This window comes from Gavia stellata, chromosome 12, assembly GCF_030936135.1.
Source record: "Gavia stellata isolate bGavSte3 chromosome 12, bGavSte3.hap2, whole genome shotgun sequence".
NCBI classification, from domain to species: domain Eukaryota; kingdom Metazoa; phylum Chordata; class Aves; order Gaviiformes; family Gaviidae; genus Gavia; species Gavia stellata.
In genome coordinates, this window is record NC_082605.1 from 3,499,193 (window position 1) to 3,787,550 (window position 288,358).

At 37.4% G+C, this 288,358-nt stretch overlaps 2 protein-coding genes across 2 annotated transcripts; one reads left to right on the forward strand and one right to left on the reverse strand.

Annotated features, from left to right (window-relative positions):
- Positions 1-39,027: 39,027 nt before the first annotated feature.
- SYN2 (synapsin II) lies at positions 39,028-224,959 on the reverse strand. Its single transcript, XM_059823221.1, has 13 exons — positions 224,586-224,959; positions 155,868-155,925; positions 153,353-153,444; positions 149,302-149,458; positions 132,875-132,964; positions 86,629-86,691; positions 84,061-84,203; positions 78,711-78,785; positions 74,346-74,448; positions 60,868-61,017; positions 45,731-45,791; positions 41,718-42,009; positions 39,028-39,163 (listed from the first exon to the last, which is right to left on the reverse strand). Exons 1-13 carry the CDS (start codon positions 224,957-224,959, stop codon positions 39,028-39,030), a joined length of 1,794 nt encoding a protein of 597 aa, XP_059679204.1.
- On the forward strand, positions 101,693-126,672 carry TIMP4 (TIMP metallopeptidase inhibitor 4). The gene is made up of 5 exons (XM_009816132.2): positions 101,693-101,822; positions 121,131-121,228; positions 125,395-125,509; positions 126,178-126,302; positions 126,475-126,672. The coding sequence occupies exons 1-5, from the start codon at positions 101,693-101,695 to the stop codon at positions 126,670-126,672; spliced, it is 666 nt and encodes a 221-aa protein (XP_009814434.1).
- Positions 224,960-288,358: the final 63,399 nt, after the last annotated feature.

A 288,358-nucleotide genomic window follows, 5' to 3' on the forward strand; every position in this document is an offset into this window, starting at 1 on the left:
CTATCATGAGGAAATATGTACGTTATGAAAGGCAGTAAATAGAAGTGGCTGCATTTTTCCACAAGCCCCCATATTAGATAGCACCACAAAGCACCAGGTCTAGGTAGTAAAACCTGTTTTTCTGACCACCCCTACTAGAAGATCTTGGTGTGAGTGTTAAAGCCTGTAATTAACATTTTTCTTTTCATAGTTCCTTTTTTGGTGTAACAGAGTGACTCTTTTGGTAGTCTAACATATGTTTCAAACCACCATGGTCGAGAACTTATTTCACAGCAATATTAAAATATTCCCCTAGCATAAATATTGAAAATGTACATCATTCTATTTGTATATAGATAGCAACCTAAATTCAAAGCCTGTCAAACTTCAAAATTGCTGTACACAACCATGAATAGTTACAGCAGTTACACAACATCGCTGTTCAATAAATCTAAACAAACACACAAGTACTATGGACTTATAATGCAATATTATAACATAAAATCCTATTTTATGCAATGTAGCGTAATCACATATTGTGTAAAAAGTTTAAGACAAGATCATAATTCTGGGCAGGGCTACTTTGTGCAAATATGAAATTCTCTGAAAAGTACTTTGCTTAAACTCAGTGGAAAAACACAAGACACAATAAGAAAACTTCCATCACCCTCACTTATTCCATATGCCTATTCCATGACAGCTGAAAGTGTTTGTATGAAAATAACATACTTAGAATTTTATACATACATAAAGGTAAGTTAGAGGAATTGTAGCTGGAGGTCTCCTATAAAAAAGTATAGGATTCTGGCAACAGGGAATCTAAAATATGTCACAATCCAATTTGTGATAAAGAGGAAAGACATGAGTCCCCATGGAGCTCATGAAATTCCATTAACCTGTAAAACAGCACAACGTATAATATTTTCTTCCCATAATAGCTGTTATAAGACCAAAACTAGAACTCATGTCTAATTTGAAGGTCTAGAATAAACTAATACCAACTGCAATGTCTGTATCAAAATGTTAGTATTTCATTAGAGTTAAAATACGTTAAGAAATTGATCACATAAATTCCAGAACAAAAGGCAGATAAATATACTACTCCTATTATACTGGCATTTCTTAAATAATTTAAAGAAAAATATGCAGGACTTTTGCTGTAATATAGATTCATGGTTATTTAATTTCAGGCATTTGGTCTCACTGAGCAAACAATTCATTTGGAGTCGAACCCTATATTTTCAGTATACTAAAACCACAGACTGACTTCAACAGTAATTGCATGGAAGTAAGCCATATATAGGACAAAATTTCTAACACTGTACGTAGATTGCAAACCTGACCCTACCGAACAGTAGAACCACCACTAACCTGAATGAAGCTGGGATTTCTTTTCTAGACTCTATGCATCTTCCAATAAACCAACATCATCTTTTTTTGATACCGTGGAACGTTCTGTTCCTCTGTCAGGATATTATCCAATCTGTCAGGATATTATCCAATATTTATTATACTGTGTAATCAGGTGTTATATATAGACTTTCAACATTACTGAGATAAGTAGGAAGTCATTCTATAACATAGGGTTAATACATTACCTACACACACATATCCCCTACAAGTATGTACATAACAATACATATGCATTCATCTTAGCAGTCATCAAGCATACTTGTGCCTGAACATACATACACAAAGCTACGTAAGCTTTGTGTTTTTTAAATTGCTAATTATCAACCAGCAGAGTAGACTTTGGGATTCATAGACTTGAATTCATAGACTTTGTCCGGAATGTGCAGACTGCATGGCATGGAGGTGATCTGCTTAGTCATGAGGGAAGGGGGTGGCTTATGCAAGTCCACAAAGCATCCTCTGCTAGTCGATTCCAGAAATTCACAACCCGGCTTTTGAGGTAGTTACTTATCTCCCCCTTTCTAAGCAGCATATTTTTTCTATTTGCAGTGAAATCTAGTGAAACTGCAAAGTAAAAACAGCTGTATTTAGAGAATAGGGTGCTGCTTAGAAGTTGAGGGGTTTTCTTGCTGTAAATTTGGGGATTTGTTATCACACATATACCTAACTTTTTTGTATTTGTCATGACGCAGATCAGAATCTATTACCGTTGTAAGAATCTATTACTGTTGTAAACATAAATCAATACACTGAAATTTTAAATTAAAATTTTTGCATCAATCTCATTACTGCATTGTGTCTCCGTTGTAAATTTGTAACTATTTGCATTTTCATGTCATAGATCATATAGAATTAAGGATAGGGACAATCTTTTCATTTGAGTGAGTAACAAGATGGCCCCAATCTTGACGAGGCTGCTAGGTGCTACTGCAACTCAGGTAATTAAAAATATCTATATAGTTCATGTATCATGAATTTTAATTGGAGAATGATGTAATTGTTTAGTTCAATTCTATAGAGTGGTTTAGGAGAGGACAAACAGGCCAAATAATATAATGGAAGGCGTGGGTGGAGTGGGAGAAAAATGTGAACCTCATCAAATTGACTTAAGTTCTGAGAAAGTTTTCAGATATGAAGACTGCAGACTAGGCCTTGTGGGTTTTTTTCCCCCCTAAATTAAAAGAATAAAAGCCTAAAAAAGATTTAGTTGTATATTTGCCTTGTGGTGTGAGAAGAGCTGACATCTTTGTAGCAACAGACAGAAGAGAAGTCCATGTTGCAGTAGAAGACCTGATGCTGAAGTAGAAACTTAGTGTTCCCTATGGCTGCCGTGTGTATTTTCTCCTTCATATCTCCTTATACCTGCAAGATCTAAAAGTGTCCCAAGCCCCACTCACCCCAGGTGCTAGTACTAGGGTGACAGTTTCCTTAGCACCTGCATTTTCTACGTATATTGAAAGAAAGCACAGCTGAAGAGAGATGGACTATCCTTCATTAAAAAAAGCACAACTGAAAAAAGACGGACTATCCTTCATAGAAAAAAAAGCAGGGGGTTGGGGGGGGGGACAGACAAAAGAAATGTAAGAGGTTTATCATTTAATGTAGGAATCAATTTACGTTTCACGTTCCTGGGAATCTAAATATCTGAAGACAAATCTTATGGCTCTTTCATTTTTCATTCTGCCTTGGAAAGGCCTCCACAGCCTTTCCACAGCCCCACAAGGGGCGAGGGGGAGATTTTTTCCAAGTACTCTGTAACAGTTAAATGAAATCCTTAAGAACTGACCTGTTAATGGGAACCCCCAACTTCTGTTTTTGGCATGGGTATGTAGGACTCGAGTATAACAATGTTCTCTTGCTTTGGATTATTTCTAACTTTTTCTTTTGTTAGTTCACAAAACGTTAACTGGCACAGAAAGAGCATTTGGTGTGAAGTACCTGAAAAATAGATCCCTGCTGTTAAAAAACCATACATCATTATGGAAATACAGCATGGAAAATTAGCACTCATCATCTAATATCATGCTAAATTCAATAAGTCTATCAGTGATTGAAAAATGAAACTAGTAGCAATAACTAATGGAAAGTATTGTATCCATGACTTCAAAAGAACCTAGTGTGGAGAATTTATAATTGTATTTTAATTTCTCTTGAGTAACTGCACTGGAAATTGTTTTACTGCATGCCAGAGGAGAATACAGGAGTAATCCTCGTGACAAAAGCTAGTAAAAGAAACTCAGAATCTGAATATCAAATATGCACAACTAGCGATTCACAATTAAGGTACAAAAAAATGGCTAGTAAATATATTCAACACCATTCTGAACAGGTTATGTGTAAAAAAAAAAAAAAAAAAAAAGCAAAAGAGGGCCTCAGCAATCAAACTGAAAAAAATCACTAAGTATACTTTTCATTATTTAGTCCAGCTTTGTATAAGATAGAGGTTTTGTTCTGCTTTTAAACTTTTCCTTGCTTTTACAATATAACTTATTGCAAAATTCATTTTATTAGCCATTGCTATAAGTAGAAAATTATACTGACAGTAATTGAAGCTGGGCCTAAATTTATTTTATTGACTCAGAAATGGACTTATGGTTATTTTTAAAAGTTCACAGAAGAGTCAGATTTAAAAGCAGTGTTGATAGCGGGTATTTTTATCAGTATCGTAAGGAAGGTTAAAATGCATAGCTTCAATATTCTTCAGCTGAATTCTAATGTTTTGCCACCTTCGTTTTTTGTGATAATTTATTATATGAAATATAAATTTATATCAGGAGAAAAAGAAATACTTGTATATACTATATTGTAAGGGAAGTTCATTGAATGCTGATGTTTAATAAATTGTATTAACCAGGAATTTGACATTGAGGCATTTCTAAGAAATACAAACTATCTTAAGTCTGTTTACAGATATATAATCTCTGAACCACTAACAGTTAATGAGGTATTTTACAAAACCGATGCCTAAGAACATTAAAATTCAAAAGCTGCCTGTGTAAAAATACCTTTAAATTATATTTGTGATTGGTTATCATTCAAAGTCCATGCCAACTATTTTTCAACTCTCTCTCCCCTTGACAAGTCTGTGCTTATATTGTACCACATGCCTTAACACACTGCTAAGAGTGATTTCTTATAATCTCATAATTAAATCTCTAAGCAATTTTTGCAGCAATTTTTTTTTGTGACAGCCAAAGAGAATAATGATGTCAAATGCACGACTTCATGCAACAAATTCTGATATTAATGGGAGCACAACATATGAAACTTCTTTTCAAGAAGAGCACTGAGTATCATATGTCATAGTTACTTGCTGTACACTGGGAATTTTTAGTTAACTAGTAACAAATCATAGTAACCTTTTAAAAGGTAAATTACTGATTAAATTATGGACTAATTGCTACCAGAAAAATATATTTTTTTGAATACTCATTTTTTAAATGGAACATTACAATCATATTCCACAGCAAAAGCTTGTTCAGAGATGGGGCAGCAAGTCACAAATACAAGGCTAGCCCACAACCCTACTTATTTCAATAATTATTATTGATTCTTCTGATTTAAAGGAACCTAGACTCCACAGTACATGAAGAAATTGATAATTTCCTGAGCTTTTCATCAGAATAAATAGCAGTCTTACATCACTGATATTAATAAATACATCACTGTTAAGTCAGCATGGTATTGTCGTGTGTACACAGTGCCCTAAAGTTACAACACCACAGGAACTTGCACTCTCCAGTTGTAGAATACCCTGGAGAGAAATGACACCAGGAAGGTTACAAAATGCTCCTGCAAACCTGAGGCATGCCGTCAAGACATAATATATTTCAACATAGCATCTCAGTTGTTGCAGGCTCAGAAAGGCTCCCCGACTTTCTGCGGTTGAGAAATTTAAAAAAAAAAAAAAAAAAAGTCTGTTCATTCATTAAGTGAATTAGCCAGGTGAGCACCACCACTTCCCTGTCCGCTCCTTTCCCCTAACGCAGCGCGAACGGACATCCTGCTGTCTACCCCTTGCAACCACTGGATACATCTATCCCCATCACCTCCGCCTCTGCAGGGGAGGAGATCACCCCTTTACGCAGGTTACACTCTCCTTAGCATCCTCCTCTCGGGAGGACTGTAGCTGACCCGCATGAGTCACAGCTCCCCAGCCCCTGCCCCGCGTACAGCACCATGGACACAGCGCCCACGCTCCCCGCCCGGCGGGAGGCTTCTGGGCGCAGCCCGCCGCCTGCCCGGCGGCGCCGCGCGGCGCACCTGGAGCCCTGGCCGAGGGGGTCCTCCCCGCCGCCTCGCCGCCTCCCGCCTCCCCTCCCCGCCCGCCGCGGAGCAGCCTCAACCGCTCTCCCCGCCCACACAGCCCCCACGGGCACCGGCAGCCCCTCCCGGCAGCCCGGCTCCCCTCACGGCCGTGCCTCGCACGCCCTGAACACTCCGCTTCTCCCCTCCGCTCCAGGAAAAGCCCTCTAACCCCGCCCCGCCGCTCCCGCAGAGCCACCTTCCTTCCCCGCCACCCCAAGCATCCCCGGCACCACGGCCCCCTCCCCCGGCCCGGGGCGCAGCCCTCTCCCCACCCCGGGGCGCAGCGCCCGGCCGCGCGCGCTTCCCCTCACCCCAACAGCCCCTCCGAGCCCTCGCTGGCCCCTCTTCCGAGAGCGGCGCCCCTCACGAGCCCCCCCCCGCGCCCGTGTCTCCCTCAGCCCGGAGCTCTCCTCACGCCTCCGCCGGCCCCCTCACCTCGGGGGAAGGTCCCCCGTAGCCCGCACTGACCTGGCGCTGTCAAGTCTCAGCGGGAGAAACTGTTCCCTTCTAGTGGGATAAACTCCCCCGCTCGGCCCGTCCTACCGCCCAGGCACCGCCTCCCCCGGCCGGGCACCGCCTCCCCGCCGGCCCACACGGCCGGCCCTGAGGGGCGAGCCGCCGGCGGGAGCGGGGGCTCGGGGCGCTGCGCCCTTCGGGGCGCGCGCGCCGCCGCCGCCGGCGGGCTGTGGGGGCGGGGCGGGGGCGCAGCGGCGGGACGCGGGCTGAGGTACGGGGGGCGGCGGCGGCCGCGGGGCAGCGCGGCGAGAGGGAACGGGTCGGCGAGGGGGAGGCGCCGCTTCTCCTTCCTCTCCCCTTCAGACCCCGTCCGCTCACCCGCGCCGCTCCCCTCCGGGTCCGTGCCCGCCGAGCGGAGTCGCGCGCCTCTACCTGAGGGCAGACCGCGGGCCCTGGAGCGGGTCTGGAATTTGATCTCTGCTCTCTGTAATCTCCTGCAACCGAAAATTCCGTTTTCCCGGCTGCTAACTGCTTTCTCTTTTGCATTCCCGTTCTCCAGCTAACTCCTCTCTGCGCTGCCTGTAGTCGGGTTGGTCACCTCACGCCAGTGTGTATCCACTCTGACAGGAGTAAAGGCTTTTCTGAACAGATTCTTAGCAGTAACAGAGGTAAATGAAATTCTTTTTTCCCTCACTATTTTTTAGCTACAGATTCTCTCTCCCCCTACCCCCCCCCCCCACCCCCCCAGGAATGCAGAGGGAAGTGGTATAGGCTACGTTCGGTAAGTCTCAAGAGAGAGCAAGTTCAAACAAGCATGTCACCTCCTTCTATTTCACCCTCTGATTCTTCTAAAAAGAAGTTGGATGTGGAGAAAAAAAAGTCGTAAGATCAACAGGCTTCAGAGAGTCATCTTGTAAGTCAAGATGCCCCAGGATACAACAGTTTATCTTTAAAAACTCTGGATCTCTCGGACATCATTAGAGGATTCAGAGGATCCTAAATTTGCCTCATTATGGTTCTTAGTCATCAAGCGTTTTGAAACGGAGCCTACATTCACTTTATTATTTGTATACTGAGCCTACATTCACTTTATTATTTGTATACTGAAGGCAATTTATAGATTAGAGTTGAATACGTCAAAATACCTGGTCTACTTATAGATACTAACATCGCCTACAGCTCTTTGTTTATGAGAACAATCTTTCTGTCTGTAGAGGCCTGAAGCCTTGTGTTAATTTTTATGAGAATTATCTGTCTATTTGTGTAAGCTTGAGGTAAGTTTTATTTCTGCCTTGCCATATCACGGAATTTTTTTCAATTCATGCTTTTCCCTCCATCTGAAATTTGTAGCCCTAGAAATGTGGAAATCTTTTGTTTGTAAGGTTTTTGTTTGTTTGTTTTCTTGTTCTGTTTTTTATTTTTGTTTTGTTTTTTTTTAACATACTGCAGTAATTTCTATTTAGTAATACCCTGACTCAGAATTAGGAGCCAGGTACTGAAAACAAGTAAAACAAAACCTCAAAATTAGCTCAAGATGCCATGGATGAATAAACAAGCAAATGTGGGTAGAATAATCTAACCATAACAGAGGCTTAAACACCTAAATTATTAAAATTTCTAATCATTTTACAGCAATATCTCAGGTAAAAGTTCATTAGAAAGTTAAAAGAAGAAGGATCTTAGCTGGACACCTCCACAGAGTTCAGATTTAGCTCTGCTGAGAACAGAAACAACGCCGTTCTCTGTGCAAACTGCCGGAGAATATGCCCATTTAGTCTGAGTGTCTGAATAATAGAGGAGCCCTCCCAAAAATCTAGGCTTTGACATGCAAATTTTTTAAATCTCCATGAAACTGGGAGCGTTCCAAAAATTGGCAGGTATTAATGAGCATCTGATTGTGACTATAAACTCATACTTTGAGCCTAGACTTTTAATAAGTTCCGAAGTAAAGCAGAAATACAAATCATAGTTTAGATTTTAATTAAATTGCATGGATGAAATAGGCATATCTAACTCAGTCCAGAGGAATGAGCCAAACAGAGCTTTCAGAGAAATATTACAAATACCATGTCACTTTATTTCTGTTACAGGCATTATATTCTTTTAGCAAGTTCATCCTCTGAACAGAACTCATAAAATATAAAGCAGAAACGGGAATACTGACTTATGTACAAATTACTTAGGTTTTGTAAATACACATTTTAACTGATTGAGACAGGAAAGAAGCAAAATTACTTGGTCTGATTTCCTGCTTAACACAGATTTTTAGGTAGTATTTGGTACCTCATTAAATGTTTCTTTTAGAAAGACAGCTAATCTTAATTTGAAGAATCAAGAGATGAAGAACCCATAAATTTTCTTTGGTAGCTAAATATATGCCTTATTCATAATTTGAATTAATCTGGTTTTCTTCATCAACAAAGAGTGGGGTTTTTTCACACATGGAATGTAGAAAGCCAATCATTTTCATATCGGTAAAGAAATAAAATAGGTTACAAATATATTATCTATTCTATAATTAATTCTAGAGTTTCTTTATACAGTAATGAAATGGTCATAATAAAGACATTATCAATTTCTCATACAGCTTTTGTTTGCATTATTTGACTGCACAGTTTTTGATTACGCGGACTTTCTCCCCTGCTTATCTGAGAGAATTCCTAAGTTTGGCTGGGGCCTTTAAGCGTTATGAAATAAGAATGAAACGTCAGGCTCAGGCCTTCCTGAATCATGGGCAGTTCTTCCCTAAGTTCAAAGAGAAGCAGAAAAGGGCCTCTCAGCATCAGTTCTAGTTTTAAAATTAGATGTAGCTTGTCTTCACAAAAGATCAATTATACTTCGTTTTTCTTACTGGATATAAAAGCGTTAGTTAGTTCTTTTCATGTAAAATAATTGCGTGTTACTTTTAAGAATTCAGTTTTTCATGGTAAGTCTTTTTGAAGAGTTTGATGAAAAAAAATCTTATTTCTGCGTACACTTATTACTGAGGGTATATTATTAATTTTAACTATTAAAAAAAATTTGAAGCAGATTAAATTGAATCATATGGCAAAAATAGTCCCACTGAAATGAGAGAGAGTACATTGTGGAATGTCAAGATGGGTAAGGGTATTAGTATGGACCAAATAACCTCTCTTAAATATTCTTATTTCTCTTTTCCATCTTAATGAATGAATTTTTGTGCAACAGGTTCTAAGGTATACCAGGTAGGGTTTTATGGTTTGATCTGAGGTTTGAACAATGAATATATTAAAGAGACTCTGTCTGTGATACTGTGATTTTTACAATTGGCTTGAAAAGGGTAGAAATCTTACAAGGATATAGAGGTGAAAGATATATACCTCTTCCTCTCTCTGTAAATATACTAGTTCCAACTTTTACTTAATTATCTTGATGTTTCCATTGTGCCTATGCTTTAAGTCTCTAGGTGCATTGCAGAGGTTTAAAATCACAAATCACACGGTGCGTCCCATCTCAGTATTCTGGATAGCATGGAAAATTATCTAGCCAAACCTTTAACATCTAGAGGGCAATCTCATACACTAGCATTGTGACTGTAAATCTAGCAGTCAGAAGAACAGGTTCTGATTGTGGAAATTGCATTGGTTTAAAGTAATGGAGTTTAGGTAAGCTAAAAAACTATCGTATTGCTGCCTTTTTTAAAGTTACCCTGTGTACTTTCTCTTGGGTTATGTAATTTTTTAATTTATATATCTGGTGTTCTTTTATTGGTAACAAGAACTTTGTCTTAGCGTATCTTATTCTGTCTTTATTGGCAGTTTTCAGTCTGGGAAGATATGTTTGTAAAAAGTATTTCGTAATATTCCACCACACTCCTATCTTCAATTTTCACATTCTATCTATACACACTTTTACCTGAAGGAAATCGGAAGTTTCAGCTGCTATCAGTGGCATTGTATACGGATATATGGAAAAACCTATAGTATAAACCACATTTCTTTAAGTGATGGTGGAGGACTATCCCTTGGTATGATTCCAAACTCTTTGGAGATCGCACTCAGTATTGTTATACTGCATTTAGCATGCTGTGCCTTGGATCCAGCAAAAGTGATAGGACTAGGCATAATGCAGATTTTTCATAGATAACTGTAGAGCGGGTCAAAACAAGAACCCTTTAAACTAAAAATGATCCTCCTTTTCCTGAACTTTGAGGCTTAGATAAAAAGAGAACAAAAACCAAATCATGCCTGCTTTATATTCAGTAAAGCCAAGATCACACCAGACTGCCTACCTCTAATTATAATGGTTTTTTCATGATCTTTGGTCTCTCCCCAACTCTTGACTTCTCTGATTTCATTCTCTCTTGAAGAGAATAACTTTCTCTTGAGGATTGTCTGGTTCTTCTGTAATTGGATATTATCTTCATATTCTAGTCCCATTCTGATCAAAAGGGTCCAAACTGCATATCACATACAGATAGCAGGCAAAAGAATATATAGGAAAAAAGAGCTCAAGCATATACTTCTATCCATCAGGTTGGTTAACCCATCAGGAATTTATTTCTGAAGGAATCATTTTAAAGCAACGGAAAGTTTATGGTCATTTTGAATCTCATTTTAAAACAGTTTATCCTAGTTTCTTGGGTGATTAAGTTGAGACAGATTTATGAATGTAACTTATTCAACTTCAGAAATTCAGATTTCTACAGTTGTACATGCTTAGACATCTTAAATTAGTAGCTGATGCAACCAAGACTTAGAGTTGTGCTAATATAAGATGGGAAGGAGGTGGCTAGTCTTGTGGTTAAAGCATGGGACTAGCTGCTGAGAGGTCTAGGTTCTATTCCTGGTTGTGTCACTGACTTCCTGTGGGTCACTGTTGAAGTCACTTTGTTGTGCCTTATTTTACTGATGTATAAAATGGAAATAATACTTACATTGCTAAAGCACTGTGAGCCTGAAGTCATTAGTGTTTATACACTTATTTTATGCTCATAAAAGAGGACTTTGTGTATAAATGTATCAGCAGGTCAAACCCAATATTCCTAGTGTAATTCCTTTCATGTAATTCGCTATGTCTTTCTCACACAGCAATTCATTGGTTCCAGTAAAGAAGACTAAAAACTCAGAAGTGCAAATTTTAGTTTAAAGCATCTAGAGAACTTTGGTTCCAGTTAAACATTTGCTCGTGAAGAGAATTGAGTTCGCTTTGTAGGAGTGTGAGAAAGGTAGTTTTGTGGTATTTACTCCCTCGTAATTGCTAAAAAAGAATTAATTCCCCCCTCCCATTGTTTCTTTTGGAGGATTGTGTGAAGATCTCTTGGTACTTCCATTTCCTATAACCTTTGTCCTGTTTTATAGTTTTTATACATTGTTGTGATGGAATTAATTTGAAATACTATTTTTAAAATCTCTGCTTTTTATATATTTTACCCTAATCTCCAGGGTGCTCCAGATAGATGTAGGAAATACTGTCGGTCAACTAAATGATGATTCTGTAGGAAAACAGTATACGCTGCAGCTACTAAATCCCAGCGAAAGTCATGGAATCAAGAGCATCTCCTGGTAAACTGCCTAGCCTTACGGAGTAGTTTCTTAGCATTTCAGTCACAGTGGCATGGATCTGACGTTCATGTTACCACAACTTTTATTTCTATTGCAGAGGGAAACTCTGGAGGGTTTTAAACCAAGGAGATTGACATGTCTTTCAAATGCCTGGTAAATGAGGTTTATACGCTTAGATACTTACAAACATTTTAAACATTTTGTGATTCTTTAGGACAGATATAGATAGTAAAGACTGAAGGAGAATTAGATGGCATTCAGACTGTCCTATATATTTAATTATGTTAACTGAAATACCTTCATTAGTCTTCACAGCAAATGGGTTGCATAGCTTTCAATAACAAGACCAAAGACTAAATAAAGCAGTTTCTGGCTTGTCTTTGTAATTAATATATATTATTATAATGGTAAACATCCTAAAATTATGTCATTTTAGTAATGTTATTTCTGAAAGAATCACCAGGAGGAGTGGCGTAACGATAAAATGGAAGCATCCTTTCCTTACATGTCACAAATTGTATTGCAGAGGCTTCTTTTTCCATGGAAGTTGTGACCACTAAGGTATACTCCAAGACAATACACACAAAACTCTGACTTCTAACTTTTACACATGGATTCACAGGCAGCAGTGTGAGACTACTGACAGCAGCATAGTGAAAAAGGACATAAATATTTGTAGCATTAGGGCATAATATTTTTCAAATGTTTTGTGTAAATGTACACATGCTAAACTCAAAGGCCTCAGATGACAGTTTCTACTGTGTAAACAATATCTGCTTACTCTGTGATTAAATCTTCATAAAAATGTGCTGCCAACATGCATGTAATTTTGCTGGGCAGAGAAGCAGTAACTTTAATCCTTACTGATCATTGAATTTTGTTTTGCAGAAGTACAAGAAAATAAAATATGGTCAGGCAATACAGCTTGAAATAGCTATTATATTAAAGTCATCATGTTTCATTCATGCAAATAGTTCCGTTGGTTTGTCAGCTGCTCTTCTGAACTGACTCTTATTAGTCTTTTAAATAAATCATTATTTTCATTTAAGATCTTAAGACTCTTAAAAAGTAAAGCTAATAACTGGTTTTTAGTCTGTGCTAACCATTAGAGGATGCCAGGTAACTTTAGCAGTGAATCAGGGGCTATTTTGGGAGAAAAATATTACAATAATTTGCAGGAAATAACCTTTTTGTTCCAAAACAGCTGTCATTGAACACTATTATATCTACAACAATTAAAATTATCTTTGGTAACTTTTAGTTTTTGGCATCGTTCCATTATTGTTCAGTTAAATATTTTTCAAGTATGTTAGGACTTCTGCCCACTGTGTGCTCGAAACCCTTCATTATCAATACAGAAGCTCTCTCTCATTTTTGTTGTGTTGTAGTCGCTCGTGGCAGGACATGTGCTATCTTCTGTGAAGATTCTTTGTTATTCTATAGAATGGCAATAGGACTTCTACTGCGTACTGATGACTCAACATTTACAGTATAGGATTTGCATTTTAATATGAAGTGTTGAATGCAAAAAAAAAAAAGATAAGAAAAAATGTACTAGCTAACATATAAAGTGAATTAGGAAACATGTGCAAACATCCTGGTGAATTTAAAGAGCTGGTTGGATCAGAAATGGAGGAAAAATAACATTGGGTCATGAACAAAACACAAAGCAGTCAGAAACCTTGTATTTCTAATTTAGGATATAAAAACTCACTGCTAAAAAATTCTTTGTTACAAAATGTAATTGATTAAAAAAAGGCAGTTTTAGGGGGTGTTGTTGGTTGATGGCTTTAATATGCTTCAAATACTAATTAAAAGTATTTCCACAGTGCTGAGACTTCTTATTCACTCAGGTTGTAACTGCTTGATATGCAACTAACATTTTTTGTGAATTGTTTTTCAGAATGAGATCTTTATTATTTGTATTGCAATAGCACTTGTGATTCCTATTTATGGCTTTGAGTCCTCAGTATTAGCAGAGCAGAACTGAAAGAGTATGCTCTTCAAAGAGTCTATCATATGTATGTAACATATGGTAATGTTTTATTAATAGCACATTTGCATACTATGGTATGCTTACTTGTATTTGCATCAGTATAAGTTAATATAGAAGCGTCCCTTCAATGTGGCATGTATCAGATTCCATCAAACTCATTTTTCTACATAAGGTTTTACTCTGTGAACTTAATTATTAGTATTTTCTTACCCTATGTTTTGTTGTGTTAGCAAAAAACCGGAATATATAGAGCACATTGTGTTGATTTCTGGTATTTGAGTTTTATATATACTAATAAATAATAAAATGTAGCAGCTTAGTACACTGTGGACTAGAACCTGGCAACCCGCTGTTGTTTCAGTGAACTAAAGTAAATTTAATCTGAACTCTCCTACTTTCATTTGAAAATTTCTTACATTTGGGCTGGATCGCCCCTTTATGTGTTTATTTGTCTCTGTGGACCTTTCATTGTACTGTGGACAGTTCTTTGGTCCAGCAGTTGAACCTGAAGTAGTACTAGGTTACCGAAGTACAAAAAATAGGGGTAGAGTGGTAGGACAAAAAAAATAATTAAATTGGGAATTTATAATTAAAATTTATTTTGTATTTCATTTATTCTGGCTCAAATATGCTTAGTTTCAAATTATCCATATATAAAAAGTAACTTGTGTTGTGTGGTGTTAGACCCTTTGCTAATTTTTTTTCTCTAAATAGGCATTATAGATAATTCAACTTATATTATAAATGAAAACCTAATGTTTTTAAGGATAACATATAATAACATACAGATAGTAAAGTGTGTCAGAAAACGGGATTTTCTTATCATAGCCCCTCTTCTTAGAGTATAACAGTACAATTCAAGTTACATTTTCAGTAACAGCTGGTTTTCCATAATTTGCTTTTTCAATAATCATTTACACCTGCTTCAAATGAACACAGAGTGAGCAAAACATCATTTTGAATGTGAGTGAAAAAATTTTACAGCTACTTCTTCCAGATAGACCACAAAAGTTTCAACTCACTGGGGAATAGCTCTGATAATTTCACTCCTAGAAATAGATGGATTACTATTGAGAGAATATGGAAGTTGCAACAAAAAATCTTTTTGGGAAAAAATGGCTTGTTTGTAGACTGTGACATGGACAGCTTTGTTCTTCAAGGACATTTTTGCAGGCAGGATAGAACAACTTCTCGTCTTAATTACAGTAGTAGATAATGGAATGAAAGCATAACAACAAATGCCCAAGGTGTGAAAGGCAAAATTTCAAATTTAATATTCCATATTGTAATGCTAGATGCAGAGGAGGAGTATTGTAAGATTTTTATCTTCCATTGTGATTACTGGGAGAAAAAAAAATAGCAAAAATACTTTTCTCTCTAAATATATGTCCAGAAGATTACTAAAAATGGGAGAAAATATTACTGATTTTAAGATTTTAGCCTATTCCTCAGAATTAAGTTATTAAAAATGCTAATCTTAGCTCAGAACAAAGAAGTAATTTAGGGTAACTGCTCTCACATATGGCAGCAAACTCCTTCCATTCTATCTTTTCTGTCTCCAGTTTCCTGTTTACTCATCATGCAGCTCCAGTCTCTTTTTGTCTGGAGTTCTTTATTCATAAGTGTACCTTTTTTAATTTATTTGATTTTTTTTGGTTGGAAACCTCAGCTCCATTTGTACAGGTTTTTACCTCAGCTTTTTTGTTATATAACGTTCCCATTTTTTTAAATTGCATGATGTGATCTCTTATGGTCTGACCCGTTTACCGGCTCAGGTTTTTAAATGCTCTCAAACCTTTCTTTAAATTCATGTTTTTATTTTTGAGAAACAGTCCTTGTAAAAATATACGCATTTCTGTTACTGGCAGTATTTTTTGAAACAGACAGCAATATATCTTATTTCCCAGTTATGTTAATTTGCTTCTCTAACACTCTGAAACCACTTAAATTGGGAAAATAAGTAATGAATTCTAGTAGCCAGGTGAAACTGGGAATGTGAAAAAGAAAATAAGCCAACCTGCTATGACACCTGAGGGTATGACAGCAAAGCGAAATGTTAAATTCACCTCTTTCTGATTGTATTATTTTTCTCTCTTTTAAGAATGATTATCCAAATATCTTATATTCATGTTTCTAGAAGATCTGGTAAAGTTATTTGTAAGACCATATTTGTATATTCCTTCACATATCTAAACCCAATTTTATAGATATTTCTTCTCAACATTTTGAGTAGTGTTGATGTCCAGCTACACTTTTACACTGTACTGCTTTTCCATATGCCAATTATCTATTACCCTTAAGCTTAAATAGTAACAATTGAGCTGGTGCTGAAGCTCTTCCATATAGAATTGTAGAAGGGTTTGGGTTGGAAGGGACCTGAAAGATCATCTAATTCCAACCCCCCTGCCATGGGCAGGGACACCTTCCACTAGACCAGGTATGACAATTTAAATAAATTATAAAACTTCCCCATAACTAATTTCAAATTGAAATATTGTCCCTCAACCCATACTAAAAGTCGAGAGTTGCCCTGGACGCAAGCCAGTCTTTTAAAATCCCTTTTAAGTGAGAAAGGACTAAAATTGTTTTAGTATCTTTGGTTTGCTTAACTGTCTTCTTTTAACTGTTGGGTTTCAGTTGGAGAAACATTATCAGTCTGCCTATGCCCCCAAGCTTTTAAAAATAATTTCTTTACACTTTTGTTTCTATTAAAAAGGCGGCCACACCACTCTTGCTGATGCATTAAGACAGAGCACAAGTGGGCATATCCTGCTGTCAGAAAAGCGTGCGCATGTGACTTACAACAGGAATTGTGTGGGTGTCTGAGATGAGAATTTGGTCCAGTGCATGCTCTGCCAGAATTAGCATCCCCTTTTGCTGTGCAGTAGCAAAGAACTTCACCCCATGGCCAAAAAAGGAAAGAGCGCATGGTGATCCGGCAAGTGCGCAGCTGGGGTCCCAGGGGGTCTGGCGGGAGCCCTCGACGAGTTGGCTTCCTGATGGGAGAGTGAGAAAAGGGAAAGGAGGGAAACTTTCTAATGTAGTTGATAAATTGTGTGTATGGTAGGGGTGGGGTCACAGACAAAAGGAAAAGAAGGCTTTCTGAGGTTTCTTATAACAAGGAGCAGATTTTCTGTGTTCTTCTGACCTCATTATTACATTAACTGAAACACTGTCTCGATTTTCTTTTTGTGCTTGGGGAAGCAAGGAACTAGGAGGGCTTTTTGATCTCTCGTGGGTACTTTGCAGCAATGATTCCAGGTGTATGCTTCAAAACACATCTTTTAGAAAAAAGGGCATTAACAAGAACCAGTTGTCTCTTTCCCGTGCTGATTCTCTCTGTTGTTTCAATTAGACACCTTTTCTGTTCTCAGCCATTGCTAGATGCCACTGAAAGGGATTACGGACTAACACAAACTAGTTAAAAGAAATACTTTCTTAATCTTAATTTATGCTTATTATGTAGGGCACAACAATAACAACAACAACAATCCCAAACATCAAAACAAAAGTAAAATAACTGTCAGAATCATAATTAAAAAGACTTCCCAGAGTTTTTAGATTCATTCACATAATAAAAAACATTAAGCAAAACCAAAATTAAATTTAAGAAGGGTTGACTTTCTAGGTCTGCATTCTACTTGTATTTAAACACAGATCTCCTCTTAAGTTTCAAATCATCCCTTAGAAAAGCCGGTACTTTCTGAGTCCTAGAGACACAATAAAAAGACACCTATGTACGTGCTGCAGGCTGCAGTTCGCCTGAACTGAGGGAAATTAATCTTCTTGAGACCTGGAACTTTCTTCCCTGCCTGAATGGTGCAACCTGTGACGTATGTTCCTCAACATCCCATTTGTCCTAGTAAGAAACTGGCCAACCTAACAATGGGAAATTGAACTCAGAGGAGTAATTCCCCTAAAAAATTAGGACAGCAGTTGGTGGAAGAAGGATAGCTATGGTTTGTTTAACCACCTTCTAGCCAGCGATGTTTCAGAAAAGACAGGCTGCAGGTGGGGAAAGCTGTTTTAGAGAGGACCTTTCCAAGACATGTATGTTTCTAGGTTTATTTCCTAATAATGAGTGTCTAATACCATTCACATCAGACCTTTTGGAGAACAGTTTGTCCAGCTATAGACTCTCCAGCTTGTCTTTAAAAGGGTTTTTTGTTTGCAATTTTTTTTTTTTTTTTTGGTAGTTGTTTTCTCTTTTGGTGCTAAAATTTTTAAGTCTGCTTTGAGCTTTCTAAAAAGGACTGCATTTCTTTTGTATGTGATTAGAAAAACTGGCATTAGTGAGACATGTTGAAGAGAAACATAGACCTGAATTACCTAACGTGTTCCCTTGGGTGAATGTCTTTCGCTGGTAGTTTATGGGCAGAAACGTTAAACATTAAAAATCTGCTCAATTGTGTACAAGATTCTTTGAGTAGATAAATGACCCTGTAATAACTTAAACTCTTAAAGCAGATGTTAATTAGGCTGTGAGTAATTTTTAAAGCATTGCCATAGTGATAGTTTCCAGAATGTTCTCTGCTGAAAGTAGAATTTGGGGAATTCCTTTTACAAAATGGCTTTAGTTATTCCTGGAACATGATTGAATAAAAATGTTTCCATAAATTATTATTTTGTAATGTTATTTAAACCAGTGAGGTGATTTGACCTGTTTACGGACTTAAAGGATAGAGCTGAAGGATAGAGCTGTATTTTGAATGATACAAAAGTTGAGGAAGTTTTATGTGTCAGCAAAGATCTTGTGTATTCTCTGTCGATTTAAAAAGTAGCATTGTAGTACTAGCACTTGGACCACAATCCCACACATGTTTACATGTCTGCTGTCACTACCGTGGAACAACTTACGTTAATGTAGTTATTTGTATGTGTGTGTCAATGACTGCAGGAATCAAGACTTCAACTTACGTGTGACAGTAAGATGAGCAGAATATAATCTCTTGCTCCTTTCCTCATAACTATGGGTAGTGTCTGAAGGCATGCTTTGCCCCAACTTTTTGTTTTGGTTAGTGGTCTGCGGCCCATTGTGGAAAACAGACATTTGTGAACCAAAGAAAAGAAATGGTTATTGTCCGCAACTTTGTTTCCCAACTCTGAAAAGCTGTTTCAGACTCCTATGCAACTGTAGTTGCATGGGTGAAAGCTAGTAAGCAGACAGAAATACCCATTCCCACTAAAAACCAAAACATACCTCTTGTACAACACCTTCAAAAATGGATACTGTGAGTGACAGCTTTTGCTTGGGCTTCTAAGCACATGCTTCCCAACTGTGAGGGAGAGGAAGATGCTAGAAAGTGGCAAACTCATGAGGTGAGAAATAGCTTCTATAAAGACGCTAAATTCTAAAAGATGTTCTATACACACTTGCTTTGCTCAAGTGTTGATTTTGGCCTGAAAATGACCCTCAACTTGTCCTCCTTATGGACAACTTTTCCCTGAATCTTCTCCTTTTCTGTGGACACTGAGGACAGTTTTACCTTTTCTCCCTGGATAACTGCGTGCCAGGTCTTTCTGCCTGGCTTCTTTGTTGGTGGCTCATGATAAGGTGTTAAGACTGGGAAAAGGTCCTGACATCTTTCTGCACAGAAACTTTGCATCATCAGAAAGTTTTTGATTGATGTTGGATTCTATTTTTGCTGTATGTGCCAGAATGGATTTACACACATGGCAAGGAGCATCTTTATGTTTGTTTTCAACAACACCAAAGAATCCATTTACCAATGAGATAAGAGGTGATGAAATATTAGTAAAAATAGGTAACGTTTTCTGAATTACTTAACAATTTAAATGGGCTTCAACATTGCAAAGACCATTGGAGGACTATTGATACAACTGAAGTGTAATAGTGTGTGGGAAGCTGTACTAGAAGAAAGTAAGAGAGCTGCACTACACTTTACAGCATTCTTATGACTTGTAGACATCAGGGACTTGGACCAACCTATAGAAGGTAAAGGACAATTGATTCAGTGGCTATCTACGCAGGGAGGGTTCTTCTAGCAGTGGAAACTGGAGAAAGAGGTAAAAGATGTAATACTTAAGATTTCAACTACACAGATTGAGATTAAGAATGTAATTGGAACAAGTAATCTAGAAAGTGATGTATTACTACCCAGAGCCTACAAACCAAGTTTTAATATATCTCTAGAAGATACGGTTGATTATCAAGAATTAGTTAATGGCTTGCCAGAGCAATTTCTGGGGAGGTTTCTATGTCTTTGTGTTATGCGGGAGATCAAATCAGATAATAATATTTTCTGTCTTTAACATCCACAGTATCTTTCGTTATACGCCTGAATTTTGAAGATTGGTAGTATCAAGCAATTATTTGCCTTCGTCTGGAGTTGCTTTGATGCATTCTTTCCACTATAGTAAATAATTTAATGAATAGTAAAATCCATGTAATTTTTCTCTTAACATCAGATTTATCATCTGGGGTTTTTTGTCCCCTGTACATTCCCTTCATTCCTTCCATAATTTGAATGAAAGAACATCAATGCCTCCATAGCTGTTCACAGTATTTTATTCCCTATGCAATGCTACTTCTGCTTTATAGTTTAATTCTGTGAAATTCTCTATTTAATCTTAGCTTCCTAAATGTTTATATTTACCACTTTCTGGTTCTTCTCTAGTTTTATATAAATGTGAGCCATTTGGCATGTCTGACATCACATATTCTGCCAAACAGCAGAGAAGCTAATTGAAATACTCTGAGTATTTCAATTTCAATATGTGGGCCAAATTCTCAGTTGTCATCAGCTCCGTTGTCGTAATCATGGAGCTCCACAACAGTACATGGAAATATGCCGATACAAATTGAGACTATAGCCTACTATCTCTAATTGAGATCCGTTGTTTAGTTGCCTGATGGAAAGGAAATTTTTTTTACATCCTGATGCTGTTTTCTCCAGCAACATGGTTTGTCAGTAATTGCCACCTTTGTCCTCCTCGTTACAGAATGTGCTATATCTAGCAGCTAAGATGAACTGTTGTACCATCCAGGATTGAATGGGGCAGCGGTCACATCCACTCTTGGCAAATAGTTTCAGCCTTGGATCCTGTTTCTTGTATCCTGATGCTGAGAGTTCTGTTTACTACAGTTTTCACAATAGCCTTTGAGAACGAGCACTCTGAGAACACAATAGTGTACCTCCAAAAGAGTTGCCAAGATGAAAAAAAAATAGACTTCCTTCTTTGGCAGTGGTAGAATATAGGTAAGGCTAAGCAGCATTCTTAGCCAGCAAGAAGGGCATAACAATATCTTTTGACTCCAATAGCTCAAATGAAGTTTCCTTTGAGAAAATGCATTTTTCTTAGGCAAGGGGAGTCTAGAATGACTTTTCTTGTTAAAGAAGAATGCCTGATAGAGGATAGAGGAAAGGAGGATGGAATTCAAACATTTGAGGAGAAAGGAAACTATGGACGTCTCGTAATTCTTAACCTGCTTTAGACCATAGGTAGCAAGAAATCCAATTTAAAACAGAGGATGGCATGAATGCTTATGAAAAATATTAGAACATCTTGTTTATAGGCAGTGTATCACAACTGCTTATTTAATATCTTTAAGAGAAATTCTACTATGAAATATAGACTGTGATATCATGAGTACCCATGAGATGTTTCTGGAAGTATACGGACAGTCAGAGAATGAACCAGAATGTTCAGGACTGCTACTCCTCATCAGACAGGCTGTTGCTTGATCTAGTTCCCAAGAATGTGTTTCTTGCGTGGGAGAAGGACAGAGGGGTTGAGGTAGGAAGGAAGGAGGATATCCATGCTACTTTTTTTTCTCATCTTCCCTGGAGAACGGAGAAAGAATGGTATATCTGCCACTGAGGCTGGACCTGGAGACTGACCATAAGTCCTAGAAGCAACGTGGCAGAGGTAATGGTGCTAAAGGACTGTGAACGCTCTTTGGTTTATACTATAAGGGAGTGCATCAGTAAAAGGCTGGAAGGAAGAAATCTAAATGAGAATACTTTATTGAAAGGGAAACAGAAGACACAGACATATAATAAAGGAAGAAATATGAAGAGAAAATAGATGAGTAGAGAAACTTCAGCTTCTGGATTCCCAGTCATGAAGATTTCCTTGTAGACTGTTAGAGATTTTAGCAGTAGAGGTGCTGATTTCGAGTCAGCTAACAAAAATGAGAGCTGTAGTCTCATAACTCAGGCATTAGCCTGATTGTGGCTGTTGTGTATGCATGAGGCTTTTTTTTTTTCCAATTATAACGTTAGTTTTGTTCATCTTCAGCAGTATTTACAACGGAATTAGTCAGACTTCCACTCAACTAAAAAGACATGTTTTTTAAATTAAGCTTCAACCAAAGAACAAACGGATTTAAATTACAGGAAAAAATGTTTCATAAAACTTCGAAAAGTTCAGTAAAGCCCCAAACTTATAAATTCTAGAGGTCTGATGAAACCACCCATGCTATAACCTCTTTTTTTCCTCACCTCAGCTACCCTGTGAAGGACTTCAGTGCCACTGCCATAATTCCCAATGCCTTTGAAATAAAATAGGGCTTGTGCCTTAAACACATCTAAATCTTTCCATAATCTCACCTTCTTTATTCAGAACTTCCAATGTCTGTGTTTCAGTAATTACACTGAGGGTGCTGGAAATTGTGACAATATCAATAGAGTATAGGTGAGATATACGTGGGTCATCCATAGGGCAGGTGTACCCTGGTAAGGCATGTTGGAAACTTTTTCACGTTATACCGGCCAGATGCAGTGATTGCTCTGGGGAAGGGGAGGATGAGAGAACGAGCGTGGGCGGTACACGGGAATTCACTCTGGTTGGCTGAAGGCTCTGCTCTGAGTAGAAATATGCTGACTTTCGTATGTATGTGATAAATGTGTTTTAAGAATAGCAGTGATTTCTTAATCCAGTTTTGCAAGTACAAACAATTACAATGCCTTGTAAAATAGTTGCTTAGATTCCGTAGTCCCAATGTAACAAAGATCAAACTGCTTTTCAGCTTCTGATTATCACTTTTACTCCTGTTTGAAGGGGGAGGGTTTGAAATAAAATATTTATATCTTAATTTCTTTATATGAACTTTTGGGGAAAAATATTAGAAATGGATCCTACTGTTTTATTCTTGATTCATGGATGGCAGTAAGTATTGGTGGCTTTAAACGCAGTTGGTGTTTTGTGCTATAAATGCAGTATGAGTTTTCTGACGACCCAGTGTATATTAAAGTACAGAAGAAAAGCATTTTAGTTCTTCAGGACAGAGTGAAACATTTTTTTCTTAACACTTTCTACATTAGTGATGCGATTTGCTAGATTATGCTGTTCTTCTTAAGACACATGGGAGATGAAAATACTTTATTGCTATATGTTTGCAGCTACATTTCAATTTTGCAAGGGAGAGGAAAGCATATAATGACATATAAGCTCTATATGCCCCAAAGAACCCAAATCTGGATCTTCATTTAAAATAGGAAATGTGCATTACTGAGGTATTCTCTTTTTAAGCCCAGTCCCTAATGAACAGTGCTGCAGTGGCATTTGAAAACGCACAGAAAATAAATCAGCACAATGTGACACTGTTGGCAGGAATATTTTTGTGTGTGTGTAAGATAATCCCACGACTGATCTGGCATATGCTGTCTGATTTGTCTTGCATCCCAAGGGCGAGTTATTCTTCTAACACAAGGCTCACAATTGAAGGTGTTTACGCTTTTAAAGTAGGGATTACAGAATCTTATGTACAAAACTACAGGGTAAAAAATTATGAAAATGTGTTTTGGTTTTTTCACTGGGATGCTATAATGTTATGAGTTGAATTGCAGTTGTATCTCTCCTATAGGTAGCGTAGCCAAGATCTGTTCAGAGCCCATGGGTGGAAAAATCCCAAGCCCTGTTTCTCTTCTTTTTCTGTTCCCTCATTTCCCTCCCATCTCCCTATTGTCAACTGGGGGAAATTGGCAATGAGGTTGTGTGTGCGTGCACTTGGGTTGGGGCCAGAGGAACAACCCCAAAAGCCTCTTTCCTGCAGCTGCAATAAACAAGAAAGTGAAATGTAGTGTGCGCGTATACTCAGCCAAAGAACTTGACATGAAAATTTTAATTGTAGGGGTATTTTTTTTTCTTTTGGGGGCTTTTTTTAGAGTGCTATCTAAGGTTTTTCCTTTACAGCAGGCTTTTAAAATCAGGCATCAATTTTCATAAGGATTTTGCTATCATAGGTAAAATATAGGACATGATTTGGCCATATTTTTGTAGGTCATTCAGTTATTTGTAGCCCACTGTCTCTCTGTTACTCACATTATTTCCTCTTTTTGCAAACCCTTTTCATATGATTTCGTATTGTCTGGAGGCGGAAGTTTCCAAGCTAATGCTGCCCAAGCTGAGTTTAAGAAAAGAGTAAAAATGAGGAAATGATTAAAGGTATTTGAATTTTACCATGCTTTCAGTTTTAACAGTAGTTTGGAACAAAAACTAATGCAAGTTTGTTGCTGTACCACATTCAGTAATAACCTCAAATTTCCCTAGGGCTATGGGCAGTAGAATTTGTCCAATCGAGAAGTGTATACTTCCACTACTCGATGAGGAGTGACTCCCCTATTTGCTGCGAAGTATAGGGTTCATGGCATGGCATTAAGCAATTACATATGCCATTGCCCCCTGCTGGAAAGCATGCAAAATACTTATTTCTAGGTAAAACGCACACAAGGACAATATTTTCTTTTTTTTTTTTTCCTTAGTTATTCAGGAATTAATGTCATGGTAGACATGCTTCTCCTTCCAAATTGATGAAGGGCTTCAGTTTTCAACATCGAAACTGAACTTTTAATTTAACAGTAGTGTCTCAAAACATGTTGTCGTATTAAGACAGAGGAAGCTTTATTTTAAAACTGAGAGAACTGAAAGCTGCCTTATTGAGATTTGTTTTATGTATCCACAGTGTTGAGCTTCTAAAAAGCATTTATTTGGTCTTTTCTTTAATATTTTACATTTTGGCATAGTAATAAGCAGTCACTCCATCAGACGATATAAATTCAAATTCAAAACATAGGTGTAAAGGTGTAAAACTCTTATGAATAGCTACAAATTAGCTGAGATTAGCTAGTAGCCATCTCACAAAATCAATAAGATTGATCTCCTAAGTGTTTGCATCAGACAGAAATTGTATCAGGTGTTTGTCTGACGTTGGTGGAACTGGGTGTGGTAGCAGTTGTTGAACTGGTGTAATGCCTTAGCTTTTAGTGATTAACGTAAAGTAAGGAACTTACAACACGTGAACGTTGTATTAACAGCAGCTCAGCCAACGGTGTAATGACTGAAACAGTCATTGAAAGACAAGTCATTAATTCAATACATAAGCAGTACTACTTTCACAATCTCTGCACATTGCAGAAGGGGTAAGTTAACAGAAAACTTTAGTTAATTAGCGTATCCTACTAATTTTCCTTTTTGCTTTTTTTGTTTGGATAATATTGTAAGTGATTCAGAATGTATCCTACTAATTTTTCTTCTTTTTGCTTTTTTTGGTTGGATAATATTGTAAGTGATTCAGTATCTTTACAGAAATTTTCACTGTGAGGTTTTTTTCCTTCCAAAATATGCTGTAATTATGTTAATATCGAGAAGCCAACAGCCAAAGAACAGCTACAGAGTATCTCTAGTGAGAAGATGGCAATAGACTTGGAAAATCCATCCTAACCAAATCTGGTGAAGAAAAGAGAGAACATAGGCTTTTTCTGTCGAAGTGAGGTTTTGGCATACATTTTCTGTACAGTGTTACAAAAGCTTATGTGCTCAGACTAAGAAATAATACAGGTCATTGCGTGCAATCTCATATGAATTACGTATATTTTGTGCATTGCAAAGCAACAGGCTGATGTGAACTCTGTTTTCTCTTGGTAGTTGAAAAGCAAGCCTTGGAAGGAAGATGCACGGAACTAGTAAACACATATACATATGTAAGTTTGAAAAATATTTCATTGTTCAGAGAGCACCTCATACTGATTTTTTTTTTAAATTTACTCTGCTTTTGGGAAAATCCTCTTCCTCCCCCAGAAGTGTGAAAGACTTGCAAAGACTTGGGGCCCAGCACTGTTCTCCTAGGTGGAAGACGTTGCACAGGGATCCAGTGCAAGTGCACCGGCATACCCACCTAGGCTTCTGTCACTGCAGATGGCATGCAGCACCTGCAGTGCCAGAGGGCTCTATTATGGAACAGCTCACCTATTGCTCTTCAGTGTTGTTCTTGGAAGGGTCCTATAGCCTCTTGATCTCTGTTGACCAACGTTTGGTCCCTGTGGTTTATCTTTCACAATGGAACAAGTGTATTAGTATTCTGGTATGCTGTTCATTTCATTGCCACTTTTCCTGTAAGGCAGCATAATTGGTCATAGCTGGCAGTTACCTGCTTTTCAGGATTTTTTGGTAAAATAACTCTTTCAGAAGATAGCTGATGCTTTGGACAGAAAGGAGGCTTCTGATTTTTTTTAAGCAGCATGTTTCTACCCCTCTTTAGCCCTGAAATTTTTCTTGGTATCTTGAAAATTATGAAATACAGTATTTGCATTTGGGAAACAACTGTTTCTACCATTAAGAATATACCTTGTGAAATACTGACATGCATACTAGCCCACGCTTCCATTTGTTTAAAATGTAAACGATCCTTGTGCTGAGTAGCAATCAATTTTGCAACATTATGGCCTTTTCTGGTTTGAATCCTCCCTATAGTACACACCTGATTTTTAGCCTTCATTGGTATTAAAGTAAGCATCAGTGGCTTGTAGATGCATTGGACTCCTTTCGGTGTGGGTTTCATGAATAGAGTATGCTTACCGTAGCAGCAGATTGGGTGCCAATATTTCACACAGAAAACCAGTCTCCTCAAAGCCCAGTCTGTTCCAAGAAAGTGACCGACTCCTACAAAAATGACATAAATTAGTTTAATTATTGTAAAACAACTTGCAACGCTATTGCAGAAAGATCAGCTAAATAAGCAGAAAATCACTTAGCCTTTTGTGTGTGTGTCAGAAGCTAAGTAACTGGGGGTTTTGATCAGTTGTGTTGTTAAATCACTTTCAATGCTGATTCAAAAGGGCATGTTGCTGAAAACCACAGCTGGCATTAAGACACTTTTCTAGATTAGATGATGGATTGTATTTTAGAACTGTGTTGTGCAAATTGGGCACAAAAGTTAGTCTTGACTTCATCATTATTTCATCAACTATTTCAGACTTATTGAACTTGATGCAAAGGAAATGGCAAACTTCAAAAATTGTTTTTAAAGTTCCTTTCAAACTTCATGAATATAACCTAGAATATGCAAGTTCTTATTTCGGGAGAATGAACAGACTTTCTGGAACACGGTATAATATTGGACAATGATTGATTGACTTAAATGAATGTTTTTTCTTGTCTGTGTCAGTTTTATCCCCATATGTTTGTAATTGTTAGGGATCTTTTCAGAGTCCTTTTCTAAGAACGAGGCTAACTGGAAATGCAGCTTTTAGATTTTTCCACTTCTTGAAGACCACTTCTTAAACACAGCATAGCCCAAAGGAAATGTTTGGTCTGTCATTGTCTGATGATGAAATTCAGTCAGTTAAGGTCTTGTGATATCTTAAAGTATGCGCAGATTGTGATTGCTTCCTGTCAGTGGTCAAGAAAGTGCTTTACAGAATCATAGAATGATTTGCGTTGGAAGGGACCTGAAAGATCATCTAGTTCCAACCCTTGTGCCATGGGCAGGGACACCTTCCACTAGACCAGGTTGCTCAAAGCCCCGTCCAACCTGGCCTTGAACCCTTCCAGGGTTGGGGCAACCTGTTCCAGTGCCTCACCACCCTCATGGTGAAGAATTTCTTCCTTAGATCTAATCTAAACCTCTCCTCCTTCTGCTTAAAGCCATCACCCCTTGTCCTATCACTACATGCCTTTGTAAAAAGTCCCTCTCCAGCTTTCTTGTAGGTCCCTTTCAGGTACTGGAAGGCTGCTGTAAGGTCTGCTGGAGCCTTCTCTTCTCCAGGCTGAACAACCCCAACCCTCTCAGCCTGTCCTCATAGGAGAGGTGCTCCAGCCCTTTGATCACCTTCGTGGCCCTCCTCTGGACCTGCTCCATCAGGTCCATGTCTTTCTTGTACTGGGGACTCCAGAGCTGGACGCAGTACTCCAGGTGGGGTCTCATGAGAGCGGAGCAGAGTGGGAGAATCACCTCCCTCGACCTGCTGGCCATGCTGCTTTTGATGCAGCCTGGGATATGGTTGGCTTTCTGGGCTGCAAGCACACCTTGCCAGCTCATGTTGAGCTTCGCATCAACTATTAGAAAGCAGGGACAGAATGGAAAGTAAGGTGTGACGGTCTGAGTTTCAGTCAGAGGGTGCTGTAGAGAGCAGAGGTGCCAACCTCAGCTGATGCTGAGTGGTGAGGCAGAAGTGTAGATAAAAGGCCAGATGCTGCTGTTGGATACTGCCTGCTGTTGGATATTTACTCTAGTACTCAATGACAGGCCAAAGAAACAGCAGAAGTCTCCAGGAACAGGTATAAATTTTCCTGATTCTACTATTTCTAACACAAACTGACTGATTCCATGCAGACTAAAATCAAATATCCAGGTAGATTTACTCAGTTTTCACAAGTCTTTCTTGTGAGGAAAGGAACATAAGCATGAGTCTTTCACAAGTAACTTGCCCAGTTAAAATCCTGTTTCAGAAGAAATTTTGGCAATACTGCCAAATTAACTTTAACTTGGGCTGGCTTAATGTAATGGGTACAAACTCATTTCTTAGAAGGAAGAAGAGAAAGACCACAAGAGCAGTCCTGCTGGGTCAAACCAATGGTCAGTATAATTCAGTATTCCATCTCTGACTAATGGCATTATGAGAGGATAATAAGAAAAAGATATTTTATGTAGTTAATTTTGATAATCATGGTACTTTGGTGTAGTACCCAAAACATAGACTACTGATTAATGAGAATTTCCTGAGATGTTCTATTTTTCTCTTTGAACTTCTACAGAATGGACAAAATTCTGGTTTGACAGGGCCAAAATTGTAGGAAAAAAGGACTAATTAATCACCAGAATTACCAGGAATGTTTGCTCTCACAATTAAATTTCAATTCCAAATTAGAGTTTCCTGTGCTTTGTGTTGTACTAACTTGCAGAAATGAGCTGGTAACTCACTAGGGAATAGCTGCTGAGCTGTTGAAACAAATTTCCTGCTACTACTGCAAAGAAAGCATGTACTAGAATGGTATCAGTGAGCTTTGTACGGCTCGTATTACCCTCAATAAAGGCTGTCAAACTATTTCTGAGTAATCCAACATCCCCATTTTTTGCCTGTTTCACGGCATTTTAAGAGAAAGTATTAGTGAAGGTTCACCATCTTCCAACCGGAAAGCAAATGGAAACACATTCTTCTGAATTGCTGAGTCACTCTGACACTCTGAGCCAAAAGCTGATGCAATTCTTCTTTATCACCGGAAGATCTCTTTGGTAATCACAGACACACCTCTTATTTCAATAGCTTCAGTAAAGGACTGTTGATTCCTCAGACCTAACCCAGTGTGTACAAATCGCAGTTTTGTTTTCTAGTCCCGATCTCTAAGAATAAAGGTTTAAAACTTGAGAGGCTGCAAGGGGCAGATATCTAAGGCAATTTCAGTCTCTTGCCATGGAATTGCAAGGTGGCTTATGCACAGAAATCCAGAGGAAAAGCAATTGTAAAATATGGAACGCTATTCTAGTGTTTTGACATGTATTTCATTCTTAACACTAGTTAAAAGTAATAATTTTATGCTGTTTGCTACAATAACCTGTTTTTAATTGTAGCAGGAATTACTTGAGCTTTAACTGAGTGTAAATACAAGCACTATAGAATAACAAATTCTCCGTTTTCAAGTCACTTTTATAATGCTGTTCATAATATTAGATTCTATCATTATAACTAAGCAATTTCTATATGTAACCAAGTTAATATTGTTTTGTTACTAATGCAACTAGGGCCAGCAATGCTGTTTCCTTTACTTTCTGTGACCAGCTTGATTAAGGAGAGATGATACTGTCCTAAGAATGTTAAGCTTGACCTGGTAAGAATTGTAATAAAAATTTTACTAACTTCTGCATCAAAGGAATAAGCCCAACGTTTAGCAAAATGTTGAGCTGGCATTTAACTTGGCTATAACATTAAGTAGAAATGAAAAATTACAGACATTTTCAAGAGAGTTGAGAGAAATGAGAGATCAATGTATTGCTTGTTTTAGTGTTAGAAGATCTCCACTTTAAAAAATAATTGATATTCCTTCTTCCACACCCTTCTGCCATAATTATGTAAAGAATCTGGATTATGCTTCCGACTTGATTTAACTGTTTTATAATAAGTCACAAGCATACCTTGCCTACTTGATGATATTCCTTTAAGGTTGTGCCAGTCTTTCCTTTATTAAATCATGTTTAGTGTTATATACTGGTTGCTTAAAAAAATTCATTTCAAGCTTGAACTTGCTATGCATTCTCAGCTAGCCATATGTGTGAGGGAGCACAAAAAACATCAGTACTATTTAGCAACTTAACACATTATTTTTCAATGTGATGGAAATTTTGGCTTTTCCTGAAAAAATGTTTATCATAATGAGGGCTTGAGTTTGTTACTGGGGAGAAGCAGCATAAAAATCATTAAGATCTGCATTTTGTGTATATGGTCTATGTGCTGCCCCTATATATTGCTCCCTTCCCACCCCCCCATCATAAATCTGACCCATTTGTAGAAAATTTGACTTTTGGTTTGAACAGGAAGCAAGCAACTAAAAAGGAAGACTTGTGTATAGATAGTAGAAAGGATTGTAAGTTTTAAACACAGCAGTTCAGATAGAGAGATAGGTATAGGAGTCCTAGTTACAGAGTCCACTCTGCTACTCTTCTGTCTTGTTAGTTTTTCTGAAGTTCATTATAAGATGAGAATTGAAAACAATGCTTGTAATGTTTTTAGTTACGGATTTTCCCCACACGCCACCCATCTCCTACCCCCCCGTATCCCAGAGAGACGGGGAGACTTTGCAACTCAGTATGGCTGACAAGTCTGAAGAAATTTTTAGTATGGAATACTATAGGTTTTGTAGAACAGGGTAGAGATTTTTAATAGCTGAATTAGTGTTTTGGGAGTGTTCAAAATGAAACACTAGGTCCCTTATGGGTCACTACATAGAGTTCATAGCTGGTCAGTGTACTTGCTCCCCTCCTTCTGAGTTTTATGCATGACCTACTGAAGGTCAAAAAGAAATGTTGATTTGAAATACCTACACTGCAAGAAGATGTACTGAAACATGTCTGAAAGAGTTACCATAAGGATAGTAAAATCTCCTCTTCCTGGCTTTGTCCTGAAGGACAAGTGTCCAAGTAACTTTATCCAGCAACTCTATTTCCCAGTATGCTTCTGCTGACTCTAGTAACATACATTTTTTGCCTTCAGTCTAAGTGGCCTAGTCTGTAGTTTTTCTTGGACATAATTATATTTTATTCCCCATTTTTCAGAACAGATGATTGAATTCAGTCTTTTCATTCAGTTTTTGTTATCTGCTATTTGTTAAGAGAACTCAGGGCACTTAAGATAAGCCTCCAGTGTGTTTTTTGGGAGGCTTTTGTTTGGTTATTTTTTGGGGTTTTTTAAACCTATTTTAGGCTTTCGTTGTAGTTTGAGAAGTAGGCTAATAAACTCATCCTAACACCTCTTTGGAAGGTACATTTACTGTATCTGTAAGTCCGATGTTGTGAACACCCCTCACATCCAAGCTCTCAACTACAAATGCATCCTGTGCTGTTGTCTCATGGTATGTGGAATTGCCAAGCGGTCTCTTATCCAAATACTTACTAGGCTGGGGACTGCTTAATCTCTGAGATCAGGGAGACTTATTCTGATGTGGCTGTAGACTCTAGACAGTTAAATTTGCAGAAATCCACTGAAGGCACTTTGCTTTTCAGAAGTTGCTGAGGGCATAATTTGGCTTTTTGCAGTTTGAGGGTGGGCTGTTTAACCTGAACAAGTTCCAGCTTGTTCAATTATAATTTAACAATATATTTTCCCCATACTTGCTGTGTTCCTCCCAAGAGATGCTTGCACCTCCTTGATGCATGAAAGGATACCTGTATTTAATGTACATATTAAATAAGTCTGTAAAGTAAATTCTCACATAATTTTACATTTAAAAGTACTATTTGAGGTGTGTGTGTATATATAATTTTGTTAGATGCATGTATAGAAATAAAACAGTCTTTGCTCTTCCCTTTTGTACCTCCTCAAGACATGTAATCTACAAAGCAGGAGAATTGCATGATAAAATGTGCCAGAGTGGAATGCATAATTATTCCAGAGGAGGGTAAGTCAGTTCAGAACTTGTACTAACATTCTTAAGGGCAGCAGCAGTCTTCTTGCCATGAAATTACATCAGCTCTCTATGGCGCAGAGTCAATGCACATGCTTTCCCTTTCTAGTAAAAAAAGGTGTGAAAAATGCTAATGTCTTCAAAAATGTACTGTAGAACAAAGCTGAGTAAACGAATATATATTATAGTGTGGTATTCACCTGTAAGTGAACTTGAGTTTAAGGGGAGAAGAGATTGAGACATTGTACTTTTATAACAACCATTTCACTTTTTTAATAGATTAAGTCATGACTTGCAAACAGACAAAAAACATCTAAATAAGAAAAAGAATGCTTCCTTGATCCTAGTTCAGAGACATTCCCATAACAGGTGGGGCAGAGGCCTTTAAATTACAGGTCTCCATATACCTAGATTTGTTACAATTCCATCAAGCAATGAGAAAGACATTTTTACAGTAAATAGCAGTGGATGTGGCTAGCAACACCCATTTTCAAGATTGTTAAGAGATGAATATTTGGTTGGGATTGTGTAGTAACAATATCAGAGTTAGAATCTGTTCTATGTGGAAACACTACCCAGTTTCCTAGGAGTCTTAAGATGAAGCACACAGCACTTACTGCTAACTAATATACTTAAATTGTCACTGAGACAGACAGTCAACTGATGCAGCTCAGCACAGTTCTAATTTACTATCGTTTCTACGTAGTAATTGGGCCTGGTTCGGCTAGTGGACAGGGAGTGACTAATTTCCATTTCCCCACGAGGAGAGGGGAGGAAAGGAGAATTTCCTTTTTCTTAAGCTAGATTATCTGGCACTTGCAGCTGTTTGGTGGATTTATTGTGCGAGACAAATCATAAGTAGGCTGCAAGCTGATATGGCACCTTGGCAGCAGAATTTGTTTGCTCACTAAATTCTAGTGGCAGTCTCTTTAGTAGCACACCATGTTTCTTACTGCATGAGGCCAGTGGAGTATGTGGTCTCAAGCTACGCACAACTGAAGAAAAAAGCATATGTGGGGAAAACACGCCTAAAGATATATCCATGCTCATGACATAGTTAATGCAGGTTGCAAAGAAAGAAAAATCTGCAAAAAGCAGAGACTACAGGAGTTTGGCTTGAACCAGCCAAAACTATGAAGTATTCAGTGATGATAGATATAGTCAGGATAGTAATCTACTCTTTAAAGGGCTCATCTGGAAGATTTACATAATCATCAGTTGGAGAGATCTGTACAGTAGATCTCCAGTTAGAGCACACTCAGCAGTGAGGTGTTAGCTTATGGCATTCTGCACTTAGCAAAAGGATGCTTTGCCCCCTCTTCTTTCTTCATATGTTAGAACGCCTCCAAACTTGAAGAGGGGAAGAGGCATATTATAAGTGAATCTGGGAGATGCTCACGTTTTATTACAGTGGATGGGAATGAAATAAATATATTCTTCTCTCACATTGACAGCTTCTGATTATCTGAAAAATTTTTGCCCAATAGCTCCGGTTCCCACAAACAATATTTCAGGAGACTTAAATAGCAGAATTTTATGTGAACTACCTGAGGGGTAGGGGAAAAGAAGCATCAGCTTATCCTGTTTTTCCTTAAGAGCAGAACTACTGAAAGTCTAACATCCATAGACCACATTAATTCTTTAGGTGATCATCTTCACTGATGAGTTACAGCAAAATGAAAACCATACTTCAGGATTTGCTACAGCCTCAGAAGGGCACATAGCATGCTAATGAGCACAGCTCTTGTTAATTTTAATTTCATGCATCTAAAGTACTGTCTAGCATTTCTTCAGTACTGCAGTAATTCTGTAACTGATGGAGCAGATCTAGCCATATAATTTTAAGTCCCTATAGTAGATCATCTTTTAAAAATGGTTGTCACTCAAACACTTGCAACAGACTTTTGAGAAGTAGCTCCCAAATTAAAAAATAGTTAAGTACCAGCCAATATGCACTACTTCTTTCTTTTCATTTCTCATCTGGATAGACAAAAGTTCTTTTGTATTGCCTGTCTAGGTGCTTTTAAAATCTACATAAACTTTTACCAACATTTCATTCTTAGTTAAGAAAACAAAGAAGAACATGAACAGTCACCTTTCATTTTTTACTACTTACTTCAGCTCTCTTCATGGTGTTAGGAAGCATAGATCAGTGCAACACAATAATAACATTCAAAATCTTGCCCTTAAACAAAAATTTGGCTACTCCTCAGAGCTTATAAATCCTGAAAGTAGAATTTGGCTGGTTGGGATTGGTCAGAAAAACAAGCACATGTGAGTAAAGTACAAATTATTAGGAGGAGAGACAAATGCTAACAAAAAACATGTGTAAAGAGTTAAGCTCCCAATTAATCCATTCTCGGTCTTGTCAGGTTAGCTCACATTTTACCCCTTTTCTGTTACCCTGTTACCATCCATCACTTTTATAGAACAACGATTTAACCATAAAGCCAGACACCTTCTCCTCCATAGTATATATCCTGTACTGGGAAACTTAAATGTCAAGTAATGTGAAGTGGATCAGTTTTTAAACACCATATCCACCCTTGGAAGTTCTGAGCAATGCCACTGCTAAGAGAAGTCAAAACTCCAGTCCCAGTAAAACATACAAAATCTGCTTTTTTTTTTTTTTTTTAATTGATCCTCTTTCTAATTCTTTGTAACATAATCTGTGGGGAAAAAAAAGGTATCTCTTTTACTCCTGGGCTATCTTAGAGTGAAACAGGGGGATAGTCTTTCTGTTGTTCTTCTTGGCTTATTTTAAATTTAAAGAACTCACTTGATACTCTAGACATTATTTGAACTCTTTCTCTTTTTAAAAAAGTTAAATTTTATTTGCAGTCTTTCTCGAATTAATTTCTGAGCTGCAAGAATCTAACTACAGAGGAGCAAATCAATGTTTCAGGAAACTTAATGTAAACTATCATCTTGAGGTGCAATATTCTTCCTTAGAAAATGAGGAGGAATTAGAGGAAATGAGGAAAACAGGATTTTGCAAATTTGGCTGCTTATTTACATGACTGAGTATGCATTTGGAAAACTAGTTACTAGTTTTAGGTACCTATTTTGAAAATTCTGATATGAGATTTTAAAAACATCTTAAAAAAAAAGAAAAAAATTGCTTGTTTAGAAACGTGTATCTAATAAAAAGCATTTCCATGCTGGAGACATGTATTTTCATTTAGAACTTAAATTCATTTGTGCTGGCGTATGTGACAGTTTTAGATCATCTTTCTTAAATTACTCTGAGTCAATAATCACTTCTAGTTATTTTTGGTATGGGAAAAAAAAACTCTACTAGTGATCAAAATTTGCAAATGCTTCTTTGTTTGCAGCCCTGTCTTGCTAGACAGCTTTATTTTGCCAGGGGAAGAAGAAAGGCAGAGCCCAATTAAGCTGCATCTTACTCTGTGCCGGAATGCTTACAAAGGGTAAGATAGCCGAGTGTCCCAAACATTGGCAACTAGTGCCATTTTAGATCACCTTTGTGTATCCTGCCTAGCCTCCAACTGCCATTTTAGTATAGCCCAGGTCTCCCACAGATCCTGTGCCATACCTGCCAACCCCGGTGTGGCTATCTTGGTTACCGAGATAAGCATCGTGATACGAGATCTAAAAAGGCATTAGATAACTCTGCTGGACTTATTCAGCCACCTGCATCCTACCCAACCTCACTGGAAGCTGCTGTTGATGGGCAACTTGCTAGGAAATGTGTTTGTTGTGTTCAACCAAATACTGGCAACAACCATGCCAACGCACAGACAATATGCACTGACTTTTTCGATTTTGTAAATAGGAGCTTTATTGTTTGTGATCTGTTCACTGAGACAACACTGGCTCAGAGAAGTGACTTTGTTCTCGTGGAGTAGGAAGTATACAAAGTACACACAATATTTACAAAGTACCTTAGTACTATTTTGACTAATTTTTACTGGAGAGTTAATGGTTGTTTCAAAGCTAGATTAGTCACTTTGTCCATAATTACAATCTCTTGAAATCTGCGTTTTGAATTGGCTTCAGGCCTAATGGTCAGAAAATAGCTCCGTCTCACTCTTAAGACTAAACTTGATTAGTAGCTCTGTAGATTTCATATTACCCTGATTTATAAGCGAAAGATCAAGAAAAGATGGAGTGCTGTACATAGAAACCTGTGGCATCATAAGCTGCATCTCCACGGAAAAGGTGCAAATGAACCTTATGTTCCTAGGCTAATGTTCGTAAAGATGAGCAACCACAGACACTCAGCTTATTTCTGTGTTAGCGTTTCTGCAACCCTAGATAGCATTATATTGGATAACTGGGTATTTAGAGCTTGCACATGAATTCAAAGCACCATCTGTATAATGAAGTAAGACAAAATGGACGATAAATATTTGAATAGACTTTTTCTAAAAACCTCATTTTTTCTGATTAGTATTTTGGAGATGTGTTATAGATTGCTCAAAAATGCCTTAACCATGAAACACTGCATAAGGAACATAAGCATGCATCAGCTTGCATGTGACACGCTTTAGCACGCTTGGAGGTATAAAGAAGTTTTGGCATTGTGGCGAGGCAATGTGTTATGTACATTGTGTGGGAGGATACACCATGCAGATTTGATTGCATCATCTTGCTCTCTTTTTTCTTTTCTTTTCTTTCTTTTTTGTGTTCCAGATGGTAAAACAAAGACTGTAGTGAAACCCATTTTCTCCCAGGAAGAGGTGGGAGGGAATTTTATATGAGCGAGAAACTTTGCCTCAAGTCGAAATCTGGGGCCTGGACTAATGAACTACCTGTAATTCAGATTGTACTACATATTGCTGAAACTAGGCATGTACTAATCATGAACCATGCCAAACTATGCATAATTACTATGCTTTCTCTGTAGCAGTAATTAATTTGCGTTAGCAACTTTGATTAATCTTTCTAATCTAAAAGTAAAGTGCTTCTCAGACATGAAAGGCTCTGTAACTGCTCAAGGTTGTTATTGCAGCCCAGTGAAGGGTATTTCAATCCAGTGGGGGGCAGGAGGGGGACAAAGCTCAAAAAAATCAAAGTATAGCTGGTATTTATGAACTAATAAAAACTGTTAACAGTTAAAGCAGTCTGTTTTGCCACAGAATTCATCGTCTAAACTACAGGCTTCTGTACCAGAACATTCCTCCTGAAAAAAAAGAGAATTGTCATTAATTCAGTAAGAGGGCTTCTCTGAGGGCTGTTCCACAAAGATGAGGGTTATGTGCCGAACAGAGGGACTGAGATTCCATCCTATAGAGGGCAATGCAATGTATTTAACGTTTGTAAAGTTGCAGTGCAAACTTACCCGTAAATTCATTTGAGTCTTAACCTGGAGGAAAGCATTGTTCTAGGCATGAGTGTTTAACTACGATACTGAGTCAGTCCTCATTATCAGTCCAAAAAGGGTGTCAGTTGTGTTGCCTGTGAGTGATTTGGACATGTCTGCTTTTCAGGAAATATATATGCTAAGATCATCAACTTAGACTATGTTGACAAACAGAGAGCTATCAGATGCTAATGTACAAACTGAATTCTGACATCACTGGAGATTAAAGTTTCCATACTTCATTGCCAACCTCCTGGCCCAAGCCAGGCTCTTCACCCAAAGGAATCCAAAACTGCTGAAAGGACTTATGTCATCAAATGGTGATTGTGATTTACCTAGACTGCATAAACTATCAGATCTACATGAAGTAAAATTTCTGAGGCAAATAGATGTGTCTCTACAAACCCATTACAAACCCCATGGGGTTTTTAAGTTAATGTTGTGTTGCTCGTTTTCTCCCTCAGACATGCTAATATTACAGATACTTTTTCTTGTTTCCCCTGTTAGCACTGTTTCCTGGCAAGGAATACTGCTGCATGTCATTCATGATAGGCAGAATGACATGATAATAATTAGGAAATGGATAGTCTAGAGATTGTTAATGAACTTCAGTTTGATTTAGATAATTTTTTAAAAATGCTGCTATTACTTCAAAGTCTGGGATCAATTCCGTTTTCACAAGTTAGAGAACTATTTTTAAAATACTTATTAGAAAGTGTAAATGTGATTCCTAGAATTCATAATTTTTTATGATGCTGATTCAAAAAGGGAATTATTTTTCATAGTTTATTTTCTTACAGTTGTGGTTTGTGTCCAAATATTTTATAATCATAAAGCTACCCTTTTGATAGCAGTCAACATAGACAATATATATTGATGTTGAAACAAGCTTTGTAGAAGACATTTTTTTAAATCAGGCATGGGACTTTACATTTATTAGAAGGTGTTCACAAAAATAAGGGTAACATCATGCATATTCTTTGCAACTAAACCCAGTTATGGTTACAATTTGGAAATAAATTTAAATAGACATATGGAGATACAGTAGTACATATACACTCTATTTATGACATTAAGTTAGTGTACTGGTAACTCTCAGCAATACACCAGAAGTCTACAACCAGCTGATGAAAAGATTGTATTAGGAGGAAGAAACTGCTTCAATTTCTCACATTATTTATGTGGCTTGACAAGAATGTCAGTGTGAATTGCCTCCTAGATTTGGGAGGCAAGAACAAGTCAAGACTATACTTTTGCAGTACAAAACATTTACACACAAAATACACATGCATTGCAATGCATTGGAAATGGGTAAAGCAACAAGAAACCCATTACTCAATGCTTTATTAACACAATTCTACAGAGGAGTCTCAAATAGGATTATATAGTTCAGTCACAGTAAGGCCACAATATTACAATGGATAAGGACCGTAGAATTCGGCATTCTGTGTTAGTGATAGAACCCTTCCTTCCTTATAGATTTTTATACGTGTTCCTGAATGGTACCTCATCAAAGTCCTCCTTTTTTTTTTTTTTTGTAAGTTTAACATATTGCTTAATACAACAGTTAGCACAGTAGAGAAGGGTACTGTCACAGGGAAAACAAAACCTATGTAACATTCACGTAGTTTTTAGACTATATGCTAGGTGCATTTAGATGAAGCTGGCTAGTCAGAAAAAAGACTAGCAAAGGATTTCCTCAAGTTTCGAATAGTTTCAGCTTTTGCTTCGTCTTCATTCACGGATGATCGGAAGAAGGATGATTCTGTGAAACTGAAGGCATTTGTCAAAGACTGCGACTTGCTGCAAGACAAAAATGCAACACGTTTTGTATGGTCATATTATTTACCAGCTTCCATCCACATACAACTCAAATAAATTATGAGATGTAGAGAGTTTGCATGTGAACAAAATGGACATTCAACACAAGCAATATAGTTAGATGTAGCATACAGAGCTGCTGCAATACAGCACATTCCTTCTGTACTTTGATTTAAGAAGTAGGATAATCTTTTTCTTTAGAGAACACACTGCATTTTTTACAGATCTGAACCATTGTATTCCAGTAAATTGGGTGATGTAAATTAGAACGTGAGGGCTGCCTGCTACATCCAAATCACCACCCAACACAGGATGATTAATAATTGTGTTTCTTAAGGCTGCAAACAGTTACACACGAAGAAAAATTAGGTATATCGGCAAGAGTTTGAGGAATGAATCCTGAAGTTGTAATGTGCTCTCTCTCTCTATATATATATACACACACTGGACATTTGATCCTTAAGGGAGGCTTAATGACACTTTATATCTTTAAAAAAAAATCCCCAAATCAGATATAATTTTTCTTGTCTATAAGCAGATAGTCTAGCAATGGTTTAGTGCTATCATGTAACTACGGTATAGGTGTCTGTAAGCATGAATAAAATAACATACAAGAAGGAAAACGTCTGAAGTTTAAAACTTCAGCTCATAACTTGTCAGATAAAGTAATATTTAAAAAGTAGGCTTGAATTTAAATAGAAAACATTAATGAGTTATAATCTTTTTACAAAGATATCCATGCATTAGTAAAACTAGTTAACTGATTCCATTTTTATCTCAGTACAGTAAGAGGATTTCAATTTTGGCTATAGTAAAAATGAAACACTTTTCTTATTCAGATTGTCGTCTGCTCTTCATGGTTTGCAATTTCTCTACCTCTAAACTAATGATGTACAGCAAACAGTGCTACGGGCGTTTTAGGTTTTTCATAAATTATAGTTGTGTTAATGAGAATAGACTGATAAATGTTTGTTTGTACTCACTGAAAGAGGGAGGGTGGGAAGCAGCACTTGACTTGATTAGTAACACAATAAGTAGCCTAATTAAATATTTATTCACAGATTAATAACATGTACATACAGGTTAGGCAACAGCATGTGGGTGAATACAAAGCATACACATGCAAATAGATAGAGCTAATCCTACAGGCAGGAGATCTGAGTCTTGGTGTGGACCTAAAACTGCTTCTTGAAAGTTAGAAAAACTACTTGTATTACAGCTTGCATCTTAAAAACTTTAATTTCTCCTTTTTTATTTTATTTTAAATAGAGACTATTCTCTTCCACTTGAAGAAGAGAAAAACGAATCTACATTTGAATAAGGAACTAAAGGAAAGGGAGGAAGCTGGGAAACAGTATGTGGTACCTGTTCTTAACTGCTTTTTGTAAATGTCAGAAGTTCACAAGTCAAATTTCAAATTATAAACTAGTTTCCATCTTGCTTAAGAAAATCGACCTCCCTATTCTCTACGTATACTTAAATAATGGATGAACTAATTTGAGTTTTATGATTATAAAACAGAATAAAGAAATACGCTGTCCTAGGAAGGCAAGGAAAATATTATCATCTTTGCATATTGTCACCTAACACATCTTTTGCACCGAATTGTGCTCAGGTGAGGACTCAGAATTGGTTCACACTAGTATTAGCATATGAGTAGGTGGAAAAAGGGGATCCGTGTTACTTGGGTGAAACAAAGACTACGTGCCAGTCTTTGTACTTACCAAAATAAGTAGAAAGTGTCTGTGACTCTACCGGCAATAGTGTGTGTCAGGATCGCTATGTTGAAAACCAGCAAATCATTGCTAATACCTTCCCCATGTTTTCTGGTCACTGGGTTTAAGCTGTGAGAGGGGATATAGCTACAGATCCTTTCCATATTCTTTACTGTAGCACACAGCTGGCTAGATACAGCAACAATAGCATGCTGTGCACTAAGGAATCTTCCACCAGTGAGATAACTACAGACAGTTCTCTGGGCGAGTCCTGCAGTCTTCTCTGAAAAGGGCCCATGCGAATTGCTCGTGCTATACAGTCAGTAGCCGTGTATAACCATGAACGAAGTGCGACTGTAAAGAACCGCAGTTTGGCAGCCACTGTCTCGCATGTTCATTTGGATTGTTTCTGAGATAGGCCTTTTGAAACTGGAATCTGTTGTCTGAGTGACTGCAAGGTTAAAAGTTTAAATAGATAAGACTTCCTTTTTTCTGTGCAGGGCTTACAGCACACCCAGATCATGAGTCAGTGACATAAAAAGGAGAAAACAAATACGAGAAAGATGATGAGTGTTCAGACCTAGTTAGGGCAGAAATTGCACAACTATTAAATGAAATTTAGTGTAGTGCTTAGGATATAACTAATGATACTGTCTTACTAATTATAAACAGAGAATAAGCTTTTTGAAATGTTTTAACCTCATTTTAGACTTAGGAACATACGTACATTTTTTTCTGAATATTAGACCAACTCCCATATTACAGTTACGACAATGAAATCTGTGTTACGAGGAGCAAAGAAAGGATAAAGCAAATCTTACTTAAGTTGTGGATGAGACTGAGGCTTCTGTTGTGGAGCAGGCTGTGGAGCTGGCTGTGGAGCTGGCTGTGGAGCAGGCTGTGGAGCAGGCTGTGGCTGCGGCTCTGCATCCTTTGATAATCTGGTGCTGGAAGGACCTTGAGCCTGGGGACGTGGCTGCTGAGTTGTAGGTCCCGGTGGACGCTGTGGCTGGGAAGCTGAGGGCTTTGCTGACTGCCCGGGGGGGTACATGCGCTGTGGCTGCAATGGCTCCTGGCTTTGTGATTGCATTCCTTGGGGTTGCACTGGGCCCCCTAGGTTCAGTACAAGAAAAACTTCATAATGTTATAGTATCAAAGAATTCTTACTAGATTTCTTATCCAACACTTTAAAATAATCCTTGAATGTGATTAATTCTACTTTTGAGGCAAAATTCTATTAATATGGATTGCAGTTTCATGTAGTCAATACTACTAATCACAGTTGGTACATTAGTAACTTGCTTGGAGCCCCTATGATTCATCCTTAAAATTGCTACGAAGTACCAAATTTATCCCAGCAGTAGTGGTACTGACTGCAAATCAAATCATGGAGTTACACCCAGTATCATTTTGGCCCAGCTCAAGGAGGGGCTGCGAGATAATTGAACATACCAGTAGTATCTATTTCAGCAATACAGCTACTGTTTTCTGTGTAGTTATTGCATGTTTGTGGCTCCGAAGTTTTAAAATTATTTCTGTAATATTCCTCTTAGATTCGCTCTTATAGCAGTAAAACAACTTTATACTGAAATTTTCCGGCTAATTTAAAGTCTTTTGATAACTTATTTAACCCCTTAGTGAAATATGTCAAGAACATTACAAGAAACACAAAGTCATTACTAATTCTTTACCAAGGACATCTTTCCACTGAGAAGGAAGTATATTGGCAAAATACTGTATGAAGTGTGAAACTACAATGTGTAGTAGAGACTTAGGTTGTGAAAGCCGTGGCTGAAAGATGCTACGTCACCATACGAGGGGGGGGTTCTGCTTTCTGACTGAAATAGTGCTGTGTCAGATATCAGTGGGCATGCTGCTTTTATCTCATTTCATGTGTCTGAACGTGGTTTTCTGGGCTGATAGTTGTTATAACTGAATTGTTATTCTTGCATGTGTCAAGGCACACACGAGTTAAGGGGGAGAAAGGACAGGATGAAATTCTGAGCGATTTGTTTGTATAATGTTTCAGTCAGGGTAAGAGCTTTGCTGAACAGTAAATATAGAAGACAACTGATCTAGATGTTCTGAACATTTGGGAATTTTAGTCTTAGATATTTAGTGCAACTAAAAGACTTAATCTGTTCAGGTCTCTAAAAGAAAACCTTCATATCTGGAAGTACTGCTGCAATACATGATTATTTTCTTTTAAATTGCTATTATAGTTAGCTTGTCACTTACTATATGAGATTCCAGTGTATGTGTCTGAGAACAGCATGTACTAATGCTTCAGTAAGTTTTAATACAGTTGTAGCAGTGTGGTTGGTGTAGAAAGATAAATAGCACGTACTGTATGTTAAGGAATGTGCCTTCATTGTTTATTAATTTGAACCACTTTTGTAGGAAATATTTGAAGGTGATAACATGGTCTTGCAACATCTTAATAAGGATCGTTTTCTTATTAGTCTCCTTTCACTCAATATTGAAAACCAGAAAGGTTTCTTTCCCCCACTTGTACATACAGGCTTGAATGCCAGAAACTTTACACTGAAGACAGATATAACTTTCTTTTATTGCACATTAAGCTGTACAAGATATTTCACATAAAAGATATACTGCTGTCACACTTCCAGCATTTGCTCACTTTCTTGCAGCTGGGTTGTACAAAAGGCAACAATCATGAAAGAAACTTTTACCAAAAATAACTCAACAAAACTGAACATTAAGCCTACACTGTAAAACATCTGTTCCCTGTTACCCACAATATTGCACCTAAGCATGCTTACATGCAGAGAGACATTTTGGCTTGCTTCTTGTCTGTGGTATGTAGTAATAGTGTGTGCCCTCATAAATCCTTTACAGTCAACAAGCTGAAATCCTATCTGAAACACCCATCTCTTCTTTGCACACACAACTCACATATGTCGTGTGAAAAGCACTTGTGAATACTTGTACTACTACATGCAAAAAATACCAACTGCTTTGAATAAAATCAATCATCAGATTCATTTCTTCACCCCAGGGCAGTATGGTTTGTTCACTTTTATGGTGTCTGGAGGTAAGGATTTGTGAACCTGATTCTAAGTGGAATTTTCTTAATATAGAACAAAATAGCCAATACCATCATCGGAATGATCACTGACCCAGACAAATGCTGATCACTAAAGCAAAATATTCATGTAATTTACTGATAGGTAGTAAACAGTAGCACTTACCACAAACATTTAAATAGCTAATAATGCATACCTTAATTCTCATCTTACCAGCCAGCTTGTACAAATAAAAGAAACACTAAGAATGATGATTCTCACTGATAATTTTTTCCAGTGTTTGTAGGGAAAACAGAAGTAGAACATAAGGCTGTTTTCCCTTTAAACAAAATTGTTTGCACTAAACTAATGGCCAGTACTCATCTTTGTACATATTCAAGATTAAAATTATAGTTCTGTGGCTCACTTGCAACTAAGCTTTATGGTATGCTAGCAGTGTGTAGCATGTGATTCTAGGTTAGATTTCTCACAAGAGATTAACTGCCTGCCTGTGTATTTCTCGTAACATTACATTATAAATTAGCTATGCAAAAATCACAAATAATTTACCTACAGAAAATCCAGCAGTTGTCAGGCATCTCAAGTCTTTTTGCATGTTTGATTTCAAGCAATTATTATTTATGTGGATAATGCTGGGACTGAATTTTCTTTATAGCTCTCTGGGTATTTCTAGGTTTAAAATAGTAGACCTGAGTTGGTAAAGAAAAGGGCTGACATTTTTGTCTTGCATTCTAAGCAAAGGGCAAGACCCCTGGCTGGTTAAAGGTACCTTGGTCTACCATCTCCTAACACCTCAGTATTTGAAAAAAATGAGCTCTTACAGGAAGTTTAACAGTCCTTGAGGTACTTCTCACCAAATAACCTGGGATTTACCTCTTAGGTAAGTATAAGATTTTTGAAAGTATTTGCATTAGTTTTCATTAAAAATCTCCATAGATCACTAATTCAGAATGACAACAAAAGGTACTACTTAATTGAAATAGGATACATTAAATACTCACACTTTCACTGAGATATTGCACATAGGTGGCCCATTTACATAGCTTTGTAGCTAATAATTTAATGCAGAATTACTAAAAATATGAATACCAGTATGTAAAATAGAAGATATTTTAAATATTCCTTGGGAAGAACTGTATCTTATGGAGTCACTGAAATATTAGACTTCCACTTGTGTATAAGTAAAACTCAAATGTTAATAAACTTTACAAAATTATAAATAAAAAGCCTCACTAACAAATTCTAACTTAGACTTTTAAAAATATATCTGGATCACCTACCTATTAGTCATGCACACGCACAAAAAAATAAAGGCTATGAGTACAGTGTGCACACACTCACAGAGTAAGCAAAAGTATTTAGATTTGAACCTTGGTGGTATTTTACTTAACGATATATAATACTCAAAAAATACTGTCTAACCATCCATAATGTACAGTTGCACTGGGCTCTAAAGAGGCACATTCTTTGTACACTGTTGACAACAGCCCTGAAATCACAAATTTTACAGAGAAAGGTAGGTAAGCGTTACACGCACAGACATGAACAAGTAAACAACCAGACGGTATAGTTGACACTGCATAGAAAAAACACAGTCCAGGTCAGCACTGAAACAATGCAAAAATTGAACAAAACTGGTATGTTTGCTTTTAAGATTGTGTGTTTGTTTCTTTTCTTTTTTTCATTTTTGCTTTAACCCTTGCTTTTAGTCTCAATTATCTAAGTAGCCTGGACTTGTTTTGGTCCTACTGCAACGCCATTACAGTCGAGAATGTACTGTAAACAACCTTGAGGTGGTGGTCGCTGAGGTGGGATTTTGTTTGGCTCTGGCTCCTTTAGTGATCCACTCTGGAAAATACATTTGAAAACAGAAGAGAAAAAAAATTAGAGTAGCTTAGTTCCAATTTTCCACTAATTTGTCTTTATTTTCATTAGAAATCTCTTTATTGGTTGGGGCTGAACATGTACTTTTAATTTATTCCAGATAACATTTTCTAATTTAGTTGCTGTCTGACACTAATCCAAAGCTGGGTTCTTAAAGAAAATTGTTTTCCCTTTGCAGCATGTGATCGTGATAGAAGGAGTGCCTTCTCAAATCTTACTTCTGTTTGAGTATGGTCTTTCTCCTTCACTTCCTAGCACCTTGAACGACTTTTCTGTATCTCATTGCTTCTGCTCTCTTTTTTTAGGATAGACTGAATGGACTTCCAACAGATACCTTTGTGTAATTTAAGAAGTATTTTATTTTTAATTACATTCACTTGTATCTGGAAGCACTAGCACAGCAGGATTTTTTTTGCTAGTGGTAGTTTCACTTCGATTTGCTGACTGTAAATGGGAAGGGAGATGGACTACTCTAGGTTAGCTGTTTTGCTAAGCAAAATGAAAGAAGGAAGCAAAAACCACAGACAAATAATAAAAATAATTGAAATTGCTTCATGCTACTCCATCTGACATGTTATTAGAAACACATGTAATACTTAACTTTTCAAAACAGGAGATTTATTTGGCAGCATCCTTTTCAAATGTATACTTGTCGAGAGGAAAAGATGGGCCTGAACCAAAACCTTGGAGCAGAACACCCTCTGGGAACATTAGTATTTGAATCCAAACTTTGTCTTAGTCCCATTTCTGATATTTTGAAAAGTGAAATATGTTAAATCTTTGGACATAATAGCTTGTTTTGGTTTTTTTTTAAGGACCCAGAAATTAAATTGCCATCTGTCAAGAGGGAAACCCCCCAGAATTTATTAAATAGTAAATGTAAAATTAATTAAATGTGTTTCTTGCAAAGCTTACTGTTTTTTTCTGATAGGTTTGTATTTGATCTTAGAACTATGGAAATAAATCTTACTCATAGTGATGTGAATTCCTGCACAGCAATCTAGAAGTTATACTTTTTAAATGTTACAAGACAAGACTCTATTGTATGCAGCTGTTGCAAATTGCTTTGTCTGCTTTAGCTACCTAAATAAAAGGACGCACGACAGGTCCAAAACTCTGATTATTCAGAGTTACCAACCTTCAGAAGACCAAATGAGGAGTAAATATGATACATACAAAATGAATGAGGCAAAATCTGATCCTTATGTTAACTGACCAGTTACATAGTTCTCAGTAAGCATCATTGTAAGGATGAGGATATGTAGAAAAGAATTTCGTAAGGGAAGACACAGCCATCAGAAAATTTTGAGGTGCTTTAGCTTAACAGAATCACTAAGGTTGGAAAAGACCTGTAAGATCATCAAGTCCAAATTTAAAGTCTTAAAGGCTTAAAGTCTTCTCCGTTTTGTTTCTCTCCTTCCCCTAATTTTCTGAACCACTTGTAAAAGTTGACACGCATGGCATGTTTCAGTAACGTTAAGTATTTGTGGTAACCACTCTGTATAACGCGTTGGAGCTCACTGAAACAATATGCATTTACATCAGTAACTCCTTGGTTACTGAGGAAATTAGCCCAGACCTTGAAAAGTTGCCCTAGAGGAGCTAACTCCTTTCAAATTCTAGCACCATTGTTCTGATGCACCTGGCACCTTCCTCTGTCCGCCTCGGGGCGTTTGGGTGCTCTGCCTTAGAGAGAGCCTGTGTTTTCTTTGGTGGTGTAGTGTGGCACACGGAGTGTGCCCTTAAAGGGAAAGTGTAAGTGCTTGGGTTTAAGGACCTCCACGAGTTTCTTTCTGGAGGGCCAAACAGATCATGTGACTTTTGTTAGAAAGCACACATAATATTTTATAAGGAACATGACTACGAGTACCATGCGATCGACTTCCTAGCCTTACAAAGGGCCATAAGCCAATCTATACGGTTCTCTGCAGTGGCAGAGGATGACTAGGGAGGATATGAGTGTCGCTATTTTTCTACTACAACAAAAGTAAAAGATTACGTAGGTAAAACTCATGTTTTATTTAGAAACTGAAACACAGGCTGGCAATTTAAATTCACATCTATTTTAATGTTAAAACAACATCTGCAGGGCCTCTGTCTCCTCCACGCCTTGAGGCTGAAGCAAATCTGCCATTTGTTCTTGCACTGAAATGGTCTGGGTTTTACCTGACACACCACCTATCTGACTTGACAGGACAACATCAGTACTTATGCAATCTGCATATCTCTCCATCTTACAAAGAAATTATTTTATCCTAAATTAAGCTTTCAATAAACCTTATAGAAGCTTGCTAATCCTTACCTCGACTGTTCTGAAAGTTTAGAGCCTTTGTGCATTTTCTGCTGAAGATGTATTTCCCCCTCTCTAGTCACTGACTGCAGCTGTCCTGATTTTACCACCCACACATCCTTTTTTTCACCAGATATCACCTGGTGCTTCCAGGAACCTCACCCACACTCCAGGCCAATCACATGGGTATATTACTTTTGCTAATTAGCCAACCCACCCAGGCTGACCCAAAAAGACTAATTAGCATTACATTCCTAATTGAGAAATCTTACTCATGGTTTTTCAATGGTCTGTAGTAATCCAGTCCTTTTCAAGAGTCTTTCTTTCAGACAGTCAGAAACCTTGATACTTGATATTAAAGACAGGCTTTGAACCAGTCTTGTTTGCTGTCCTGAGCCAAGGCCTTTAATAAAATCCAGGCTGCTTCTAAAACACCAGTTGTTGGCAAATCAACTACAGACTTACTTCTCACCTCTCCAAGGTGGTGTGCCAATATAATTGTAGGAGCTGCTAACTCCTCATAGGCAAGACAATCTCTCTGAACAGAGATGCTGGACTAGACCTGTCCTACAGATGTATTCACCCTCTTGTTTTTTTTTCTTTTTTCCTTTGTTGCCCAGCCTAGAAGCTCACCCTCCTACCACTTTCTTTTAGCACAAACATGTTTTCCTGCACTGCAGTTCTGATCTACAAACTCGCCTATTGCTTAGTTCAAACATCGCAGGCATCAAGGATTAGAATGCAGAATATATAATGGAAAATGACCCTGAACAGATTCTTACTTGGCCGCTCAGGGCTAAAGAGCAAAATTAGTAGTACAAAAGCTAGAAACTACAGTGTTTAGTATGGTTTAGGATTACCTAAGTGAGGTGTGGTAACTGCTGTTGTAAGGAGCCCTTTTGATTTTCACTTTTATGGAACACAACTTTCACATCACATCCAAATTCCCCAAAGAGAAGGGACCGCTGATGTTGATAGTAACGTTATATAGAACTGCTTATAGAATCTCTCCTGTTCAAAGGGGATTTACTGTTTATATAACTATTCTAAAAAAATACAACTTTACTTGTGGAAACCTCTAAGCCACATGAATGCTGCAAGTATACTATAGAGATTTCTCAACTCTGAGTATAACAATTGATGCTTTGGTTGCATAATGGTCTTTAAGAATATTGGCTAAGTTAATTATAGCCAGAGCAGAAACCCCACTACTTGTCTAGAAGATAAATGTCTCTAGATGTCTCCGTAGCACTTCCTTCCTTTCCACACTTACCTGAAACAGTCTCCTTAGAATTTTAGGGGTAGAACTGGAGGAAAGAACTCTTTGTTCTTCAAAGCATATTGTATTAGAATTTGATCAGTGGTATTACTTCTTTTTCTACTATCTATATTTATATAAACGCAGATTGGATTCATATACACTTGAATTTTGAATAGTCTGAAGAATGTTGAAATGGGTGGGAGCAAAAGCAGCAACTTGGCAGGGAAATAGCCCTTGGGCAAAAGAGATGCTAAACTGAGTCCCAGCAAAAATTGATTTTGATTTGGCTGAGTTTGAAGATTTTGTGAACTATAGTTGGAGCACGTATAGTTGTTTTTGGGTTTCGTTTGGTTTTCTTTGTAATGCAACGATAGAAGCTTTTCATAGGTATTTCAATATTTGAAGGAAAAGCCATGTTTTTCAGGTCACGAAGTAGAGGGATCAACTGAGAATTGCCAAAATACGAGCTGAGTTAGATCTCATAAAGGAAACGAGAATAAATTGTAAAACAATTAAGTGACAGGAGAACTAAGAAAAAATGTGATTGCTAAGCGGAAAGGTAATTTAGATAATTTAAGTAGGGTGTCAATAGTAAATGAATGTTTGAAGTGTCTTAGATTATGATAAATACAGGAGCAAGGGCAAGAGGGCAGGTGGGATAAAAGCTAAAAATGAGATGGAGGTAAAAATCAAAGATCTTCCTGGGCGCATATTGGTCAGACCAGATATTATTCATCTCAGAAATCAAAACCAGCTGACTCATGAAATACAGAATTCCACACCAGGTATCGCTAACAACTGTAAATGTACAAGTTACACTGCAGAAGGTTAAGCACTAATACTACAGGAATTACATTGTGGGTAAGGAAGTGGCTACTGAGGACAAAGGCAGTTATTGAAGAAAAACTAGTGGGAAGGACATAACTGGGATGTGGAACTCAAGTCGAATTTTCATTAATTAAGTTGGCATAAAAAAGTAGGTGGGTGCTACTAAAACCTGTAGATGATGCAGAGCTGGAAGACTACAGGATGAAAATATCCTAAAGAAAGAATGAAATTGATGAGTGGAATTAAAAAAAAAAAACAAAAATCCCCAACAACTTAAATGCAATGTCCAAAGTAATTTATTTATGGACTAATAACATGCATCTGTCAGAAATGCAGAGCCCACTAACTGAAATCTAAGGGGAAAGATTTGTGCAGTGAAAAACCCAAAATCTTATCACACATTCAGTGAAGTATTTCCCGTAGGTGTTAAGCATGCTGCTGTGTATCATTTACATTACCCCGCTCAAGAAGGATGAACGTAAGCTGATCAGGTGCAGAAGAGTATTATTAAACTGACCAGGCAGATGGAAGAGTGTATACCTACAGCATTTGGCAGAACATGTCTTGCTTAGTTTAGCAAAATGAAGGCCTGAATGCAGAACAGTTGCTTTTTATAAATATATTGTTCTGGTAAAGAACTAGGCAGGAAACAAACTAGACTAAAGGACAATGCGAACCAAGAAGAAATGGGTATAAACTGAGTAAAACTAGGCTGGAAATAAGCACATATTGGATAGTTTAGCAAAGCAGTAAGGTCTTGAAGTGGCTTTCTGATACGGAGCATCCAAAAATAAGAAACTCCTTAGCACCTTGTTGCTTACTGCTTTATACATCTGATGTCTAGTGAGTATGGCAGGGATACTTAGCGGTTGCTGGTTCAGACCTTACCCTATTTCGGGTGAATCTGGCATAGGTGATGTGTCTGCTTCACTGTGTTGCCAGTGGCGCTGAATGGGACTCCAAAGGTTTTGCTATTTATTGTGTTATATATTCCCTGTGGACTGAGAAAGGCAGCGAACAGGCCTAGTTACAGTTATAACGGAGAGATGTGGTAAGGCACACCTGAAAAAGAAGCCACCTTCACTTTGCCTAGTGCAAAGGGGGCAGCTAGAGGAGAGTTAGCTCCTGCTTTTTACAGTTTTTTGGAGTACCGGTGTTCAGTCTTGCCCTTCTCCACTGAGGAAATCTGTATGGAAAAGACACTCTCAGCAAAATAGAGCCAGCTTAGAGTTTCTTCATGTTGAAGCTGTGATAAAGAACTCAAAAATTTAGAGCAGCATTTGTTATTGCTTAGCCAACTTTCTAAACTACCTGTGTAAAATCTGTTAAGATCTTCCTCTGAATGGGAAGCAAAATGACTGCTAAGAGGAGAAAACAAGCTATACAGCTTAATTTTTACTTGGAATAGTATTTACAAAATGCACTGAAAAAGGGGTTTTTTTAAAACATCAAAAAGTATTCTAACTGAGGTTTTATAGACTAAGTGTTTTCCATTGCTAGATAACAAATCACTTCCTAGAGAACAGTTTCCTTCTTGAATATTTTTACACACAGTCATAAAAATGAGTACCGTAGTATGGACTCACTGCTGTTAAAAGGTACACTCCAGTATTTTCCCTGGGATACTGAAACAGGTGGCCTCCCGTTGTCCATTCCAGCCCTATTATTTTCTATTATTCTGCTGAACAAAAATAATCCCACCCACCCCCCAAAAAGATGAGGTTTCTAGAGAAAAAGTAGGATGTCGATTTATCAGGGAAAAAGTTTCTTAAGAAGTAGCATCACTTGTTGAAGCTAGATGGTCCCCTTCCAGAGCCAATCAGTAATTCTAAGGGACAAGGATGCAGTCTTATTTTATTGCGGCTCTTGCTTAAAGAAGCCAGATCTCAACTTCTGTTTTTGAAAAGGGAACATTAAAAGCCTGCAGTTGCACAGCAGCTTTCAGGCAGTTCTTTCCAGTGAAAAAATTGCTCCCCATAGACAAGGAAGGAATGTGGTCTATGTGATAGGAGAGAGCTCCCCCTGTGTGCTAAAGTAGCTGAGACCGAATTGCGTATGCATGCGTGTTTGTACCAGAGAAAGAGAGCTGTAAGGAATGACAGGCAAGTGAAAGTGGTACAACATAGCTAGAACACTGTCCACTTACTGGAAAGTTAAACTTCCTTACAGCTTTCTCAGTGTACATAGATACTGCTATATACATAGAGGATACGGTACCCTTTGGGGCTTGATAGTGTCAAAATCCTGTGCTGTTGTTCAAAGTTGTAAGGAAGATTTTCACCCTTGAACCCAGGGACTTTGACCCTGGCTGATGCTACGCTGCATCTGCTCCTCCAGTCTTAAAAAAAAAAAAAACAGACCAGCGGATTTTTGTTTTTAAATATGGGATGGCAAGCGATCCTTGCATGAACAGGAAGAGATTAAGATCTGCAGAACTTCGTCTTGAGCCACAAAGATCCGTCATTACTGGATCCATTCAGAATTGAAGTTTATGCTTTGAAACAAGAGAGTCTGGGAAAAAGATGGGGAAGCTAACTCAAGTCCAGTCTTATAACCCACATTTTATCTTAATATTATTGTATCAGCGTGACAGAACAGTGGAGTGGGAGGAGGCATGGAAAAGAGGTAGTGCACTGAGCTGAACACTTGAGCTCTCCCCCGAACAACAGCAAAGTTCAGAACTCCAGTGTATGAACAGAGCGCAAGACCTCTCCATCAACATGTGCTTCTCTTCTTGCTTCTCCTGGTGCAGCACAAGTACACAGCCACACAGAGGAGGTGTTGGTGGTTGGTCTGAACTCTGACAAGCTTCCCGAGTCTCTCCTAGGAGTTGAGATGTACTGGAGAATGATACATAAGCAGCTGAAGACAAGTGTGGTCTGCTGGCAGCTAGCCAGCTGGAGCACCGATCCAAAACTAGATTAGTGTCCGAAGTGATGGGGGGGAGGGAGGCAGGTTGCTTCTTTTTTTCTATGGACAAATCAAGAATATTTGAAAATGAGCTGCCTTGTTTTGGACTTCCCTGTAATTTCTCTTGGTGCTTGTCCTTGTTTAAAAATTTTAACACATATTTAGCACATGGTCCTTATTCAAATTAAACTGTGGCAATGACTGCTGGAGAGAGGGACAGAATCCTTGCAAGTTAAACATGGAGTAAAGCCAAACAGCTTTGCTTAACAGGTTATGATTTAAAGGTCAGAGAAATCAAATAAAAAATTCAAGTGGAGACAGAGAATGATAACAAAAAAAGTAGATGGGAAACACCCACCACAGTGGGGAAAGCAAAGGAGACCAAGGAAAAGCCTCCAAAAAAAAGATACTTCTATTAGGTTCAGCTTAAATAAACAAAAACAGAGAGTAAAAATAGATGAAAAATAAGACAAAATAAAAAAATCAGAAGGATGTTATATGATAGCAATTATAGCACTAAGACAAAACAGAGAGATCTAACTTAGACTCTCCTTTTCTATTGGTGTATCTGGCAGCTATTGCCTGTAGTGTAACGATGGGGTTACTGTTTTCCTTGGTTTAATTTTGAAAAGGCAGGTTTTTGCTCTATAATGGATTGAGGACATTTTTTGAAGTCTCCCAAAAAATGCCTGTGGGGCAAGAAAGGTATTTCTCACAGAAGTCTACTAAGTACTTATAAAGGCTACTCTGTAGTGGTGGGCTCACGATTACTTAAAAATTAAACGTTTTCTTTGTTCTTGAGGGTAGTCACCACGGAGTTTCCAAATTCTCAAAGACAGTGTCTGCTTCTGCCAATACAATTGGCAGATTGTGAGATGATCAGATCATCTGGCAGAAGGTAATAAAGAAGTTAACAGAAGAATAGTTTTGTTGTATGAAGACAAAGAGAGAACAGGATTGTTATTATGTTTAAAATAAATGGGCAAAAGTATCTATTCACTAGTAACACTTGTTACATTTTTCAGTTTTAGCTAGCATTTTGTTGCCTTCCGTATTGTAAAATCATTAGCACTAAGGCTATGGGACTATATCCTACAGACAATTGAAGTCATCCTAATCATCCTGGTCCCAAAAGCTTGCCTCTGTCAGGTGGCCTGTGGGGCTTTTTCCTTTGGGCTTCTCTTCTAACGAGTATTTTTGTGAGCAACTCTTTCTCTTACCAAGCTTTGCTCGGCTTGTCTGGAGGGATCATGTATTTTTCCAGGTAGACTGCTGGTGATGAGCATTCAATATATTCAGAAAAAAAAAAAATATCAGGCCACATCCTGAAAACTTTTATTTCGTTTGGATAAATTTCCGTTGATGTCAGTAGAAATTTTGACCAAATAATCCTAAACCTTTAATACATGCCCCTTAGTGTGTTCTCTCTTACAGTCTAAACATCATCAGGTCCCTTTAAAAAGGGCACTGCAAAGGCACACTTGTTTAGTTCCTGGCACATTATTTCAAAACAAGCTATGAAAGATAAGCACTTATTAGTGTTTCAATTTAATGATTCTTATTTAATGGATACATTCACAACTAACAACCAAAAGCATTTACGTAGACATTTATCACTAGCGAATATCCAGCAAGCTATTTACTTGTTACTTCTGTTCACGAGTGAGACTAAATAAGCAACAGAACTGAGCAATACATACGTATCTCCCTTAGTAATTACTCCATCTACTGGTACAGGATCTCAGTAGGTATTTTAAAATAGGTTATCTTAACTTTCATGATCAGTTTGTTAGTAAAATCTCTGCTCAACATTTGTATGTTGTGTCCCACTGTTTTTTTTAACTACTCTCAATAGTAAATATCTTAGGATTTGTTTTTAATATATTATAATACCTGAATGTTACGTTCAAATGCTCAAAATAAATCATGCTTTGTGTAATGAAATAGTGACTGTTTTAAATATATGGACATCCTTCATCCAGCAGTTAAAGTCTGAGTCTCAGCCTCTGTTGTGATCTCTGTCACTTATATGAAGAGCACGGTATCTGCCCTGAATAGGTCTCTTATTTAAAGGTGGACAAAACATCCTTGGTGTAGTGAAATATACGCTATCATTTTATACTTGTGATAAATAAACTTGACTGTTGTAAATCTAGCTGGAATGAAGTGTGCCTCAAATGTGGCCTTTTACCAGGTGGTGCTGAGCTCAGGGTCCATACATGTTTATTTTTTTCTGCTTTTCTTAATTCCATACATCTGTATTAGGATCTAAAAGGGTAACAGCTGTTTTTCTTATATTTTCACAAAGATAAAATAACTAAAAGGTTAAAAACCCCTTTGATTAAAATAAGCATCTCCTGTTCCAAATATACACAGCTAAACATTGTGTGTGTATATGTACACTTATATATACATGCGCATTAAGGCAGCACATTAAAATATATTCCATATTAAAATAATGAAAATCAATGAAATAAATACATCACAATAGCATTATAAGAAGTTTTCAAATAGGGAGCGTTCAGTGTTTGTAAAATGCATACCCAATTTCTTCCTCAATGTGACACAGCTTCTGTAATACGCTGTTAACACATTGTCATACTAAGTAACACAGAACTCTCAAAATCCCTTCTCCCACAGGAGAACAAGCCACAAGATGCCGCTGTGATTCAGAGAACCAAAACTCACGCAGTGAAAGCCATCAGTACCTTCAGTATTTCAAAAATGACTTGTAAAAATCGTTTTAACATGACAGCTTTAAGAATGGCTTTTGACTTATGCAGCCTTTGAAAGGTACTGTGATGTATATATGCCCCAGCAATATTTTTCATTGTTCCTTATGAGTTTTGATGACAATGTTTTAGATTTTCTGCCAGTATTTTTAGGAAGGCATCTTGCTGCTGCCTGACTAATCTTCCTTTAAGTCACAAAAATAACTTAATAAGCAAGGGAATGCTGTGCTCTTTGTGATGTTGTGTCGTTATGGATATTGTGTCTCTGGTGCACAAATTTCTTCCTTCCATTAAGGATAATAAATTCCTTGTTCTTTTGTGGATAATGCAACGTGGTCTCAACAGAGCTGGACTGGAATAACATTTTCCTAATACGATTTTCCTTAGCTCCAACTGCTAACATGACCGTAATCATTTGCATTTTACAGTAATACTCATGCCCAGTGTAATATTCTACACAGAATTTAGTTCATCACAATTCATATCATGACTTGATAGGCAGTTTTGAATAGGTGTTTTACTATTATTGTTTTATATACAAATGCTGCTACAGAAACAAGCATAAAATAGCCTGCCCTGAGCAACCACCTGCAGAGTTTTGCAAACCCAGACAGCGGAAGTTTCAGCAGTGATCTTTCCTATCAACAGATGGAGGCAGAGTGAAGGGATTCCACTGCCTAGAACACTTCACTGGGCAGATTAACCTATTGGTTTGGTTTTTAGGCGAGTTTTGAAAATGGCTTCTCAAAAGATCTGTCAAAAGTATTCAAAGAGGTTACAAAAGGTGGAAATTTAGATTTCCATCATTTTATTGCCTGCAAGTAGAGCACGTTTGTCTCATGGAAAACTTCTATTTAAATCACCTTCTTCGATAAAGTTCTAGTACGTATTTTCATCATGGTTGTGAGTAAAACAAGCTGTCATGTTTTTAAATTAAATAGAAACAACTTAATTTTTGGAACGAGTTTTTTGACCATATGTAGTTATATCAGATGGAACTTCTCTGAGTCCAGGGACTCTTGCTTTTCTTTGCAGTGGGAAGACTTGTAAAGTAGATGATAAGAGCAAAACTGGCAAGCTGTGAATCCTGTAATCAAGAACACTTTCTAGCCCAATACGGTTCAATCATGCTGTCAAAGGTATGCAGTAAACTGTAGCCTGGGACCACAAGAGAAAAGCATGAGATGCAACACACAGAGCTGCAAACCGTAGCTTTTCTCCTTCACAGATTCTCTGCCGTTCTGTGTACCAGTAAAACTTGTTATAGAGCCTGTGCAGGTGCTTGTAGATAAATAAGTAAATATGTGATACACAAAATATATAGTAAAAAATTCTCAATATATCTGATATCTCAGATTATAGACTTAACGTGTTTAAGAATCACAGGATCTGCACTTCTGAGGTTTCAACACAAGCAAGACAGTTGTTTCAGGTCCCTGCCTTTGGAATTTGCTCCTGGCACTGTGACAGAGAGCACTTTGTTGGCCTTCAGAACATATTGCAAGGCCAATCATTTCCGTCAAGATTTGGCTGCATAGCTCTAAACAAAGACTTATTTTCCTAATCATTGATTTGTTGTCTGATGGATAGTTAATTGGAATAGTACTGACCATTGCGGGCATTTATAAATTGAAGCATTCTTTTACGTACAATGCACCTAATGCCACAGTAGTGGGTAGATTACAAATAATTTTTAAAAACCCACGCAGATAATAAGAGAATTCAAAACATGGCACATCTATAGCTGTACTATTGACTGTAAACTGTTCATTTAACCGCAGAAGTAGAAAAACACATAAACTACACTTTGATATTTATATTACTTTGGTTTCTAAGACCACACATAGATATGCGCAAAGTTCATTTGGGATCAATTACTGGCTTTGCATTTTATGTGACCTGCAGAAATATGCAGTATCCCCCTGCCCCGCACATGAATGGACTGTATTTCTCAAGATTAGGAAATAATTTCTCAGATTAGAAAAGGGGAAGACTGTTCAAAGATGAAAGGGACAGCTTGTTTTAACAGACTGATTTTATTCTTAGGAAAACAACCTAGCTAAAAATTAACAACACGTGAGGAGATACCTGTTTTAAATACTAGAGATCTGTTTCAGGATTTGTCCCTTAAAGCTGGGAAGGTTAATGGGTATTTGTAAATAGTATCTTCTGCAGAAATTCAGATCGCCTTTGTCTGTCCTGAACTAGTGGATAATATGACAAGACAAATTTTAAGGAAGCAGAGTCTGATGAACTGAGAGGAAAATTAACAAATACTGCAAATATTCTGAAGGGATATCTCTGGTTTTGGTCAACTGCAATCCGTAATTTAAGGATAGGATAAAGAAAAGAAGATTGATGTTGAATAACATCCTGTTGCCATTAGCAAAGGCTGAGTTCTTCAGTAACCTAAGTAGAAATCTAGTAGAAGTTCAGCAGCTAGCCAGCAAATACTATCTGGGTTCATCCAAACCTTTTTTTGTTTAAGAGGAAAAAAACCTTTTCACGGACATGATGAGTGACAGCAATGACTGAGGAATTTAGGAACTTTCTTAAAATGTTCCTTGTGTCCTGTTTTCATTCTGGACTTACATAGGCAGTTCTTCTTTGGAAATGAGTAAAAACTTTATTTGCATACAACAGCTAACCAGTTTCTTTGGATGACACCAATAACCATAAACATTCTTCCTCCCTTGTCTTCTTTAAAACCCAGGGAAGGATGCCCACCCAAGGCCTTACATTTTTTTCCCCAAAATGTGAAATACCAAATGCTCTAAATGACTGTGAATCTTCTAATGTTACAATAGTGTCTATTACTATTTTAAATTTTGATTTATGTTGACTTGTACACTCTGGGCAACTCTAAATTTGACTCTTTGCTTCATTTTAATATATGGCTAATTTACTAGTCCTAAAAGAAACTGTATTTTGGCATAAGGTGATTTCTTTTTTACCCCTCCTTGTCTTTCTTTTTCAGTGCCCTTTACAATGGACTTGAGTCATGTTGGATGGAAACTTCTCCATTGTATGTGGTTCCGTGGTTGAAACAATTTTGTGCTTAGTTTCAAGTGGCTGTAATATAAATAGAAGCCACATCACTTTTTTATGTGGGATGGTGTATTTTTATAACTTAAAGCATGATGATATATTTGAAGAACAAATTAGTCATTCTGCCTCAAGAACTTGTCTGTCTGAGGTATGCCACAAAATTGTTTTCAAATTGTTTACCTGGTGTGGAGCCTACTGGGAGTAAAAATAGATTCTTGATTTAGGCTTGGTAATTCCTGTATTACAGTTTGGCTTATTCTGTTGCTTAACTGATTACCATGGAGCTGCGCTGGTACAGAGCAGCAATACAGTCCTTAATAGTTTATTGTCAGAATGTATTGTCATCGTTTATTCCTTCAGTATATTAAAAGAAGTACATGAAAGTTGGTAGCTGATAATGCTGCTCTTGATCAGGCCTGCTGCCTAGCTATGAAGGCATAGAAGATGCAATTCAGCATTAATATAGCACTTTTCAAAGGATCATAGAATCGTAGAATGGTTTGGGTTAGAACAGACCTTTTAAAGATCATCTAGTCCAACTCCTCCCGCCATTGGCAGGGACATCGTTCACTAGAACAACCTGAACTCTCTCAGCCTGACTTCATAGGAGAGGTGTTCCAACCCTTTGATCATTTTCGTGGCCCTCCTCTGGACCTGCTCCATCAGGTCCATGTCTTTCTTGTACTGGGGACTCCAGAGCTGGGCGCAGGACTCCAGGTGGGGTCTCGCCAGAGCGGAGTAGAGGGGGAGAATCACCTCCTTCGACCTGCTGGCCACGCTGCTTTTCATGCAGCCCGGGAGGCGGTTGGCTTTCTGGGCGGTGAGCGCACATTGCTGGCTCATATTCAGTTTTTCATCCACTAGTATCTCCAAGTCCTCTCTGCAGGGCTGCTCTCGGTCAATTCATCACCCAGTCTGTACTGATATTGGGGGACTGCCGTGACCCAAGTGCAGGACCCTGCCATCCAGGTCCCTCTGGATGGATCCCTTCCCTCTAGGGTACTGACTGCACCACTCAGCTTGGTGTCATCTACAAACTTGCTGAGGGTGCACTTGATCCCACTACCCATGCCATCGATGAAGATATTAAACAGTATTGGTCTCAGTACAGACCCTTGAGGGACACCACTTGTTACTGATTTCTATTTGGACATTGAGCTGTTGACTGTGACTCTGGATGCGACCATGTGGCCAACTCCTTATCCATCTGATAGTCCACCCATCAAATCTGCATTTCTCCAATTTAGAGGCAAAACTTTTATGTTCTTAGAGCCTTTTACAAAAATACCACACTCTCAGGAGTTATTTAAAGGATGAATAAAATAAAATTCACATTTTGTGAGCATGGAAATGGAAACACAAAGATAATTTCCAAAGTCTGAAAGGTAGCAAGGCCAGGGGCAGAATTCTGCACTCCCACACTTTAACTATCAGGCCACGTAAGATAAAATAAGTGAAACACATCCATTTGCAACCTTTGACACAAGTTTTCTAGCATGCTAAACACATTTCACGAGTTTCCTAGATTTGAAAAGTATTTTTGTGAATTGCAGCACATCAAAAAAGATGATGATGTAATTCATTTCTCACAAGAACAACAAGAATTGTTGTCTTAGTATTCTTTCTGACATCCTCAGCGCAAAGATTATCTATGACTATCGAAGAATATCTTCTTATTATTTCCGTGATATTTTATACAGGTGTAACTGAAAGGAAACAATACAAAGCCTGGTAATTCACTGAATCCACAGTTATCAGTTTACTGGTAGAACCACACCAACACTTGCACTTGATTATCTCTGGAGGTAATCTCATTTAAGTATGACAAGCCTATAAAACATGTTGGTAAATTCTTGAATCCTTGTAGTTCAGGGTATACCTGCATAGTTTTCCAGCCAAATTCTTTGAGGAAAATTTTGAGCTTAAAATTATAGAGTAAGATTCTCTATTTTGCAAACGGAAGTTTCCTACCTGAGGCTGCTGAGTGGCAGTGGGTCTCTGAGGAGATGGTATGGGAGTTTTGGACAACATTTGGTTCATTTTGCTTACGACTAGATCAGTTATATGTTGCCTGTCTTCAGTCTGATGCTCACCAATCAGAGGCATTGCACAGTCCATGACCTGTAAAATAAAACAATACATCAGCTATTGATACGGCACCAAAGTAAACTTATTCCACATCTGTGTGGAATGTCAGGTCATCTGTTTACTTAATTGTTTTTGACAAAAGTGAAACCAGATCTGTAGAAATGGCCTATATTATGTCAGAAAAAAGCCCAAGTGCAGGATATGGGTCAGCAGAGCAAGAGAACAGCAACTTTACAATGTCATCCCTTTCCAATCTTCAAGCAATATACAGGTTCAGTATGATACTTGGGCATACACTCTCTGGGGAGCATGACTCCTGTGGGAAGCACATAGCAGATACGGAAAATGAGGTTGCATAGGCTATTCAGCGTCTGCTGAAAATCTGAAGTAATGGTCTGTGCTTCTGTCTAAGCTACATTTCTGAAGATTTTCTCACGTGTTTTTGTCGCTCATACCATGTTCATCAGCTGAATTAGACCATGGAAATGCAAACTAGAACTTCAGCTTCCTAGCTATTTGCTGGATTTCTGCTAGGGAAGGCTGGATGCTTATCGATTAATGAAAAAATTTAAATAAGATCTTGTTACTATTGAGATGCTTTTTTGAAAAGTAGTGCAGCTGATGCAAAAAAGAAGTAAGAATTTCTACAAAGAAAGCAGGATATCAGAGAGGCAAATGAAAACGTGCACATTTCCATTCTAAATGTGGCAGGTTAATAGTGTTCAGCAATAATTTAATTCAGCTATTCAGATGGATAAAACTAATTCTGAATACAGTTCACTTAAGTGGGTTATAAGTATTTATTATTTCTACAGTGTAGCTACTTTTGGTGCATCTGTGCTTGTTTCAGGGGAAATAAAAGCATAATGTAATAACCCCAACTATTATTCACAATGGCACTGGACATTCTTATTTCAACGATAAAAGAATTTAATCCCCTTTTGAGAAACCGCAATCCTTTTTCAAGATGCATCAAGGCTATTCAGAAAAAGGTGAAGGCATGTCCCCTGCAGCCCTGCATTCTGGTGTTTCTCATAGGTGTGGATCACAAGTGACTGAGGCCTACAATACAAACAACTGTGTTAATAATTAATAAGAGGCTGTCAGGGATAAAGCAGTTAGACTACATTAGCAGTAATATACTGTATGGAAGTCATTTATCAGACCCAGTTAGAGTCTCTGTACAAACTGAGTTGTGTCCATCTAACTTTCAGTCTGTGAAAAGCTGTCCAGCTGCCAAATCTCAGACAAGGTTTCTCACTAGTGTAGGCAAATCACGCACTAGACACAATAATAAGCTGTGCTGGTAAGAGAGAAGGTGGTGGTGGGTGAAGAAGGAAAGAATCATTAGTAAGGGATCCTCATGGGTTTTGCACAACTGCAGAAGGACTGGTTTTATGGGGGTGTTTTAGTGCTTCCAGAAGTGCACCTTCCTGTATCTCTTTGGCTTCTGAGATTCCTTCTCTTTTGCAGGTAAATGGAACAAGACTGAAAAGGTTCAACAGAGTCAAAAGAGTGCTGGAGGACTCTTGCTGCCACAGGCAATTGTAAGTGCTAATGGTCAGAGAAAAACCTTAAACTTCCCTCACTCCTATTCAGTCTCTAGGAAAAGGACTAGAAAGAGAGCTCTGCTATTGGGAGGCAGGGCAGTTTTGGCTAGAAAGGTTGATTCCCATCTCTTCAGGTGGGCATTCTGCTGTGGGTTCTTGCCTTGAGCTATTTTTGTTAGCTACCCAGCTTGTGTACTTGAAGGGAAGATATTGAAATTTTGTGATAAGACCTGATTCTGCAAATAGTTACAAGGTGGAAGAATTTCGTTATCTGTAGGGGTGACAAAGGGATCAAAGCGATGAGCATAAAGCTAGTGCATCTGCATTGTGTGGATCCCTCCTGAGGTGGAAGGGATATAGTGGGGAAAACAAAACTCCATCCATCAACCTACACCGAACACTTTATCTCCTTTATAGACAAAGAGCACAGTTTTACCTTCCTTCTTCTAGGTATTCAAGTGCTTCTAGGAATTAGACACACAGTGTGGGTATTTAAAGAGACATTTGGATTTAAAAGGACATGCATGTTCATTCTAACACTGGAATGTAATCTTTCATCTTGCATTGTAGTTGGGAATGAGCTGCATTGTAAATGCTATTACCTAAGCTTGAAGATTTTCAAAATATGGTAAGTGCTATAGAAATTCTTACTGAGGCTGACAACAGCTACTTTGCTCTAATAATGAGATTAGTTTGAAGCCCAAAATCATTTGCATTATTCTTCTGTTTGTTCCTTTACAAGAGACACTGGCATTGTGTATTGGCAACCAAAATGTTGGCAACACTTGTTCTGGGATTTTCAGATCTAGGATGTCTCCTCTAAGCTTCCTCACAACTAAAACGATTTAAAATAACCCCAAAGTAAACAATGAAATAATAATTGAAGTCCAGAGCAAATGTTTCCTAAGAAATGAATGAACATTTTTCCACTCTTGGGCCACATCAACAGTGTTGCAGAAATGCTTAATAATTACACAGAAAGTTTCTATAAAATTTACCATATTTTTTTATATACATATTTTTAAGTGGAACATAAACAATGTTTTTAATTAATTGAGAGAAAGGTATTGAACCAATATGAGTTGTTATTTCTGAATGGGTAAAATGTAGTGTTGCTGGTTTATGGCTCTTGAAATACAAAATTTTTGTGGATTTACTTTAGTATTAACGTCCGCCGAGTTACTGCTATTTCTTAAAATTGTTGTAATGCTGAAAGATCCACTTCATTTTATCATGAGCTTTTTCTTGCAAGAGTAATAGGCATAATGCCTGGAGGGAGGAGGCAACCATGTGTGCCAGATACTTTGGCCAGGACTTTAAAGTGTTAATAATGACTGAACGTTAGAATGTCTTGATGTTGGTGTGAAGGACATTGGATGTTTGGCTGTCTGCTGCAAAACATCTGATTTTCAGAGAGGGAGTTATGTCTGCAGTCTAAAAATCTGCCCCCCCTTGAAAGCAGGCATTAATAACAGTTATTTCTTAAAATATTGCCCCTCTCACTCTCAGGTATATATTAACCCCCCTCTTACCCAACAACAGAAGCAACAGTTCTGTTTCACAAGTGTGCAAGGAAAACCTCACTTTGTTTACAATCCACTTATATTAAAAAAAAAATTGGAATGACTGCGAAACAAATTGCCTAAAATAAGGTCCTGCCAAAGGATTAGGCAGGATTAAGATCTGGAGGACTGGGTTCTGACTGAATTTCTGGTTTTAAATACTTCTGTAACTGCAAGTTTACATATAAACTTTCCTTAGGAGATACTGCCATGCTGTTTACCAGAACATGTGGGAAAAGTATACTTCTATGGCTAAGGATAAAAAAAGAAGCCTTGACGTGTTGCTCAGAACTTCATGTCTGCTTCAGTAGAGAAGATCTGACATTTCTTGAAGACAGTATTTTCAAGCATAGCTGCCCAATTCACATATTGAGGCAGATTCAAACACATATGACATTAAAAACTATGGCCATTTACTCTTGACAATCTTTTGTCACTTGGACAGGCTTTGGTGTTGTTCAAAACCCTTTTCTTGTTGCCATACTTGAACAAATATTGTTGGCCAAAGATATGCTGAACCTAACACTGAAGAAGTACTGAGTCAGATGCCGAGTCTTGAATAATGATAAGCTATAATGTGTTCTGGCACTTTCCTGAAGTACAAAGATAGTAGCCGAAGTAGTAAAAAGAGAAAGTAAGGCATCAGATGATCAAGAAAACTACTGATCCCAAAGTGAAATGTCACTAAATAGCTGAGTGAGTAGATTACCAAGGCTTAAAAGCAGTTCAACTGCAGGACACTGTTCAGTTTAATAACTGATTGGCCTTGAGAGGCAACGTGGGTGGGTGGAAATCGCAGGTGGCAGGAGGTTGAAGGGGTTTTACGACTTGCACTGCTGAGAGGGAATGGCTGGAGTGTCCAGAGCACAGCATTTGCACCCAGCCTTGCGTGTGGCTGCTCAGACGAGGCTCCGCTTCCCTCTCTTACATTATTGCTTCTGTGACTCTCAGGGATAGACCTTACTAAGATTAACCTTACTAAGAGAGTGCTTCTGCTCTTCCTTGGCAAAGAAGCTGAGATCAAGGTGAATACTTTACAGGGTGGGTTTTGTTGTCTTTTGTTTTTGTTTTTTTTTTTTTCTTTAAGAAATCATTGATCATGGTTATCAGAAATCAGTAATGTTTTATACAAATGTATCTTAAGAATTAAAAATATTTTGGGTAACTCTAACAGGTTTTAAAACCTGTGAATGACTAACAGGAATGTCATGCTGGCATTTTCCCCACTTTAGAGGACCTGACAAAGTTTAAACATACACAAAGCATCCTGTTTATAAATAGTCTATTTACAGCCTGTACTAGTTTTAAAATACCATTTAAACACAGCCAGTTTTTTTTTTCTCAGTACCTAGTTCAGCTATTTAAAATACTGGAGTCTCCCACTAAGAGGATTTCATAGAAAAAAAAGACATCTGTAATTTATATGTTACTTTTGCAGATGCCAGTAAAAACATGGGTCATAATGAATTACCGTCACTTAATTCGTATTGCTTCTATCTTTTATATATATATGCATTTCAGTAACCAATTCTATGGGATGAAATTCTCTTATCACCCAGAAACCATATTCTGAAATTGCACTTAACACATCTTTATATTAAAGTGTAAGAGACTGAGTGTATATATCAGCAGTAGTAACAACTCCAGCAGGATGTTTAAGTCAACATGAAACTGTGACAAAACGAAGCCCTGACCTTTCAGTGATATGACCCTTTAGTGAATATTTTAATCTGTGCACTCCGCTGCTAGTGTGGGTAACACAAGTATTTGAAAGTTGGGCTGCAAGACTGAGACTGGCAAGAAAGAGAAGAGAAATGCTGTTTAAGTCTGATGAATATGAAAGGAAATGGGATGGGATTAATAAAGGAGCCAGGGCAAGTGTAAGATATCAGTAATTGCAAAGGGATCATCATGTTTGAAGGAGAAACTACTCTGCCTGCCATTGTGCAGACATAGTTCTCCATTACATAATATGTTTACCACCAAAGGATTAAGAAAGATCTCTTGCTTAGAGCTTTGTGAAGACCCAGCCCAAATGGTGCTGGGAGAAAGACAGAGTTGTGGAGGTGAAAGGAAGGGCAAAGGTAAAGAACCCTGTTGATAGAGTGGAAGCAAAAGGTGTTTGTCAGCATGCAGAAACACAGAGGAACATGAAGGAACAGACAGAGGGCTTGCAAGCCAGAAGTGCCCAAGGAGTCAGACAGAATAATGATACATGGATTTCATATGGAAAAAGGCCTACGAATGACAGGAGAAGATACGATAATTGGTAAGTGCAGAGGGAGGAGGAAGTAATTTCATTGCGCATCAGGGTAATTTTGAAGGTCCATGCTTGAGAGTGTGAGGACTGAGAAAAAAACATTTACTTTGGTCTGTGAATAAGAGAAGCTGGATTGTGTCGTTGCTATGTTATGAATGTGTTATTCTTCTGTGTTGTTTTTGTGGGAGCTGGATGTCTCCAATTGTGGTGAAAATTTTGACTGTAAAAGCAGAGGCTGATACAGATTTTAATTTAAGAGTTCTAAGTATGGGGAAAGTAATTGACATTAAGAAAAACTAATAGTGTGAGGAGGTCATTTAAGACTGAACGGGACGTAAGAAGAGATGGTGTGATTTCTGAGAAGTAAGGGAGTGACTGGATATGAAGTAATCACGGGGCTTTCCCTGAGGTCTCTATAGCAGATGCAGGAATAATTTGTAATTGGAAATGTAACCACACCTGAGAAGTCGGTAGGGGATAGTACAGCAGAAAATCAGTGGTGACTGCTAGGAAATTTTTACAGTCCCTCCTCTAGTGGGTGAATAACAACATTTGCGGAAAAAGTAAGAACAGCTGGGAAAGTGAATCAAGCGTTCCTAAACGAAGGATCCAGTGCCTACAGACAAATGTATATGGTCTTGGTTTAATCTGGAATGAAAACAAACCAAGCAAATGATTTCTATGTCCAATCAAAATCAACGGATGAAGCTGAATTTGTATGTTGCAAACCCATGCAAACGTAGTAGATAAAAAATAAAGTGTAAAAATATATAGAAAATGCAGTTAATATATCTGAGAAAAATTCAAGCACTTTGAAGAGAATATGTGGAAGAGATTGGTTTAATCTACAAAATGACAATTAATTTAACATCCCAATGAATTTTAGCTGTATTCACCCCCTTATTAATAAATTATGGTTCATTATGAACAAAAGAAAACATTGAGATGGTCACATATAAGAAGTGCTATTGTTGCTAATTTTAAATTTAAAAAGTTACAGGTACTTTGACAGCAGATACAGTAAACATAAATATTATGTGAAAAAAATATTAGTGAATAATTGTTCTTAGGATGGAAACCAAAATATTTGTTATTCATGCAGATCAATAATTATTGCTCCATTCAAATGAAAACTAGTGTCCTAGCAAAACAAATTTGCCCCATTCATTAACTATGTCACTAGATACACTTCATTTTCTTTTCTGTCTATAAGAACAGCTGATGTCATTATTTCTGGAACGGTGTCTGGAAAATTTCAGTGGATTAAATCTATTACTTCCAAAATATAAAAAAAGGCCCCGGAAGAGTTAATTGAATAAACTGAATTTTTTCTATCACATGAAGCACACATATGAAGGAATATATTAATGAATTCATCACTATGCATCAGAAACGTGGAAAAATCTTTATTACAAAGGCTGTTTTTTCTAGAATTGTATCTTCTTCACCATTTCTTATTAAGTTATATTAAGTCCTATTAGGAATAAATAAGTTATAGTAAGTCCTATTTAGGAAATATAGGAATGCTCCTTGTTTTGGAAATACGAAACTTCACAGACAGATGTGGTCTTAATTATAACTTAGTTATAGCACCAAAAGAGTAATTTTAGACTCCTAAATGTTTGAAATTTCTTATAGTACCAGATCATAAATTATGAGAGGCTTCTGACTTTATCAACTATTACAGCTAGATTCAGTTCTCTTACTAACCTGAAGAGAGGATATTCTTTAATGGATGGAAAGCCACTTACGTATGTAAAAAAATCATGGCCGTTATTATTTGCCACCCCTGCACATATTTATATGCCAAATCACCCAATTTAGAGATAAAGTTATGTTTTTTAAAAATCTTTGTATTATAGGAGATATTGGCAGACGTGGTAAGAAATAAAACTTCTGCCTCTCTTTTTTCCTTCAGGATAGGGTCCTGAGCAACTGTGACGTTAGCCATGCCGTGAGAGGAAAGTTGGGCTAGGTGACCTCCGGAGGTCCCTGCCAATCTAAATATGTCTATGATTTGTGATACACCACTGACAAGGATATTATCGAATATTTCTCACAGAATATATTTTCACATCTTTGTCTAGTCTTTGGTGCTGAATTTTGGAACTGTATATGATTACGATAGACGAATAAGTAAGCTTAGGTCCTGAGCGCTTGGAAGTACAATATTAGAGGCTTGTGCTCATTAAACTTGTGCCCTGGTCAGTGACATAGCTCTGTCTGAACTATAAATCGAACAGTATAGCTAGCTTTTCCTAGAAAGCACAACTTTAAGTAAAATTGTGGACAAATACTGCATGAGGTACAGGTTTCTTCTGCCTTTGCTCCCTTCTGATGTATTCCTTCATGTGCTTTAGCCAATCTTATTCAGGACACTGAATATGGGGATACAGAAGTCTATAAAAGACAGCATGCTTAGTGCTGGTGCTGTACCACTACACCTTACACAGTAGATACACTCTGGAGTTGGTGGTATATTTCCTAGTAGTTTGAGAGACTGCAGCACCTTCAGAAATGGTGTCTATTACACCAAGACTTTAAAAAAAAAATCAAATTGTTTCTTAATTTCTTATATTGGCTTACAATGGCTGAAAATATTCTTTATGAAACCCAAACGGTTTGCATCTTTCTAGGTCATAAACCACTTGGAAGCAAATTTTAATATGGCTTAGGGTAAAAATAAGCGAGTAGAAATAAGACACCTGCAGCAGCCACCCACCCATTCAATTTTGAGCAAAATTTGGGAGACTGCCTGTGAGGCCACTTTAAAGGATTCTGTTACATTTGTTCTCTTTTACTGCATTCATCATCGTGATACGAGGTTTTGTTTAGTTTCCCAGAGGTTTGGTTTTCCAAGAATGAATCATGAAAGATAATATTCAGTGGAGTCAGAAACATGAACAATGCTCAAGTATCTGTTCCTTCTAGTATTAAAACTACAGAAGTAGTAATTTAAAAAGGGAAAGATTAAAAGTCCTTCTCCTATTTAAGAAGTTAAAGTTTAATGGACCTTAACTTGATGTCTTATTAGCAAGAATTGGTGAAACAGTTAAAAAGCTGTATGTTGCAATGATGTGTTAATAAAATTCTTGTTTTTACAGCTTGTCTCTGGCATAATGATGCTTGGCAGCTGAGTATTCCAACTGAGGTGAAACGAACAGACCCTAAATGAATAGCTAAGATTGTTACAGAGAATAATAACTTGTCCTTCCTCCTGATCAACCGGACAACCCTTCCTTTTACCTAAGTGATTCTTTAATTAGTTCATTGCTCCCTGGTAGGAGTTTGGAGATAGTTCTTTGGAGTATAGCAGCAAAAAACAAGAAGAACCACAAGGTTCTTCTAGAGAAGGTAATTTCTTCCAGGGAACAACTTTTAGAAAACCATGTTCTTTTAAAAGTCAAAGTTACCTCTTACAGCCCCCATCTAAGAGAACTGTAGAGAGCTTGTAGCTTCCCAGAAAAACAGAGCTTCTATTGTGCTTGAATAATATTATGACTTCAGTATTTTGTCCTGCCTGTCTTCAGACAAATTGGTCTGGATTTTTTTCCTGGGGATGCATAAGGTATCCCTCAACTGCAGAGCAAGAAGACACAAATGGACATCCTTCAAAATTCTCCTGGGAGTAGCATTTATAGCAGTGTGGAAAGATGAATGATACACTAAAAATATATCCTTTTTATAATGTTTGGGAAATAATAGTAGTATTGGCTTCAGCTTGTTCAAATCTCTAGGGTGGCTACAGAAATATGAAGATACTGATGCACAAACTAGCACTGAGGGACCAACCCAAAACTACAAAATGGACCCAAATCTAGCACCCAAAGCTATAAAATGTGAGAAGCTGTACTTACACTGCAATTTTTTGGGTTTTTATTACATTGCAACCTACTTGGTCAAAGGAACATGCACATTGCACGAGGGAGACATTTACAAGGAGCTAACAGTAATAAAGATCTGTATATTTATTTCATAATAAGGTTTACGTAGGCAGAAATTAAGTGTCTAGAACTATACTTCAGCATCACTAAACATCCTTAATTTTTTTTTCTTTCATTTTAGTTCTCTAATCATTCCATATTATTCCTGAACAGTCATTACTCTACTTACACAGCAAGCACACTTTGCGTAACTTGAATGGCCATGAGGCTTTAAAATAAGTTATTTAAAAATTCTTGGCCTTTTAACCAAATATACATAGAAGAGAAACTATTAGAGAAACTAAAACAGAAAAAAAAAGTATGTTTACCCTTCTTGAAGAAGTGAGGCATGATGACTGGATCTAACATTAAGAACCAACACATTCTTACCTGCAACGTAAGCGTACCGTACTAGATCATAGATAAAGAATCACTTTACAGTGGTGTTTTTTAAGAAGTACAGCTAGAACATTAGGTTCATGAGAGACAATGTTGTACTGATTCTCTAATATCAGCCACTGGTACAATTTGTTGCTCCATGGTTTTGGGGAATAAAAGAAAGCAGAATGTTAAACCAAGGAATGACAAAATGACCATCACAAAGCAGTTGAATGGCTACAAGACTAAAATAATAAAATTATTGGTATAGGATAAAAAAGGAAAGGACAGTATGAAATTAATTAATAACCCTCCAGAAATAGTCATATAAAAAGTCATTTACATGGTAGAGTTTCTAACATTAGTTTAGAATGGATTTTTGTAAGCAGATGAGTTGTTACATGTAATACTTAAACACTGTGGGTATTTTAAAACTATTGTCTTGGATTATGCATGTCCTAAAGCTCTTGTTGGAACATATTTGTCAAAATATGTATTATGTACTAAGTAGTTATTCCTGTAAAATGCTGCTCTCCTAACCTTATTACAGAAAATCCCTCTGAAGTTAATTTCTGTCTAGAACGCTGAGTATATGAAGGATCCTTTAGTAGAATTCTACCCTAATTCACATTCACTCTGAAGCTGGACGACATATATGTATGCTTTCCTATTGGTGCTTACACTGACTGAATGTTCAAACTGAAAAATCAGGAAGAACATATCTGCGTACATTAGTTCATACATGAGGAAGTTCGTATGTTTCTTGTCAGATCATATCTGCAGAATTAAAGCATCAGTAATACAGAAACATAGAGTTTTGTAGTAGGTGTAGCAGTCACCATGAAAACATGAGAGCAGAGGTTTCAGTATGGGACTACAACTGGACTGAAAACCCAGTATTTACGGACTGATTGTCCTGCTCGGCTACTGGTCCTTGATTGCAGCATGCACATGCTAGCTTTAATAACACATTTATTTTCCTGTGTTGAAAGTACACAAAAGGCAAAAATTTTTCCTATACTGGTGCAGACGGTCTTCTACTCTTCATTGTATGATAGAATTATAGTGCAATAACTGTTAAAATTATACTGTAATAACTGTTGATGTAAGCTGGCTTTTTAGAAGCAAATGATCGTAAGTTTTACAGATGTTCTGTTGGATGTGAACTTTGCAAACAATTCTACATTTCAATGTCTTATCCAGATTCTAAATATTCTTGCTGATGAGCATTACCATCTTCCAAACAATTCAACTGATTCTGTAGAACAGCAAGAATTATCACGCTTCTATCCACTCTTTCTTTTAATTGCAACATCTATTATGTACACTACTTAAAATGCTCTATAAACCCAGTTCCTGATGTATCCCGCAGCTCTCAGAATTCTGTTTGCTTAAAAGTATGCCTGCGTCTGGCATGGAAAATCAGGGCACTTGTTCAGAAGCAGGAAGTGAGGTATTCTGTTGGCCCATTACATAATTTGCACTGGCTATTTCATTTTCGGAAAACTGCTCCCCCGTCTCCTCCTACCCCACAGACCTCCCAGGCCTGAGGCAGGAATTACTTTGTGTACCTGACTTCAGCGGAAGCTGATGATGCTTGCTGGCTTTGCTCAAAAATTTGAAAAACTGTGCAATATCAAAAAAATGTGGAAACAGTTGAGTTCAGTGAAGGAAAGTGAAGTGCATTTAGTCCGTCAGGCATTTGCTAACTGAGGAACGCAACAGAAGTGTCAACTGTTAAAATAAGGAGACATCCTTCGCTTCCATTGGAAGCGGAAAAGGCGCAACTATATTTGTACATAAAGAGCAGGATGAGAAGAAAGTAGGGAACAAAAGAGATCGGCAGGAGGGACTAAGTAGTGTGGGTCGATGCTGATAATTTCTCAGACTAGCTTTAGCTACAGTGTAGAAGAACCAACATTGGTTTATGTCTGAAACCTCTAGTTCTTACAAGAATATCCTTGTTAAATGCAATCCTACTCCAGTTTTGGATCTTTTTGCATGCAGTCTTTCAGTTTTTAACTACTATCTTATAAGGCAAGGTAAGTAAGCTCTTATGTCTTAAAATAGCATACGTTTCTTTATTTTATAGTTTAAATTGTGGGGTCAAAATTTATTGGATGAAAGCCAGCCAAATCAGCAGGAACTATCTCAAATGTAATGAATTTAGATAAATGGGTGTGTGTGGAAAATGCTGAGACCCATCCTCTGAGACGTTTAGGGGCTATAGGAACTGCAGAGTATCCTACAAAGCTTTAAATGGCACATGGAGGCTGCCAAAGCCCAGCTGCTGGAGAGGAGCTTACTTCTGAGCAGAAGTCAATACCTTCCCAGTAAGCAGAAGTGTCTGGGAGACACCTGTGGCTCCAGCCAAGCTGTGAAGTAGCACACACAACAAATCTCATGTTCAGGAATTTCCTCTATATTGTATCATCAGAAGTCAGAGTAGTCTGTTTTCAGAAAGAGGAAAATACTTCTTTTTCTCTCTTTCAAATCTGAGCCAGATTTCTTTGGGTCAAGCATTACAGAACTAACAGGAACTTTGGGGTGCAGTGGAGGGGAAAGACCGCACTACATGAAGGAGTAAGAGAGGAGGTTTAGTATTGAATCCTATATTTTATGCTACAGTGAATTTTGATACAATAAGACACAGTAAGTTCTGATTTGGTCAGGCAGACTAAGGAAACAGGATTTCTTGAAATCTTCCTCAGCATCTCAGCAGGGAGTGATTAATTCTGTTTGTTTTACCAAAGGTTTAATGCTGCAAGCTGCTCAATCCTTTAAAATACTGTTGATCGATTTGGGAATTATTAGCAATTGCAACAATGATAAATAAATTTGTGAAAGTAGAAGAGAAGAAAATACATAGAGCTGTTTAACACTGACAAAACAAAGATTTTTACTTCTACAAAGCTTTTCTGTTATAAATGGATACAAATAACTAGAAAGGGTCAATCCATAATCTCCAGATTACTCTCATGGTTTAGAAAAAATACTCTTACTTTCACTTTAGCAAGTATCAACCTCTTTTGGAGTGGGAAGATTCTGAAGATCCTTGCCCATCTCCTGAATAAAATTCTAAGAACATGGAAGATACTGAAGAAATCCTGAATTGTGTGATAGGCAAGTGATGATCTCTTGTTTTATGGCTAGAAAAAGTTATATTTATCCATGATAAGGTAAATGAAAAACTTAAACTTTTCAAAATTGTCTACAGCAGAAACCTCTGATTCATAAGGAATCAGATCTTAAAGGTAATATTTAGGCTAGAAAAAAGCAAAGTTGTTTCCACTTCATTCTTAATTTCCCTTTCCATGTAAAGGTATAATTTTGCTGGGGTTCCCTTGGGATAGCGCTATCTATAAACCTTCCAGGAAAAACTGGTAAGCCTGCTCAGGAAAGAAATCATAAGGGTTGGGAAAATGTGACATCCACATTTGGTTTTGTTTTGTAGTTTGTGTACATTTCCTCAAACACTAAAAGACATTACCATATATATGGTTACATTTTCCAGCAAGTGTTGCCACTAACTTGGACATGTGGTTTTGTATCATGATTTAAACGTTGCTCAAAAATACACAGCCTTTCCTGAAACACAAATAAGCCAATGCCCAACTATCACAAACGTTCCTTACTTGGGTGTTCGTAGTATATAAAAGCATATATTGAAAGGAGTAGGATTGCTTACCTCGAAAATATAATCCTTTCCATCCTTTCCATGTACAGCTTTAACAGCACAGATGTCCAAACCACCAAATATTTCAGAACAGGTGTCAACCCAAAGCTTGTACCTGTTTCATAAAAATAATTTTTTCTGTGAGTATCTCCTCAGGCTCCTGTTTTTCTAAAGGCTTAACCTAATAATGTATTTTATATAACGTTTGCTCTAAATTCAGAATTTTCACTATATTGTCAGTTTTACTGAATTTGTATTTCCCAGAATAGTAGCTTAGAGATTCTGGCCCGATTACTCTACTTTTCCCAGTAGAATCCAGAAAAGCTGTGGCTCTGTATCCTGACCTAGTATGCTGGATTCTGTCCCAGTTTATACAGGTCCAAACACGTGTCTGCTGAAAACTGTGAGTAACCTGAAGATAAGATATGCTGAAACAGAAATAACATTTAGCTATATCCCATCCTGCATTTCCAGTGCCCTTATGCTAGTACAGCTTGCTAGTTGTGGCTGTACGTTATGTGAGAACTCCGCAGAAGGAGGATTTATCATCTGACCAGTTTTTGTGGCTTCGGTGATGCCAGTTGGTTTTAGAAAGTACAGAACAGGGCTTCTGTTTTCCTGTGAAATACAAACTTGTGCATCTATGCACAGATTCAAACGTGACAATCCTCTTGCCTATTACGCTTGGTAGTGTACTTAATTATGGATAGGGTTTATTCTTTTATCAGGAAAACTAGAATGAGAGTCTCCGTCTTAAATTACGGACCCAACCGTATTCCAAACTAGCAATGATAGCTTTATACGTACATCACCAAACAAGGCAAAAGAAAAATCAAGACAAAACAACCCTTAAGATGAAGCAAGAGAAACAGACGTATGACACTACGTAAAAGTTACGTAGCGTGCAGACATGGATAATGTTCTTCATGTAGGGCTCTAGACAACTACAGTAATATTTGACAGAAATTTAAAGAATTCTGAGGAATTCTACAACTCCTAAAAGAAAGGCTAGTGTTTCATACAGTATTGAACATAAGAACTCCTCCATTTCACTTCTAACCTCATGGTAAGAAACAGGGACTGAGGAATGGACAGTTTACCCATTCTACATGCAGTAATATGAATTATTTTTCTTGCCTGAAGAGCTTTATCCATCCTATGAATAGAGAGATTATCTGACTAACAAGGGAATGAAGTGGGACTTAGTAGAAAGAGAGCGAGGCAATTCCTGTGATCAAGTACAGAACTGTTAGTGACATAACAGGGAGGAGCCACAATACTTTGCTGGGAGCGTTCTGAAGTGATTGTAAGCTGTGTGTCCTTGCTCAATGGCAAGGCTTGACTGGCAGGACACAAAATAGCATAGAGAACTTCCATTAACTGATAGCGTAGCTGTGCACGGGCACCCGTAGGTGATGATAGGATCTTGGAAGGTTATATAGGCAGATATCACAGTTCCACCAACTGAAGGACATGTTTTGCTTAAAAAAACCCCCAGTTTTAAGGCAACCATTTATCATAAACTTTTTTCTCTTTCATTGGCTAGCATTTGAGTATAAGTGAGAGCTATTTCCTTTTACAGACCCACTCCTGCTCTCTCCTGATCCAGCCTTTGAGCCATGATGATAGATTTGCCACATCATAGTGTTTTCCATTGCAAAAAAATTGATGTAATAAACATAGCATTTGACTGCACTGTAGGATCAAAGGAAACTCGTTGCTGGGCTGATAGTCTTATTCATACATAAATATCCCCAGTAATAGCATCATTTCCAAGCAAACTTATTAGGTCACATTCTTTATATTTTCTTATACCAAGTCTGTTCCAGTGGAAAAGTTTTTCTTTTAAGCAGAACACAAAGAAATTGATACAACTGTTTGAAAAAATCCTGATGGTGGTATTTTAGCCATGAAAATAATTTTTTTTTCCTCTGAGAAACATGTTTTTTTTCCAAAATGAGAGGTTTTTTTGGATGCCTGACAATTTCAACATTTGTAGATGCACTGACTGACTGGACTGCTTGCATGCACTTGCTTATAAATAACATTTTTTTGCTGTAAAATACCAACATGTATCTTAGAAAGTCATGAGGACAGCAAAACTTGTCTTTAACAGTAAATATCTGGACTTTATAAGAAAAAAAAATGAAGAAGTTTTCTTTAAAATACCAAAACATCAATCAGATCTATGAAAGCATTTTTAATAGTCTATCTTCTGCCAACAAACACAGAGCTGGAAAAACACAGTTACATTTGGAAAGAGAGGTCTTGGATGGACTAGCCTGTAGTGTTTTAAACTCCAGGCTTGCACAGTAGGTTTGACAAGAGGTCATGGTTCTTATTTTCCCAGAGCCAATATAGCGTGCAGCAGCCTTAGAACTGACAGATAATAAAGTATTGTTCCTCACGTGTCTGACATGAAGTATCTGGTGTGCCAGATGAGGTGTGCACAGTTAGCATAGGTCTCTATTCTTCTGGTCCTACCTGGGGAGCAGTGCCTCTCTGAAATAGAGGGGTCAATAAGAATGCGTAACATTGAAACATGCTTGTTCTCTGCCTCGTCGTTGTCCTTTCCTGTGCCACACTCTTCTTTCCTTTCTAAATTTCTAGACTAAGATTTGTATTCAGTCAACAATGTCAATTCAGACAGTGCTTTTAAAACACTTCTTCCTAATTCATGAGATGCATTATAAATGAAATGCACGTGCATCAGATTTGATTGCTTCTGGTATGCTGTTCAACTACTTCAACTCTTCAGAAAACTTCAATTTTCCCTTCTCTTCCTTGCTCTGCTTTGTGCACTTCAGTGGGTAACCAAACAAAAAGCGGGGCTACGTGATACATACCCTTCTGTTATGAGAAAACATCCATCATTTCGATGCTTTTGTCTTCATCAGCATAAAAGAAGTTTTATTTTGTTGGCTACTGTATTTTAAATGGGAAAATACCTCTTATGCTCTAATTATCTTTCATTCAAAAATGGAAGCACAAGCAAAGCACATAGAGCATTTATAGTCAGGTAGCTAGGCAAGGTTAGCACTTCATACTTATTACGCATACTTGATATTGTTTAGTTTTCCCTACGACAAAACTAAAGTGCCTGTGTTTTTACAGAGGAATAGCTCATGGACTGTAATTATACACACTAAAGCACACTCTTTCTTTTCCCTCTCAGTGAAGGCATAACCTCACTTTCTAAAGGAAGGTGGGAGGGGAATGAGAAAGAGAAAATAATGCGGCTCCACTCCATTCCCAGAGGGGAGATCAGTGAGGACACAGTCTAGACAGGGGCTGGACAGCAGGGAGTTGTAATTCCCGTCTTATTTGTTTTCACCTTTCTCAGGGCAGGCAATGGTTCAGTTCCTGTGTCTCCCTCAGCTCATAAGAGGGACCAAGTTGTAGGTTCCAGACTTTAAAAAAAAAACAAAACCAAAACAAAAAAAAAAAACCACACCACCAGAAAAGACTACTGTTGAACTTTAAAACACCTTTTAAATTACACTTTTATTGTACAGACTTTTTCAGCTTCCACTGGTAGCAACCTTTGGAGAAGCTGAACGAAAGAAAATCCATACCCATCAAAAAGCCTCACAGATTATTTTGCAGGGAAAAGAGGTCTATATGTTGTGGAGGGACCTGGAGCAAATGAGCAGTACTGAGAGAAGAGTCCTGCCAATAAAAGATCTGAGCTTCAAAATGGTACTGCAAGGAGAACGTGTTTGGCTGGGTTGCAAAAAGTATCCAGCCTAAGGATGGGAGAGAAAGAGAAAAGCACAGTAAACCCATGTACAGAGCTGGAATGATGACACAAGGGAAATAAGCTTCAGTATATCCCAGCGTCTGGGTAAAAAGCCTCACAGTGCAGTTTAGTGGAAATTTCAAAAATGAAAAATAAGCAATTTGGCAGGACTGAAAGTAGGAAAGAGAAATATGATTTAAATAGGCAAAGACCAGATTGCTTGGTTATAATAGATGATGTAGACGGAGAAAAGTTTAAACCACTGTGGCATGGGGTAAGACTGTTAGGTAGAAGAGGGCAAATAAACCAGAGGAAATGATTGACAGGTTGAATCTCAAAAATGGAATTTTCTGAGGGAATTCCAGTAGTTTTCTAGGTGCAGGTGTGGATGTGGGAACCCAAGGGTGCATGTAAGCACCTAAAGCTAGTACTTAGTTTGAGTAGTTAACTCTGAGACAAGTCATACGGAAACTCTTGGCTTATGTTTTTCATCTCATTAAAAGATTTTTTTCCAAAATGAAAGGGAGACATGCATTTACTGTGAATTGCATATCAACGATGTAATTTAAAAAAAAATAATTTAAAATAAAATTCCATTCTTTTTTTTTTAATTACCTTTTACATGAGATTCAACTTACTTATCTGACATAGCAATTTGTTCCAACATTGCAGAGCCCGTGTTTGTCTTCCAGTTTCCAGATATGGAAGTTCTCCTGAAAGGGGAAAAATATTAAAAAGGCAGCTAGTGGTTTTATATTTTCACTATCTCTTAAATTACTCGGATTTTCACGTGAATACTATAGCAGTATTTACACCTTTTTCATATCTGGCAGCTTATAACAGAACATCTAAAACACGAAGAATTCTGAAAGGCATCGCAATTGTTGGTAATACTCACTTCAGTGTAGGCATGTTATGAAGAATGACAGTGCTGTGAAATTTCTGTTCCCCATTTATTCATTTAAGATTTTTTTTTTAAAAAGACTATTATGATTAAATGAAAGTGTTAGCAATAAGTTATAAATGGATTGGATACCCTGTAACATACTATTACTGCAAATGTCAGGAGACTGAAGCTTCAGCTTCTTGTTTCAAATCCATACCACTGCAGAGTTAGGTCCCCATACTTGAAAATTAAAATATCTATGTTTTTAACATCTCTGAAGTGATCTCAGATCTCTTTTAGAGCTGGATTTTGGTTTCTCCTCCAGTTTTCACTCTTTGCTAGTTTACTAATACAATCAAAATGGCTGATGTCAGGGCTTGAGTATACCATCTTTTATTTAATCTCCAAGAAAAAAAAAATCATATAGTTTTTTCTCCTCAGACCTCAGGACTGCTACCAGGGCTGAGAAGATTACTGTTTTCTGAAACCTAAATACTGCACTGGGAATAGGCTAAGGATACAAATTATGAAGTGTTTCCAGTCAGTAAAATAATAGGAACATCTGTAATGTATTAAAAGTATATTAGGCAGCAGCTATAGTTCTCTCTCCATTTTTCTATTAACCTAATTACGAGGGTCAGTAGCAATTGTGGGGGAATGTTGGCTTTTCTATGGGAGTCTCATAAAGTTAGCTGCATTTTAAAGCATGAAGTTCTTCTAAGATGCCACGTTCTTTGCTGATGCGGGAGAAACTAGTGAAAGGGGAAGGTGCACGTTGAGTGCTGTGTGTAAGGTAACTTTGCCCAGTAATAAGGCCATTTTGTGATTTCTGCTTCATTTTTTAAAGTTATATTTATATATATGTGTGTACATACAAATGAAAACTTTTAAGTTCGTTACTACTCTACACACATACTCTGCGTCAGAGAGATAATACTTCTCACAAATCACAATTCAACTCTATTGCAGACTTCTCAAAAGCATTCGTTAGCATGTACAATGTAAGATGTCTTTTAGGAAGCAAGATGTGACCAATTCAGAAAAAAACAGAAAAGAAGACTTGTCCTAAAGACTTTTAGCAAGTATTTAGTTCGAGATCCTCAGCTGCACTGATGTAATCTCAGCACCACCGACTAGAAGAGAAAAGGTGGTTTGCTTTAAGCCATGCTTTGAGTCCACAGCGTGCGGGGTCCCCTGTTGAACCTGAAGAAGTCTCAAGCCTGGCTGGCTGTAATGATGCACCTGACGACCAGGTGAGGACTGAGAGGAATGCTACAGACACAGACCTAACTGGTGTCATCTCAATAGCTTGTGAGCTGCAGCCGTCGGTGCTAGGTCTGTCACACAGAACTCCGAAGCAACAGGGCTGTTCCATTAGACCATGGCTAAGTGACACAAAAGTCCCCGACCAGACCGCCTGGCACTTTAAACCTTAGGTATGATTTCTGTGATTCACATGTGATTTCTTCTACTGAAATATGTAGGTTTCCCACCCTTCTTCACTTCCGTTCTGATAATTGCTAAGGCTCTTTCACATTGTTATTTCCTCCTCTTTTACTAAATACTGAATACAGAAAACAACTCCTAACACTTTTGAGTGCTTTACACTTAGGCTTAACATGTTTTCATTTGATCTGCTCTTCGTAAACAAGGAAGAACTGTTTTAAAATTGGGGAACAAGGAATTATGATTAGTATAAACAATTCATAGTAACTTGAGCTTCCCCGTTTCAAACACCTTTCTGCTTCATTTAGTACCATTTAAAGTACGCAATCCAAATTGTCTGGACAGGGACTTGTCATCAGAAAAACATGTAGAAATGTCTACCTACAATTCTTGTGTAGATAGCCTGCTTAGTGGTTTGATTCTATAGCACTGTCTTTCTTTGATGTGCTCTACTTTTGTTTTATTGACCTTTTGATCAAAGTACATTCAGTTATGGATTCAGAGTATTGCTTTTGGAGAAGAGATTTAGATGTAGTGGTTTTGTATTTCTGTTTTTCTTCATTGGATGTGACCCTTTTAACTCTATTTCCTTGAAGTCAGATGAATTCTGTAATGGTACCAAGTGTAGTTAAGTATGCGTCACAAAACGTTTTGAGGAGCTGTGGTATTTAGAGGGACCCAATGTTGCATTTTGGCTATAATCTTTACTGACAGATGATAAGCACCAGTGTTTTGTGAGTCATGGATCCACTTATACCACAATTTCCCACAGAATTATAAAACTGAAGCTCTTAATAACTCTCTTTAAACTACAAAAACAAATGTTCAGCTGGTATTTTTTGTGGTGGCTCTCTAAGTACTCTGTTCCTGTGTCAGAGAACAAAATGAGAACCAGCTGTGAAACAATATTCTACTGACATAATGTATATGCATGCATATGAAGAATTTTTCAGACATTTGGTAAATCTTTTCCTTTTCATGATGCTTTGTTACAATGGATCGGTATTTCATTTTTTTGTGTGATTTAACTGTATGAAAGAATCTAGAGAACAAATGATTGCTAGGCTTTTAGCATTTGGATGAACCCGTAGTTTCTGAGTAGAAACTTAAAAATAAATGAAAGGTAGGAGGAACAGGCTGTCACTTTAACTTATTTTTGCTGTCCCTTAGGCCAACTGCTTCTTTTGTGAAGAAGAAACATGTATGTTTGAAAATTATAAATTTACCATGGCTGACTCTTCCAAAATTATTCTAGAGACTGAACAGCATTGAAATTTCAAGTCAAAGAAAAAAATGTAGGGCTCTCTCCTATGAAATGCAGTGGTCCTATTTCTACCATAAGCAATGAACCATCAAGTTGCTAATAACTGCATCTGACTGCTGGTATCTGGCGGTGTGTCATAACCATTAAGAGTTGGGCTTTATTCCTAAGACTCTGCCACTCAGGAGTTGTAAGACAGAGACAAATCAACTGTGTTTATAACAAACAACAGAGGAGGGGAGAGATGGGTAGCACAACACAAGAAATCTGCCTGTCAAAGCACCAACAAGAGAGAAAAGTACTATCCTAGCCTCAAAGAGACAGGAGTGGTTGTATGAAAAGGTCTGAAATATAGAAAGAAGGCTGACCGGCGACTGGAAGTAGAGGGAGAACAGGGCTGTTGAATAGCACCGGGTAGAATAAAAAGGGCAAGGGAGAGCCTGGGGCAATAAAAAAGGCTAGGTATAAGGGGTAAGGACTAAGAGGCAGGAAGGTGGAAGTGCTCTGGGAAAGCGGTGGGACTGGACCAACAAATGGTTTGGAGAGATATGAGAGAGGTGACCTTGGGGTGTAGGAGTATGGTGCTATTAAAAGAAGTAGGATGGATGTCTCCAGATATGGGGCTAAACAAGGAGAAGTCAACAGTCTGGAACACCAATGTAAGACAAACAAGCAGAACTGGAATTAACTTCCCTGGAGAAGTCAGGGGCTAAAAGCTGTATCATTCAGAAGCATTTGTTTATGATTCTTACTGCCTACAGGGAGAGGCGGGGTAGGCCCAACACACCTGAAATTCTGTAGGGAGCGTGAATTACAGAGTTTCTGTCCTGCATCACGAAGAACACTGAGTCACCAACAAAGGATTCCCGAAACCTCTCAATCCTCACAAGCTATTTGAGTGTTCTGCCTTGCTCACTGTGTACAACTCAGATTTCCAACACAGTTTTTGTAAAATTTAGATAGTTGTGGGTTCAAAATAAAGCAGAAGGATTGAGTGTCCACACTGCTGGATGGACCTGACCTACGGGAACAGTATTTCCACCCAGTTCTGTGTTGTGCTTTCCTGAGGCCCCTCAGCTGTACAGTGAGAGGCAGATGGACTACTGCATTGTTCTTGAAAGGCCTAATCTTTGATGTTCTTTCTCAAATACCCCTTCAAGTCATATGTCAGGAAAGGCCAGCAGTTACTCATACATTTGATCTTGTGACAGTAATGTCTTAGGGGACAAGTGGCCTTCCAATATCAACCTAAGGAGATACGTTTTGCCCCTTCCCCCAGCCCTGGGCAAAAGGTTCTACTTTCTCATAGTGCTTGTTGGCCGTTCCTAAATTACTTGACGCTTAATGCTAACTCTGTCTTTAATATTATAAAACATTTTACCCATTTTCTTTAACCCAGCTCCAACTTTTTGCTTCTCTTAGTATTTATGGTTTGCTTGGAGTTCAAGTGTTTTCACTGATAAAGAACTTGACTGTACCATACAAATGTCAACATACAAGAAATCTCTGATCCCTCCAATGCTAGAGGAGTTCCTAGAGAAATATCTTTGCATGTGTATGTGGGTGTGCATATGTAAATGCATATGTGTATTTTTATCCATGTTTTGTTATATTTTTCCTGCCTCAGAATTGCAAGCATGAGGGAACAAATACATGAGATGATCTAACTTGTCTTAAAAATATGAACGAAATGAGTGTATGTCAGATTACGTTGCTTGATAATTGAAATAGAGTAAAAAGATACATAAATACAGTTACCATGGATCAACTACTACATGATAACCCGTTTTGCTGCTCCAGTTTAATGTTGTCTCTGAAACTGAAATGCCCTTTTAGCCTCTCGTATAGTCATGATCTTTAAACAAACACCTGGATTCTAAAATTAGAAAAGATCTTCATCCATATATGTGAAGGCCATTGCAAGATCAGACTTTTTCTTACGTGTCTTATGTTAAAAGGAGAGTACTTTGTTCCATTAAAGTGTTACAAATTAGGTTGATGCGAATGAATGCCATCTAAATATCCTTAGAGGGAGAAGAAAATTTGACGCTAAGTTGGTGAAAAGATACAAAGGAATCTGATTTAACCAGTCCTCTAGAAAAACAAATCCCCTTCCAACTGCTCCTTTCTTTAAATGAAAAAATAAACAAAGGTTAGCAGGAAAACCACTCTGGCAGGCTCACCTGTTGTCTTATTCTCCTCCTCCCAGTCACAATCAACTTAAAAAAACGTCTTGATAAGTCTAGAAAGTCTAAAATACTGTCTTTCCAGAGAGTATGACAATGGAGGCATGGAGTCACCACATCAGCTCAGAGACTCATCCAACAGTTTTAATCTTATTGGTGCTTATCAATTTTGAAACAAAAGGATGAAAGAAGATAAGGTTTTGGCTCACATGTATGCTTTGTAGTTACTGCCTATCTTTTGGATCCTGATGTCATATTTGGAGTCTATGAAGGGTTCAGTGGTGGCGTAGGTCTGAGTAAGTGCTACCACGCTGGCTATGTCCTGAAAATCGTAGTGGTTGTCTACCTTGATCTGTAGTCATCATACCACAAGTAAACAGCATATACAAAAGAAAAAAGAGCAATTAGGAATAAAATGTAGAATTCAGTTGCAAATGGCATTCATGAGAAGTATGGTTTTTGACAGCATCAGTTTATTAAAAAAACTATTGGATATTTTATCTGATTTCTAGATTCTGAAACATTCCTGCATTAAAGTATCTGGTTTTCTAGGCAAAATACTACCTGTTCACCTGTAGAAAGCAATTTGCAGACAGTGGAATTTTATTTTGCTTTTCAATTTTACTTTTTTTAAGTGGTGATTGTTAATTTTAGATCTGCAGGCTTTAGAATTTTTCAAGGTGTGATAGTATGCAACACTAATTGATATAGAATTCCCTTTGATTCTGTAAATAGCTCATGTAACCAATTGTCTATGGAGCCCACCATGTACTATCCCATCCTATATCTCCTGGGAGGGAGGAGATGAAGGGTCAGGATATCCTGACGAGTGCGCATTCTCATGGAGCACAGAGGGTTGGCTCAAGACAGTAGAACCAGTTTTTCTCATTTTTCCAGAGTCAGGCTTTCTAGGAGTAGGATTTCCTAGTTGTGGAACACTGTGTTAAGACAGTGAGTGGTACTAAACCTATCACCTTCAATATCTTGAAGTAAGAGGGAGGTGGAAAAGTGGGGAATATTGATTTAGGGGGAGAGGGAGAAGGAGCCTTTAGAGGACAGATGGAGGACAGAAGCATTACTTTTGGACAGGGAGGGCACATCTCTGTGCTTGACTTAAAGGAAGCTGGCTGAAGTGGGGAGAAAAAGTGACTCAGAAAAGAAGTCTTAGGACTAGTAGGAAGTGGGAGAGGGAAACTGGAACTCCAAAACACTGACCCAAAATACATTTCAGAATGGTGAGGAAAGGAGGCAGGGATTAGTATTCCTCATGTTATCTAATATTAGGAGAGTTTGCAACTCTTTGCAAGCCCAGCGTCTTTTTGGCTTCCACTGTCACCTGGTACTTAAAAGGGAACCCGTGGGCTGGAGTGCCACAGCTGTGAGAGGGGACTTGCATATTAAATGGGGTCTGGTGAACCTAAAAGAAGTCACAAGGCCTAAGTATTTGTTCTCAACTCTCAGATGGAGAACAATACAGGGTAATTTGCCGTTTAAGAGCCACAAAACCAGACACAATGCCTGGTTTCCACTTAGTTTCTGAAAACTTAATAGCATACACGAGTCTCATTATGACCAATGGAAACGCTACTCCTAGCAACGCCTTTAGGGAGGACTGGGGTACGAGGAGAACCTTTGTTTGGACTCTGATGGTAAGCATTTCACTACAAAAGACTGGAATTTAATCTTTAAGGATTTAAAATATTTTATAGCTAAAAAAAAATCTAGGTTTATTTCTAGAGATTTGATATGCTGAACATTTCTGTGTATTATTTCCCTTCTCTACAAATGAGGTGAATATTGAAAGTACCGTATAAGCATTCTAATACTTCACATATGCAATCCACAGAAACTGCAGTTGAAGCAATTAGTGGTTAATTCTGCTCTCAATTACACTGGCTGCCAGATTTCCACTAACTTACTAAGTACAAAATAAAGCAAAACAGTCATAGTCAAAAGAACATAACATACAATGTAATTTGCATAAATTACTGAATAAAACACAATTAAATCAATTTTCTATTTCTATTGCCAGTGGCAAATATTATGTTCATGGAGCTTTTGGAGAGTCAAAATGATAAATGTAACTATTGTCCGATGATTTGTTTTAAAATCTAAAGCACTTCAAGCACTGAGGTGTTTTCAGTGAGAGAAAGTGGTTAATCTGTAATGACTAGAAATTTTCACTGATATCAATGAAAGCGGGATTTAAATCATATCCCATTGAACCATCATTGTGAGATAAGTGATATCAAAACAACTGTACTCACCACTGAAATGCAATTACTTTGAAGAAAGAAAGCAGCAGTTACATAGTGGTATGAAACAATCACAGAGAATATATTAAGACAGGAAATGAAGAAAAGTTCAGTATCAAGCTGAAACTAATAAAGAACCAAGGCAAAACTTTCCTATATTCCCAGGTCCAAAAAGTTGGATTGTACAAACAGACCTTGACTCTTAAATAGTTTCACTGCAGTCAACTAAATCAATAAAGACGGTTCTGCTTCAAGAAAGCATCTCAGCACGTTTCGAAGAACGTCCTATATAGGACAACGCATAAACTGAAAAGGCATCAATGTGAAAATATATTATGCGTTTGAATCTTTTCCTAAAGAGAGGTGATTTCTTGAATAATATACAAGCAGAGATTTGCAAGGGTAGGGATCTGAGGCAGAATTTGGACAGTGAAAAGTTAAAATATCCAGGAACCAGAAGAACATGCATATTATTTTAGACAAACACCCGGCCTCCTAACATGCAGTAAGTAGCATCTGCACCTTTCCCATGCCTGAATGAGCATGTCCAATCTTCACCACAACAGGAAATGTTGGCATTGTTAGCTAAGGGGGAAAACAGAAAAGATGTATTAGAGAGAGCAACCATGAGTTCGATAATTAAGCTACGTCATTTATGAAAATTATTTAAACATGAGCATAATGCAGCCAAACCTGTTCTTGCCACGTGGTTATTTGAACTGTATTCGTCTATGTAAGACTATGTCTTCTGATGAATTGCTGTGTATGTTTTCCGAGTGCTGTTATTCCCAATACATACAAGTGGTGTACTTCTATCTTAACTTTTTTGTATGTCTTTCTTTTGACTTCACTTTTTAAACTGAATTTCTGCTATTTCCTATTTTGTGTTTTGCTACTGTGTTTTCTGACCCATAAACTCACACTCTCCAAGGTTATAATCATTAATGATGTCAAATTAATCACCTTTTTCCTTTTCCCCTTGATTTCCATCATTTAGCAAGGCTGTAAATTCTTTTTGTGACCACTTATGAAAGCAATGATGTCTTATTCACCAAAAAATCTTTCTTTAAAGGCAGATCCTAGCTTCTGTTACAGAATATCCAAGTTCTCTAGCAAAGGCTCCAGCTTCTGCATAGAATGCAAGTAATAATTCAGCCATTGACTAGGCAATCAAATAGGCAAAGGCATATGAATATGCTTTATTCAATCAAGTGATAATGGTTCTGTCTCTCAGAAAGTTCTGTGAATAACCAGGGTTTTTTCCATCATTCATTTGAAGAAGTTTTAGATCTCCCAGTCATGGGTACAGCTGTTACTTCTTTCTCTTTTTCTTTCACCTAAAATGTGCCTATATTGAACCTCTACCAACCAAGCATAAATACAAATACTTAGTAGAACAGGATTATAGCTAGAAATAAAAAACTGAACACCCTCAACATGTAATTAAACTGGGCAGCAGCAGGACAGTAAGTGTTACGGGGCCTGAAACCTTCATTTGGTACCAAATTTTAACGCAGTAAATACAATCAAAGGCAAAGCTGACGCTTTAGAAAATAAACTAAGAATTCTTAAAGATGAGAAATTTATTTTCCAAATACTTACAAAGGATTCTCAAGAGGTTAAATGGAGTTCACACATCTCACTGTGCTTTGCACAACGTTGCACAGAAAGACGCGCACACAAACAGGTATTTACATGGAAAATGTCATGGGATTGTAAATATTGATATTAAGATCAAGAGATAAAGAATAGGAAGGTCACGTGGCTTTTGGTAACATCCAAACTTACTTGTAGGGGTATAGAACTAATTAAAACTCACACACGCTTTCCCTAGATTTTAAACATTTATTTTCAATATGCTTTTAAGGATGCCTGCTTTAAAAATACTTTAACTGAAAGCCAAATCTGCACAAGAACAAGTGGGCATTCACTGCAAGGTACATAATCTTTATTACTTACTGTCAGATTCCCAGTACAATACACGAATCTCTTTTTTTTTTTTAAATGGACTTTCCTAACATGCATCCTGCTGCAATATTGTTTTGTTCTGATTTCTTTTTTTAAAACATATAAAGGACATTTAAGCAAACAAAACCAAGTTGCTTGTTTTTTGACAGAGTCTCACTTTCTGCTCTGCCTGATCAGAAGAAAAGGGTGGAATCTTTGGATCTACTCCTTTAACATACCAGACTTTCGAAGCCTGATGAAACTACAGGGTCCTACAGTTGTCATCGACGCAACACAGGCCATGGAAGTTTTTCATTGCTTTCTGCATCAAACTCAAAGCTATGTCTTTTCAGGAGAAAACCAGATTTGATTTAAAGACTTGCAGTTATGTAAAATTTACTGCAATCCTAGTTAAATTATTCCACTAGTTAAGTAAAGATGTTACATACATATCCTCTGCCAGGGCATCCTTGAGATTTGAAATCAAAGATTACCTTACTCTTACTGCTTTATATTACGTGCGTAACTGTAGCTGCCACATTTCAGTGCCTGTGTAAAGGCAACTTGTATTTTCTGCAGAACTTCTGTGTACTTAGGCTAACGCTGTAGGAACCAATAACTATGAATACTTTGAAAGTCTCTTATTTAACTCTTGTTTAGGATCCATTTCAAGGGATGGTCTTTAAATCCAAAATACATTGAATTGCTTTTTACAGATCTGTTTCAATCGAACCGATTTAAGTTAAGGCACGTAAGCACAAAAAAACCTGATTAGTTTCAAAATAGCCAAACGCACTTGTAAAAGCATTATACAGTAATGGTCACCTATGCTGCAATTTAAAAATAAAGTTCTTGCTAAACTGTAGGAATGCAAAGTCCTGTATCGTCAACATCTAGTCACTTACTTATTGCTTTCATAGTTTAAAACCAGCCACTTTTTTTCCCCCGATTTTTTTCTGGGGAGGACGGGGAACAAATCATTGCCCGACTCAAGATTCATAAAGGCAGCACCACATTTTGATGACTGAACTATAAACCACTGAACCGGGGTTTGTAATGGAAATGCTGGCAGACCTCTAACTATAGCAATACAAACGGCACTCCTGTAATTAAGAGCACCACGTATCTTCCCATGATTCCAAAGCTGTGGAATCCTCTGTGGGCCACAGGAACAAACACCAACTCAAACTGAAAAAAAAAAAAAAAGAAACTCTGCTTTCTCCTTCAGAAAAATGCGCTAACATCACTTAAAGCAACAGAGTTCATTTTGCTCTGGAGTCCGGTATCAAGATTTCATGCGGTACACCACAGCCCAGCACAGACAAAGAGAAGAGGTGGATGCAGGGGAAAAAGGCGCCCAATACTGCATTTCAAACATCAGACAGAAAAACAGCCAGGTAGCACAGAAGGCAGACAAATATTACGTTATCTCAGTGCCTCTCCTGTTTCTATCTATCACTGTCACAGGCCCATGAATCCAGGCCTGATGAAGTTGAAGTTATTTTGGTTTTTGAACAGCATTTCCTTTATTCCTGCTTTTACTTTGATTACCGGAGCTTTCCCTTTGTGCATGGGGACTAGACACGTGCCATCAGGCAGTCACTTCCCCACCGCCAACTGGTTTCCAGCTGTGCGTGGTACTGTTCTGTCAAGCAGTAATAAAGCCTGAAATTTCTTACCGAAATTATAGAAAACTTGATCTGAGTCCTCCCCCCACCTCTTCCCAATCTGCTCTTTTATGGTAATTTCTGGCTTATCAGAGCAGGCAGCCTCAAGACATTTCATACATTCGGGTAAACATTATGAACGATACAACTGTGATAGTAACAGCGAAAACTTACCAGCTCCACGGGTTTCCTTTTAATTTACGTTATAGTTACTTGGTAGAGAGATACCTTGAAAGAAGATCTAGCACGTATCAATGGATCCACTTTAAATGGAGCTGATACTAACAGGACTCATTGCATGTTTTCTTTGAAATGTATTGTTGGGGGGAAAGGCCATTTTACAAAACTATTGCTTATTTTTCAAAGGTTTTCTTAAATTCAGAAAAGTATAAATTCTACTGTGACAATTAAAAAATGAGGGAAGAAGATCAGAGAAGACCGACAAGAGAAATTACATTAAGAAATTTGGCAAGTTCATATGATAGAAATGGACTACACTGCATGAACCCTTGCACATACATACAATATACATGAAATACATCTGAATATTTAAAAAAAAAAAAATTAGGATAAACAGGACTTCTGTTATAACTTAAATCACAATGCAATAAACTATAGTTATTAATTAGAAAGAAAACAACATACATGTCAAGCATGCAATACAATTTTCTATAGTTCTATATGAATATGATTGGATTGGTAATAAATATTAGTAGCAACTGGAAAAACTGTCATGGCTCTTTGTAGGAACCCAGATACAAAACAGTTGAGATACATTACTGATATTTGCTAACTCGGTATCATTCATCAAAATAACGTCACTGAGTATTAAAATGTTTTATCAGCTCCTAAAAACAACAAAGACGGATTCAGTCTATACACTTTCATTTCTGTGGTTTTAAATTCTTACACTGTTATTTTAAATAAATGTGAAGTCTCAGTTCAACAGACCCTTAACTTATTCTAAGTTGCACGGCTCACTTCCGTGACTAGGACTAGGTGCTATTAGCAGTAGGTGCTACTTTGATCTGTGAACTTGAAGATGTGTGCCCTAGGAAAGCAAAAAGTAGATTACGTTTTGCCAATAAAAGGCTGTAGTAAAGAACCTTTTAGAGCAGAATCCTTTTAAAATCTGGACAACAGAAGTCAATTCCTAAGTTTCAAACTGAGAAATATTTAGCATGGAAGTTGCTTCACTGAAACGCCATGTTTTAACGGTTTCTGTCATATACTAATAGCACGAATTAAATTTACATACTAAATGACTAGTCAAATCTGATGGTTGTTACCACAGGGCACCTTCAAACTGGGCATTCACTCATCTTGACATGAGTCTTAATGAGTACAGCAGTAATACTTTAAAATCTCTTGGCAGACTGGGCACTTAGACGTCTAAGTGTTGGAAGTCTAGCCCTGTCTTGGTTAACTGCACCACGGAAGGGTTCAAGGACAGAGGAGAAGGAGGGATTAAATATTAGAAGTGATTAAATCTGTAATGGAAATACAACAGTATATATGGGTTTACAATGTGACCGTAATATCCTGTCTGAAGAATGTTCATGTTTTTAATAACATGTCTATCTTTTCCGCATCCAAATAACTAAATATTAGTATTTTTCATTCAAGAGCTCATTTGCATGCCACTTAACTCTTTACTATCACTATATTTTACATAACTACCATTTCTTTTATTATTTTCAAGGCAGACCAGTTGCAAATAGTTTTTTTATTTTATTTTATGGTGTTGTATGAATTTCACTAAAATTGATTCTGTTGATCAGGCCTAATACGGTTTTTTTAGATGAACACATTTGAAGTTAATTGGTGTAGTGCTCACAGGAGCAATTTTTCTAAAAGGAGTGGGTTTGATTTTTCAGCCGTATACATGCAACAGGACTACAGCAGCTGACAAACTGGCTCAAACTTGAGCGTCACTGGTAGAGCTTCTACATACCATGAGATCTGGACTCCACAATCTCCATAGGTAACCTGGAGGCCAACGTACAAGACTCATACTTTCAAACTGCTTCCAGCAACTGTAATATTCTTTAATTCTTTTAAATGACTGATAATAATACGGACAGCAACCCCTCAACATCTCTCACAGTCATGGATTCGCCATTCATTTTTCACCAGATCTATTCATATTAGTTCGATAACAGCAAAGACAGTATGGTAGGAACTCATGGCACAGAGTATTTCTCCAATTTCCCATTTGCTCTTTTTGTTTCCCATACTATTGACAGGCAACTAGCAAAGTAGTTGCAGTGAAGTTATTTAGATTTACGAATAAACAAAGAGCCATCTCAAACAGGAGTTATACTGATGGAATTACCAAATCCAGAGAGAAATTTGACCCAATATTCTGCAGTTGCTGAATAAACACTAGTTAAGGCAAGCATGCATTCACAGCAAATCATTTTGAAGTCTATCACAGAAGCATGTTTCTCATGTCACCAAGTCTCTCAAAATCAGGTCACGACATCTGTTGGGTTAGCTAGCTTGAGACCACAAAGCTTTTTGAAACTGCTGGTGTGGGGAGCAGTAAGTTATCATCTTCATTAAGGCTTGAAATGCTTTGGATTTTTACTCTTCTGTTGATGTAAGTTATTACATCAAACATTCCTTTTCCATGTTGCTAGGATGATTTGCAAATTGGATTCAAACACAAATTAGGTTCAAAGATTCATTAGTTACTGGTCAGAACCTATTTTAAATGCCTGAAATCTGAAAAATAATACTGTACTGCTCTGCTGAAATGTCAAGATATTTTCAATATGTTACATATGTTGTTTTCATAAAAGAGTTAGGGCTGGCCTAACTTCTGTTCTGATCCCACGTATTAATCATTACACTGAATGAACAGGGAAATGTGGAAAATTCAATCAAAAACACTGCAATTACTGATCTTTGCTTTTGCTAGAAGGTAAGAAAAAATTGCCTAATTAAAACAGTTAAAAGAGACACTGATCAAATGATATGGGTGCTCCAAAAAAGCAAGCAGCTACGGTGAAAATTGCTGTTAACACATCAGATAACCATTAAAACCATGGGTTCCAGAAGACTTCATGAACACAAAGGTTTGAAAGCTCCTGACCTCTGATCTAGAGATGCACAGTAAATAGCTAAACTGGCTGCATTGAGAACATATTTCAAGTTTCAAAACTAAGCATACCCTGCCAGCCAAAAATTAAAAAAAAAAAAACAGTTAAAGATAAAACATACAGTTTCCCCCTTCCTCTTCTCTGGAAAGTTGGTAGAGGATTTTTTTCTCATTGAGAAAAGCAAGGAATCCATATTCTTCTGGAAGATTTCATTTGTTATCCAAACGTAGAGTGTTTGTGTAAGTATTCTTTAGCATCATTCAAAACACACGGGTATATCCATTGGCCTACAGTATTTGGCAGGCCAACTGTTACCAAGCTTAGGATGCTTGTTGTGTTGAAATCCCCGTTTTGGAACTGCCATGTAGTATGTGCAGAAGAACGAAGGAGATACAGTTGGACATGACATTTAAAGAAAACCCAAACCAACAAACAACCCAAACCAATGAACAATACAAAAAACTGCTCAGTGTAAAGGAAGGTTCCTTAAAATAGATGCTACAACTCTGACCGCTGAGAATTTAATGAACAAAATTATAAAGCTCATGAATACTTATCTGCTAATGTTATGCTCATGAAGAACCGCCCTGTTTTTACACTATACTGCTACCTGTATTTTCAATGCACTTTAATGACAAATAAAAAGTAGACTCCGTAGTCTGCCGCAGTACTTCTTACTAAGAAGTACTTAATTCTTCTCTCTTCCCTGAATTCTTTGCTATGATTTCCTTTAAATTGAAATTTGTGTACTGTGCATGCAGTTCCAGTGTAGCAGCAGGCAAAAAAAAATCCTGTTGCTTGAACATATCAACAAGAGTCATGTCCTTCCAGTGAACCTGACAAAATAAACTTAACTTGTGTTTACAAAGAAACAAAACACACATTATAACTAGAGGCAGCTGGCAGCACCATTAGTCTGGTGAATGTAGGTTCACCCATTAGGATTTGTGTAGCGATCAGAGATTTGACATCCCCTGCTTACAGACATATTTCTGCCTTGTCAGTTTATTTTGTTCTAAACTCAAGCCAAACCTAAGGCTCTTGGTCAGAAATCCTACTTCTTTTTTTTTTTTTCCTGAATGGAGTCTAAGTTAGTTGCAGGGTGTGACATAGTCTTACCATAATGATTTTTGAAGGAATTGGTTGATTAAGGATCGACTTTGAAATGAAAGAACTGTACACACCCGGTCCCGTTAGGTCCAGTGACTAAAACACAGCCCATCCCCATTCACACACACCTAGGAAACCTGTTGGTTATTGGCACTGCAGGATATTTTTTAGGATATTTTTTAGGATATTTATAACACTGCCCAGAGAGCTCTATATAAACCCACCATGACTAGTCACTAGAAATACTTTTTTTTAAATTTCATCTAGCTATGAAGCCCATATACTCTTAACTAGGTTCAAGTTTGAAGATTAAATGGCGTTTGCTAAATTCTGACGATTATAGATATTTCTAAAGACTATAAATTTCATGCATACAAGTTCTCTGACAACAATAAAGCTGACTTAGAATTTGAAGCACTTCTCCTAATTAGATGAGCATGAAAATCTAAAAAGCCAGTTACTTTCATGATTCTCTTTCTGACGTCACAATAGCAAGGATAATTATTATCACTGCTTCTTAACATTTCACCTGCATCAATGTTTTAAAATTGAAGATTCTTTGTACTATGTGCTTACAAACATAAGTATCATTTTATTGTATTAATCTTTAATATCAGGCCACCTAAGATTTCATAAATCTGCTTATCATGCTTTTTACTGTAGAAAGAAGTATTCTAGTTTGATATACTTACACAATACCTACAGGCACCATTATCATCTTCTCTAATCTGAAGTGAAGGTTATTTAGTTAACCAGTAGATGGCTAGATAGTTAACCAGCACAGTCTTCATCTGTATTATTGTTTGTATTTTTCCATATGTAATGGAAAGAATACCTATCCTTTCCTATTTCAGAAATTTTCTGGAGTTTACAAGACTGGTTTACTAGAGTGTCATCCTGTGATTTCTTCACTGTAAGTCTATTAATTTAAAATAAATCCTTAAAATTTAAGCTTCATACACTAAAGTGCTCAAAGGTTTATAAGTTCTTCTGCAATGTAAGTATTTTTGAACAATGCTTACAGTTACATAATATAAGCTCTTTTATTTCCAAGAGATATAATTTGAATTCTTGTAAATTTACTTCAAACTCTTCTAACTAAGATATAATGTAAAATGTAACCAAAGCTGTATATAAAAATAAAACTAGGCAAAGATCATCTGCTAAAAAGAAAAGAGAGAGAAAAAAAGCCCTCTGCTGGCAGCAATACAGAAAACACAGTTTTTTTGAAGGTAGTGTTCACTCTGGCTTCAATGTCCTCATGGCTGAGTTGACTAGAAAAGCCACAATAGGGAAAAAAAAAAAAGGGAGGGGGGAAGTAGTGACAAAACCCTCCAGATGTTGCATAAACATGACTTACCTCAAGTTCAGTGTTTAAATATTTATCTTTCCAATAATCCCCAAGCAAAGTTCATTTAACCACTCTAGTGCCATGTAATTTATTTATGGAATATGCATCAGACTAAATCTAATTTTGCTCTGCTTACTTTGGAAAAAGGAAACTAAAAGTGAAATAATGAAGGTGGCCTTTTATTCATTTTCTTCTTTCCCAGAAACAGGCAGGAAGAGTCCTAAATCAATAAACAAGCAGAAGACGTACTTTCTCTGGTCTATTTGGTTTTAAGAAAACACAATCGCGAGATAAAGTCATGGCTCAGCCATGCAACAGCTCTCCGTCACCAGTGGGGGTAGCCCAACATATTCCTCTCTTAATTAAGAAAAGCAGAAGCATCTCGCTGAAACAGCTCTTATTCTCAACAAGCACAAAGAACAATTTGGAGATGTTGAGCCAGATTTTCCACTGCCTCGTATCTTGACGGAAAAAACTAGGTGTAAAATTCTCTCTGCCTGGAGTAACGTTTTATACCCCCCTTACACAAGTGGCAACCCAAAGGAGAATCTGATATGCTTTGTATTATCTTTTTAGAAAGATGGGCATTAAAGAAATCTAAAAGCTCAAGTGGATAAAAAGCATGGAGCTTTAGTTTGATTAGTGTGCCAGGTAACCAAAGAGAGGCAAATGCTCCTTAATTGTGATTTCTTTATTCAAAACAGAGGGTCAAAATGGCTTAGAAACGAAGTAAGTGCAATATTGATTGTTCCCAGGGAAATGCTGGGCCACCTCAATTCCCACTGACACCAATGGGAGTTGATGCAATATTGGATATTCTGAGCACCCCTTGTACACGGTTCCTTCACTTGCCATTAACACCACCTCATAAGACTGGACCTTAAGAAACCAATTCCTTGGTACTCACTGAAATCAATACAAGCTTTGACATGATCTTAGTGTATAAAGTTACACTTTCAAGTAAATCTGAACCAGGAAATCAATCTAAAATACCTTTGTCCCCACAACTGTTTTTCAATTACAAAAGAATAGTTATCTAAATCAGCACAGAAGTGATCTGATGGTAGAAAAATCTTCTCCTTTCAATACCTGTACAGCACGAAAACAGAAATTGTCATTAAAAAGAAAAACATTAAGTATAACGGCGGTGAATCAAAAAGAGCGGTTCCTACAGAGCTCTAGTAGCAATTCTGGAGAAGACGAAATCTTTGCAGAGGCAAACTACATTTTGATTCTGTCATGTCAGTGTTTCACTCCATTCCAAACAGTCTACCAACTATTTAGCAAACTGCTGCCTCTTAAAACCAAGTAACATTTTGCCACCTTATAAAAAAATTACCCCAATTGCTATGACTATAAACTGTATGGGTTTTTTTAACTGTAGTATTTAGGAAGTGATGGCTATAAATACCCTCCCTTTTGAAGCAGGGCATGGTGGGGTTGGGTTGATGGTTGGACTTGATGATCTTACAGGTCTTTTCCAACCTTAGTGATTTTGTGATTTGGTGATTCTGTGATACATGGAGGCACTGGGACTGAAAACCCGTGAAAGCTCATCTATTTTGCGAAATACTATTCTAATTTTGAATTTTCTATGCAATTTTACAGTTTTTGTACAGGATGTGTACTGTGACTACATCAGTTAAACTGAAAGGAGTTTCAAGGAAAAAGAAATGCAATGCCAAATGAGAACTAGGGAGAAAAGAACTCTAGCAAAGCATCAAGAAGACAACAGATAAACTGTTACTGTGGAGAATCCTGCCTGCTATCATTCTCAAGTAAGATTCATTTGCCACAATGGAGAGAGAATAAGATGGATATAGATAAAAAATTATCCTCCGTAGACTGCCAGAAGCTAATGTACAGAGGAGGCAGTCCAACCAAAAGACACTGTGTAGATTCAGACTGCTTGACAGCTGGAAGGGACAGCAAGGTGTCCCCACTATAATTAAAGGGCCTTTGAAAAGGTCTATGGACAATCCCTCTGCAACACAGTTCAGCGCTCCTTGACATAACTCAAATATCAAACTCAAGCCTGCCAGAGAAATACTCATCATCAGTACCCAGGAATCTATAAGCTGAATGCACAGCGTTGCCTCTTATGGAAAATGAAACACGGAGGGGAGGCAGCAGTGCCAGGAGATAACATCCCAGTACGGGTCAGACAAAGGTAGTGCTGTCGGTGGATTATCCTGCAAAGCTGCGATGCTGCAAAGGGCTGACAGGTGAGAGGAGAGAGCAGATACAGGGAGGAAGGGCGGGCAAGAAGCATGGAGCAGAGCTGATCTGGCAGTGCTGCCTCTCCCCATGTCAGCTCTAAGGGTGAGGCACCTCACTCATCACCTTTCGCCCCCAGTAACTCCCGGGGAAGAGGTGAAAATATCAAAGTCAGTGTGAGTTTGCTCTGGCGTTCAGGGGAAGCAGTAGTTCACTCCACGGGACTTTGCATGTATGGCATCCAACAGAAGGAGACCTAGTGTTTTTAATACGGGTCTCTGGGGGCTGTTAGAAGAGAACGAAACAACGATGGTAATTAATGACCAGAATGCTGTGGATAGATGCTAGTGCTTCACAGTAAAAATTAACAAGGATCATGACAACCCACAGTACAAAAATCCTGTGCAAAATTAGAATTCCCATTGAGAAGAGATAAAGCTGATCATAAATTTGACTGTAGTCAGGTTTCCTGCCTTGTTTCTATATTGCACACATCAACAAATACAATGGATTATCCCCAATCCTCTTTATTTTCTTGCATTTAGTAGAAAACAGAAGTTAGTTGTTCAACTCTAGACTTCCTTAGCTAGACAGAAATGAGAAAGTGCCAAGTGTTTTTTCTACTGCGTCAATAATGAACTGAAGGAATCAGTGACTATATCCCTTGATAAATGAACTTTCCTGTTTCTTATTAGCAAGCGTTAGCTGTATCAGAGTATAACCAGGGAGTGGGCACTATTTCATCCTGCTACTCTTCATGCTTCACCAGTGTTATGACATAATTTGCTATGATATCATGGCTTACTTATCAAACTAAAGGAAGATTGACAGCATAACACACAGCGTTGTGAAAGAAGCCCTGTACTGTTAGTCCATTTCTACAAATAGTAAAAAGACCAAGTGTTTCTTTTGCTTCAGTCTGCTTATATTTATAAAACATTGGCTATAATTTCTCTACTGTTATTTAAGACACAAGATTATTTTGCTTAAAAGTTAGTCAAGGAATATTTCTGTCTTTTGGGAATAATCTTTGTATTTTACAAGGCCAAGATCTAACTAACACAGAATGGATGCTGAGCTTAGGGTTTCTTTTAAACTAAAAGTAATTTTCCTAATACAATGAAAAATACTAACAACATACAATATAAAAAAGGAAAGCGCAGCTTCAAGCTAAGACCTAATGATATCGGTAGAACCTACAGGTAGTATTTGTCTCCTCTGATAAATGGACTAAAAATGCATTTTTTTGCATTTGTGAGAGCATGTTCTTGAGTAGAGGGATTTCCAGCCTTATTAAAATCTCTTTCAAATGCCAGGATGTAAATATGTCTTTGTCTAAACTCCGATAGCAATTTGACAAAACTTACTGTTTCAGAATGAAGATTTATTGGAAAATAGGAGTTCTGCTGAAGTTTCAAAAACTGTTTGCCTTTTAAATTGTAATGATAATGATTGTATCAATGTTGTCATGAAGAAATGAGAGATAGACCTACCGAAGAACTGCTCATTAGTTAGACTTGCGTGGGAAGCAGAACAGCCAGTTTCAAGTGCCAGCTTTGAACAAGTCCACGTACCCTAGGACTGACTGCTGTACGTATCTGCCTTTCCTGCTGTTGCTGTGACCAGCTGTTCCATGTTGGGGTCGAGAAACCTTCCAGCCACAAGTTTCACTAAAATCCACATTGCTGCTGAAAGGTCTTGTTGTGTACAACATGTTCCAAGCCCACCCCTTCCGATGCTGACTGGGTCTAGAGAGACCTACAGGGAATACATTTCTCCGGTAAGAACCTCTCTTATGGCCATTGGCTTCTCTAAGTGCTTTAAATATTGCACCTACGTACAGGTGGCTTTGAAAGACTTTTAAAAATTATTTCAAGGGTAGCTGCAGGCAATACTTTGTAAGATTGTAATTAAAATGTGGTTTTATGGCATTTATACAATTACCATATGAGATTTGTTTTTAACGTGTTTACGCTTCTATACATTCAGTTGAATGTCAGTACTTAATTCTCAACTATGTCTACAAGACAGTTGTGAATTAATTTTTGACTTCTCACAAACTTATGTTTAAATTTCATTATGAGCATAATATTTTTAGTTTGATTGTACAGTTAGTTTGAGTGCAGTAGATGTAAAGGTCTTTAGGACATGCAGAGTGTAGTAGTTTGATGTGCCGTTCTGGACAGTCTTAGGCAAAATGTGCCTTAGTTAACCATCGAATAGGTAGAGCTGCATGCTCGATGTAAGAGAAGACAGTTTGCCCAGCATATTTCTTTATTATTTGAATTTTCCTGAACCAGTGATCAAATTGGTCTATTTAGATCGTCTATAGCAGCAGCCATGTGATGTCATCTGGAAACCAACCAATGGCTCTCAATTAATTCCTTCATCACTTTCCCGTCCTACTGCCCTAAGCGAGACTTGAAACTCAATCGTCCCAGAACTACTGACCACAGAGGCCATTAAAATACCTGCTTGGGGGGTTTTTTGTAGCCGCCCTGTAGCTTGAACTTCCTGTGTAAGGTCTCAGCCTCACATCTTTTTTATCTTTTCACTCACATGAAAGCTTCCTGAAAGAAGGAAGTTTCCTTCAGGTAAGAAGGGAGATGTTAACAGGTCTAAATTATTTTCAGGTGTTAGTCCTGGACTTGGATCCAACGTTATGATTTGAAGCCAAAACTTCAGACTGAAAAAATAAAAATCAAAGTATGGCTGCTTGAACTAAATCAGGACACAGTGTACAACACTCCTGGCTCAGTTTTGAAGTAGATCTAAAATCTGAAAACGAGACCCAATTCTAATAAATCTGAATATTTGTTTATTTTTGTTTTTTTTTTTAACAGATGGAGTTTTTTTCGGGGGGGGGGGGGCGGTGGGAGTGAAAAAAAGAATAATCAGAGCACTAGTATTTGTAAAACTGACCTCTTACTGTTCAAAAATAAAATAAATCTGCTGAGGTGAAACATGTAGGCATTTATATAACGATAGCAAGCTACTTTGTGTACACCTAAACCTCAAGAAAATACAATTTCACGAGTCTGGATTGAAATGGTTCAAATTATGTTAATGAATTTTCAGTTCCTAAGCTTGACTTGTGAAGTGACAAAACACGCAATCCTTTAAGCAGTTCTGTCCTGCATGTCAATCTATAGATGTATTTTATTACTCTCTAATCAAACCTTATGCTGGCTCCCTCATGAAAGAACTTCTTTATAAAAAGAGGGTGCATACAGGTTACACATACCCAGATTGCTACAGCAACAAAAGAGCCGAAGTTGAAAAAGATTTCTGAACTCTTGTATTTATGTCTGAGTTCCATGTATAACATGAGCCAGAAAATACAGATACAGATCTGTGTTGATTAGAGCTTACATTAATAAGGAATACAGAGAAAGAGCCGTGCCTCCAACATACACCACTGGTATATTTTTCCTTGTTATTTTACATTAAATCTGTGATGAAATAATAAAAAATGCCTTTTATTGCAGCTTTTCGTTTTAATTCATTATTCCTTGTAACTACCAATTGTTCAAGGCTGACAAATAGAGCATTGAAACATTGCCTTTTCATGAATGAAGTTCTGTCCAGCCTGCAAACAGGGACGTCATTTCAAGAAAATGCACAGAAGTGCAGGGGAAGATCAGGGACTGCAAACAAAAACAGAGCTTAAAAAAGGACAGCTTTGTGTACTTGACCAAACTACAGAAGGTAGCAGGACTAGTTTTTAAATTCAAATGGGAAGGAAATTTATTAGAAAAAGAGAAAATCTTTCTTCTGCTAAAGATCATAAAATCAGCTTCAGATACTTGTAAAAGATGTTTTTGTAAAGGCTTTTTGATTATTAATAGTTCTACTGACTCATAACAGCAACGCTGCGATGCTTACTAAGGTAACCTCTCTTCTGGTACAATAACTTTCACCAATGCTGTGCTTTTTCCTTAAAGGAAGGCGGAGTTAGGAGTTAGTGTCAGGGCCATAAATAAGAGGGTCCTATGTCAGGGAAATTAGAAGTCAGTTAACATAAGCGTATACTCCGAGCGAGCATTAGAGGGCTTTCCTAAACCATCCAAGTCTGCTGAAATTGAACTGCACGCGGAAGCAATCAGATAGCTGTTAGGAAGTTTAGATATAAAACCAACAGTAAGAAAGCATTTTCTCTTGGCTGGCCGGTTAGCTGTGCTTAAGGCAACATGAATCCTGTCCCGAGTACCTTGTTGTTTTCAGTGCTTCTACTTCTGACCCACAGAATTCGGGAGCTGGTGGAGGCGTGCAGCTGTGCCCCCGCTCATCCGCAGCAGCTCATCTGCGACTCGGCTTTAGGTGAGTCAGAACGGCTACGGGCTTTGGCTGGGGCGGCAGGAAAGCAAATGGAGCTGCTCTCACGGCTGCGGTGGGGTTTTGTACAGCTGGAGAGGAATAGCTGTAACCAGGTGGCTTAGGCTGGCCAAGGATTTTAGAACAAAATGACTCCAGAGATCCCTTTTAAAGAGAGGGCTACGGAAAAGAAAATAAATGGCAGTAGCTGTTCTGCTTTTCTTGTTTTTCCAGAACATTTTGTGGTTACAAATTGTTGAAATTGCTGTATTATTTAGGGTTTGGGTTTTTTTAATAGGAACGGCTTCTATATTAGGTCCTAACTTAGAGCAAGCAGGGAAGAATACCTGAACTTTCAAATGGCTACTGTTAGCAGTATCTGTAATAGAATATTCTATCTAAATATGTGTGCTATATGTAAACTATGCATATAGATATTTTTATAGCACTTGGGGGGGGGGGGGGGGGAACCCCAAAATAAAAATCCCTGGTGATAACATGTTGAAACACTTGATCTTTGTTCTGCTGTACTACAATTTCTTTAATTGGTTATTGGGTTTTTTTGTCATTTTCCAAAAATACTTGAGCAGAAAACTGATAGGCCCTTTATTTTCTGCAGATAAACTGGCTACAGCAGTTCTGTATAAACATAATTTTCCAGTCTTGAGGAGAATTGTGTTTCATGATATTCAATCAGCACCATGGTTGTCAAACAACTTATAGAAAGAAACTAAAGATCTCAAAATCCGACTGCATGGGGATAAGAATATGTGACATTTTGCAGTCTTTTGATTTCATTAGCTGAAGCTAAGGCTGGTTAGCTTCCATCTAGTGTGAACAGTAAATGTAGAACATGAGTTTCCAAAGTGTCACAAAATTAGCATCTCTATGGGGCAGGCAATACCTTCTGCATACTGATTAATTGCTTTTATACCCTGACAGAAAATCTTTGTAGCCATGACAAACTCTATGCTCTGTTTGTGGCCATCAGTTAAATTGTTTTTTAATCTGGTTGTGTTAAGCAATCTTTTTCATTAAGTTACCTACACCAGGCATCACAAACTTGGGGTGGTTTGTGGAGGGAAAGAAAATAGAAGTTTTGCTCCCAGGAGCTTAACTATATATGTGTACATTGAACTGTATTAGTCTGCTGCATTCCGATACATAAGGAAGTGATAGTTTTTCAACAGACTTAATGTAGAGATTTTTCTAAATAAACAATTTCACAGTATAGAGGAAACTCAAAATATTAATTATGAGCCATCTTCCTTAGGGAAGCCATTCTGGCCATTCTTATGATATATATTAAGATTTATTCCATTCTTAGATACGTGTTACAAATGGCAGACATACGCTACTTTTAAATTGTATTTCAATACTGACGATTGTAAAACAAAACTACTTTATATTTGGACTTGATGCTCAAGCTCTCACTTATATAAATATTTCTATTTACGTAAACTGTACCTTTTGGCTAAGGGATGTTTTGATCAAGGATACCCTTCTTTAATATTAATAATTTTAACATAGCATTTCTGTATATCATAAAATGATAGAGATTTAGATATTCATTCATATAAATACATGTATGCATATTTTTACATATGCATTTGAATATATGCACAGATAAAACCCACTCTAAGCATTTATGGAAGAATTATTTGATTTGTTTTGGCCACAATACCTTGCATAAGCAGAGCAAAATTACTTTAAAGGAGCTGGAGAAGACCTGTGGAGTTTTCTGCCCTGTGTAAGAGAAAACTCCACTAACCAGCTTGGCAAAGACAGCTCCTCCATCCCCGATGCCAGCAGGCTTTGTTTTTTCACCTGCGTCCAGGCAGAAGGCTGTGGGCTGGGGCTGCCCTGGGGAAGAGGGCAGCAGCAGGCTGGAGCCCCGGGCACGGCACAGTCCCCTGGGAATGCAGGCTGTGCCTCCACAGCTCTGCTTGGGTTTAAGCAAAGCAGGCTGGAAGCCACACCTGTGTCCTTAGGGCCGCCTGGTTCTTCCGAGGGATGGTGAAACCCAGGCCGTGCTAGGAAGTATCCCACGCAGTAGCATACCTCAAACTTCTCCTGTTAATATCACCATACTTAAAGGTTTAGGTTTTTTTAAGAAGATTAAATTGAAGATTTGTACTTCAACATTTTCATACTTCCAAAATATCAACAACCAGAGAAAAGGACAGCTCTTCAGCTACCAAAATCTATGGGAGTAGAATGCTAATCCAGCTGTTTGCTGAGACTTCAATTTTTTTCTGTTATTTTTAAGTTCATCCATCTATGTACCCACAAACACATTCAAGTATTTCCTTGCAGAATAAAACCCTAGCACATCTTATTAAAAAAAAGCAACTATGCCATGCCTCTAAATTCCACAGTAAAGCAAAAACTGAGAGAAAGTCTCAGTCTTGCTCATAGAGCTACTGACCATTATATGTCCCTCAGTTACTGCATTATTTCTCAGTCTCACTATATATCTGTAACATTTTTAATTTCCTTTAGGATCACTTGTGATTTGGGTGGAGTGAAAATGGAGGTGGAGGGGGTTGAATCAATAGACATTACTTGACCCACTAACTGAATGTGTGAAGCCACTCAGAAACCTTAGCATTTATATGAGATACCCACGAAAAAACCAAGCAGAGAAATTAATTAAGTCTGGGACAAGCTCTTTTCACTTTTACTTTTGTTCACATGATTAGTGCTGTGACACTTTGTCTTTTACTGTCAGGAGGCTTTTGTGGCTTTACTCTCATTCTAAATACCCACAGCTACCACACAACCTGAGTAACTTGATAGAAATAACAGGCTTTCTGACAGAGCTAGAGTAAGAGAGAGCTGCTGGTCCTGCAAGGTGCTGGCTAAAACTAAACCAAGGAATGAGTGAAGAGCCCTGCAGGTGTGACATGGTTGTACACCGCAGGAAGAACAGCAACGATGGGCAGTAAATCACGAGTGCCACACCAGTCTGCCAATTATCTGACCTTGGGTTTGTTAGTTAATCTTCCCACGTAGCCTTAAAAGGGTGTGATTTTGTACAAATCTGAGCAGTTTTCATGAACTTCTCTAGTTTTAAATGTTGTTTCAAAGAGAGGTAAATCCTCATTTGTAGGAAGTGCCTAGCACCATGAAGATACACACCTTTCACAAAAAAAGGGAGATACCTTCCTCTTGTGTTCTTCTAAACAGTGCTGAGGCCCTCCTAAAATGTGCTGAATGCCTTCAAACCCCAACGAACACCTATACTTCTCAAGAGGACTTTCACTGGAAATGGAGATGGGAGGTTTATTAAACAGCAATTCCATGCACTGCACTGCTAATTATCAGCACTGACCCCCTGCAAGAACCCAGGAGGCTTTCTCCCTACGGAAATGAAATGTGATGAGGACGGGCTGTTGAACATTTCAAATTCAGTAGCGAGGCACCATACTTTCAAGCCAATACAAGAAAATTCCTCTGACAACGGCTTTTTTTGGAGAGAACCACAGATGCAATTGAGTTTATCAGATAGTGTCAAGACAACAGATTTCCCTTTTGCCACTGATTTAGTCTTCCTGGACTCAATTCTAAACCAATGTTCACATCAAATTAGACAATCTGTAGAGAGAAGTGGTATACTTGGAGAGGACTGATTCCTTTCTGAAGTCTGGCACTTTTAATTCACGCTGGTCTTCCCGCCTTAGGCATAAGCAAGGTTATTTTTTGGACAGTAGGACAAATACATAAACACTCTGCATTTCTTAGCTATGTAACATCAGTACCCCACCTTTAAAGTTAGATGTATGCTTTCTGATTTAAACTTATTGTTGTTTTTTCTTAAACATCTATCAAAAATGATATTTTTACTGGATATTGGGCACCACACTCCAACAGAAATGACTAACAGATCTTGAGTACAAATAAATATGTAATATAGCTTCAGAGAATAGTTCTATAGCTTTGGAGAAGAGTGGCACATTTCAAAATATGATGGAAGCTTTACAGCTGGAGCTTGGCAGCATTTTCAGCCTGTTAAAATCTCATAAGATCACTGAGATCAGGCATTGTAAAGACGTGCCAGATGATATATTAAATTTTAATCACATTTAAAAATAACAGTAAAAATTTTATTTAAATACACCAGAATTAAGTTTTCAAAGTCAGCTCCTCTGGGATAAAATTACAATATGCTATTTCTTTATTATTGAATTTCATATTAAAACTTTCATGGCTCAGTGTTCCACAATTTTGCCTCTTTGCAATATAATAACTAGTTTTGTACTGGAATGGATTAATTTGTACATTATTAGAGTGGGAAGTAACTTTGCCTGATGGGAGAAATCAGCTTTGGCAAATGTATTAAAAACGTAGACAGTACTTCTTCCAAGTTAGGGGAGAAAAGGTGAACGGTGAAATTAAAGTAGACTTTATATTTTATTCTTACGATATTACGTTATACGCACTCACCATATTAATCTCACAGAATCTACTTGCTGTGAGCAGGGTGATTATGCAGATACTGATTACCTGAATGTTTAGGTTGATGAGCACCTTCAGTGGGGGTTTTGACACAAAATTAAGCAGCTGTGTAATTAACCTTCATGCGTTTGGGAGTACAGTGTTCACACAACCAGTAATAGCCATATCACGTGACAGAAGACCATCAAAGACAGGGATGCGACAGACCTTAGTCATCTGTGAGGGCTTCAACAGAGTCCCATAAGAAATCCCGACTCTTGAAGCCGTTGCTTGAGGGAATGGGCAAGACAGCCTCGCTGTAGAAGGCTGTTGGCAGACCCTGGCAGGATCCTGGCTCCCAGGCCATGCTTTCAGACACCCCACTGACAGACATGGGGTCATACAGCTGACGTCTTGGAGTTGCCTACAGTCTTTTGGACTTCTCCTCCATAGCGGGGAAAGATTACAGTACTTGGCATATGATCTGCATTTATATTACTGTTCTGCCAAATGGAGGCAGATCTTACCGCTTCATAGCAACGCCCTTCCTCTAGAGCGGAAATCAGTGACAATAATGCATAGGTATATTTCTAGAGTAACTTCTCACCGACTGGAAAGGATTATGCAGCTACCGTTTCTCAGGGGTCCCACACAGACATGAAAGCTGAGTTTCCATTCAAAGAATTGTGAATTCCATTCTAGAAATAACGTACTGGACTTTTGCTGTTCTAGTTCTCTCAAACAACAAGAAAAGCACAGCACCTGAGCATGTTTCTTGCAAGAATTACTATGAAAAAGAAGTTGCGAGACTGTATTACTGCCATTGAAGGAGCATGCTGCCAGAACAATATTTGCAGAACCCGAATTATATTAACCAATGAATCATCTTAAAACCAGCTAGAAATTATACTAATCTCAAAAGTACTGTTATTCATATTTGGTAGGTTTAATGCAGAGGTGCTGAAAATGAGGCAATTCTCTCAGCAAGTGGCTGAGAAAAGCTCAATTCCAGTCCTATGCTCAGCAGAGCCCCACAAGTGTTCAGAAAACGATGGTGGCACGTAGGAATCATTCACAGTCATCCCCTTCCCAGTGTCCACCGTTGGCTATATGACTAATATTAAAGTTCATTAACAAACATTATTGAGAAATAGACATTTTACCCTTAACTCACATTTCAACAGACCCATAAATGATGTAAATACCAAAAGCACCTTTCACCTATTTTGGCTGTACAATGTCCTACCAAAGTCAGTTCTAAAAAAGGGGATAGGTTTCTTTACTTCTGTAAGTAAGAAAGAAATACATAGGAATTTTTCTTACCTGTCTCTTATGCATACTTTTATGCACATTAATAGCATTTCCAAATAAAATTTAAAACCCCCTAGACAACATGAATCCTAGGAAGTTAGTTAGTTTAAAGTAGCTACTGATGCACTTAGAGTGAAGCTCTTAACAAAGAAAAGATATCTGCAACCCTGCAAAGGCCCATCACTGGTACAAATGCCTGCGTATTACAATTAAGTTATAATTGCAGTACGTATGAATTTCTTGGCATCATAGCCTGAAACTTCCAAATGCTTTCAAAAATACAAAAAATGACTGCAGAGATGCTGTGCTGTTAATCACTACTTACAACTACACGTATTTATACCTGTCCTTGCTGAATGTTCAATAAGGCACCTCAATATTCATGTTCAACAAATTGTTGGAGTGCTGTGATGGGAATCGCGGTTTGAGTCCTTCCATTTGCAGCTAACATTTAAGAAAATATTAGTGAAACAGCTTCTTAGGATAAAGAATGAATTTCCTGTTTGGGAGTAGGAAGTGCTACCTGAATAAGATCTACAAATAACCCTACATCTACTTGAGGTTTTAAGATAGAAGCAAACATTTTGAGAACTTGCTTCAAAATTCCATGCCTAGTTAGTTTCCTAACTTACTTTTCAGTTCTGAATTCAAAACTTGAATTGCATTGCTGATATCATGCAACTCTAAGAAATAATTTCCAATCTTCTGTAAATTACTGTTCTTCAGAACCCTGCCATTTAAGCATGAAAAAGGGGCTCAGTCTGGAAAAATGCAGTCACTCTCCTCTCCTTTCCTTTGCTCGTTGAACTTTTTCATGGCAGTGTTCCCAACAGCTTAAAAGTTGTAGCTGTAAAATGAGGTGGCATCATGAAACTGAACAACAGGACAGAATTCTAAGGAGCCAAATCCACTGAGCATGACATTCCTGTCAGTTAGAACATAGTTGACAACTGTAAAATAATTTAGCTTTAGTGAAAAAAACAGAGCTGAGTATTGTGTAGTAAAATGAAATCTCAGAAGAATTATGCTAGTTGCCTGATTTAGAAGTAACTCAAGTAACACCGACTCATTGCTGAGTATATTATAAATGCAGGATAAGAAAACGCAGAAACTGCGTTGCTTTTATTTCAAAGCATGCATTATAGTGCTGAGAAACTAAAACCCCATGATTTCAAAAACATCATTCTACACACACTGCGTGGAAAACAAAATGCAAGCTTAGAAACAAAGATTAAATAACATAAAACACAGAACATGAAAGACTGCCAAACTCTTAATCCTATTAATCTACCAACTTTAATCCCTAACTTTCTCATTAAAATGTATCTCAATAACGTGGGGTTTCTTCCGCGCGGAGGAAGGGGCATGCAGCTATGAATGGAAATCTACAATAACATTATGTATGTTGTGCTACAGACTTTAGAGTATAAAGAGAGTGTTATTCTTCAGCTGAAATTAGGCAGATGTTGATTACTAGTCAAATGATGTGGTATTTGAGGCTTGTGAAGTAGAGAGAAATATTTCTGGTAACATGAGTAACAGCTGTAAAAACAGTGCAGAAAAATAAAACTGACCTTGAACAACATTAGGAAATCATGCTATTTTTTAGGTAATATTTAAGTTAAAAGAATACCACACATCTGTTAAAAATACACTCGCCTCTTCTATTTGAAAGTTTATAAAAAACTAGATTTTAAAACCTCACTCATAAATTGAATGTATTCTTCTAATTAAAAAAAAAATTAAACCGCATAATCTTTTGGTTTAACAAGGAAGCCAAACCCGATCAACTCTTGCCTTCAACACAAGGAATTTTTGCATCCTGAGCCAAAAACACACAGAGATTCCCAAAATCCTGACCTACCTGAGAGTCCTAATGAGCTTAAATATAGGCCTCCTACTTTTTGAAAGCCTCAAATGGAACTGCATTTTGGACGGAGACTAGAACAGTTTTGTGTTAATAAACCACAAAAGAGTAACCAAATTCTGCAAAGGGTTTGTGTTGAAAAAGAATACAGTGCAAATTAATATCCATATGAAATGGTGATAAAATAATCCTTGGTATCTGCTTTATCAGCTTCAGAAGTATTCATGGGTTTTTCAATACGGTGAGTTTTTGGGATGCAGTAATTTCTTCTGAATAAAAATGCCATGAATAACTGAACAATGAAATATCCTAATTTATCATCTAGAAAAGAAAGGTGTTTCACTGCTGTCTTGTGTAACTAAACCATTTGCTCAGTGGCTATATTAATTGGCTAGAGGGACCTATACTGATGAACATATTAAATCTTTTCAAACGTGTTGGTGACCTTTCCCTGCAATGTGCAATATGTAGGTCTAGCTCCTTCTTCTTCTCCTTGTTTTCCCTTTTGCGTTGGGTTAGTAGAATTTAGGTCTGGACTAATGCTTACTTTAAATTAATCTTCCCCTTCAAAAATTTCCGTGGGGTTCTTTTAGCCCAAGTGACAAAACTTTACTATAAGGATTTGGTTTTTCAGTTACAGGTATGATTGTTATCTCACCACACTACCTTCTCATGCAACTGGAAGGAGCACCAAGACTAGGCAATGCTCTTCCATACATTGCTTTCCATAGAATAAAGGAAAAAAGCCTGCTATTGTTACAGTTACGTTCTTCAACAAGCTCTGTGGTTACAGATCCAAAACACTGGTGTCCACATAGTCCACTAAGTTCCACTATTTTTCTTTCTTGTGATTTCAGAAAGTGTGGTTCAGTTAATTACTCTGCTGCTGATTTAGTTATTTTACAGACGGCTATAAGCATTTATTGATGGAATATCAGAAAACTAAAATACAAAGCAGGAAAAAGAAAATTGTTTTTACATCCTAACTACCATAACCGTCTTTTGAACTAAAGATTCCTTGATTTTGGGTCTAGGAGTTGTGGCGGAAGAGTGAATAGTAACAACGTAGACTTACAGTTAAGAAATCCATCCTGCAAACACAGAGGAATAGATTTTTTTTTTTAGATTCACTCAGTTTTGGGCCAGTTTTGCTGCTGCTGCTGCATTCTGTTTATATCTAGAATTGAACTAGTACAACAGCTTCGAACATCTGAGTTGGGTTACAGTTTGGAAATGAAACTGCTGTTTGCTGATCTGTCTTGTTGAAAGATAAATTGATAGATGAGCTGTTTGCTAAACACTTCTTCTTTTTCAGCTGTTTAAAGATAATTCAATAGCATCTCGCTTGGTTCTTAAAAGAGAAAAGAAAGCATAGGGGGTGTAATGTTAGTTTTCCACTCCCAAAAGAATAAGGATGATCTAGCATCTCAGCAGATATCCTGAAGTAATCATCTATCTCTCTGTTGAAGTCTGGAACAATTAAAGGTTTGCATAATAATTCAGAAATCAACACTGCAAAAGAATGGTTGCTGTCTCCTTTACCTTGTAAGCATCAAAAGCAAAAACTGCATGGAACACCTGCACTGTATGGCTGGGACAACATCAGACATGGGGAAGATTTGCCAGAGTTAGTCTCAAAGCAGTGTACAGTTCTATCTATCTCATCACCAAACTGGCATTATCGTCAATAATTTGGCAGCACTCCTGTGGGAATCAAGGAGTCATCTCTGATCTCCCACGAACACTATGTGAACCATTTTGACAAAATGCATCCATTTCGATTCAGTACCTAGACTCAACTTCCGGAACCTAAACACATGGATGCCAAATTCTTCTTTAAAGAAGTTAAAAATCAGTACAATAAATGAAAAGAAGATGAAGCCCTTTCAGTGTTCCTGACAATTCCTAACAACTGGATTCTGAAAGATCACAAATAAATTTGAGTCAATTTGCAAAAGTGCAAGTTGCCTATGAGTTTAATTCAGGTTTCTTATCATAAATAAAGATACGGATTTACATGCCTCCAAGCTGAAAACCAAATAACTGAAGCAGTAAAAAGTAGAGTAGTTTCTGAAAACAGAGTACAGACCTTTTTGCATGCAGTACAGATCATCTCAACTCAAAATATGTGAAATGGAGTTATAGCACTAGCAGAGCCTTTTTCTGGACGCAGAGCAGAGCAAAATGAAGAAAATTATAAATGGGAACAGGATGAAAAATAACGGCATTTTTATGAGACTACAGTTGGCAAATCCTTCAGCATGAACAGAGAAACCAGAATACTTGCTGCTAAGGGACTTGCTTTGAAAAGGTCTAAAACATTTCAGGTTAAGGGCAACTTATTAAGCCCTGACATTACTCTCAGGGTACTGGCACTTGATAGTATTACTCATTACTTTGTTTCATTGAAACGCAGCAGACATGATCCCTGCTCCAAGCAACATACGTAACACACACAAAGATTTCCACAACTACCTACCATATCAATGGATACACATATTCTCTTACTAAGGGAATAGTATGTGAATGCTGAAGTACCTATGTACGGTACAGACATCTACTGTATTTCACACCTCTCTTCTTCAGAGCTTTCAAATAACTGGGTGAGCATCACTGCTAATTCTTTTGGAAGCTAACACATGCAAATCAAATCCTGAAACGCAAATGTAAGAAAATAAAAATCTTCATTCTCCTAAAAATTATTTCTAAGTCTCTAAAATAATCTCTTTTAAAAATATCAGGGTGTATATAAAGCTACATGTTAGGTATTTGATTACTTACTTTAAAACATTATTTTAATGTCAATCAATCAATAACTTTTGCCTTCTTTTGAACAAATTGCCGCCTTCTGGCAGCATTAGCGATACCTGTGAGTTTAAGCCAAAGTTACGATACTCCTTTTGTATTGCTAATACTTCTTTCTTCCTTTCAGACATATTTTGAGAAATTATACTCTTTTCCATATACAGATATATGAACACATGACAAGAATATTTAAGCAGGTTAATTTGCTTTCTTCATTGGTGACACTCAAAATCTTTACAATAAGCAAATGTGGCAAGTCAGTTTGTTATATAACTGAACAATTTAGCATATTTAGTTGAAAATATGGCAGAGCTGCATAGGGAAAGTGGTAATGCTGTACAGATGGGACAGTTGCTCTAAAATATGGAGTAAGACATTTACAACCTCTCGTACATTTTAGAGGTTTTGTCAGCAATATAAATCAGCGGCCAATACACACTATTTTATTTAGAATTCTGTCCAAGCTATCTATTATATCTTTTCTATCCTGTGCAGTATTGCTTTGAAGTGGTTTCATTAATTTTTGTCTGTTGTGACAAATTCTGTGCAGATTCCTCTTCCTTTTTGAGGTTAAGATTATTCTCCTTGCCTGCTGACTCTTTTCCCTCTCCGCAAGAAAAGTTAAGCATACCAAATGTTTAGTTTCCAATCTAAAGAATAGATTTTTATTTTGGTCATATCTCTGTACTCATGGAACCCAAGTATTCAAAACTGTGTTCTTGGGTTCCTCTGGCAGCTTTGATAACATTACCTGCCAGTATTCTTCTTCAAGAGACCAAGAGTTTGTAGGATTGGACCATAATATACTGGATATAGTATCTATGGCATCTAGACACAAAGAAGGTAAATGAAATAGTGTGTCTATACCTGATTTTTGGACTTTATCTTGGACTCCTAGCATTATTTTACCATAACTTGAGTTCAGGTGAATACGGTAGATGAGGCCAGTTCTGCTCGCTAACTTGTAGTTAGTTTGCTTTCTGGTTGTTCACATTTAAATCTTTGGCCAGTTACAGATATATGTCTGACTTAAGCTGGAAGCAAATCTGACCTGCAATTGTGTATGCTGGCCAGACTACTCTGAACATAGAAATGCCACCTGGAGCAGCTCCTTGGTTGTAAGGAGGGATGAATTACAGTCCCTTCTGTGAGTTCAAGTTTCCTCTCCTCTCCAGTCTCATACCGAATCCGCTGTATTAACTCACCCCCAAACCTGAAGATGGGCGCTGCTGAAAATCTCATTACCAGATTTGCCCCCGCTCTTCTCTTACAGAATACGAAGTATTTTAATACTCGTGTACTACAAGGAGGGGGTGCTCCTGGACTGTGCTGATCACTAATAGAGAAAAAGCGACAGGGTGTTAATAAAACCCGTTCTTTCTTAAACCTATAGGTAAACACTTTGAAGATAATCACCTATCCTTCGTTTGCAACTGTTTGTCAACAGACAACATCTGGCTGCGTTTTGGTCTGGCTGTAATGTAACCGGTGGCACTACCAACACTGTACTGCCGTCTCTAGTGATTTCAAAGTAGTTTATCCCAATATTCAGATGGAAGTCATCAGTATTATGTCATTGATTAGTTAATGCATCAATTCTGGAAGTTCCCCTCATGACACTGCAAAATTAATAAAGGCATATAAAATTAAGAAAACTTTTTATAGTGAATTTAAACGAGCAGTCCAAGTTCTTAAAAACAGACAGCCATATCTTTATCAGATGGTGTAAAGTTGTATTAGCACCAGTAAGAATTACCACCAGGTAAACTGAGGATTTACTATGAATTTCTATTTTGATACCCCCAAGTAAGTAACCTATTTTGATAACCCTATTTCATACTGAGGATTACAAAAACAGTGTAAACATAAAGGAGCATACATAGAGTTTTACAAATGTTTCATAGGAAGCCCTTCCCCTCTCCACTATTCAGAATGAAGAATGGAGATCTCAGAACGGAGGAAAAAGTATACGCCTGGAAGTAATACAAGAGTGTCATCACAGAAACAGAAAAAGCCATTTCACATAAGAACCCTCTATGGGCTGCAAAGCCCAGATTCATTTTAGTTGTTTCTTGGTTTACAATGCAATTATTTTAGATCGCTGGACCTAGAAACTTGACCTTTACAGCTTCAACCAACCAACTTGAATTCTCTTCTGCTGAATGTTCTTTTGACGAATGGTTTCAGTGAGCATATAAACCTGAGACGCACTAGAGCCACTGTCATATTCCAACCATGTTTTCAGTAGCCTATGATCAGAACAACAGACCTACTGAAGTGCAGGAACAGAGGCAACTGAGTAAGAATTACTGCAATTTCTGTAGTAGTGGTATTTACTTCCTTTCGATATATAAAATAGCACTGGATCTCACAAAAGTGTTTGCAGTGAGGCAAAATCCAGAAGAGCAGATCTCTCTAATTAATCTCTTTTGAGAACAAAGAGTCTATATATAGGCTCGTGATAAAAAAAAAACACCACCCCCCAAAAAAACCCAACCCAACAAGACTTTTGGACACGAAGAATTTTTGAATGGAAATATCAAGTTTGGAATAAACTCAAGGTCTCTGTGGTTGGGGCTGCTGCAGCTGTCCCTGTGGTATTTCCCCTTGACCCATATTCCGGGTGTGATCCTCCAGGAATTGGAGACATTTATGTAGCAAGTTTAAGCTACTGCACCCCAAAGAGGAAAAAACGTTATGATAGATAGATAGACAGAAGTTTTAAGTAATCTTATAGTAGAAGGGTGAGCAGAAACAGCTGCATATTGCATATGTGAATGTTTTCATTTTGGTGAAAGGACATATTTTTCTATATAAAAGTTAATTTGAATATAGGGGCTTTCAAAATTATGTACATACATATTATGTGCCCATAGTTCTGCTTTATTTCATACTGCATACCCTGACTGATATATAATTTCAGAAAAACACTTTTGTTTTCTATTTTTTGCACATTTGGATACTTTCTTCTATCTGTTCCCATAAATATCTGGGATGCCGTCCTCAACCCATCCAGATAACAACAGTACCCTTTGATTTAGATTCCTCTCCTCCTGCCACTTACTCCTTGTCCCTACAAGAGCAATAGCATCTGGCAACAGCTCGATTGAAGTGTCAGACATTAAAGAGACAGGTAGAAATAATTGCTCAAACATCACTCCTCATATTTTAGGTAATTAAATGAAAGGGCTAAACTGAGGCAATAAAATAGAAGAAGAAGAGAGCTGCATGAGTCATTACCTTGCTTGTAACTTTTTAGTAACTTAACAACTTTCTTTTCCTGTCAACATAGTTTTTTAAGTCTCATTTCAAGGTTTTTGTAGCAGAGCTGATTGTGATTATAAACTTGTATGATATGAAACAAACTTTCCTGATTTCTTGAGAGAAAGACTGCTTTAAAGTGAGGAAGATTAAATTTCTATTCAGATAGCTATGCCATAGTCTGTAAACTTAGTCTGAAGTGAACTGGAGGCTACAACTGAAACAGAGGTTCTTCCTCAAGATGCCTATTTGAAGGATGTTGCTACTCCTAGTTCTGATCCCAAATCTAAAAAGAGACCTCATTATCTGGACACATCAGGACTCACTGCTCTTATTTTCTTACTGAGGGCTAACCTACCCCAAGCAGCAAGAATATTCAGTGGAAAGGATGGAGAAGAAATCCGAGACTTTCATTCACAGTTGAGGTAGCTGCCTTTTTTTGGTGCAGCGTCAATGATGGAGGCACTGTTTCTAAAATTTGCAAGTGGCCTTAGAGGTGCATAAAAAGCGATAAATCAAATCCCAGGGCAAAGCAGGAATACAAACGGATGGCACAGCCCCAGTACTATGGCTTCCTCTGCATGCAGAACCGCACTTCTTTGTTCATGGACCTCAGAATCTACCACAAGGGTAAGGGACAGGATTTAGCCCTTATTTTTACAAAAAGCAGCTAAGGCATCCCAGTCTAGACAACCTTGCCCTTCTATTAATTAACCTACCCACTGCTGAAGGACTGGAGCTCATTAGCTATGGAGTTTTGCTTTAAGCTGCAACTCCCTAAGCAGAGATATATTCATTTACGAATCGTAGCTATTACATAGTTTATCACCAATATGCACAAATCCAGTGCAGCTAATATTTCAAACTGGATGCATCCATCGTCACAATAATCTATAACGCTCTCTTAATTCTAAAAGACAGTGAAATATTTTTCTTCTGATAGAAATCATACCCCAGGAACAAAAGTACTGAACCAAACCCAACTTAAGTAAAACAACAGCTTAAGAGTAGTCTTCTCCTAGTTCTCCTAGTACTGTGATCTTAACACACTTGACAACTTTGTTCAGGATGTAGCTTGAGTGTTTTTAGAGTCCAAACAGATGACAAAAGAGATTTTCAAAGCTCCAAGTGTCTGCCTCCCTCTCTGTCTATCTTTAAAATTTATACCCTTTTTAGCATTATTTTTATTTTACCTATATTTTATTTATTTTTAGTCTTATATATTTAAAATAAGAATGCACATCAGCAGTTATGATTTCTTGTTCTTATGTCCAGCAATATCTTAAGTATTTTCCTATGTAAGTATTTTTCATTGTATAGTTGCAGATATTTAACAGATTCTGGGGAAAAAAGATCTCATTTATTCATCAGTTTTTGCCTTCTCCCTTACCCCCTATTTCTTAGGATAATAAAGTTAATCTGGAGAGTAAATCTTATTTGTTTTCCTTTTTGAAGGAGTAATAAAGCTGATTACTTTTGTTGAGTAAAGTTGCCTGTCTTCAAACAATAGTACTGTGACCAATAGGTTAAGAAAAAAGGCTAACTAGCATCATCTTAAAACTTGTGTAAATACAATAATACTATATAAAATAGTATAATCAAGAATATATTATTTAATAATACTAACTTGTAACAATGAGAGTAATTCTTCACTAAACAGTTTTCCCTTTGTTAATGCCTTAGTAATAACTCAGAGTCTAAAAGAGATACTACTTTCAGGGAACATATGAATTTCAGTGGATGAAGCGCAAGGATTTACTTTATTCTGATTCCATCTATAACTATGACTTGGTATGGGGCCTTCAGTATTCTGCTCAAATTCTTTGTGTCTCCTCTTTAAAAAAGATGGTCATATTTCATTGCGTGTGCCACTATACTGTGGTAACATTAATATAATGGCAGTGAATTTCTTTTTAAAAAAGCCCCTAGTATAAGTAGTTCCTCATGACCATAAAAATCTCTAATACACAAGCTGCTGGTACAGTTTATTTACTGGTAAACAATTAGTGTAGCTGATTTCAGAGAGAAACCACACAGGTTTGAGAAAGATGCGGTTAATGCCTAACTTTCTACCCTTATTGTATATAGACACTGTTGTATTGTATAAAACCCAACACTTTTCCCCTTACTGTGTAAATACAAATATAGCTGACAGCATAGTAAGTTCTGTCCTTTACCCAGTTCAAAATTACCTTTTGTTGATGCAGAAATGTTTGGGAGATGTTTATTATTATTCAGGAGAGAAGGAATAAAAATACTCTTAACACATTTCTAACAATGAATGTCCAAAAGCCAGGCTGATTTACTAAACGGAATGTTGTCCTCCTCCAACCGCAATATGCCGTGACACTAGTCATCAGAGCAGCAGTTGCTCAGAGAGGCAGCAGCCTCACGCTAGACTCAGCATAAACTTCATGCTACGGACTCAGCATAAACTTCACGCTACGGACTCAGCATAATGGTGGGAGCCAATAACTGGCAGTATGATTTCTGTTCTGAGGCTCTGCCTGACCCCCGCAGGGCTTGGGTCATAGTAACTTCCCTTCAGTTCAGTCACCTGAGACAAACTTCAGCTAAAAAGTGGGGATAAAAGTTTAAATTTTATAAAAGTACCACGAGTTACAAAATACGAGTTCTGCAGAAATGCTACATCCTACTACTGAACTATTAGAGTGAATGTCTTTTGAAAAACATTGTATATTTTTAAGGCAGAACAAATTTGAGGCAGACTGAATTACTGGTATTGGAACAGGAAGGCTATGTGTATGTATTTCATATATACAAATTCCTCATAAGGAACCAATAACTGTCTGACAGATAAAATGACATTATTACACTAAACAACCAGAGGTTGTTCTCAGTCAAACAGAGGAGAAGCCAAGCCAGCCCTGGTATACTTGAAACCATTTCTTGAAAAGAAGTGCAGACTAGGAGGAATCCCAAGTTATAACCACCCTCTGAACCACGAGTGAAGAGAGGGAGATGGCTAGGCCCAGGAATGCTAAATCAGGAAGTGCTTGTGGTTAAAAACAGAAGCAACCACATGAATAAGAGGTTTTAGGAGACAGCTAGACGACGCTGATTGAAAAAAAAAATTAAAGCACAGAAAAAAGAAAAACAAAAAGGATTAAAAAGCCCCAAAAGATCCGTGTGCATTTGAACCTGGTTTTAGGAGAATAGAAAAGTAAAACCCAAATAACTAAAGATTTAGACATCCTGTAACAATAAAACTTCCTTGTCGTTAAAAAAAAAATATCTCAATTTGGTCTTCCTTTGCCATCTGGAAACTTTCTCTTAAACCAACAAATGAATGAAACACACATAACATAAAAACAGTTTTCATTTTCTCCTACACACCCAGAAAAAGATCTCTTAATGACAACCCCCAAAATGTTATACTTTCAGCCTTGCATAACTCTATGGAGACCCTTATATCTCCATGGAGACCCTTTGAGCTATCATTGACCATTTGTAATGTTCCTCTCAGGTGCTAACAAGCCGAATTTCATAAAAACATGAAAACGAGTAGTGCATCGATATTAAACAGAAGGGGAAAAGTAGTTTTAATTATCCTACAAACATTTGCATTGAGTAGGCACGAAAAGATTTCCTGCATCTAAAACACTTATGGTATTAAGAAAACGATGGAGCTAGCTCCTAACTGTTGTTCCACCCCTTACCTTCTATATTGAACAAACCCTTTAATGAGAAAACCTTTTTTTAGGAAGTAATGATGCAAAGGAAAGCAACGCAAAACAAAACAACGTGATTCTAATTTGACCTTCCCAGCAGTATAGTACACACAATCCACACCACTTTTTATCTGGAATTAGATCAAAGCACTTAAGAAGTACTGTTAATTTGTGGGAACATAACACATCTGCAGATGATTAAAGAGATGCTGCCACTTAGCATTTGAAATTAGGTATTTGCTGTTCATACTTAAAAGAACTCTTCCAATCCAACCCGTAAGTCTAAAAGAGTTTAAATGGCTTGGGAGGAGGGAGCATTGTGCCAAAAGATAGAGGACTCAAGCTTTGAAGCTGTAGGCATCTGCATCATGTTGATTATTACATCTAGTTTGCTCTGATAATAAGTAAGGAAATGAGAATTGCCCATTATTAGATGGGACTGACCTCTATTTAGCTGTAAGGAAAATTATGATCTGGGTTCCTTATTCCTTTTCTTTAGGTAGGATGTTTAGAGGTCAATCTAGCAAAGAAATGTTTTTTGGGGAAAAGCATGGTTTTGGTGCCAAAAGATTTTCATTTACATCAGCTTGATTTTTTGTCAGTGAACAGGAAGTATGAGAATTTCCCTGGAAGAGTGGTCAAACCCTGGAACAGGGGCCAGGGGAGGCTGCAGGATCTCCATCCTTGGGGATACTGAAAACTCAGCTGGACACAGCACTCAGCGTCCTGATTCAAGTTGAGCAAGGGGTTGGACTAGACGTCCAGAGGCTCCTTCCAACCTAACTTGTTCTATGAAACATCACGCCTGTTTCATACTGATTTTGATACAATGGTTCCTTTCATAATGAAAAATAAAAACAAAATAAAAAAGAAAGTGTCTGAGAGTTGCCCTCATGCTGAAGAATAGTTTCTGGTCTCTATCATACCTGCATAAAGTGGCATACCTGTGACAGAGCAAGCAAATCCAACCACTCCTGTCCAAAAATGCAGAAGTCCTCACACAGATCCATCTCTGCCCAATTGCAAATTGTACTTACAGTTGAAGCAGGGTTCAACTGTTAATTGCTCCGGCCTTTGCCACTATCTTTCCATGCAGATACAGATTGTTTGTTCTAACAAGTACCACGTCTGCAGAGAAGCTGCAATAGCGGCCATCCAGAACTGAGCAAACCAGGACTCTCAAGACTTTTTGGGGGTAGAAGCCTCAGAGAAAATTTCGCCATATACCATGTTCTTATAATCCTGTTATTCTCTGTGCCTAATAGTCCTGGTATATTTTAAACGGTATACACAAGAGAGATGCCTTAAACAAACAGATAGGAAAACAAACCATTTCTTAGAATCATAAAATCTCCTATTTTCCTTGTTTAAATAGGAAACATAAAATGTGTCAAAAAAGGGAGTCATTAGTTCACACAGGTTAACACAACTAATGATGTGTTAAGAAAAATGCTAAAATCTATAGTCTCAGAAAAGTGAATGAAAGACTATTCTCTTCTTACCTTCTGATTTCATGCATAAAATTGATGCTTTAATCTTGCCTGGCATAGTCTTTCAGAGTCTATTTAACTGATCAACAGCTCTTCTGTCATCAACAGAAATGTCCCTTTCCTTTGCCCACTGATTATAATGAAGGGCTCTTTATAAAATTTTACGGGATTCAAATCTTCCAAAGATTTTGATGGACAGTTTTTGTCAAAACTGAGTGGTAACTTAATTCAGATTTCCAGATTCATGGAAATTCAGATTGTATCATAGGCAGCCCACTTATTTTTATTTTCAGGAGTTAACTCAATTTAGTGTTCTTATAGTAACAAACCTTAAAATCCACTTCTAGCTGAAGGGTAAAAACAATGCTAGAATTTATCAATACAATTTTCACTATTGCTTGTAAAATTAGGCATATGCTTATTTTCATTTAAATCTTTTTCTGTATTACAGTGATTCGAGCAAAAATATCCAGCGAAAAGGTGGTTCCTGCCAGTGATGATCCTCTTGATACCCACAAAATGATCCGGTATGAAATCAAACAAATAAAGGTACATGGAATCACTTAGCTATTTTGAAGTTCAATGCTGATAACCTATGTATATGACTACAATTTAGCCCTAGATGCTTTAAGCTGGAACAGGCTCCAACTGCCTCCACGGTTAGACCTAGGCAAACTACAAAGAGTAAATCAAAGTAGGGGTAAAAAAAAAAAACAACAAAAAAAAGAAAGCTTTTCTGACATTCACGAGTTACTTGCTAACTATATTCTGACGACAATTTTTGTTACTCACAATTGCTTTATGAAGACTATGAAAATGTACTTCAATCTATGAATGGCTTTCAATACATTTACTGTTTCTGGTGGATACTTGATCACCTATGTTGCATTTTAATATTGCAACTCTGACTGGATGATGCAAACTAAACAAAGGAAAGCATTTCCAGCTGAAATAGCAAGGACCTTTGCTCGTAAGTAAATAGGGGTATTTGCAGAAACAGGAGCCTTTCCCTGATATTCATATAAACAAAACTCCATTTGCATGAATGTTGCTAGGAAAGCAAACACAAAGTTGGAGCACCCAAAAATACAGTCATTCAGAACCTCACAGGATTTTTCCATTATTTGTCCAGCTCCAATAAGGAGACATAGTCATTAAAGTATGTTAAGAAAACATATCTTGATCCCATTCAAGTCACCACCAAACTCTCACCGATATAAAAAAGATCATGATGTACCTGTTTCTGGAATACACAAAAAATAGGTAGTCCCTTTCAGTTAAAATGTACTAGCGTGCGTTCGTGGGGGTTTTTGTTTGGTTGGTTGGTTTGTTTGTTTTAAGTTTTCTAGGTGGTTTTATCTCTCATTTTCCAGAGAATAGTATTTTGTATTATTTGTATTAATTTGTATTATTATATTTACTGGGAACACTCAAGTAGATCATTATGAACGACTACATGCTTTCAAAAAAAAAAATTCAATCCTTCAAATTGTATGAGTAGATCACCTCACAGGAGTTTTACTACGAAAAATCCATGGTGAACAAGACTTCTGTTAAGGTTTTACACCAATTTCAGCAAGCCAATTCTTTTTACCTTGCTACATCAAACCCCAAAACTCTTCACCATCTGCCACTTTTGGTCTTAAACTATTAAGGATGTTTTCAAATGTTTCTTTACAGAAATAAGTATATAAATACCAGAGCAGTTCTCTTTCCTCCCACTAGCACTTCAATTTTCTGTTGCTACCTTGCAACACTTCAGTAACTTTACAGAAATGCAAATCATCTTATATGTGAGCACAAAAAGAAGAATGTGAAGTCTAGTCTGTGTTATTATTTTCAGTCTATAATCCCATTCTTCAGTAACAGCGCGCTGAAATCTCTGAAATACATTCATATATTGGAGCTGCTTTGGAGTTTCTCCCCAATTTTCATAAGTGGAGGCCTATTCAAAACTCAGGCGTTGGTAAGAGATCTTTATTTGATTCCGCCAAGCTTCAGAAGGCAGGTCAGCTAGGACTGGACAAACCAGAGAGATTTATTTTCTAATCAAAGACGCTCTACATCACTACATACAAGCTTAGACTAAAGACAAATGGGTCATAATAGTCCCACCCTTCAAATCCTTACTTCTGGCCAGAAGAGAGTTAAGCCTGGCACGCAGGCTGCTCAGCTGCGTCGGGACCCAGCTCCCTGCTCCGTGTCTCCAACAGACCCAATGGAAGGATTTTTGTTTCAGATCTCCGCAACACAGAGTGGGCGAGCGAACAGGAGCTTCTGTAAACTGCAAATCTTTTGGGGGATGGCTAGTAAACTCAGCGTGGCACTGAAATAAATCCGTAAAGGCAATTTTGCCTGCACCTGGTAAATCGCACAGGAACTGACAGAGGGTGATGTAACCTGTTATATTCTAAACATATAACTGACAGTTGGCATACGGGTAAAAATGAAACAGGACTGGGTATACTGAAAAATTACTGAGAAATAGTCACTTTTACATTAACTGAAGTTTAATAGGAAAGCGTTATGGGTAACACTGCAAAGTCCGCACCAAGTTACTAAAGTAAAGAGAGAGGAATTTCAAAAAGCTCATGCTTGTAAACATTTGGTAAGCGTAAAATAATCAATTAAAATAATATAATGTTGTATACAATCGGCCAGATTTGGCCACCTCAGTGGAGCGGGACAATGCACAGACTGACTAACGACATCACAGAAATAGCTTGTCAGCCCCATGCATCAGCGACCTCATTTGTGTATCTCAGTTTCCTGAATAACTGAGGACTTGGTTGACCAGAGCAATAACCTGATAGCATTATTTCTTACCTTTTCCCTCAGATGATAACATTTAAAAGAATCTAAATCAACAGCGTATGCCAAATGGTAGGATATTCCTTTTTCACTGTTACAGTCTTTCTTCTCTTGAGTGCTTACAGACTAATTTCTCATATTGTAAATTTGATGACCTGCAGTTATGATAAACTGAACAGTCCTTTTAATGTCAGATGGCACTGATCCCGTGTTTCTGGCTAACCCTGTGCATAAACATTTACAGGACTGGGGGATGTGCTAAGAATTCACTTTATATAACAAAGAAAGTAAGAATAGACTCTCTAATCATCTCTTCTGAGCTGTAAGATCCATCAAGCTAAAACATGATTATCGAGTCAGTATTCGTTTTGGTGAATACTTTTTACGCCACACACATATTCACACTTCCCTCAGCAATTCTTCTTCCCTCTTGGAAAAGAAACACAGAACCTATAGAGGTTAGATTTTACTGCAACTGTAAATGCAGCAAAATGCTGCTGTTTCTCTTTTATGTTACTCTCTGGGCTACTACTTCACGTAGTTACTATGTACTAGCTGCCTGCGTCTAGCACCTACACCCTGAGTAAGGCAGACTGAAGGGCAGCAGAAGCAGGGGAGTCAAGTTCCAAAGATGGCAGGAATCAAACGGCTCTCAGTAGGCGTGAGGAAGGCCTGGGGCTCCCACTCAAGCACTGGGTTAGCAATCAGGCAGATTCTCCGCAACGCACGTGCAGCCTGACTCCTGCTTCCTCATTTGGCATCTTTCCGAGAGCTTTTGTATGGGGCTGACATACCAGACTACCTCAATTGGATAAAATCTGACACATTTTCATCGTCATTATATATGTTTTCTACTATTTTCACTGCTGCTTTGTGCAGGATAGTGGTTTGTTTTGCTTTGGTTTGGAGTGTTTGTTTTTTCTACTAAGTATTTCAAATTCACATCTAATATTTTTGGATCAGAAGCCCAATGACAACAACTCTGGCTTTTTTTATTCCATAAATAAAGCTTCAGAAAAATCAACATATTACAGTGTATTTTCTAGTGCCCTGTACTATTTAAACCTCCTGAGAGAACTTGAGTAACACGAACACATTTTCCAGTGACGCCAGCTGCAACTGGGAGAGCCTGCCCTTGGGAGCTGTGAGCCTTGCGATCGTCCACAGCTGTCAACACACAGCATGATGTCACTAAACGGGGCCCCCGAAGTGTTGGGCTTTTGGTTATGTCATATTAGGTGATGACAGGCATCCTGAGGTTGATTAGCATCTTATGGTTCCTTCTCACATTTGGACACTACTAAATTTGTTTTGATCTTTTAATAGCTCACTTTAAGAATTATTTTCACAGTTGGAAATGCTAGTTAAGGAGCAGCCATCTGAACTTTGATTCTGAACCTATCCATTTTGGTGTTGCAGCCTATAAATTCTAAGAGCTGGATCCCATTTTCCAGCAGTTATTTGAGAAGGTCGCATTGGGCAAAATTCTGGATGTGGAAAACCAGCTTGCTTTAATGACAGACTATAAGAGCAATGCTCAGTTTCTTAGCATGTTGCATGTCCTTGAAGATGCACACCATTACCGGGATCAAGATAAGATTTCCCGTATTAATATAGTGAGAAATTTCTGCAGCACCTTGTTTGAGATGAATGGCTGTGTCTGCGTTACCTCTTACATGGAAGATGCCAGTAGAATATAACTTGAAGAGAAAGCTTTAAAGATCCATTAAACACATTTCAGTTAGTGTAGAGAAGGGGTCTAATTGTTGGTATTTTCTCATATGAGTTCAGGCTTTAGAGCCTTTTTTAAAGAGATGCACCATATATTTCTTTCAGCTATTGTTTGCAACTGTTTTTTCATGTTTGTTTTCCGCTACTGACTTTCTGTTTCTGATAATTTTCAGATGTTTAAAGGATTTGAAAAGCTCAAGGATGTCCAGTACGTCTACACCCCTTTTGATTCATCACTCTGTGGAGTGAAACTCGAAGCTAACAATAAAAAACAGTATCTTTTGACAGGTAAAATATAACAAAACTAATGTACCTATAAAACCAGAAGTAACTGCTTAGAATGACTTTGCAAAAATATGCCAACACTTGTTAAAAAAGAATCTATTTATGTACTATCTAAATAATATAAACACAATGAAATGTACAAATTGTGTAAAGCTGTAATTACACTGTGATCTTACATGTTTTCCATCCTTCATCCGAAGATCTTAAGGCAGTTTCAAAGGAAGTCAAAGTCAGTAACTACCTAATTAGTAAATAGGAAGTATGCCATTATTATTTGTTTAAAACCAACAGTATGGATTTTCCCAGGCATGCAAACGTGTTTAATGAGACCACACAAGCCTACGTGTACACAGATTTGGGGTTCTAAGCAATTACAGATTTTCCTGTAGAGTCCTGAAATCTAGTTTAACATGCTACTGCGTTTGCATCCATCCCTTGCTGGCAGATTATCAGCATCTTTTGAAAAATTTCCTTCTTAAATCTTTCACATTTATTTGGCATGCAATCAGCTGATAGTTCTCTCAGTTATAGTTACAGTCATTGATAAAAGTGTGACATATGACTAATTTGGTGCAATTAGTTAAAAACTTCAGATATTCTTGTGATTTATTTCAGTATTTAGAAAACACGTTTATTTGCTTGCCTTATTTTTCTTATTTTCCATGCTGTAGGCCAAATTTTAAGTGATGGTAAAGTCCTCATCCATTTATGCAACTACATTGAACCATGGGATGATTTATCCTTGTCTCAAAAGAAGAGTCTTAATCAGAGATATCAAATGGGCTGTGGCTGCAAAGTAAGTATAGAACAAAACAATGTCTAATGGTGGAGCCCACCTTACAGGCGCTAGCAGCTTTCACTGGTGGGAACTGTTCTCTTATTCATCATATATTTTGTATTATTTGAGAATAAATACCATTTTAAAGAAACCTGCAATATACTGAATTAATGTACTATTTCACGTTTAGATTACTACCTGCTACATGGTGCCCTGTTCAATCACTACACCAAATGAGTGCCTCTGGACAGACTGGCTGATAGAAAGAAAGCTATACGGGCACCAAGCCAAGCATTATGCCTGTATCAAGAGAAGTGATGGCACTTGCAGCTGGTACCGAGGTGGTCCTCCCCCAGAGAAGGAGTTTATTGATATCAGCGAACCTTAAAACGATCACTTCCTAAAAAGCCTTGGAGTCTAATTCCATCAAACATTGCACGCTCACAGCTTTGAACTGCCATCGTCTAATGTATCTGTTGCTTAGAAACAAAAACAAATTGTCCTGTACAGCTAAAGTCCGAGTCTGTGGAATTGGCACTCACGCAAGATGAGGAACAAATCTCCTGGAGGTAGCCACTCTGTAAAGTTATGCTTTGTGCAGAGAGGCTCAAGCTGAGAATGCTCCTCTGTGTCCTCCAAGGCATAACGAGTTCCCCTTTTGCCAATACGAATGTACAAGAACAAAAGAATTGCCAGAAATCTGTCCCCTGTTTCTGTTAACCTACAGATTAAGAGAGCCCCACATTGTATTCCAAATCTTTCTGATGAACTACGGAACGTTTCATAGAACTATTTTTTTCTGTATGAAAGTCTTCCGATACAGAAAAATTATTGTACAGTGTATATGTAAAGTATTATAACAACGTGCTATAAAAAAAACAGATTCAAAAACCCCTGCTTTTCCTTATCTGTTGAAACAAGTTGAACACTTCTGTAATTAAACAATCTGTGCTCCATATTCTGTATGTTACTTATGTCATATCTTTCTTTGTCTACATTGTAAAAAAATTGTAACTTTCATTGATAACTAAGTTAAAAACCAGCCCTGATAATCAAAATCCTCTTACCCAATTCAATATTCCTATGGACTAGCTATACCTTGTTGTAGGACAAGCCAGATGTTCTAATGCTTCAGCATTTTATGGAACCAACACAAATAATGACAGGCTAAAACTGCTTATAGTTACAGAAATCATGTCTATCATCACAGCAGCTCTAGTACTTGATAATGCCTCTCTAAATACGTGACTAGGTCATTGTATTTCAGCACTGTTAAAAGCCTTGGCTTTAGAAACTCATGTAAAAATACATGCAATAGATATCAAATAACTTGCGCTGCAAGTGATTTCTAAAAAGCTCTCAAATATTTGACCACATTTAATAGTTTAAATTTACATTAATGATTTTTCATTCATGAATACCCATCGTATGCTGTCATAACTAATTCGGTAACTCATTAACTTATACGAGAGAAGTGTTACAACATATTTTGCCTTTTAGTTTTTTAGTGTCTTAACTTTTATGAATTGATTACTGTAGTTAGTAACTAATCTCACACATATTTAAGTTTACAAAAGTAATTCAATTGACAGTGGTAAAACTTCAGAAATTATTTCAGTAAATGCCAAAGTTTAGACAGTTGCCCAGCTGCTTGCGTTCTGGAAACTGGATAAGAACCATCACGCAGGACATGAATCTATAATAGCTGCCATTTCTGACACATTTTACTCTCTCCAATTTTCTACATTGGGTTTCATTCACTTCATTCCAATTGTGGCTAGAAATTACTCTCATGTATTCCTCATATAAGAATTTAGAAGAACAGGCAGAGATTTAGGCAGGTCTGTTCTCATTTGGTTAGATCGGGTTTATTTAAAGGTTTAACACAAACACTTTACTCATTCCTGCTAACCACAGCGTGACATTTCCAGGCTATGTGCTCATTAAGAAGCAGAGCTGTTATTGTCTATTGGTTCCACAGTCCAGCCATCCAAATAGTTCCTTGAGTCTGTTTGCTATAGAGTCCTTATAAAATCATCAGGACTTAACCTTGCAAAGAAGATATGTACGTCTTTAAGTGTATAGGCATCTCTAATTCCATTCAATGCAATGAAGTAGTAGTTTGGACATAAAATTCAGCATGTCCCATGTATCTTGTCATTCCCTACGATATGTTGTACTGGATATGTAACATACACTTGCAAAAAACCTGTATAAATGATTTTTATGACATATTCTGTTTGTGTTTCTAATGTTTATTTTGACAATTGCATGAATCCATATTTAAGGGATCGACAACGGCAGCTTTGAAAAAACTCTTGTGAGAATAAATTTACTTTTTTTGTGGCTAAACTTACACAATTCCAATGAAGTGCAAACGGTGCAAGGCCAACAGGAAGGCATGCCATTATTCCTTTGAGGAATATATGTCCCTTAATAGTCAACATTTTACTTTTTATTTACTGTAAATTAGTTTTGCTCTTTTAATTTACAATCCTAAATTAAAACACCATATATCTGTGCTGCCAAATGTAAAGCCAAGCTCGTCTTCTGCTTTGCTAAAGATAAACAATTCCCTAACACTAATTTGGACCATAGACTTTATTATGGCTACTTACATAAAGGAAATAAAAAGGCTACATTTCTTCCACATAGGAATTGATATTGCAGAGACAGTATTGACAGTGCTATTTACTGTCAGTGCTGTGCATTTCTATTACTAATTTACAAAAAGACTTCAAAAACAGGCCTTATTTCCTCATGTCAAACCAAAACAATTCCTAGAAAAGCCTGCAAGAGCTTAATAACCATACAAAGTCTGAATCAAGCACATGGCTAATTAATATTCAATACATGTACAGTGTAGCATTTGTTTCCAAATCCATTTTGATGTAATGGTGTCTTTCAAATAGCACTCTGCAGCAAACAGATATTTTCTGCTTTTTAACTCAACACACTTCTGTTTTTATTTCAGTTTTATAGTAAGTAGACCTTAAACTCAACTAACCCAACTCAGATTGCCTTCTTTATGTACCTTGTAAAAATGTTTTCTTCGATATTTATGAACAAACTGTAACATGAATTGTATGCCGTAATTAGTTTTAAAAACATTTTATATTTGACCTGCCATAAAATATCCCATATGAGGTGTTTCAAAATCAATGGCCGTCCACTTTGATTTCTGTCTGAGCATAAATCTGGCCAAACTTCCCAAAATGGATGGTACAAAGATTTTTTTTTTTTTCTCATCTCAATAAATATGGCAAGAAAAGCTTTAAAAAAACCCTCTCAGAGTTTTTATTTTCCCTGAGATTCAGCACTGATAAAGATTATGAAAAGGATTAACTACGATGTGGGCTCTCGAATATGTTATTTTCCTATCAAGATTTTTACTGTAGTGGCACAGATATATTATCAACAGCAGATTATTTTTACAACATTTTATTTTTACTTCTTGAAACTGTGTATGTGGTATATGAAAGGTTAGAGCAGAAATATAGCCTGGTACAACATTTGATTTTAATTTGAAAATGACTCACATGACTTAAGATACGAGTAGGGAAAAGAGCAGAGAAGGGAGACTGTACAGGTGAACGGTGGAAAAAAAAAACCATGTTGAATATTGCTGGTTTTTTCCTCAATGTTCCAATTAAGTTTTAATTAAATTGTCCAACAATTACGTTGAAAAAGCCAGGTTTTTTTCCATGACAGAGAACATAGGAGGTGGGAATGCAGTGAAATAAAGGGAACTAATTACTGAGGGAAAGGCTGTAGATATGACTCAACTAGCAATGAGTTCAAAAAGCCTTACAGTGTTTTGTATAGTTTTAATCAGTCTGAGATGAATGTTGCTGTTTCATTAAAGCAGCTCCATTTTTACACAAAAGAATGGCATCTTTGTTTATTTACCTTTTATTGCCGTCTAAAGACTCAGTACAAATGATCAGCATAGTATGAAAGAAGGAAAAGAAACAGAAGCACAACCGTACCTCTGGCATGCTCAGCTGAAAACTCACTTCACAGAGATTTGGAGTTTTCCCCTGCTTGCTCCCCGCCCCCCAACTGGTGTGCACTGGAGGGGAGGGGGAGAGCTCTAGGTTACGATTTGGAGAATAAGAAGGGAAGGGACTAACACAAAAGGAACTACCAAAACCTGTTTTAAACTGTAACTACCAAATTCTGTAAAAGTAAATGCAAATGAGGCCGGCTATTAATAAACAGTGTTTAAAAAGCCAACAAAATTTAAATAGCATGACATGATTTCAATTTATCAACTAGAAGACTCTGATACTCAGATCATCTTACAACCCATTCTAGAAATTTGAATAAAATGTTATCTTGTACCATGGTGCTGATTATTTTTCAAGCCACAAAGTTCCAAATAATTTCTTCAGAAGGAAGAAACAAACAAATGAGCTTCATCACAATCAGTTATAACAGCACCTCTAAACCATGTATGGCAATGCAATACCAAAATGCATTCATTTTCTCCAGATTAACATTCATTACGTAGAAGTATGAAAAAAATTACTCAGCTGTGGAGAACATTAACATTCAAAAGTTCAAACAAAAGGCAAATAACTTATCAGTTCAGACATTAACAAGCAACATAGAGGAACGAAGCGGGGGGAAACCACCCAAGTATTTGTTATACTCTTAAGCAAAATATGCCTTATAAGCACATACACACTTTCTTGTCTGTGTTGTATTACTGACTTTGAATTCAATCCGTTGTTCAAGACAGCAGTTTGCAATTGAACTGGCAGACCTTCTACAGGGTCATACTACCTGTAGTATACCATACTACCATAAAAATTAAAAGCTAACACGTTAATTCTTGTCCCAGAATTATAGGGTATTTTCTTTGTTTCTATGTACTGCAATTTAACAATGCGTTAAAAAGCCTGCTTTTTCAATAAAAACACAGAATCATAGAATATCTCGAGTTGGAAGGGACCCATAAGGATCATCAAGTCCAACACCCTGCTCCTCGCAGGACTGCCTAACACTAAACCATATGACTAAGAGCGTCATCCAGATGTTCCTTGAACTCTGGACAGCCTTGGTGCCCTGACCACTTGCCTGGGGAGTCTGAATAATAGCTGATAAAATAATGAAGAACAAACAATAAATTGTGTGCAGGAAATGATAAACCAGCTTTAATCTTGGACATTCTCAGGGAACTGGAGAGATATAAAACTTACTACCATTTAAAAAAGCATATTGCAAAACATGAGATGTGGTTCTGCTTCTCCACCTGTTACGAATGAATCCCCAAGGGATTCGTTCGTATAATACATTATACAAATAATAAAATAATTATAAAATGTAAGTTTTATAAAGTTGTATATTTTTCTGACAAATCCATCAACAAAAACCCCTTCCATTTTGAAAAGACTGGACTGTCTGGGACAATATTTAGATATGCTGCTCCGGATCAGCATGATTCTGCTTTGGCTCTACAAAACGTCTGTGTAGCAACTTCACTAAATACATAACTGTGGTTACCTCTTTTCTGTGGTTACCTCTTTTCAGAGGTGTCGTATGTGATAAAAGAAGTGGAATCATCTGTGAGTTAACGGTCCAAAGAAACCAGAAAGAACTGGCAAAACAGTATGAAAAGCCATCCTGCCAATCTTGCAGCACATCAAAAAATACAGCTTATTGTGTTTGTTACCAAAGATGAGACAGATGTGGGAGAAAGGAGACTTCAGAAGACATCTTAGTCAACTGCTGTCACTGAGGCTTACCTTAGATACCACCTATGATAACGAAGTGCTAGCCAGAGTCTCCAGACAGACACACAGCAGTTACAGCCTGGGGACTTTACATCAACAGCTAATTAACCTATTTACCGTGACCTTGCAATGGTATTTGAATCACAGCTATGTGACATATGCTGAATGGATTATATTCTAAAAATTGATGCTTCTGTGCTAGTCTACTCAATCAGCAAATAGCCTACCTCCAGTTTCTCTCAGTGCTGAAAGTGCTTCCTCTAGAAAAATATACCCAGGAAAGAATTTCTGCTTAGAAACCATAAGAAAAGTAAGAAAAAAAAGTCTGCAGCATAAGCCAGGTCATGAGTAAAGGTCGTAAGCATTATTTTTATGAATGCATTTATGTCTGTAAAGGACTGGGAATCAATGTCAGCTCAGGTACATGAAGAACACAAGTCATAACCACCCTGATTTTAGACGAGTTCAAAGTTCTACACTGACAGGCACATAGCCTTGTGCGTCATCTACAAAGATAATAAACACTTTGAATGTATCATAAAGGACTAGGTTGAAAACAAACCATAAAAGTAACTCTTGTGCTTCAATGTTGTTCTGTGTCTTTATAAGCACTTAATGTCTTTAAGATCTAGAAGTTGGTTAGCTGAAAAATTACTACCTTCACATCTGAAAATCCTCCAGTTAACCATCACAACGCTTTCAAGTGGTCACCCAGTCTCATCCCTCTGAAAGCTTCCAAAATGGCTTTTAAAATAGACCGTAAATGGGGGCAGGAGGGGGAATGAATTGTGTGTTTCCAGTTCCTGTTTTACAGAGACAGTAAGCAAATTTAGTATTTGTATTTGCACGTACCATTTCCTTGTGATTTGGATAGAATGTTTGCTCAATTAAAGGGAACTTCTCCGGACCCAAAGTTTTGTAGACAGACACCAGCTGGGCAAACTGGAAAATAAAGCAAAACAAAAGGAAAAGCTTAGGAGAGAAACCACATTCTACCAAAATGATCTCATACTGTCATTTTGCTTCTTGTCTTCTGTGTTTCATAAACTCAGCAAATACACATACACATTATACACTTTCTCTCTCCTCCTCTCTCACACGCACACCTTTTTAATCCATCCAAGCTATGACTTCATATACAGAGCAACAAAGAAAAATACCTCTAAGAGTTAAGCCTTCACATGTACAGAAAATAAAATACACTGGAATACTGGTTTTCAGATACCTCAGAATCTATATTTTTTTCAGCTGATTTTGTGATAATAAAATCACTACAATTTCGCATTTTCTACCACCTTTAATCTAAAGATCAGACATATTTCACAGTAATTTAGCCTCTGGCACCTCACTGACATTGAAAGGCAATTTTGCAAAACTGGAAAACAGAGAAAAGCCATAACTATGCCATACGTAACATGTCAGGTGAAGAACAAACAAGAGAATTTCACTTTCCTAGGCTCTAGCTGTGTGCTACAGCCACATGGCCATTCTTCCACTGCCTCCAATCAACAAAGATGTTGATAATTTAAACAGCTACATGTTATTAGCATTTTTATTAATGTTTTCTTTTGAGGCCCTTTCTCTGACATGTCCAGTCTACCGACAAGGTGGACAGTAGTAACTTGACACAGAAAGCAAAACAACATTTAAACACAAGACGACAAAGAATTCTTTATTAAATAGAAATGTATTTTGGGGCTGTTCTTTCTCTTTAGTGAACAGACGAACTCTTCTGTTGTAACTTCAAAAACAAAATCACTCTTGAAATCACGGCTTAGCAAGTGAGGTTTCTAGGGAGCAAGACGCCTTTGGCAGGCAGAAGACCACTATTGTTTCAAGACTCCAAAGCTCTGGCTTGTACATGCCTGTGATGTGTTTAATTGTCATTATGCCAACATGAGACATAAACAACTTAGCACAACAGTTTGAATAGTGGGATTTGCTGGTTACAAACAGGAAAAAAGCAAAGAACAAAAGAACTCTGTCCATAATGCAGTTTGATCAAATACCTACTCTGTTAATGCAATTTAGGGTGTAGGGATACTAAAAACTGTTTAAAGGGAAAAAGAATGATGAAAGCTTTGCATCGCAATTCCAGCTGGCATAGAGAATTTGTTTAATTTAGTAGTGTTTACTTAGGTTTGGTAAAACACATATTTAAATTTTGAAGTCCAGTGGAAAATACTTTAACGATGAGTAGTTTTCACCAAAAGCTTAAGAAATTCTAGTTGGATAGTGTGCTGTACAAAACAGACCTCAAGGAAAGGAAATATTATCACAGCTACCAAAATAAGGTGGTTTCTGAATAGGATTCCTGACAACTTACTATTTATTTCTCTTCTTATCCAAGATCCAAATTCAAAATTTCACAAGCAAATATTGCCTATTAAATTACATGATTTTTGCCAAACAGTTGTTGTTAAAATAAATCTATTTACCTTTCTTTAATAAAAACCTTTAAAAAATCATATGATTGTATTTCCTGTGATTCTTCCCTTATTTTCTGTCCCATTTTCACTGAAAGCAAGCAAAAGACAGTGAGAAACTGACACTCTTTGTAGGGCTTGTGGCATTCACTCAAGAGGTACGAAAGCTATTATTCAGATTAATACTAGCAAATGTTTGTTTACTTACAATAGTATCAACCACAGATAATACACATCTATCACTATAAAGTACCCTCTAATCTAGTAATTAAGCTTTGAAATAGCATGTAGGAAAAGTAGGTTTAAACTTCCTGAGGCAGAGGAGAGAAATAACTCAGATTTCCCACAGCCGGGGGGGGGTGATTTATCCTTTGCCCCTTCTGGGACACTGCTTCACCTCTGTGTCTACAATTTTAGGAATCTCGTGTCAAAATTTTTTCCCCAAAAAAAGCAACTTGATAAATTCAACCCCTGTTCACATAAAATTCTGCCATTCTAATTGTACATCCTTAAAGTGCTGTAGATGTTTCTTATTTTCCCTAATTCCTACTGGGCAATTTATGAAAAATAATTTCCTTTCTGTTTTAATGACCTTCTATCAGTTTGTAAGTGTAATCTGGACTATACCTTTTTATATTTTCCTTTTGAGCAGCTGAACATAACAAACATCAGTTATACAGACTGACGCAAAAGACCCCTTCTGAAAAACCTGTTGTATCTGGACAGTTTGGAAGCTATACGGAGCTTACAAATAGGCTGAATACAGAATACAACAAATACCGCAAATACCACGTTGCCTGCTTTTCTATCCAAACCAGGCTTTAAAGGGCTGCTGAAAACTACACTAACAAGTTTGATTCGATGTTTTTTTAGACTTTATAAAAAACAACAAACCCCCCCCCCCCCCCCCAAAACAACAAAAAACCCCCACCACCATATTAATGTTTTGCTGTGATTAGAGTTTTGAAAATGTTTTGGTTTACTGGGCTAGCTAATATGACCTTAAATTACACCTTTAAATCACAGTAAAGTTTATCCAATTCTTCCCGAGGCAAAAGCATCATCTTTTTATATGATAAACTACTGAATTATGATCTAATCCAACACTGAATGTTTTCAGATATGGGATGTTCATGAAATAGAGAATACTGGCAGAGCTAGTCCATATTTAAATAAAGTAATTTATATGGATGCCGAAAACTGTGGGAGATTTTAACAATTACCTAAAAAAAGAACCTCATAGAGCTTAGTATTTCAGCAGGGGTCTTTTCAACGTACTAAGAAAAAACAAGAAAGTGGAAAAAAGTTCTTTTAGCTCTTATTTCAACTACCTGAATTTACTTCTCATTTTCAAATTTCGTATCTTATTTTCAGCTTGAAGAGAGATATTCTCAGGTACATATATTTATGGTTTTCAGATTATTTTTTAACAGGAAAACAGTGGGATTTTGTAACATTCTTTGTAATGTCAGCTCTTCTATTTTCTACTAGGGATTAAATGCTTTCACATCTTGGCCTATGGATTGTTCCTCCATAAAAGAGCAGGAGAGTGCCAGCTGTACTTTTTATCCTCTCCAACAAAGTACGACACAGATAAGAAGAAATACTTAGTCAAAAAAGACACTTACTCCCTTTGATTTCATATAAAAGCTTTATGGGGTTTCATTACACTAAGAATGGAACACTATAAATTCGACTGCATAGACCGTACTGTAATCAAGCAGCACACAGTTACAAAAAATCACTTTGCCAACTTCATAAAGATTGGAATAATGACCTTGCTTATCACTTTAGATGAGTTACAATGTGCTTAATTACAAGCGTGTCATCCCTGAAATGCTCCGATTTTTTCCCGAACAAACTGCATAAACTTTTTCCTCAAAGATAATTAGATACGATATTTAAAATTAATTACTCCAGATGGTGCTTTGTGTTACCTTTAATTCCAGCAAGCTTCTAATCTCTCTCACCAGACTGAAGGATATAGATCATTGTCCATTCCACTGGAGAATTTCCTGGTATGTTGAATAAGATTTTCATGCAACAAACTACTTCACATTTGCCTGTACACTTGTTCCCCACCAGGGAAGTACCACTGAACTGTGTATTATAAAACCTTTTCTGTCAGAGATTTTCCTTTATTGTGAGTATTCATTATCTGTGCTCTTCACCAGTTGAGGCTTGCTTCTCCTGACAGTGGAGGAACTCCAACCGGCCATCTAATACTTCATAGTAACAACTAAAACAATCACAAAATTCTCTGGATAGTCTGTTCCACCAAACCAGATGAGTTGGCATTCTCTAGGACTAGAGAAACAGGAAAACTTTGATGGGTGAACACTTTTTGAATCCCTCTGTCATAAAAAAATGGTGCTTTTAGCTGAGATTTAACTTTGACTGCTCTAAAGTGTGGGCACATCTACAGAGTGAAGAAAGGCCATGCAATGCCAGTTTATTTCTGGATTTCCATATATAAAAATTTGCCTTTTACCAAACGTATTAAACATTTATCAGTGTTTGTGGGTGAAATTACTAAAATAAAATTACTAAGTTTCTAATATGATCTCAATACTCAGTATTGCTGCCAGCTTTCTTTGAACATGCATTACTTAAAAGCAGATGATGCAAAACAGTTTAAAGATCGGGTTGTTATGCTGATCAAACGTTTAGACAGAGTGAAAGTTTCATCTTGCTGTGTACTTAAATCATTCCTTTGTAAGACTAAGAATTGATGAAAGACAGCTTTCCATGGCAATGCTGTAGAGGTTCCTAGTATTTCTCTGTGAAATGCACACTAAAGTAAATCATGCCTAAATATGTGGATCATTACATGTGAGTGCGGATGGGGGCCTCAGCAATTGGATTTTCCCTTTCAATATACAAAGGGAAGCTCCCTTCTCCCTATAACGACCTGCAGAAGTCTCTTGTAGGGGCTGTAGGTTATGAAGCTAAAAGATGAGCTGGTTTACGTTATTTATGTTACATTTCTATTAATGATAACTGATAAAGAAGACGACACATTGACTTTTTAATCCTCTTCAGATAGCACCGTGAAAAACATCCTGAAGTCCGTTTTTAGGCTGAAATGTCCATTTTTAGGCTGGGGCTCAGAAACGTGGCTGGTCTTTCCAGAAAACCACGATTGCCTTGTAAGAGTAAGAGATGTTGAAAAGCACAGACTAAGTACCATTAGCACAAACATATCCTTGGTGGCCAACAGATTGAGAGACAAACGTTGTAGACCCTTCAGAGGGAACAGAAATGAAGCAGTTGTGTGGAAGGGGCTGGGAGGCTACATTTGACACATGTACTCTGTGGGAGTGAATTTAACTAAGATTTTTCACTATGCCTGTATTCTAAACACAGTTTCTGTATTTCTCTTTGTGGGTTTTGATTTTATTTTTTTTAATTACTATTAGTGAGAACTATCTGTGTTACTCTTTTTATGACGTTCATAATATTTGTTCTTTGTTGCAATTGGCCTACATTTCTTCTATTATGCTTTAGTAAACACTAAATACTTCTCCAGAAGGCTGAGTACATACACATTTGCTTTGCTATTTGATACCTAACACGAGAATCAAGGGGAACAGACTGCTGACTGTAGCTTACGTACCTCGTTCTGTCAGCAGGAGCTGACAGACAACTTAATGAAAGTATTCAAACTTTGAAAGTCAATTCAAAGTTTGACATGGCAACTGAACAATGAAACATCGCCTACAAATCAGTTTAGGCACATTAACAGAATACAGAAAAGATGGGAACTGACAAAAGAACTTGATGTTCCTCCAGTAGTTTTCCATTATTACGATGCAAAGCCAAAGACAACACAGTTGGACTATGAATGGAAAGATAACTTATATGGACCCTGCATCATAGTTCAAGTGGTAGTTTTATAACACAGACGAGTTGTTTCCTAACCCTTTTGCTGCCCAGCCTCACATGAAAACATGGTGATGATCTCTGCCTCACCAAGCTGAGCTGCAAAGCCCCACCGCATTTTTTTATTCAGGTCCTGCTGCTTGACCTATCACTCTGGGATTAGCAGCATCTCCTCCTTCCACCTTTGACTGCAGTTTATATTTCCTCACCTTCTTTATCTCCAGCTCCCTCCTTACCCTCTGGGGTGCTTGTCTGCATCTACTGAGACGGAGCTACTAAGCCTGTGTGGATTGTGCTGACCCTTCCCAGAACCATTTGGGTGCCTCTGCTCCATGTTACCCAGAATTTCCAAAGGCATTTATTTGGCTTCTGCACCTCTCTGCAGCATGAGTACTGCAGCCTGTGCTACCTCTGAGAGGCACATCTCTCCAATTGCTAATCACTGCTGTAATTAACTGCTGGAATATTTTCACCACAGAATTACATCTGATGAGATACACAAAGCGCGGGATGCAAAAAAAAGCCTTAAATAAAAACCTCATGCCCTTGTAAGAACTGCATGCAGAGGTCTCACCTACAAATTACCAGAATGCATCCATGAGAGGAAAAAAAGGTTTTCTACAACAGTTAGAAAAGCAGGATTAAAAACAAACAAACAAACAAAAAAACCACCCCAAAAAACTAGAAGAGGATCACAGTCAGAGACATGAAAACATTTCATCTTGGCTTGCAAAGTTGGGTAGCAAGGCATCTGGCAATGAGAAACACCTTGGCTCATGAAAGGGGTGGTGACAAAATGTGTAAACAGTGAGGAAAGTGAGATTTAAGGAAGACATGCGGATTAAAATGAAGGAAAAATAGCTCTGAGCATAAAAGGTAGAAAACAGATCAAGACATGTTTGTTAGAAAAGAATTAGTGAAAATTAGTACCATGAGGCCTACATCAAGAAGCCTTCTGGAACTTTTTATTTCAGAATGAAAAGTTACAGAGGGAAAAAAGAAATTTATGGAACTGAGTCATTCAAATAAAAGCTATGAGGACTCCTTCTTGGGTGCACTTGGCAGCAGGGAGAATGTGCAGTTTATTCCACTATTATGGGAACATGGAGTTCAGTGTTCTGCTCAAGAAAACATTTATGCACCTGTTTATTTTAATAGGATTTGGGCATGTGCTTAAGCACTTCTCAAAAGGGTTTGGGGCTCACTACAATAAAAAGAGATTTTATTGTTTTGTGGGGTTTTTTAAAGGTACTAAAGATCCTGAGATTTTCCAGTTAAAATAGTAAATTTTTATAAAAATACTGAACTCCATGAAACTTCACAGTAGAGGAGGAAATCTATCTTTCCATGCAAACTGGGGTTTTGCAGATACAGCCCTCCTATACTCATTGTTAAGGAGTCCTGTAGCTAATGAAAGTTTGTGCAGGTGTTCAGATGTGTCTGTATGAAGTTATCTTCAGAAACAAAGTAATATTTATATACTTAACCATTGAAGTAAGACGTAAATCTCACTTTAAAGCTAAACATATGGTTAAAACACATTTTTTTTTTCTTTCTTTTAAATTGTACATAGATGCAATCATGTGCATCTACAACTTTGCTCACAGAATTCAAACTCAGTCCAACTGGACTTCTTACCTACATGGACTTTCCTGTCCCGAGATGCTTCCCTCATTTCGGCAAGATAGGGGAATCTGAAAAACTTTTTCTCAAATGATCCACTGGCAAAGCTCAATAGTAGAATGCCGTTCCCCAGCCAACACGCTCTCTTTTAAGCCCAGCACAGAAAGTCAGAGGACTTCTCGGAGGTGGCCAGCATCCAAAGAGTGCAATACTTTATAGCATTTTAAACTGCACCATAAACTAAAGAAGATACTTCACAGAACAGGTATGTTAGTTACTACACCTCATAAAAGGAACAAGGACAAGTACACTTTGCATCCATTTCACACGTGAACTGCAGCTAAGAATAGAAGCTAAACATAAAGGAAGGACAGCAAGGAAATCAGACGGCAGCAGCAGCACTGGTGGGAGTTTTGAAGATAATGCGGGAGAACAAAACTTGGGTAGAGGGAGAGAGGGGAGAGGAAGGAGTGGGGATTGCGATGAGGGAGCCAGCACAATGGGAGGGACTTTCCTGGATGGCTGACAAAGTCCTTTTTCAGGAAGGGGAGTCTAGCCCCCAGATTCTCCTCGTCACTGAGTCACCATGGTCATATATAAAAGAAGCAGATATAATCTCTACCTAGATTTTGGCTAGAAAAAATTATCAACTTAGGTATTTAAATGGGGAATATAACACACAGGTTTCCTTTTTAATTAAATAGTAAGATTGCACAAGAAATTAAACTTAATTTTCATAATCTGGCCTTCAATTATGGGTATTTGACTTAAGCAAGCAGAAAAGAGGCTTTTTGAATTTCAATACTGTAGCAGGAATGGCAGATAATACAAAAGATATGAACCTCAGCTTTACAGTCCTGGTTTTCAGGTTAATCTTACAGCCTTTACTTAAATAGAGTTCCTTTCAGTAGAAGCTAAGAAATGGTTAAAAGTCTGTTTCAATTTTCTGCCACTAGAAATGTTCAATGCAATGAAAGTCTAATGGATGTCAAGAGCTCCCACTGCTGCTCTTCAGTGCAGAGAACAGGGCAAAGTGACAACAACCTAGCACAAAATTCAAGAATGCAGTAAAAAAAAATCTGAGTCTACTTCTGCATTATATTGGCCTCATGAGAGTAAACGCTGGTCAAAGCAAAATACATATATATTCAGTTTATATATAAAGTACTTCATAGCTCAAGCAAAGACTGATGAATATAGAGATGTAAGAATTACTTGCAGTACGGAACAGAAAACAAATCATCACCCCACTGAGGTATATTCATTATTTAAGAGTCTCTGATTTTTTCAAGGATTTTGAAGTGAGCTTAGAGATTGTAGGAAAGCAAAAACATTTAGCAAGACTGTAATATTGCCTTTCTATTGCAAGGATAGATTAAACTTACAATAGCTCTATGAAGAGGTGCGAAGAGGAAAAAAAAACTGCTAAGTTTCTTTGTTATGCATTTAAATGAATAATTATTTATGACCTTTGCTCCAATTTAATGTTAAAACCTGCTAGTAAATGCTCCTTTGACCAAAAAGCTTAAAATGTTTTCACCTTCCTTCTGACACAGTTTTGTGAATTTACTTTCAGCTCTCGCACTACAAATCCATCAACATGTTTTGCTTTAACTGGCAGACTGAGCAAAGAGGCCAAAACCTTCATTGGCTGACAGAGAATTAAACTACAGTTTTTTATGCTTAAGAAAGTTCTGCTCGGATCAGTGCTGGAAGAATAGCACATGTGGACAGTTTGTTCTCTGGCTGCCCTATAGATACACAGACGTCTGCCTTCACTATGTCTGTAAATCCAATAGCCTTCATATGAATAAAAGCCACAAAACTGGTGTTAGAAAGACCTCTACCATTCACGTAAATATTTGCAAATAGGCCAACTGAATTTGTTCTGGAGATTGCCACATGTTGTCTGATGAAGCTGTTCAGACTTTACCACCCATGTGATTGCACCCGGTGCCTAAGCAAGCAACTCTTCCCTGCTTGAGCTTGAGAAAGAGATGGACAGCACCTGGCTTCCAGCCCTGAAGCGAAAGAAAGGAACTTCTCTTGCTACAGTGGCTTCCTAAACTGTAAGGGTAGGAAAAGGTCATTAAACAACTTGTTTGGGTGGGCTCTGGCTACCTACTGTCCCCATCTTTGGCTATCAAGTAGATCAATCTTGCCAGACTGGTTGAAACAACAAGGAAGTTCAGTGCTGGCTCCGGGTTTCAGCTAATGAAATACGTAAAACTATAGCCACTGACTAAAATACAGGTCTTAACATTTCTAAGAGTTATAATGTCAACAGACATTAAATATGAACATCCCTAAATGTCTTCCCTACCTGAATTGAAGCCAGATTGCAGGTATACACTCTTTAGCCTTGATCTTCAATAAGACCCCCTCTGGCATATAGAGAAGTGCAATAACCAGCCAAATTCTAGCCCATTTTTCAGTATTATTGTGCAAATCTTATTCTTGGTAATGAGCATGGAATTTTCTTACAGTGCAATAAATATTCGGTAAGAAATCTATCATTTCTTTCTCTAAACCAGACATGGAATAGCATTGAAAGGTCTCATAGATTTACAGTAAACAGGTTTTCAAAAGACTTTTCTTCTTGCACACATCCATTTTATTTGATATTCGTTCTCCAGAAGATACTTTGACACAATATTGAAACTCATCTGCGTGGTTGCGTCTGCCTATTAGCGTAGCTTCAATAAGTTGTGTCAACAGGAAGCTGGAATGAACAGAGCTCATTTCTTTTATATGCTCCTGCCTGCAGAGCACCTACGAGATTCCTGCCAGTGCCCCAATCTGTTGCTCGGGATTATTAAAGTATAGCTTGAAGGGAGAAAAACACAAGAGTGCAACTTCTAATGGCAACACACGAAAGTCATCTGCGAAAGAAATGCAAAACAAAATACAACACGTGAAGGCATAGAATTATGTAAGCTTGGCAAAAGGAGCAAAAAAGAAAAATGTCAAGGAACTTGCAAGAAAGTATTTGGCTATCCGCTCACAAACTGTAGGAAAAGAAACAAACAGGAACTGCGAGATTTATAATACTACCAAGTTTGACAAAAGGAAAAGCCATAACCAGCCCTCTCTCAGAATGATTGCAGATGAGCAAGGAAATAAATTTTGGCATAATGAAGTGTTCTATGGCACTTTTCTTACATTTAAAACCCTTAATAACAATAAATTCCTACAATGAAGCAAAGTCCCAGTGATCTTTTGAAGATGTTTCAGTACGAGACGGGTGCACATCTGGAGCTCTATGCAAAAAATGCCAGGATCTTTCAGCTGTCTTAAAAATAATAGGTATGTCTGTCTTCTGGGTCTCAATTCCACTCTGCCAGCTTTTGAGCACAACACAGTTCCTATTTTTTTCCTTTATTTCCCATATTACTGAACTGCTGTAGCAGTTTGTCACTATGCCAACAGAGTTTACTTCACTTGAGGCCAAGCCTGCTCAGCGCCCAGCCTTCCCACCCATGCAGTGACAGATGTCTCCTCACAAGCTGTTACAGCCATGCAGTAGCTTGACACGCTACGGTGGGCTTTCTACAGCCCCTCTGTGATTACATCAAGTCAGTATTTCAAGCTAAATACAGACTCCTCCACCAGCATGGCAACAGCAAATTAAGGTCACAGTGCTCACAGATGTTTTTTGTAGGCCCATTATTACATTGTAGGTTGTGCCATCTCCTTCCCCAGAGTGAATGTGTAATTAATGTATCAGCAGATCCTTGAAACCTTCTATACCAACCACTGTTAACATAGCATCTCAAGGCACATTAACAAGCGAAGAGATTTGCAGCCAGCTACAGATGTTGCTATGTTTTTCCTCTGCATTAAAGGAAACAGAACTGCTATCACAGAATTGGACTGATTTTATGAGAATTTTCTTCCTCTTCAATCACATACACTTGGTCTATACCATTGCAGCAATTCTGTAATCTCTGCAGTGTTGAAATACTTATCGCTATCTGAACCTAGAAGTAGCAATTAAGCTACTATAACGCATGTAATTAGTACGTCACAGCCCAGGTTTAACTAAAATAAACTCTCTATAGCAGCCACAGACATTGAACCTTTCAGTCCCTGACAATGAAGTCAGAGTCTGCATGTTCAGTATACTCACCAGTTAACTCTACCTCACTGCATAATTCCACTTACTGGCAATCTGCTATACGCAGTATGGATGAAGAGCTAATAATCTGTGATATTCCAAGATTGCATCCCTATCACCAGTATTTGCAACTGAAGCTAAAATCAAGAGCAAGGTTCAACTGATGTAAGGACTTTAGGCATGCAAATTTCACATAAATCTTAATAGGAAGTATGCAAAAGGATACATGCAGGACAGAAGAAATTTTTTAAAAATTCAACCCACTGGAAAATCCTGGGTTTTTAAAAAGTATTATTTCCCCAGCCCAAATCATAAGCATGAGATTTCACCTATTACTGCAAGCACTGTCATTATCACCACATTTGCCAGTTACTTCCAGCCTTTGCAATTACTTACTTCGCTTACCTACATCATGTACTATCGAAAAGACTAAATACAAACTCACACGCCTCAGCTAAGGAATGTGTCACTTATTTCTTGAATGACATTTTCTAAAGGAAGACAGATAAAATATCTAGGTTGTTGCTTTAAATAATATCAAATCATAACTTTGGGTAATTAATTATGCTTTTTTTTTTCTTTTTACTGTTCTAAAACTTCTGTAAATGCTTTACAAAAGGTTCTGCACACCATTAGACATGAGTGTAAGATGGATCATGAATCCAATGAGAAAAGTATACATTTTTGCCTCATCTTAACTCCAGGTAACTGTAAATTAAAGTAGGTAAAATTTTGATCTCATTTGAATGGGATGAGTCATGCACAAGACTGTTACTTTGCAACATGACAGTGCAATGAAACATTCCAACGTGGTAAGAGAGGGCATGAACCTTAAAACGGTTCCTGCACAGCTCTGCAGGCACTCACTAACAAAGAACTTAGTCTTTATTTATAAAACTCATGCTTTCCCCCTAGGTAAGTAGCTTTCTGACATTCTTACTAGCATTTAAGTGAAATCCATCTCACAAGCCAGGATCATGAATTATTCATGAGGTAGGTGGTAAGTATTTGCACAGAAGTGAAATAACAGTACTGTAATAATCCCAAATCATTAACATATTTCAGTATGCAAACATCTCACCACACACACTCATTTCAACATTTTCTTTGCCATGGTTGCTAGCATCCTAACTTTTCAAAGGGTTGTATGGTGCTTTGAACTTCTGACATGCATTCAAAGGAACTACGTATGTCCTGACACCAGAAAGCACAAGCTTTAAGGCTTGTTTTCAGAAACGTTTTTAGTATGTTCCTGGCAACCTTCCCACCACACCCCCATCTTTCAGGAATATACCTCAGCTCAAATGCAAATCTGCTGACTGCTTATTGGCAAGGACATGGAAACCCACATGTGTCTGCAGACACAGTATGAAAAGCGTTCCGCTGAAAAATTAAAGGCAGGGGCTTCCGTTTCTAACGCAGGGTGTGAATCTGTCCTCAGGGTTGAAAACACGCTGTGCTGGAGCTGTATGTTCGAAAAAAAGCAAAGACCTGATACTCTGAAGAATAGTAATTAAAAAACCAAAGATCATCTAGGTTGGATTCTAACTCTCATTTTTTTCGATAGCCCCTAACTTTCCTGACTTCCCCTCCTAGCAATTCCATACTACTCCTGATTTTACACTGATGTAAGTAAGATCAATTGCCCATGACTAATTCAATGATTTTTCATCCCTTAAAGGCCTGTTCCATTGGACACCTTGGGTTTTTTTCTGCTGTTACAGAAATTGCAATTCACTTCTGCCACTCAAATTTTATCTGCAGGGAAGTCAATCTATTTCTCATCAATTAATAAAGATTGTTACTTATGGCTTTTATCTGGAGTTCTGATTTCTAATTTTTCATAAGGCTTTTGAACTTGCCATTTTTATAGAAATAGTTTTCATAGAAGTAGCAGGTCATCCATGTTAACAAAGGAATTGTCGAGAAAGGCATCCTGTGCATGCTATGAAGAAAGGGGGCTAATCGATGGTAAATCTCAGCACATGCTTGCTTACTTGCGCTACTGCAAAACTGACCTGGACACTCATGATTGCTGAATATGCCTTCTGAAACTCTTTCTGACAGTAAGATGTACTTTACAAAAAGATACATATGTGTATGAAGTGGAACATTTTCTTTTTATATAAATGTTAAGACTACAAATAATATAAAATGTAATCAGAATTAGAGTGAATTCTAGTATTTAAGCCATGATGAAAAAGACAGAAATTTAAGTCAGAAAATGGTCTTAACTGCAAACATACGATTTCAGTTTCACCAAATCATGAAGTTTGGTATATAAAAAAGACAAGACTGGCAGGTGGTTCAACACCTTTAATCAGTGCTGTAAATGTTGAACTGGTTTCTGATCAAGGAACTTACCAAATAATTCTGCTAGTTTTTTTCTAGTTACAGCATAACTAAGTTTGTATCAGTTCAGCTTAAATATGTGTCATTTTAACAGTGGGGAACACTGCTTGGTTCACTGGCCTAAAGAACATCTAGGAGCACAGTATGAGCATCAATGGGTTTTCGGCTTACTGCTAGCATGCAGCAACAGATTGAGGAGTGCACCCTAAGGCACCCAAAACCTTTGGTACAGTTTGCAGCAGGGATTTCACATAGGTAGGGCAGCGTGTATGAGTTAGGTGTAATCAAACAAGCTAGAAGATAATATTAGCGAAACCAACAGTCCCTGGATTCTGTTGCATTATTTGATCATTCATGGAATTGGCTGAATCAAAGGATCAATGGATTTTTACCCTCAGAGTATTTATTCTGGGCTTGGGTTGAAACAGGTTCGCATGACTTCTCACAGTGTTTACCCTTCCTAAATCTGATGAAGATTCCGTGATGCTCTAGGATGAACATGGTTGTCTCTACATCTCCCACTGCCACAAAGAACAGAAGTTGGGATATTCCAAGTTAAATGCCTAAACAAGCCCCCTCGTGTTTGTACAGAAACTATGTTTGTGCTCAAATTACGAGTCCACGCTCCTAAGTAGGATCCAACTGAAGTACAGTGCCACCACATATTCAGAATGGGAACCAATCACACGTTTGCAGGCTTCGCTTGTGGTCACAGGTAGTTAAAACACAGAATTGAGCCCGCTGCTGGAGCAAAGCGTGATCGTCTTCACAACATATGAATGTTGCCTACTCAGCCACCCTGTCCATGGACTTGCAGTAGAGGGCATAAGTTCAGGCCCTGCTCTCTCTAGTATGTACCTCAATGAAAACCACTTCAGGGGGCTATAGAAGATAATTAAAACGTGAAAGATGCTAGTTTGTAGGATGTGACCTGTCCAACACTTTAAAATGTCTCTAGAATAGTTATTTCTGAGAGGAAATACCTAAGAGATGTGAAACGGACTCTTGCTGAGGCTGTGCAAAACTTGAGTATTTCAAACAAAACATACTTTGGGTGTCAAATATAGAAATGGCAAGGTAGAAAAATCTCAAAGGAAAAAAAATCATGCTACTCTATCTTCAAATAAAACAAGACCAGCTTAAACATATTTTCATTTCATTTGTATCTAGGCTGAGACAAACTACAGAAATTTCAGCCAAAAGGGGGCTTTTTGCAAAAAGCAAAGATACAGGTATGGCAATGCAGAAGAGAGCCATTTCATCATGAACTGTTATGTCATACCTTAAAAAACCTCTACCATAATTCAAGACTATTTTAAAATTATTATAACTCTAATTTCAAATAAGACCTTATAAGCATACTGTATTATTTGTTTGTGAGGTGTACTGTACAGAACAACAAAAAAAAAAGACATGAAACAAGACAATTATTTTACACATGTAACCTTATATTTGCTGTTGCCAAGTCTTCCAGTTACTATAGTCAATATTCCTATAACTCCTAGTTACTCACAGTTGTTATTATTATAAGAGTGAAAAACCATCAGAGAAATTTTATGTACAACAAGACCAGTTGCAAGAAAGAGATATCTTTATCAGTTTGGTGGAAGAACAGCCATCACACTAATGCCACCAGAAGAATATGACAAGGAGGAATTACTAATTTACTTTTTATTGCATCATTATTGCATATAAATGCTACTGTTACTGCTTCAACGCCCAGCTTTATTGCACACAATGAATCAAAGCATTATGAAATGCCACACAGGATAGAAAATGTGATGTATTAAAATAATGGATTCAGCAATGTGCAATATGTATTCTGAGAAGTTATAAATGCTCTATCAATTATTTATTCCCCACTGTAGTTTACTGCAACATAAAAGCATGATAAAATTAGCTGAAAGAGGTCTATGTTAAAATCTGCTGACAATTTTTGGGAGGGATTTTCATAGTTAGTGTGAAAAAATAAACATATTCAAGGCAATAAAAAGTATTATGGTAAAACTTTCCTTTGGTGTGAAGAATACTGACAACTGTTCTTTTCTTGCCCAGACATCAGAGGAAAAAGTTATGAAGCTTCGGCTATTTATGACAAGTGGTATTTTTTAAAGTTTCATTAGCTCTTGGGCAACTGAGTACATCTATCAAAGGAACAGTGATTGCACCATTGATAATCATCTTTTACAGCACCTCATTTTAACTTATTGCTACTAACGTTTAGTTCTCTATGAACCAAAAAGATCACCAAATTCTACCTCCATCACTACAAAGCACATAATGAAAAACTGAATTGGCTTCTACAGTAAAACTGGCAAATATCAGAGATTCTCCAGCGTACCTCATTACTCTAGGTGTAACTGAAAAGAGTAACTCCTACCCCATAAGCACAAGATTATGAAAAGAGCTTTCAAATGAGGAAACTAATAGCTTCAGATTTCCTTGCTAAAGCATAGCCCCAAAAATTTCACAGGCATGAGGAAAACACTGGCTAAAAGTCTGTTTAAATTATGTTCAAAACCACAAATATGAAAAATATTCTCAGCTTGCTTTTCCCAGACAAATTGTGAATAAACACACTTTCCTCACTTGAGGAAGTATGTTAGCAGTGGATAGGCTTTCTGTTACTTTCCTCACTTATTTCATTATTTGTACTACAAATATTTTTTTCTCTCTGTCTCCACACTGCCTACACTAGCTCTTTGAAAAAATGATTCAAATATCTTAGTTTACTTTTTACTCCTCTAACTGTTGCTTCACTGCTCTGCTAAGTAACTTTGCAGTTTGATACTTAATATTCATGAAAGGGAACTAAACAAGCAAACAAAAAAAAAGTCACTAACTGTTTTTGCACCCAAACTTTTCTGTACATCACTTACCACCCACGGTTTGTCGCAGAAGTTATAGATTGATTCCAGGGAGTTGACGCTAGGGATGCCTGCGTACTGCATGCCGATGATCAAGTTACGGAAATCTTCATTTTCTGCCATACTGAATGAATGTTGTCGAACAAGGACAAAATCAGGCCTGAATGACCTAGCAAGAAAAAGATACATTGCTAATGGTCAATGATCAAATTGTTTTTCCTTCAACAGCAAAATCTTAAAAGGGAAAAATATTTAGCTGATGGACAGAGAAGTACTAAAAGAACACTCAAGACAAAGGTAAATGCTACGAGACAGAAAGAATTAATATAGCGTTATGAAAATCTATAATGTATCATTTCTTAACCACTGTTCAGAAAACATCAGCATCCAGTCAATAATGTGACTCCATTAAGAAGAGAGAAATAATCATGGCTTTTCAGGTTGTTTTCCCACTGAAAGACAAGTCATACATATAAATTCCGAGTATGTTCTTCCTTTACGTACATCAGTGCCTGTGCAATGACCACCAAAACCAAAGCAGGCAAATGTCTCTGCCAGAAACTTAAGCTTCTTGGGAACAATTTTTTTTTCTTCACAATTATTGTCAGACTGTTTTAAAGACAGTAAGAGATGAAGCAACCCCACTGCTCTCAAAAGGAATCATACCATAATTGGCAATAATCACCATTCAACTTCTCATCAAGACACTTGTCAAAATGAATTTCTGAACTTACAACTGCATTTTTTTTTTCTCTTTCTCTCTTGTATTCAATCAGGATTTCCCCTGCTGCAACCTCTGCGGCTTCTTGTCCTATCACTATGCATCTTTGAGAACAGTCTGACACTGTCTTCACCCTACCCAAACCCTGACATTTAGTTACTGAAGAAGGTTACGGAAAACAGAAAACATAATGCAACAGGACAGAGCCACCCGTACAGGGACAATTCGCTCCTAAACTTGACTGTTGAAAGATTCTCCTCCTCATTCAAATTTTATAGGTGGAAAAAACACTGACTAGATTGAAGCTATCAACCTCATGAAAGAGGTATAACTGCAGGGTAAATTAAATTAGTGTAGTAAATTAGTGTACTTATTTACACGCCTTGAATAAACATAAGCTGTATACTGGAGTGGAAAAATCCAAAGATTACAAAATGATTCAGAAATCTCACTCCAGTAAAACAAAACAAAACCAAAATGATTAACATTCATGTTAAAATTGCCTAAGCAGTTTTGAGATTCCAGACTGAATGCAGTAGTCAAAGTGTGTTAGCTGGATTCTTAAGTTGGCTTTCAATGTAATGCATGATTTGGCAAAAGCAACATTATAAAGATTTGCTGTCAAGAGTCATTAAAATGGCACTGTAGACCAATGACCAAAACTTGTAAAGAAATGCTTGCCTTTAACAAGTTTCAAAAAAAATATTTGTAGCATAGTTCTGAGAATTTGTGATCTAGGTTTCATGGTGGTGTGCCAAGTGTTTGAAACAAGGAAATTCAATTTACTGGCACAGCATGAGTATAATACTTAGAGGACTAATGATGCCTTAATCAAAATTGCAGACCACGCAAGGAAAGAGAGACCCCCTCCATCGTTTAAAATAGTGCTAAGGGGATTACACATCATCTCAAACACAGCACTGTGTTTTTAAATAAAGGCACACAGCACTGTGTTTTTAAAAAAAGGCAAAGAAAAGAAAATGTCCTTTAAAATACCAATTTAATGAAACAATTGGGGAATTGGGGGAATGTACTTTAAAAAAAAAATATTTTGCTTTGCAAAGACTCCTCAAAGGGACATGATACATTTACATAATTGTTCTAGTTCTGTAACTACCGCTGGATAGAATGACTGTGTATACAAAAGAAGGTCATGAGAAAAATTTTAATCCTGGCTCAAGCATTTGTAAGATCCAAAATGTCAGCATTATGTAACATGAGATATCATTTTTTATGGTTTGATTTTCATTCACAAAAATGAAACAAGCAGGTGCCTGTTACACAGCTTTTTCCTCCTAAACTAAGGCAGCAAAACTTTGTCATTGAAATTTCTATGATTTCACTAATATTTTGCTCAGAAATATATGATACAAGGTCACTTTGGACCTCACATGAATAATACATAAGACTTGTCATCTCAGTATTCAGGCCTTTTTAGTAATATTGGTCAATATTCAATATGAACTTTGATAGTAGTGGGACCAGCAGTTTCTCCCACCTCTCTTGATAGTTGAGACAGACAGAAACAAAGGAACATGCCACACATCCTATTGTCTGAGCTGTATTTAATGCTGTTTTTTTATCAGCTGAAAACGTAAAGTAATATCCATCACTATCTCTGCATTACTTAGTGACACAAGAAGCACATTCCAAGCTTCAGGCAATAAACTTCACAAACCAACTAGGCTTAAAGCAACATAAAGCACTTACCTGAAGATACAGAACATTTATGAAAAATACTTTTGTTTTTCAAAAATATTCTGTATCTCCAGATAAATTATCATAGAAACAGAGAACTGCTGTCCCATCATGCCTGCATATCCTTCTCACACCAGAAAGCATACACACGTGTGCAGATATCTCACATGGATTTGAGTGAAATTTATCAACTTCAGGGACTTCTATTTGGTTAAATAAATTACCCATAAAACTGGTAATGCTATAAAATCCTTTGACATCTCACTATCAGAGTTATCTGATGACACAACAAGATTTCCCTGTTTCTTAACATAAGCAGCAGTTTTACCCAAGTTTTCTCATAAACTGCAAATACACATCCTTGTAGATGCTATTTTCTGGAGGTTCTCAACTCACATTAGATATTGAGATGTTTTGATGCTAACTTGGCCTCAATATTTTTGTTCCGTTTGGAAAATTCCCTGCAGAAAAGCCACTAAGGAGCAGTGATCAAGATTTTCTGGCTCCAAAACTTCTATCGTTGGGAAAAAAAAAACAAAAAACAAACAAACAAAAAATAAAATCTCTTACTCTTCTAAGGAAATTACCTTGTGGATTTGGCATAAGTGGTTGTTGTATTAAGCTGCAGTATTTTCAGAACACACAAGAGATTAAACAGTTGCGAGTTCTAAAGCATAAAGTACGCTTATTTTCAGTATTTTTTCACTGATTTTTTTTACTTGAGTGAGTAGACATTTTCAAATCTTTTATTTGGATAGATGTTGTGCAAAAACACGAAGATACAAGACATGCTGTATGCTGTCCAGCTCCCTGAACTCTTACTCTTGCCTGAAGATAAACATAAGCAGTGAACTACCAGGTCACTGTTAGTGGCTTGATCTACCTTCCTGAATGCAACTGTTCAGCCAAACAACTGCTACTCTTAACTCATACGTAACGGCACCGGCCAAAATATTAATTCCCACAAATAAGACAAAATATAGGACTGCCTGAAATAATTTTGCTAATAGTTACTTAAGCTTTTACTTTGCCCAGATGTACCCCTGTTTTCTCCCCTTACAGTTACAGGGCTGTTCATGTCCTCACTGAAAAAAATGGTAAAATTACCCTGTCTTCAATTGGAATAATCCTTTTTGGACAAAACAGCCTTTTGGGAAATCTCAGACTTTTAAATTGAAATCTTTCAAACGGGCAGTGACATTCCAGTAACTATCCTGGGAGAAGTGCTATGACTTGGCCTGTTTCAATAGTAAATATTCAACACTGGATATAAATACTGCTCATCCGGAAAGGTCCAGCATGTACAAAATCACTAAGACTGTCTTTTATTTCTGAAGCAAAGATAAGACCTGAATCAATAACCCTCACTCCCAATCATGTGTTCTTTATACCAGACTTCATTCCCATCTTAATCAAATCCATCTTTCATGTGACCAAAATGTCAAGAGATTTCCTTCCTGTCCCAAACAGGACTTACTGCACTGATCAGATACTTTATTTCCTACTCTTCATGCCAAAGACTGAGGTGCCTTGCATCAGTCAAAATCCCTATTGCACATATACAAAAAATCATTCAGTACCTTTCAGATGCATACGTTATGCTGTTTATTGCTTTTTGCTGTTATTATATTTAGTTTTTCTTACCTGACAACTTTAGTGCCGTTTCGAAATACTTGGATATCTACTGCATAATTGCCATCAGCATGGGCTATCAAGTTGATTTCTGAAAATTCTGCCTGTGAAAAGAAGACTCGCATTAGTCAGTCTGGTTTACTTTACCTTTATTTTCCTAAATTCCTTCTTTTAAGTATTAGTATCTGAATTGCTGACAATATATATTTGGAATCCAATGAGCACTAAGAGGATATTAATTCAACAGTGTTAGCCACGTATAACACGTCACATTTGAATAAGCTCTAATACAAAGAAAGCAAAAAGTCGAAAACTTTATGAAGGACTGTGGGGCAGTAGCAAGTGTATTTCCTCATTCATATCTGCACAGAAGTGTAGAGATTATATTTTTGCTGTGTATGGTGTTATCAAAGAGATTAATACAGACTCAACAAATGCTTTCATAAAGTTTTGAAGAAAATAGTACAAAAGCAATGTTAAAATAACTATGATAAATAGAATATTTCCCTATAGCATTTAGTGCTTCTTTGTATACTTTACCCCTTTTTATTTCCTTTATGTGCATTTACTCTTCTTTTTAAAAGATCTGGTGCTAATAAACAATTGACTCACAAAATTCAGAAATAAAGACCTTTTTCAAAGGATCTTCTCACATTGGAAATGTGGAATTTAAAAGGAATCACTTCCATACTCTGAATCTACAGTTATTTGAAAGGAAAGGACAGGATGTTTTTCATTTATCCACAGTCTTTCATCAGCTTAGACTCTCAAGGCACTTTACAATAACATTACACAGCAGAATAATTGAAATGCAGCCAACTGTCTTCTAGTGGATAAATAAAAGCGTCTTTGCTATCCCAGACAATACTACAGAATAGAGAGTGTCAGAATTTTCGTTAGTCTCCTCTTGAAAAATAGTATCACTGAAAGTCTTCCTAAGTAAAATCTGTGTAAGGTTTTCAGAATTTAGTGTTCAGTTAAGACAAGGTGTTTACTACTCTAACCACCGTTCCAACTCAATAGCTTAAGCTTGTGCTTGATTTCAAGCATGGATTTCTCTTCATTAAATCCCATACGCTTATATACTTTCTTGGATCAGGGTTACAACGTTCTAAACACAAGGGGCAGTTTTAAGATTATTGTAAAAACAGTGCAAATGGTGAGAGATTGAAATATTTGTGTAAGTGCTGACAATGCTAAAGAATCATTTAAAATCTATTTCATCGGAGATTGACAAGTGATCTCTCCAATTAATAAAACATATTAAACAATTACAAGGATTCACAATACAGATTTTGTAGTTTAAAAGCTTAGTACATGACAGGAAATATTGTATGTTATAGATAGGTCGCTGTAAGTGGTATAAAAATAAAATAATGCTCTCTGGTATTAGCAAAAGAACACTGAAGTAGTTGTTAATAACCATTTGTATACGATTGTCACAGCATTGATGTCTTACAAAGTGATTAGTAAGGTTCAGAAACTTTCAATCTCTTACTGATTGAAGGTGGTTCTGGTCCTACAAGAGACCATATGAAGTAAATTCTACGCTTACACAGAGCTTTTGTTAATATTAAAAAGACAGTGTGCATGATGTCAACTGCATGGTTTGATCTAGCTGTAAATGGTATTTTGGGACAAAATAGCTTGTCGTCTTTTTCCCGTCTCTCCCTCAATACTCTTGAAGATACCTGGCAAAGCTTTCCATGTTTCCAAGCCCAGAACATCAGCAGATATTCAATGGTGTAAAGAATGGAGCAAAGCTAGATGCTGTACTATAACAGTGAGTAAGTTGAATCCACACAGCTAGTGATAATTTTCCCTCACTCTTTGAAATTTCAATGACAAAACAATTCAGTTTAAGTACTGAAGCTTCTTACAGTAGCATCTATTTGTAGAATTCAGGATTGAAAAGCAGTGAAAAGACTTACTTACTTCCCTGGTTTCAGATATCTAGCTCAAATAAAATAGCCATAATTCTAATGCACCGTGAATTCTATCTCCATATTTATTCACTGCTTTTTTAAAAAAGCCACATGCTAGCACTGCAACTGGAGTGTGTGTATATTCTTAAGTGAAGGAATTAGTGCAATACATGTAAAACATGTAATTCATGGAGTGGCTGGGAAATTCACAGTCTCTAAGCAACAACTTTTGAATATGCTATGTTTTTAATGTTGCGCAAAATACGGTCAGAGTCCTCTAAAAAGAGCCACATTAGAATGAAACATAATTAAATCTTTGAGTGTTCTATGTAATTTGTGAGCTTTTTTGAAGTACAAAGAACTATGTATCTATCTATACATACATGCCTATAGAATCATAGAATCTTTTAGGTTGGAAAAGACCATTGAGATCATTGAGTCCAACCGTAAACCTACCAAGTTCACTGCTAAACCATGTCCCGTGAGCGTTACATCTACACGTCTTTTAAATACCTCCAGGGAGGTATGTATTTATACATATATATGTATTCGTATAAATACACAAATATAAAAATATTATTCAGATTAACTCATTTAGTTACCTGTTCAACCTTTATGTCATATTCTCCATGGACCTTTTTTCCACGAAAAGCCTTGGCCCTGCAGGAAAAAAGGGAGAGAAAAAAAATCAAGGATATATGTATCTGTAACCAGTAGGCACATAAAAGCTTCCTGTACGGCCTTCAGTGTCTTGAAAATACACATATATACCAATTGAATCTACCTACTACACATACACAATTCTCTTTCCTTTGACATCCTTGTATCCTTAACAACCCATCACGCAGTATTTTGTGACAAAAAGCATACATACTGTGATTTTCAACATTAAAGTGTATACTAAAGTATACTGAAATACATATTTCACAATTAGTTATTAATGTCTAATTAGTACCACTAAAATGATGCAATCCTGCTGTCATTAAAGTCAACAATGCTAGTGGAAGAACCAAGCTTCATAATAATCAACGGAAAACACCGCCTTTGACAACATATTTCTTAAGGATATCTCAGGTGTTATGTATGATGGATGGTAGAAAGCAAAGAAAGTGTTTATATTGAAATGGCATACGAAAATACTGCCCAACAATTAATTCTGTATGAATATGCATTTGGTAAGAAGATAACAATGAAGAAAGAATTTGCATTACTGGTTTATACTGGTTTCTTGCAATAAATACACATGAAATATGAAGTTTGAAATCCATCATTTTATTATAGGAGGTGCACACTCAGCAAGATATATCAAATATTTTTGCCAATAACAAAAGTAAAAGTTAAATACACTGTATCACAAGTCTAACTTAAAGAACTATTGGTCATAATTTATTTTTCTTTCCAAATTTGTTCTGAAATTCCATATGGGGTATATGAAAATTACCTCTTTACAACTTTGAAGATGTCTGGATATGTCTTAAGTTTTATAACGCTGTTTATATTGAAGCACCAGCTGGACCGTGTTAATCTAACAGGTGCAGGAAAACCAAGGACATCTGTATTACCCTGGGAGAAGTCCACAAAAGCCAGACCGAGAGGAAGGTATCATGTTCAAAGGTAACACCACATCTGCCTCCGGAGAAAAGCAACCAATTTGTAACAGACAACTTAAATGTCTTAGTTGAAAAACTAAGATTTACCACTTCGAAAAATATTTAAAACTCCAATTCTGATCCCCATGAGCGCTAAGTCCATTGCAGATATTGGAATGTGCTCAAAACATTAGTTAATTATTAATTAGTGAGATGCTATTCCTTTAAATCAGTCTTTCTACTTAAACATCATTTAGATGAGGCAACCTTTAAACAACTAAACTGGCATGATTCACATTTCAACAAATTACTTCAGCTTTGAAAATAAACAGTAAGTACTGAAGTTAAGCAATCTGGGGCTTGAAAACAAGTGTGACATTTAAACATTTAAAGAGACTTAATTTCAAAGTAGCTTCAACCAACTTTTATAAAAATGTGTAATATTCAATAATATTCTCCAAATGTTGAGCCACAAACTGCAACAATTTATCTTGATATCTCTAAAAGATAACTTACAGCAAAAAGTCATGACTTAGTCATTTCAGGCCAGATTCTAAGAACTTCTTGCATGAGTTTGCTGTGAAGTAGAACCTAGCGTTCATTTTGTTTACTGTACTTAGGACATACACTCATGCCCTGCTTGAATTATTTCCTACTTGCAATATGAGAAATGTGCAATCCTGAAGTCATTTATTACATGCTTAAAATTAGTATTTTTTTTACTGAGGGGAGATGGGGAACAAAATCCTTTGCTGTTACTGATTTACAGAATTTCACCGAACTGTAGTTTGAAATTTCTGTTATGCCTTATTACTCTCAGTACTGAGCATGGACTCAAATCTCGGAGCACCTCTGTAGAAAGGAAGTAATGCTTTCAAGGTCAGGATCACTAGGCAAGGCATTTGAGAAGAGTGTGAGGTTAGCTGTCAGCATGAGGAAAGTTAACAAAACAAATATGCCCCAATTCAAGTAACATTTGGCTGCCCATTGTTGAGGATTTCTTGCATTGTATGGAGGGAAGATAAGCAAAGAAAGCGGTACCATTATTCATCTGAAACTCGCTGTGTAAAGCAGTTGCTTTCCAAAGCCTAAATGTAGAGAAAATGGACAGCTACTAATATGAATGCCACCTACCGGAGTTATTAGCATGACCTCTTATAGGCAGAATCTTTTCAAAAATATGTGAAATATTTAGGCATTTCTTGCTTCACAGTTCATTTTCTGGATAAAAATCTTGCGCATTTAAAATTAAACAACTATAGAATATGCAGTTGCCACAGATGCAGCCTAATATGAACTCATACTACTTACTGAACTTTGGCAAGGACAATGAATGAAGTAGCAATCACTAAAAATGTTTCAAATATATACAAAAGACCTAAAACATTTCCCTCAAACTACACAGCATCTACCTACATATGTTTCCGCAGTATCTTACTGTGCCATGAAACAAATGTGGTTTCATTTCATGTAAACGAACAAAATATTAAAACTGGTGCCACTTTCAACTGGCAGCAAAATCGACAGGAAAATCATTTGCTAACATGCAACAGGCTCATACTTCAATTCGCATTCTTTAACACCGCAACACAGAGCTTTTTCAGCAGCAGTCTTTAATAAAGTCAAAAACACGTATCCAGCAAATATCTGGGGTCCAGTCCTGCAAAGCACTGCTCATGTGCGTAAGTCTCCTATTTTCACAGCACTGCACACCCTTAAACACTGCAATTTGCACTTGTCGGTTTAGTGCAGCACTTGTAGTCTGATTTCTGTACAAATAACATAATGTGCACAGGAATCAGTTCCATTTGAACACTGATTTCTCAGCATGTCTGAACAGTGAACTGGGAACTAATTACTGATCCTATCAATAAGCAGATCATATGCTCAAAAGTAATTATAGTGCCAGTTTACTATAAGAGGGCAAAAGTTTGTTCATCATTTAGAACAGGAGCACCCTCTAGAGTACACAAATTGCAGACTGTCAACATTTATAAACAGCTGGCATAATTTACTTCAAGCAAGGGTTTGTATGTATGTATATATATGTGTACAGTAGTCTCAAATGACTGGTTCAGTGGAATTATCATATGCCTGTAAACATTTTGGCAGACTACTGACACAGAACCAGCCAGACTTCCACCAACTTAAAAAGTGTGGTACACTAGCCTCAGTGACAGAATAGAAAATGTTGAACAGAAAGCAAGCTCAGTCTTCAAATTCAAGTCTGTTTAGAAATAACTAATTATTTACAGAATCACAGAATCATTAAGGTTGGAAAAGACCTGTAAGATCATCAAGTCCAACCATCAACCCAACACCACCATGCCCACTAAACCATGTTGATTCAATTAAAAAAAAAAAAAAAAAAAAAGAAGAAAAGAAAAAGACGTAGATTTAGACTCAAAGTTTTTGTACCAGGAAAACTATGGTTTGTATATGCTGCTCTAATTTCATGCTGAATCAGGAATAGTCAATCTACCTCCAGCAGTCAGTATTTTCTACTAATTTAATGGAAATATGACTGTGTCTGAGATGTCATCAGCATCCCATTTGTACGGCTAGGCGATCCAGTAACACAGAGTGCTAAAAAATATGGAACACTGGCATAATCATTGAATGACAGAATATCTCACATTGGAAGGGACCCATAAGGATCATCAAGTCCAACTCCTTGCTCCTCACAGGACTACCTAAAACTAAACCATATGACTAAGAGCGTCGTCCAGACGCTCCTTGAACTCTGACAGGCTTGGTGCTATGACCACTTCCCTGGGGAGCCTGTTTCAGCAGCCCACCACCCTCTCAGTGAAGATCGTAATGTCCAATCTGCACTTCCCCTGACACAGCTTCATCCCATTTCCTCGTGTCCTATCACTGGCCACCAGAGAGAGGAGATCAGCACCTCCCCCTCCGCTGCCCCCCTTGAGGAAGGTGTAGACAGCCATGAGGTCAGCCCTTAGCCTCCTCTTCTCCAGGCTGAACAAGCCAAATGACCTCAGCCGTTCCTCGTAAATCTTGCCCTCAAGGCCTTTCATCATCTCAGTCACCCACCTCTGGACACACTCCAACAGTTTGATGTCCTTCTTATATTGATGTGCCCAAAACTGCACCCAGTACTCAAGGTGGGGCCGTACCAGCACAGTGTAGAGTGTGACAACCACCTCCCTCAACCAGCTAGCAATGCTGTGCTTGATGCACCCAGAACACAGTTGGCCCTTTTGGCTTCCAGAGGACACTGTTGACTCATATTCAACTTGTCATCAACCCGAACCTCCAGATCTCTTTCTGCGGGGCTGCTCTCCAGCCTCTTGTCCCCCAGTTTGTACGTATAACCAGGACTACCCCATCCCAGGTGGAGAATGGGGCACTTGCTCTTGTTAAATTTCATACATAATACATTTGGTAATCTTGTCTACTGTCCCATGAAAAGATATTGAACAATCTAATGAAATTATACATATTAGAATTAACATTTCAGTGATATAATCTAGACACATTTTAAGCACATGGTCTTTAAGACAGCAGTTTTGTAAATATATTTGTTTTCAACATGCAATCAAAAGAATCTGCCAAGGAAATAATGGCTTAAAAACATGATCACATACATATTATGAAGCTGCAATAAAGGATCATTTAAAGGAGTAAGATCACTACTTCTTCCATATGCTGAGGACTTTTTAGACTGTTATGCAGACTTCTGTAAATATATGAAAACCGTAAGAAACTGTTATCAAAAGTAAGCATATGGTAAGATTTGCATAGTGTTATCATTTTATGAAGATGGTCACCTATGTGACCTAATCCACAATCTACTGAAACCAGTGGGAATCTCTCTATCAACATCAATGGGCTCTACAACTGCCTGACAGTAACAACATTTGCTATACTGACTTCCAACCAACCAGCCTAGCTAATGAAATTCATCATTTGGAACTGCTATGATGATGCTATTGTGACTAAATAGGAGAACTTATTAAGAATACTGTAAACACGCTGGTTTACAGACCTTCTTCTATTTACTTGTTCCATGTTTCTGCAATGAGAGACTGTTATAAAAAAATAAAATAACCTATTTAAAACCTGACTCTTAAAGACCTTGATACTCTTAAATATGTTACTCAGATTCTGCAAAGACCTATTTGGATTTAAAACACGTTCTTTTTTTCTTCTGCACTGTGAAGTTATACTTTTGGCACTTGACCCAACCAGTATTTTTCTCTCACATAAACCAGCTATGTTTTCTTAAGCTATTACTTCATACAGAAATTGTCTTAAAAGAAGCAGACCACCACCACAAATAAGTGATAGAACATATCAAATTCATGACTTTCAGTAGTGCTCCCTGTTGAGTTGGATTTCATTAGAATAGTGATAATCTCCATTACCAGGAGCCTGTAAATTTGAACAGCAGCGCATTTTATTGTCTCTGAAATAGCATGGCTTATTTTAACAGATTCCATAGCTCACATTTGTATCAGGCCAGTTAAGTTTTGCTGTTAATCACTCGGTTTGATGAAATGTCAGATTCAATGGAAGCACCGTAACGGCAAGGACGCACGGATTGTTCTTTCCCGTTATTCACTGTGTGATCTGACAATCCACAGAAACCCTAACTGAAACTTGATTAATTTCACAAAGACATTTTTTTCCCCCAGTACCACAGGCAGGACACAATTAATGCAGTTCTTCATTCTAAGTCATAGACTAGCATTTTGAAGGGGAAAATATACTGTTTTTATAAAAAAAAAAAAAGAAAAGTGCTTGCTTCTGCCAATAAGGTAACTTATAAACGATTGCATTTTAGCCTATTTTTTATCTATGAAGGTCACAATAGAAATGATTTCTGAACATTTTCTTCTATGCCCAAAGGCACAACATGGTCATATTTTATTGGATATCACATTGTTTCCATTGGTACAATATGTCTTGGTTTTCACTGTGTATCTTTACCTGAAACCACTGTCTCTACTAGTACTATATCAATCTTGTCAATTGTAATATACAAAAAGAGAATGACTAGGAACAAAACCAAGCACTTATGGTCCTAGTGTATATTAGCACAATGGAGCCATCCCAGATGGCCTAATATCGGAACCTATCACATGGTTAATTCTATCAGGCTAACAGGATTTCTTCATTGCTGATCTGCCCAGTTCTATTGAGGATCATGAAAGCACCCACGCAGTTCAAACTTCACAGGGCAGTAGAAAACGTCTGTATGAAACAATTCTCCTCTGGTACAGGGCTTTCCTTCCCTGATTTCTGTATCTTGGAGCTAAGAACCTTGTTAAATAAATGCTTAAAAAGCAGATCTCCTGTGTGCAGCCTTTCCTCTGCAGAGGCACTGAACCATCATACCCTTCCCCATTCCCTTTACCAGTGATGGCTAAACTCATGAAAAAGCAGAGAGGAAACATTTTTCAGTGGAGGATTTTCCTGACCAGAGAGTAGAGAAGTTGCCCAAAGAGATTCACCTGTAAAAGCATATTAAAAAAGAAAGTATAAACAATCTAGAAATAAAGAATACAAGCTTATTATGCAGCTATTATTCCATTTCCCTTTCTGTGCTGCACATCCACCTTGTTAGAAAGGGGGTTTTTTTCAGAATATGTGGCACCTTCAAAGGCTTCCACAATCTCTGATTCAATCCAAATTTTTTTTCTCCTAATTTACTACTAGTCTTTTTATTTTTAACAAATTATCCTATCCCCTTGGCATACATCAGAATGTTATCTCCTTTAGCCCGATTATTTAAACAAAACAGAGCCATTTTATTCTTTCACAGCACAGATCTTCCAGCCCAAGAATCATCTTTGTTGTTTTAATCAGAAGCCCTTCTATCTGTCACTCTGTTCTGTGCGTGAATAAAGTGTTTTCACTAGAGATCTAATCAAGAAGAAAACGCCTCCTACTCTTGAATCTTTCATTTGAGCTTAAATTTTCTGGGTCTTTTGAACAGCACGCTTTACTGAAAATGCCTAATTTTCTGCCCACTCAAGGTGAAACAAGTACTCTTTCATGACCAAATGCTAGTCTGCCTTTCTGGTAATGTCTCAAAATCCCACATCTCCGATTATGTAATATTTACCATTAGCCTATTACTTCTGTGCAAGATTTATAGTCACGATGTAATTTCTGTGGGCTTTTTTTTTTTAAAGTAGATGACAAATGAAAGTATTTTTAAATGTTCATTCCCTCACCGCTAGAAGACCTCATATGTGATGCAACATATTAGAACCTTTTCCAAATCTGTTAGACTCATTAGAACAACTACTACACTTTCCCATGGTTAGGTTCATAAAAATATTTTGTACTCATGAGATGAGCAGAAAGTCCCAACTTTTATACAGGAAAACATCACTAGCTAAATAACAAAATATTGCTGTTCTAAATACTGATGAAGGTTTTAACGGTTCTTAGTGTTCTAAGGCTCAAACCGAATATTCTGCACCAGTTGCTCTAAGTTCCTTAATCCTATCTACTATAGCCAACGTAGTTATAGTGCAGGCTAAAGTAACAAAGTTAAATTTGTTATTTCTAAGTCTCCCTACCAACTAGAAAGCCCATTCTTTCCAAGTTCTCATTCTGTTGACAACAAAGATAAAGTAGTGCAAACGGTCAATGAGCAATTCTACTGTTTAGAAAGTAAGGCACTCTACATTATCTTGAATTTGTGGCAAAAACGTCACACAATTCAGCCACTGGTTATTGGTTTATGACAGAAAAACCCAAACCATCTAGAAATAGCATCTAGAGATATTTTAGCTTACTTTTTTCCTTTTGAGTTAAAGAAAATAAAATGAGCCTAAAAGACTTCAGATTAACAGAAGGTAATTTCTGACAACATCTGGAACGCCATAAACACCAGCATGGAGTGAAAGAATCTTTGACACAGAATCCATGTTATCAATAAACTCTTCAGCAGAAATTTATCTGCCTTTTAATTATTCTATTTATACTGAATTCTTTAAGGTGCTTTAAATGCCTCTAAGCAAGATGAGTGACTGTGTGAGGTGAGAAAATTTGAATCATTCACACCTGGAGACATTACAAGGTGATACTTCATATATAACATGTTGGGCTATCACGTTGTTCGAATTTTCACCTTTGAGGATCCTGCACTTAATATAGAAACCGTACCTTAAAAACCTCTCCAGCTACTTCCCCTCTGTGCTCGTCCTATAGACGAGATTCTGAACCAACTAGTCAACATGAGATAAGAAAGAGGGGAAGTGTGCAAAAGTCATCCATGTCTGAAGAGAAAGGGGGAGAGATAGTGCACACCTTTCAGTCACAGCTTGTGGTTAAACTGGATTTAGACCGTCAGTCTTAATATCAAAACTTAAACCTTCAGCCCCACACAGGGACAAGACCCAGGGGAAACATGGAGTAATGGGAGAAGAAAGGATTGCCACAAGTGCCAGAATATCTTATTCGAGATATACATTCACATATATACACACACATACACGCACAAAACCATACTCAACCAAAAGAGTGGCTTTTGCAGAGAATGGCAGTGATGGTGCAGGCCAACTCTGAGTACTTTTTTTCCCAACTGGACCCCCACAAGCATTTCACACCCTTGCAGCAATACTTCTGTGGCCTTACCGATATTGAACTAGCTTTAAATGAGTGAAGCATAAAAAGATTTTTCACAGATCAGCAATTGCTTTGATCTTTGGCTCAGAGATCCTTTCACCTCCATCACGTACATCTGGGGCCTCTTCCAATTCTATTACTACCTTAATGTTACAGGAATACTAGAGGCCCCGTTTGAATCAAGACCCCAAACAATCAGTGTAAAACAGTCTTTGATGTTTCAAATTTTTTTCATGCAACTGAAACTTATGCTTAGACTTAAGACAGTCATGTCTGCCCTGTTTCTCTGAGCAGATAAATTAGAAAACCTGGTCTTCCTAGATCTCCTTAAGTAACCTGGTTTAGCATCTTCATAGATGCAGTAAAGAGAGTATATGGTTTTTGCTGCCCTCTTCTGTAGGAAGAAATGTACATCAGATTGGCTAAAAAATTGTTTCCGACCACAGATAAATACAGACCCATGGTCATCTTTCTGGCTTTAGTCGCTTTAAGGTAGCCGCACCAGTTTCAAACCTTCTTTGAAAGAATAGCAGGGGCCAGGTAGCAGTCAGACATAGGAGCTGGTCGAAAACAGGGGAAATACTTCATTATCATAAAGTTAAGTGTATGCTTGTGGACATTATGTGTATGCTTGATGGACGTTATGCATGACACATAGCATGAACCTAACTTGTAAATAGTTTCAGATCTACTAGAAAAAGCATATTAACAACAACAGTACAGTCTCTATGTACTTAACACAGCATTAGCAAAACTCAAGGAAATTAATGACTGACATAAACATACATTAAATGAATAGCAATTGTTAATGCTTTGTATACTCCTTTCCTATTTTAAGTTGAATTAATCAATATTATTAAGGGGTGTTTTTCTCCCTCACACGCATGCACACACACACACTTACTTTCCATTGGCTTCATGACAATCTCCTCTGACTCTAAATAAGATTCCCACTATATCAGAAAGCTGGGTGGTACCTCCAATGCAACTCCCCCCCAAGGAAAGAAGGATTTCATGCGCTGTGCTCAGCAGAACAAAAATATTAAGTTATCTGTTATTATGGAAGAATGAGCTTCAGAAACACGCACTTTATCTACCCGCTAGCTTTGGAGGAAGGTCCAGAATGCTGCCAGGAAAAACCCATTGCTTCAAGATACTCAAGTTACAATAGCCATCAGAAACGCATTATACTGATAATTCTCAGTGCAAATGGATACCAAGAAAATAAAAAATACTTTTGCCAGTATCACTTTTTCACATTTAGTTTGTTGTTTGTTTTTTTTTTAAACCACATTTTATGCCACGTTCCACAGGGAAACACATGGAATGGTGTAGCAGATTACCATTTAGCCACTTCCAGGGTACCTCCGTATATTCCTTCTCTGGTAATACTCTCAGACATACTGGTACATTTATGCTAACAAATCACCACTATAAATTTTTTCAAACAGGATACTACATTAGCGAAGACCTGAAATTATAGTACTTGTTTAGTAACTCCTGCAAAACGTGCATGAATGGGGGGTTCTGAAAATACGGCAAGGAATATATTTTAGCAATATTCTAACCCTTTCACTAAAAGGAATTGTCTTTTCTGCTCAGAATTAAGCTTCCCAAGTAGGTTATAAAACTAAACTAACCACTCTGTATTACTTAAAAGTATAATCACATATAATTTCGTCTGTACTTAAAATATCCATGTTTGGTTTATTGGTTTTAATATTCTCTAAAAAGCCAAATAACTAAGAGCCTGTGTTCCTGAGGATTTTCAGCTTCCCACCATGGATTAGAGAAGAGTAAAATTTTCCAGTACTGCTGAAGTTAGTGAATGATATTTTTCTCTACAGTAAACTGGCACCAAACTAATACACTAGACTGGAAGCACTACCCAACCCTTCCCCAGGTGAGGCTGACCTTGGGAATATGGGCTTTAAAAATTCTTACACAGCAACGGTCCACAAAACTAAAAGCCAGGTAAAGTCAATTGGGATCTGCAACACAGCACATACCATGAGTCTCAAGGATGTTGTGACAAAGGGGAAGCCATTAAAGATGAGAAACATGACCAGGATACATGACAATAACTTTCATGAATGTAGTGTCTGACAGGTTTGGATTTTTGTAGGCAGCTGTGCAAACACTTTATTTGCTTATAGCGCATCTAATTAGGAGCTGAATAAAAAAAAAAATCTCCATAAGTGATACATTCATTTTGGTCTAACTATGCATTACGATAATACAAAATCCCACAATTGCTCACACCCTCCTCATTATTTGTAAAACAAAAGTGATCTGAGTTTTTAGTGCTTAATGAAACTGGAATCAAACAAGTCCCACACTGTTCCAAGTGTTTGCTGTACAGCTGCACGGGCTACTCCCCGCAAGGTCTGCGTTACACTCAGGTCACATTCAGCTCTGGAAGTGGAGCAATACATAACAGTATACTGCACCTCAAATCTGGGATTTCAAAACCCAGCAGTGTGCCAATCTTTTGAGCAGAAATCTCCTGTTGAGGCTGTGTTGCAAGCCCCCCAGCAGCCCACAGCCCTAGCTGACTGACAGTGAGGAGCAGAGGCAACAGCTGAACACCCAACTGTATTCCAACATCTCTTCCCCTTCCCAGCTGAGCACTGTCTCTTTTTTTGCACAACTAAATGCTGTCAAATATGAGATTCACTGCCAAAAAAATGGTGGTGTAACAGACATGAAATAACTAAGGTACAAACAAGCATTCTCTTTTGACATATATTAAAGCATAGCAATAGTTGTAATAATTCCGTAAATGAACGATTCAGATTTATGGGATTAATTCCCCCAGTGCCTATAGGAGTGAGAACAGGACCTGTTCTCTTTTGCACACAATAGCAAAGGCCGTTCCAAAATCTCAGAGATCTGAGCAGATCTTCCCTCTAGGAACTGTACCGTGGAAAGACTGCTTTAAATTTAGTTGGCAACATATAGCCTGTTAGTCAAGGATGCCCAAGAGATGAACTGAATCCAGCCCCACGTCATTTTGTGGGCTACACCCACCCACTTCAGTCCCTAATGGGAAGTGGCTAGCTTACGCTACAAGTCACCTCTCCACTAACGGGTCCTTGGGCAACCACAAGTCTGCAGTCCATGGCACCGATTCATTTGGATGGGAGTTGTTAGAGAAAAAGACGGGAGTACTTTCCCATGAAGATACTGCCATTTGGCAAAGATCGAAATAGCAGGCATGTGCAAGCCCTTGTTACGTAAGAGCCAAAATCTGCAGCTAGTTACTGGTAAATATTTTTGCTAGTGAATTTATGACTCTGGGCAAGGATGATCATCCTGGTGAGTAAACAGAACATGAACAAATAACAGCATTCAGAGTAAGAATATTTTCTTGATTGTTCTACAATAAGGCCTGTTGGGACAAAAATTCAGGATGTGGTGAAAACCCTTCAGATTCAGAGGCCCAGGATATCCATACTGCAAGTTTAACTTGCTTAAGAAAGAAAGGCTGCTACACTCATTGTAGTTTGCTACTGCAGCAACGCAAATTAGTCTGCAGTTATATCAGTGATTGCTTTGAGACAACTCTCATATCAAACTCCCACACAGTGGCAGACTGCCAGTTTCTTCTGAAAATCCTTCTTTTTTTCAGTTGTGAACTAGGAAAAAAACCAGAACAAAACAAAATGAGCAAGTAATCCCTAAACTCCTAACAGCACAATCAAAAGAAAATTCAGCAGGATTTGCAGGCATTGCTATTAATTTTTTTAAAGCAAATCAGAAAAATATTTCTGAGTACTCTTGAAGTCAGTATTTTCTATCTTTGGTCCTGTGGATGCCACTTCAGAGGTTCATTCTTATCCCCAGTAGTTTTTATAACTTTATTTTCTGTAACAGCATCTATTTTGTATAGCAATCAGCAACAAACCTGATTGCCATTATGTTCAGTAACTTCTTTTTAAGCTCCTGTAGTCTGAGTTTCTCCATTCTCATTAACTGCTTGCCACATTCCACTGTCCAGCAGGTAATTCAAAAGAAATTCACACTGTCGAGTTACAGACAGAAACTTACGTACTTATTTTTTTGGTAAAGATTTCTTATTAGTAGATCTCATTTTTTGATACTATATTGTCATAACATTCATGAACGGTATTTAGTGAATAAGGACAGATTCATCAAGATTTAAGGACAACCAAAGCCAGTCTTAGAGACTTTTAATAGAGACTGTCACGATTATGGGTGTTTCTTCTAAATGCATTTCAAATTCTGTCCGTTCAACCAGAATTACTTAAGACAAAAATTCTCTTTAAATTATTTTGCACCTTCAGCAATTTCATTACACTTTATTAGGATGCCCACTTTCACTACTTCGCTGGAAAAGGAAAGCAAAACAGCCCAAGATTAACATCTACAACGTCTTTGTTTATGTAATAATGAATCTCTAAGTGAACTGGAGCTTCTGCAGAAAGTACCATGTATTCAGAACAAACCCAGAGCAGGTTTACACCCACATTTTGGTCAGGCACTGCCATCTGCTGGGAAGGCCTCGCTGGGAACTGCCGCACCAGAAAAATCAAAACTTCACAGGAAAAAAGAAATATTTTTAGTTTGGAGTACTTACTAATTTGTCCATCAAAAAGTATTAACTCAAAAGTAATGGTGGTTTCATTTTTAACTGAAATATTAATCGTTGTGAATAAAGTTGGAGCAACTAGAAGTAATTTGAACAGTGATTCCCATCTATTTACTATTGCTACTAGTAGCTACAATGCTACTAGTGCATTGTAATTCTGCTTCTACAAAATTTCTGAGGGAAAAGAAAAACCTGAAGCATTTTCTCAGTTGTATTTTAGGTTAAAATAAAACAAATGAACTTATCACAACCCGAGCTACAGTGCAGCTTTTCACAAATTAAAAAGATACATAGGTACAGTGCTGGCAACAGCCAAAAGCCTCCGCTGCCTTTTGCTTTTACATTTTGTCTCAGCTTGAGAGACTTAAAAATGTAAAAGTTTAAAAAAATAATTAAGACATAATTATTTACTAAAAAGAATGACAGCTAGATTAGATTCCCTAAAGCTTTATTTCTCCCACCACAGAAAATCTCACGCATAAAGTTGTGCCACGTGTGGAAGAAGGGAAAATGGTAGGCTGCACCTACAGCTTGAGACCTTGTGTGCTTGTGGTCCCCCATTATTGAACGTAACAGCCCTGTGCCTCTTCTGACTCGTACACAGCTCTCAGATCAAGCTGACCATCTGACAGGTAGGGTTAGAGAGAAAGAAAAGTTGCAGTCTTGTGCTCATAAATGAATACAGGAGAGGTCTAGATGTCAAAAACTGTGAGACAAGGAAAACTGGGAAATTCTCCGTACCAGTTTTTGACTTAATTTTTCTGCATCATTCAGCTGGAAGAAACAACAGGACACATGGTCACTTTTAGTCCAGTTTATCATTAGGTATCTATATAAATAATAAAGAAATAAGCAAAACTATCCAATTTTCATAACTTGTAAGAGACTAAATCCTCTCCACCTTCCTTTACTAACTTCCACTCAAACTATCACTTCACCCTTAGAATACATTCCTTCTCGCAGGACAGTGCATCTAAAAGCAATCCAGAACACCGTATTTTCAATACATGTGCTCAGAAAGGAACAGATTAGGGTGAGCAGCTCTTTCCAACGCAGTGTTGTTTCCTTGGTGGGCCCATGAAAAAACAGAAGATCATTATTGTACATTCAAACATCCACGATTTCCAGTTAGAAAAATACTTTGAAAACACTTCCCCAGTCTTGTGCCAAATGGGACTGTATTTTGCACTTTGCTGCTGAGGAAGCAACTAACTGGTAGGGCTTAATGTTGCCCTTTTTCTTAAAAATGTTCCATAGTCTTTAACGACACCTGCAACGTGCTCCAGCACATCCAGAAGTACAGAGCCTACCGCTACAGAGTTCCTACCTCAGGCTGGGCCACAGTGCACTCACCCCCCTTCTCTCTTACCGAACACATTTCACATGCCTCCTCCCTAACAAACATATCCTCTGTTTACTAAAACACAAGCCAAAGAGCTGCTATTTCTATAACCAAAGCAGGCAAAAGAACAGAAATATTGAATAGCAGAGCCTTGCCATGCATCTATTCCAAGGAATCTTAAAATCCTGAAAGAACATGGATTACTGTATGGTTCTCATCAGCACGAACAAGCAACAGGCCAACACCATTCAAGGTAACACGGCAAGACTGAGAAGACTGCCTCCTGACCTCTACATCTTCACTTCCAAGTTGGAAATGAAAAGACAAGCACCAAGTGCTTCACAACAAATTAAGGGAAGGATTTCTGAAGCAACAGAAACAGCAAATATGAATCTTTCTATATTGCCGCTTTTTTAAAACACAATCTTCAAAGGTAGTGGCCAAGTCTTAAAACACTTCATCCTTTCGACACTTGTGTGCATCATCATGTTTTGAGCACCTTTTCTGCATTTGACAGCTTGAAGAAAGTTGATCTTTTAAGGGCTTAATTCAAAACCACAATATTATGATACTTTGATGAATTCCCGGTTCTAATATGAGACAATATCAAATGCATCACTTGACTTAGATTTTACTGAGGCTTTTTTTTTTTTTACTATCCTCCTATAAAAAGTATTACAACTTTTTGTCTCATCCCTGGATTCACACTTTCTTACTCCTTTTCCCTTCTTCCCACCCACCCACCCACAGATATTTAAGACTTGAGAGCTTGAACACTTCTCAATCACAATGTTTATACAAAGTTTATATTTCATTATCACACGTATCTTTTTTCTCTTTCTGTAGGCAGGCTATAGGTCTCAATTTTCTGCAAGAGGGTCTGAAATTTTTTATCCTGTTTGCCTAGGATGGAGTAGTCCTGGCAACCAAGTTTAAGTAGACTCCAAGGACTAGTGGTTTCTCAAGGTAAAATTTCTCACTCAAATCCTGCAATATGCTCCTTTCGGAGTATAGGCAGAAAACCCATTACCCTGAACAGATGGGAGGTAGTCTGTGGGAAGACAAAATCTGTTAGAATAAAAAAAATAATAAAAAAAATCTGAGTCACAGGCCTGATAAAAATCACAAGATTGGCTTAAGAGATCCCTGAATTTTAAGAGAAACGTATTTTAAGGAAAATAGCACACATGATTCTTTTTATTTGCTGTATGCTTTTGATTCCCTTCAAAGGGAGTGTAAGCGTATTTATTTGAAAGGAAAGCTGAGATTCTTACTTGATTCCAAAAGCTGCAACCTTAATTAAAAAAAAAAAAAAAAGATGCTCACAAGAAGATTCTGAGTGTTCACAGTATTAGGACAGCTAGTAAACTGTGTTGGTTTTTCTGAAGGTGTGGAAAAGCAATTGTCAGCCGAACTTGGCTGCGACTTGAACAGCTGCTATGCCATGACTACTGTTCAGCTCTCAGGGAGATCTCATTTGAAAACAGTAAGGACATAGATCAGGCCCAAAGAACACATCGTTATGTTCATTAACGGTTAAGCTTCCTCTGTGATATGGGAATGTTTGTTTTAATCCTCAAACTTGCTGAAACAAGTAGTTCTGATTGACAAAAACTTATCTGATGAATTTGAAATTGTCACAGCTTGAGAAAGAAGAAAAAGACATGAAATTCACAAAAACAGCAAAAAAGATTAAAATCAATCATTATTTTTCATTTAACTGATATCTTCTTTTTCCCAGGGCAGTGCTGTAGGCTCTTTTAGAATGATTTGCTGACACTGGTACAAAAGAGTTGAGCCTCCTAATGACAAAATCAGCTATTTCCCACAAAAGCTGTGCCCTTGTTCTTATACTTTCACCCCCTAGCTAGCTAGGAAAGCATTTTTTTATGGAGTGAGATACAGACAAACTCAACATTTGCTACATGCTTTCTGCTGTCTTCCTAGTCACTTAAAACAACGCTCCCCCCTTCTCCACGCCATACTTTCTAACAGTATGTCAGTATAGTCACTACCAGCTACTTTTCCAGTTTTCTTTCCTTTCCCCTCTTAGGTTCTGTTTTCTTGCTGCTGCTTTATTTTTTTTCAAGCTGTTTCTTTATTGCTTTCATCCTCCTTGTATGGTCAGCAAAGTACTTTATGTCAAATAAAAAAATTGTCCTAATAATTTTGTAATAGTTTTGTGCAGTTTCAACTTTACTTGCAGTACTTCTGTTTCATGTTAAATTAGCTATTTTGACAACAGATGTCTAACCTAAAACTGAAGTGGTGGGTGTATGTCTGGGTATGCCTATATTTATTGTATACAGATGTATACATACACATACATATGTACGTGTGTTTAGAAGTCTGCAAAAAGTCAGCATGTCACACTTCCTTTACTGACTCTATAAAACCCTGGCTTTCTTTTAAAGAGTGCAAGTATTGTATCAGAGTCAAGAATCATTAATTATGTGGTATTTTGCAAACCATCACCAAGATTACAGAAGGTAAATTAACACAGCGAAACCTCCGTTAATAACCATTCCATCATCCGTTGCTTAACCTCCTAATAAAGGCATAGCAAAAATACACTCAGTAACTAGGCTTCTTTTTTTTTTTTAAAACCTACTGTGCCAGCGATTTATAGCTTTCTGCACAAAGCTTAATTGTATTTTTCCTGGGCTTCACATTTCTGATGAAGTTCATCCCAGAACGCGCAGGCATGTGCTACCATGCAGTCAGTGAAAATTTGTTGTACTGTCCACACAAATATGACATGGAAGCCGATGATGTTCATAGCGACAGGCATGAAGACAAGGATGCAGGAGAAGGTAATCTACAGTAAACTGAGAAGGAGTGAGATTGGAAGGAAAGTACTAGTATAGCAACAGGGACTGTTCCTCAAATCAACCCACCGATGACTTTATATCAACCCTTCCTCATTGACATGAAGAAGGGAGGCAGGACTGGACAAGTGGACTTGGAAGAAGAGGAGCAAGAAGCTGCAGAGGACCAGTCCAGAGAGACAGAATAGTTTCACCACCACTTAAAGCTGGCCTGAGCCCAATGCTGTCAAAATCGACCATCTTCCTTGGCCCTCCCTGTGGCCACAGCTGCACTTTGCCACCCCAGTCCGGCATTCATGAAGCTGCATGGCAAACCAGGTGAGAAGAACGACTGAGCTGAACGCTAGTGATTTTTCTCGCTGTCCCAAGAACATTTGTGCTGTAAGTGAATCAGCAGGAAGGCAGGGACAAGTGAGAATGGCTTCTTAACTTTAAATGACAGCAATAGAAGGTGACCTTGAACAAGCACAGAAATGGATCCACAAAATCCAACTTTGTGCAATTTGTAATTCTCAACAAATAGCACAGTTCTATAGGGCTACACCTTGTTAGTAGTTCCTTTTAATTTTTTATAAATATATTTATACATTAAAAAACCTTTACATAAGTTTTATATGTTTATTTTATATTTCTATATAGATATATATTAAAATTCCTTTTATATCTATAAAAATTTTACTCCAATAAATTATTTGATCTATATATATATATGATATATCATATGGTATACATTTTTAATTTTTTGAAAAAAGAAACCAAGGGAAAATTATTTCATTAGCTTGCGGTATAAAAGATCAATATGGCAAATGGGTGTAATGGCTTTTAACCAGTGCCTTCTTTTAGTAAGAATTTAATTATATTAACCAAACTTCAGAAAAACATTTCTTGGAGTAAAATTTATGCTAGGCTAGTACAGTCCAAGACTCCCCGTGGAGTCTGACTCACCAATCCTCTTAAGATCTTTATCACCTGAATTAATACAGGTTCTCAATGCCTAGTCAGTTATTCCAACGTTGCGATATGAGACTAAAATGAAACCATGGAAAAGAAAAACTCAACAGATCTCATTGGAAGAAGGGCAGAATAACAACACTGAATTTTTTTAATGCCATAGGGTAAGAAGGCTAAAGACTAATTCTGAATTATCAGTAGCATTATCACCATCTACAGTTTGGCATTATGAAATCCCAAATACCATTATAAGGAGCCCTTTAAATAAATCTCAGTTATCAGCTGAATACAGATGAGGACAATGGTTGTTCTCTCCTTCACTTACAGTGAGGTTAAGATCTGCCAGCACACATGATAACATTTTCTTATAAGCTCAAAAAAGAAAAGAAAAAGGGAGGAGAAATAGCTTTAAGAAGCTCATGGAATCAACTGAGCTCGCTCTCTCTTCAAGAAATTTCCAAGCAAGTCAATCCTTAGGCCAGACAAAAGAACACAATTACATAACCTATCTTAATGTGATATGTATGTTCCTTACTCTGAAAAGTATCAGACTTCAAAAGACATATGCTACTGTTTACTTATTTAATTTTAAGCACTTTAATGTACTATAAATTCATAGATTAAAACTAGAAAGGGAAGGAGAATCATTGCAAAAAGCACAGGTCAATTAATAGAACAAAGAAAAAAACTAAAATCACAGTTTTATAGGCACAGGGGAACAACAAGATGATGCCTGTAAGAAAACTGAAAGAATAACTCCCTAACATATAGTCCTAGGTAAAGCAATTTATTTCCCTCTACACAAATTTCTCTCTCTCTCTCTTAAAAAAGAATGGCATTACTTCAAAAAGGATTTCTCGGACAAAAAAAAAATAAAAATCAATGCAAGGTTTTGATTACGTAAAATACTAAACCAAAATTATTCTAGTCTCGTTTCAACCCATGACTCACTGCAGAAGTTATTACCATGTGCCTGAGTCACCTGCACACTACTCGTGCCTCAAAGAAAGACGCGTAACTCAACGATAACTGACTCATAATTTAACATAGTAATAGTAGATCACTATTACCCTGTTCCAACAAGCATTTAAGTATATACATACAGAATAATTTATAGCAGCTCAATAATATGTCTTTTCTGACAAATGTTCATGTCCCATTCGTTTGACTGAAACACATTTATGTATTATTCTGAATAATGAGAGAGACAGGCAGACAGTTCCCACTACACCAAAAGAGTTCACATCACAAAACCTTTTTAGAGGGAAGGCAATTGCTTCATGTGGACCAACAGCACAATTAGTTTCAATACTGGTGACCTTGATTAGAGGAAGATTTTGTATTTCAGCTGGAGGCAAAAAGCTCTCAGGATGAGAGATGTGAATATCCACATCTACAAGAAAAACGTCTGAGCACTATAAGCATTACTCATTTTTGCCCGCTCTATCTTTTATCTGTGCAATTTGCTCTGCTAGTTTGGTCAGAGAAGTGTACGAACACCTGCGTGTCATGGGCCAGCTTGTGCCTGACAGATTTAATACACAAGAGAATGTCAACAACCGCAGAAAAATTTCTGCCCAGCAAAAAGACTGTCCTTTACCTCAAAACATGTTCTTTGCAACTTCCAAATAACTGGAAAATCATTAACACAACTGATATGTATTCCATAAGAAAGATGTGCCTGATTGCTCAAGATGATTTGGGCTGAATGATAAATGAAAATCCGGTACCAAACTGGATATAGATAGTTTGTATATGGATCCATTAGAGCTCTTAACAGACTTCCCACTTAGTGACATGGGCTTTCAAAATATGACATCTCAATAGTGTATTTATTCTTAACACCATAATGAGATGAGAATCTAATTTACAATAGATGAGAATGGGAAAGAGAAAAAGCATTATATATGATAACATTTTTCAAATAGAAATAAGAAAATGAGAAAATATTTGGCTTCATGTGCCTTCATTCTCAGAGCTCACATAATTTAAAGACTCGTATAATCCAATAAAGTAGTAGTTTTTCAGGGACTTTATTACTTCTGAATGCTTCGGATTGGCAATACTGCTGGTTTGCCAGCATTCTGGCGTGCATAAACTGATCTAGACAAAAAGAAATCCCTATATTTTTCATTACTCCTAGGAGACTGTTCTTATCTTCACAAGAATAGAGAAGAAGGAATTACCACAACAAATAGGCCATTTCTCGCTACTTGTTTTCTCCTACCAAAATTTGTATTACGGCTTCAAAGACAGACTCGTTTTAGAGATTCCACAGCCAAAGGCAAACCAGCAGATGTCTATCCCTCCCCCCCACCGTTACTAAAAATGTGCTGACTTCCTTATCTGCCTACATACGGCTTCCAGCCTTTTTCAGGGAAAAAAGAAAAACCCTGTCCCAAAGAGCACACATCCATTTGTATATTACTCTACCCTAAAAGAGTAGTAGACAGGGAGCTATTTATTCCTCCTCCATCCCATATAACTACAGATGCTATTCTTAACTGTCACTCTCATTTTATATTGTTCATATGGTGTAGGACAAGGCGCGTTCTTTTCTTAAAGCCATGCTCACTACAAAACAAAATGCAACCATAATTTATTCCTTGCAAATTGCAAGCATACCTCAGATACCAACTGGCTTTAAAACTAGAATATTAAATGAGTGTTTAGGTATCATTTATCATTCTTTTGTAATATCAGCAGTGCAACACATCATCTTCTAAATTTCATCATCTTCTGCCTTAATTTTAAATCTAAAAGTATGATTATTTCATCCTCTTTCACAAACACACAAAAGTCTTTAGTGTGCTTGAAAGTATGAAAAAATCCCTCAAATATACCTGACATGAAAATTATCAGTAACCAAATCTCCTCTGGTCTTCAAAATTTACATAGTAAGACAGCCATAACAATGTAAAAGCTTGCAAAATCCACTCAGTTATGAGGGTCTCTGTTTTTAGGTAAGTCCTTTTGCATGTGATTTAATGCTCATGGCCATAGCTACATTTGAGTGTTTTAATGAGAAACAAGTTAGTACAGGTGGCACTGTAAGAAAGCCTGCAGAGGAAAAAGCTCAAAGGAATTAAAAATACAGAGAAAAGTGTGGGTTGAATGACAAAGTGCACTGTACTGAAAGGGGAGTTAAAAGGGACGCTAATGAAAGGAGTTCAAGACAGTGCCAATTCATTTGGAATATAAGCATAAAAGATTGCCGGTGATTCTGTAAAACGTGATGACTCATACCTTCTCTCTTTCTCTTCTATCCACTGTGATGCTTCTCAAACCTTATTCGCTTTTATTATTGTCTCTACATTCCTTTTACTCTTATAATGAATATGGTACAAGTTGATTAAGACACCTGATAAAAGCAAGGACATACTGAAAGGTCTACTGCAATGAAACACACGAGCTACTTTAATAACCTGTTCACAACAGCGTTTAAAACTAAGAGGACTTTTTCACAGTATCTTGCTGCTGCGTTTAAAAGCATTAAACTTATTCCATCTTAAGAAAGAAAAACTGCTTTTCTTCCCTCTGTGAACATAAATGGATTCAAGTACATGTTACCCCAATTTCCTTTCTTTTACAGCCACACAATCTTAATAAAGCTGAAATTTCACATATGGAATTACAAGAAAAAAACCCTACCCTTTAGAAAACTATATGCCAAGTAATCTTTAAAATATCTTAAACTGTTCTTTCTAGCAGAAGAATGAACTTTCTAATCTGAAGAACTATTTCACATACCACAAAAAATGTTTTAAATGGCTATAAGACCAATATATAGAAAAAGTTTGCTAAACAATGGCCTTCCCAGTTTCCAAACACGGTCTATATTTGTATTTTCTAATAGCTGTCATTTTTTAATTTATTCGTTAACAAGATGAGAGAGCTGTCAAAAAGAATGGCTAATGTATAAGTAACATGCAGGCAAACACACTACCTGGCATACAGTATATAGTCATATATTCTAAGGTAACGATATTGCAGATCTCCTCTGTGGATGCTTTGTGACATTTTAGAAGCAGTACTTAAAAGGCAGATTACTCAGGATTTATCAAAACATGATTTGAAGGTCACATCCCGAGACACTTGAAATTATTAATCACACTAAAATTCTGGCTATACACATACATTTTTTGAAACTTAATATATTTTATCCTTTCTCTCCAAGCCTTTTTACCCACCAGTGTCTACAGTGGAGGGTAGCTGAAGGAAAGGAATTTTTTTACTTTTAGGCATCCAGTGACATAGGGCTTTCCTCAAAAACAATAATAAAAAGCCACACACAGATCCAGAATTCATTACTACCACTAATTCTGTAACAAAAGGATCCATATTAGAAATGACAGAAGAATTAAACTGCTAAGAATGGATGTAATAAACTAACATCTGCTGGTACAAGGGCTCGCAATAATACTTTTATCTTGAATTTAGCAATACCTGAAATAATTGGTGATGACAAATGATGGATTATTCCATATTGTTACATAACTGAATTACAAATGGGTATTTTGTGCCTGCATTCTGTATCCTTCATCTTCCCCTCTCTCACTGTAGTGCTCCAGCGGGATTTTTTCTAGCCACAGTTACACAAGTTGACAAAACTGCTTATACACACACCCCCACTTTATAGGGAGATGCAAACAAAGGTGCAAAGCATTTTATTGCACTTAGCATTCTGCAAAAGTTCCTACATAGTAAAGGCAGGGAGATCTACCATAAGTTAGCTGTGCACAGACTGACTCACGAGTAACTAGGAAATTAAATCCTCCCTGAAGGAACGGTCACAGCTGTGCATTCTTATATGAAAAAGGACCACAAGTAAAATTAAAAATAAAAAAAATTCATTCAGTCACAGATCATGAATTTATATTCAAAATATTCCCCTATAATTGTCATCATAAGACTCTCTGAGCTGAATTCAATATAAAATGTGTGTTGACTTTATTACCTTACTCACTCAGACTTGTTTTCTAACAGATGGCAAAGTGACTAACTCCGACCATGGGATCTCCCTCTAGCAGCAGCTTACAGAAGAGTGGACTTCCCTGGTGTCCAGCTGACTCAAGATGCTGCCACCTGATTACGAGTCATTTTGCCCAAACGCCACATAGAAAACAAAGATGCTATAATACTTTTTCTGCAATCAATTTATGTCTGAAATGTAGAATCATAAGAATCTATCACCTACATTCAAACGTACTTCTGAAAATTAATAACCGGTCAAGGCAGCAGCATTTCCATCCTTCTCACAACTGTCACAGTTTAACTACACATAAATATTGATGCCAAGGCCTGTGGCCATTCATCCAAGCGAAACAAGGCACAAGGCCCATGCTGACTGCAGGCGTAGTAAGCAGAAGGGTAACACAACAAAGCAAAGAGCAATTGCGTACTCTCTCCTTCGTGACACTGTTACAGCAGGAGTAGAACTGCTGAGGAGAATGCAAATGCCTCCAACTGCTTCAGAGCATTATTTCGGCATGGCGCACCACTGCCCACTGTTATAATGTTATCACAGACACTGCAGTATTTTTATCATGTATATCTGAAAAAAATGCTTACATAAGTTGTTAGTGTATAGCTTCACACACAAAACCATCGAGCCTGGTTGGTACAAAAAGGGAAACAGTACAGACTGTTGAAAGACTACGGTAACCAGTGGCATGTGCCAGGCATCCTGCAGTATATAAACCTCAGTAGAAGAGAGACAGAGACACCTTGATCTTCGCAATGCCACTTCTCTCACAAAGGATGAGGACACGTGGTCAGTGACACAAGCAGATTTAGTCGATTCACTGAACAGGTATATTGAATATGAACACGAACACTGAGTACTGTATTAAATACAGCATAAGCTATCAATCACTAAAAGCTTATTACATGCACTTTCTTCTGTGCAACATATATTTAGTGAAGAGCTGCAGTGTTTCTGCTGTCTTCCCTGAAGCTGTGCTTCAGTCCTAGAGCACGATTTCCACTGTAATCGTGCCTAAATTTCCACGATTTAGGCACTTAAGCATAGAAATGCCTAAAAATAAAGCAAGTACTTCCATTAGCAGCAGCACTTAGCAGCTGAGAAAAATCAAGCTTCACATTTAAATTATGCTTAGTAGAGCAGAATCAAATCTTTCTACCTGCTGAGCACCAACTTTACTTACCTCACTTCCATCTTCCTCCCATCAGCAAGGATATAGCATTATTTGGGCACAAATATGTACTGGAGAATTTAATTATTGTAAAATCATAAATACTGTAAAATCATAAATACTGTACATAAACAGTTGATAAAACCAAACTCAACACAACAAATAGGAAATCATAAAAGGGAAATTAAACCAAAATAATAAAATCTTATATCCAGGAACTAATTAAAATTCCACTTGGGAGAAGACAAGCCTGTAGATTATAATTGGCAGAATTCTGCTCCCGCATTTCTGCTGAAACTGTGTAGCCACTGTGTTGGATAGAATATCCAGAATTAATCTTGATGCCTTTGGACATGTTGCGTGGTACTTCACACAACAGACTTCCACATCACAAGTCAGCCCCACCTGATGGGCTATGTCGAGAACACCTGCTTGGAATTGTGCTGCTAGCTATTCCCAGCACCTGTTCATAGAACACCATTTGCCCATTAGCAGCTACCAGGATGAAATGGAAGGAAAGCTAGCAAAAGACCTGTAAGCAGCACTACCGAATGATATCCACCATAAATAATAAAAAAATACCTTACATACTTGATATCCTAACAAATACCTGAAAAAAAATTAATTACTAGTCATAGGCTTGTCCCACTGATATTAAAAAAATAAAAATCACAATATGAGACAGAATGTGTATTTAGTCTGATGAATCTCATGCACATACATACACAGTTTTTACTGAAAAAGTTAGTTCAATTTCCCATAAAAGCAAGGCTTGTGCGATCATTCTGCACCCCTAGGAATTTCTGAACCTTCTGGGCAATTCCAATCAAATTTGAGGGAGAGACAGAATCTTACAATCCATTTAGCCCTGTGAAAGTAAAAAAAGCAGTAGAAAAATACTTAAAACAGCAACTCTTCAAAGCGAAATAGCTAGACACATAGCGATAGTTTGATCCAATCATGTTAAGCATCTTCTATGCAATTTTGGATACTCCTCTAAATCCTTCGTTTCTTCTATGTTTATCTTGAAACCATTCCCTACAAAAGTACTAAGAGATCTCTTCAGAAAGAAGGATGTTGTGTTGGCATAGGGAAGTTCCCAGCTGGCTCTTTACTTCTTACTGAGCAATGATGAACAGTATCAGAAAGGGATAGTCAAACAAATAGCTTTTTGGTGTGGTGTGAATCTAAATTTGCTCTGCTATTTCCTGCAAGCATGTCTGTACGCATATGGTACATTCTAAAATCCTGCTGCCAGTTCCATGCTGAGCCGTTCCCGTCTTCCATCCAAGAGTTCAGCTGAGCGCACCTGCTGCCCTGCACACCCATTGCTGCTGGCACTGTTACATACCACTATATCACAGGCTATGTTGTTCAGTGGAGAAAAGAAACATTTAACAGTTTACCAACTGGTTTAGGCAGAACGCTGCTGTGCAGCTATAGGCAGAGAAATATGCAATAACGGCTGGTGTGAGGAAAGGCTGTGTGTGCAGTGTATCCCTCCGGAAGGCAATTGTCCACCTCCTTAGAATTATTTCTGAATTCTCTGTCAATTTAGAAATTTCACACATATGGAGAGCAATATAACTGACATGAATTTGGTTTTTTCAGTCAACTTCCACAGACTGCCTTAAAATAATCCATGGGCTAAGAAGCCAGAGACACCACCTCTTAAAGTGCTTGTCTGCTATAAACCTTAAAACCTTGGCTTTCTTCTTTGTGACATTCAAATTACTTTGCTCTCATAGACTACATTTCAGCTGGTGTCTCGTGTAATCTGCTTGAAAGGACTTGGGTAAAATACGCCCCATTTCTGGCAACCAGGCCAGCAAACAATTCCCTTCTCAGCTATTTGACTATAATAGAGACAGGAGTCCTTGATGTCCCTCACCTATCTGCCCTCATACAGAAAAAATTACAACTACCAAAGGAGAAATTTTAGTGCCATCTGCCTCTTCCCAAAAGCCTTCTCCCCTTAAGATTTCACAGCTCAGCTCTCCAGCCATGACAAACTCCCTAGTCTTTTCCCACTGACTGATGAATTCCAGCTGCTTATTCCTTGGAGTCCGACGAAAGGACAGTGTACTGCACCAATGATGACCTCTCGATGATCCTTATGGGTCCCTTCCAACTCAAGACATCCTATGATTCTCTGATTCTCCATCAATTTCAGACTGCTAAAATGAAACCACAGTACAGATCAGAAAAAACCCCTGTATTACACTAAGCATCCCATACAGATATGTGAGCACATGCACTTTACGAACAGAATACAGTTTCAGAAATGCTGGGTAGCAGTGTTACAGAAGAAAGTCAATATTGGTCGCATGTGCAAATAGTAAACAAATTCCAGAATATTGAGTACCCTAGGTCAGTATTGGTAGGAATGATAAATATAGATGTGTCAGAAAGATCAACAAAGTTAGTATAAAAAGGTATAAAACAGACAGGTATGTTTTTAAATAAAAGATTCTCAGCAATGAATTTTTCTCCCATTTCCTATCAAATTTTCTCATATAAAAAAATAAAAATCACAAACTAGTTCAAGCAAGATTTCTGGTTCTTAACTAAACAGAAATTCTGTAATTTACAGTATGCCATATTGGAAGAAATATTAAATTTTTAAATTCCGGACTCCAGTCAACCTTGCAAGGAGAATATATTATAGCTTATGTAGAAAGGAAGAAGACATTTCACCCCTTTTATCTTTGGCATATAAGTTTCTGACAGTTGTTTTTCTACAGTATTTGGTGCTGCTTTTATTGAAATTATTGGACTAAATAATTGGTATGATCTAGTATGGAAAGTTAGAAGTTAAGCTTTCTTAGTGTTAATGGCAGCATTATGTCCAACAACAAGAAGACAGAAATACAAACAGATGCCAAACAATTGCATACATGGTATTGATTTGAATAATTTATATTATGGCTTGTAAAAATTATATATAGCCACTTTGTTCAAATTCAAAACAGTAAGCAGTTCCAGAGGAAAAGCAACTGTTCATGCAATCAACAGATAATGAAACACACAAAAGAAACTAAAAAAACCAACCTCATCTACCAGCCACGAGTTTTCCTGAGGATCTAACTGCTTCAGTTAATGTATTTCAAAATCTATCCAGATTTTTGTTTCCAGGCAAAAATAAGTCAGTACAGAAAATAGCTTCTCCTCCCCTCCACTGTTAAATTATCTGTAAATTAGAAATGCTCACTCCACTTGCCTACTTTCTCAGCAAATATATTAATTCTTTTATTTTGGCTTCCATCTTCCAGTTTGGGGACATATGCCCTTGTCGGAAGGTCACCAGAAGTTTGTGACAACCCAAGGGTAAATGGGGAAGGTGGAAAAGCACAAGAGATGAGTAACTAAGGCTACATGATAAGAAATTATGAATGAGGTCACAAATGCAGAGTAATATTCTTTCTCCACTTTGGCAAGCTTTGAATCAGTTCTGACTGTGGTATCACAGAGGCACTACTAGAATTTGAACCCACAAATCAGAAAAGTAAACAAAAAGGGTCGAAATATTCCTCTTCCTTTGTAAACATCCTCACGACATAAAGGAAAATGCCTGTTTTGGATAATATTATCTATACAGTTCTTTCACATTCACAGTTAATTTGGCAGGGAGTCTCTTCATTTGAATCAAAATACAGGGGAGAACATAAATTTGAACAAACTGTATCTGACTTAAAAAAAAAAAAAAAATTAAGTCCATAACGAGTTTCTCTGACACTCCTGTGTTTAGCTTCTGGCCATAAAAAATACCCCAACACCTGTGTAAATAACTAAATAAGGCCTTTAATAGCATTGCTTTGTTATGATTATTAAAATACCAGGGATTGAATTTCATAAACTCTGACTGTGTGAGAGAAATGAAGAGTGAACTTGTGGTACAGAAAAAAGAAGGAACTTCTCAGAAAAATCTGCTAAAAAGAGATAGTACTAATGTTAGAAGATCTATTATTATAGCTACACGATTTCTTCAAGAAAAAAAAAAGCTGCGGGATTATGCTACAGGTTTTGATACATACACATAGATTATCTCTGAAAATCACTTGAGCATAGAAAAGCACATTGTATTAAAGATGAGTGTACATTGCTCAATCTCATCTGCTTGCACCTGGTAGGTTTGCACACGTATTGGTATACTTACTACTCTTTTAGGGTTTACAAATGTAATAGCATTTTTAATCTGAAATGGATACTTGAAACAGTTTAAAAATCTATATTTTTTCTTTTTCTGATTTTCTAATGATGAAACACTATTTCGGGGCAATATTAATTTTCTGATGTAAAGAAATAGAATATGCACTCTCTCATCTTTCTCTGTTTTCCCCCCCAACTTTGGATATTGTAGATTGCATAAGAGGCCTTCTTCTCAATCAATAGCTTTTTCTTTTTTCGTATTGCTATTTTGTCTTTTTGAAATTTAATATTATTAATGCTGAACCCAGGGCCAAATTATTAAATGACTAAGCAAAAATCTTAAAAAATCTTGAAGCAATTTCTTAGAAATTATAATAGAAAGAGGTAGATTAAGAAATTGTTTTTATTTCTAAAACAACCATTCCCTCCAACACAGACCTTACTTATTTTATGCAGTGTTGTCATCCAGTACTTATAATGTCTGTTGGAAGGATGGCATACTGATATCCATTGACAAGGAAGTTTTAAAATATGACTGCAAGTCCACAGCATCATGTTTCTCAAGTACTTTTTGCAAATCAAAACCCAATTAGGACACTACTCCAGTTGTTAGGCTCTAATGACGCTGTGCAGTAATCATCATAGGCACAAATACTCTAATTTAAAAGCAATTAGCAAGCCGCATCATTTGTAACAGAACATACTGAATATATCCAAAAACTGGCTGTGCCTTGTACTTTGTTTTTTAACACTTCAACTCCATTTTTAGCACTAACAAAAAGAAATTATTAGCTCAACCTGTAAAAATTTGCTGTTATATTATTTCCAAAATCAAACATTCCTTTTTTACCACTGAAAGCATGTTTGCTATTGGAAAAACAGTTCTGAAGAAAACTGAAAAAGTATTCTGTACAAAATTTATTTAGGAAAAAAAGATAAACGTGTATTTTCCAGCAAAAGTCCTAAATTTGCCTGATTTTAACAGGTAAATTTAAGAGCTGTCATGTACAAACAATATCCTCTTTAAAAGAAGGATGGGACCATCATTAACTGTCATGAAAAATAAGAGAAAAGAAAATGAAACTTTGGGGGTGATCCTCCACAGCACACAGAACTTCAATAATCCAAAATTATAACTGAAAGCAACTGATCATTTTCAGCTCCAAAACTGTATGTCAAAACAATACCTCTTACACTTACTCAACACTTAAGAATTGGATTTCTGTTCTGCAACCCACACCCATAGCACACCTTGTCTCTTAAAAACAGATGTTACTTTTTATTTCACTTGCACTGGGTAAGCTAGCTGTATTTGTCAAATCAAAACTTCCAGTACTTTATATATAACGAGGTTGATCCAGGTCCCTGTAAAATCATTGGAATATAAAGTTTAGACCATTGGAAAAAAAGCAAGTCAAATACTACCAATGAGTTTAATGAGCACTGTCTTTTAAGTCTGAAAATAATAGCATGTATTATTTTATATAAAATTATGCTGATCTTGTATTTTAGCAGAATATATTACTTTCAGAGGAGATGACCGAAACAGATACAGACACAGACATTAACATCATCAGTACTTTGGAAGTCTTCTCACTGCCTTTATTGCTGACAAATTTTAGAACCTGCAAATATCTGCAATGTATAGCCACTAATGGTTAACAAAGATTTTATTATGGCATAAAGAATACAGAATTTCTTCAGATACTAAGCTATGACTTCGAGAAATGGGTGGTTTTTCAGTAAACAGACATGACAGATGGGATTTGCCCTGCTCACAAAGTTAATGTACCATGATATCCTGCTGGAAGAATTCCAAAGGGTATGCAGCCTTTGCTGTTCCTTAATATTTGCAAATTTCTATTAAAAAATGACGATGGCACCGAACTTTTAGCAGGTACCTCTGACATTACCAGATCTAAATAAATTAGCACAACCACCAATCTGTTGTGCTATATTAAATCATGTCACGGATTAAAGCTACCCTGCGTCACATCTTTAGGCAGTTGCACATTACGTGACACCACGAAGACATCACACACTAAACGAGCTCCTGCTAGATACAACAAGCTCTGTTAGGAACCACTCCAAAGTACCAATATTAAAGAAGATCCTACCACAAGCAGAGTACAGACACACGTATTCCACAGAACAAGGTCCTGCAAAAGCAGGAGATGGGTTAAGGGTAAAAAGCAAAGGCGTGGAAGTATTCAAATTTTTCCAGTTTGAACTCCTCCCTAGAAAGTACAGATTTCCAATAACAGACAACTGTGATATCACCTTAAATTATTACACTTTGGACTCACCTCCACATATCTGAAAAGTGATCAAGTATCAGCAGCATTTTTCATCTTTTCAGCTCTGGAGTTGTGCAACCCGGAAAACACAAAATTCCATGTAGCAGATTATTTATTTCATAACTTATCTCTTAGACTGTATGTACAAATTAAAGTCAGTAATGCTCAAACAATTAAAAAAAAGAAGTAATGTTGGAAAACTGCAGAAACAACTGAAAAATGTCCTGGAACTTGTATGTGCCTTTATCAAGGAAGAACAGACGAACTACACCAAATTTGAAACACCTCTGCTGCCGAGGTTTTACTTGCTCTTAAAGTACAGCACATTTACAAAAGCTCTTTTAAAAGCATTTGCTTCTAACTTTTGTTAAGAAATTAACTAAAAGTCAATCCTGAAGTAACAAGAAGTGCAAAGAAAATAAGCATCAGATACCTGAAGTCCTTTTAGGATGTCCTTTTAAGTCCATTTTGCTGCAAATACTATTACGATTATCCTCAGATGTCAACATGTCATTTGGTAATAAATGTTTATATTAACTAGGTGTGACTTGCTGCTTGACAAGCAAAATTAATCTGAAAGATTTTGTTACTCATACTGCACGCAACTTTGCTTTAGTATGTTACCTGCACAACTCAAGTCCTAAAAGAATACTCTGTTTCCTCAAGAACTAGCAGAATTATGATATTAATTTAGAAGTTTATCTTTAATTACTATGATTATTGTCCTCTTGTGGAAAAGATAATCAATGTAAAATACAGATATTAGCCAGGTTCATATCCATTTTCATAGAGACCTCAAAAACTGCCTGAATAAATTCCATCTTTGACTGAAAAAAAAAAAAGGACTGGCAAAGCAACATCATGTAAATATAATTTAAAAAAAGGAAAAAAAAAGGAAAAAAATAATCAAACTGTGACAAAAATCAGGGAAGGAGTAAAGCACCTGAACACAGAAATCCATGAGGAGTACCATGGAAAATGAGAGTGCAAACTTAAACAACAGCAGCAAAAAGCTCTAGAGAAATGACAAAAAAAAGATATAGTGTGTGTGTATATACTATTCCTATACCACATGTACCTATTGGTGGTAGCAAAGAATTTAGTGGCATGTACAATTCTAAAACATTCTTAGCAAGATACAAACACAGCTAAGACTAGAAGAAGAATTACAGGTGAAATTTATTTCGATTGTATATAAACTGGAAAAAAGAAAAATGTTAATTCACAGTACATTAATAGTAAATCATTTTGTTAAGGACAGGAAATGAAGAACAACTCAAATGCATTGGTCTTTCTTTCAAACTGTACACTTAGAAGCAGCCACTATGTTAATCATAACCTCCTATCTATGAAATTAAAGCTATGCAACAGGTTATTTAAGAATGCAGTGAGAGTGACCTGGAGCTGACCTAGAGATTTAACCTTCCAACACAAGACTTATCCAGGTTCTATGGGACTGCAGATGTTAGTTCATCTTACCGAAACATACTCCAAGAACTGATGCTCTGAAGTGATGACCTCACTTACGAGTCTCACAGACTGATTTCTTTCCCCATAATACCTAGCACTGGCAACCTCTGCAGGTTTTAACTGCCTCATTTTTTTAGACCCTCTCTTTGTAGACATCTACAAAAGATGAGGCAGTTAGAATCGGAGGGGTGGGATGGTTTATTGTTTGGGGTTTAGTTTTAAAATCCTGTATCTTCTTTACCCAATAGTTTTATAAGTTAATGTCCAGGCAAAGAGAAGTCCTTATACCAATGTGATGGAAATAACAAAGGGAATTTTATAAAAATCTTTTGACTCCCAGTAAGAGTATATTTCCCTAATACAGTTACCCGCAGTTCTCTTGGATAAAGAGAGAAACATCGTAAGTCAGAACGTGCATGATCACAGAATCTCCAATAAAGGTTCATCCTCCATTGTGGTTGGCATCACAGAAAGATTTCTGTCGAGATTTTTTTCCTTGCAAATTTGAGACATTTGTCATTGAGACATTTGTTTCTCTCCTTATTCTTCCATACAACACATAATAGAAACATGTACTGCTATAATACAGTAATAACACATCCTTTTTTCCACCTAAGTACTTTTCTTCATTTCGTATGGTCATTTCTCCTCTTCCAGATCAAACGTGCTGTCCTTATCTTCCACTGTGATCTTCTCTGTTGTTTTAGTTCTACAGGTTAACTCCTTTCCTGCTCTAACCCATCCTATCGTATTCTGTCTCACTCTGATCCACCTATGAACTAACTCGGACACATGCTTAAATATCTCTTTATTTGCCCATGGAAGACAGTCCTCTGCCTAATTTAAGGTATTGGCTGAGTAAAATAAACCAGGAACTGACTTTTCATGTGGCAAGAAAACTAAGGGTTGATGCATTCTTCTGATATTAGTATTCAAAATAAAGTATCACGCTACAATGAGTGCTATTTTCTTTCTATACCAGACGTAACTGCCATATGAATGATATGTATTTTATAATTTATAACCATTTACACATCTATACATTATATGTTTATGTAGTTTTATAAATTTTATGCATATAAATGTAGCATTTACAATGGTTGACACTTTAAAGATCACTAAGTTATTGACATGTAAATTGAGTTCATTGCCATGGAACAGTTTCCTTTCTCTGTTACTTGCACACTACTTTCTTTCATTGCTGTAAAGTTTCCGCACAGGGCTGTTACTTGTTTAGTTAACTGGTTTTCTGCAAACTGGATATGAGTTTATGTAACTGGATAAGCCTAATAAGATTCTAATAAGACCTTACCACAGGAAGCTGAAAATGTGCATTACCCTAAAGACATGTATACTTTAACATGGCCATAATTTGCTCGTAGTTCACTTACCCATACCATCTATATTTTCAAAAATATCCTGAGCTTCAGCATTGGTCTCCCTTGATAAAAAGCACATTCCAGAAAGCTGGTGAGTTGACTCATACACTCTACTTAAATCTAAACTGAATATTCCTCCTTTGAAGTTGGTAGCTGAATCTTGAGTCAGACTTTTTAAAATCCATGGACTACCATGCAATTTAATAGAAGATTTTATTAACATGCCTGCAAAATTCTATTTTTATATATTACTCCACTTCTAGAAATGCAAAAGAAGAATTAGAAATTATTTTACATTATTAAGACAGCTCTCAAATTTTAAGTATTGTGAAACAAAAGAAGGATAGCACATCAAAGACTCAAGTTTGCAAATAAAGGTAGAGCATTGTTAAAGATATAAAAACAAACATCCTACTACTGCATCTCCGTAAGATAGCTTCACTTTAGCTATAAGAGATATGATGCATTTTATTTCTGCTTTTTAAAAAATATTTGGGTACTAACTGGAGGCAAAATGTTCAAATGCAAATGATTCAGCTCTCTGTAACTGAAACGGGCAGGATTTTGAATAATGAAAAGTTGAGGCATGAAAAAAATGAAAACTTTCACAAAACTAATCAGCACAGCAATCTATATTTGAGCTATACTTAGAAATAAGTAACATAAGCTCTTAACACTTGGCTGTCGCAATCTGAATAATTGCCATATGCTGTGTGTGGAAAATATATGCAAATATATTATGTGCAGTATAAGTAGATCCTGCCATAAACTCGTCTGGATGGTTTTTTTTCTTTTTCCTGTCACGGCAACACAGTAAAGCCAGTGGTTAATATTCACTGAATTACAGACATATCTTTCAATGCCACCAGATTTAGTTAGTATTAGTAGGTCCTCTTCTTTATGTTTCTGAGGTGATTTTCTGTGCTTGAGGAACTCAAAGACACAAATTAATGGAAACTGGAACACTTCGTACCCCCTCCTCACTAACTGGTATTGTTGCACAGGGGCCAGATGCAAAAACCTCCACCCTGTGGTTTAAATCCTTTGGTAATGTAGAACCTGAGCTTCCACACAGTGGGTGGAAAAACGTCTTACACGTTCCCTAGAGCACAACACATGGAAGTTACAGCTGACCTAATTAACACGTCTTCAGTTGAAATAAATAAATAGAGTTCTATTGGGTTGGTTAGTATTAGCGAAATTCTGTTCCTAGCAAAACCGTAAGTTGTACAAAATCAAGTATCAAATTGTCCTACTGCAAGGTATCTGTAGCACTCAATCGCTCATCACTGAAACTAGCTTTCCAGCCCATGGAATAAATTGTGCTACAGTCCAGGAAAGACATTCACTGAAAGACATTTGAAAGTTGTGTAGAACGTAAACAAAACAATTACCTTCCTACATCACATCTAGGTAATACCAGTGAATTTTGGTAAATGTATTCTTAATAAAGTAAAAAAAAACCCCTAAACAAACAAAACCCCCCAAACCCCAAAACAGAACCCCCCTGAGTTTTAATCTGACCCTCTGACTTGAGTTACAATGTAATCACCCTTCATAAAAGCAAGCAGTAGCGTACAAGAGAGGAAGTATTCACTATAATCAGATTATCAACATATATTAGGTTAAGAAAAGTTAATAAACCCCACATTTCTAAGCAGACCCTCTCCTCTCTATCAAGACTTATCCAGCCTGGTGCCTGCAATCCAGACTTATTTTTTTAAAGCTCTCACTTGCTTTTATTGAAGAGGATCCTGATTTAGGGATGGATGTAACTCTGTATTGCAGAACTTTTCCTGGGCTTTATTAACATTCAAATCCTTTCCTGCCAAAGGAAGCCCTATGATCACCGAGACAACTAGGGTACTAACTTAAAATCTTTCTTCATGATAATTTCCAGCCTATTTCAAGCCTCATGCTTCTTGGTCACAGCTATATGGAATATGTAGACTGTAACCAGAATTTCCTAACAACTGCAAAGAAACAGCCCACCTTTTGGACAGGGCAGAATTGTATCCCCTTTAAATAAATACTGCAATTTTGTCAGTTCATAAGCATTTGCAAACGCATGCTATGCAAACAAAAAACCTGAAGTAAATGGTATCCAATTTCTCCTTAACAAAACATAAGGGAAGTTCTAGTCTCTGCTTCACCGGTAAAGTCAAATGGCATTTTGCTGGGATTTTTCTGCCTCTAAGCGTTCCCCAGAACCACTAGCTCAGCTACATCATTGTCAGGCATGAATTGCTGTGGTGAAAAGCCAATGATGTGAACTCTACATTGGCCCTACAGTTAGACCCCATCCCAACAGCATAGCTCAGCTTTGTGTAGCTTTATCTGAGCTCCCTTCCTCATCTCTACGCAAATATACTTTCTAGGCTTTCCCCTTCTTACCCTAAGTAATTGTGAGACGCTCAAGGATTTCTATTTTATTTTGATGTTGAAAGTATTTTTGTAAGTAAAATGTAAGTATTTCTAATGTCTATTCATAATATTCCCTACTATTTAAGCATTATTCAGACCTGTACATGAAAAAAGTTGCTAATGAAACCTGAATATCTAAATAAAAACAAGGCAGTTCAGGAATTTTGCAATGGAATACAAAGCATACAAGAACACATGTATGTAATAAAACTGTTGGTGTTTTGAGGGTGTCTATGTACTGACATTTCACACAATACTGAAATAACTGATCATTACTCAGAAAGAAGGTACTCAAGGTACACAACAGATTAAACAAGGTACTTTCAAAAACACTTCTCAAGGTTGAATCTCGATAATAGAGATTTATAACTTTCTAAAAAGAAAATGTGTATCTGCATAAGCCAGCATTTTCTGTCATGTGGTCTTATGAAAACAACATTTATTACATTATTAACACATATCTGTTGGGTTATGTCCCTGTCACCTGCAAAAGTAATGTTTATCCTGTCATTGCAACTGAGAGATTCAGAAGCTAAACTTTTCCACTGGGTAGAAAGAGAGAATACTTCTTTCCAAATTGTTTCATATGTTAAAAGCATATTATTGCAGTAATTTTTTTTACATAGCTTGTATGAAGCCTTTAGGTAAAATGTTCACAGATCTGTTCTCCTCCATTTCCGTTATCTTTCCAATTCCTTTACAACACAGTTCCCCTCCCCTTTTTATTTTCTTACATTAAACAAACTCAGTACAAGCAATTATTTTGCAACTTTTTATGCAATTACTATTTTTAAACTGTATGTTATATTGAAAAAAACTGCGCTTCTAATTTTTATGGTCTATAGAATCAAAACAGTTGCCTGGATGATAACTAGTAACACTTCAACTCTTTTCCTGGAGTCGCCGCTCACTCTCAGTAGCAAATCAAATCAACAGGCAGTTTACATGCTGAGAAGCAGTAAAAATCAGTTCCATAAAAACAAAAATCATAACTTTATTGCCAAAATCTGGGATGCTGAAAGGTTGGAGCTTCTTCTTTAACCCCCCAGTTTAGTGGATTATCATATAAGAATTTCAGTCCTGTAAGCAAATAGATTAATTTAAGCTCCATATATTATAAAATATATGAAGCCTTATGTTTAAGATCTCATGACTGTGCCAGAAAGTTTGCTCTTAAGATCCAATTGAACCTTAATGACTGCCAATTGCAAATACAAAACAAAATTAATTTTTAGTAGACCACATCATGTATATTAACAGAAAATCAAGGAATCCTCAAAAAACCACAACTTTATCTCAGGACATACTAATAAGAGGCTTCACTATAATTTTTACAGCTGCCAACCTTTTTTGTTGCTCTTACAGAACCCATGAAAAATTTATTTGGAAGCAGGGAAAGGGAGAAAAGGAGGGTGTGGACTTACTGGAGAAAGTCCAACAAAGGGCCATGAAGACAATTCAGGGACAAGAGCACCTGACGTATGAGGAGACTCTGAGAGAGCTGGGACTGTTCAGCCTGGAGAAGAGAAGGCTCAGAGGAATCTTATCAATGTGTATAAACATCTGATGGGAGGGACTAAAGAAGGTGGTGCCAGACTCTTCTCAATGCTGACCAGTAAAAGCACAAACAAATACAAGAAATTTCATTTAAACACATATCATGCTGTTTTGCACAAATTGGAATGACTATTTGGCTAGTAATTAAAAATTTTCTTTAAATCATCTCTGTCTACTGATGTGACAATGCATTTTGAAATCAAAGTTCACTTTAAAAGGGAAAGGACTGTGTTTATTCTGTGCTTCTACAGCATCTAGCACATGCCATGTGTTTCTGGTTCAAAAATCAAGCTCCTGCATGTCACTATGATACAAACCAGTCACAACAGAAAAAGCATATTGAGGGCAAAATATTATTAGGTTCTGTATCAAAAGGCCTCAGAGCAGTACGGAGTCTGACAGAATAAATAAAGTGCCGGAGTGCAAGCAGACCCCCCTCTATACGGTCAAACACAGTTTTAAATTTCCTGGCAGTATCAGACCATCCTGACACATGCTTGGTATTATTTTAATCATTTCCCATTAATTAGACCAAGTAACTTATACATATACAGCATAGCTGAAAATACAAAATATATTTCAGTAGAATAACTATATGCTGGAGCCAATTTTCATTAATGATTTATGTAAATGGATGTATAAAATAAAGGCTTTTCCTCTTTTAAATACCATTTCTTTCAATTTCTTCTTTTAAATACAGTTATTTCAAGAAATAAACTGCTGAGAGCATAGCTCACATTCTTCTTGCCATGAACCCATTTTTCAACTACGGGAAGTGGAAATATACCGAGCATCTACTCAGCACAACTCTAAATACAATCTCCTGTATATCAGAGAAAGCTCCGTCCCCATTCTACTCAAACAGCTGCAACTGAGTAAGCAATTTGTATATGGAGGAGATTAAAAAAAATAAAAATCATTTAAGCAGGTGGACAGTTACTGGTGTGGAGAATTTGTTTCCCTTCCTGACCTCAGTTCTTATCCACAGAGTTGTAAATAGCAAAGACTGTATTTCATTTTTTCCACAGACCCTTTGGGAGCCCTCTCATAAGAATAAGGAAGTAATTTCTGTTTCTCTCATGTGTTCCTGTTCTATATTTTAACAACAAGCCCTTTGTCACTGCTATGGCTCATCTTTGCACTAGCTGGATTGATACTTCTTTTAGATTTTCCAATGGCAGATGTGACCATCAGTGTTTTAAGTTCTGCTTAAACAAGGCTTAGGTACCTTGAAATGGTCATTCAAACAACAGCTTCCTACGCTTCTGTTTATGCATGCATACAGCTCCTGTAATGTAAACAAAGCTTATGCTGAAATCGTCCAAGTTTATTAGCAGGTCTGCTGTTTACTCATTCGATTTTTTTTCCTGAACTGAAGAATGGCACATACTAAAAAGGCAATTTATTTTTCTTTGTTCACTACAACTTTAATGGACTTTGAGAAATTTATAAATGTATATGATTGATGGAAAGACTAATATAACAAACTGAATTTGGATTGAGCCTTTTTTCCTAACAGGTGAAATAAACAAAATAAACATAAAACCATTCCTCAGCTTCACAGCCATATTGGCATGTGTCCCTATCTGCAGTTATGTTTTCTCTCAGTCCTATAGGTCCCAGAGTAAATCCAACATAAAGCAAAAACTGCAGTGGGGTGGTTTTGTCGCGGCAAAGCACAGCATTTGCAGAAAAGAAAGAGGACTTCTCAACATTGATGTAATTATCATAGCTGGAGATTCATTTTTGTTTTGTCCAAGCCTGTTATCAAGTGCAATCATTGACAAAGCACCTAACTTCCACCTGTTACACGCATTATTAAAATGACTCTGTGAATGCCACAGTCATTAATTAAAGCACATAGCAGGGGGAAAAAGAGTTGATCAGAGGCCAGTTTTTTCTTCTGAGGTACCGCCTTCCCTTTTGCAGAGATATGTAAAATCTTGCGTGTTTCTAAATTACTAGCTTATGAGGAGTCAGGCAATGTATTAAACTTCCTCTGACTTTGGACATATGAACACAATGGCAGTACGTCTGGAAATACAGCAGTGACAAGAAAATACAGATAGGATTACATGTACCACTATGAGAACAGTAAAGACAAGAACTGTGTGTAGCTTTACATGCATTCATGCACTAACACACATTCCCCAAAACGTGCTCAGTCAACTCATGAGTTTAGTAGCAGGGATAAACCATCTAACAGTCTAATTCAAGAAATTCTCAACAAACATCCCTAAGTACCCTCAGTCCTCTGTTGATTTTATTGGTAGAGGAACCAACTCCAGCTACTCCAGATAGGCACCTTTTAGTACATCACGTGAAGTCATTTCAGGTCACAGTAATCCTGTTTGATCTTAAATCTAAAGAAAACCTAGGACTGTTTTGCTGGGCACTGTAAGGAACGTGATTCTGGAGGCACAGTTAGCAAGGAGAGCTGAGTTTCCATTTGCTTAGAGAACCTGAGAATTAAAACAAACAAACAAAAACCAACCCACGTTGCAGGACTGGAGATCCACTTCCAGTCAGCTTGGAATATGAAGGTTCCTAGTTAGAGCACACCTTGCTCTGAGAACTGGAATCTGATCAATTTAAGATGACATATCATGCCAAGTTAGACCTGATAAATCACAACACCTGAAGAAACAGGCAGCATTCCATGTTTTTGCTGGAACAGCAACTTACGGTAGTCAGGTTTCTCGTGAAATGTTTTTGCAGCATCAACCCTGTTCTTTTGTTACTTAGCACAGACAGCTTTCAGAACTTATGCTATCTTGTCACTTTTCTTAAAAGTACACACACAAACCTCACCAACAGAAATGTGTTGAAATAGCACGTTGGGGGGTGGGGGCGGAATTCCCAATAAACACACACAATCAAGCAATCATACTTAACAAGCAGAATAAAGGAAAGAAAGAACCCCAACCTAAAACATTTACATTATTAAAATGACAAATGCAGCATTTTTATTTCCTCTCAGTGGGAGTATAGGCAAGGATCTGGATGCAAAATACTAGAAATCACGTTGAATTGAATGCAGTATTTCTTTCTTTATAAACATAGAGCACTGCTGATTTTATGTCTCTAAATGCAAAAGAGCCTTTTCCTGTCATTTAGCCATTTAAATATTAATAAGCTTTCAGTCAACCGCTAAAACTGTATTACAACATTACTAAAAGGAGATAAAAATGTGAGGACATTCACAAATGCACTGAAACAAGCCACAGAAGATTACAAAAATAAAAAAATTAAGATCTGCAAATAAGGATGAATATTTAAAAGAACACACATGCTGGGTGATGCCAAAGGTGCACCTGGCCTTGATTTGGTCTCACGTGGTAGCAAAAGTCAATCTTAACATACAGTTAAGCTAGTGCATACCCTGTTGAAGAATGACAACAATGTCCTAAACACTTGGCTGTATTGCTGGAAGCAAAGTATTCCGGCTTTGTATTCCTACACACTTGTCTTGTTCTAACGTCCCAAGTTATCACTGAACTCTACAGAATGAAACCACCCAGTAATAATACAGTAAGAAGATGCCACTATCTAAAACCTACATCCATTGTAAAATGTTTCCATACATGTTCAGTCATTGCACATAGCTATCAAAAAATTCTTCGTGAGAAAGAATTTTAGAGAAATAATCTCTTCTGCTCTGAAAAACACGTATCGTTTTAAAAAGTGAATAAAAATACCTCATATGAGTTTACAAGCAAGAGAATTTTTAGTTCTATTAATTCTATTTATTTTAACTATTGGTATAATTATTAAAAACAAAATGTGCTAAAGACATGAATCAAATAATGCTGAGATACTGACCCAAAGTCCAGATTAAAAATTACAAGCAGCTTCTCTTTCATAAATTTTGCTTTCACAATTCTCTGTCATTTTGAGGCAGGCAGCAAGATACTATCTTTCCAAACAATATTTACAGTAGAAACATGAATTTTCTTTTTGAATGCTCAAGAAGAAAGATTTTGGCCTTATTTTCTCCTTTGGTGCTCAACCTGTGACCTGTGTTTGAAAACTGTCTTTTGAACTATAGTGTCCCACGGCATTGGTCACCTCTCATTTTTTGCTCTCATGGCATTTGGGTGCTGCCCAGCTGATCAAGAAAAAAGCATTTCTCAAGCTTTTTGAAAACTCACATTCCGTACCAGTACGTGGTCCTCCAAGTTAGCAGCATCTCTATTGTTCTCAGGAAGAAGAGTGAGACTTCTCAGCATTCACTTTGCTGTCCTGGATAAATTGAGTTTGTGAGCAATCAAAGCAGTCAGCAGCTCCATACCCCTTGTAAACAGCTTTAGCAAGCAATTACAGCCTGTTCTTCCAAGCTTGGAGGAATTTAGATTTTGCAACTTATTTTAAATTCTTTCACGATCCTAATTTCAAAAGCAACAATCTAAATTCAAGACTATGAATATGAAGACTCTTTCATGCACATTTAAAATTCTCTTCTAAATCCCTTGTATCAAATGCCAGCTGTTTCTTCCAAATTTGTCTAGAACTGCAACCTACTGAAACATATTTACTGGTAATAAGACATATATTTCTCAAGCAGAACATCACTGACAGTTTGTGAAGTGAATAATCCTTTATCAGTTAGTGGGTTTTGAGACCAATTGGTGGAGATAAAAAAAAAAAGTAAACTTCTGCAATAATCCATGGGTATACATTAGAATTTACTTCTTTGCAAATAAAATACATTGAAGAACATACTCTCTCAAGCACAAAATGACTGTACTCAATATTTCCTAGCTCTCATTTTCTATTTGTTGCCTGAAATATTCTTCTCCCACTGTCTTTAGGGAAAATCCACATTATTTCATGAATATTTTTTTCAAGTACAGAATCAGCAGTAAAAAATACATTTGTTTGAATAATGATATAGTCACCTGATCTTTGCAATTAAAAAATTAATTACCATTTGCTTGAGGTGCATTCCAGATTAACCTGCCTGTTCTAATGGCTTCATTAGCAACTACTCAGCTGACATGTCTCTGTGCTTCAATCCTCATTCCACGTGTATGAGAACCTCTATGGAGGCCTGTGCTGTAAAGCCCATTATCTATTTCTATAAATAAATATATACAAAAATTAAAAAAAACACAAATAAAATACAAATACATAGTATTTGTGTTAGTTATACATAATACTATACATAACATTATTAGTACAAGTTCCATGGCTATAATTTTCAGTAAGCTTTATTTCTTGAATCATTGTAAACACATGAGTTTTAACTTTTGTATATCTTTCCCCAAAGTTCTATCCAATTTTTCATGCAAAAGCAGTTTTTGCTCCAAGTGTATACACTTTTCCTCTCATGTAGTAGAACACACATAGTAAAGAGAGGCAGAAATGAATATTACATACAATTAAATATGGTGTTAGCAGTAAAAGACAAGCAGTTTCAGAAACAATCACACCCATCTCATTGAAACCTGCCTTTGAGTATCCTGGACATTATTAAGTACATTATCAAATGCTGACGTTAATTAGAACAAGCAGTAAAGAAAGGCAAGAACAGCCTTCTGGCACTGCGAGCACATTTTGCTGTCAAAACCTGTCTTCTGAAAAAATAATTAATGTAATTGTATCTTGGCTAGTGCAAAAAGAAGCTAGTCTAGTAGAGCCCAAGAAATAAAAGCAGTTAAGAGAATCACAAATTTCTATTTTTACTTTCTTGAATGCACTCATTTCATAAAGTAACAGATAACTACGGTTTCAGTGCTATTGTGTGTTTAGGGATACGTTACATTTCACAGGTTTGTCACCAGAAGAACTACTAAACAAACAGCTCATGAAGTTGTGATACCATCCCTTTAAGTCACACACACAAGCACAGTAAGACATCAATGCACAATTAGACCTTTAGGATGACTTCTGTACCTATACAGACTATCTCTTGAAATGGAATGGTTCATTTCATCAATAAAGTAAATCAAGTTAAATATGTTGGTTTTAAGCCTAATATCAGATCAGCCTTTTTTTTTTTTTTTAAGCCAATCATTTTTTCCATGCATTTAGAGCCTTCCTGACAGTCTACAGTAGCATTTGAAGCATATACATATATTGCTTACATAAGGAAAAATACTGGATTAAAGGAAATATCCCAACATATCTGTCACTACACAGGAAACTATATCATAAATTCAAAGTTTCAAAAGCAGACGTAATTTTGCCTCCTTGCTTCCTTTGCAAACCTATTCTGGAATAACATTACTATTATCAGAAGAAATGGTTGTCTGATTTTTAGACATAAGATCAAAGGTATTTGTTGGTATTTCTTCTTATAACACTGTCCTCTACATAATAATCTCCTCTACACACCTTCATACATTCTAACAGTGTAGGAAGCAATTTAGAATTAAGGATGTCAGTAAAAGCAGACAACCTAAGATTTGATCTAGACAGTAACTCCTAAACAAACTGCCTGGAAGGTTGGTGAGAGTCATGCATGTGTTATATAGGTCAATGCATGAAACTTGCTTCTTTTAGATAACCTTTACATTGGCTTTTATAGAGCCCAGAGGGAATATGAGCTACTGAGACAAACCGAGACATAATCAGAATGGGAGAGGTACATACAGAGTGAAGATACTGTCTTTAGAGTCTGAAGCAACACTTTTCTACACTACCCAACTTACAAATAGTGGGGGAAAAAGTTTTATTAAGTCAAGTTAACAGTGTTTTAGTGCCTCTCAACAATGCTTAGTATTTTACTAACCTAACTTCGATCAACTACTCGGTTGTCAAGATCGTAATTTGTAAATGGTCTAAGGAGAATCTTTGTATGTACTGTAAATCCACCTCAACACAAACTGGAAGCTTTTACTTTCAAGATAAAATTTGACATGTATTTTGCAAACCTTTTTGTTAAGGTAAATGATTGTTACTAGTAGGAAGAATCTGGGAAGAAGTTATGAGATACAAATTCAATTTTTAGCCTGTATTCATGTCACTAGGAGAGACTAGAAATAACACCTCTCCAGCCTTATTTTAAAATACTGAAGAAAATAGAACAGAGCTTCTCGCAAATGAACTATGAACTCCCTCAGAAAAATAGTTTCAGTCTCTTCATGACACAACCTCCACTGATCAGCTGGGATTTCCTATGTACACACAAGTAAACAGTCTCCCTCTGGTCTATCTACTACTCCTTAAAGAATAAAACAAACAAAGAAAAGCCATAATTATAATGTATCTTCAGAAAAAATCCACATCTGTTTTGGCCACTTCATCACTGCTATTCTTTAGCATAGGTGCAATGGACCTATCTCAAAGTGCCTAACTACCTCCAGGAAAATTAAAAATGGCTGGGGGGGGAACATGCCACTTCAAGAGAAGGCAGCTGACATGCGGAAAACAGAGCTATGGGTCATTTTTACTGAGCAGTGCTTTGACAGAGCAACGAGATTCTTTCTCGGAGTATGAGCTAATAAAAAAGATTTTCCCATTTCCCCCGCATGTAAGCTGCCTGAATGGACAAAGCTACGACTTTTAAATCTAAATTGTTTTTTCTGATTTTCTATAGATTCTTGTCCCAACCTCTTATGACTTAGTTTTGTTTCTAATATCACAAGTCTTACACAAGAGATACTCTATTCACAGAAGTTCCCTGTATGTACATAACAACTAATATTTTCTGTTTAAGACTGCAAAATCTAAACAACTAATTTTTTAGATGAGACTCTGAAGTCACTCAGATTCAATGATAGAAGTTACAGAAATAAGCAACAGTACTTTTGATTATGTATAAATTGCCTATTGATTTAGTCTTATAATTGCTGTTATATCTACACATAAGCATATTATAATTCCAGTGTCTACGGTATCACCATCTCCTTCTTAAAAAGAGAAAAATGTGCTCTTTGAAATAAAAATTTTATAAACAAAATTCCACATTTGCTATAGTTTTGAAGAGACTGATAGCCATTTACAACATATTTGTTCCAAAAGAGGAAAAAAATGTTACTACTTTCATTATACTTTTTAACCCATGCAAAAATAAACACTCTCCTATTTTTTCCTTTTCTTCACCTATATAATTGTAGCCTGGGATTCTAACTTTAGTGTTTTCCAGAGGATCACCTTCAGAACAACAGAAGCCCCAAAAGAGCACAGATCCTGTGAGAAAGGCAAAATGCCTGTTAAAAAAATAAAAAAATAAAAAAAATCCAACATCTACTATTAACTAAGCATTAACAGTGAAGGGTAAAGTTGTCACTTATGCTATAGGAAACTGTTAACTGATCTGAGCTGACAATGTTATCTGATTAGGATACTCCATGACAAGATTTCAGCCAGTTCTTACTCTTCCATCTCTCCAAAAATGACAAGGAAGCTACAATGAGAAATACCGTACCTAGCCCTGTTACGTTTAAGTACCAAGAGAAAGAGGAATTTTCTCCAAAACAGGAAGAAGGTTAATTTAAATCTTGTATCAGAGCCATTCTGAAGTTAATGAACGTAAACTGTAAACAAACTGATGATCATTTGCTGATGTATGAAGTTGCAAAGATATTAATAACTGTAATTCATGTAAGAAAACAGAATCAAAAGACAAAACAGACACAACAGAAATGTATCAAGAGTTGAGAGAGAAGCCAAACACAAGTTACAGAGCCCTGACTGCTGAACTGGAGGATGCACCTCAATACACTCAGGTTGAGATTACAAAAGGGAATTACTGAAGAATTTGCATTAATTCAACCAGGACATAGCATTCATTTGCTTTCTAAAGCTATACCTTTTTCAAAAATCCCACTAAATATTGCACTTTTTGACACTTCAGAGAGGTAAACTGAGTTATCACCCTTAGCTGTAGATGTTAGCAATCTGAAATATGCAGCTCACCTTACTGATGGTAAGACTGTTGCAGGCAGTAACACTGTGCTTTTACAAGCTAAAATGTCCACTCAAGTTATTGCTAGCAGATAGTAGTTTCCATAGATGAGTTAAAAACACTGCAGAAGGTACAGCTAAAAATGTTTTCACTGTAATCTGTTCTACTTCCATATTTCTACTCTCTATTAAACAATGTGTAAAATCATTTTACGAACTACCCAGTAGTACATTGGCCAAGTATAACCTAATAATGTTGGCTTTGGCAGTCCTTTCTGGCTCACTTCCTTTTGCAGATGAAGAATGAAATTATTTTGCAGCACTGCTGCCAGCACAGCCACAATTCAAGAGCCATTGTGGCATTGCTGAAGAGCAATAATACATGTGGAAGCTATAGAGCATGTGCGACCAAGCAGTGCTCACATACATCACCATTTCATTGTGCACACCTGCTGCAGAAGTTAATGACAAGGGGAGCAGGATACAAAATTGTCAAAATGTACAAACATACAACTATATTACATTATGTTAAGTTATATCATTCATACTTCATAGGAACACAGACAGATTAATCAGAACAGAACATTAAACAGAATCAGAACAAGTTGTCTTCATTACTTACAAGATTTAAAGCTATTTCCACCACTAAATAAGATTTTGTCTAATTTATAGATGAGTACGTCTTCCTGGAGATGTTGAGAATGCTCCTGAGGTCACTATCTGGCACTATTAGATACATTATACAATTACGCCGAAGAGCTTAATTCACAAAATGTTTATTTTATTACAATAAAAAAAAACCAAAACCAAAAAGGCTATGTTTGCACACTTTACCTGCAGAAATTTCCAAAGATTTCTCAAGATTTATGAGCAAGGAAAATCTAAAGTAAAGCTTAAATCCTTGATATTTTTGTTACTAAGGTTTTGTTCCTTTCTTTCTGTAAAAAAAAATTTAGATATAAAAGTTACCTTATAGAAATAATTTTGACTCAGATAAAATATCCTGTTATTCAACATTGTGGTAGAGATTCTTTATTTTGCAAACAGTAAACATATTGTAAACATGAATATATTTTTTTAAAAAATGCTTTCTGTTAATGACAATACAAATAACATAGGTCGATTGTATAAGAATAAGCTTTGAAATACTGTTACCAGATGCAATGTAGTGGATGACACATCATGTAAAATTTCTCTCATTGCAAAGTTTGGAAAGAGTAAAACCAAATCCTGAAATTTTAAATATACATTTAAAATCTAGATGCCACTTAGAAAAGTAAAAAATCCATAAAATTACCAAAACTGAAGAAAATACAAAGAAAATACAAGTGCAAAACTAAAAGATATGCTACAAGAATCGTAAGAAGACTAAAAGTTCACGTCTCCAAGATTTTAAATCAATAGACAACAGGGAATTTCTTAATGCCTGCCTTTCTGAACTAAAACTAAAGAAATCTGTGATTATTCAGTCCAAAATTACTCTCTGCAACCCATACTTTAATATTGTTGCCGCTACTGACAAGAACTAAATCTATAATACTACTCTTTCTGGTTGCAGTAAAACATGAGCTAAAACTATCTGTCTGCTGCCACTTGTTTATCTAAAATGGACCCAGTAATCAAAAGCATCATCTTACCAGTCAGCAGAACCTGTCTGAACAATTTTCCAGGGAATATTTACCTGGAATCGAAGTTGCTTATAAATATGCTGGCCAGTTCTTTCACAGTTCAACACCTTACTGTACCAAAACATTTCCTAAGAGCAATCGACTGGGCAAAACTATTTTACAATCAGGTCAGATTCAACTGATTAATTACTTAAATTAGAAAAGGGTAGGAAGCATGGGGAATTTTCTGTTTGTTTTGCCATGGAAGCTTATAAAAAAGGAGCAAGAATAATTTGTTAGATAATATTTAAACGCTTGTACAGAAAACAAACTAAAGTTGTAATCCTCTAAGTCTTTCAGGATCTCATTCTAAGCTTCCCAAAACATCTTCCCAACTGACACTTCTTTTAAAAAAATATAAAGCCTATCAGATTAGCATCATCTTGAAAACAAACATCTTTGCTGCATGCCCGATTTCTACAAAACGTTGTTTAAAACATCAACACCACCAAGGTATTTTCAAACCACTATAACTACCCTCATAATTGACAAGAAGAAACAAAGTTTTGAGAGTTAAAAAAGCTGTCCAGTGGGTGTAGTGAGAAGGGGAATTTTTACAAAAGTAACAACTGATCAGGTATTAGACAATTTGTAAATCAAACAAGGTAGTCTCAGTTTAATCTGCTAAGCGTGGATACAACTTACAAAAGGAGCATTAAGAAAAGCCTATCAACAGCTATCTGACACACTGCATGGATATAAAGCAGAAAATTGGGACTTTGGGTGTACGTCATTTTTCCAGAGTTTGTACCGAACTTGGCTCAAATATTTGGTCAGTGACATTTGACTTAGGCATTTGACTTCCACATGGTCAATTCTACCTGATAAAAGCTAGAAACCCCACAAGACTCGCAAGGTTAGACTCATATGGTAAAGTTGTATTACATGTACCACGGCAATAGATCCCCCGGAATGAGAATGGATGAGAATGAGTGCACAAACACACACCCTCAATGAGTCCCAAGCAGTGGGACACAAGTCAGTAAATAATTTCAATTTTTGTCATTCTATCTATGCAGGGACTGTCATATAACTTAGTTCTAAACTTAAAAACACCCAAACATTAGACCAGAAAACCAAGAATCAATTCAACGAGAACAGCTGCCATACTATGTAATGCAAGTAACACACATTTTTCCTCTTCATTTCATTTAGAATGACACAGCAATGCAGAGCCTGGACAGTGCGTAACATTCGCTGTGTCTTCCCAAAAACACAAGCAATCCTGGTCTTTCTCAATTCTCCACTTTTCACTTCCTGAAGATACTGACAGTTATCCATCACCTTTGGCTTTTTAAAGAAAAATAGTTTCAGTAAAACACCTGATAGCTTTTAAGATATTGTAAGATACTTTAGCATGAAAAAATAAGTTCAATTTTCGTTCTTCTGATTTCTTCTGAATAAAAAAAATCCCTGCTGAAAAACACAGATACACTTCACCCTGGAAATATGATCAATTCCTAGTGTTTACAGAGGATAGAGATGTCCTGGTGCTCACATTAAAGATTTACCTGTTTTATTTATACATTTTTCCACCTTTCTGACTAAATCTGCTTTACTCTACAAATGTGCTTTCTTTAAAACAATAAACTTACATCTCTTGTACACATAGAGAAAAGAATCTCCTATATACATCTTCCTAGTGTCAAAAAGAAACTATTAATCTGCTGTATGGAACCAGAGAACATGCGTGGGTGTAAGAAAAATGTCTGTAGGCACTAACAGAAGGGAAGGCTACCGAGATTACTGCAGCGTAACCACCCACATACATTTTATCAGAAAAGAGCAGCAGCTGAGTCATGGTGCTGACTTCCACCCAGAACAGGGGTTTTCTCTAAGCTGAGATACATCTCTGTGACGATTCATTTTTTGTTTGCAGAGGATTGCATTTCCAGCATTCTGACGTCTAATTTAGGAATTTATAAAAACACATGCTTATTCTCATTTGAATGGTTAATGCTACCCTCCCCTTTTTCCCCCAATATCTCCACTAAGACTTTTGCTGAAATCCAAGGATGAAATAAAATGCATTTTCATAAAAAATGGGTGGAAACCTCCACGTCTGTTAATTTCATACAAACTATTATATTTATTTAAAATACAAAGTATTTGCCTTGTACTGAAGTTGTGTTTTGGTATAGCACAAGGTTATATTAATCACAAAATCTTTACCAGCCCTGGAAATTCAGAAGACAGATCCAAACTCCGAACCTTTTAGGATATAAGTGCTTGCAATAGAAGCCTCTACTTTAGAAATGTAGCAAATCTGTTCCAGTTGGTTGCTACAATGGAAAACGTTCAGTGTTTGCTGTCCGTCAACTGTCAGGAGGTCAACGCCACCTTTCCTGCAATATTTTTCATATGATAGGGCAAGTGAAAGAAAAAAACTCCAAAGAGTTCAGGATTGCAGGATTTATCGTAAAAAAAAAAAATGGCAAAACTATTTTTTATAAGTCAAATGAAAAAAATATACGCTTTGCTATCCAAAGACCTTTAATATTTCAAGATGGTTAACATAGGGAATGCAAGACTGAAGCCTCCTTATAATTACTTAGCTGAAAATTCTATGTTAGTATTTACGTATTTAATTCTAAGTTTGCTAGACTCCCATGGGGATAAATATGCTTTGCTACTCATTCTAGAAGTGTCTGAGGAGCAGCAAAGAAATAATGGTAAATAATAATTCAATGCAGAAACTGTTCTTTTTGTTTAAATTCCACTCCTTTGTACAATGTCACTATATTCCACAAATACATAATCTACCAAAAATAAGCTACCAGAAGTCAACCTTAGTGCATATACAGGAAGTTAAATAATACTAGTTATTTTATTTTTACATTGTTCTTAATGGAATATAAAACATGCCTACCTAGATCTTGGAACAAACAGAGTGCAATTCAGAGTTTTTTTAATTACTTTAGATTACAAAGTCTTCATTTTTCTACATTTCCCAGTATTACCCTGGATTACAATAGCTTAATTTTTAAAATGTCTTTTATTTTATTACTTTTACTGAGTGAAAGTTACCAGTCCTCCTTCCTTCAAACGAAGCTATTATGCATGCTCTGTGGTACACCAGTATAAAAAGATACAGCCATGGAAGACACAAGCAGAAGTAAAATGCCATTGCAGCACAGGGAAGCGTACACACACTGGCTTTTAGCTCTCTGGGCAGGCAACAACTGAGCAGGATTCAGCACAGGTTTGCAACACCTTAACTGTGTCCTGCGCTGCAGTTGCTAGTTTCCAGTCCTGCTAATTCTCTATGGCTTCTACTCAAGTTAGCTAAAGTAGCATATAGATGTTTATCTGAACTCTATTATTCCCTCTGTACGTACATCTCAGGGAAACGTGGCTCAACTATGCAGGTATCTCTGACTAGGATTTAAGTCCATATGCTTCATTTGATGGAATTTCTCACTCACAGGATAATTATTTATTGCTAAATTTAAAAAATTCTGCAATTTCAGGGATTTCCCTACATCTCATCACCAAGAGCATTCCTGACTTGTAAGAAAACTAAAAAACAAGAAGGAGAATATGGGTTTACCTGCAATTCCTGTATTTGTTACAAATACGAAGTTGCAGTGTTTCTAAGTAATTTCCTGGGTCAATACCTAACCAAGGGCCATAATTATCATCTGTACCAACTCTGCTCATCCTTGCAGAACTGAAGCCTTAACTCAAAGCTGTCCAACTCACAATTTCATCCTGCTCCTGAATTATTTTGTAATTTCTAACACTGTGCCCGATGAATCAAGCAAAACGCAGTAACAAACAACTGGTTCAGAAAAGCCCTGCTGTTTTTTAGAAGGTGAATAAGCTGTTCACTACATTCTCGAGTCTGCCATCAGGGTCTGCTTCTCTAATAATTCTTGGCCATAACTGCAAAATATAATAAGCTGCTTATGAGTGTTATTACTTCTTGCATATGATTCTGTCCTTAATCACAACCAGGAGTCAGATGAAAAATTTGAGATTATTAAAGTACGTTCCCTCTCCATGAGTCTCCTGCGATATACTTTAAAAATTTAGTACTTGCTCAATCTGTCTTCTCAAAAGCTGAACTGCTGAAATGCTAAAAATGTGCAAAACAAATGGGCATGAAAAATTGGAAGAAGTTGATGCAAATTGCAAGCACTCCTATGAAAATATGGCTTCAATATTCTTCCAATTGTACTTATAAGTCACTAGATAACAGTTTAGAATGTTAGCTAGTACAGTAATTTATTTCTGTGTACTGCTATTCAATTACAGGGAACAAACTACGACCAAATTGCTACCAAAGTCTGCTTTACTACTGAAACTACAAAATGCTTGTTAGTACATGTGAACCAATGTCTAAATTTAAGTACAATAAACATATTTCCTTAATTTTGTTCTTTTTAAACACTAGGAAGATCACAGGAAATCTGGCAAGTCATTTTGGCTTTAAGGAGGGAGTAGATATTGGGATAAAGGGGAACATGAATGTGAGTTAATAATAGGTTCTTCAGAATAAATATTCTAATGAAATAGAAGTGTTAGTACTTTTAACTTTCTTTGATAAATTTTGTTAAAAAGGAAAAGCTAATTTCACACAGACAGCAAGAGCACAAGGAGAGAACTTCGAATTACGATAGCCTAAATGCAAGTGATCTTGTAGTTTAAGTATATGGCAAAAAGATAATCTATTCAGGTACTGAATATATTTCAACATATCCATGATGCATTGAGTATATCAATAACCAGTCAGGAGAATTTTAAAATCCATCATTACAGCTTGACAAAGGACAATTTACTCTAGTTCATGAAGGAAATTAGCTACATGCCCTTTACAACAAGCCGAGTACTTCTCATCACTAAGAGCTGAATGACCAAAGGAAAAAAACACTCTACGTAAGACTGGGAGAGGGGAAGGGATGAGGAGAGGAAAGCAAAAACAAACCCTCAAGAAACATGTACTAGGAGAAACTTCGCTGTTATAAATGTACGTATCAAAATGAATTGAGGGAGCAAAGTGAGCAGAGGAAACAGGTTATGGCTGTTCAAACAGAGCGCTCGATCTCCATTTTCTTGTGATTTTTTAGTCTAACCAACATTTGTATTTATAATGTTATTCATAATAGGCTCTTGGAAGACTACAGAAATAAGAAAATATAATCCCCATTATTCCAATAGAAAGAAATTCCAGCAAAGCAATCTATCAATGGCTAAGTAACAAGCAAATTCCAAGTCTCAATCATTTGACGTATATATTTTTTTCCAAACAAGTGCTGCTACTATAAACAGAGGTGTACAGTTTCTCAAAGTGAAAAAGGCATAAGTCAAACACATATTTATCTCACCAAAATACTGGAGAGAGGAGCTGAATTTTTTTTTAAAACAGTACCTGCACTAGCTACATGGATACTTTATTAGAAGTCAGAAAGGTACTTCTGAGAAAATGCGTTTGAATAATGGCAAGTATTTTATTTGTTGGCAATAATTTTAAATGTACACTAAGAACTATGCCACTCTTCATTCTGTGATGAATTATTGATGTAAAAGTCTACACTAAATTTTCCATTAACTTCCAACTTTTCCATATGAGGACTCTAGTAAAAAAGGAAGGCGAGCAGGAAAAGAATTTCCTAACTGGAAATTCCCACGGAACTATGACTTTCACATCCTCATGTGTATTGTTTTGAAAGGTAACAGACACCACAGTTGACTGCTAATGGCTTGTAGGAAGTGAAACTGTAACAAATGTCAGAACAATCATCTGAACGGAGCTCTCCCCAGCCACAGAGCTATGCTGAATCTGCAACAACACTCCATTGACTTCTGTAAATTCTGGCTAGTAAATATTTTTATTTGCTTGAAAGAGCTTCAGAATATTTTTTTTGGAGGAATTTACCTTAGTTTATGGCTTACGCTAGAAATTTATGACCAGTATGTCATAAATTTTTCCTATTTGAAATAAAAGATGACAAATGAAAGTCAGGAATAAACTTTTCAGAAAAATTAACTAATCCCCAAGAAGTGGTCTGAAATAGCTCTTTTAAAAAGTAGCAACTAGTAAAAATTTCATGACTAACCACACCACACTATTTCTCCAAAACGTCATTGCTAGCACATGCAGATACTTAACTGCTCATGTGGAAAAATTGCAAGAGTAAATAAAAATAGGTGTTGTGACAGTACATGCCTAATTACTATTTCATATCTTTCACCGTCACTTGCAAGCCTCCACAGTAATTTCATGCTAAATGTTTGGTTTTGGTTTTGACATGGGTCAGATAAGAAGTGGTTAATAAAAAAAGACAATGACATGAAAAACACAGATACTTTGATTTTTCCTCTTCACCCTTTCCAAACAATTTCAGTAATGCTTGATTCAAACAAAAGCAAGTTCTGACACACTCTTATTAAATAAATATTTCAACTTTTATATAGTTCTAGAAGTTTGCTGGGCTTTTTTAACATAGTTAAGCTAACTGACTGCACACTGACCTCAAAAGGTATTTAGCAATATTAGTGGAGACAGCTGACAAAAAGAATTGTAAAAGACAGTAACTGTGCATCACTTTATCTCAGTTTAATTTCAGTTTGAACAGAGAATGAGCTATTCCATTTGAATAGAATAAAAGGACCTACATAGGCAGGTCCTCTCTACTGGCACCTAAAAAGAATTTTTATTGAAAGTGTATGAAAGATGATTTTATATTTATAGTTTTAACTATCGGATCAAAGCTGTTTCTAAGCTATTTATTTTCCATTTACATACTTAAAGAACTGTTACCAGCCTTACAGTCACGGATTTTTACCCTGAGTTTTCGGGCAATGTTTCAGATGAAACAGAAGATTTTGTCCTCATTATGCAGAATAGTTTTATGCCTTGGACAGCTCTTTCAAGAAAATATCCCTGGTTTACTGCAGAAAGAGACATATATACGTACGTACCTTTACACACATGTGTATTAAGCCCTCTCTTCTTGGTGCACAAAATGAAATTCCTTTTGTATGCTAACTTGATTATCAGTTACAATACACTATGCAAACACAGATGTAGCAGAGATGTTGACTTTGATCAACCATGCATTATAACAAGCTGCTTTTCCTGATTAGTATCATTTACTTTGATTTATATATTAGAGATAATCCTATTTTCCACCATGAAAGTAATTTGCCAAACTCCCCAAACTGAAATTATTCTCTTCTCTTCTTGAAGAGTAGGGTGTCTAGATCTAAAGACTTTCTAAATCATCTATCAAAAAACTATTCTAAAATACAGATTAATTTAAGAAATATGAAAGTATACTTTCTATTCTTGTAATACTTTGTCAAAATAGAAAGTTATGAAGAATCCGATTAGTAAATCAAAAATTCAGCGTATGGTAAGCATACTGACTTTTTTAAAATTCTCTTTTGCTTAATCAAATTTTCCTTTTTGCTTCTATTAATTTTTTTTTTTAAATAACTTTCTCTATCATATACTCTCAAACTACTAGTTACGGTAATAAGATGATAACAATATCTAACTCACTACCTGTCCAAGCTACATATTTTAAAAGATGACTGTATCTTTTCAATGACCCAGCATGAAAAGTTGATGTCTAGTTGTTCTGATAATAAGACAAAATCAAATATAGAAACTTTACTATTCTTTATTCTTCTCTTTTTTGTGCATCTTCAGTACTTGCAAAAGTGCTATGGCAAACCTGCAAGCAAACTAATCCAGTGCAGAGATCTTGGGTACCACTGACTCTGGTTGAACTATTGGTCCTCAATTCAGCATCTAGACAGACTGCCAAACAAGGTGACAGTGTCACTTCCTGGGATGTAGCTCTACACTTACTACGATCAGCAATAAGATCACTCCTCTGTCACTGTATACCTTCATATGCATGGACATAAATACACTGACTAGTATATAAAAAATAATCTTGTGGTTACAACTGGATATTGCAAATGATGTAAGATACGATGTTAGAAGAGTATCTCAACTATTCTGAGCAAAAACCCTAGCACTGACAAATACACTAAGGTTGAAATTCTTCCAATTCTTTGAATTCTTCATCAAATAATTGAAAAAAAGGCCACTAAAAGCAGTTTTTAAAAATTATTTAACATTCATAAACATCATTGCCTTAGGTAGGAGCTCTAGGTACAAGCAACCCTGATAACATATTTGAAAATGGCTCTCTCTTTTAGAATTACTGTTTGCCCCTCAAAAATAAATGTTTTCTCAATGTCAATTAGGTTTGCTTCCTTTCAAACACTCATTTGAAAATTCACAAACTGGAAATGTGCATTTAAATGAAGTAACACGTGCTTTAAATCTTACACTAGTGTTTGTTAAGCAGTTATACACACAAAGTCTTCATACCATCTTGACTGACAGATAGCAGTTTGCTGTATGTTTTTTCAAAGGCTGAAACCAATACCAGAATTCTGTTCCATAGACAGCATCATAAAGGCATTGTTCTAAATCACGCAAATAAGAAACGACTAACAAACACTCCGGAAAAAGCCTACATTATCCCAGTAACAAGCTACCTCAAGCATAGCAAACCAGAAAATACAGATTTAATTACCTTGTTATAACGTAAAAATCACACGCAGCCTGGATTTCAGCACAATGGCAACTGGTGTGTTTACTCTACATCTAAAGCTTTCCAGAGTACTGTTCTTGAAATATATGGACATTGCCACCAAGGGACTTGGACAATTCACCTGCAAAAGCAATCACACTTAAATATCTCATTTTACTTTGAAGGCTCCTTGGGACTTGCTATGTCATCAATACACCACCTGACAGCCAAGGGTTTGGGGGTCTCAAATGTATGCTTAAAATGGGTCATGCTATTCAGAAAAAAAAAAGAAAAAATAGAAAAAAAAAACAACCCAAAAACTTCATCAGCTGCCTAACTTTTTGGAAAGGACTTCTAGCAAACAAAATCCTAGACAACCACTGCAAGACTTAAATTGAAAACGACTGCCATAAGATCCTCAACAACATGAAAAGAACAGACCTGCACTCTGCTTCTACCCACACACTTCATGAACCAAGACCAATCCAGTGGAAGTTATTTTAATAGAAATAATGTAAACCTTAATACACAGTAATTATAGTTTATATTAGTGTCTCACTTGACTCCTCTGAAGTATTACTACTGCCAAGAAAATTAATCTTAGCCTCTTGTATGTTGAATTGCTGCTAGTTCATACCAGACGTTTCTTCTTTAGTAAGAAAATGAATCAGCACAAAATTTCTAAAACATGGGTCCAACTAAAAGAATTTAGGTAGAGTACAACCTCATACAAAATACAGAATCTCGAAATCCCATGCCTTCTATCATTACAACCCATACAAGAGATTCTCCACGTGACCTGTCTTCATAATAGCCGAATGGCTTTCCAGTGGCACAATGGAAGAGCCTGCAACCCCGTAGCACCAGAGCAAGAAAACTACAACCACAGAAGTACTATTTATCTGGACAATGCCCATCAGTGAAAATTCCTACAAATACTTCTTAAAAAAAGAATTATATATACAGATATATATATGCACATACACACAAATACACCCTTCATAATGCTAGCACACTACTACTACTACAGCAACTTTTTTTGTCATTTTAAGTGTAATACCTGCCTATTTAATCCTCATTCCTAATACTTAAAATATTATTTTCTTCTAAAATTTTAAAAGTGCTACTATAAACACTAATGTCATATATTAATATGTATTGTCTGCAACAATTATGTAAGACTCAGGAAAATTAATTTTGGCCATTGCTTCAAAAACAAAGGCCTCATAAAAGAAATAATTTTTCCTAATTAAAAATATTCCTGTGATTTTTATTTACTTCGAACAGTAGTTGGCTAAGACAACAACTACTAAGTAAAGCAAGTCCTGTAGTCACAGCACATTATGTAATCGTATTGCCACTCAGTAGAATCAGACTTACTTATCATGGTTTATGATAAAACCTTTTTATTGTCCTTCCAGAATCCCAAATCTGAGATGATGGCTTTTCTAATATTAACCATTTTTTGGTCCTACAAAGGAAAGAAACCTTTGAAATTGTTTAAAGCTTCCTTAATAATGAACCACGATAAAATGTGCATATACATAGAAAGCTTTCATTGGAAACGATCTTCAAAGCAGAATAAATCCTCGAAGCAAACTAAGAGGCAGTGAAATAGTGATGAATCTTCCTCTTCGGAACCATCCTAGTTTCTTTAAACAAAATGTGAGACTTCAGAGACTGTGACTGCTCTCATACTGCAGTTTAATCTACTAAATCTGTATTGTTTCAGTAGAATTACCATCAGTTTATTAGTAACAAATCAGAAGTAATAAACAAGAAACAAGGCTAAACAGAACAAAACTGAAGGCACAGAGATATGTATACAAATACAACAAGAAGGTCATGTTGGTACCTTGTTTTAAAGCTAAGAATCAGCACCAATTTTTTCTCTTTTCGAATTCACTTTAAATCATAATACTAAAATAAGACACATTTTAACTTCTGCTTTTTTTTCCCCCCAGGCTTGTTTTTATCCCCCACATACACCCACACACTCACCCCTGGTTTCTCCTGCAAGAAGTCAATATTATCACAACAAAGGATCTTGGCATCTGCCACAACAATCAACAGAAACTGGTAAGACTGTAGCTCAGTGGATTTCAGCCCCTACAAACCAGGCAATTCAGCAAAAAAAGTCAATGTTTCATAAACAGTATTAGATTTGCAAGGTCGAAATGAAGAGATAAAGGCACTTCTTGCATGAGAGAACCGCTTCATCTTCAGATATGCATGGAAAGAGTATCTAAACTTGCACTCAGTTCTGAAATGCCTACTCAGAAAGTTACTGGAATGCAGATACTTTTGACTCCTAAAGACACGGACACATCCACACACAGATACAACTCAGGTTTTATTACTAGCTGTGCCACAAACATTCTTTGTCTTCTCCACACTCACCTGCTCAACAAACACCAAAGTAATTATCTGCAGGAGCTTTCCAATAAGCAGCACACATTGCTGCTATTTTGGTTTATGACTGTTTATATTCAATTTGAAATTACATAAAAGCACGCTCCCCTATTCTCATGCCTATTTAACAATGAAACACGTGCTGCATACAAAATGAGACAAATTAGCTTAAATCAGAAATACTGAAGCCTAAAGGTTACTATCACAACGAAGAAAGATACATCAGTAGCCTGTCAGAGAGTGCCCACCTCTGAAAGCAAAGCACAAATTGACTCCATAGGACCTAACACTGCCATGCCTTGTGAAATAAAACCAAGACTCCTGTCAGCCTTTGCTGTGTCCTTGTTCTGCTGTTCACAATGTGTCAATTCACATTTTAAAAATGCATTAGACATTATTTTGTTCCTATATTTCTTCATGAGTTTTATAACTTTTTTTCACTTTGGGCAGTGGAAACAATTTCCTGTCACAGTTTTAAATATTCATGAGGAAACTGTACCTACCAATTATAGCAAATTTTTTTCTTAAAAGTCATATTGTTTTTGTTTAATCTATTTCTCTGTAATAAATTTATAAAAATATTTTTAATATGGTATAATCTATAAATAGGAACAATTCAAACTGAAGAAATCTATTAGTTTATACTGAACCATTTTATGCAGGTACTTTAGAACAGAATTAAGATATTTAGAAGATTTTATCTGAGGCTCTGATAATATTTTTTAAATTATTTAAATCACCTGATAAAAATTCAAAGAAATGCATATATTTTAAAATATTTTTTAGTAACTCCTACGAGCAATCAGTGTATATGATGCATTATAAACACCAATATCCAATCGGTATATCAGACTATAGAGATCACATGGTATATCAGGCAAGGTCAAACATGGAACAGTCATTACAAAAGGCTAAAAGATAGTGCATTTAATGGTTGGACCAAAACTGCCTTTCGTAACAACTTCTGGCACCTGACTGGCTGATGGTGGCACGGGATGTTTTTGTCCTCCCAATCTACTTGGTTGGCGGGGCAAAAAAGAGGTGATCACACTTTATTAGACACCAAGCCTCCCATAGCTGTGGTTTTGTGGTGTGGGTTTTTTTTTTTTTAAATGAAAATAGAGAAAATACATTTCTGCCTCTATCTGCATAAGCTGGGACTAAATCCCTAATTTTCACAGAGGGAGGAAAGAACTTCTGTTCTCCTGCCCCTACCTCTCAAATGAGGCAGTCACAGTAACTTAGAAAAAATGGGCTGAGACCAAGCAAACACAGGTGTTCAGGGGTGAAAGTAATTGAGAGAACATCGTTCACACTCCTTCCCAGCTGCACTTAAGCAACAACATTGTGATATCCCCTGTCTCTTCTACCTGCTTCAAACACAGATACACAGGAGGAAGGATAAAGATACCTGCAGCATGCAGAAAAAATAGAAAGGTTCTTCAAAACCTTAAGTTTCATGTTCTTCAGCAGTGTCCACTGGACCAACCCATTAATTAAATGAATCCCACCAACACTTGCAATTCAAAAAGGAGTAGAGTAAGCAGGTATACTCTGACAGCCCTGATCAGCTAGGTCACCCTGCCAGCTTGCTTGCTGATGGGCAGCCACAATCACATCACAAGCCCTAGACATCCCACACTGTTGCCTGACACAGCTGAAGCAAAAACCACCCAGCCTTAGCTACAGCTGAGGGCCAACCCTGTTCTGCTTTAGACACCAGAGGTCTGTAGGAAAACCAGAAACAGCCTCTTCAGGTTTAAGATGCAGTGTCTTCTGAATTCAACATTTCTATCACTTTTGCTTGCAAATATATAAATAGGGATTTGACCTTAGTCACCAGCTTTTTGTTAGGAGTTGTCAACAAGAGTTCATTAACATCCCTGTTTCAGCCAGGTAGGGACACACTTGTGGTGAAAGTGGGTATTGTAAAATCGACAAAGCCTTTCCACTTTTCTCAAAAGCTTAAACTAGCCTACAGTTCATATTACCATGAATACCCATCATTACCCACCTCCAGCTGGCTGTCTGAAAGCACAGTAGCTTTCCTCTGAGAAGTTTGACTCAGCTCAGATAAAGCTGTTTAATTAGCAAAAGCAGCAGTGCAATCAAGCAGGTATTTTGCATTCTAGACCACGGTATGACGCTGTCCTCCCACCCATGGTGTCTGTAAAGTCTTATCACCTCATTACACATTTTTTTCACTCCACAAGGTAAGTAGCCTCATGCTTGGAAGCACTATCATTGTTCCAGGTAACACTGACTTCACAATTCATTGCTTCACTTTTTGTCATCAACAACATAGCTTTCTTTGCCAATTTACTCCTCTCCATTCTTTGCAACTTTTCCACTCTTTGCTACTTTTGCACTTGTAACTACCCTTTGCTGCTGTGTTCATCCAACCAGGTCTAGAATCCTTCTGTAGAGGTTCTACATTCAAATCTGACTTCCTGGATTTGCAGTTCTCTTCTTCAGACACAAGTTTATACTCAAACACCTACTTCCACTAAAGTCTTATCATATTTTTTAATGCAGATTGCAGCGTGTCTTATCTACAAATGTCTAAAAATCCAAATCAGCAGTCTATTTCAATTATATTAAAAAACAGATTTCTGTAGTTTAAAGCATTCACAATGGGTAGGCTGGCTGAAGAGCTAAAGGTGATAAAATCATGTGATATTGCACACAAATACTTCTGTGGGTGAGCACACAAATACTTCTGTGGGTGACCACCACACGGTACTATTAAGAACCGGGTACTAAAAATGCATACAATGAAGTCACTACTCTAAGGATATATTGATACCATGAGAATATTTAGCATCAATCTTTTGGAGAAACATGGTTTCAATAAAAATGTGTACAGTCTTGCAGTGCCCTATAGTGTCTACAGAGTGGCAAATAACATCCATTTGAAACAGATACAGCTCACAATACAGTAAGTCCTCTAGACATGCTTTTTCAAGATGAACAATAAGAAGTCTAATAATAGAGTTTTTAATAACCTTTTGTTTCATACTGTTCCTATTTCAACAGATTACAATTTGCTACGGGCAAATAATCACCAAATTCTGACTGGACTGTAAGTAGAATTTCTTACTCCACTTAGGACTGAAGTCTACAGAGCAATTTGTTATTCCCTTTATCTCTTGCTTCAGTCTTATTACTTTGAAATATACCTATCTAAAATTCATTAATTATTTCCTTGCCAATTTTTCCATTTCCTTTGCATTAAGGCAAACTTTAGAAGAAAACATTGGCAAACACCTTTTTTTTTAATATTATCTATTCAACTAAACACGTTCCTATAGGCTTCATTAAGCTTCAGAGACGTTTCTGTGGTTTCTTCAGAGATAAAGGAGGGGAAAAAAATTCAGATTCACTCAGATTCTGAGCACAGGGGACAGGGATGGGACAGAGGATGACACCAGATACAAAGATACAATCTGTCCAAACTTGCAGTCAGCATCTCATGTACGCTACGTTGCCTAAAATAACATTAGAGCATATAAGAGCTTGTTTAGATAAACCAATACACAGAGTCTGGAGGACAAAGTGTTTTCCACTAAAAGCTTTTTTTTTTCTTTTCTATCTAGTAAAAAAGGCAATCTCTATCATGTACTGTGTTTTGCTATTTATACTAATATAGCCAAGTACTACATGACAGAACTGTAGATAAACAGAAAAAAACATGTGCTATGTTTTCTTAGATCATCTTAAAATACTAGCGCATGCATGGTCTGGTGCAGAACTATATCAGCTGCCCATTTCAGAGAACAGACATGCAATACAACTCGCATGAGATTGCTGTATGCTACAAATTCAGATTTGTTAACACATTACGTCACATACTTCAGTTAGTTCAGCTGCCATGTCCTTGTTCTCCAGTTCTTGCCCAGCATGGACTTAATATTTTTAAAAAAATGGACAAAAAACACAGCTCAGTGAGCTATACTTCCACCCCTTCAGAAAAACGCATTCAGTTGCTCACACTTGATGAGGAGACCGACTTCAAAATGAAGTTTACCTTGCTTTGCAGAAACTCATATTGTTTCACCTGTGTGCCTGAGTGTATCCTCCCAGTCAGCACAGAGATGTGTTGTGTTGCTCATGCTCATGGCAGTCCCTGCGTGTGCCTGCATCTCTCCTTTACTTACGTTGCTATTTTGATTGCAAAAAATGGAGAGCTCTTAATGCACAGTTGAAAACTGCAGTGTATGCTGGGAAGCAGTACTGATCGAATGACCTGGTGGTAAGAAGCTGCCTAAGCACGTATTGTCTTCATGTCCTACACTTGGGTCACAACAACCCCATGCAACGCTACAGGCCTGGGGACGAGTGGCTGGAAAGCTGCCTGGCAGAAAAGGACCTGGGGGTGTTGGTCGACAGCCGGCTGAATATAAGCGGGCAGCGTGCCCAGGTGGCCAAGAAGGCCAACAGCATCCTGGCCTATATCAGAAATAGTGTGGCCAGCAGGAGTAGGGAGGTGATCGTGCCCCTGTACTCGGCGCTGGTGAGGCTGCACCTCGAATCCTGTGTTGTTTCGGACCCCTCCCTACAAGAAGGACATTGAGGTGCTGGAGTGTGTCCAGAGAAGGGCAACAAAGCTGGTGAGGGGTCTGGAGCACAAGTCTGATGAGGAGCAGCTGAGGGAGCTGGGGTTGTTTAGCCTGGAGAAGAGAAGGCTCAGGTGAGACCTTATCGCTCTCTACAATTACCTGAAAGGAGGTTGTAGCGAGGTGGGTGCTGATCTCTTCTCCCAAGGGACAAGTGATAGGACAAGAGGAAATGGCCACAAGTTGCACCACAGGAGGTTTAGATTGGTTATTTGGAAAAACTTCTATCTTAAGATAAATCAGAATTCTAGTTCAACTGGAGTTAGGAAATATTAATTAGTTATGCACAATTGAACCACACCCACTGAACAGAAAAACTGCAATGAATTTTCGTTGTAGTATGCAAGTTGTTCAGTAGTTACCCCTACATAAAACAACCACACACATATTTTTAGTTGAAACTGTTTTCCACCTTCTAGCAAATGCAAAAAAAAACCCAAGAAACCCATTCTGCTCACTTCAGTAAATTTTTGTATTATAAACCAGCATTCTTCTGCACTATGACAATACTGTTCATATTAAAAACATTTACAATGAGCAATGTTTGCCCATAAATGACTCCATAATTTTAAAACAGAAAGTTTGCTCTTCATATAGCATTTGTCCCAGCCATTTGGAAATTATCTCTTGGGCCTATCACAAGATGACTAACTACTAAGGCAGTAAACATTACAAGAAATGCATAATTCTCTGGGAAAAAAAAGATGCTGATACTTATAAGAAGATTTGTCCTTAAAAATACCAGACCAAAATTTTTCCACTCGATTCTTTTTATAGTTTCATCACTACTGCCAACAAGTCTTATACACAAGCTTTAACGCACAAGACAGACAAAGCAATAATTAGTTTTCAATTTTGAAACAGCTTTCTAAATATTATACGTAAGCTTTTAATAAAGATAATAATCTATATACACAGTGTTTTGGCACCTTGCCACTGACGTATGACCTCTAATCAATTGCTTGTTCAGCACTGAATATTCAGTACATTTTGTATACAGAACAAAATGGTTATTTTCTGATGAAATTAAACACATTTTAAAATAAACTTATCTAGCTGAAAATTTTGGACACTTAATGTAGACCAGTAGCTAGGAAAGGAGAATTAAAAGAAAAGGTTAAGCAAGCTGCCTAGGTTTCAACTTAGCTCTGTCACTAGCCTCTTGGATGACCTTGAACAAATTATTTTACCTTGTTTCCTCCATTTGTAAAGATATGAACAAAGATACCTAAAAGCTGTAAAACAATCATTGAAATCTATTACATACAATCTTTATTAAACCTAACAAGTTCTCGAAGCTTACCACTCCCCAACACATCCATGCAGCATCTGTGAATCAGACTCTTTTCCACTACATCTTTAAATACTTTGTAAGGTTCTCAACTAGATGTATTAACTCAGAAAAGGGTTGTGGACATCAGCGAAGGTATTGAAAACGTCTGTTCAGTATGCAGCTGCAGATGAAAAGAACGTGACATTAAAATGCATAAAGAATAGGCCAGAAAATAAGATTAGCTCTTCCAATGCTTTTATATAAATTAATAGTACTGTTCCATTTGAAGGAGTGTTTGCATTACAGGTCACCCCTTCTTTATGGTGATATTCTAGAACGACAGAAGGTTTCAGAGATAATTGGTGACAATGATCGCTAGCTATTTGCTTTCACCTTTGGACCGAAGGATCATTTATTGTATAAAGTGAGGAAGAGAAAGCATTCCATGGGAACCAGAACCAACGAAGACCGCTTGTCATGGATTTGTCTCTGGTAGTTGACTACAAGCTTTAGTCTGTTTCCATTTTTTTCCCACACTTGCCACTGAGGCATGTGTAAAGCTATAACTGGTAGAATGTCTTTCATACCAGCTTATCTTGCCATCCTGCCTTTAGTAGAAGTCCTCAGAGTTCTCTCTCATCTATGTAGCTGCAAGTTTCCAAAGAACCTGTAGGAAAAGAATCATCTTTCACAGCTCTAACACATCTTGGATTGAGAGTGTTACTGGAGAAAGGAGGATGGTTTGACACGATGACTGCATTTGCTCTCTTTCCTTAAGAAGTCAGATAATATAACCCAGTAAAAATACACCAATTAGTACAGATAGGTTCATTCTCCCATTTTCCCCCTATCCTATGCCATAAAAGTAAAGAAACTGAAAAGGAGGATTTCAAAGCTTGTAACAGGACAAACTTCTTAAGGCAAGAAAACGGTAAAAGAAGTGACTGAGATCAAGATTAAAAAACGCAAGCAACAACTGAGCAGTTATTTATATGTAGAATATCCCACATGATTCCACTAGCGACAATAATAATGTTGGGTTACTAAATCTCAGACTTCAAGTATGAGTCAATCTCTAATAGAAATAAAATATATGAGAAACAAAATGTCCTTTTGAGGCTAGAGGTAAGAGGCAATAGCCTTTGCTGATGGAAGAAGGTGCTTACTGCTTTCTCTGGCCCTTGCTAAAAAGGGGATACTAAATTAGTAGGATTTCAGTGTGATGCAGACAGAAATTCTTTCATTTCTATTGAAACTGCAATCCAAAAGCAATACATACGTTTTCAATTTAAGACAAACACAATGCAGCTCAAAACATTACAAAAACAAACGCCCAGCATATGATCTTCCTCTCAGGATTAACATAAATCAACTGAAATTGTTTCTCAGGAGGTTCCAGGAGATTTATTTGGTATTGTTTTTCTTGTTATTGACAGGGTTTGGTTAGTATCACATGACAGCAGCTCTGCATACCTCATCTTGCTGAGCTGCACGTCAATGCATCATACCAGACAGGGTAGCTAGTGTGGTGGCCATCAGGCCACTGAAATTCAGCTATTGCCAGTTCCAACCTTTCAATATTTTTTTTCAAATTATCATTCATATTCCATTTTAGCCCAGATAGTCAAATTCTACAGCAGTTCAATACACACCAATATGGATATCTGTACTTCCAAAGGTATGGAACAAACTTTTCTGCATGTATTATCAGAATATACATAGATATATTTTTCAAAACTTGTTTTAAAATCTTCAGTTACAAAATGATTAGCTTTTTGCAGGGGAAAGAGCCAGTACAACAACAAGCTGTTCTTTCTAGAACTACTACATATCCATGTCACATACTATGAGAAATAAAGAAAAAAAGGGAAAAAGAAAGAAAAAAAAAAAGGAAAAGCAAGCAGGCATGAGTAACCTTGTGTATATTTGTGACTGCATCTAGTCTCCTACCTGGAATGCTGTTGGTGGCATTCACCGTGCAGAGGTTTAAAAGCTCTGCTATTGCCGACAGATTGTGTTAATTTTGTGTGCATTCATCAAGTACATAAAATGTGCCACGTTTATAATACACAGGATGGCTTCGGTAGGCATCAAAAACTTCTACCAGATACAAACTTTATGAACATAGAGAGTTATTTCATTTACCAAGCAAAAATTTGTGCACCATAGAATATTAAATAAATATATGTATCTGCAAGGCAGTGAGCAGTGTCCATGGATGCATCTCCATGACGTAGGTACGAGGCTGTCTTAATCCGGCAGATACAACAACCTTTTTTAATAAAAAAAAAAACCAAACCAAAAAACCAAAAACAACCACAAAACCAAACACAGAAGAAAAACCCAAAAAATGTAACAGGTAATGTTATCATAACATGAGTAACGTATTTGCTATAGATAAAGGCTTACATTTTTGTCTTAAGTGTTTATTAAAGTACCATTTTAAAGCAAATTGTATCAAATTGTAGAACTGTACAAGTCCATCTAGACAGTAAGGGTATAAATTTGAGAAGCTGACAGTAAAATCACAAACCCACAATCCATTACTGAATGATATCAGTGTTATGAAAACATACTTGTTTCACTCCATATTATTTTAAGGCGCTGTTAAGACCTTGTATACTGTAATTAGCAACAGCGAATGAGACAGCTTGACATGTAAACACACATCATAGGGAAACAAGTTAGTGAGCGATTAATAGGTGTAAATCCTTCCTATAAAATACAGCATCCCCCAGAGTCATACGTGACAAACAGGTCTGAAAAAGCTATAATCTCTCCTGCTGGTAGCAGCCAGGCGCAGGAACAAATGAGTTGACGTACAAGTTTTATGTTTTGGAAATCCCACATTTTTTATGATGACAGTGGAAGCAAAACACCCACCCCAAACAAAACCTGCGAAGTTAATTAACCTAATCGCACAAATTCGCAGGGCTAAGGTAAAACCGCGGGCTGGTCCTCGGTATCCTGAAGGACCTTCACCCAAACACGCATTTTAGAGGCTGCAACAGAAGCAGCGGGATCTGCGTGAAAACAAGCCCGCTCATAAATATGAATTAAGACACGTAACGCTACAACCACACGCAGTTCAAAACAGAAATTCGTGCCTAATACACCTAAATCCTACCTGCACCTATACCTGAGCTCCTTATTTCGCTAGAGAACACAGATAGGCTTTTTCAGGGCGGTAAATGCGTTTTATTTAGCGGTTTGGTGGAAAACGGCTTTCATTCCTGGCCAGGCGCTCCGGGGTTCGCCGGTTTTCCCTCCGTCTTCCAGTCCGTAACGCTCCGTTCGCTTCAGCAGCGCGGCTGCCGCCTCAGCGAGGCCGGGCGGCGGGGAGGCACTGCCCGGCGGCCCTCCCGCCGCCTCCCCCGGCCCGCCGCGCCGGGGAGCCTCACCGCCCGGGGCCCGAGGCGCGCCTGGCCGCCCGCAGGTGAGCCCGCATCCGCCGCGGCGGGGAGAGCGGCCGCTGAGCGGGGACGGGGCCCGCGGGGGAAAGGGACCGCTGCGTGAGGGAGGGGAAGGACGGGCGGGAAGGAGGAGGAGGAGGGCGCAGAGGGGCATGCAGAGGCGCGGGGGCACCTACCAGTCCGTGTGCGGCTCGTCGACGACCAGGAGCAGCTTGAACTTTCTGCCGGCAGCCGAGGAGACGGCGGAGGAGGGATCCACCAGACCGGCCGAGGCCGCCGTCTGCTTCACGGCGTTGGAGAGGGAGCTGAAGAAGCTGCTGCCCGTTGACTGCTGCTGCGGCGGCGGCTGCTGCTGCTGGGGGGGCGCCGACTGCGGCGGCTGCCGGCGTTCCGCAGCCGGGGAGGCAGAGGCAGGGGCCGAGGAGGCTGAGGGAGGCGGCGGCGGCGGCGGCTGCTGCGGCTCCGGCCGCTGCAGGTCGGTCATGTAGCCATTGGGCAGGTTGGCGATGAAGCTGCTGTCCGAGAGCCTGCGCCGCAGAAAGTTCATCATCTGGCCGGGCGAGAGAAAGGCGAGGCTCTGGCGAGGAGCGGAGGAGGGCGCGGAGCCGGGCGGGAGGGCGGCGGGCGCCGCGGCGGGCTCTGCGATCCGCAGGCGGGCTCGGTCGCAGGCTCACTGCCGGCCGAGGCGAGCGGCGCTGCCTTCCCCTCAGCAGCGCGGCCAGCGGCGGCTCGCGCGCGCCTGCCGCTCCCGCCCGTCTCTAGGTGGCAGCCGCGCGCGCCGCCGCCCCGCGCCGCGAGGACGAGGGCGAGGAGAGCAGCAGCCGCCGCGCCGCGCGCGCCGAGCCTCGCTCCCGCCCCGCCCGCGGGCGCCGGCAAGGCCCCGGCCCGGCCCCGCCGCTCCCCCGGCGGTACGGTACGGCACAGGCCGAGGGGCAGGCGGCACAGCGAGCGGGGCTTCACGGCGGCCCCCCCGTGCGGCGCCCTCCGCCTCGGCGCCCGGGGCCGTCCCGCGCCGGAGTCTGGGGCGGCGCTGGCTGCAGCCGGAGCGGGCAGCCCGCCGCAGCGCCGGCTCGCGGGGAGCGGCCCGCAGCAGCGCGACCCCCGGGCGGCGGCGGCGGCGCGGAGCGCCCGCGAGGTCCGTAGCGGGTACTGTGAGGCAGAGGGCACCCGGCCCAGGCGTCCCAAAAGCCGGGGAGCGAGGCTGTGCGGTCCTTAGCGCCGATTACAAGTGCGAATTGGGTTTAGTTCATAGCCTATAGGTGCTAAATGCCTTCATCGTCAGCAACGAACAGGGGCCGGGAAGAGCAGCTAAGCAGCCCCCAAAGCGGAGCTGCTTACGGGTGTATTCAGCGCTCATCAGCCCCACAGCGCATGGCCTTGCCCTGAAGTTGAAGAAAGGGCCGGGAGCAGCCCTGCACTGGCTCTGCTAGGAACAGCAGCGATTTAAAAAAATACCTGTGCCACGTTCCAGCCCAAAAATACCTGTGCCACGTTCCAGCCTGAGAATCGCTTGTTCTGGCAGCTGCCCTCCGCGTAACCGCTGCCGTGTTGCAAGGGGAGCAACAGCAGGTTCCAGCTCAAAGCTGCGCTGCACCTGTAAGAGAAGGCAGAGGCATTACACATCCCCAAAATATTAATGAAGTCCCTTAGTAATAATCAGGGGTTTAGGGATAATCACTATGTGTTTTAACACACAATATGCACTCAGCCTTTATTGTGGATGTACACATTTATCCAAGGTACACAAAATGGCAAATAATTTTGCAATTCATCTCCACAGGCCACGCTGCGTGTAACAGGTGCTCTGAGATTACGCACTGCAAATGCATGCAGCAATTTCTTTCAAAGTTAGAGATCCGACAAAGCTTTCCTGATGCTAACACTTTCACAGTTCAAGGCTTACATGTTCAAAGGTAAAACTGCATAGGATTCTTCAATGAATCACTGAATTTTGAAACGTTCATATATTTTATCACGACAGAAAATGAAATAAAATATCAAGGCTATTAGAAGATGCTTACTTTTTAAACACCATAGATAAACGGGGGGCAAATGTTCACTCTGCCGAGCCACGATATAGGCCCCATAGGGCTACAGCTTTTTGCAGGGAGGGCACAGAAAATTTAAACAAGTGGAACAATCCCGGGCTACGACTGCAGTTAGAACATTCCTGTCACTTCACCAACCCGTGGCCTGCGCTGCCGGAGAAGCTGTGGAGCTCCACGTACATCTGGATAAATATAGGTCTAGTGGGATCTAGAGGGAATAATTTTCTCTCAGTAGTGTTAAGGTACCTTGGGGCTATTAGTATTTCTAAAAAGCTTGTACGTAAGCGCAGTAACGCAAGTTAAGTCATCTGCAACACATGACGCAGAAGCAAGTCACTTGCAGTGACACACTACATGTGCGAAGATGATAAAAATCACAAGACTGAAGAATTGTTTCATTCCTCCTTGCCTGAATAGTTGTATCAACAATCCCCCCTCCCTTCTCATCTAAAAAGCGGGAGGCCAAATTAAAGAAAACCAGACTGCTTATACTTTTCAAAATACGAGTACAACATGTACAACTTAAACCGTACAACATAAACCGTTTCACATCCCTGTAAAGAGATTACTGAAAAACAACCAGCCTGAGACTGAAAAATGACATTTAGGTATTTTTTAAATTACTGTTCTAGCTTGAGGGGAGATTGGATAGAAATGCCCCCCTTTGGCCAGACTGCTTCCTATAGACACTCAGAGCCTGCTCCTGTTACTGACAAAAGTCAGCAGTCTTGCAGAGCCAAATGAAGCACAGCAGAGTGAACTGCGTTACGTTTTGCTGTGCAATTCACAAAAGTATTAACTAGCTCTCTATCTTCAGTGTGAGCTGTGCTCTTTGTTACGAGGGCAAGATACACGTAGCAAAAGGCAATCACAGACTCACAGAATGACAGGGGTTGGAAGGGACCTCTGGAGACAATCTAGTCCAACCCCCCTCCAGAGCAGGGTCACCCAGAGCAGGTTGCACAGGAATGTGTCCAGGCGAGTGCTGAATATCTCCAGAGAAGGAGACTCCACAACCTCTCTGGGCAGCTTGTTCCAGTGCTCTGCCACCATCAAAGGAAAGAGGTTCCTCCTCATGTTTAGATGGAACTTCCTAGGACCAAGTTTGTGCCTGTTACCTCTCGTCCTGTCACTGGGCACCACTGAAAAGAGACTGGCCCCATCCTCCTGGCACCCACCCCTTCAGTATTTCTAAGCATTGATAAGATCCCCCCGAAACAGAATGGATCCACTAAGTGATTAAACAGAGTAGCTAGGCTGCTCCAATTTCAGTGATGCAAGATCTATCCTTGTTAACATATTTGTGTGGAAAAGTTCGGGTTTCTGATTGATGAAATCCAATCACTGTCCGTAGTACTTTATGGTATATTCTCAGCCCAGCCAAACAATTACTTTAAGATCGTATGGACTGATCCTAACTGTAACCATGGCCAACAGACTCTCTGAGGCAGTTGCCCTTTATGGTTTCACGAGCTGTTAGATGTTTGGATAAGTAGCAGAAGCCTTGTTCACCTACCCTATGCACTCAGGAGATGTTATGGCTATGTAGAACGCTGGAATAGAAGGTAGTTCCTAGTTTACAGACTTTATTCGCTTTGAAGGCACTGTCTCTTCTCTATGAGCGTTTTCTCAGAAATCTGTACTTGGGTTCTTTTGTGGCTTTTTTTTTTTTAACTTCTTTACATTACCACTATGCTGACTAAAATTTTAAAAAATATCAATCATCCTCAAATGCTAGACTTCAGAGGTTTTTTAAAACATCCCGTAGAGTATTGTAATAGCCTTATAAATCCAAAACTACACTAAGACAACTGGATTTGGTCAACATCTCAAAGAACTTGATGCAGAACAAAACAAAAAGCAGAGTTCTTCATGTAGCATTGTTGTTACTGTGGAGGGAAAACTTTGTTCAAAGAGTATAAATAGAATATTACAGGGACATTGCTGTATTTAATGGTACATAAAACTGTGCCTGAAAAAGAACTAACAGCACTTTTTGTCCAACCTACTATTCGTGATACTTCAACACCTCACGACACATTTGTGAGATAATTCAACATGATTATGTCTATTGGGAAGTGAGAATACAGAATTGCTTGTATGTTAAATGACAGAAAGAGTCAATATCAAAGCAGAGAGCACAATAGCAGTTTTAAATCCAGTCTTGTTTCCTAACATTGAAATCACAATGCAAAGAAAGATCAAATTACTGGGATTAGTTGTCTTGGCAAACTGAGAGGAAAAAAAGAAAGGATGAAGCATCCTAACTAGTACACTTTAAAATGACTTATCACATCTACATACCGGTATTAACACAGAAACAACTACAGAAGGGTTCATGTTAAAAATGATAATAATAAAAGAAATTTACAGGCAGGTTAGGGCCAGTATGTTTTGATTTCATATTCTTTTGCTATTATAATGTAAAACTAAACTTCAGGCTGGTCAAATGCCTCTTAAAATTGTATTAGCATTTTAGAGAAGTAACTTTCAGATAACTGTATGTGGTAGAAATGGAAGAGTCAAATTATACATGCTAGAAATTGGGGATACCTTTCACTTGAGCAGATTGAATCTAATATGTTTTAAATGAAAACTACTTAACGTGTCATATTATCAGCTATTCATCTACAAAAACATGCAAGTCTACAAAAATATAGTTAAATTTAATGGAAAAAAATGACTAATCTTCTCAGCTATGATGCTATACATTATACTATGCATACAGTAATGGAGAACAGAAATAGGAAGAATCCAGGGAAGTATTTTCTTTGCGTTTTGTGGGCTAATACATGTTCTAAGCCACATGGACTTCTACACACCACATCCTTAGAGAAAACATTCCATTGTTTGAGTGAGTTGTGTTTCATGCATATTCATTCATGCCGTGCTTTTGGTTAGATGTTCTGCTCAGCCCTGCATACCCAGTTCAGCCCGCAGGAAGGAGGGAAGCGGCTGCCAGTGCCGGAGGGGAGTGTGAGGGTGCTGCTGTCCGAGTGTACAACAGCTGCCTTAGGGAAGTAATTTGCACATTTCCCAAGCACTGACCTGCCGAAAATGGGAACAAGCCAGAACTGAGGGGAAGGAACATTGTTGGCAGATGACAGTCCAGCCAAGTCTGGAATAGCAGGTGCTTAAGGCCTATTTTCATGATAAATGCTAAAGAGAATCTCTGTGATGAAAATAAGTCATAGACAGAAAGTACTCCTCTGGACCGTAGCGTATCACCTGGCAATCCTCACAGAGATCAGCGTTACGAGGCTTTTTGGAAGCCTCATAATTTATTTAAACCCATGCTAGTAGGTCGTAAAAAAAAATTTCTTACAAACTCCATAGAAATATGACACTTGTTTGTCACAGCAATAAAGAAAATACATACATATAAAGAAAATACAACAGAAATAGGGGCTGAAGTGGATGTTTGCTATATGCCAGGTATGTTATATATGCAGTGTATAAAGATGACATACAATATGTCACCCATCTTTAATGACATATCTGAGTCACTAAACAGACACAATGTTGATAATACTACTGTACACCCTTCTCCATGTTTTATTTGTAGCTGTTTTCTTAAATATTTTTCTCCCTTAAAAGACACGTACCAACTAGTAGGATAGCTACAGTAATCACATTAGTCTAAGACTTCATGAACACTAATGGAGTCACTTGTGTCAATGCTCTGTTAGCGTGAGAGAAATGTTTGTGTGGAAATGCGTTTGCTGAATTTGTGAAGTGTTACTCATTTTTGAATACTCAAATTTCAAATTCATATTTCACCTGTGATGCATTTCTTAAAAAGCTGGTCCTTTTCTACATTCTAGCACTTGTATTATTTATATCAAATATATATGCAATTTTCCAATTTGCAATTTTCCAAACGCATCATAGGAACTTCTCTCAGAGGTATCTGACCACCTATTCCAGCAGTCCCACACTTTCACTTAGTTTCATTAGACAGCTTCACTGAATCCTTCCAGAACTCCTGCTGTTATGAGGTCCCTGAAGCAAAAACATGTCAGCTTTCTATTTCTGATTTTCCTTGCGTTTTGTTGTCCAAGGTGGCAGAAGTACAGTTAAACCATATGAAGATGTGACAGAAATAGGCACACCGGCGAGTAACTGCCTCAGTTACTGCTTTAGGAAGGACACAAAACCAGCGTGATCTTCCTTTCCCAAATCTAGGCTCTCATGTTTTATGAACATTAACAGAAAACACAAATTAACCAGAATTGTTTTTTGTCAGATGGTCATTTAAAAGTCTAAGTTTTTATTCCCTAGACCATTCCCTTGGTATTAATATAATTTTCTTCTGATATGCCTACCTACATATGTTTTGAATTAAGTTGGGAAATTTGACTTTTAATTTACAAAAAGTTTGCAAAAAATGTAACAGGAACTTGAAATACTAGCATAGCACCCTGAAAATATTTGCAGGGTGCTATGCAAAATTGTTAAGTAAATGTATTAAGACATAAGGGCTCCCTGTGTTTTATTTGTGTCCGTTTAGTAAATATTTATCTGGCCTTAAGTGATTTCATATTTTATAAGCATACCAATTCAAAGGGTTCTGTATTGGCAAGAGGTACACTGTACTAATTCTTCTCGCATTCACAGAGAAGACCTGATGGCTGTAACAGTGTGGAAGGACGTATGTAAAAGTAACCGTATGTGTTAACAGGAGGCCTCCTCTGCTCCCACTTCTGCCCCTGGAGAGCAGCTAAGAATGGCTCAGCCTCTGTGCTCCCTAGATAGGAGCTTCTCCCCTGCCCCCAGCTACCCCGCAGGAAGGTTAGCAGGAGCTCGGGAGGAACTGCTGTCATCCCTGAAGTGCTCAGTGACTGAACTGAACTAACTTGTGCCAATGCCAAAAGGTGCATTTTGCCTCCTTGTCAGTACAAAAGCCAAAGACTCTATGGCAGTATTTCCTTAAGTTTGAAACCACATAGCATTCCTGAAAAGAACAAAAAATTATGTACTGTACGATACATCCTCTGTGCTCAGCAGTCCATTACATCTTATATAGAAAACCCATGACAATTTATTTAATAAATTGTAATTTATTAGAGACTCGACTTTTACCTTTGCAAGCTTTGAACGTGGATGAATTCGTACTGCAGAAGAGGGCTTTGTAGTCTCATGAATAATGCTTGCTGAGATGTAAGAGGGAGTTAAAAAAAAATTCTGTATGTGGCATGAGAACAACCTGTAATAGAAACCGACAGGCTACAATCTATATGAGTGGTAACTATAGGTCAAATAAATGAAGGCTTGAGTTATATTGGATACATGTAAGCATACACTCAGATGTGCTGTGCTTACAGAGGAATGAGCTTCTTTTACCCTTTAAAACCTGAAGATTTTCTGATCAGAGAAAACCCAACAATATATAAAGAAAATTTTCATCTTCCAAATAAGAGGCTAAACAGTATACGAACGTTCTCTGATGACCAAAAAGTCTGCCAGCTAAATCATACACAAAGTCAATTTGATCCGCACGGAAGTGTTTTGGTCTGTTTAAGGTTGTTGTTCTGCAAATTTTTTATTTATGTTACGAAATTTAGAGTGAAAATATCCTACCATTCTGACTCATTCTAATTAATTGAATATATAAATGTGAGATCAACTGCAACACAGGTATGTAATGAAAAATAAACCCAGGACTGGCTTCTGATGAAAAAGAATAAAACACTGTAAACAATTCTAGATGAAATGCAGCAAAAAAAAAAAAAAAAAAAAACACGGCATTTACATCCAATCTGGCCTTCACAATAAAACTGTAATTTTCTTTTTAAATGACTTATCAAATTATTAAGATGAATGCACATTTATGTAATTAACTGGCTGCTTTAGTTACCACAAATTAATTTTGAATACCATGTATGTGAAAACTTGATAAGCCATTAATGTGCAACATGTAAGATGAGCAAAGAATTGAAAGGATGACAGAACATGAGCTGAGCAATACAATTATGCTTTGCTACTTTTTTCCCTCAAATTAATTAAAAGCCAGTACTATGCAATATGTCAGGGATTCAAAAACTACCTTTCATCTCAGTGTTGTCAATGAATGCTGATCTATTTTATAAAGTAAGACATAAATAGTCAGCTGCAATATAAAGAATTAAAAGAAAAAACTTCTTTATAAGTAAAGGTAAACTATACTATGTAAATTATTACACGTATGTTTGTATATACAAACACATATATGTGCAGATATAATTACATGCATTCCCAGTCTTCAAGATCGTTAGCTAAACACGTGGAAGGGATACACAGGGTGGGATACACAATCTGCAGCGTATCTTACATCCAATTTTTTGTTTTGTGTTGCATTTTTTTTAAAGAAAGTTCAGCTAAGATTTTCTTGGTCAGCAATTCCAGTTTTTCACCTTTAATCCTATCCAGGAGTTGCACAGTGTGTGTGTTTTGCTGAGGGTATTACTGCATTGTTTATTCAATTTTAGTAAGACTGTAGAATATCTTTGTTTTCTCAGGAGCCGATTCCTTAACACCAAAAGCTGAAATAGTTTCACTCTACAGAAGTGCTATGTTTGGAATAGACTACCAATTTTTCAAGGCCCTTGAGAAAACTAGATGTGTCTTATAGCCCTCTTATATACTTGCAGAAGTTAACAATTAAGCAACAGTTTGAAAACAAGCACATCTTCAAATATTTTAAAAGCAGAGTTCACTATTTTAGAGGTTTGAGTACACTCTATTCTTGGATGTAGAACCCACTAATAATCAGTTGGACATAAAATACATGTTTGAATCCTTCCTAAATGCAAATCTTTATGATGTTCCTAGTTAAAACTATCTGAAAACAGCTATACAAAATATGGATACCAATCTACCCAGTATATTTTTGTATTGTCAAGAAGAATAGTGCATCACAGCGATGTGTTTATATGATGTTGTGAATTGAACTCAAAGTAATGGTTGTTAGTGTGCTGTAACTACTCTTACAACTGCCACGTTGATTCTTAAAGTTTCTCTGTTTCACTGAGTGGCTATACTCCTTTCAGAGACCACGAATGAATGAAAACTGAAAGAAATCTCCTTTCCAACATGCTCTTTGAAATCAACAGGACTGAAAGATGAAGGTGCAAGACAGAGTAACAAGTTTAGGTCTTTACCAAGATTTGAATGTCTTAGCAAATCAGGAAGACTTTCTAACTTCTAATACATTATAGCTATTTCATCCTGCAGTTGCATTACACTAATCAAATGTTTTAAATCACTCTAAGGGTAATTGCGCTTTAAGCAGTTGGTTTCTTAGAATCATTTTAGGGTTTAGAGATGAATTCCATTTCTTCTACAGAACTGAAACAGAGCAAGAGATAATCTCTGATGTTTGACACTCAGAAATGCTACAAGACTTTTTAAAAGTTATGTCCCATCCTTTACAAAAGCCCTATGCTAAAAATAATCTTACTCCTATTATTTTCAGTGTGAAATAAAACTAATATAAAGTACATAAACTAAGTTACATTGTTCCTGCTTACACAGTATTTCTTTGCTTATAGGGATTAATATTAGAGCTTTTTAAAAGTAATATAATAGATTATGGATCTCCCCAAACCTTATATATCTAGAAGTTACACAATCAGCCATTGACCTTTGCTTGGCTGTAGTTCCTTCTAAGCTGTTCACTTTAATACCTTATATTTAGATTTGAACATAAAGCATTTTGCAATGGTCTGGGATGAAAAACCTAACCACCTGCCCCTTCGCAGAATAACTATCACAGCTTCTGAGTGGAAATCAAACCAGAGCATGGAAGACAGACACATGAAATGTCATGAGATGGGAAATTAGAGCTGAGATAAGAACCCTTGGAGAAGACCTCCTCTTAAAACAAGATATTAGGTCTTATTCAAAATGCATTTAGCTGATTTATTTCACCGACGTTAGCTTTGATCTAGAAATGGGGGCATCACTCCAAGGGCGTACCTCTTTCTCCGCCATCTGTTATTACAAGGAGAGACACCCAAGTTATACTCATTTCCCTCTGCCAGTAAATAAGTAAATAAATAATTTTGACAGCTGGCAGGACATTTTCCAGGAGAACATCGCAGTATGAGAACTGCCTCCTCCCACAACAACTGTTGTCTCTATAGCATACAAGGGAACTCATTGTGCAAACACGGGTGGGTTCCTCTACAGTAGGAATCCTGAAATGATAATTAGTTGTGAAACAGCATCATTTTTGCCAACTATGAAAGCTACGCAGGAGATTTTTATTTATATTTAGTACTTGTCCTGTGTGCACAGAAATTTTAACTTTCTGTCAAGGACTCGTGGCGCTTTCATAAACTGCTTCTTCACATACCAAAATCCATGCATAAATATTAATGTTAAATATAAGGCAATGAGAGCGACAGGAAAAGTCAGATGCTTACATTTTGCAAGAAATCTAGCTTTATCACAGAATTTGACAAAGTAGTTGAACTGAATTACCTAGTTTTTTGTGTAACTAAAATGAATTTTCTTCTGAGACTGCATATTTTTACAGAAAATCATATGTTTTGGTTCCATATACAGAGACAAGATTCATATTCAGGCAGAACAGTCAACAATTTAGATTAGCTGAGTCACTGTATTGTAGCAACAGCCCTCTCTCAGTAGGAAGCAAATAGATCAGCTAGCCTCATGCAAGAGGTGAGGACATCAAGGAGTAGATTAAAAACAGAATCCAAAAATCTTGCATCTTCAGTACCAAGGACATTCAGTTATATCATTATAAATAGCATCTGCATAATATAGAGTTGATTAACAGAAGCAGATCAGCAAAGGTTAAGTCATAAAAATAGACTAGTTTGCTGCACACTGTAAGAGTGTCAGTCAATGCTGTATTTATGCAGTAAATTAACCCTTAAATTTGATGTCTCTATCTCCAGGAATCCTTCACTGGGATATTCTTTACAGCCCTCAGTTCATTAATGAGGTAGCACAGCCTTGTCTTTTATCCAGTAGTGAGTCTGAAGGCTCACAAATAGCTCTGATTATAGCCCTTAAAAAAAAAAATAAAAAAATAGGGTGATGAATTTGGTCATCTGAGTTATCTGGCTTGAGTGAGAGCATTTTGAAGCATCCTATAATATTCTAAGATTTTATATATTATTATTACAGGAGTAGTTGCTCACTAGTAGTATTAAACAATGTTTGCGTTCTTCAGCAGCTGTTTCTCTATGGTTTCTTCACATTTTGTAACAGAACTGGATCTCTGACAGTGAATTGTCTTTTCACATGCATTTATGATTTAGATGCTTGCATTACTGTAGTACTGAATCATTTTTAAGACTGAACTGATCTTGTGTGTCAGTTGCAACATGTAGGGAGTACTTGGAACGCACTTAAACACAGAATACCTGCAATATCTCCCAGTCAGGTAGCTCTCCATTCTATTAGATGAGTGACATATTCACAAAAGGGCCTCTTAAACAATGTTCAAGGTTCCACCTCTGGTAAAAGTAAATAGCTAGGAGAAACAAATCTTTGTGTCCTGACTCATACTACAGTGAAGTGTTTTTCCTTTACTCACTCAGGCCACTAAAAGCTGCATTTCCTTAAATTCCCAAGTCATTTCCAGGGCTACATAACAAAAAACAGTGAAGAGAATACAAATCCTAAACAACTCTCTCACAGGGTTAAGAGGGTTAAGCCGTGCAGGGCCTTTGGGAAGAAAGGTACCTAGATGGAAGCGTACATGCGAAGTCCCTCTTTTTTTTTTTTTTTTAATTGCTGTCTGCTAGACTGACAGACAGGCACACACAATGTGTATACACCAGGCTGGGTTAGGCACCACATCGGCATGCCACTACACATGCAATTTCTAATTGTACTTGAATCACAATTTTTGCAAAGATTTATTGTATTTTGTTGGGGGGAGGGGATCACAATTATAAGATGACAGGAAAGTCATTTTAACATTACTCTCACTCGCAAAGGAAATCCAGTGGGGTGGAGTGATCAGAGAGGGGCTTGGTTCCATTGCCCACTCTGTCACTGCTCCCCTGTTGATCATTTGGCTTTTTATCTACATACGTAAAATGTGAATAATAGTGCTTATTGTTTTTTGCAGTACAATCCAATACCCTTGGGGGAAAAAAGCAAGTAAAGACTCAAATATCACTACCTTTACCATATAAAGTCATGTTTTGTCACTTGGAAAATCTTTATCAAGTCAAGAAACAAATTTTTAGCAATGTTTTTGACTTCTAAGAGAATAAAAGTTTTGTTGAAAAACAGAAGACAAGGTTTCTTGTGAGTCTACTTCAGCTTGGTGGTATGATACAACCTAACACTTGAAAAGGCATCTACACTACAGTAGTAGCTTATATGAAAAGGCATAACGCCACATAGGTACAGAAGATAGGAATACAGTTTGATATGCAAACAAACAAATCACAAGTCTGCAAGTTGGGCATTCAGTCAATAATTAACATATAACTTAGATGACTAAATCTTTTCCTAAAACACTACAGAGATAAAAGCACAATTCTTTATGTCAGAGAAGTGATTTTAAGTATTGTGACAAAATATAATATGACAGCATTCAGTATATAACATAACATAAAACTGTCCAATCTGTACTCACAGCTTTATAAGACATGAGTGAAAAGCATTACCTGGGAGACAGAATACAGGCACACCTTAGTTGTATTCTGGAGTCCAGGCTTTCTTTCATTCAGAGAAAGTCCTGCCAGGTGTCAAGGCCATGAAGAACCCTGCAAGACATGAAGACAATGAAAAAGATGTCAATAACTGTGGTTGAGTTTTCAGAAAATCAGAATCAACTACTTATAAATAATTCCATTATTTCAATAGACATTACTCAGATGCGCCATGATACCTTCCCTGTTAACATTACTAACAGTTTATTTGTTTGGATGGCGAAGATATGATGCATATCATGAAGATATGACATATGGACATGTCTTTACCAGGTTACTAAAGTTAATTGGGTTGAGCTTTCCACAGCTAGTAAACACTGCATTCAACGTAACTGCATTAATGCCTAGATTTTCAGTCATCGATTTTGTGTATTTCCCAAGATTGCACTTCTGTTTTACTAAGCAACTAATCTATCATAGCCAAAACAGATGATATTTCCAGTATATCTACAAAAACATTAGTAGACTATCATTTGTAATATGATATTAATTTTGCTAGTTAGTAAACCAATTTAAAGCATAGGTCAGAAATACCCACTGAAATTCTTAACAACCAGATGGCTCAGTCATAGTGATGCTGCTTGTTAAAAAGATAGTTTTGTTCACACCAGTGTTCTGAGGATGGTTGTTTTTTTTCAAACATCGAAACAGGAGGATGATACTGAATTTTTGCATTTTGTGTTCAAATACTTATAAATAGGAATCAGGAAAGCAAACATCAGTCTTTTCATTAAAATTCACAAATGAGAAAAGAAACAAGTTAGCAGGCAATAGAGGGCCTAGCTCCAATTGTGGGTTATTCCACATGGCTTTGTTTTCCAGTCTACCTTCACCAGGTGCCACTCATTCACAACCAACCTTGTTTGTCTGATCCGTAGCTGTTGTATGTTGGCACAGAGAGAAAGGGAATGGCAGAGAAAGCCACAACAATGTTCAAACAAGCAACTGTTGGAAGGGGTTTGATAATAAACTGGAAGTGTAGTGAAAATTTATTATCAAACTAATAACCCAAAACCTCCACTGCAAAGATTTTAGGAAATTTAAACAAATACATTAAGCTAACTACAAATAATTCTTGCAATAGATTTTACAATTCTAAAATACCTCAAAGTTGACCTCCAGTAATTGGTTTCCCCAGTGTACCTGTTCACACAATGGGCTAGGGGGAAAAACAAAAACCACAAACATGCAAACAAAAAGCTTTTCATTCACAAGCTTACTGGCAGTTAAGGCAAAACTCATTTACTTAAAACTACCCTTACTTTAAGTGATTTTCTAATAAATTTTTTATCCAAAATGCACATTTAAAGAGAAAAAATTCCTCCAAATTAGAGAATTAATGACAGATAGGCTGGAAACTAGAAGATTCTATATTTTAACTCTATATTCCGATATTACATTTCCCAGCTGGTGAGGTACGTTAACATTCAAATTATGCCTGTACTGTGGGCTCTATAGGGAAAGAGAAGCAGCCCTGTGGATCTGTGAAATGGGGATAAAAGGAGAAACAGGAAAGAAGAGAGGACAAACAATAATGTAACTGCAGAAGTCCAGGGATATGCAGAAGAGCAAAAAACCCAGGGAGGTGGCACTGGCGAGGCCTGCCAAAGAAAACAAGTGTACAGTGATGGTGCAGACTGTGGGATGGTTCACAAAGATTTTGGAGTCACTGCTTTAGTGCCTGTATGCACATGTACATGCATACAGTGGTCATTAAAGTGTGACCTATACATTTTGCAGCAAAAGAGTAACTTCAGGCATCTTAGTTCTATTTGAAAATCCAAAACCCTAACAAAAACCAGTCAAAATTGTGACCTTCTTTCCAGAAGTACTCTAGTTCTTAGCTAGTAACAGTTCACTTCTTAGTGACTGCCTGTAACCAAAGGAAATACCTGCCAGCCCTGTCAATCAGTTTGCATCCAGAAAGTTGTGTTTAATTTCTAAATTTGTAGCTCCGTTCTTCAGTGCTGACAAAACTTGTCTTCTCATTAACAAGGCTGATGCAAATATAGCCAAGACTGTCTTCCCACCACAGAAGAATTGTAGCAAGTTTCCTGTTTACTTCTGCAGACAGACAACAGTATGAACAGAGGAACAGAGAAAGTTAAAATTATAAATGTATAAAATAATAAAACTATAAAATTAATATTTTTTTAAATTAGAGCAGCTAAACTAAGTGAACTAGAAGAAACATTCCAGTCATTCAAGACAGAATGCCTACGGAGATACTTTAAGAAATGTATAGGAATACTGTTTATTAAGCTGTTTTAATAAAAAAAGCATTTAAAGATCTAACACAATAAAGTTGTAATTAGTCAAGCATTTCCCAATTAAAAGGCTATTATAAAGGAGATGGAGACAGATGGAAGAAAACCGTTCTCCAACATTTGCTAAAGGCAAAAGATACACAAATCCTACTTACTCCACGCTCTGTAGACTTGCCCTGGCCTTGCTTGGTGAACTAAAAACTCTTCTTCAGTTTCAGTATAATTTCACAGCTGTTTCATGCCTAAAACAGAAGAAACATCAATAGGATTTAATGGAAACTTCCATTTAATCCTTGCTTCAAGTTAAGTTCTTAAAGTTACTGGCTGTGGGAAGGCGGTACATAGAAAAAAAACCCTGCAACTTTGCAATACATCCCTTTTCGCCCTTCATTCACAGCTAAACCAGCCCTGTCACCTGCACATCTTGTGTATGAAGAGGTCATTTCCAAAAAAGAGAAGACTACTTTGTTAAAAGTTTGCCTGATTTTTTCTGACCATTTAATTACTACTGACATCTTAACAGGCTAACTTACTGGATTTAAACTAGAGTCTTCACACGTTTCTTCAGTCATACAGCTTAACTTATGGAAGAAACACATTAAAACCTGCTCCAGTTTGCTTCATTAATACACAAGCATGAGTGGGTCCTGTGACAATGGTTCCATATGTATTAAAGATAATTTAAGAGATAATGAAATAAAACATGTTTGGTAGAAACATGCAGACTGACAGAATATTACTAGGCCAGTCACAGGGGTTTAGTGGCAGTTAATGAAAAAAAAAAAGCGCCTCAATGTTGCATCAGAATCTTAACTGTAATTAAGCTGCATGTTAGGAAAGCCAATCCTGGAAAAACAGTAGCATGTCCTGAGAGATGGATTTAACAAAATTGGATATTGATGAATGAACGTATTTGAAAGCAGAACACTTCTGAAATGTTATAGAAACATGCTGGATGTTACTATTCGTGTGAACACATTATGAGATTTGCTACTTTGCCTGCTCTGCATCTTACTTGCTCCCATTTGCTGGTCTTGCTCTCCTGTTATGTGTTATCATTAACAAAGCAAAATACCTGAGAAAATGATTAGTTCTGAAATCCCTTTAATTATAGCCTGCAGATACTAGCATAATAAAAGTCATCAAATAGACCATTGGTATAACTAGTTAGAGTAACCTCATGAAAAACAAGAATAAGCCACTTTTAAAACATATATATTTTATAAGAAAATTATTTTTCATACTTTCAGTGATCAGAAGATTCCACAAGCTTAGTTTTCAAGCAAAAATAGTTAAAAAAGAAGTTCAACTTAAATATAAAGAATGTATTTCACATAGAAAATCTAATCAAGAGGGAAAAAAGGCACTTTCTAGTTTCCCTAGGAAACTCACTATTACACTTGGTCCAAATCTCCCAGGTTTTGTTCTGGACCTACCAGTCCTGCTGAAAACCTTTTTTGGCTGAAAACCTTTTTCTGACAATATATTCCGTTAGTAAATCTCAGTCTGAAGGCAGACTGGAAAGTTCTACAAGGTTCCAGTGGTGTTTATCTTCTGATGTTGTAGAAATGCGCCTTCAGATAAGATTTGGGATTCAAACACACACCCTGCCAGCTGTTACAAAACCAGCAGAACAAAAAATATATTATTAGAAATAACATTAATAGGAGAGCCAGGGGGATTTCATGGACACGTTAAGCTGATTTAGGCTGAAGAGATTTGGTTCAAAGGAAAATTCTAATATTTCATAAATGAAGTATGAATTACTCAGTGGAGTATTTTAAGATGCCAACAACAATTACTTTGCCCTGAATAATACGCTGATAGGTGATGCGAATGTGATGCTTCTAGTTGCACTGCAGTATGAGTCACTAGCTGAGATAAAGGAATAGAACAGAACCCCAGCAATACTGCTAAAAGCTGTAACGTACTTGAAGTATGCCTGCTCCAGTGATGCAGGGAGAATGATACTTTCCTCCTTGGCTGAATTTTCAGTGTACTGAATCTTCAGCTGTGTAGTCAGTGCCTAGTTTGTTTTCTCTCTGAAAAGCCAAAGGAGCTACACAGTAAAAATGCTATAAAATCTATATTCCACGCCTTTATCTATTATTTTCAGGGATGCTTATGGAATTTCACATCAGCTCTTATATGCGAAAACCTTTAGAAGACAGGGGGTTTGTACAGACATATGTAAATAATGCATAGGTGTAATTATAAAACAACGAGATAGGCTTAAATTGCATTGCACAGCAGGTAAAAATGCACACTATGGAAAGAAGTCCCATTGAAAATGCGGGTGTCAGACTGTCTTAAAACCTCATGCATTTAATTATAAGCTGTGGATATTCATACATCTCAGGCAAACACAATCTCAAAATGGATGAGAAGGGGAAACCAGCTGCCCACCAATCTTCATAGCAGGTCAAAAGACGACAGGACCTTTCTTTGCCCCATCACTTCAAGTCCTGTGTGAGGGTATGCATACAGCACACCGTTTCACACAGGTGGGCGTTTATACTTCCTAACTGCTGTGCAGCACGAAAAATTATTGACTGTTTCCCACGCCTTGTGCATACAGTCAGGGAGGGCTGAGAGGAGCTGGAACAGAGTTGAGGATAAACAAATGCCCTCGCTGAACTAGTGACAGCAAAGACAGCTCCACAATGCCAAATAGCCCACGTACAGAACATTTTTTCAGTAACTCTATTTGAAGGCATGATAATATCTGTTCATCACATTGTCCCATATTTACCGCAGACAGTTATGAGATTGCATACCAAGTTATGGCTATTCCAAATACCTAAGGATTTTTCAAGATGTAGGTGCCCGAGACAATAAGACTTGCAACTGCATCCTTAAAGTGAAAACTGCTTTAAAGGTTTTGCTCAATCAGTCATTCCTCTCACTGTGTTCCATGATAGGTTGAAAATAACTAAATGGTCTTATTATTTCCGTTTGATGTATATTATGCTCAAAGAAAAGTCACTGAAAGAAATGAGTCATTGAGACCTCAGTTAAGGATGCATCTGGTAAATTAACATTCACTTTTGGTATGTAATCTTTGTGAAAAACATTCATGGAAATAGTTTTCAAATAAATGGAGGGTTTTAATACCCTGAAATACTTTGCAGTTAATTTTCCTATTTTAATTTGATCTTCCAGAAAGCATTGTTTTAATTATTTTAAATTCCTGTATTCTTCCATGCCAAGTTAGCCTTTCAGAGTTTTTTATTCTGTTGTTTCTTTTCACAATCTTGTCCCAGTGCAAATAAGTAAAGCTTTGAAACAATAACAACTAACTTTGTAATAGCTGTCCTCTTTATTTGCATTGCATCTCCATTTTCAATATTTTATGGCTGTAGAAATGATCCTCCCCAATCAAAAAAAAAAAAAAGCTCATAATTTTGCTTGCAAGTATAATGAAAGCAATCCATGCTCAACACTTAATGCAGCTATATCCTACAGGTATTTCACCCGAGTCACTTAGCTGGGCATGGTTTAAGATGATTTATTGTAAGCTTTAGTAATATAAATTAAAAGTCTCGTAATCACAACCGAGTAAACCTGCACACTGTCTACAGTCATGTTCTTCTTTTCCTGCCATCAAGACAAGTGAGACAAAATTACATCTCTCTAAAAATTGTATAATTTTTTTTTTCAACTCTGCTACTGTAAGAGGAAACTGTAGAGAATGAAGAACCGAATTAAGCAAATCAGGTAACAACTTTGTTTTAGACACAAGAAACTACTCATGCTGACACTGAGTTCTTATGTTCTTACCGTCAGCTTTTTTTTTTATACTTGAGTTTTGATTCAAAATGAGCTTCAGTACTGATGCTTATCTAAGAGCATCCTTCAAATCAGGATAGCCAGAAAGGTGTAAAAAAAGTAAATAAAAATCACCACCCACAAAAGGTCTCCAGTCCCTAATATAACACATGTAACTTCTTGTACAACCTGCCACTTTTTAATAAATCTGGGATAACCATCATGCTATCTATCAAAGCATAAAATATTTGTGACCTCAGTAGTCAGCCTTCCCACCCCGCATCGATTTACCCCCAAAAGGGATTAATTCTATCTTTTCACAACTTTAGAACTCCCCTTAGAGAAATTCTAGTCTGATTACATTATTGCTTCACTTTCTTTTTATGGCCCTCCTGTTAGAACTCTAATGTAACTGCTTCATTGAACAAACTGATTTTAACATAGGTGGTCTAAAGGAGGTATAAAATATTTATCCAGGACTTAAGTGATGAAGGAAGGCTTTGTTCCATTGAAGATTTAGGGAATTAAAGCTACACTGAAAACAGTTTGGAAAGTTTTGTCAATAAGACGTGCTTACTCCATCATCCGACATTACTGCCCAGGAGAAAAACCCAGGGGAATTACCGACATTTAGATTGTTCAATATCACGAATATGCAAAAATAGGACCTAGTATCATGGATGTATGTAAGGAACAAAAAAAAGACGTTTGAACACATTTAAGTGCTTAAAAAAAACCCCACCTAACTGTCCTTAAATTTAAACAAAAAAAAAAAACAAAAAACCAAAACCCCAAACCACTCAACCCAAAATCTGCATACTTTCTCCCTTATCAGTTTCTGCAGATAAAATATATAGTATACTAGAAATACTGCCTAGGAAATATATAGTGAAGGGCAGACTATATTTCTCTAAAAGAATTGTCTGAAACACGTTCTACATTCAGCCCAGAAGCAGGTGAGGCAAATATAATGTAAGCAGGTGCATTATCAGTGGAACATCATAACACTACTCTTCGTAATCATGTTGTAAAAATAAATACTTAAGGTAGGTTTGAACAATCAAAACACAGACAGCTTATTCATGACAGAGTACCAAACATGAACCACCAAATGCTATCTTTAAGGCAAAAATATCCTGGATTAATTCCACTGGGTTTTTCCTCCATTTTAAGTAAAGGAAAACTTTCTGTAAGTTTATCTTAGGAAACCAGAAACAGCCACCTCTTGCCATGCATGTGTTGAGTCTCACTAAATGGATTTTATATTAATTTGTTATTTATCTTCATCATCAAGGTTTCATGACTGTAAATGTTATCCTTCTGTGAACTGTTTCATGATCTTATGCTATCTGAATCTTTTGTAACACACTGATTTTCATACTCCCGGGTGGAGGTTTTCTGGTGTGTTTTGTTCTGTTTTTTAAATCAAATTAACATTTTCAGCATTTCAATTAATTGTGTAAATTAATCACGCATATTTTGGTCATTCGGTTGGAATAAAAATTTAATTTAGTGATAGTTTTACTAAGGGTAATTATTTTGATCCAATTAGGCTTTAATAGAGAAAGACTTACTATTAATCAGTATTTTGAAATACTGAATTACTTCACCGAAGGGGCTAAACAAAGAAATTCTATTTTAAAGTCGCATCCAAGCACGGACAGAGGAGCGGGCGATACAAACATACTTTATTCACATCCCACACCTTTTGTCTTGTAAGTAGAGCCATTTAAATCAAATAGCACATCTCAGAAAGAATTTCCCCTTGAAGCAGATCTATGAACTCAAGTGGTTGAAAGGGACTTGGGTAAGCTTTTAAATTTTGGGTTTATGCTGTTCTTCTGTTGTTCCATAAAGCTGATCATCACAGAACAAAACATACTACTAGTTCACATTAGCCCAAAAGTAAATTTGCTTTTGTAAGTAATTTAGTACAAATGGAACAGATTTAGTGGCTCTTAAGGGTAGTTGTTAAATATATATATATTTTTTTTTAAATCAGCCTTTATTTCAATTTGTAGGTATTAATTGATACCTACAGATTGATATTGTCTCTTGCTTGTCTCTCGCTGCTGTCATAAGGCAATGAACCAGTTAAGATTTTTGAACCAGTTAAGATAAAAACTAAAAATGGAACTGAAATGAAAGCGTGGTGTTTTCAAGGCTGAAGTCCAGCAAAGCACTTAAACATGCATACATATTCTCAATTAAGTCAATGAAACTACCCCTGTGCCTTAAGCGCTTCGCTGGATCAAGGCCATCTAGAAGATGATTTCTGCCCCTAGGATTGTTCAGAAAAGTCTGTATAGCTCTCAGGCCTCTACTCTGTAAATATTTCATTTCCATTAAATCCTATTCAGCATCTACCAGTTTCACTCCCAATCTGTTTCGTAACAATTTTCCTCTCAAGAAACGTTTAACATGTAAAGTTGATTTTTAAAAACTGAACGAAAGAGGAAATACTAGGAAATTAATCGTTGGCTGGTGTAAGTCAGGAAAGGTGCGTGGAGCCGTGAGTCAGCCTCTGCCCCAGGCAGCTGGGGAAACCAACGGCTGACAGAGCCAAAGGAGAAGTTAAGCTGTGCACGGGAAAGCGGTACACTGAAAAAGGGCCTGGGCAAGGCTGGGGACAACTTTAGAGCGTGAAAGCATCGACAAATCAACATAGTCCTACCCTGTATTTCTTTAGAGGCTGTGAGAGAAGAACAGCGTGACTTCAGAGGAATTAGGAATATCATCTGTTTCTCCTTTATCTACAAAGGCAGCAGATATTCTCAGCGCAGATAGCTGGGCAATGCACAGCTCGGAGCACTTTGTGACGAAGCCATTAATAGCCGGGGCGGGGAGCGAAATGCCAAGTCAGAGAGGGAAAGACAGACACTAAAATCTGATTATTCAATACGTAGCAGAAGAGCCGGGAAACATCTCCACGTTTTCTGCAGTTGGATGACTTGGCCGTTATTACTCCAACCCCTGAATAAGCCGGGGGGCTGGAGGCTGAAACCAAAGCGGGGGCTCGCTGAGCCCGCCGCCTCAGGGACTGCCCGTGGTGTGGCGCCTGGCCTCATCCCATGGGCCGCAGTCGGCCTGGGCTGCCCCCTCGGCTCCCGTGCCACCGGGAGCCGGCTGTGGCCAGCGCAGGGTGGCATAGGGGCCCCTCGCCCGGAGGTCGCCGCCGCAGCTCCAGCCATCCAGGGCCAGTTCTGCCCAACGTGGCCACGTCAGATAGATTAGGCAAAGGATGATTCATTTGTAGTGCTGTTCTGTCAGCAAAGGGCCGCTGGTGGGTAGATTGCTGCCCTAAAGGTAACAGAAAATGTGGGGAGGTAGGGGTGCCCAGGCGAGAAGTGAGGTAAGTATGTAAAATAACATTTAGGACTCGCTTCAAACTCCTTTTTCGAATAATCCCAGGGGACCCCAACATTAACCTGTAACAAGGATGGATATTTGTACGGTAGCTTGTGAGGGCAGGCTAATAAATCCCACAAGCAGTTTCAGCAGTTAGCTGGAATTATTTTGAGACAAGTTATAAAGTATTTGGGATCCTTTAAAGATGAGAAGTCAAACATAAAGACAGGACATGAAAAACTGAGGTGTCTATTGAGCTTGTAAAACATAATCACAAAAGCTTCGGAATATTTACACCACATGCTGCATTTAAAAGTAATTCCATACTCAGAAAACACAAACTGTGTGAATGATCTCTCTATGAGTGAAAGCCCTCAAAAAGACTTTATTTCTGAGGGGGAAAGGGAAAATACTTGAGAACAGTGATTAAGGTGTTCATCTGTCCTTCTCTCACCGCGCTAAGCAATGAATTCATGAAATACGGAGGGTTTGCCATAGGGAAACAACAAATATAATTGCCTTTCTAAAATTCTCTTAAACTTGAGGACTACAAATTGATGTCAAGCTACTAGAAAGAATGTTTTTCAGTTAGTCTCGGTAAAGCAATCAATTTCGTGGAGAAAAGCAAAGAAAGAGATCTTGAGTAGTTCTTTAGTTGCACAACACGGAAGACCAGAGCTTAACTAGGCAAATGAGTGCAGTGCAGTCAGAGTGTGGTGAAAGGATGGTAAAAGAAAAATTTAGAAAAAAAAATTAAAGCTCCAAGGGCAACATTAATAATAAATTCATCCTTTTGTAATTGCCTAACAAGCCTACCCAAATCACTCAGTGCTTCAAGTATTAATTAAGCAATACAGTATCCCTGGGAGGAGAAACCGATACCCATTTCACTGAGGCACCAAGAGGTTAAAGCATGATTGTGCTCTGGATTTTCATTTTGCTGTCTTCCTGGTAGTCTGGGAAATTGTACTTTAATAACCTCTAATGGCTTTGCATGGACTCGTTCAAAACAGACAGAGATGCTAATTTTAAAACACAGTGTACTACAAATTCAGTGGATTATTGATGCAGTAATGCAGCTAAACTTAACTGTTTGCTTCCATCCAAATAAGTCAAATTCAGTTTCTTATCATTTCTCCCAAGATTTTGAATTGCCATAACACAGCGAGATTCTGCAGTTCTTATCAAATAAAAGGACACAGTGAAAGTACTTTGATATGGAACAGACCCACATCTGTGTGTCACGTGACATATAAAAAGCACAAATTGAAACAGAACGCCCACAGAAGGAAGTTATAAATCACAAAACTATTAGATTCAACAAGAGAGAGCAGGCTAAGAGCGTTAATCTTTCTCTCTCTCCTATATTCAGCCCACCTTCGCCCACCACCCTCCTCGCATCCTCTGCTCTTAGACCTGGCTAATAGTGTCCCAGATATTGGTTTCTTTGCTGGGCTAAGCACTTCGCCCTCATTCCCTCCTCCCGTTATCATCAGTCAGTGCAGTGCAGCGCAACACAGCAGATGGCACAGTCATGGCTATTTTGGTTAGGATCTCATCGCCTCTACAACTTTTCCTGAAAATCCTATTTCTTTACTCCAACTTTGATGTTATTTTAATCCTGTCCAAGTATGCATGCATACCAAACACAAAACACTCTCCTTTGGGTCTGCATACACAGCTCACACGCAATTGTGTTACTGTCGTAGAGCTCCTCCTGTTCCTTGTATTTAGGATCTTCCTCATTTGTCATTTATTCTTCAACTTCTCTGTCCCAGTCCCCCAGATACTGTGAAATGTGAACAACTCTCGTTCCATACTGATGGTTACCTCTGCCTCCAGTTGCTCTATGCAGTTTCTTGTTTCAGATCCTTTCTCTTCCTTCGGCTGTTTGCCAGACTAGTCTTAGTTAAGCATATCCTCTCATTTTGTTTAGGGTTTTTTGTCATCCTTTCTTCCATTCTTAATATTGTTTAGTTTCTTCAGTGCTAATTTCCAGAACAATTAGCGTCTACTTACTTGAAAACCTTCTCCCCATATCAAAATACACAGCTTCTTTACCCTGTCCTTTCAATATTAGCGTACAGCTGTATTCGCAACATCAACTTTCTCAGCCTATGATACTGGTAAACAACCCACGCCTGAAGGTGTGTATTCTGAAGCAAAGGAACCAACACATTGCCAAACTTGGCATCCATGCTCCTGATCCCCAGAGAAAACAAAGGCTACAGCAAAATTCATCATGAGCTTGTTGACTTGCCATTCAGCCTGCCATCGCCTTCTATGGCCATACCAGTCCTCTTCCCTATTTAAACCTGGCATCCGTATCCCCCACTACACGCTGCCTCAGAAAGCACTCCACTCATCTAGTTTCTTTAAGGAGGTGGCACTTGACAAAGCTTCCTTCCACCTCTATGCTCTTAACCCTAATCTTCACTGTGTTATACAACTTACATTATACAAAATTTTCCAAATATTACTAGGTAGAAGCTCTACTACAGATATGGCTTTCGTGCCAGTAAACTATTTACTGTCTCCCACTTTCACTAACAATGCTACAAGCAAGTGGGGTTATAAACAGGGGGTTTTAGGGCTTTTGACCCTAAATCTATCTTGCAGTCCAAGTAAATAGGTCCAAACCTGAAAATTAGCACTTTCTTCATTTTCTTTCCATTTTCAACCATCCCCTTAAGCTTAAAGAAAGTTAAGGGACTTAACTCAAAAAGTCTGCATTGGAATGTCTGAAAAATTTTCATCCCCCACAGTTGATAGAGGCCATTTCACCATTCATGGTCCCTAAGAAGCCTGTGGTTCAAAATTTGACCACAAAATTCTCAACTTTTTTTTTCCCCAGTGGTATCTTCAAACTGCATTCTTTTATCATATACATTATACTTTGCCATGCAAGAAAGTATAATTATGTTTGTGTCTCCCAATATGCTATTTCCAACTAAGACTTGCTATGTCATAACTGTGTTCTGTGTGTGGATAATCACATTAAGCTTCACCAGAGCTCTTGGCTTATTGAAAGCCCCTGCCTGGAGATGATCCCAGCTCCGATCTGGAGAGGAGGGCTGGTGCTAAGCCCACACTCAGCTCCTGAAAACAGGCGCAGGCCCTCATCACTGCACAGTGGGAAGGGAGGAATGAGGTATCAGTGAACTAGGGTAGTGCTGTGAAATGCCTGAGGCTATGGGAGGCTCTGCAGCAGCCTGGCAGTGTTAAAACCTCCTGCACATGCAGCCAGGGATGGGAATGGGATTGTTTCCCTCATCAGGGACCTGTTGGAGCGAGTCCAGAGGAGGGCCACGAAGGTGATCAGAGGGCTGGAGCACCTCTCCTATGAAGGCAGACTGAGAGGGTTGGGGTTGTTCAGCCTGGAGAAGAGAAGGCTCCAGGAGACCTTACAGCAGCCTTCCAGTACCTGAAGGGCACCTACGAGAAAGCTGGAGAGGGACTTTTTACAAGGGCATGTAGTGATAGGTCAAGGGGTGATGGCTTTAGGCAGAAAGAGGGGAGATTTAGATTAGATCTAAGGAAGAAATTCTTCACCATGAGGGTGGTGAGGCACTGGCACCAGTTGCCCAGAGAAGCTGTGGATGCCCCAACCCTGGAAGGGTTCAAGGCCAGGTTGGACGGGGCTTTGAGCAACCTGGTCTAGTGGAAGGTGTCCCTGCCCATGGCACAAGGATTGGAACTAGATGATCTTTAAGGCCCTTCCAACCCAAACCATTCTATGATTCTATGATGATCTTCTCTGTTCCTTACATGAGCCATGCCACCATTAATGCCCTAGAGAATGTTTTTTTCCAAGTAGCTCCCGAAGCCTGAATACAATGTCCCAACCAGCAAAGCACTGCTGACACCACTCTGCAGGCTTAGCAGGCAGGCGCAAAGCCTGCATGGTCACACAGAGATACTTCAGTAAAGCCCAGGTAAAGCCACCACTTACTTAAACCCTTTTCACATTCATAGCAAGGGACTGCAGTGGGATGTACAAAGGCTCCGGGTCACCAGGAGCTGAAGTCACCTCAGCAGTGAGTGCCCCAGCCAGGAAGGTCAGCAGCACAGCCCTCCAGCGTATAGCACTGTACATAGACGAAGGGATAGAGATGATCACCAGCTTAAGCAGCTTACAGTTTAGTTGAGGCATCAGCAAACCCTGTGTTAAAACTTCACATTAAGTTTGTAAATGCTAGCGCTCATATGTTATAGACAAGTCTGAATTAAGGGAAAAAAAAAAAATCTGCTCAAACAGAAAGTTAAGTGCCTTGATCCTGTATTCTGATTTACACATGCAGATAAATATACCAAGACAGGATCCTGGTAAAGACAACAGCATTTTGTTGGAAGTTGTGTGGGTCAGGGTATAGAGCTGGACCCATAGCTTCTCTCTACAAAAACAGGGTTTCAAAAACATTTTGAGCATTACTAAAATAACGTCATGAGAAGGCTGAAAGGTACTTATTCACACTGAAACCTTCACTGTTTGATTCTTAAAAGTATTGATGTTAGTATCCTAAGTATGGGAAAGCAATTTTGTTCAGGGCAAGAATGATTTTTGTTGCTTAGTTACCCTACTTTTTATTCTAAAAGAGAAAACTCATTGCATTGTTACATAAGAAGCCATGTTACATCCATCCCAAGAAAAACAGGATAAAAACCTGCCTTACTGATAGGAGGGGCTCACTGAATAGATTTACATAAAGAGCATAGAGTTTGCTTCAATTTTTTTCTTTTGCATATAGCTTTGCTCCAGATGGTCTGAAAATGCTCTAGATGTAAGTGCTACAGCAAAATATGCTGGCAATAGAAAAGAAGATGGAACCTCAGAAAATTCTTTGGTCTCCTCTGCAAACATAAGATAGATTAAAATGCAAAGAGTTAGATGTATTCTATCCCAAATGCTCCCTGCTCACCAGGAGCAACTTACTTTCAGTCCCATTGTGGCCTGTTAAGAAAAACAATAGAACAAACAAAACAACGCAAAAAACCCAACAGTGAGTCAATATCATTAACAAAACAAGTCTTTCTCGCTTTGTCTTTTCTGGCAAGACAAACCACTCATTGCAAATTAAATGGCTGCTTAATTACCAGTTTAGAAGTTCTGTACACAAAACGACATATAAAACAAGTTTCCTATCTTTATCATTAAATGCAGGGAATTAAATGCACATGAGCTTTGAGGGAAGAGAAGAGTAAGGACCAATGAAAAGATTTGGAAGCTTGGTATTCCTCCTGCCAGGTATCAGTATATCTACAGATCAACATAAAGCCTGTTATGCAATGCTATTGTAGTATCATCTCATTCACTTCTCAGCTTTTACCTTCAGCATCATCTCTGTAAACTTTCTGACTTTGAAGAAGAAACAAAGTTGAACAATACCAAGAAAGGTTGTTCTGGTATATCCAACATAGTCATGAAGGAGTACCAGAAATACATAGAGAAAACTATTTTCATTCAAGTAGAATCTCTGAATTTTAATCACATGAAGGGAAGGGAATTCTGCTTGACCACTAGAGATCCACTACAGTCCTAACTTTGGAGATACTGCATAGTCAAAGTTGAATCTACATCCAGCCCAAATAGTGGCATAAAATTCAAGGGGGTATCAGCTTTCAGTAGATACAGTTTTCTTCCCAAGTCTCAGAAGTTAATTTCCCGTATAAGACACGTTTTACTTTATTTAACTAGAAGTAAAAGAAAAATAAAGTAACATCAAAGTGAAGTAAAATCCTGACTAATTTTAGGAGTGATAACGAGTGAAACCTGTAAAACACAAACACCATATTTTTCTATTCTATGATATTCTTCCCTAAAATTAACTTAATGACTTCTTCAGATCATGAATGAAATCTTCAAAAATTAGCATCTTATCTATGAAATGCTATAGCAGTCTTAACATTAAGAGTCAAAGACTAGCACATCTAGTACAGCAGTTAGCTTACATTAAAGTTCTGTTACAATTTTTAAAATATGCTGATTAAAAATCAGTTTACAGTAGATTAGACAAAAAAAATCCTTTCTGAAGTACAGTGTTTTGGTTTTTTTCTTGAAAGATTATGTGACAACAGAGAAAGTGAAAGTCCAGATTCCAGGGGGGTAAGGAAGACTCAGAGCAGCAGAAATAATTTAAGAATTGCTAAGGAAAGACTGTCAGTAAATCTATTACAATATTACCTTATTTGTTACCTGTGTAGGAGACTTCTAAACCAACGTGTGTCAGATATGATGAAATGTGATGAAATAGTTTTGCCAACTACAGGAAAGATCTTCTAACTCAGAAGATGTCAAATTATCACAAGTGAAACTTGATTTTGCTAGGAATCACCTCTCTACTTAGGCGTTCAGTTTGCTAATCTGTGCACATTACTTGCCAGATTTCCTTTTTACTGCTTTACAATCTGCTCTGTATTTATTGAGGGAACTTTAATTGCATATTTTACTTCAACTTCAGTGAATAAGGCATTATTAACGCATATGGGATTTGTGTTGGTAGAAAAGCAAAGTAAGAAACTGGCATCTTAGTGCTAGCAGTGAAAGGATAGCAAATCCAAAAGCAGTTTAGTATTTTGTTTTTACCAGATGAGCTCTCTACCAGAGACTTCTAATTTTAACTTATTCTTAAAAGGTTAGGTGAACCTCAAAGACGCACATATTTACCTAACTATAAATAAAAGCTGCAAGTACTACAAATTAATGCTGCACAGTATCAGTATTATCAAAGGCTAACCACACAATAATCACACTTCCGGTCGATCTATATTTTAAGAAGCAATTACTATTTAGTCTCTAGGAAGACAAAACAGACGTTCTATCTGGCTGATTCTGCAAGCCTTTCACGAATGGCTTTCCAGGATGAAAACCAAGCACAGCATAGAAAAGATGCCAAGATAGTTAAGATATCTGAGTATTTCCTCTTAGTTCTCAATATGTGTGTCAGACAGGAAGCAAATATTCTCAAAAGGAACAGTGCACATACTGTTCTAGCATTCTCTTGAAGGCCAGTAATGGTACTTCATTTTCTCTAAGCCAGAGGCAATTTGACTTTAGTAAATGTTGCACTAAGCAAAGAGCTCACTACTGCTATTCTGTTTTTCTGTGTAGGCATGTTCTGTGACCGCTTTTCATTACCATTCAGTGTGTGTCTCAGTCAGTTTAGCATTGCGCTTTAAGGATCACAGCTTCCATTTATTATTTTGAACATTTCTCACATTCATCAGTAAAAGATGATCTAGCAGAATGTTGTTTTGTATGGAATTAGAAAGACTGAGTCATGACAGGTTTTATAAAGAAGAGAAGGCCTTGATGGATAACAGTCATTTAACAGTAGTATGGCGCATGTTGTACAGGTGCACTTTTGCTCACAACAGGGAAAAGCACTAAAATATCTGGACTTTAGCCAGTGAAATAAAGAATAATAACTACTAATAATGTTGGTACCTAGGTAGCTGGCACCTTGTACTCTGGAGGTGAAACCACAAAATAAGTTCTGTCCAAAAGTTATTCATATATTTGATTGCAATAGTCATGTATGAAACTACTTCTGTTGAGTGCTACCACATTCATGTTTTCACGGTGCTTATCACCCCATCATCCTGGGGTTCTTACCTGAGTCGGATTACATTGCAACAATAAGCCTCTAAAAAGATGAAGGTTATGCTAGCATATCAGCGCTGGGAAAGGAAGAGCACTTTATCACTGTAGGAAACTCTAAACAATGATATGAGTAGAGTTTGAGTAAGATACAGAATAATCTTTAAACATTGCTGTTAGTGCTACAAAACTAGACCATAGATCCCGTTTTATGTATTACCAGTAATCAAGATTTATTCAGCCAAACCTTCCTGACATCAAAGCAAATATATCCCTCATTGCTCTGTTCCATTTTCAGTATTTCAGTCAGGAAGGCAGTAAAATATATTTAAACACCCTCCACTGTCTGTATTAAATAGCGTGACTAACCTCTGTTACGCACAGTTTATTTCCTCTCTCATCCTCTGTCCATAATCATGTCATACACAGTACAGCACACTTCAAACTGGTGTCTGGTAACACCATTATGTGCTTATGCCAATCAACACCACATGGAAGAATTGCACCTTATACATGGAGAAGGTTACAAGGTTTGTAATAATCCTTTCACTGCAATTCTTTCTGCTCTCAAAGTAGAAGACTTAAATAATCATAAAAAAAGATAGTGATGTGTACGGAGAATGTATCATGACTGGTAAGTTTTACTTGCTATAGATTGATCCTACTGGTCATCCAAACATCGAAAATAAAACGGAATTCATTATGAAAATAGGCGAAGCATTTCAGACTGATTAGCCTAAGCATTCCACATTTTCTGTTTCTAGAAGTCCCTCATACATACCACTGACAATCTGACAGAGAAAAATACGTACCTGACTAAGTACATTAAAGCTGTTCCTTTCATTCTCCCATGTAATTTCAGAGTATCTCTGTAAAACCTAAATGTTTCCTCATAATTCAGTAAAAAAAACCAAAGACCTGATAAGCAAAAGATACATAGGTTGATAAGAATGTTTCACATGATAAAAATTAGTGAGAGACAGGTACTCAGTAATACCGGGATTTAAAATAGCGTAATGTGGCTAATCTCAGAACATCTGTTGTGCAGAACAGGGCTAAACTAGACTTACAGAAAAACCTGAAAGCAAGGCAAAAGAAGCTTATTACTTGCAGAAATACTTTGGGCTTTGGTTTATTTTAGTAAGATCTGTTAAAAATGAACCCACATAAAACATACATCAGAATGAGCAGATTTAAATTATCTATCAGCAGATGTCTCTAAGACAAACAGCCGCAGAACTCCTCCAGAATGTTTCTGGACACCTGTAACTTGTGGCTGAACAATAATGAAGCCTGAATTAATGCAATATGCTGTCTGTTCTCCCTGTCACCACAAGCCTGACAGCGTTTACAGCTTTAATCCATTGTTCAAATCCAGTAAAGAGACAACGGCAAAAAGACAGGCCACCAACTCCTGCCAAGTGAATAAACAGGTCTTTTAAAATTGGTTGCTTTTCCTGTACGTAGTGGCTTCAGCTGGTACTGAATCTTCTATGCTGGGCATGGTCCAAACTATAAAATTAGGTCCTGACTGGCAATCAGATGATTAAGAGGTAGAGAATGGAGTCAGTATTTCCCTTTACAAGTGGAAAGCCAAAGTATAAGCAGCAAATGAATTTTCCAAGGGCACAGTCATTATTCAGTGGACATTCAGAATTCCAGACAGTCTTCAATAACAAGATTTCCTTTCCTCTCTAAGAAATTAGCAATTAAATGCATTTCAATTTTTAACTGATATGGAAAACTGTTAACCTGATCCATGACCACAAATGCCTTAACAGCAGAAATCATCTTCTACTGATTCACAATAAATTAGTAGATTATTAAAATCAAATGCTACATAAGTAGCTTTCAGAACTGTTTCTAAACTTAGAGACTATTTTTCAAACAATGCTTTTAGCTGAAATATAGTATCTATTCTGTAAAAATAGATTTGTATTTGCTTTTTCCCTGAAACCCAAGCATAAAAACAACACTGGGGCACAAGATTGCATGCTTGCCACAGTCACCACCAAAGAGAAGACTGCACCTCCCGCTGGACTGACGTCTGGTTGTGCTTAGATGGGGTTCTCCATGCACTTTGGGATACAGGCATAATATGCATGTTGCATAAATATTTGCAAGGAACCGTCTAAAAGAGAGAGGACCTAAGTGTCGATCACTTTCAGTTTTATCCTCTCTGCATTACACAGGTTCCATAAGCACCATTTTCAGTAGTATCTTCAAAATTACCCTTGTAAATTTAATATATTAATGCTTAGATAAATTACTTGAGGAAATTAAGTGATCCTAAAAGCTTATGCTAATACAGAACAATTCTAATTTCTACATGAGTTAACGTGGCCTCCCAAGTAGGAGGCAAAACAGCAAAAAAAAAAAAAAATTGGTGAGGATGTTGCATAGTTTTTATCAGCATTCTTCTGTGAGGCTCGTTCTGCTAACAAACCTCTCGTCCTTTTCAAGCTATAACTTGCCGAATCACCTTTATCTTCACTTTATATTTTCTTACAGATTTATGATGCTGCAAGTACAACTCCATGTGGAACTATACTTAAACCCCCTGTTGAAAAAGCAAGATATACCAGCGTATGACATAAGGAAGAATAAAGCAATTTCTTAGTAAATATTAGGACTTAGTACATATTAACACTATAATACATTTGAAACTACCTTATATCATCAAACACTGTGAAACATTATTTTTCTGCTTATTTTCTTGTAGTGGAAAATTAGAAGTGATAAAACCAGAAGGTCTGGTTTGTAAGCTCAGGTAGCCAAGCTAACTTGTTATGCACTCTTTTTGGGAAGTGCCATCAAGACCCAAGGCAACTGTTCATGAATTCTGGTCATGGAATTAATAGTCTATGTTTATGTCTAAGCAACACTCAAGACAAATAAGGAATCATGGCACAGTGTAGAACATCAACTAAAACTTCACAAACTGTGGGAAAAAAAAATTGAGAGGTCAGAGAGATCCCATAGGAAAGAGGATTTTGAAGCAGTAGGTAATACAATAATTAAACAAAAAACAAAAACATATTTGGCAAAATATTTTACATGTTTTCTAAAAATTTAAGGGAAATGTTTTGAATTTTCCTTTTAAAAGCACTATTTCTTACAGTTCAGAAGTGACTGATAGTTTTTACATTCAGCATGTTAAGTCCTTAGATCATGATTTGTAGCTCTTGCTGTCAGTGAAAACTCAAGAAAGATGACTGGAATGATGCATTTAGTAATGAACCTTTTAGAAGGATTTTATTCTTACTTTATAGTTGAAGAAGTGGGACATAAACTGTTATTTACCAGAAACCATTTTCCAGTTTTACTTTTATTGCTGTTACTGATTATTAACTAAATCACATACTTTGTGAAAGACTGTAAAACAGCAAAAATGTGTCCATGATGGCAATAAGGAAGATTAACCTACAAATCTTTCTAGAAATTTTAACTGATGAAGATAGTCAAGAGAAGTAGGACAAAACCAAGATAGCATACAGGTGTACAATCCTTTATTTTTTGAGTTACCTCCCCCAACCTTTATCAGCTGGTGTAATAAATAATTTCACCTCTTTGCATAACTCTCAGCTCACGTCAGAAAAGCAACAGGTATCTTTCTGGTCCTACTCATGTAAAAATAAAAGATAATTTTACTATCGCATTATTAATACTCTTATTGCTAGAAATTTTCTAAACAAACTGATTGGGGGTTTTGTTTTTCTTCAGATGAGGGTTACGTGCCATTTTTGTTTATATCTGAAAAGGTCCATCTGAGGTCTGACTTGATACGATTCCCAAACAGCATCAATGAACCACTGACTTCTCGTGGAATTTTCAGGAATTCTCCAACTGAAGTTCTCAAAAAAACCTCCCCAAAACAAACAAACTGCTGATTTTACACAACCTTTGGAAGTGCTGCTTAACTTAAATACACCTTCTATTTATTGCAGACTATTATTAGCTACAAAGATACAGATGTATAGGTCCTAGATGCTCAGAAGCAGCCCTTCCCTTGCAGACTGCATGTTGCCTCCTTGAGTCTAAATCCTAAAATGGATTTAGTTAAAGCTGCTCACACTACTTTTCGGATCGTATGCACACACAATTCTTTCAGGCATTCTTTCATTTTCTTGTTTTGAGTTTAACACCTAACACTGCTGAAGTATCTCCACCTTGCAGGCTGTTTATGGAACTCTTATCTACTTGGCAAAAAAAAAAAAAATCCAACTGGCCCTAATTACTACAGCAGCAATCATGGTTTTTAGACTGGCCTTCTGTACCCAAGAAACAATAGGATAGAAGCAAATAAGTAATTTTTTCCCCCTCTGACCCCAATTCAAAGCCTCTTCCTGTGGGAAAATACCTGAACACATTCACTCCTGAATTAGAAATTAATGGGCTTTTAAGATGGTGACAAAACCTGTGGATGCTCGATCATACTATACCAGGAAATATAAGTTCTTAATAAGGACACATTTAAAAAAAAGGCATGCAAGAATTCTGTCAAGTCCCTATTACATGCAAATATTTATAATCCAGCTTCCTAGAACTGAAGCTTGTGCAATCATATGGTGTATGTGTTGGTATGCCTCCTTTTCCCCTCTTAGCTTTTGGGACTGTTGGCCAATTTCAGCCAAACTCGACAGAGCTTCTGACAGTTACATGAAAATCCATGGCTAGGCTGCAGTATGAATATTACAGTGCAGATGATGTGATCTGCAACCACAAACGTTTTCAAACCAGAGCCACCCCATCCCTTAAGATAACAAAGACAATTCTATAAGTCAGTGGAAACCAAAAAGAAAATATAAGACAGAGAAACCCTGTCGGTTGTTCATCTGCCCCACATGCCCTAGGACTTTTCACTTCTAGTTACTTACGTGTAAACCAGGTAGCAAATGAGACTATTTGTACTAACAATGCCTCTTAATTATCTCCACGGTCTTCTGCTGGCATACCATTAGCCAGATGGCACATTTTCTTGGTTTATTTAACCATCCCATAGTTGCAGGACTGTCATCAAGGTGCCAAACTGTATACTAGCCAAATTAACACAGCACCTAGTCTATGAGATCTGGTAAATTGATGTTGATACCAGGATTTTGTGTAGAACACTTTTCCCAGCAAAATTCTAACAGAAATAGAGAATTTGATTTGGAAAATGCTTCTGCACTTTGCCAGAGCTATAGATCTCTTTTCCACCTACTCTGACACAACGTCACTGAAGACCAGCAGTGCTTAGGAAGAGATTTACAAAAATAGTAGGTATTTTCATTTCCTTTCATTGTGTCAAAAGATGACTTAATGGATGTCAAGAAGTTTGAAGGAGAAAACAAATTTCATTTTTACTTCTACTGAATTTCTGCAGAAGTCAGCATAAGAAACATTGGAAAAATCAAGATATCCAAAGGGAGAGAGAGAACACATTCCCTGGTTTGCCTGAAGATTCAAAACTCAGATAAAATTTAAGTAAGAGCAGGCTGCTTAACAAGTATTTGTCAACATCGCCATATCCTTAATAAGCTTTCACGAAAGAGAGAAAAACAAATATTTTTCCTTCTCAATTATTTACATACTACCAGTTGACTTGCCTAATGCTATTTGTAGCCAAAAGCCTTAAATAATTAGTATTAGTTAGACATATCATACCAGGAATATTCAATGAACTCTTGATAAAAATTGAATTGTACAATTCTGTTTCTCAGTCTTCTTATTTGTTCAGTTTTACTCCATTCATATTAATGAGATCAGCATCCTACACAAACTTTCTTCTCCCTATCTGAGTCCTACACAAGCTTTCTTCTTCCTATCCAAATTTTCCTATTAGAGAGAGAAAGTACATGCTTTCTTTTTAAAATAATTATTTAAATTGTATAACACAGGTCATCCTATCAGGACAAGCTATGACACTTAAAATTTTTTTAGTTACAAAACAAAATCCCATAATGTAAATAAAAACATATAGGGAAAAAATCTTAGTAGCTAAGACATTTTTAAACGAAACCAGTTTTGAACAGTAATTAAGTCCACTTTTCAAGAAAAAGAAGGTGGATCTTACTAAAAATGAAGGTTGATGATTTTTTTTTTCGAAGGAGAAATATGTTCGTTCTTCTCAACAATTTCCTGATACCACTGTCATTTTACAGAAATCAGGCACATAGTAAGATACAACAAAACTCAGAGACAGATTCGGTTCTTATTAAAGAAAGCATCATGGAACCACCACTACTTATTTTACATCTGGGCTGTTTCACATGGGAATCTCAAAGTGCAATCTTGGAATTTGGTCTGGATCTTTGATTACAAAACAGAAACAGTTTTTAACTGTCCTGGTTGAGCACATTTCTAATGATGAGCCCTGCAGAATAGATGGTTAGGCACCAAATTGTGCTTGTGTTTAAACTAATTATTCAGTTCCTTAAACAAACAAATAAAAAATCATAGCAAGATCAGAAAGATAATATTTATAAGATCCATAATGAGAGCCAATTTACATGGCCAGGGCTGTCACAGCTCTTTGAGATTTCCTGACGAGAAATACACAGGTATATGCAGACCCAATACATTACATCAACAATAAACCTGATATGTCAAAGAAAAAAGAAAAAAAGAAACTGCAGCCCCTGCTGTGACAAGGCGCGCTGCACATAGACCAAAGCCAGTGTTTCCTGGGTACATTGAGCTGATTGTGCCCATGCTGTTCTGTCTGCCTGCGAGAAGGACTGTCACCGTCTAATAACCCTTAAGCTACTTAATAGCACTGTTTACCTAGCCAGGTGTCCAGTAGTGCAGGAGAATGCAGTCACCTGCATAATGTTTGCCTGTAAAACAAGGATTTGTACTGGAAATGCAGGGTTTAGGTGGGCTCAGTTACAGTGCTTCCACAGGAGGAGAAACCAGGGGAGAGGAACCACAGGCTAGGAGGAGGGGAGGATGGACAGAGACAGCTAAAAATACACTTTACATTTATGTCCCTTACATTTTGGAGAAACTGCTCTGTCTTTAAAGAGGGGTTTGGGTTTGAAAAAAATTGGCATTCAACCTAAAACAATATATTTTTGTATTAGTTTCAGGTTTTTTCAGTGACGAGTGCTGAATCTTACATAGCTGTATCTGTATCTATGTCTCTATTCATTTAGTTAAAAAATTAAGAAATTCAGTGTTAACCATACATTCCTTTTAGACTTTCCTAATGGAAATTATATATCAACCTTCAAACAGATTTATAGAATACATCTGAAGGCTTTAATTGTTAAAACAAATTAAAGGTTGTATAAAAGTTTTACTGAAGATAAACATGCACTAGAGAAAAATCAATTCTATTTACCTTTTTCAATGGAAGAGATTCAACACAACCACCAGTTATGTGTACAAAAAAAAAGCAATACAAGCAAAACATAGAAACTGCTGATTCTCTTTTACACTAAAAAGCAGAAGAATCCCCCAAAAAAACAAAACCAAAGCCTCAGAAACAGCCAAACCCAGATCTTATCTGCCAGTTATATGTATCCTGTTATAAGGCCTGTTGCAACAAACCAAATAACAGAAAATTGCTGGGGCAAGCTAACTCCACAATCTGAGAGCGTGCTGTTCTCAAAGAGATGGAAGCAGCAGATGCTTGTCATTAAGACATGTCGAGCTATGTCAAAAGTGTCACTGGAGGCAGGACATGCTGCTCCCAACTTAGGGTTGCTTCTTTCCATTCACCTATCCTATACTCTCTTTTCTCCTAGATGGAGAAAAAAAAAAAGGATCTATTCCAGCTTAACAGAATTGTTCTCTATAAATCTACAGTCATTTTGGAATTTTTTTTTAAGTTTTGGGGTTTTTTTTAAAGCAATTACCATATATGGAAGGTAGAAGAAACTATGTCTGTCACAATAACAGACCTCAGTTTATTTCATGCTGCTGTTTTCCCTCAAAGCAGTTACCGATAGAGTCTCCTTATTTAATTATCCATTGAAAAGAACAGACTGCACCTACATAACAGTATTGTGTAGCTATTAATGGGTAATAGCCAAGCTTGTAGCTAGTTAAACTTTTAGATTAGACCAACTCTTTTAACCGCTGATAAAGCATGAGCAAGTACCATCTCTTCATGGGACAGTAAGCTGGAATCAAACTCTACAATGAGATTGCTGGTATTCAAAGAAAGAAACAGAACCTGAATTTAAAAACAATTAAAAGATGAATGACTACAACAGTAGCAACGTAAAGAATCTAGGTCACTTAAACAGCTAAGGTATAGATTTTTTTTTGGGGGGGGGGTGGGGGGTGGGGGGGGTGGGGATTGGCAGGTAGGACCAAAGGGATGCTTACATGAACCTGTGGGAATAGCAGGTTTTGGTGCATCTTACAACTAAAAGCTCTCCATGTTCCAATATAATGCACCAACTCATTACTTTATACTTCCTGCCTATTTTCCAAAGGTGTCCTGTTGCCATGAAGACAGCTAACAATGTTTTCATTTGTAAGCTTCTCTGGATAGATAGGAGTACTAGACTTTTTGTGTTTTTGTAATAGCTTGAAGACTAGAGCGCAGCTCTACTGAAAAAGCTGAGAAACCTCACAGAAGAAATTCTCAATCTATAGGGCTCCAGTGACATTTAACGTTTTGGGAATATTTTGCCATCAGTCACATTCTGATTCACCTTACATCGCTAGCTTCCCTCCCACACTGCATGCCACTTGAAGAGACAGTGATTTGCAAGAACAAAGCCTAGTAAAAACAATATTTAGGAAGCTTTCAGTTAGAGAGATTATGCATTATAAGTGCCGCCTATTTATAAACCCAGTTTCTGCTGCCTTCATCTGGCAAATCCATCAGGGATTGCTAATTTAGAGACTATTGATCCAAATCTGTCTTTTAGTAAAAAAAAAAAAAATTCACTTGCAATTAAAAATGGTTAAATGCTGTAATTGTGATTGTGCATAACCACTAGACTCAGTGAAGAGGGTTTTTTATTGATTGGAAGGTGCAGTCCTGCTTCACAGCTGCTGGAGGTAAGTGTCTGCTGCACCGAAAAACAGCTTGCTTCCTTATTTGTATAGGTTACCAGTGCGCGAGTTCTTTCTTGCCTTTCATATCCACAATTTATTAAACTCCCCCACAATTCCCTTCCTATAACAGATGCTTCTACTGCACAGTATCTAACGTATTTGGAAAAAAAAATAAAATCAGGGGTTATATATGAAATTGAACACTGTGATCAGATTTTTCCCATGTTGGCCAGCAGTGCTTTGACAATTGTAATTGATCATAAATAAGAGTCAATGCTTTGCAAAAAATGCCCTACCTCCAAGGCTGTGGTGACTTAAAATGATCAGGCAAATGCTGAGTTCGCCATAGGAAACATGGTCCTTATCTCTCAGGTTTTGGAAGGAAAATATAGAGATTAAAATTAGAAATAATGTCCTTCCTTTTGTAGCTCCTGTTATCCTTTTTATGTGAGTATTTGTGTCACCACTAAAGTCAGGGGTTTGGGTCTTCCTCCAGACATCAACTAAACAGAAGTCTTTTCATTTTCACGGTTCCAGTAGTAGTCAACCTGCGTCACAAGTGTCACTCCAACAAATGGCAAGCCCATACCTTTGGGATGGGTAGCTCAGAAAACTTAATTCACTTGAAGAAAGATCAGAAAATTCTCCACAGTGACTGGCCTTTTCATTGCTCTTGTGTGAGAAACCCATCCTTATACAGTGACAAACTAAATTATGTAACAATTGTCTTCCAATAGCAAAAGCCGACCTAAGCAGCAGCAAGCAGCAACAAAAGATAGATTAGATGCAACTATGAAAAACTACCACCTCACCTGTAAGATTACATATTTACAGTGTCTAGACATATCCAGAGAATTTAATGCTGCTATTTAATCAGTCAGACCTAAACCAGACTTCCTGCTGCTTTCAGTTTCAGTCAGTTTCTGTAATAATTTCAGATCTTGTTTTGGGAGCTTAATTTATTAATCGGTTTCTCTTCAAAAACTACAGTGACAGCTTTTCTATTTCAACCATTTAGCTCATCCTGTGCATTCTGTATTTTCTTAAAATAATCTAAGCCATGTTATGAGGTATACCAGACCCAAAGCAAATGAAAAAAAAAACCAAAACCAGATAAGGACACATACTTCAGGAGAGCAGAAAACTCTCTGGAAAATACTAGTAAGTTAAAGCAAAAAGCTCCCAAGTAATATGGTTGTTCAGGATGCAAAGAACTCATTGCAATACTTACACAAGTATTAATGCAATTGGTTAAATTTAAACATGCTCACACTCCTTTTGTTTACTTGGGGAAGATACAGCCATTAGAGAAAAGCTAAGTGCAATCTTCTAGAGTCTTTTAAAGAAATCAGTCACTGTATCTGTTAAAATTACCTAAGTGTACTATAATGGGCTTTTTCAAAGCTCTGACATCTCACCAAAGGCTCTTCATGAAAATAAATTCTCCCAGAACAAAAAGAAAAGTCTTTGCATGGACTAATACTTTCAATAAATAAAAAAGGTTAGGAATAAGCGAACAGTTTTCACAAGGAGGAGTGTTAATAAAGAGGTAAACAAGCACATTTTGTGGGACTGATACTGTTCAACATTTGCGGAAGTGTTCTGTAAGAAAAGGTGAAAAACACAGAGTTTTCCAGTGTACTAAAGTCTAAAGCAGACTTCAAGGATCTTGCCGAGTGACGAGGGTGAAGTGAAATACACAATGTCAAGAAGTGCAAAGCAATGCATAGTCAGGAAAATTACTTTGCTTACCTAATTACACCTCTAAAATTAGCTGTTGCCTCTCAGATAATATATGGAAGATATTCTGGTAGTTCTCTAAGAACGTAAGATCAACATGAAAAGGCACTCAAAATGTAAGAAAGTATTAGGAAAAGGATTGAGAAGAAACTAGAAGATTAGAAGATGTTCTGCTACTTAATAACACTGTCATGATGAATACTTTGGGGAACTGTGACTTCCCACTGTCCTGCCTTAAAAACCACAAATGGATAGGAAATAATAAACACAAGGGAAAAAACCAATATGGAGTGCAGAAAAGTTTTCATATGGAAAGGACTGAGAAGCCAGGGATTCTTCAACCAGAAATAGCAGTGATGAGATATGGGAAATTTGAGAGAGTTCTGTAATGTAACTGAGAAGCAGTTATATTCAAAAACAAAAGGAAATACTTGCTGTGGAATACAAAGTAAGAATGCATTTTTTAAATCAGATTACTTAATAGAAGATAAGTCAGCTGGTGGCTGTGAAATACAGTGATCCATCTGGCAAATAGGAGGCTACGGTGGCATCTGATACAAGCTTACAACTGTGTGTAGAGCAACTCAAACCACAATTGGCCCAAATCTGTAAAGTAGCAAAACAAGGGGTAGCAGCCACAACTTCAAGCTTGGGACCTTCATATTAGACTTTAACAGGAATTTCTTCACGAGGTATTGCAGCACTGGAACAAGTACCCAGAGAGGCGGTGGGTTCTCTGTCCTTGGGTCAGCTACACAAAGTGATAGCTGACCTCATATAGGACCAGCAACAGTCTTGCTTTGCACAGGAGCTTCGACTAGGTGATCTCCAGAGAACCTTTCCAGCCAGTGTTTTGCGACGACTCACTCTACAAAAATTCTTTTTCTACTTGTCTTCGCCTAGATGATCACTAAGGTCATCATCTGAAACAGTATTTTTTGACATGACTTATGTGAATGATCTCATGTTCTCTTTCAATTGCGAAAAATACCTCAAATGAAGTTTGGTTTAAAATCCTTTGTGCCAGGCCCTTTCCCTAGCGAGAAGGCCAGCTCTCATACAAGATTTCATATGACTTGCTAGAGCTGCTTACGCTGCTTTTGTTTCTGGCACTATTTTGTTTAGCACTAGTTTAGGCTTCTGTAGGCTCTGCTGTGCCCAGACAAGCATAAAGTTTATACAAATAGAAGCAACACTCAGAGGAGAGGCTGTGGGCATTTAGTTACATGAATTACAATTACCAGATAGCAAAAGCATTGTAACGGGAACACCCAGTGGCCCCTTCCACTCTATAATTCTGTGAGTGAATGATAAACTGAAGTGATATGTAAAGAACTTATTTTGAGAATACTAAAATATTTTCTTTCCATACAAAAATCTGGAAAATTAATTTTGTTTCAATTAGAATGACTATACACATGTCAAATTAGCCCACGAGAGAAAGACTCTGATATTTTGCTCATCCAAAATGCCACCATTACTAGAGAACGTAAGAAATCTTTCATTGTTTACCCTATCTCAGGATAAGAAGTAAACTGTGATATTTTCATGTCAAGATCCTCTCATTAAAAGATTCCTACCTCTACCAGATAGTTATGAAATAGATTCTATTCTCTAGGGTCTTGTGCAGGGAAAGTGGGAGAAGGTTCCAATGCACACACTATCATGAATTTCATCATCCCTCCTTCTGGAAAACAGTCAGGTAAGTGGGTTGTTTCTCCTTTAATTAGAATGTAAAGGGCAGAATTGAGAAACTGTGGCACATTTATCGCTCCATATGCCAGTGTAAAAGAATGCCAAAGAGACTCAAGCATTTTAAAAGATAAATGTGTCATATATGTGTTTAGACTAAGCTAAACAAATATTTTCATCCTGTTTTAAATCAAAACACCTATGATGATAAAAAGGCGTTTTTCTCCCATTTGCTTTTCACCATCATTACTTCAACCACAATGTTTTAAAGTAATTTAAGCCTGATTTTTTTTTCTACCCATACAAAGGCAATTGTGTCTTAACAATATTCCCTTGATTTATTTTTTTTTAATTAATGGCCTGTATGACTCACCATTTTTCTAATGTTTTTATCAGTCTGTCCAGGCAGACTTCTTTAAGCTCTCAATGTTTTCCAGCAATTGGTCTATTATAGCACACTTAAAATCCTCTTGAAAACCACTTCTACCATTTCAAAAAAGATGCCTGTTTAGACATAGGTGATATAACTTTTTTTAGCATAGGAAGGAGAAATTTAATAGTCTGTTTACTGAACAGCTCTGACTCATCTTGTCTAAGCTGTCTGTGCTCTCAGTGAGGTGGAGGCATTCTGGAGAGGAGGAGAAGAAAAAATAGAATGCGCAAGAGAGCAAAAGAAAGCAAATATGATTCTGTCATTACAGACTGTATTCCAAATTATACACAACAGGGAACTGAATTAAGATCTTAAATCCCCAGTGTTAAGTGTTACATTTTCCATGTTCAAAGAGCAAAACCATGTGCTGACATCCTAATTGGTACTTTATAAAGGAAATATGCAAAGGAAAAACAGCATCACTTAGGAAGCAAAATACTCATTCTGCATCTTCTCACAGGCCTGTCTCCAAGCAGCATATTTATGTCTCAAAAGATGGCATACAAAAATCATAGCTACTTACATCACACTTTTTTTTTGCTTGAAATTTTGATAGAATTTAATTTGATTCTATCTAGCAGGTAAAAATTTAAATGTATGCTTGATTCTATTGCTCTAAATACCCTTAAATCCAAATACATAATTTCCTGTATACCTACATCCTTCACAAAAGTCAGTATATCCGCATAGGAACTTGGCTAAAAATAATTTGTAATACTTTCTTTCAGAAGTGTGGCTGGTCCCCTCAAAAAACAACAGGGATTTGCCTCCTAAGGTTTAACTGTTATAAACAATTCCATAAAACTCTTGCAAACATCTCGACCCTCCATACAATACTGGCTCAGTCTTCAGAACTAACTTTTCACTGTCAATCACATGGCTTGCCAGACAAAAGTGAGAATATTGTCTCTATCCCATCTCATGCAGTTCATTGCAAAAGGCTGCCATTTAGCTTTCCTTTCAGTACTGTAGATGATGGGTGGATAGAAGATTATTCCGATCACAGAACAGATGAGTGCTGAATATACACTATGAAGAAAATCTTCCATATTTAATTTCAGGCAAATCATTAACTTGGTGAAACCAGGTTAGTGGTCCAGGTTCCAAGGAACAATCTTCCTAATTTCAAAAACACTAAGTCATTAAGTAGGATTTCAATTTACAAATACCATCTTATTTTTTTTACTGGAATATGCTAACTTTGAGCCACAAACAAATTATGGTTGATGAATTAATATTAGCACTTCAATTAAATAACCCTCTAATTTTTAACTGCTGCGATAAGAATTTCTGGAAAAGGTCATACAGCCTTGTGATTTACTGTATTTATCCAGTACTTTTCAAAAACACCTTATGGGAATACTTTAGATTTTTTCGCTCTTACAGATTTGGAGAAATGCTGTAACTTAGCACAATACTGTTACTCCTATGCTACTCACAGGAATGGTGGAGTAGCAAAGCCTGTATTTCTGACTCCAGTTTAATCTTTTGCCTAGATAGCTTAGCATTATGGCTAAATGGGGATCTCTGCCTGCACTCAAGCTGGTGGAAGCTGTGAAATTGCAGTTTGTGTAGCGCCAAGCCCAAGATAATTTCTCCAAAAGCAGGCAAACCATGGTCTTGTCTTCTGCTGATCCAGAGGAAGTAGCACAGCAACTGGGGGAATGTCTCTAAGGCTTTATGTGGTAAATATGTGCCAATGCAAGCCAGCCCAAACAACAAAGGCTTTTTTAAAAGCCTCTACTTACATTTGAGCCAGGGAGCAGTGTCCTTCAGTCACTGTAAGAGACAACCCGTCCATCCAGGGGAGAAACAACCTTCTTTAAAGAGTGGCCCTCTTGAAATGTATCTTTGTTTTCCTCATTCTAGGTGGGAAAAAAAATCCAGTTTGTGGGTTAAAGTCTAGGCAAAACTGCTGCATTAATTCATTATGAAGTGGATTTATTTGTTTGCCATGTAAGGTGCCCATATACTTTGCTAAAAAGAACGTATTACCTCTGACTCAGCATGGTGGTAGATACCTTCCCAGTTCCTGCTCAAGGTGCTAGCAGTGTATAAGCATGTCCTGAAGTATCAGTTCCAGAAGGACAAAAAGGCCAATAGTAACTTGGCAAAAGAAAGAATCAGGCCCAACAGAACCACTTTCAAGCTTGTTTGGAACCATTTTTTAACAGTTTTCTCAGCTTTCTTGCTGCTATTCACTATCCCAGTCCCTGGGGTAATAGACTTATTAACCCCCGGACAGGATGCCTAAATAGTGCAAGGCTATAAGAACTTTCATTGAAGCGACTAAGGGAATGTTGGCTTAGCACTGCATCTTGCCTCTTTGCAAGAACCATCCCTGATAACAGCAACTACCTTCTGAGTTGTAACAGGATCTCACATTTTCTCTCCAAGAATCTGCAGTATGTTCTCAAAAGCCTTGTATCATCTTAGAGCTAAGCAATAAATAAGTACGTAAGTGATCAATGAATTTAGGAAGATCATTTTAATCTGTATGAAGTTTCTCTGTTGTATCATCTCAGTGCAAAGAAACTCTTTCAGAAGTAACATAATGAAATTGTCAAAACTGATTTGTTATAAATCCTCCTATATTAGCTGCACCAAGTTCTTCATTCTTTCCCATTACACACATATCCTCTTCTCTCCAGAATATATTTAGTTGTAGGAAAAGAAGAGTACTGTAAGACTGCTGGGGAAAACCCCTGATGTTCAGCTATCAAATAACAAACAAAAGCTTTCCAAATATTTTTATAAGTACATTATTGTAAGTTATTTCCACATCTAACATCAGAATGAAACAGCAGGTTTTTGAAGTGCCCTGCAAAGGAGACTGATTTATTAAAGACCCAATACCTTGTTAGACCCATTTAGTTTTTCACAGAGCAGCAGAAAGACCTAGAGTTCTTTATTTTCCTCCTTCTCTTGATGAGTCACTGCTTGTGACACCGAGACATTGTGCAGACTTAATGTCTTCATGAAGATTAAGTAGTCTCATGAAATGCAATTAGAATGAATTTGTACTTGTCAATTTGTAATTACATTCAGAACAAACTTTACATTAACAGCAAAATTAGAATCTAGCAATAGAGAAATACAGTCTGCCAGGTTTTATCTGTCCAGTTCATTTCCCTATAGCAGTGGGCAGAGAGTCAGAAGAGAGCATTTTTTCAGATTTCAGCAGTAATCAGTGTATGCCCTGGAGCAAAAAATGGTAGCATGCAGCCAGGTACTAGGCTCCAAAAATACAGGGATATCTGGCTCATATGGCGACTGAATCAGATGCATCTCAGTGGCTCCATTGAAGTGTTTCTGGATAATCCAGTAAGTAAGCGAAAGAGGTTTGAACAGGAAGAGTTCTGGGAAGAGCAAAACAAACTCCTGTTTATGTTCATTACATAAGAAAAGGAACATGTTAATAGAATAGTTGAGGATTGGGTACCACCCACAGAATGCACTGCTCAGGTAAGTATAGACATGTAGTCCACCCAGCCCTCCACCTGTAGCTTTCTTATGAATTGATCTTAAGTATCTAGACTAAGATTTATTTTTGCCATTTGATAGTACTTCTTTTACCTCAATCAGCTAACTCTTAGCATTCATCTTACCTAATTTTCTTTGGAAAGCATAGCTAAAAAGAGTAGCTATTTAGAGTCAATATGAAGTACTGCCACTTTTATTGCCACTTCCTCTACTTTTTGACTTGATTACGTCCACCACTTGGGCAAAAAAATACACCGATTTCTTTAGATTTCCCTTCAGGGAAGCATTCTCACCAGAAAGCTCCAGCTTGGCTGTTCTGCAGCATGCTGTACGTTTCTATAGCACACACTGCTACAGGATTGCAAATGCTTACAGCCATGCCTCTAGCACAGATTAGACGTACAGGCAAAAGGCAATACTTCTTCAGTTCTCTAAAATAGGCCACTCAATACTAAAAGAAGCATTCAAAACACTTTGATTTTTTAACCATAAGGAAATAATGAATGCTAATTACTATGCCCAGCACACTGTGTTTTAAGGTAAACTACTTAATTACAAAATTTCTTCAGGAGCTCTGCACTACACCTTAACTCAACAGCAAAATGCACACGTATGTAGTAAAATACAAGGCTTTTTGCATATCAAAGTTTCAGTTATTTCACATATAGAGAAAAATATTCCATGTCTCCACACGTGTATGTTCACTATTACTGCAAATTATATGTAAAAAGTGCACGTGAAATGAGCTACCTATTCTGGGGATGGGCAAAATGGAAGTAGTGGCTGCAGGCAGACAGCTCGCTCAAGAGGACGCAGGAACTCTGAGCAGCCCATCTGAGAAGAAAATTCAGTGCTCTCACTCTCACAGGGCAGTGACCCAGCAGATGCTGCATTCATGACCTGAAACAAGAAGAGGGCAGTCAGTCACTTGGAAACACATACAAGGAAACTTCTTAAACTATTTAATTTATATTGACAATGACAGTGAAAGAAAAGCAGTGGAAGAGCATTTCGGAACTGTTCAGAGAAAGTTTTAATTAGACATGGTCGGGAATTTGCCAAAACAAACTCGTTAGTCTGTTGACCGTGACAATTGGCTACAGCGTAAAAAACACTGCTTAAGTCCTTCTTCTGTCATTCTCCCATATCCCGAGGTAGAGGCCTAGCCAATGGCCTGCTCTGTGGCCAGCTCTTTGCCAACGCATGTATTTCATCTCGTGCAAATATTCATGATTCAGAAAAAGATTTTCTAAGCATGAATTGCAGGTATGAGAATCTTGGCAATATAAATACTTACACATAGTTATACAGCTCCAAAAAGGACAGCTGTATAGGAACTTTTCTCAAAACTAGACAAGATCTCAGCCATAAAGGCACTCTGTTAGCACAATGGGAGACCACTGTTTCTGGAGAGAACACAAGTCTTAATAGTTCAGGTAATTTACTGTATTCATATTTTCTTACTCTTAAACTGTTAGTATCATCCCAATGAAGAACAGGGATTTGATTTTTCTTTTCCTCTAGAATTTTGTAGAATGAAAGAGTGTTTCTGTGACGACCTTTTTGTATACCAAATTTGTGGTTATGCACATGCAAGAGTTTTGTTGGCTCACACTCATATGTGGCAAAGAGAAAATTACAACTGCTAAAGGCTACAGACAGCATTAAATAAGAATGAAAGATACTCCTGAACTTATCTAAACAAAACTGATCATATTATATGAACTAATTATCTTCAACTGTAATGCTTTTGGATCTAATCCAAGTTGTTTCCCACACAGACATTTCAGCCATGTTTGATGTATCTAGAAAGAGTTGACAGAGATACCAGTCTCTTATTTCACTCAGAAAAAGCTAAGGCAAACAGACCTTCATTACATTGCAGCAGTTTGTAGTCTATTCTGGTGTCCCCCAGAGAAACTTCAATATTTATCTAGAGCTTGTACCCAGTATGCAAAACACTTTTTCTATTAAATTGTCTGTTTACTAACAGAAGCTTACAGTACGCTCATCTTCAAACACTCAGTTTTACATTCATATCCATTACGTTACAAGTGTCTCTATACTCTGTTCCAACACCTTATGATTCAAGGTTGACAGGTACAGTCTATATGGCCTTTTTCCTTGGATTTTATAGAGTGGCCAGAGTTCCGCTTGAATTTCTGCAGCATTGGATTGTGTTTCACACTAGTTATAAGCAGTTGAATATCACCTGCATACCAAAATATTTACTGTTGCCCACTGATGCGTGTAGTCTGGGATACAGGTTTGCAAACCTGTATAGGAATGCACAAAACAAATTCCTACAGAAAACAGGAGGGCAAGTTACTTGAAACATTTCAAGAGAATGTTCTTATTTCTATTTTGCCTTACAGTACTTTCCTGTCACAGTATACTTAGAAAAATAACGAAAGTGTTGCACAATGGAGAATACATTTACTCTAGTGCACGAGACATTTTTAATGCTTTTATGTCTGACATATCAAATGAGACAAATTAAATACATGCCAAGCATCAGCAGAAAAAGTGACAAACACAGAAGAGGAGGATGGAAAAAGCGCTGGGGTTTCAAGGATGTGGGTTTTCAGATACAATGCTACTTCAATGAATTTATTAAGCCAGGAACTCTATTCATGCTAATAAGTCCTTAAGTACCAATCCCTTTGTTGAACCCTGTACAAGGTAAGTTGTCTTTGGCCAAATCTTTCAGTGCTATACCGTGCCAAATAAACCACTGTTTACAGGCCAGTTCTGTTTACATTAAGAGTTAGAGAATGCATTCTCCAATGAAAGGGCATTTTATTGCAACACCGTGTTTGGAGTAATGACACAGGTAAGTGAAACTGTTAGTTCCACTGCCCTTCACGTCTGGGGCAAACAAAAGCCAGCCGTTATGGACATTGCCCAACATTCCCGTTTGGAAAGGGAAGAGCAACTTCTTGTTCAAGGTCATATATTAAGGATAGCTTTACAAACAGAGTTTAATAGTTACTCAGAACTAGGCACATCATCCTGCTGTATACATCAGAATTCCTAGTAAGTAAGGGCTGTGGGAAAACAGCCTTCTCCAAAAAACCCCATGCTCCTGCCTTATTTAAAAACCCATTTACTCACTCCTAAAAGGAATAAATGATGGGTGAGCACATTTACCAACATAGTATAACCAGAATGCCTCTTTATGTTGATACAGTATTCAGTATTGTCTGAAGCTTATATACACAAGTGAAGGAGAAAGCAAACTTTTGGTTTCTAACATAACAGTAACATTTGTCCTATTCAGAAGAACTTACGTGCTAGTAATTTAAATTAATATTATAGATTAATTATTCATAGTAAATTTGAAATTTCCTAACCCAAGTGACTTTCTAACCTAACCCCAAGACGTATGCTGTAACAGATTTCTAGTTGTTAAAAAATTTAGGCTTTACAGTTTGGCTTTATGATTAGGCTTCTAATGTGGACAGAGAAGTCTTTATAGATATATGTGCTGGATATGACACCAGGATGAATTACCAGAAAGCACTCTCCAAATATTTTTAAGAAGAAATGATAGAGTCTTACCTGTTAAAAACAGAATTATAATAAGATTAAGATACAAATACAGGAATGAAAATTTAATTTTTAATAGAAAATCTGCTTTCATTTTCACATTGTAAGGAGAAAGACAGAAAAACAGAACTTCTGTATTACCCAACAAGAGACAGATTATTTCCCCCTAATTTAAACACACAATTTTAAAGTTACACTGCGATTTTTAAATTGTATTATTTAAATTTAAAATCCAGTTTTAAAATCAAGCGTTTTAAGACACAGAGCACTAATTTTATTCTCAAAGTACTGAATTAGCTTAAAGACAAAGTCCATTAAGACACAGATGGTTGTCCAGTTAGGGAAAGCGAGATATACACGGTTATGGAAGTAAAATGGAGACAGGAGAAAAAGCTACACTAAAACAAACAGGATTTTATACTTCTATTATCTAAAGTGCTCTATCCTCACTACACATAAATGGTAAAGAAAGTCAAAATAAAGTCTGTTTTAGCATTAACACATGTTATTCAGCTACTACAGGCAGTCATAAATTATGGCCCTTATGAATGCTATACAATATGCTATATTGTATATGCTATAATGTAATGCTATATAAATTCTTTGCTTGTGTATAGGAGGACCACGTGAAAGGCAGCCATGAACACATCTCAAACTCTGAGGAATTCTTCTGTATGACTTAAGACTATTACAGAGCTATGCAAGAGCTCAGAAAAGAAACTAGCAGATTTTTTTCTTGTGATACTAATTTATAAAAATCCCTTTAAAAAGTTTAAATAAGAAATTATTATACATTTATTTGTAAACATCAGCATCTTTATAAGATCAAGACTGTTACAGACATAAATGAAACCCTAGACTGATTTGGAATTCTCTTCTAGAGTAAGCAAAAACCTCCTTGGTGCTCTCCCCCAACTCTATTGCTTCCCTCGCTCCCAAACACACTCAGCTATTGCTTGCCTGAGGGCTGTCTGGTGCTCATCTGCTGATGGAAGCAGTCACAGCTGAATTCAGAGCATGGTGTTTGCCAGGTGGTAGAGCAGGCAACCTTCAGACAACCCCTGGTCTGGAGAGGGGAAGCGAGGTGCGGGATCATGGGGAGGAACAAACGAGAACAAGCAAGTCACAAGACCTTCTTCCTTCAATAAGCAGAGACCTGTTAATCCAGTGCATCTCCATCATCAAATTATAGCCCCGTTTAGTAGTAAACTTTGGCTTCTTCATCTTACATGTTGAGGAAGTTTGTATCCTATGATATATAATTTATGTCGTGCATAGGTATCAAACTGGAGATTAACAAATGCTAAAACCCTTGTCTTCCCTCAGTTTTTGAAAGGTTAACCATACATTATTTTTCTCGTCTTGGGCATATTGTACTGCTGAAGTTGTTAATATGGACTTTCAACACAAGCTATTATTTTGGCAACGGTGAATTGTACTGCAGCATTTATGTTAAACTTTAGAAATGGTATTAACAGAAAAACATCATTCTTCATTTATCAGAGATGCCTGCATTTCCACTTATTTCTATTTGAAGTTCTGGCTTCGTGCTCTTCTCAAGTAAGAGCCCTTCCAACCCTTGCCTTTTGGCTTCATCAGGTTCATTCTCCACTGATGCTGTTCTACAAAGATGCACATGAGAAAGGACTGAGATTTTCCTTACGCGTTTTGTCGTATGAGACTGCAGACATACAACTTTGTTTTCTTCTTACACTCATGCTTTTTTAGTTGAGAGAAGGAGGATGTTGAAAGATGAACTCAAAGCGCTTATGAGTAGTAGGCTTTTCTGGTGAGCAGAACAAAGTGACCACCTTACTCTTCCTTCGGACTTCAAGGCCTGGTCTCCAACAAATAAATGGAAAGGGTAAGTCTGACTTAAAAACCCACGAAAACCCATCTTTTTCTAATTCTCTACAAAACCCCTCTTGCCAAGACCTCTCTATTTAAATATATGGTTCATGCTGTAACCCTGCTGAGTCAGACACACTGCCATAACCTCAGCTGCTTGGCACACTCAGCAGTGAGGTCAGACAAGCTTTGCAATTCCAGAAACTTTTGCCAAGAAACAAGCCAGGGCACCTTAATAAAGGCCATTCTAACACCTGACAGGAGATGTGTCCTCTTATTGCTTATATATGGGCTGCCTCAGAACCCATATTCTTCACATCCATCCATTCATTTTTTTTAAACTTACCTCTTGTTTTTAACTTGTGTTTGGTTTTAAGGATTCAATATAATCTATACATCATGGAAGCTCTTCCAGACTGTATATGTTGCTATAGGAACAGATTATTTCACTTACACAGCTCTCTTAAAGGGTCAGATTGGGTAAACGCAGAAACCAACTGCAAAACTAAACTGATTACTCTTTTCAAGTTCATTTTGAGCATACCAAATTTTAAGAGAAATGAATCAGCATGACATTTGGCAATTGAAGGCAAGAATCAGATCTGAAGACAACTTTAATGGGCATCTTAAATACTATCTTTAAATAAACTATATAACATATTCACTTGGTATTGAAATCCGCTTGCTACTCAGTATATTATCATTTCTGGAGTGACTTCTCACCAGAAAATAATCTTACAAGACAAGGTTATGTTTTGCACTTATTGAAGAAAAATTCACAGTATTTCAATAACAATATACAATACATAAGCACGAGAAGAAACAGTCTGTTCTCATGTCAGTCTAGATAGATCAAGTGAATGCATATATATATGTATGTAAGCCATGCGGTAATGCCTTACAGTGCAGGCACAGCAGCACAAATCCCATTATTGGCTTATACTGAACTCAAAGCCATAAAGCCACTTCCACATGCACATGGGTTACACTTCAATGAAGAATATATTCTTCGGCAATAAAAAGAAAGTGTTAATGAATTTACACGATATTCTTTTGAATAAAAGGAAACAAACGGGATTCAGAATAATATCAGATTCTGAATTTGAAAAGTTTGGGGTTCTGTTGTTTTATTTTTTAAAAGCAAAGGATAGGACTGTTTGTATAAAGCTAGACTGAGAGAATGTACATTTCTCGCAACTTCTTAGTGCTCAATATATTTGATCACCACCAATTTTCTGTTAAAATTAAGTGAGGAAAGGAAACTTTAGGAGGAGAACCATTTTAATCATGTGCTATAATAAGGGTTACATGGACTGACCACAAGGAAAAAGGCCAAAACGATACTTCTGTTCTAGTCAACAAAAAAACTTCAGGTAGTCATCATATCTGACATTGTTCAAATAGAATAAATACAGTATTGACATTTAAACTGGGGGGTGAGGGGAGGGAAAATTGCTGTCATTCCCTGGCCAGAAAAATTGCAACAATCTGGAATTCCACAGAAAACTTCACAATCTACAAGCAAATCACTTTTTGGAGTTTTTTAATGCTAGAGGTTGTAGACATTGTTTCATGGATACGATCTATGAAGTCAGGATGAAAACCTGTAACTGAAAAACACCCACAAATAAAAAGGCTATGTTTTTATGACATAACACACAGACAATAACCACGTTAACCACCCTCATACATTTGAAATATTTTGTGTTATTAATGGTATATCTAGATAATACTGTGGCATATTTTTGGCTGTAAGAACTTTGGATTTCTGAGTATTTTTTCATAGTGCAAATATAAATTATTCATATATTCATAAGCACCTCACTAGGAACCTGATGTAAAGCAGCTTCCTATCATTTACTTGCCTGATTCCTGACAACCATCCTGAGCGAAGGCATAAGAAACCTCAAGAATATTCCACCTGGACTTTGTATCTCACCTTTCTGAAAGCGGCCACAGCTGCTAGAAAGAAGAGTGTAATACTTCAAACCAAAGATAAGGTGGAGAAGAGCCAATAATTGCTTTCATGCACAGAACTGGAGCTGACCATTTCTTTTGCCTTCCCTGACCTTCTTTTGCAAACTGACCAGTGGGGATGGGGCCAAGAAAACACGGGACCAACAGATGGAGTAGTGATGCTTCATCCTGGGGAGTGCCAGAATCACCCCTAAGCACTCTGTGTGGAGTCTCTGGGTCACCTCGTGCAGCGCAGAAGGCCCTGGAGACAACTGGAGCAGCTAGAGATGAACACTGCCAAAATCTACAGGGCAAGATCTGAGAGTGGGAGGTCAGGCTGGATTTATCAGAGCTTGAAGAAAATGGAAGAAAAAAAGAAATATTGAGTGTTATATTCTGAAGGGGAAACTGAAGCCAGCAATAAACTAGAGAGACGAAGGGTGGGCGATGGTACACTGAAGGAAGACGATGAGAAAGAAAAGGGAAAAAAATGTAAAGGAAAGTGCTGAAATAAAACACTGGCAACCTGATATAATGAAAAGTACCCCAAGAAAAAAATATGTACATGAACAGTTTTGGACATTTGCTTGAATTAAAGATGGACATTCTTCCGTGAGTAAATTTTTGACAGGAATAGTGTTTATGTCTGTCTGAATCCAAAATCAGTTTTTGCTACCTGCAGGATACACAAGACTTGAATTTTTGATGCATGAATAAAAAGTGAATTTGTGACTGCATTTTAAATTCTAGTTATGCTGCAGATGCCCAAGTTGTTCTGCAGCACTTTGCCTAATTCACTTTCACTTCAGTATAACACAAGTATTTTTTCTTACACATTACTTTATTATTCTTCATCCTAGAGCTGCATTAAGGATATGACTCACTTAATGAGCTGTTTCTCACAGCATTACTGTAACCAGCTCATTTTAGTAATTTTCTAGCAGGTTAGGTTTTAACTGTATGTCCACAGGGTATGTCAGAGGCAGAAAAAAGTTTGTTTTGCACAACCAGAGGCAGTGTAAACACTTGAACTCTTACACTCCGCTCCTCAGCAGGTCTTATTATTGCAGGCAGGACAAGCTCTTGGCTACCTGGAACCGATGGCATGCATCTGCTTCGATTAAACCTCAAGCGAAGCCATGCTGTAGGCCAGTAGACATTTCCATAATACTTTAAGACTGTTCTGCTGAAGACGACCCTAATATACTTTCCTCTATTTGTCCTATGGGAAACATCTTTTGGTATTTTGAAGCTCTATTTTTCCCCAGTGCTCTCTGTAAATGAAAAAAAATGATTTGCTTCATGATTCATTTTTGTCTGAGAATCTCTGCACATGTCACCATGTAAAAAAAAAAGCACTCAGTGCCAAGCTGTGAAGTATCCTGCATTGCCAATGTGCTTTTGTTATTTGGTTACTTAAGCCACATACTACTTTTTAAACTGGAAAATGAAATCTTTGCAAGTCATAGAGGGCTTTAAAATCCAACCCTAAGATAGTAATAAGTATCAGTCTATTGTTATTAGGGAAGGAAACAGTATTTTTTTTATTTTTTTTATAGTTCCCAGAAAGTCAACAGGAACACTTGACATTGATTCTAGCTCTGGAATGGAGGAGCTCGCTTATTTGGCTTGAATTCTTTACAAATCTGGCTTAAAGTGGGTGAACTACTCAGTCAATACAGTATTTTGGGAGGCTGTGCATTTTATTCCAAAAACATGAGTTTCAAGAAATGACATTTCAATTCTCTTGGAAGACAGCAGAAAAATAGATCTGAGAATTAAGCCTCCTACATGGCAAGAGACCAGCAACAGAATGCACGAAGTAGCTGCACTAACTCCTTCTGTACTTCTGCCAATGAACTGCAGCGTTCACCTTGAGAAACACCTCCCAAGATGGCTTGTTATCAGACAGTTTTAATTATTCAGACTGATAATAATAGTAAAAATGTACACGTTTTATAGGAATATTCTTTCTGTGGATATATACAAACATCAATAACTAGTTATGAGCTGGGCAGATTTCACATAGCCAAACTTGGTCACCTCCCATGTGAAATCTATTCCAGTCACTGGACAAACAGTAACAGTGTCAGTTCCCTTTAATGATCCAGTATATGAAAGATGTCTTTTATTTAATTAACACAGAAACCTTCTTCTCCTTGGTAATACGTAATTAAGTCTGCCAAAAATAGTTACCCTATAGACTTGTTAGCACCATATTGAAATACAAACCTTAAACAAAGCACTCACCCCTAAGCAGCCTAAAATAAGTATAGAGAAAGGAATCTAGTCCTGCCCAAATCTTTAAAAACTGCTCTCCAAAATTCAAGAATATCAGAATATAACATCAAATTTGGGCATACATTGGCTATATAATCACTTATACTGAAAAAAGTGTTAACAGCAACTTCCCATAGGTTGAACTCAAAACAAAGTATCAAAGGTTTATGGCCCATGTATGCAAGCAGGTCACACAATGTTAATGAAGCCCCATACAGCTGAATTCTGTCGTAAAGAGTTAACAGAGCTGTACATCCCTTCCCAAAGGCTGTAGAAGAAGCCTCAATTTCCTCAAAGATCAATACACATCTAAATCCTGACATCATTAGAGCACAGAGTGACCCTTTCAAGAGTTGCTGTCACAAATCTTATTAGCTTTACAAGAGTGATCTACACCATTACGAGAACACACTGTTTCTAATAGGGAAGTCAAATATATGCATTTTTCTACTAAGAAACATTTGTTATTCTCGTTTACTATGAAGATAAGATAAACAGCTAGTCCAGGAATCATCTGAATTTTAACTGTGTTTTAAGACATTGCTAATTAGAACCTAAGAAAAATCACTAAAAATACCCAGACATGCAGCTGACATATCTCCCCGATTCAACGTGGGAACCTTCTGTGCTAACTTAGAGGCAGTGACTAACACAACTGTTTTCAATGCATGCTCTTCCACGAACACTGTCACGTACAAGAACTATTTTTTCCTAAAGAAGATGGATAACGAAGATAAGTAGATTTTTTTTTCCCCCTCCTGAAAACAAATAATTGCTAGGTCATTCAGGAATTCAGGGAACAGAACAAACATCCAAAACCTAATATATCCAGAAAGCAGTAGATTCAAGCTGCTGGGAAAACAACTCTTCTGTTCTGTATTCCAGGTCCATCAACCGTAAATGATTTTTTAAGCAAAAGCTTTCTTGCATTTCCAGGCTTCTGGTAAAAGGCTGTGTTTTAGCTCTGACAAAACAGAAAATGAAAGAAGCAGTAGTCCAAGAAGTAAATAGAAAAAATACGGAAAATTTCAGGAACACTAGCAGGTCGGAAAGAACAGATCTTTTTGCTCTGTGCATCATACAACACTTCAATATTATTGTTACTTCAGATTAAACTGAAATATGATCTCAACACTCAGGAGGTTTTACTGGACTCAGGATTCATGTGCCTGTATTATTCAATTACTCTTCAGTTTTCTCTAGTTCTACAACTACCTACATTCACAGACAATAGCTAAAAATCTCCATCTATAGAAAATTCTGGAGGAATCAAATAAAATACAAGCAAACTATCCCCTCTCGTTTCTGACAAAGTAAGATTTGTTAGACTCGTATGACACTATTTTTCCAATTTTTATTAACACATAACAGAAGGGAATCAGAATAACATACCAACTTGTTGAACAATTTTCAGACACTTAAATATGTACTTAGAACAAAGAGATAAATTAGAAAAAATTAATTACAAGTTACTGGGCCAAACTATTTAAAGTAAAGCAAGATAGCACTCCAGTAGGAAAAGGTGCCTAATAACCTTGTGAAAAGTTTGCTTCCTAAATCTTTTATTTGTTTAGCTAACAAGACTAGTCTTAGAAAAGAACCAAACAGGAATAGGCAATATAAAGTACCTGTAGGACAAAAAAGTCTAAGTAATAGAGTCTATATTTTTCAACTGTAATAACCTTGTATATAAGTAAACATGAATTATGTTACAGAAGATGTCAGAAAGAGCGTTTTATGTGCATCTGAATAGACCAAGGTGATATGCATCCTGATCCTTCAGTTTTCAAAATTTCTGATTCTCTGACAAGTAGAAGTATAGTTTCCTACTAATCCTAAACATCAGGGCAACAGAGCACCATGCAAGGGTACTCCAATTCAAGTTATCAAGTTCAAAAGCTGTGGCTTTAGAGCTGAGAAAAAATTTTAAAACCACTGCAAGCTCCTTTAATAATCTTCTTTTTAGTTTTGAAGTTAATTGCTTATCCTCAGTTTGCTTCTTTTTACTGGATTTCATCAAGTAGTTCTCAGCCTTTGGAACACAGAACTTTTGCAAAATAAACAAGTGCTTAAGAGATAGAAGTAAGCTAAACTTCACTGATAGCAGACTGTTCAACTTTATGTGCCTCCATCTACACAGTAGCTCCGTGGAGTTTGCACATGAACTATGGTCATGTCACAGTTGGAAAAGAATAACCTTACACCTTCAATTTAGAGAAACTCCAACAATTAGGAATTACTTTTCTCTGGTTTAGTACCTGAAAAAGGATATATTTAATGTTGCTTTCTCCATAGCTGCATATTTGCATTCAGACAAGTTAACTGGACAGGGATTTACCCTCCCTAGTTATACACAAGGGCTATGCTATCAGGACAAATTTCAGATCTTGTTGTAGAAGGGGTATTTCTCTTTCAAGGAAACCTTGCTCCCTCCTGTTCATCATCTACTACCTTGTCTTAAGGTAATTCCAAATGTTCAAAGCAATACTCCTTTTACTATTGCCTTGAGGAAGCTAGTAGGCCTGTAATAAATAATTTATCCTGAAATGCATATTCAACTCTTCCTTTTTTAATTTCAATCCATCATTGTTAAACCCACCAATCACCTACTCGAATTAAAAACTGTCCATACCATTTGATACCATTTCCTTCATAAAACGCTAATGAGATTTTGTGAAACATTCTCATTTTAAAACATTGTGCCAGTGATTTAACACTGCCATCCCTCAAAGAGGAGGGATGAATTCTTAAAATCAAGATTCCTAGGGAATTATCATTTTTACTAATGAAAAGGTTTCTCCAGATTTAAGAATCTATTATTACTATTACATTGGATATGACACTAACGTTTAAGAAGATAGATTTTACAGATCTAGGCTATTAATTTCTTGCTTAAGTATTTCACCTACATGCAAGAGTTTGGTTTTATCAGCTTATCACAAATTCTTCAAGGAAATTCAACAGTAATGACCTATTTTGTTTTGAAATATAAGACAGACTCAAAATCCAAAGACTATTTTACATAGAACTTATACATAAAGAAAGACAGCAAAGTGATTATTGAGAATCTTAAAGTGCTAACAAGGCCAAAACCAAGAACATCTAATAACTTATCCTTTGGCAACAAACCTTATATACATATAAAAGCAAAACTGTTTTATTAGCCACACTAGGAGGTTCAGTGGTCTATATCCAGAAACTATTGTTTCAGCACCAAGATATTCAAAAGGTAAAACGTAAATAAATTCCAATAATTTATAGAAACATAATACTCTAAGAAAAATAGCAATAGTCTGATTCAACTTTGGTAAACACTAGCAAATAGTGACATGGGTGATTGTTTCGGCACTGAAGCATCACCTACTCGCAGACAGTTAACCAGCTGGATTGATTACTGAGCAATGCACAAATCCAGACAAAGATCATAATACACCTGGATAAAATAGCCTGTGTATTACACATGAGCCAAGGAAAGGGTGTGTTTACACAGCAGTCAAACTCTGTGCTTTTAAACGTGTCCAGCTTTAAAAAAAAAAAAAGAACAAACTCCATCCAGTGAACAGTAGCACTTTCAAAGAAGAGTTTCAGATAAATTCTGTCTGGGACTTGAAAACTGCTAACAATTCGATCATAGAAAAGTCTAGGTTGGAAGGGACCCTGGAGATCAGCTAGTATAACTTTTCATTGAAAGCAGGGCCTTAAATTATGTATTGTGGGGCCCTGGCACATCAAGTCTTAAATATTCCCAGCAAGGGAGATTCTACCACTTCTCTGGACAATGTATTCCAATCTTTAATAGCTCTTATGGTGAAGGGTTTTTTTTCTTATATCCAGACAAGTTTGCCCTGAAGCTGATGGTGTCTGTTGCCTCTTGTTCTGTCACCTTGTGAAGCGAGAGCATCTCCATCTTCTCTACAACTTTTAGCTATTGGAAGACTATAATCAGATCCCCTCTCTTCTCTAGGCTGACCAAACCCAGTTCTTCAGTTTCTTTCAATCTTTCCTCATATGCCACACTCTCTAGCCCACTAGCTGCCTTGGCTGCCTTCTGCTAGACTCTCTCCAGTTTTTCAATGCATCTTATGAACTAAGGAACTAGAACTGGACACAATATTCCAGATGTAGTCTAACAAGCACCAGAGTGGAATAATTACATCCACAATTTGCTGGCTAAACACCTGCTGGCACAGCACAAGACACAGTCTGCCTTCATTGCTGCAAGGGACACTGCTGTTCGTGCTTAGCTTGTGACCCACCGTGACACCCAGGTTCTTTGCAGCAGAGCTACACTAGTCAGGCAGAGCCCTTGCCTGCACAGCTGCCTTGGATTATTCTGTCCCAGGTGCAGGGCTTTTTGTTTGTTGATCTCCATGCAATTCTTGTTGGACCTATCTTCCAATTCATTGAAATCTCTCAGTGATCGACTTCCATTCTGACACATCTATCCCTTGTCCAGTTTGGAGTTGCCTGCAAACTGCATGATGATGCATTCAGTCCAGTCATCCAGATCGTTTATAAAGCTATTGAATGATATTGGACTCAGTTTTGTCCCCTGAAGAACTGTACCTGTGACCAGCTGCCAGTTCAGCCTTCAGCCACTAACTGCTACCCTTTGAGCCTGGCAGTTCAGACAGTTTTCCACCTCTGCTCCAGTTCCTATCTTACCAGTTTGTCAACAAGGATGTTGTGGCAGCTCAAGTGAATGCATCCATTTGTGACATATAACAAGATATACAAAACATTTAGGAATTACTAATTAATTTCATTCTATGTCATGCTTTTTGTAAGTCAAATTAACCAAGAGATCAATGTAATTTGTAATAATAACAGTCAGCCACCCCCCACCACCCGCAAAATTTAAACTGTTTTCTGAACTAGGTATCACATAAGATACACAACCATAAGCACACCAACCAAGGCAGCTTGCAAGGCTGTGGAAAAATAAGCTCATTGTCTGGATTTTTGCAACAGTTTTCAACCTTTAAGATAAACAACTTTTTAACAGTAATTAAGATTCAACTGTTTCTCCTTTCTGTTTTTCCCCATTATGACTGCACTGAAGTTTAAGATACTATGTTCTGCAAACTTCTTCAAAGATTTTGTAACTACAAGAGAGACCAAAAGAAAAATATTCACCACAAAAAAAATCTAGCTTATAATTGCTGCTCTGCAAAGTAGTTCAAATCCTCCGAGATTCTTCTAAATAAGGAAAACAAAGCCTTATGGAATTAAACGCAGAGTAAGATAGTAAATATAACCACTGCTCAGGTGAACTGCAAATGCAGACTGCAGACATTTCGGACAGGTCTACTTAGGCACTTCAAGGAGCAGCATTTATGATGAAATAAATGAAACATTAACCCTATAGGACTGACTAGCTACATGAAAATGCCCTTTTAAATATTTTTTCATTTCCACTACAGATATCAATGTCCATGTGAAATGCAGCTAAGCATGGTCATTTCTAAATTAGTATACAAAACATCAAAAAATACACATTCTCAAGTTTTCATGAACCTGATGCATTATTGACATGACATTATAAACTATAGTTAATATTAAAAGCTCCAATTTTCACAGAATATGAATTCTATTGATTGTATCTTTTACTATAACCATTTCAAATAAATCAGCTTAAGTAATGGAAGAAAAGCTAGTATTCCACTGATAACAATATGATACAAATGAATATTGTCATAAACAAGGAACTACAGTGACAATTTGCACTCTCATCTATGGAATGAGGCTGTTTATAAAAACATAGATCCTCCACTTGGACTAGAACCTAGAAAGGAGAAAGAGCGTAAATTAAGACTTTTTGAGGGACAAAAAAATCCCTCCTGATTAAAATCAACCTTTTTACGAAAATAAAATAAGTTGGCTTAAAATGACATTTGGAAGATGTGGTCATTAATTGCGTGTCAGCCATTTTCTAGATCAACACCTTCACTCATCTTTATCCCATTTTGCAGTCCTGTCACCTTGCTCTCTTCCCTCGCTTGCTTCAGGACACAAAGAGCCTTACCTAGCCTAGCCAGGTAAAGGAAAGCAGCAGTACAAACTGCTTGTTTAGTAGCAGAATTGCAAAAAGGATTGTAGGAGATAAACTCTTTGTGCTTTCACACAGCCCACACAAGCATTAGCTTAAAATATCACTGTAATGTATTTTTCAGTGTCACTTGCTGTTTATTCTGCCTAATGATCCTTTTCATTATTTTTTTGTGTGCACAGAATTTCAATACTGCTTTAGTAATAGACGATGATGAGAATATGCAGTTTAGTGGCTACAATTATTAAGCTAATAAATAATGTACTGTATTGAAGCTGGAACTGCCTTGCTTATGAACAGATTCAAAGATATTAGTATATCAGTAATAATTTAGGCGGTTAAATACACCTGAATTCAGGCTGTTGTACAATAAAGTTCCTCCAACACACAAACTGTACAAGACAACTACAAGATCTCACTCTCACAAACTGCTATGTAATGAAATGCAGCTAAGCTATAGTTAATATTTGATCAACTAAAATACATAGAAATACCAAAGAACCACTCCAGAATACATGGTGAGCATTCAGAACCTCAGATCATCACACCCTTGGCCTAACACACTTGACATTACTTATTACCATCCACACATATCATAGGAAAAAGTCCTTAATAAATGTTACGGTTAATCATGCAATTACAATTAGAAATACTCACAAAATGGAATTAAAAATAAGGATGGTAAGGAAACATCCTATTACAGTCATTGCCCCTGAAAGCATTATCAGTGTTGAAATTACTTGGTTCGGAAGTCACCTTCAGGTGGTGTTTCATCACTTGCCTCACTACTTCCAATGAACAGAGCCATTGGCAAGCCAGCATCTGGTATTGCTCTAGGTTAATGCCACCAGGAATATAGCCAGAGTTCTGTTACCTTTCCAGAGTCGGGGGTTGTTAATAATTCAGGAGTGCAGAGCTGAAATAGGAAGTAGTGAACTGGGGATAACCTATGGCTCCTATTTGTTCCATCTAATAATGGCACATGGGAACACCGTCATTTGTTGCTGTTTGGTATCTCCACACAGAGGAGAAAAAACCGTAAAGTGTGGCTTTTTCTTATCACTCCTATCCAAATACAGAAAATAAGGTGCAACTTCCCTAAAAGTTTTAAGGTGGGATACTAGTTTAAAGCACCCAGTGCTTTTGATCACTTCTGCAAAACAGTGGCTGCCAGCTCCCACAGGACTTCAGCTGGCAATACGTGATACTTGGTCTCAAATAGAGGTCAGTTCCCCATAGCTCAGAAGTCGCTGGGGACAAAATAACTACTTGGCCTGGGGTGAAATAGCCTGCAGTACATCATCTGCAGGAATACATCACGAATCTTGTCTCACAATGTTTCACTGCATCCCACAGAATGATTAGTGTTGCTGTGTAAAAATATGTTCTCTCACACATTGCCAGTCTGTCACAGAAATCCCTTCCTGACTAGAACAAGCAAGCAGACAGAACCAAGGTGAGAAGAAAAGCCACAAATTTCAGTATTTAACCAACTTCTATACTCATTTTTATTTCTATTATCTTGACTATTACTATCGCCTGGTAAAAATCAACTCCTTGATTGGTTGTAACTGTTGCCTGGTAATAATCTCTCAGCAAGACAAGGGTAAAGCCTTTGCGTGGTGATGACTGAGCTGATTTCAGCATCAGGTCTGGAAGAGATACCTAGAAATATCCAGCTATTTCTCTGTCCTTGATGGAAAACAACCCCTGGGATACTGATGAGTCACAGGGTCACAAAGAAGCTCGTAGGGGGAAGCTTTGCTAACAAAACATAACAAGTAACACACATCCCCTAAACACTTCCAAGTGGCTTCATACCTCAACCTCTTTGAGACTAAGCAAAAAGGTTTGTGTTGGTGGCCCCCCACTCGCCCACCTTTCGTTTGTTTAAAATCAGTATTTTCAGTCAGAATCCACAGGAGGATCACCAGGAGGTAATTCAGATACAGAAACAGAGGACACCTGGTGGTGTTTAGTTGTTAGAGTATACAAAGAGCAAGCCAATTCATATGCGTGTGCAGCTGCACCAGCACCTGTTAATGTAATCCATGGTTTAAATAAAAAAAAAAATTAAGTGATGGAAAATTTAAAATAACGTCATCAGAGAAATACATGGAAATTTAAAACAAACAATATGATATGAGTTTCTAGTTCCAGATGCTGCCAAGACTTTATGAAAATTACTCTTTATAGAATTATAATGGTCACATAC

What these genes read in the sequence shown, in the direction of transcription:
- TIMP4 (XM_009816132.2), top strand. Translation starts at nt 101,693, where the DNA reads ATGAATCCTGTCCCGAGTACCTTGTTGTTTTCAGTGCTTCTACTTCTG. An exon ending in AAAACAGTATCTTTTGACAG is followed by an intron (nt 125,510 to 126,177) that starts GTAAAATATAAC and finishes TCCATGCTGTAG; the next exon opens with GCCAAATTTTAAGTGATGGT. An exon ending in AAATGGGCTGTGGCTGCAAA is followed by an intron (nt 126,303 to 126,474) that starts GTAAGTATAGAA and finishes TTTCACGTTTAG; the next exon opens with ATTACTACCTGCTACATGGT.
- SYN2 (XM_059823221.1), bottom strand. Translation starts at nt 224,959, where the DNA reads ATGATGAACTTTCTGCGGCGCAGGCTCTCGGACAGCAGCTTCATCGCC. An exon ending in AGTAACTACAAAGCATACAT is followed by an intron (nt 78,786 to 84,060) that starts GTGAGCCAAAAC and finishes TTCCCCTTTCAG; the next exon opens with GAGAACTTCCATATCTGGAA. An exon ending in TCAGCGACCACCACCTCAAG is followed by an intron (nt 42,010 to 45,730) that starts GTTGTTTACAGT and finishes TACTGAACCTAG; the next exon opens with GGGGCCCAGTGCAACCCCAA.